Genomic DNA, 250,464 nt, shown 5'->3' with positions numbered 1-250,464 from the left:
CGGCGGCACCAAAGGCAGCCTCGTCAAGAGCGGCATGTTCTGAGCGGCGGCGGCGGCGGCGGCGGCCCCTCCCGCTCATTAGTATCCGCCGCCCGCCCATAGTAATGACCAGGGGCCCGGGCTGCGCCGGGCTCCGCGGGGCAGGGACCCCGCGCCCCCACGGCGGACCGCGCCCGGCTCCCCTCGCCCCCGGCCCGGCGGCGGGGCCGGCCCCGCAGCGCCTCCGCTGGGGCGGGGGAGGGGGGCTGCGGCCGCCGGGGGAGCGGAGGCGGCGGCGGGCCGCGGAGACAGCGCCCGCGGGCGGCCCGGCGGCGGGGGAGGGCGCCCTGCCCGCCCGTGGGGTTTTTTTTTTCTAAGCTCCTTCTCACAGTCAGCCCGAGCGACAAAGTGTCTTCTCCACCACTCCACCCCCGCTCCGCCACCCCCCTGCCGCCCCCCGGCCCCGCGCCCGGGGGCGTTTCTTGCTCCGCTGTCCGGTGTCACTGTCCCCCGGTTCGGTCTTGGGTCTCTCCGTTGCCGCCGCCGCCGCCGCCGGCGCCCCGCCGGGCTCGGCCCTGGGCCGGCGGCCGCCGCCGCTCCCGCACCGCGGATCCGGCCCCTGCAGGGCCGGCGCCCCTCACGGCGGACGGCTTGTATTTATTATTAATTATTATTAATTATTATTATTATTACCCGGTTCACGCAGTTTTTAGGCATCTCCGTTAGGGTTTTCTAATTTTATTTTAAAAGGCACAAGCTATAGCTCTTAGTTGAATGTCGACAGGTATGCTTTCTCTTTTTCCGTGTCTTTCTTCAACTGTGTTCTGTGACTCAACTGTATAGTGTTAATATCAGTACAGACTTGTCTAGTTGACCGTATAAATAATGTTTTCCCTTCTCGTAGTCTCTATGGCGTGTCTTTATGGAGAAAAAAGGTTCTCACGGATTCGGTTTCCTTTGCGTTTAGAGAGACCAGGTTCAGGCAATGATATCTATTTTTGTTATCGGTTGCATGTCGTCTCATTTATTTTATTTTTTTCCCTACCTGTTGGAATATGTTTGTGAGCATAATCGTCATAAATTATGTTCAGGGTTTTCAGATTTATTTATATGTGGTTAAAATGAATGCTTCTATTTAAAAGGGGAAATATTTCTACATGTGCATATAGTTTTCCAAAAGTGTACCATTAATTGATTGTTGATAATAAAACCCAAAAGCAAATATAGCACCGTAGCCCTTATGACTTCTTGTTAGGGCTTTATTGGGGGGGGGGGGGGGGGGGGGGGGGGGGCGGCTCGTTTTTTTTTCTAACAAAAATTGAAGGTGCACATCGGAGAAGCTGGACTGAGTCATCAAAAGGAGATGGGCTCGGCGGCATTATTTTTAATCTGCGCTACCATCAGGAAGACCAAAACTGCGGGTCCCATCATTACTGCCTAATTGTGCCGTTATTAATTATTTGCAAACAAGCTGACTGGGGAGGGGAGGGCGGAAGATGCGTCACATCTGACCTTTTGTCGCTACCTCGAAAATCGGAGATGGCCAATATTAAGCGATATCCGTAAAACAAAAAAAAAAGGAAAAAAAAAAAAGAAAAAAAAAAAGAGACATAAACTACAGGTCTGCAGCTTGTCAGCGGATAAAGGATCCTGCAGGTCGGCTGAACCCTTTCGCCAGCTAAAGTGGAAGCCAAAATTGGCTTTAGAGGTCTGCGGCTTTACGCAAACGGTTCTTCTGCTCATAGCGAGCGCAGGGCGGGGGGGGGTCCGTCCGCGGGGACTATCGCGGCCGTGGGCTCTGTTCCCACCCGGACCGGGAGTCCTCCAGCGGCCTCACACCTGGGGACTCGCTTTGCTTTTACCGCCCGGCAGCGGGAGGCAGCCGGTGGCCGAGGTAGCGCTCAGCCGGAGTCGGAGCCCCGGCGGCGCGGCCCCGACGGCTCCCGCGCTGCTCGCCCGGCCCTGTCCCGCGGGGAGCGGGCAGCGGGCCGACACGCCAGACGCCCGCGGGGCACGGGATAGCAGCAGAAAGCCGGCCTCGCCAAGACGAGCGGGCATCCAGCTCCACCAAACCCCCTCGGGGAGGGCCAGCCCCCGCCCCCGCGCAGAGCCGGGGCGCCCCGGGGCTGCAGCGCACCCCGGTGCCGCCTCCCGGGGCGGGCCCCGCAGCCGGGGCACTTGCGGGTTAGCTGCGGGAGTGCCGGGGCGATGAACTCTCTCTGACTCTGGCAGAGTCAGTGGAAAAAAAGAAAAAAACAAAAGAGACTGTTTGGGGGTTTGGCTGAGAAGCAAATGTGGCAAAAGCGTTCCTCCGCACGGCCGGCGTGCTGGGGGAGAGGGTGCCACCGCCGAGAGCACAGTTAAAGGAGCCAGGAAAAATGGGACAAGTGCTGTTTCGCCAATAAAAATACTCCAATAATCGGGTTTAAAATGCTGCAATAAAATACGCAGTCTGTTTTCTGGAGGTAAAAAACTCAGTATGTATTTCTTGAATATATGTTTTGTTACAATGTGGGTAGCTTTTGTCATTTTTATTTTTTTCTTCCAAAAGTCATTTCATAACCTAAGAATATCTTTGCTTAAGGTAAATGGACTGTCTCTAGGAATTAGCCAGCTGTGGACTGCAGTGCAGCTCTGCTAATAGTGATCTACGTAGAAAGAGTTTCCTGCTGCAGAAGCTGCCGAGCTCGGTCCATCTGCTTCACCATGGCTGAACGGAACCCTGAGCCCTTAGAGAAGGCGAGACCTGTGTTACCAGTAAACCAACCAGCCAGGCGAGGGTGATGTAAAGGTATGAATCCTGGTCAGGCCTTGCTGTGCGAAGATGATAGATGATCAGCTTCCATTTTATGGCACGCTGTCGTGATTTGAAAACATTAAGAGATGACAATGCGCTACTTTTTTGGGTATTTTTTTTTTCCCAACGATTCACTACTTTGTCTGTTAAAACTTTGGTTTTATTTCTAATATGAGGGCTTCAGTTTCTAAGCAATGGACCCTGCTACATGTCTGCTAGATCTTTTCTCTCCCTTAATTTTACTACACTGTAAATTGATTTGTATCTTGATCTATCTTCTTCTTGATAAACTAAATAGGCTGTGTCCTTTACATCTCTCACACTCCCTAAGGCTCAAACTTTTACAATCTTTTCCAGAGCTGGAACCACTCTCTTGTGTTTCTGAAGTTGCTTTATATCAGGATATCAGGACAGTACCAAACACTGAGGTCTCACTCTCATTAATAGTTCATACAGAGCTAGGATCACCTCTCTATTTCTGATCACAATTTTCCACTTATATATACAAGCTTACAATCAATCCTTTTTGGAAACTTCTGTTCTGTCACTTATTCCCTCTGACCCACAAATCCTTTTCCAAGCCACTACTTTCCATGTTCTGGTCACCTCCACAGTGCGGGGAACCGTGGGAGGCCTGAGGCATAGGGCACCCACCGTTGGTCAGGATCAGTGTGCCCGTGGCAGATCAGTCAGAATGGTTCATTCATCAGCCTTCGTGATTGCTCAGTCACAAAGAAATGGATGGTTTGAAAATACGTGAAGTTTTTTTCTCCTGCCTCTCTCCAAAGGCAGAAGTTTGACAAGGAGCAATAATTAAGTAAGTAATCTACAGGATTGCTGCTGACTTTTACAAGCACAGAAGCTAGGAGGGCCACGGGGTACCCAGTGGGAGACCAGGCAGGAAGAGGATGCCAAATGGCTTATTACCAGTGGTACTGGTGAAGGCCAAATGGGCAAGCTGCTCCATAATGCCGAGAGATGCTCCGGGGTTCACAAGACAAAGTGATCCCGGCAGAAGGACCTAACAAGTCAAAAGATGCTCCAGTACAGAAATGAGGGTAAGATTTCTTATTTTTGTTGGGTTTACCCCCTCATGTTGTTCAAGTAAAGAGCAATTTGATTAAGAATCCAACACAACTTCAATACGAACACATACTGTATCTTGAAGAGTTCAATGGTAAATTCACATTGTGTGTTTGAAGCAACTCAAATGTTTAATTGTCTGCTCTTTCAAATGCCATGACTTGGAATTCAGGTCTAACATCGAATTTGGCTCTGGGGTGGCTCTTGCACACACTTTCCCTTTCTTGTCTCCAATAAATGAACAGAAAAAGTAATTCCTGATTGTAGTATGAGTCTCCCAGTGGATGGATGCATGACAATGCAAACATTAATTTTGCTACTGAAGGATATGTAGCTGGCATACATAAAAACTAAAATTAATGAAAACAATCTGTTTTCCTGAGAAGCAAGTGTGTCTAAATAGTTCAATCTCTACATAGCTGCACTTACTTAATAAAGTTATCAGACTACTATCAACCAGTGGGAAAAGGAGGTGTCTTGAAAAGTGCCTGTGGTTCATTAGAAAATTTTTTTAAATCCTCTTTTCCTCTCACCTTTTTTGCCACTGCTGAAAGCGCTAATAGATTTACCTCACAGGAGTTCCCTGACCAGCCTGACTCCAGCCAGGGCCAGCAGCTTACTGCTGTGGCCTGAAGTGTGAGCTCCTTCTGAAGGCAAAGTCTGGGGTCTCCTCACACGGGAAGGGTCCCCACTGTACAAGGGAGGAATGGGACACGAAGTCACCATTAGTTCTTAGACACCAACTAAACTAGTACCTGTCTGTAACTCTTGCTACACATTCAGTGTGAATCATTAATCTGTAGACTACCCTCATCATCCATAGAGCAGAGCAGTGCTATGAAGGCTGTATTACAATGGGAGATGAAGCCTTCTGCTTCTGTCACCAGTTTCATTTGGTCCTTTAAAAGTCGTTACCTGTCAACTGTTATGAAATGAACTGGCGGCTTCATCCAGGGTGCTACTAAAATATGGCTCCACCCTAGAAAAGCAACTTTGCACCTTGTACTTTGAACAAGAGGTCATCAAGTGGGCTAAGGAATGATTTGAGAGGAAACTCATCTTTTCAATTTGTGGGGAATTCACCCAGAAACAGCTCAAGAAACTTTAGCTGTGAAAATGAAGCTCATGCTGCCATTTCCTAGGTGGGAAATTTCCTTTGGAGAGAGGGAAACAACTTTTGGGCTGATCATTATTATTATTATATCAACAGGAAATTAAAATATCTGCACTTGAAAAGGAATATTATCTCACGCTATTGTTGCAGGCTGAGGCTGTAACTCTTCCCATTCCTTTCTGAAAGAGAAGCAGCAAGGGAATGCCGATACATCTCTTGCTGTTTCAAACAGCTCAGAAGAATAATGTATAAAGTTTATGGACAGTATTAGACAAAAGTTCAAAACAGTCTTGGGAATTGTAAGTGAGAGAAGCTATGCCTTTCTAGGAGTCCAAAACCTAACATCGGCATTAAGGCCTCTGCCAACAGGCATAACATACATATTGTGTCTTCAGAAGCATTAACTTCAGTATCATTTCACAGAAAGATGTTTATAGAAAATGAATCAATATATTAATTTCCGCTAAGGAGAAAATCTATCCTGGGAACCAAGCACAAAGTTCATGAGTAGCTGTGGTTGTTTGGCTAATGAAGAGCAGTGACAGGAGGCTGCAAAACCAGTGGCTAAGAGAAATCTCATATGGATGTGGTATTTGGGAAAGCTTTGGTGTCTTGTTTCAGAGGTATGGGGCACCCAGAGCTCCCAGCTGGAGCTGTGGATACTCATCACCTTGAAAAGGCAATCCACTTCTTTAAACCTCCTAAGAGAGTGCTCACAGTAGTCAGTCCCTGCCCCAGAATATAGCCACAAACACCCATGCATTCAGGGCTGTTAAAAACCCATTTATCCTTTGAAGAGCAGAGGGAGGCAGCTCACCCGTCCCAAGTTAGGCCAGGAACCACGGAGTCCATGTACCTCCAGCAACTGCCATCACTTTCCCAGACCACAGAGAGCCAGTGCCAACACCTAGCAGTTACCTTCTGATGCTCATTTCCAGGCAGAGCCAGGAATAACCTCTGGCCAGTGCTACCTCCACCTGCCTTCTTGTGGGTAACCATAAGCATGCTGGATTTGGCTCAGCATTGCCTGGCCTTCATGTTTTCCAACTGGGATGGTCTGTGCAGCTTTCCACCTCAGTGGCCTCCTTGGGCTTGTAGGACTCTCTTCCAGAGAACCAAGGCAAGTAGAAGACCATTCAGCTTCAGCGAGTCCTTGGTTGCTTTGCCTCAGCTTGCAGACAGTACGGGAGAGCAGAGGGAGAAACAGCAGAGTTGCTACAAAGCTGAAGGTTTAATTCCCACTCAAGGTTATCATCGTGGTGTTAGTGGAGGTCAGCAAAGATATATTCCATGGGCTGTCACAAGCTGTGGGTTATTCTTACTTTTTTTTTTTTACCTAAAGAGTCTGACGTCATAGTTCAAAATAATCTCCTCAAAGCAGTTCTGTCAGGACAACTCAAAAGCTTCTGGCCCTGTATTGATTTCACAATATTGAACTGTTTCTAGAAACAGCTACCAAAATATTCTTGCTGTATTATCTTTAAAAAGGTTACTAAAAGGGCTGAGCTTTGAAAATAAGCAGTTCAGGAATCTCCATAGGTCAACACTGCAAACAAAATGCCACCACATCCAGGATGCAAGCATCCAAGGAAGCCCCTCTCACTTGAATTCCAGAGTTACGCACTTTCTTTACAAAGCAAGTGTCTCTTCATTTTTAACAATGGTCTTCTCACATCTGGAAGAAAGCGCGGTAGTTAAGACCATATCTACTGCTACTGCGTGTGCTTGTAATGCATTACATGACAGTGTATTTTAGAATGGTGATGCTTTAAACACACAGATCTAATTATCGCTAGGAATATCTCTACGGAGACAAAAAGTTAGATAAACATGGTGTGGGCGGTTTTTCCCTGCTGCAGAAAAAGAGGATGCACTAGATGGACATGTAAGCCCTTCACTCCCAACGTATTCAATTCCCACTGGAAATGTAGTACTCCTCAAATATTTCTGGGCTGATTCATTGACTACCAAACCTGGTGGCATTCACAGAAAGGTGGCAAGAATGATCGAGGGCATGCATCATTCAAGAGAGATGGAAAAATTATTTGTGTTAACAAGGAGGTGTGCTGTACTGGATAAGGTTATGTATATATGAATACTAACATACTGATGAGGCTGGAGAAGTTAAATTACACACTTTTCTTTTTTACCCATTTAATCTCACCTTTCAGTGACCACATCACTCAAGCTCTCTCCTAGTGTTGGTTAGGAGCTAAAAAAAACCTCACTAGGATAACATATAACAGTGGGAGCATTCCATTCCTGCCCTAGTAAGTTTAAAACTGGCAAAGGGAGATACTCCCAATCACTAGGTAATCAAACTGAGACTCGTGGCCAGAAGATTTTGTCAAGGTCAAGATTTTAGCTAAATTCTGCATAAAAATGAGCTCTTCAGTAAGGATATCCAGCCAGTACTGTCTGTGTTAATAAAAGATTCTGGAAGATTTCTGATATAAACCCATCTATTTCAAGGTGTAAGCCAATCTCTACTTACTGAGGATGAGACCTTTAACAATTAGTTTCCCCCGAAAGATTTCTTGTGTGTTCTTCTAGATCACCTGCTGCTGATCAGTACCAGAAATGGGTTTATAAACTGTAGATCACAAGTTTTAAGCTGTACATCACTCACTGTATTTCTACATTCTAATAGCAAATGAAAGCATGGCTTCCCAAATTTGCTTCATTTACATTTCTTCATTGTCTTTTTTGGTGAGTAATAGTCCCTGTTATATTCACATGGTCAGCTCCAATCCTGGCCAAAGTACATTCCATGGCTGAAGTAAAATACATCTGCAAAAGTGATTAATTTTTCTTATTATTACTGATTACTTTCACTGATCAATACTTTCACTGGTGCATACCACGAGTACATTTAAATGTCAATGCAAGAATTAATTATCCTTAATTATTTCCTTTCAAAGATCATGGGATTTTTTTTTTTTTTTTTTTTTTTTTAGATTTTGGATATATACATAAACTTACAGTCAGATTTGTCTTTAAAATTTTCCAGGATCATTTGTACAAAATCTCATAAGCATAAAATCCTTTTAAAGTATTTTACTTTTAAATATTTTTTACAAAATATGTAAAAATTTTAAAAATGAAAATATTTAATCACTTAAACACCAGGCATATTAAAACCCCTGTAATTTCTAAGCCCAGTTACGTGTGAGTTCTGAACGAAAAGGGGTTTCTCTAAACAATGAAAAATATTAATGATACAAGAGAAGATTCAATTATATAACTATATATTGTAATTCTCAATGATTTATAAAAGGCAAAATTCAGATATGCTACACAATAAATTACCATTAAGATGAGACTAGAGTTTGGTCTAATAGAATCCCATTATTTAGAAAAGGAAAAAGAAACCCTATTAGATTATAGAGTTAATTCCCTGCCAGTGCTGAGGTCACTGCTCTTTCACTTTCGGGCTTGTCTACATGAAAACTGTTGGTGAAGTTGAAGAGTCTTCTTGAGCAGAGTTCCAGACAGACAAGAGGAGCTCTGTGTTGACCTTGTCACTTCCATAAAGGAATGAAAGTAGCTTTAGTGGGTAAATCACCTTGATAATTTTAAAGAAAAAGAAAAATCTGTTAAGGCCTGGGGGTAAATACTCCAAAATGGCAATACCCCCCAGTGTTGCCAGTATACGAGGATTAGAGACCAATTGAATGAAAGCCGTCAGCTTGAAAAGCTCATCTGTGTATTTCTTTCGCATTTCCCTGAACAATTTGGATTATGTGGTCTCCACTTCCTCCCAGTGATAAGTTAGGCAGAAGGGATGTGTTTTCTCAGAAGGATATCAGAGGGTCACACAGACCTTAGGCTCTCTCAGCGTGGTGAGAAAGGCAGAAAAGAGCATGGCTTTCAGCTGAGACCATCCTGCTATCCAATGGGGAGTCATCTTTTCCCACCTCATCCTGATATGCCTCCCAAATTTTTCTGCGCAGAGGTAAAAGCTGAGACATGTGCCCTTTGAAGCATACTGAACCTTTCTCAGGGACAGGTGACCTAGAAATGCAATTTATTCCTCCCATAATAACTACTTCTTCTCTCACAGCAACCAGTTTCCATCCACCCAGAAATAGCCAGGAGGCTCCAGGGGATGCCCAGCCCAGTGCCACACTGTGCACCAAAGCCACTTTTGCATGTCACCTGTTTGCTCGCTGAGGTTATTAATTGCCCTTGAACAATTTTTCCTCCCAGAAGTTCTCTTTGCAGTGAGCACCTGGACCCTCTCTTTCCACCCTGCCACCAAACTGCCACCCGTTTTGAAGGGTTGCGATGACAGGTCTCAAAACGCCCGGGTGCCCCCACTGATGCTGACAACGCTGCGTTGCTGGCAGACCCACCGCCTCCTACTTCACTGAGCTGTGAAAGAAAAACTTGCTTTTAGTGGAGGTGCTCCACTAGTGCTCTTTGTTCAGCATCATTAAGCTGGGATTCGTGGGTTTAACAAACTCAGTATTAACCACACTGCTGGGTGTTGAATAAAGATACTAAACTTATTGCTTGCTTTCAGCGACTGCCTGCAAGAGGGTGGAGAAATAAGTTTTCTGTGTTAGTGCGTCGGGAGGCACAAACCGCTTACTCACTTGTGTCATTGACTTAGACAAACAATAGCTACAAAAAAGTATCAGCTGCTGGTAATCAGTGCAGCTCCATGAGGATACAGTATTTAAAAACCCACACCAATTTGTTGTTCTAAAGAAATAGCTTCAAAAAATTCCTTATTTGGTTGCCACAGTGTAATTTTTTTTTTTGTTTTTGGTTTTTGGTAATAGGAGTCCTGGGCTGCATAGTTGTCTCACCAGCATACAACTCAAACAGATGAGATGTCACTGATGGAAAACCGATGGAAAGGAAGATTTGAACAATTACACAGAACAGATAAGCTATTAGCTTCTCCAGGGATCTAATGATATACTCTGCAGGATCATTCAGGCTACAACCGTAATTAAAACTGGTCCTGAGTCATTCTGTTGTAGCACAAACCATTAACAAAGAGGAAAGAAAATCTTTGGCAGCCTCTGTACGAGGGAGGACTAGGATGAGACTGGTGTCTGACACAGGTTAGGACTGAAATATATGTGGAATACAGGGCTATGAGAAAGAATTGGTGTTTTATTACTATTTTATTTAATAGGCTACAATTTGGAAACATAATTGCATCTGGATAAAGACCTGAACATGCTTTTCCACAGTGTCACCTTTGGGAAGGCCGTTTTTCAGTTCTGCTGAATGTGTTATATTATTCTTTCAAGCCCATGTTTAAATTACTCAGCTATTTAAACTACACTATTTCAGCCTGTTGCTTTTATTAGCTGATAACATGATCTCTGTTTTTTATCTTCTCTTGATGAAGACACTGGCAGCTGTATTTGCACATTGGTTGTTGTTTTTCAGTGGAAAACCACAATTTTGCAATAAATTAAGTGCAAACCCCAATTCACATGGCCAGCTTGTTCAATCCATCTGAAAAGCTCCTTGCGAGGTATGAAAGTCAGTTGGGCCTGTGCTGCCAAAAGGAAACCATTAAGACTGTTTATTGCTATCCTGGGCCACTTTAAAATTACACACACGACTGCTTTTAAATGTTCCCATTTGGAAAGAACAAGTGTCCATGCAAAGACCTTCCTAGCTGTAGGCTCATTCCTCTTCAAGCATTGCCGTCCATTGTCCTGGAAGAAGATGGACTACCCCAATATTTTCAAGAAACAACCCAGCTTCTACTGGCAGACAGCTATACATACACTTAATAGAGCTGGTTCCTGGTTTTGCCCAAGTTGGTCAGAATTTTGCTTTCAAATTTTCTATGTTCAGCCCAAAATTTCACTCTAAATTGTCTTCCCAATGGCTTTACCTCTGCGAGGCATCTTCTTCACATACAGTGGTACGTAAATATTACTGTGGTGGCCAGAGTTAAGAAAAACGTGTACTTTCATGGCATTTTTTTCTGTGTTTCTCAAGAATGAATGTTTAACTTATCAAGGGCACCTGTTAACATGTAAAAAGCTGGATAAATTAACCAAATTCAGCCTAAATATATTCTGCAGTCTGGTGTACTCCTGAGGGACTTTCTGTTATCTGCGAAGTGACCAAAGGGAGTGTACAGAAAAAACCAAATGTTAAATGTGCAGAATTAATGGAATGATTCCTGCTCCAAGATAGACTTCTTAAGTGTTAACTAATAATTTTTATTAAATACTTTGGTGAAAACATATAATATGCTTAGTTTTATTCCATTTGAAATAATTCGGCTAGTAAGTCTTTTTCAGAAAGCAAATTATTGTCACTGCCTCACAGCTCCAATTTATTATCCAAAGTAATAACCTTGGCAAAAATGTCTATTATTTCAGCTCTCGAATAAGGACTCGGTTCACATGTCTAATGCCCTGTGTAAGAGAATTAGCAGAAACTCATCTCAATGTGGTTTCAAAAGAGGAAACTAAGCAGACAGCCTTGTTAATTTAGCATATAGACTTGGAATAAAGTACAACATCCATCATCTCCCGAAATTCAATTAAAAATTAGTCTTGTGTCCAAGGAGAAGGAGCCAATTTTCTGTTGGAAGCAGAGTCTTGGAAGATCACTAAGCCCCTTAATGGTTCTTTCATTGTGGGAGCCAATATGAAAGAAAAAAACAGTTTGGGTGTTCAAATTACTCCTTACATTAAACGCTAGAACATGTGTAATCTTCAGGCTGGGCCCACCGCTGTTGATGCGATGCCTTCTGTCACCACGGAGACACGGGGAATTCCAGCTGCGCTTGTCCCCTGGTCCTTAAAATCTTCCCGTGTGCCGCTGTATGCTGCGGCAACGCTGAACAGGCTTTTGCATTCAGGGTGAAATACCCTTCCTTACCATATGTCGTGTGTAGTTCTTATTCTCCGGCAGTAGGTTTCTATGTGTGATAAAAAGATGCTTGCAAACACACACTGAGATTTAATATCTGGGGAAAGGGAAGCCTGAAAATATGTTAACAAGATTTTCAGCATTAAACACAATTTTGTTTCAGATTTCAGCTGTTAAACATCTTAATTTGCTTTGCTTTTTACTCCAGTAACATAATGCTAATACACTCTGACAGCTTGTGACTCCACGCCGAGGAGGTTTCGCAAACCAATCTCTGCACTTGAAATTCGATTTACAAAGTGCCTCAGTCCTTTAGCTGGGTGGCGGCAGCAGTCACCGTCACAACACTTGTCATGACTCGAAGTAGGAGCACAATCTGGGCAGTTTTACCTTGTTTGTTTATTTTCTTCTAGAGGAGGATTCATTGAGATGAAAGAATCCTTTTAACCGTTTAATATCCTCATCTGTCAATAAGCTCAGTCCAGAAACAGTCATACAATGTCTGCCACACTCCAAAGGAAAGAGTGGATTTTTTTTTTTTTTTGCAATGTACATTAAATTCTTGGTGCAGAATACAGGTAGCATCTATATAGTTTATTTTTACAATATTTGATTTGGATGAGTTGACCTAACATTTAATGTAGAAATCTTTTGGAGTCCATGTTCTTCTTCCAGCCTAACCTAGCTTTGGTCTTCTCCTCACCAGCAGTAAGGTCAGGCTGCTTTCTGGGTGCTCATTCTACAAGGAGCTGTAGGCCACTGCTGAGCCAGCAGGATCATTTGTTCAGCTATAAGCCAATCTAAACCTTGGGTGGGCATCATTTTCCTGGGAAATCAGGTTTCTGTCACGTGAGGAGTATATGAGGTGGCTCTTCATATCACGAAGCCCCGCAGAACAGGCATGAAAAATAATAGATGACTACAAACACCTGCTCTCAGAGGTAGCCCTCCAAGCTCTTGGCAGGGGTAGGTATCTTCTCTGCCTACATACACATGGCTTCTTCTGAATGAGCATATCCTGGCATGTCCCAGTGTCCTGACAGGCATGTTACGTAGCATGACCACCTCCGAAGGATAAGCACCATGTGGACCATTTGTTTGAGTAGTTGTATAATTAACTAGAAAAGATGATTTGGCATCAAAACTTAATGGAAAATCTTTTCCTCACCTCTCCTCCCAGTAAACAGATTTTTAGATTTTTTACATTTGTTTTACTAAGATAAAATGTCTGTTATTCTCCAGGCAGAGGATACAACCGCTGCTGTGGGAATGTTTCCACCCAGCACAGATGTTTCCAGCTCTCCTTCTTCATAGGGGAGACATGGGATGCCGAGCTAATATCACCTAGCTAAGAAGACCAGCCCATAGAGAAGACCAGAGAAATAAACCACATGTCCCTGCATCACTGCGGCAGGCACCGCTCATGGAAACATTTTGCTTATGGTTTTTAAATCTCCTTCCTTCCAGAAAGGGAACACCTTTTGCCACGTTTTCCTCTCAAAAGGGCACTGAAGCAGAAGGAATCAGCTGGCCTCACTCAGCTCCAAGCGTAGGAAATGACCTGCGAACGCAGCGAGTCTGGTCGCCGGCCACCCCTGCCAGCCGGGCCGGGGCCGTGTGAAGCGCGGGGCTGCTCCGTGCGCCGCGCTGGGAGACGGCCCGACTCCGCGCCGATGGGCTTCGTGCTCTGGTGACATTTACTGCGGCACCCGGAGAGCCCCGTCCTTCTGATCTCCGCAGTCACTACGCTACGGTTACAGCAGCTGTTAAATGCAGGATTTTTTGTTGCTGTTTTCTTTTGTTCTTCTTGTTGCTGATTTGTTTGTTGCTTTTTTTTTTTTTTTTTTTTTTTTTTTTTTTGTTATCTGTACTGAGTTTCTATCATCTCTATTGCCAGGTTGTAGCCTAAATTAAATTCACTAGTGAAGATATTTCTCTGGAATTAGTTTCTGTGTCACATTTATCCATCTGGAAATAGATATATAATAATAGTTTTCTGCCTCACAGCAGTGTTTTTAAATCTGATTGAACTAACGATTGCAAAGTGTTTTTACTGTTTACTGGTGATGACGGGCTCTGTAAACGTGTGGTCCAGGAACTATCCCACAGACTCCAGTCCCCCTTTTCTGTTTCAGCCACTTGAAATACAGTTGAAAAACCAAAAACATTTGAAAATCTGAAGAACAAAGTCTAGGTACCTCTGCTTTTACAGAAGACCAGAGTCTTGGGGCACCTGACTTGAGACCTCTAAAGATGTCTGGTTATCTGGGGGTATGTATTCAGGTATTGTCAAAAATCCAGCTGTTTCCAAGTCCCTAACGTTGAGCGCTCAGGTATTGTAGTATTCAAAGTATTGTCCGTATTTATTTCATATGACTGCAATACAAAGGAAGTAATCTATATTTATATTCAAGCTGCAGCTCAGAACTGTCAAAAGAGAGACATCTTGCCTTAAAACTGTAAACAAATAAAATTATATTGTAGAATTTATTTCCTTTCCATGATGAAAAGCACTATGGCAGCCTGTGGAGGAATATGTCTTCTTACATTTGCCTCGCTTGCCACAAGGATTTAATAAAGATTCTCAGTGCAGCGTGTACACAGCTTTGCCACACTCAGGCTGCTTCAACCATGTTACTATTTACTCATTTTTGCAAGAGCCCCCACTGCAGGCAGTGCCCCCCTGTTTGCGGACACCGACGATAGTTTACTTACAGCCCTTCTTTCTGACTGCAAATGGAAAGCAAACAGTTGAAAAATGCTGTATCGATCAATTGAGAAGGATTTCTGGCTAAAAAGCAGAATCCCTGGCATCTGAGGGAAAAAACGACACTATCTGCAGCGGATGGTGACAGCAACCTACAGTGCAGAGAGAAGCAGGGAACCCTGAGGCGGGCTGTGCTGTACCGTGCCATGCCACGCCATGCCATGCTGTGCCGACAGCCAGGCTCTGGCAACGTGAGGTGGCTGGGCAGAGCAGGCTCTGGCCAAAGCCAGCTCCTGGCCAGTTATTTATCACAATTCTTCTGCATCTGACCATTTATTTGTGTTCTTCATTTAACCTTGCCTATAGCTGGTAGGAGCTAAAGTTGATTACTTCTTACGTCAAAGCTTACTCAGGACAGTGTAAGCCTTTAGCTCCTGGGTTAATGATGCATGAGGGTTGCTGTCAACTGGAAGTGTGTGAAAATAGCCACGTGCTGCTTCAGGTAGAGAGGATGCTTGAAAAGCCTTGAAGCAGCAAAGAGAAATGTATTCATGTGTTTAATTGTATTCACACTGTAAGCAGATTTTAACCATTCAAGATGAAGAGGGTTATTCAGAAAGCCAAGTAGTGAGTGATAATATTCCATCACAAACTGTTTATCTGCATCTCTAACTTGCTCAATTATTTTATCTATTTAACACACAGCCCCATGTGGAAAAATACAGCTTTGAAGTTAAAGTACCACCTACATGAATTTGAATAGTATATAGAGAAATGCAATAGCTGTAAACGTCACTGTACGTTGTCACCTGGGCTTTTTTCCCCAGAGATAAACCCAGCTACAAGGAAGATTTGCAGCTTGTGCAAGTCAAAAGCTTTGTCCTTCCCCTTCATGCCACACACTGCGCACACAGTGCAGCCACCCGAGCATCTTGGTCTTTGGTTTATCCAAAGGTTTCTCAGAGGTATCTGCAAAGGTGATTTAATGAGGCAAGCCCTGCATCATCCTCTTCAGTATAAAACACAGCACAGCAAAGGCATCAGCCAGCTGTGACAATTTAGATGCACTTAGGGAAAGCCTCTGTGCGTTGCTACCAGTCGAGGACACTCCTGGCCCCAATCTTGCAGAACATTGCGGTAGATGGGCTTTGCCACAATAGGCAAAAAAGTCATCTGTCTCGATTTTTGTTGAAAGTTACTTCTAGCTTTGCTTATCAAACCACATGCACTTATACTGGACTGTATCATCCAGTCCAGTGAAATGTTCTTTTACACTACTCAGAGAAAAAAACTTAAAATTGACTATTTGCTAGGCATAGAAGGATATAAAAATACTAATCAACAGTTTGAGGAGAAATGTAAGAAGAAAGCTACCGGCAAAGGTTTGCAAGAAATAAAGACCTCTATTCCTATAAAAAGATTTGAAAAACGCAGCTGCTTTTCTGCAAGGTGAATAGAGCAGATTCTGCAGCAAAACCTTCCCACTTATTTTCACATTGCTGTGGGCAAAACCACATTAGTCACTACCTTTAAAATGGATAATGGCTTTTCAACGGTTGTGTGCCCATGTGTATCCGTAAAAAACACTCTGAGAGGTATCAGTTTTGGCTGAGGCAAACGGATGAGAATTGAGATCGGCTGATTTGCCTCTGCCATTGCCTCCCAGCTTTGCTGTCAGCACGTGCATGCATGCTAAACACATAGATTGCATCCCAAGAGAAGTGTTTGAAAGTGGTTTTGTAAGGCTGCAAATTAATTTTGAAGTTCAGCTTTGGTCCATTGGAACAGACTTGTGATTGTATCAGTCAGCAGCATGCTTTGTCATAGTTCCCTTTTCAATGTCATCCTACCTTTTCCAAACTAAGAACAAGCTACAAAATACATTTAGGGCTACTGGTAAGATACACATTAAGTGTTAACTGCCTTCTTTATGTAAGTGCAGTCCTTTCATCCCTATATTTTAAACTCAGCCTAAGACATGTGAATACTTAGAACAAGAGTGCTGACAGCATTTCACGGCCCTGTATCTAACATTCTCTTCGCACTTAAACTATCTAAAGCCTAACTGGGACGTGGCTGGGTGAAGAGGGTTTGCAGGTGTCATGTATGGCTTCAGCGCAAGGTTGTCCCCCACCAGACTCTGTAAGCAATGCCTTCTCCTTTCCAGGGGATGGGCACACCATGAGCACTGCCCTCTGCCCAAGAGTAGTTCCAATATAAACCCATGGATCCGGGAAGGATCCACATTAAATGTGCTCTACACTGCAGCTGGGAAGAATGGTCCTGCGTGGAGTTTAGTTGCCGGATCAGCCTAACCCACGACAGTACCAAAAAGCTACGTCAAATATGCATCAATATAAATATTTTAAAATAAAGCCTCCAAAATGTCAGTCCATGAAACAGTTCAGAGCGCTCAGTTTCACGCTCGGGTTGATGATGATCTGGGTGTTACCATCATGTGTCAGTCAGGAAAAACTTTAAATTCAGGTTTTCATAGTAGCACAAAGTCCAACACAGAAAGCCCATGCTGAAATCTAGTATTATAATTAGTATTAGTTAATACACCAAACAGATGCCGAGTCACTCACCAGAGTTCTTTTTGCCTAAGAAAAGTTTGTAATTACACTGAAAGAACTCCTTACATTTAACATCCTTCGGAAAAATAACCATGTCGTTCTCACACTACAATGTTTAGATGTGGTCCCAGGAAACTGCATTTGGAGGTGACACCTCCAATCTAAGTGACAGGGACATACTGAGAAACAGAAGGATTAGTGCAACACCTCCCCCTCGGACTTGCATGCTTCCACCGTGTTTTATGTACCACCCCAAAGGCAACCAAAGGAACACTTGGCCACAGAGAGAAGGGAGTCCCATTGCAAACACCCAAGTCCCGGTCCCTGGAACAGCAGTTCGGGCGTTACCATTAACACAGAGGTTGTTTCAGAAGCAGCTCGTTTGTTTGGTACATCCTATTCATTTTTTGAGCTGGAAAAGAATTGATGATTCTGTGTCTGAGACCTTCCTGATATGTTTGTAACCTTTTTGTCTCCATTAGCACCCGAGAGGGGTCCTTCCAAGTTCCATAAAGGTTCATACTCATATGAACATAGGTTTTTTAAGTGATCGAGGATGCTTCAAGACACAGCAATTGTTAGTGACATCCTGCCCTCAGGTGCCAGGTACAGGCACATGATTTTATCCTGTTGTGAAAATCTTCCCCCAAGGCACATGATTTTATCCTGTTGTGAAAATCTTCCCCCAAGGCACATTTTAGCACTTCAACAGCTAGGATTGAATACAGGAAATTTTCTCAATTACAGATAATGTTGATCTTCATAGTTTATGCTGTTGAAGCTATATAGAGATAGCATGACTGGCTAATATCTATTGGTGATTTTGTTTCTGGAAATACAGACTTAATGATCATCCTGTTATCTAGTAATGCATATTTGTGAATACCCTGAAAACATAGTTTGGTTATTTTTATGATTTTCTTTTTGCAAGCTCTTTAAACTGCTGAAAGACTAATGGAACCAGTCCTTGCAGGACGTATGCAAACATCAGAAGTAGGTGACTATTTACGGTCGTGCAAAATTCTCTAGGAGAGTCTTGAAGTCTGAGTGTACTGTGGTGAGCAACAGGGTTTCCCACAGGGCTTCACACACTTGAGGTGCAATATTCACCTTCCACAAGAAATGTGTCAGATGGCAGGTGTATTGTATGGAAAGTATGTTTCAGTGAGCTGCTGCAAACCAGAGACTAGACAAAAGATTGCTTTGAAGAGCTACGTCCCGTGTTACAGAATAAGTATCATTTGCTATCCGATATCAGTTCTTACCTTTTTGGAAGAAAATGTTAGACCTAACCATCTGAGGTATTTTCTGTCCCACAGGTCCTAAGTCTGCTCTGACACTCAACATGGGAAGCTACCAGGTAGTTTCCAGAGATGTGGATGGCATCTGAAAATGGACTACTCCTTGCCCTTGGAGTAGTTTGTTGTCCATAATCAGAGGTGATAGACAAAAGGAATTTTTAAAACCTTGTTTTCTTCTTTCTGTTTGATAAATTCTGTTATTTCAAGGAAAGATTTGCATTTCTGTTAATTTTGGTTTAGTTTCTAGAGCCATGCGACTGGCTCCAGCATGTTTTCAGCAGCAGGTTACCCACTTAGAAAAAATGCATCTGTAAACTACAGATGAGGCATTAGCTAAGAGAATTTGCACTGCATCACGTGCAATGAAGCAGATGGACCCTACGGGTGAGTCAACAGTGACTCACAAGACTGTCTTAAACAATGGATTATTTTTTTTTTGTTCCTAAATGGCTTAAAACCTCATATGCTTTGGGGAGGAGAGCTTCAACAACTACTCTGGCAGAGCATGGGGTGTCCAGTAAGGTCTACAGAGCAGCAGCTACAGCCTTGCAGAGGGCTAAACATTGCTCTTGCATGTTTGACTCATGCTATATTTTCTAACAAAGACAAACAAGAAAACAGATCCCCTCCACCAAAACAGCAACCCCACGCCCTATCGTGAGAAGAGTCACAGTCCACTCTGTACTTTCTAGCTCTGATTTGGGCTCTTACTGCTTGCAAAACTTGAGTGGCTTCCAGTTTAGTCATTTCCCCTTATCAGGGAACTCAGATGAAATTACATTCCTACCGGAGGCTTTTAGAGGTATATAGGAGTCCTGTTTGCCTTTTCAAGAGATGTATTTTTCCGGCATCTTTTCTTTTTTTTTTTTTTTCTAACCAAGTGGTGGTCATCTGTTCACTTCCAGTGTCCACAACCCCTTCTGATTTTCTCTTCAGATGTGTCTCTGAAAATGAGCATTTTGTCTTCTCGTTCCCCAGTTACTCAACCTCTTGTCAGGAGAGCAGAGACAAGGTAGGAGAAAAGTGGGGCGAGCCCCCTCTCCGTAAAGTTTATTGAGTAAGTACTTAACCAGCTTCCCATTACCAGGAAGGGGATTCATCTGAGACCAAATCTTCACTAAATTGGGCAGCAAGAACTGTACCTAAAGCTGATTTTCTAAACAAAGTGGTAGCTGCCTGCTTTTAACTATCCCCTAGAAGAGTTGTCTGGGTAAGGATCAATACTCACAAGATGAGCAAGCTACTGCTGTTTATTACCTGTGCCTAGAGCCTCCAACAACTACCAGCGCTGGGCTGCGTTTGCTGATGATCTCTGCATCAAAACACTTGCTAAAGAGAGAAAACAAAGAGCAAAACAAAGGGTGTCAGCTGGACCTCGCAGCAAGGGCACAGAGGAGGAAATGGAGCCCTCATCCCGCATGGATGCAGTCGGGGAAAGGGGAGGGCCGGAGGCATTGCACCCAGACAGGGTGCAGAAGAGGCACAGAGCTCTCCTGGGCACACATCCCCCTTTGCATGGAGTATCCTCTGCCCCAATGTCAGAGCCTCAGCTGTAACAGCCCCCTCCTCTCCCACACCATCTCCTACTTCTTCCATGTGCCCCCAGCTTCATCCTGCTGCTCAGCAAGCCATCGTCCTCTCCCAAGGCATGCCAAGGCCCTGTGAGCAGGGTGGTCTCCCTGGGGACCTTCCTGGCAGCCTTTGCTGCCTGCAGATGAAAGTGCTTGGTGGGGTGAGCAGGTGACACAACTACCCTTTTGTAAGGCTTGCAGAATTATCTTGGCATTAAATCAGAGCTGGTGGAGCACAGCCCCATCTGTGCCCTGTTAGGATCACAAACGACTCTGTGCAGGTCAGAGCTGCCAGGTCACATTCACCAGAAAATAATTTATTTAAAAAAAAATCATATCAGGATTTCCACCATTTTACTTGGCTCGCAAAGGTCACCATCACTAAAACCCTGCTCGTCTGGGTACCCAGCAACGCTGGTGCAGAGCTGCTGAAGCAGAAACAGCCGCGTAACTGCCTCCAAATCCAGCCTCAGAGCAACCTGCCGCGGCAGCGAGCTTTCCTGCGGGCACGGCACCCGCGCTCGCCGCGGAGAACCCCACCCAGCGTACCTCTGCCACCGCAGAACAACCCTGGCCCTCTGTCCGCAGACTTTACATGCAGAAATAACGTAAGACCACTACCGGCTCCATTAAGGCACTGGGATACAAAAAAAAAGAATCTGCTTTCAAAAAATTAAATTGTCAGTACTTCCCCATGACTCATCTAACAGCCGAGATGTGCTTCTGGCACAAAACCAAACCCGTCATCCATTGAAGACCCAATTAAAAAGAAAAAAAACCCTGCAGTTATTAGTTTAAAAATTTGTGTAAACTTTCTGCTGGTTACTGGTGAAGCCACACACTTGTTGAGACTCAAGAATTAGCGAGATACCTTGGCACAGGCATAAGTAAGCACCAAGTCAAGGATCTTTGCTACGTAGAAATGGAATTAACCAAGCACATATTCAGCTTTGCAATACATAAAGTGCTTTATTGAGTCAAAGTCTGAACCACAGTCCACTGACATGAACGAAAGATCTTCTGAGGACTTTGGGTTCGACTCACAGAAAGCCATCTGCTCAGCTTTTAACACGATAGGCACACAAGCTTTTGTAAATACTCTGCTACAGCTTACAGTAGCAATCCACAGGGAGTTGTCCCATCTCAGGTACCTGTCTTTTTCATTGTCCCATCTTGTATACTAAGTTTTGTGGAATATAGCTTGGCTCAGCCTACGTCAGTCAAGCAGAAGCGTTTATCAACAGGATGTACACACTCTGCGATGCAGTTTCACAGAGACACCACATGCAACAGAAGTTAGTTGTAATAAGTAAAATCAACACCACCAAAGGTAATCAACATTTTATTTATAAACATACATTTACTATAAAAGCTGCTGCGTTTTAGACAAGTTTTCCTGATCTCCAGAGGCATTTTAGAATAAATAAAGGAAAGATTAGCGTAATTGGTATTCAACATTAGCCCCAGCTAGGACAGCAATCCTTGCCCTTGAATGGATGTGCAGATAAGGATGGTCCCCTTCTGGTTCACCAACCTTTCGGACATTCACCGAGAACTACAGATGTACTGCATCAATAACACTACTTAGCAAGAGTAAGGAAAAAATACACCATGGAAAACAGGGTTGTGAAATACAGATGGGTTATGACACCTGTTCAGGTTCTCTGCAGTAGTAAGAGGCTAAATAAATTCTGAAACATCTAAAACCCATTACATACATTGTACTCACTTAGCAATAATAAATCGCTTTTTTGCAACAAATACATTTACAATGTAGTTCAATTGTAGTAAAGCGTTATTCTTCTCTGTGCTTAAAATTCCTGATAAGAAATGTATCATATTTATGTGTTTAAACTGGGAAAAAAAAAAAAGGAAAAAAAAAAAAGGTCATAGCCTGAATGAATTCACCATGTAAGACTCCAAAGGAAATATAAAATCAAACATAAGCCATTGGGAAGTACAATTTAGTTAACTGCTGAAAATTATTCTGTGCTGGTGAATAGATGTTCATGGGAGGGGGGGGGAATTGTCATCTGAGAACGCTGCTTCATTTCGCTTTACATACAATCAAGTTCGCTAAAACATGCATATACGAAACTAACCAATAGACACTGGGATCAATTTCTAAGCAGCTTCAGAGACCCAGTGGCGTGTCTGCAGTGCGCTGCATGCCCCCAGCTCGCCCCTCGCCCATGCACGTTAGTCCCAGCCATGCTTCTATGCCCTTTGGGCACTCACCCCTACGAGGATGAGAAGCAGATCTAACTTCCGTGACAACCAACCCTTTTATACACTTGAGGACCGATTTGCACATCTAAATTCTATCACATGGGTGAAGCAGTGTTACTCATACCAAATAGATGCACAAGCATGCACGGTCTCATTTAAAAATTAGGCCCAGACATCATATATTCACATATCCTTAATGCAGCACATGGAATTACACAGATGTACAAAGTTGGTTATAAAATCTGCTTTTGAATTTCCATGTTATGCATTATTTGCAGGAAAACGTTATGATGGCCACATGCAAAGTGTAAGCATCCTGGTTATCAAAACCCTTTAACAGTAAATCATGCAGATGGTTAATCAAAATATTGGACATCACTGTTATTTCCAAAACATTTTTCTCATCTTTTTTTTCTTTTTTTTAAATATTCCCCAGGTGAAGTCCACGAAGGACTTTAGCTTTTTGGATTTATTGCATCCATAAGTCATCAGTGACCGTGTGCAACAGCTTTGCATTTTCTAAGGCACAATTTTAAGGAAGTAACATGTAACTTTCCAGCAGACAGCCACAACGTCCTCCAATGACAACACTGTACATGGGTTTTCAATGACATGCAGTTTTGCATGGGTATGCAACTCACATGCAAGCAACTGTCTAGTGTTTAAAAATAGTTGCTAGCTATAGAACAACTCAAAATTATTGCTTCCCTAATAACCACTTCATTTCCATCTACCAACACATCACATGACAATGGATGTGCACATACATAAAATAAATCTCTATTAATTTAGTTTTATCATGGCTTTAAGGCAGAATAAGCAGATTTTTTTTCCCCTCCATTTTAAGTTGCATCGTGAACTGCTAAAATGGGATATTTCAAATAACTGTTTATCAAACAGTGCTAGGATATTGTACACTTATAGCACATCACCTAAGCTTATCTGTGTGTTGCTGATAATGTGATGCAGCTCCGACCGCTGTTTCAATCTCACTTTAGTAAGGAGCACATGCTTGATCAAAAAGCACAAAGGAAAACTGGCCCACACAGAGGCAAGGTAAAGGTTTTTTGCATACCACTGCCAGCCTCCTCCCTGCCCTCCTTCCGCACTCCCGGGCTTCGCTGACTTTATTGGTGTGACGTGTGGAGGAACACAGGTTCAAGGCTGCTTAATTCCCTGCTCTGGAGGGCATCCAAACCACACACGTTTCTCCGCATGAGATTTCAACCAACTGTAACGTCTGCAAATGAGCAGATCTCAAACCAGCTCAGACCATCAATGGGCAAATTACACGCCAAAGAGAAAAGCTTCACCCTACCATCGAACCCCAGCTTGGAGACTCACAGTTCAGCTGTGTCCACCCACTCGGCCACCTCTCCCCCACATCACCTTTCATCAAGCTTAATAACAACATGGACTGCTGAACTTAATACGCAGGATTGCTCTTAATGGGAATCTTGCCATCGTTAATGGTATACAGTCTTTAGGTTTAATGAAGAAATCTTTATTTGAGAGAATATTAAGCTATAGTCATGAACATTACTTGAGGTACACAAACAAACAAAAAATCCTATCACTAAAGGTGCAATAATTTATTTGTAGAACTCCTACCCTCCACTGAAGGTAATATAAACACAAAAGGCTTCAGAATTACATGATGTATTATCAAACTAGTCTCTGTGTAAAAAAAGTTATCAGTTATAACAGAGAAGTTGTGCTGTGATGTTTAGTTTTTTCAAATGAACTGATTAGATACTATCTTAAAATTACTTCTCAGCTCAAGTTGGCATATTCTATAAAGGTTCTGTAAACTTAAACTTCTTAATTTCTAGAAATATTAAAACAAAACGGTTTTATTGCATGTTTATTTTCTTATTACTTTCAAAAGAACAAGGTAACAGAATGGAAATCATAAACATACCTGAAAGGCGGGATTTTTTTTTTTTTAACAGTACTTAGGCTTTGCCTTCCCAAACATGGTCATACATATTTTGCAAATTTCTTAAGGAAGAGAAAACCCAACACATTGCATTTTAAAGGAGCAGGTGTAGTGTTTTTATGAGTTTTTCAAAATGAAATGAGAGCCATGATGTCCATGGATTCAAGCTCTTACAAGTGATTGTCTGGAGGCAGCCGATACATACGAGAAGAGAGTTCCTCCTTGAAAGCTATTAGGACTGAAAGTCATGTCACAATGTAGTTGGCTGTCCAGCAGCTGGGTAAAACAAAACCAAACCAAGCCATCAGTTGACAAATTTTAACAAACATACACAGGCTTTTCCTCATACGATGTCTACAATTAAAAAAACTACATCTCGAAATATATGTAATTTGTACCCTGCATTTCTTTCTTCCTGCAAAGCTGGGGCACTAACTGCAAAGAAGGATTCAGCATAACTTGAGTGGAAATACATTTTCCATGCCATAGGGACAAATGCACTTTTATTTCATTTTACTCCCAAAGTACTTGTGGGCATATTGACTTTCAGGCTCTGCAGTGTGGCAAAATAGTAAAGCAAAGGACTGATGAGTCATCTTTAGCTGCGCCTGGTTTGTGTTATGTGGTAATACAGAGACCTTGTGTTATTTGGCCATACAGGGAATCTCATTAATTTACTTTCTGCCTTTGACTTCAGCACTCACAAACCAGTAACTATTCCCCATGTTGGACATCAAATACTGAGTTCTAATGACTATCATTGTGAGGTTTTGTTGTAGAGAAATAAACTACCAATAAAACCCTGTTCACTTTTATTTGAAAAATAGAAATATTTTGGATCCTGGACCACTACATAATCTGTAATGCTTTTCTTTCTTAAGGTTTTTTATAATTTACTTTGAAACAGCATCATCTACAGTTTCAAACAAGTTTCTGGCAGCCAAAATATCTCATTGAGATGTCCCTAAGCATCTCAAAACAATACTGATTAATTCTGGGTTGATCAGAGACTGTCAGCTGTGTGCACTGCTGCGCAGGTTTAGATGCAGGGGCAGGAAGGCACAAGCTGTGCAAACAGGCAATTGATTTTATATTTAGCATCAGACTTCCCAGAACCGAAAGGCAAAACACTAACATTGCACCAGTTTGTTCTTCATTTCAGATACGGAGTCCATAAAATTTTAGTTAAAAATGAACAACTAACCACAGCTGCAGTTTTAAATCAGTCCCTTTGAAACTGTCAGCAAGAGCCTGTGTAACTTAAATTCCACCAACCCATATTTTGGGGTTTCACATGAGGAGCGGACACAGCAGGAAGAGGCAATTTGTAGGAAAAAACCCAAACCCTTGCTATTATTATTCTTCAGGAACCATACATTTCCACAAAACCTGGTTTCTGTTGTGCTAGGTATGTACAAATGCAAAACCTTACAGCACAAAACACTGCGCACAGCTCTGCACCGCACTTTCTAGCATCACTGCTGTAGAAATGATGACGGAGGGGGTGATTTCTACAGCATATAAGCTGATAAATAATTTATTTGAGCCTTCATCTGTCATAGAATGGTTTGGGTTGAAAGGGATCTTAAAAGATCATCTAGCCTTAAGGGACCTCAATTTTTGCTTAAACAAAAAGAAGAAAAGGAAGATATGACTTTCGTCACCTTCGTCTCTTTTTTTTTTGTGTGTAAAGAGAGATGTGCAAACGTGCATTTTAAGGGTCAGGACCTCATGAGGAAGATTTATAGTATCAAGCCTGAAGAGGAAAAGCCATCTCTAAATGTGTTAGGTTAAATAAATAATAATAAAAAGTTGCTAACATTTCTTAGCAAAATTAAAAAAAAAATAATCACCCAACAGTTATACAATAGCACCCTCTAGCTCTGCTGAGGGGGAAACATCTCTCTTCTGAAATATCAGAGAAAAAAAAATAAATCTATTCTTCCACTGATAAAAGTAGGTAGATATTTTTCCTACTCCTGGATTTCTACAGTCACTGCTTTTGAGAGAAAGGAAGAGAAAAAGTAAGTGAAAAGAACTCTATCTCCACTTATTCGTTCGGACCATAGGCAGTGAATGTACTGAACAGTAACATGTAACAGGAAGGAAACAAGTACTCCCATGGTCTTTTTTCTGTGTCTTACTCTTTTCCACCAAGTAGAAAGAAAGCATGAGCACTGCCCATCTCATATCACTAGTGACATCAGGGTGAAGCTGAAATGCTGTAGCAATTTGGTATCAGTCACAGAAATCCAGGATTAGGAAGAATGTCCAAGTGACCTATTCTAAGGCAGAAAAATGCATCAAGATTTTTCTGACATGCAGTTGTCTGGCTCATTCTTCAAAACTTGCAGCAAGCAACAGTTTAGCACATCTGGGGATTCCACCACAAGGATTAATTATGATAAGTTATAGAATGTTCCTAATATTTTCTTTGACCATTTTCTCTGCAAACAGAGGCCTGGAGAGATAAAAAGTGGGAAATTCTCCAAATGATGGCAAAGGTCCTAGACCTAGTGGAGTTATCTACGTTGTCTCATGTGATGTGACAGATCCAAACCTTCAAGACATGCAATACGTGTGCACAGAATAGGAGTTTATATTTATGCACAGAAACAGACTTTAAGTCTAATACTGCTAAGAAGAGATCCTCTGGGCAAGATTTAATGGGCTTAGAAATCTTTTTTGATACAAGAGGATGATTAAAATGGCACGGGAAGGGTCCCCTTCTTATAGCACAGGCATGCCTGAGTGGCAAAGCCAGGAGGAGACAAACCCATCAGTTAAAATCATGGTAAAGGTATTGTTAGACAGGATTTGGTACTTACTTCTAGATCGGATATAACAATCGTTGCAGTTAAGAAGACCGTTTCTAATCCTGACATCTGTCCCACTTGCTGCATCTCCCAGCTGTCCCTTGCAAATGCCACACTGTCAATTGAAGAACAGAGAAAGTAAGAAAGACCATGCCTTACTTTCTGTCACAACTCTCTCCAAATTTTGACTTTCGTTTCAGTAGTTCTTGTAACAGTGAGAAACTCCCAGAACCCAGCCCATGTTCCTGGGGAGAACTGCAAATCAGGGAAAGGTTTTTTTAGAGCCAACAGTATTTAGGACTGGATTTCAGCAGTCTCCACTTAGACAGAAGTGAAGTCTAGTGATTTTAAGGGACATTCGATTCTAAAGTTGCGTTCTGGAGTCAGCCCATTTGTGACAGACAAAGCTTAGAGAGGCCAGAGGTTTAGTTCGGGTAAATGTCTAAAACCAAAAAGGGCTTCATGAATGTCTAATACCAACTGGGCAAGAGATAATGGAAATGGATACTTTCTGAGTTCTCTAGAAAACAATATCTTGAGTAATTTCCAGACTGAAACACTCGAGAACAGACAAGAAGTATTTCTGCCGAGAGCTCTGGTGAAAGCCAGAATACATCTTCCATTCCATAGTCAAAGCTTTCCAAGCATAGGTCAGATCAAAGATGGCTTCAGGACTGACCAGGCTTTTGAAAAAAAAAACAACAACAAAACAAACCACCAACCCACCAAAAAAAACCCCAAACCACAAGTAACTATGCTATACTTAAACAACAATGAGTACAACTGGGAAATTACATGATGCTTTCCTCTGTAAGTGAGGAAGCTATGTTTGCTTGCTAAATCATAGATTTTAGTCCAATTAACATATCTGACAGCAAAATAACACATTAGCTGCATTACTTCCACTTCTTTACAAGCAAAAAACCACACAAACATGCAAATCCCTTGGTCCTCTCATTTTCAGTTTCACATCTGCAGTCCTCAACATACTCTCTCCTCACACTGTGCGTGAGTTGAGATTTTTCTTAATAAAGCAAGAGACATACCCTGAAGCACTGAATATGGAAATAAAGACCAAGTGTTTCAATGATCATGGCAGCTCCTTTTCCAAGAGGAAGTCCACAGGTAGAGCAAAGCTTCTTTCCGCTGACAGATCTATGAGACAAATGTGACTTTAAGAAAATAGAACAGCAACTGATGCTAAAACGCAGCCAAATGTTGACACAGGTTAATGGAGAGGGATAGGATGGGAGGAAGGAGCGTTGGGGGGTTTCACATAAATACACATTGACCTTTCAACCGTGTTGCTGAATCAGCCTGCACATCTGCCTTGCAGACAAGCAAGCAGAGGACTTAAAATGCTTGAATGCACAGCAGCTCAGAACCATTTCCCTGCCAGTCTGCTGTGCTGGATCAAGGGAGATGCAAGCCCTTAACAGAGGCCTGGATGGCAAGGAACCACACCTGTGGATTACCTGACCTAGTCAATGCCACAGCAATCAAAGCAGATGTTCACATGAGTTACCCAAGTCAGGTTCTGAGCCTGGAAATTTTTCATTTTGTTTGCAAATGGGTTTGCTTACTGCAAATCAGAAGACAGAGAATGCTGCTCTTACACCCAAACAAGCCGTCGAGGTCAACAGTAGCAGCGTATCTGCAGTAGCAGACCAGGCACTTGCTAACTAATTTTAGTCTATGCTGCTGCAGCTAAACGCCTGTTAATGTTACAACTAGTTAGAGGAAACCTGAAATCGGATCTCCATCTGCAATGCAAAAATACTTCAACTCTCTCCTTAAGCTTCAGTCCTATCTAGACCTTTTGAGTAAATCAGCTGTTTGATGACAGCTGGGTGGGGGATCACAGCCCCAGGAAAAAACATTTCATAATGATTTTAATGGCAGTGCAGGTGTACACTTTTTTGTTTCACGCTCTTCCATTCTCATGTGTCTGCCAGCCTGCCAGAACTGATGTTCATTCACTGAGATGAACCTGAGACCAAAAGGGATCTGTTGTCATGTTTTATTTAGCCAGGGCTAAAACCAGGAGAGGAATTTCAGGATACTGTATAAGTTTGAAAAAGATGGTTTGATGAAACTGTACACAGATAAGCAAGTTTACAATATCTTGCTTCGTGTTTTTGGTGTAATGCCATAATAAGCCACCAACAAAGATGGATCTGGACTGCATCATGATAAAAATGTCACTAGAAAAAAAATAAAAGAGAAAAAAGAGACAGAAGCAGCAGAAAGACTCATCATGACCAGAAAACTGTCCTTGCTTCCATCTAATTGCTGTCACTCCTGAGCCCATCATTCTTTATTCCACCACGTCCAGTGACAGCCCAGGCACAACACTGCCTTCTCTTACAGCTTCATTCTCATTATTCCTTTTACAATAACTTCTCCTGTTTCTTCTCCTCCCTTATGACCTTAAGCCTTTCGCTCCCATCCCTCTGCATTGTTTTTGAGTTCATCTTTGTTTTAATTTCTCCAGTATCAGAGTTATCATAAGGACAAACTGAAAGGTTGAATCAAAGAATAAAGGGCTTTGTTTTTTTTTTTTTTTAAGAGAAGTTTTCTAATGTTTTAGTGGAACAACGAATTACATCCCATTCATTATTTCAAAAACTAAGATTTATTTCATGAAAAGGTCTTGGAAAAAGGTCTCAGATCAGGATATAACTACTAAATAATATCAAGAAGCTATCAAGACTAGCTACATGTGGCCAGAAATGATCTGCAGTTCCACCAAAACTGTAGCTACAATTAGCAAAACCAGAAGAAATTGTTCCCATTAAAAATTCCTCATAGTTTCATGCCAATGCAAATGCCATCAGAAGGAGGGCTTTGCTATCAAACATGAAGGAAAATGTTCTTTAAATAGAATAAACACTTGCTATGGCTTCTGTGTTGTATAAGTTCACCATATTTAATATACACATCAGGCTACAGTTAACATTTATTTAGAGTTGGTACACATATCTCATCGAAAGCTGCACAGATCATTGCCTGAGACAATTAAATTTCTAGGAGATCTGCATGAATGTAGGCAAATATGTAAGCTAAATATGTTTCAAATTTGGAAATTAAAGGAAGGATTTTTTAAAAATGAAAATGTTGAAATGTCAGTCAGTGACATCATCTAGAACATACCTTACTCCTCAGCATGTGACTATTCACAATGAGGACAACATCCTTTGGCTCAAGCGCTCTGAATTCACACTTTACTGCTTGCTTTGACTAGGGCTTATGTTATCCCATTTCAATTTCATTAAAATTTCAATGATCAAGCAGAGTCCTACAGGTGCTTTCTGAACTGTGTTATTTTAAAGCATAACAATACTGCTAAAGTAGGGAAGAAATATGGGAGAGGGAGCTACATGTTTATTACGTGGATGGTTATGAACTGCAACATTCAGAAGAATTAACAGTGCATCCACATAATACTAGTACGATTTACACTGTGGCAGTTCACCAGCGACTACAAGGTGTATTCGGTCTGCAAAATTCCTTATTGACCTTTGGTACCTGTTAGGTGACTGACTCAGAGCAGCAGGAGAGCAGGGAGACAATGGCCCGGACCGGAAGTTCTCCTGGTAGCCTGCCCTAAAATACAGGAGAGAAAATGCATTACTACAGCTGAAGAACAAGTGAAAACTAAGGTTTTGTATGGAGAAATTCCAGCTGATGGAATTCAGAATTCCCAGTTCTAAAGATTTTATCTAAGGAAAAAGAGGCATAAATTTGCTGTCCATTGCTATTTTGACACAATGAAAAATACCCCCCCTTTTTTGGTTCAGAGCCTTGATCTGCTTGCTATTGCTCAATCAGGTAACTCGCAAGGTCACCAGCCACGTGCAGACTTCTACCCACCTATCAACCCAACGTAGCTCAGACCATGATGAAGATAAGGCACAACATCTTGTACTCTGTTGCGCAGGGGATGTGCTCAGAAGCACACTGGTAGAGCAGATGTGGGGTTGTTGATGGAGGATCTGTGCCCTTTACTGAGTAAAAATCATAGAATGGTTTTGGTTGGAAGGGACCTTACAAGATCATCCAGTTCCAACCCTCCTTGCCGCGGAACCAGATAATCCAACTGCCCCCAGCACTGAAAAGTGGTTTATTACTATTTGTATCCATTCTACCCCACGAGAATTTGGTGAGAAAAACCATGCATGTTTTTTGTTATCAGAAATCATAGGATTGATTCAACCTCTCACTGCTCAAAGCCGTTTACAGATTAAATAACAATTTTCTCAAACACACGTGAGCAGTCTGTTATGACAATTAGGCAATGAAACCTCAATCTACATTGGTTTTGACTGGATACAAGCTTCATAAAGGTAATGTATTTGCAGGAGACTGTGTGCATATATATGCTAATGAAAACAGATGTTCCTTTCTCATTACATAGGTACACTTTTTGCAAATATTAGGTAAACATATCCCTTCTTTACTGAAAGAACTGGTGTTACTTTTTAGTAGTGTTCACTCGAAAACAAAAGGCAAAGCATCAGACAAGAAAAAAAACCTCACCAAATTTATAGCAGAAAGAAAATATTAATATTTATGTACTTTCTTTTAAAAGCTACAATCCTTAAAGAACAAGAAAGTAGCAATTAATGTGTATTTAGAAGCTGAGGAATGAAGCCCTCAGATACCAACTTCAAAGCGGCAGACTTCACCTGACATTCCCACCCTGATATTTAGCCACTTACTAGCTTTAAATGTTTGTCTTAAATCAAATAAAGCACGTGAACAGTTACGTAGACGAGCGTTTAAAGAGCTAAAGAGAAAGATGACAGAGAATGGCAAGCAGGGGGTGTCCTCTCTTGTGAAAGTAGTTACTGGGGAACTTGTAATGAGAAAAGAAGTGGATCAACATTGGCAGCCTTGGTGGGAGAGCCAGGAATCAAAAGTGTCTGCACACTGCAGGACTGCCCACGAAATTTAACTGATAAAGAACACTGAGTAGAAGTATAAGAACAGAGTGAGCAGGACTTCTCAACGTGTGCAACAACTTTTAATCTATGTTCTCACCTCCTTGTTTCTCCTGCGGAGCTCGGCTGTTGTCCCGTGCCGTGGCCCAGGAGCGGTCTCTGCCGAATGTCCTCTGCACGATGTGGGGACTGCTTTGTCAGCAACTGCTGATTCCAGGAGATGTCTACAATGGGAGGTGGAGAAATCTCAATACTTGTGATAAAATGCTTTTGTCAACACTTATAGCCCAGCATAGCTTGTGGGCACACTATAAAGAAGACAAGAGAGGTACCGTTACTTAAAAATAAGTTCTCAGAAACCTCCCACAATGTCAGAGACAGGCTCTGCTATGCCACAAGACCTCTATGGGACAATGTTCCCCTGCATTACCTTCGCGTACACATGACCTGCCCTGCTGCTAAATCTCAGTTTCTGAAGGGGGAAAGGAAGAGATCAAACAGCTGTCCATGAGTAGCACTTGGGAAAATAAAGTACTTCTGTCCTAAGGAAGGAAGTACTAGAGAGTCAGAAACTTCCTGTGGTGCCTGGGGATCCAAACTTCTTGCTATCAAGAGTTAAGAGGAAGGTGGTGTAGTCACTGCTCTCCATGGTAAACTGATGATACTGATAAACGGATTTCTTCCCAGGTAATTTCCTTCTGTGTTTCAGATGGTCGCACAAGGCTCAGTGTCAGCAGCAGCCTCCCAGCAACGTGCAATGATCTGTGTGCTGCCCAGGAAGCCAACCGTCCCATTTTTGAGATGGAGCGCACTGCCTGGATTCTTCCAGACCAATTTTGTGGCTCACGGGCTGGGGAGAGCCTTACCCTGTCGTGCACCAACCAGCTGGTTTAGAGGAGAAGAAAAACTTCACTGGGGCCTATGAAAGGCCTGTTCCCTATTCTTGGTATCAAGACAAAAAAAAAAAAAAGCCCCAACAAACCTAGTCCTGACTAATTTAAGGACTTAAGGAGAGAGCAAGGATGTGATGTTTTAGGGGGCAAGAAAGGAGCTGTCAGAATATTTCTAGGGGACCAAGTTGATGAAGAGAACCTAGAAAAAACCCGATTTGCAGAAGAAATTAAAAACTGTCAAACCTTTGAAGTTTGCTTAATCACAACTACAAATCCACAAGGATGGATTGCTGGGTAATATCTTCCGCTTTCTTTATATGAGCAACCTTTATCAAAGCACTAAGGATACAATAAAATCGTGCCAGGGAAAGCAAACGTGCTCAGTTTAATAAACTGAATTTGCGTTTGGAGCAAGTAATAACACTGAAACTTTTTCTATCCATAGATGTTACATTTTTTAGAATTATCAATTTTTATGCTAGACTGAAAACAAAAATCTAAAACTCGATTTCTAAATCTACATTTACTCCTACTTACTTACTTTCCACTGTTCACTTGCATTAGATAATGATGCTAGATTAGTGAATTTGCCTTTTTTTTTTAGGGTGACCCTGTTGACAGCAATGCTTCGGGGAAATTCCTTCATTCAAAAAACATCAATACCTATGAGAGCTTCAAAAAAATCTATTAATTTTAAATGTCATCAGACATTTCTAATGACAAAATTGAGACAAGTGTCACGTTAGACTTGGCTTGAAAAGGTTACACATCAGAGGCAGTGATTTTTATTGGATTGAAATGGACATAAAGAATCTAATTGGCTATCAAAACACAAAACAAGTGTTGGAAATATGCTCTCTTTGTCAAGATAAATCCTATACATATGTAAGATTATGTAAAAGATGGAAGATAGCTGTGTTTAATTACTACTGTGAACATTCAGGACTACAAACGAGATTCCTACCTGCATCTGAAACATTCGTTTCTGATGAAAACAAGAGTTTAAATTTCACTTTAACATATTTACCTTTGCTAACAGAATCTGAGAGATCCTAATTTTGGAGATACATGTGTACTGTTAATTTCCAAAATTCTCTGAGTTAGATTTCAAGCCACTGTATACACCTGTGAGCTTTCCATCTAGAAAAGAACACATGCATATGAAGAGTCTTGACTCTCACCCTGAGTCAATGGCAGATTCAGCCTGGCAGGTGAGCTGCGCTCCATCGCTGGCACCTGGTGTTCCTGTTCACCTCCTTTCAAGATACCTGTCTCCGGGTGTCCCGAGAGCACTTTATTTCCACTGCCAATAAAAATAAGTCACATTGCATAAATAATGCCTGGAAAAATGCCACCTAGAATATAACGGCAAAACCAGACTTTTGAATATCAGTTTATTTTTGCAACAAGATTTTTATTATTGTGTCAGCAATAACAAAACAATGAGGATAAACTGTCGCAAATTAGCAAGCCTCCCAATATGCCAAGTTTTCCTACTTGCCTCACAAGCTGCCACTGACATGCACTAAAGATCATTCTGGATTTGTGGAAAATGGCTTCTTTGCCCAAGAAACACCTTTTCTCAGTGTTCTCTATCCAGTGTTCAGCATCATCAGAAGCTTCTCATCTTTGTGAAAGCTGTTATTAGCAGCTGGGTAAAGATCAGGACTTTGAACACCATCTGTTAATTTTGGGTACAGCGCTTCGGAGATAGCCAGGCAATCTCACACAGATTCTGAGTGAAAACAGCTACTGCTCCTTTATTCCTCCAAATGGTTTGTGAAACTTGTACACTTGTGGCACAGTGCAGTGCCACACGGAGATGTCTGAGCTATCTGAGCTCTGATCTGGTTGCTGTGACAGTGTTTCAGCAGAGCCATATGCTGGAAAGTCGAGCCTTCTGATACGCAAAACTAGCACTGCACATCGTCGTACATGCTAAGCCTGCGGCAAGTGAATATTGATTAGGATATATTACACCTATCACCAGGCCACCAGACGCTGATGCTCCAGCATCAATCATGGGCAGATGTGACATCCCAGAAGTCTAAAAACCACAAAGCTCCGCAGGGCTAAGAAATGTTAATGGCTTGATCCATACCTCCTCTTTTCTTGCCAGAGTTCATTTTCCTTGCTTTTCGGAGATGGTATACTGTCCTGCTCCCAGAGCAGTTTTTTCTGCCTTGTAACTTCTTTTTTGCCTTCCTCTGGAGAGCTGTTTGAATCAGTTATGTTCTAGAAAACAGCAGGGGAGGGAACAAGGAGCTTCCCTTGAATTCGACATCAGCACACGCACGAGAAAAGCACAGGTTGCCCCCAGATATATTGTGTTGGCACACCTTATTATCATAAAGAACACCTCACATTATTCAGTGGAATCATTTGACCTTGGTAAGGCTAACTTTGGATTTAACAAAGACTTCAGCTAAAACAATCAACTAATTGTATTAAATTGAGCGTGAAACAAAAAAGTGCAGGACTGACCAATTATGAGATGGTGTTCAGGACGACGAAATAAAACTTACCACTATGTACTTTTGGCAGAAATCCTGGAACGACTTTGAGAGTGTAGACAGTCTCCCATTGGACTTGGGAGGACTGTGTGAGGGACCTCATCTTCTTGACTCTGCCAGGAGGCAGAGCATTACTCACATCTCTGGGTGTTCTCAAATGGCAACACCAGTACTACTTCCAAAACGGTACTGGAGTGGGCCATACCTAACTGGTGGAGCTTGAGCAAGCCAAGGCATGAGATCCTTCACTTCTGAGTGCAGACACTGCCCTGAATGTGGCATAAGCAACTTCACCCAGGAAGTTACTGCTACACAGCTATGTGGAAAAAGGGCCATGGCTGATGCCCCTCCACAGAGATGAGTGATCAGAAGGGGCAAGAAGGGTGAGAGGAGAACCAGATGATACAGTATTCTTAATCCTGGAGCTGAACAGAAAAAGGCAGATGTCTTTGGTGTGGGTGCCTTAGGCAGGAAAAAATTAAGTCTGGGAATCCCACATTTATTCTACTGATCTCACCTAGGGTGTCCTTCTCTGATCTCTGGCAAACACTTATGTAGTTAGATGCCAGATACATCAAGTTAAACATTTTGTGCTGCATAAGCCAAAAGAGAGTAGAGTTTCTACATTCGTTTTGCTGCTTTCTAGGAGGGATGGTGGGAGAGGAAAGGAGGAAAAGTGGGGAGGTAGATTCAATCTCATCTCAGATATGCTTACAGTACTATCTTACACTCCAAATTTTGGATGCAGGGAAATCACTTCAGATTTTGTTGGCATTGAGAAGGCAGCTAAAAGAAACAGGTGACTGTTTTTTCACAGCACCAGTTAAAGAGACGCAACTGCAAAGAGAGGAACTATCGGCCTCTGCTCTAGCCCAAAATAGGATGGGAGCAGTTTGCTTAGGAGTATGGCTCCTCAGATGTAAAAATACACAAGTTACAACGGTCTGACATATCATCAGCTACATGAAGGATCCAGGGAGTACTCTTACTGTCCCCAGACTTTGTTAGCCTTTAGGGAAGAATGAAACTTTGCACCGAAGATAGCTTAGTCTTTATTGCCTTACTAATCCATGAGAAACTCACTGCTGTCTTGTTTCCTTCACTGGTAGAGGAAGAGGAAGAGAGGAGCTCAGCAGAGTTTGAAGAAACAATGAATGGAACTACAGTATCCTCAATTATCTTACGTTCCTAAAAAAAAGAGGATCAGGAGAGAGCAGGAGTTAAAAATACAGAACGTCAACTATGAGCTTAAAAAGTAGAATCATAAAGTTTGGCTACATGCTCACATTTAGATGGCCAGGCAAGAACCTGTGGTAACCAAGAGTAAAGGTAACACTTCAATTTTTAATTTGCCTCAAGGTTTTGCACTCGCTTTCCTTTCACCATTACCATCTTTGTGATGGGACATCCAAAACTGGAAAGAATATTCCACTTGGGATGGTGCCACTGTTTCTCACAACAGCAGCCTATTAAATTCCGTACAAAAATATGGTACATGAGAAACTTCTTCTGAAAGTTGAAAAAAGAATGATTTCTTGTTCAGATGACATGCATGGCTCTCAAGCACAGATGATAAGACATCAGTCTGCATGATGTACAACTAGTCAAACTGAAAACATGAATATTTTCCAATTTCCTGCAATAATGACCCACATACAACACAAGAAAAACACTATCTTCTATACTTTTAATATTCTACAACTGCAAGCTTTGAACATTTCCTGTGATTTTTTCATTTTAAAACAAGGCCAGTTTACAAAACATCTACATGATCAAGCCCAAGGCAGACCACAATTTCATCTGGAGTTCCACCAAGTCCAGGCACCAAGTATATGCCAAAACGCACAAGGCTCTGCCTCTGGAGGGAAGTCTGAGCGTGCCCAGACACAACCATACTGACTCACCCTGACTTGCACAGCAATTAGACACCCCCAACTATGCGGAGGTTCTGAGGATACCTGTCTAAATATTTAAATGTATTTCTTCGGTGCCTATGCTAGTGTTTAGGAGAAATAATCCTCCTGAGAATTCAGCCTTGAGAAGGCTTTTCATTAATTAACCTAGGTATGGGATTTTTTTCGTTACGTAAGTGGGTGCATTTAAATACCTAAAAAGTCAGTAAATAACCTCCTCCTTTGAGTCTCATACCTCCTCGTAGTATCTACGCTCCTCCTCTTCAACTTCTCTCTGGGCCTTTTCCCATTCCTCTTTCAGCTTGTCCTGCTCCTTCTGATACTTCTCCTGTAAGAACATAAAATACAGGTAAATTCAGAGCATTCTGTATTAGAAGTAGTATCTTCACAGTGAAAATGAACCTGCTTTCAGAAATGGGATAAAATAGGAAGATAAAAATTTGAAACATCCCTGAGTGTCAAAAAAAGCATTTATTTTCAGATTCTCCCCACTTGTTTCTAGCACATTTAACATCTTCGAATCACTTGGAACTTTTAACATATCAGAAGTTGTTTAATTTGTCAGGAGTTTAAAAATCTTTGGTCAGAAATGGAATTTCTCAACAATTTCAATAATTCCTTGTTTATTATACAGTATTAAGAGTTCCAAAAAGCTATCGCACACCCCAAAACACTTAGGCATGGATTTTACGTTAAAAACTCAGCAAACTAACATTTAAAGAAGCAGGTTTTGGAGATACTGGTATTAATTTAAGAGAGATGTGAGTACAATTTAATGAATGATGAATACCTGTGCCAGTTTAAAAGATAAATGAATAGCGTGTAAAGGTTTGAAGAAGGTAAGCTTATAATTAGCTAAGTAGATTATTTTCCCTTGATGGAACTATTTCTTGGGAATTGTTTTCACACAGTTTTGCATGAAAAATTACCTCAAAGTGATCTTCAAAATTGTTTGACAGAACTGGTGTGAATATGGGCAAGTATGATGACTTCCATATCTGTTTTACACCAGTTCCAACTTCTGTACAAATTAGGAACCACATCTGCCTAATCCAGAAGAGATGCATTGCTATTGAGAGAACATTCACATATGCCAGAAAAATTATGATGAGAATTTTACACCGTTTTAATAGGAAACAAAAAGAAATAATGTCAAGAAAGCAGTAGAGAGACAAGCAAGTTATTCTCAAAAGAGGAAAGGACTCCATTTTATTATTCTCCATCCTTTGACAGTTGTTTGCTCTTCTGTTACATGGAGGAAAGAAAGAGAGATGTTTTTGTTGCAATCAACTCTAATCACAGTTTCAAAAGACTACTGACCAAGGAGGAAATTAAAGGAAATTTCCAACTAGGACACAAACCTAGACCTTTTACAGCTTACTCTACCACTAGGCAAAAACAGTGGTTGTTTCGAGGGGGTTTTCCCCCCCGACAAAAAACCCCCAAACCCTTCATGCTCAAATTTCATTGGATGTTTTCCAAGAAGAACCTGTAAACAAAGCAGAAGTCCACAAAAATCTGTTAAGACCACTATTTTAAAGAAGAGTTGCATAGGAGTCAGAGTCAGCAAATTATCAGTCTTGAGAAAGAGGCTCCAAGTAATTAAGAGTCTCGCAGTCTGTGCTCAACATACTTTAAATATAGCTGACTATCAACATTTGGTTTAACTCTGCACTGGAATGCAGAACTAAATCCTTTTGGTCTTTCCATGGAGTGGGGAAGGGAGATGTAAGAGTGCCCAAAACACAGAGAACATGTGTGTATGCTCATTTTATCACTCATCTGCCACAGAATTTGCTCAAGCATCCACAGAGGACGTGGAACACATGACACAAAATGCCCAATTTTTGTCCAAAGGGACAATTCAACAGCTGAACCACGTGGTGGAAGACATGTAGTTTCTTTCCTACCTGAAGTAAGCGCTCTTGCTCATGCTGCCACCTTTCCTGGCGCTTTCGCTCTTCTTCTGGATCCCAGGACCAGAAATTGAAACGCTTGTGTGAAGGAAAACCAAGCTATTAGACTTTGACACTATACTTCACAAGGCTACCAGAGAAAGCTGTGCTTCACCTGGCCTACCCCTGGCGATGATGTTAAAATGGGAAGGTGAGAACTAGATAATGGTTCTCTCAGTTAGCAGACAATATTCTTAGCTTCATTGACACTTGGGATTGCCCACAGGTATCCAAATGATAAAATAATCATTTGGTTTGCAAAGAAAGGCTTGGGAAACTTCAACTGGAGGGAAAAAAAAAAAGAAAAAAGATCTGAAAGAAAGCTCTAAGCAGCACTGAACAGAGATACCTGCAGGTACTCAAATTTAAAGAAAATATCTATTTTGCTCCTCTATAATCTGCACAACATGCGAAGCAATTTGCGATTATAAAAAATATTATCTCATTTCATATGGCTGCCAGCACAACAGCCTATAGCCTTGTTTTAAATTTGTATCCATAGTGAAATAAAATCTCAGGCTTCAGTAAGGATCTCATTATATGATACCTTTTCCTGTTTAAAATCCTTATAAAAAAGGGCAATTTTAGACACTTGATGTCATATTCCTTTCCACTAAGAGTTGTATTAGAATCTGACAGGAAGAGAGTCATGTCTATTAGCACGTGACAAATGGAATATGAACTACTCTGCAGTTTAGTGTAGTATTTGTGGAGGAGTTTTTTTTCTTTGTTGGGGAGACAGTAGAATTGTGGTCTTCTAATTTCTATGCATTTACAGTAGAATGGATAACTTGGAGTTTCGTATTACCTTGAGATTGTGAAGCTTTAGCAGTTCCAACAACCCAGTACTGTATAGCCAGCATTCCCTCCAGACAAGAGAAAACGCATAAATTCTAAATTCGGACCATGACTTGATTTGGGTTACATTTTTTTTTCTCTCTCATTTCCAGGAGAAAAAAAATTCTCATTCTGATTTGGGGATGTCACAAGACAGTTTTTGCACAAAAAAATTCACTTTCGCTAAACACTTATCTCTAAATCAAACAATGATGCAAAAAAGGTACTCACATTTGATTTGTCACCACTATCAGAATCAGCTATTAAAAAAGAAAAAAACAGAAAATGGAAAAAATTAAATTTAACACAGCAAAATGTGCTTAGTCTGCAATTAAAGCTACATTGTATCTGTGTAAAAAAGCTTCATGTTAGTTTTGTATTTGCTCCCACAACCAAACGCAAGGACAAACTGCAAGCAAATAAACCAGAAAAACAGACTACTCCCATCACCAACAAAACTAGTTTTTATCTGGGTATAGGGGAGCACAATATTAACTAACATCACGTTCTACTCTACCACTAGCTAATGCCATCTACTTCTGGCCACAGACGTTAGCGGTGTTTGGACACTGAGCGTTACCTACTTTGATCTACTTTTCCCTTCGTGACTCGGTGCGAGGAAGGAAAAAGCACAGCAAAGCTAAAAGGATGGGACTACACTACACTATTCAAGAGCCACAGTTACGAAGAGAACCATTGCCATTTTCTATCCAAATGTCTTCGAAAATTAGGCTGATTTAAAGAAATTAAGGTATTTATAGGCAATTGGGTGCCTGAAACCGGAGGATCACAACCACGTGCAGCCCAACAGCTCTTTGTCAACTGTGCAGCAAGAATAGAGACTTTCTAGGAAAGCGAGAGGTAGAACAAGTGCCCGTGATCACCAGCTTTCGCCCCAGCCCCGCGTCCGAAGACAGCTCCGACTGGAGGCAGCAGAAGGGCTGAAGCTGGTCTTAGCGCCGCATTTACCTGACTGCGAGAAAAACAGTGAGCGCCGCCAGTTGTTGCGAACCCTAAGCGGAACCGCGGCCCCGCGGGGCAGCTCTGCAGGCAACGGCACCGAGACAAAACAAGAAACACAGCGCGGTCAAAAGGCGATGACGGACCCTCGGACCCGAGCCGCTTTGGCCACGAGAGGGATTTTTGGCAACCATCGCTTCGGCCCGTCGCAGCTAGCTCACAACGGGCCTGCAGATCACACGGACTGCCCCTATTTACATGCTACTTTTGTAACCTGGCACCTAACTGCACACGAAAGCTCCGGCACACTACTGCTGGGCAAGGGCAGCCACCCCTTCAAGCCTTTGCATGGTGCCCCCATTCATTCCTACTGCAGACACAGGTTTTAAAGGCTGATGTGACCCTTTCAGCGCTGTACGTGCTGTGAACACTAGAGAGCAGCCAAGTGTTTCAGCATCTCTCAGAAAATAGGCGAGAGACCTACAATCTGTTACTTGATGTTCAGATTGATTCGTGTCTAACAAAAAAAGCCTGTTTGGAGAGCACACCCTCCTCCTCCTTCTATTCCTTTTCAGACAACTGCGTTTTCCATAGTGGATCACCTGCAGTAGTTTCTATCTTGAAAACACTAGGATAATCAGTATATTACCTACACATAAACTAACAACCTAGTAAGTTCTCAGAGGGAAGAAAATTTCAGATGATTTTTCTCTTTCTTTCACAATATCTACGTATATGCTTCTCTAAAATCAATTCACCTATGAAAAGGAGCTGCACACGAGCAGCTGAGGGCAGAATTTAACTCCAGAAGTTTTTATTGCAAGATAAAACCGATTGCTAAGTCATTTTCATCTGTGAACAGGAGTACTAATAAAATATAATACTCACTGATGTAATACGGCTTTTATTGCTAGGTCAGGCAAGTGCAAGACAGGGCTCTCCCTGCCCCTCTCCATTGTGTCACAATTCTGCTGTTGCGTTTAAAGGGAACAGCCAGAAAAGTCCTTTGCATCACAGAAGCCACACTACCAATATCAGTCACATGCAACTAGAAAATAACCATTTTAGGTCTAAAACCCTCCAGGTCATTGATTAGGCACTTCTCCCTAAACACCACACACACTCATATCCAGTTGCTGTCCAGCTGAGTTGTCCAAAAGCTGTTTGCTTACCTTGTAGACCAGAATTCTGCAGAGTAACCTGGCTGGTCTCAGGCAGTTTCTTTAAAAATGGCAACACTACACTCCCCTCTGGTTCCAGGGCTTTTGGTTTCATCACCTGTTCAGATGTTTGGAAGCAGAAAACAGCATTCAAAAATCAGCAGGTACAATCAAAGGTTAACTTAAACTCTTTCTACTTATTTCTGAATCAATATTATCAAAGATGAAGCTTCTGTCTCTAGAATTACAACATGGAGTTGTAATATTGAAGTCCTGGAAATAACCAGTAGCTGTTAGTTGTTGATATTCACACTGTCCGTCACACTAAAGCTGATCTTAACCCAGGACCAACATCTAACTTACCTGACAGAGTAGTGTGGTCACGGCCATTTGTTACCTCTGCCACCACCTGCACTTGTTCAGCACTTCAAGAGGCCGAAGAGGGTAAGCTCCACTCTTCATACCTTCTGGATTCTCTGCCCTCTCAACGTGCGGTGGGACTGGGGTTTGCAGGTTAAGTTCTCATTTCTGCTCTAGCCAGTTTACAGGTTCAAATGCTACAAGCAGACACAGGGGACTTCCTTTGGACGTGGAACTCTCTGATGACCACAGGATTTGGCAACAGAAACCATGCTCCAGGGTCATTCCCTGGCAGATTGTTTTGAATGAACTGCTGACGTGACATTACGTAGAGAAAAATATCAATTTGCACAATAACCATTTCCATGTGAGATCTTTTTTGTTTGTTTGTTTCCTACTCCCTCTCTTTCTTGCCCGTTCATACCTCTAGTGTAGCAGGGAGCTCTGCTTCCTTCTGCTGCTCTGTTTCAGGTTTCTTCACATCTTTCTCACTTGATGCAGCTTCCACTGAAGGGACAGGACTGGGAAGAAATTCTAATCTCTTCACAACAGGGCTGGCACAAGCTGCAGTTGACTTGAATTGCTTTTGATCTGAACCTAATCCACACATATAATAGATAATGTTGCAAGGTTAAGACATTTTTTCAGTTAAAACGTAGACCTATTTCTTACAGTCTGATTTCTTCCTGGATATACTATGAGCCCATTTACTGAATCTTTTGAAAAAATAATCTTTCTTCAGCACAGCCAAAATGAATCTCTCAGAGAAGACAAGGCTTTAAGGGTGAAATTCACCTGACAAAATGTAGGCGTTTGCACTTGATTTGGGCATCACGGGACATCCTTCACGGTCAGCAAAGACAGAGAGGTAGTTCTAGGGGAAGAGTCACCCAGACTATTTCAGACACTCCTCTTCAGCTGAGATGAGCTGCAACCTACAACATGCCTAATGAGGTATAGATTTGTTTACTGAAGTCGTGTGACGAATCCTATCCTAAGGTGCTATCCAGACAATTAGCTATACTACAATTAACATGGTCTCCCTGTCAGCACTGGAGGATATTCCAGCTTGCCTGTTTCCACTAAACCACATCGGTCAAGCATCAGACAGCAAACAATTGTGCTAACAGAAAGCCTTGGACTGGAATAGCCTAGTTGTCATGCAGCTCTTAAAAAAACCTAACAAGTTGATGCTGGTTTACTGGAGAAGGGACCAGGAGTGCACAGGCCAACAGCTGAGGACTGTGACAGCTAAACTACCACCATTAGAAGCAGAACTGTTTCCAGCCTCCCAGGCAGTGCACAAGCACCCAGGCATCTCTCAACAAGGCCAAGTGCAAGGTCCTGCACATGGGTCGGGGCAATCCCAAGCACAAGTACAGGCTGGGTGGAGAATGGATCGAGAGCAGCCCTGAGGAAAAGGACTTGGGAGTGCTGGTGGATGAGAAGCTCAACATGAGCTGGCAGTGTGGGCTGGCAGCCCAGAAAGCAAATCATATCCTGGGCTGTATCAAAAGAAGTGTGGCCAGCAGGTCGAGGGAAGTGATTCTGCCCCTCTACTCTGCTCTCGTGAGACCCCACCTGGAATACTGTGTTCAGCTCTGGAGTCCCCAACATAAGAAGGACATGGAGCTACTGGAGCGGGTCCAGAGGAGGGCCACGAACATGATCAGAGGGCTGAAGCACCTCTGCTACGAAGACGGGCTGAGAGAGTTGGTGCTCTTCAGCCTGGAGAAGAGAAGGCTCTGGGGTGATCTTATAGCAGCTTTCCAGTACCTAAAGGAGGCCTACAGGAAAGCTGGAGAGGGACTTTTTACAAGGGCGTGTAGTGATAGGACAAGGGGCAATGGATTCAAACTGAAAGAGGGCAGATCCCGATTAGATATAAGGAAGAAATTTTTTACATTGAGGGTGGTGAGGCACTGGAACAGGTTGCCCAGAGAAGTTGTGGATGCCCCATCCCTGGAAGTGTTTAAGGCCAGGTTGGATGAGGCTTTGGGCAACCTGGTGTAGTGGAGGGTGTCTGTGCCCATGGCAGGGGGGTTGGAACTAGATGGTCTTTAAGGTCCCTTCCAACTCTAACCATTCTATGATTCTGTGATTCATTCTATGATTCTAATGAAGAATCTCAGCTTCAGATCCTGTCCCCTCTCCAGCCACAGCAGCAGCGGCAGCTCCCAAACATATCTCGTTGACAGGCTAGGAGAGTGAGCTAAGAAAGAGACGCGTCCCAAGGCTCCACTAAGGACCTGCACACAAGCAAAGACAAGAGCTGCTCCTGCTGCCAGGCAGACCCACACCACTTTGGAGCAGTTCTCATACCGTTAGTGGTACGGGGTCACAGCATGGAAGTATCTGGCTTGTACTCAACAGCAGAGGAGGTTGCTTATTCTACAAGAAGGATAGTTCGGATCACATCTATCCCTCCAAAGCAGACATAATGAAAACCCGTGTTCCTTTGCCATTTCAGTTTTTGCAATGCTATCTCAGTTTTCCTTGCCAGTCAATATCAAACCTTGCTATCAATACTTAATGTTTAGCATTTCTCACAGGTGTGGAGCCTGACACAAGGTGGCTTTGTGATTTGTAGACAAGTATCACCAGCTCATCACTGCTGACTCGAGAGAAGAATTTTGTTGGTTCACCACAAGATTGCAGCTTCTACATTACCTGCCAGATGCAATTCAAGATTGTTAACCTCTGTACTTTGGCATTGCATCTATGAGCCAAATAAGTTAAGTCAGCTAATGAGCCCTTGCTAACAGCCCATAGGCTTCACAGTCTTGCAGCACATCAAGAAAAGGCTGGATATGTTTCTAATCTTGGGGGAATGGTACCCTATTGATGTGTGAGGTCAAAGCTCAATTGTTTAAGTCACATTTATCCTGGAGCATCATGCTTATATATCAATTACAGCCAGAAATCTCATTTAAATACCTACTTCAAATAGCACTTTTTACTTACCCATACCAAGCTGAACTTTGACAGACCCATTTTAAAAAATGAACAAGAAAAAAAGACCATGAACTTAGTAAGATAGCAGGCAGCAGATAAAATGCCTACACATTGGTAATGTTTCAGCAACACTCTTCTGAGGAAAATAGCTTCAAATTTTAACAGCAAATTCCTTTCCCCAGATTAGGCACCATGTGTAAAGGCTTTAAAGCAGAATATCAGAAGCGTGCAAAATACTGTCCATTTAAAGCCCTTTGAGGACTGAAATGCCCCTTCTTATTCTCCTCCTCCATTTCTTAATGTTGGTGGTGTGGTGTTTTGTTTTTTTTTTTTTGGAGGGGGGGTGTGGGGGGGTGGGAAGTAAAACAGAAGCTACTACTGACTGATAGTTTCTGCCCTGATTGCTTTCTGGTTACAGCACGCTGTGACACCAGGTTCTCATGCACATAGACAGCAAAGCAGACAACTCACATCCCCAGTGACATGCAGTCAGGTGTGTCATTTCAAACAGAGAATGACAGAACAGTCCAGATTGGAAGAGACCTTGAAAGATCATCTAGTCCCACCTTTCATGGGAAAGGGAGCCTAAAGGAGATTGTCTAGCACCCTGTTCAGTCACATCTTGAAAACCTCCAGCCATGGGGATTCTACCACATCCCTCGGGAGGTTGTTGCGGTGAATGATGGTTCTTACTGTAAAAAATTTTCTTTTTTATGTCAAGATTTCTGACATCTTCTGCATTTTTCTAATAAACCTTCTTGGTGCCACTGCGGATGTGCTCATGGGACTCCTGCTGCAGGGTGGGCCAAAAGCCCAGCCGGGCAGTGGGCGAGGGCAGGGGCAGCAGCAATAACCCACCTGGGGACGGGCATGCCGGGCTGGCAGGTCCTGCACTTCCAGGACTGGCCTCAACCTGCTGCCTGGTGGCTGTATCTGCTTCCAGTGGGGAGGCCTGCAGAGAAGAATACAGTAGAAACACAGTGAATACCCTGGAAATAAAAGTATGTGTTAATTCCTCAAGGCAGTACTTGCTGCTTCTTTGTAACATGTTTGAACCAGACTGGTTTAGAGCTCAGCAGGGAGCTGGGGAGTACGTTTCAGAGCAGTGTGTGCCTCTGGGGTGTTGAATCACTGGGCTTTAATCTCCTTTTCAAATTGTTCATCAGCAACCATCATGCGTTTGGTTTGGAAAAGCTCCTACGAGCTTTTAAAATCATAGGATATCTCAGATTGTGTTAGCTGGAGATAAGCATACCTTTCACCCCTAGTTTCCTCTTCCAGAATAACACAAAAACGTATGCATTAGTGAATACATAGCACATACTAGGGTTTGAAAAGTGGCAAAGTAATTAAATACTTCCTTTATTTCATGGTTGTCTAAACAATCTGTTATCTGAAAGGAAAAGCCAGAGTCGGTATTAAAGGTAATGAAATACTTGAAATACTATTAAGAGAGGACTGAAAAAATATGGTGAGACCATATCGAGCCAATAATCCAAATCCCTTTGAAAAACCAGCTTCCTGACCTAGGCTGTTGCAGAGCTAAAACCACACTGTCAAAACAAGGGTAGAGCTTCAGCTGATCTATTTAGCAGCTTTCACTTTACATCCGTTTTCCCAATAGGCAAACCAAGAAAAACCTGCAGAAAACCCAACAGCTGCTGCATAGTGCTTCTAATGCGTAAAAGATCTAGAAAATGGCACATTCAATAGAGGAAAATAAAAAAAAGGCACAGTACTTTTAGAAATAAAAAATAACGTATTTCAGAAGTAGTCTATTGTAGACTTGCTTTCCTGTCCTCCTCCCACCCCTCCATCTTATTAACAGCTGCAAGGGAAGAATATGATGAAATTTCCTCCTTCCTTGGGACAGGATTCAGACCTCCACCTTCTTCATGGATCCTGTTTCCCATCCCCGCAGACCCACATGAGCCTATAGCCCCTCATCCGTTCACGCCCCATGAAGAGAAGACCTGGCCTCTCACAGCTCCGTCATCGGGGATATCCGCTGGCAGTGCCAACAGGACACCAGAGCCTGTCAATATGCTTTGGCTTTGCTGTTGTTAGTGCTTGGGAATCCTGGCCTCTCTTCTCCTCTCTGCAGGAAGGCTTGCTCCAGAGAGGGGCAGGGAATGTGCCTGGGAAGATGCCCTGGGAGGAAACGGCAGGGATCGGTGTGGGGCCGTGGCTGGGGCCAGTGAGCAGCGCCGAGAACAACAGAAGGAGCCGGAGGCTGTCAAGGGCTGTGCTGCTGCCTCACAGCAGGACAGGCGCCAGACCATAGCCATGAGTGTCTACAAGTGGCAGTGCATCTCCGCCAGTGCCTGCTGGGGCTGCCTGCCGCCCTCCTGGCACTTCCCACCACACCCCCACCTCCGCCCACCCTCGCCCTCCACCCCAGGCAAGGCACGGGGACACGTCCCCCACCTGCCTAAAAGCAGTCCTTGAACTGGATGAGGCAGAGAGTGAAATACATGTTCAAAAAAGGCAGCATGGAAAGTCTGAGGACTTCCTCTCCACCATGTCCATCTGTGAGCATGCCTACACCAAGAGCAAACAAGGCACGGAGCTCCTCCTCCATGTGTCACACGCTCCAAGGAGGGACGGTCACTGGAGATGAGGTACAGGCTGAAAAATAGGCGCCAAAGAAACGCTCCAAAGACTGCAAGTCCTGTGCCCCAGAGATCTGCCCCTTGCCATTCTGTTGCTCTTTTCTCCTGTATAACCCACCTCTCCCTTCCTCAGCCCATCTTGATGCCAGTCTGTGTTTCAGTAAGAGTTTTCTCACTGAAAACCCCAGCAGAAGAACTCCGCAACTAAAGAAAATGTCTTCTTCAGCCTCAGTTCTGGCACCTGACATGACAGCAGCCGGGGGGAAACTACTGGAAACCCTTTTCAACTTTGCTCAATGCAGAAATAAGTATTTCTTTTCTCCGTGAGGACAGCCAGGCAGTGTAACAGGCTGCCCAGACAGGCTGTGCCATCTCCATCGTCAGAGGTTTCCAAGATTCAAATGATCAAGCCCTTCGCAACCCAGTCTGACCTCATGCCTGATCCTGCTTTGAGCAGAAGACTCAGCTAGAGACCTACAGCCTGAGTTATTCAACAACGTGCAAACCTCTGTTAAACCTAAACAAATGTCTACTACTGAGAAGCCAGGGTTTGCCATAAGCAAGGTAGATTTTAACTGGAAAAGCAAAAGACACCCACCCAACAACTCTACCCACTGCTCCAAAGCATAAGCCTTCTGAAGAAACTGTTGCAAATTTCAATTATTAATGTTTATATTATTATTAAATGGAACTCACTCTCCACTCTCAAAAAGCAGCTGTCCAAACTTAAAAATTAAAAAAAAAAAGAAAGAAATTCAGCTTTAATTTCAACCTCAGAGGCTTTAAAGCTATAAACAGTGATAAACCGGGGCTGATATAAAAAGTGTTAAACAGCATTACATACACCCAGGGTAGTAAAGTGCCGATGGCAGCTGGAGCTGGGGAAAGAGCATGGCCACGCTGGCCTCTCAGAGGGTTTAAAAAGCTCAGTGAATGTACTTTTATCATCTTTGGGTCTAGAGTTACCTCAGGAACCTAAACGTGGTGCTGTGCCATGTAGCTATCCCGCACAAGTGCAATAACGATATCTATCCATAACTTATATTCAGGAGGTTGAACCAGGTTTAGACCTAGAAGTTATCTATAGAAATTCTTTCAGAGAGGAATAAAAGAAAGAAAGAGCTACTACTTGCTGCAGGAAAATTGAATTTTGCCATGGCATGCTGGAGAAGCTCTGTTCCTGCTCACGAGACTTGACTCTTCCTTCTCCCTCTGCTGAGCAATTAAATGCTAGTGACATAAAGCTAAAAATATAAAACTGATTAGTAAGTAATTTATAATAAAATTAAGTCAACTTCACTGGGGAACTCTCTCATTCCCAGTATTTCTAATTCTATTTATAATACCAAGTATTGTAATATTATCTAGTATTTTAGCCATAAGTATATGACACATTTAAGAAAATTCTTCTACTGATACAGCCAATAAATTATCTTTTCTACCACAGACTATCATTTACTTCTCATAAATACTTTGTAATCAAATGATCATGTTACCACTGAATATGAAAAAGGCATCCATTGTACCCAAGGGGATCATATTTTGATGCGGACACTGAAAAACCAAACAACTTGGCAAGTGACGTTTCTGAGGTGTTTCGGAGGAGCTCTCACTTTGGGATGAAGGACCCACGCAGCCTCTTGGCACCACCCCACGCATTCGCATGGGCAGGGGTGGTATTCTGCAGGACCAGAGAGCCATCCATAGACTGGCTCTGCTGCCGGTGCCTATGAGGGAAGGTCACACAACATCTGCTCGTCCACTGCCACAGGCAACGAAGCCTTCAAGAGAAGTAGGAAAAACCTTGCTGCGTAGGGGCTGTGGTTACCTCTGCCCCCAGAGCCAGGCTGGTGTGAAGACTCTGTCTCGTTACCTCCTGAAAACTGAAGAATGCTGTCTACTCAGATTGGTGTTTTCATTACCCCATGCATCTAGCTATCCAGGAGTCAAAGTGAACTTCCCCATTTAGGATTTAGAAGCCTTAGTCCATGATGGAAAGTTAAATATTGTGATTGCAGTTGCAGTTATGAGCACATTAGTAACAGAGGACAAAGCAACACCTCAGTTCTGCTAACCGAGGTATCCACTTAACAAAGACACGAGCACAGCTGATGATACAGTGTTATTAAACACCTATGAGGCATGAAAATAAATTAGTTCAGTTTGTGGCAGGCAGGACTTTTGTCCCATAAACTAGAATACCAGTCCAATATTTCTTAAATTAAGATCATACAAGCCAGAAATAGCCACATTGCCTATTGGTGTGGCAGAACCTTACATCCTTACAAAACCTTAAAAATAAAATTAACTAGGAACTCCTAAAAAACACAATATCAAAACTACTACAAGAATTCAAACTCCAAAGGAAGTTACAGTAAAACTTTATTAACTCTTATTGTAAATTAAATCAAAACATAGGTCAGTTATCACTACTTGTACACAAAATCACGTGAAATATTGTTACTGAATTTTCTATGAAAACATGACAAAATAAGCTGTCTAGAACCAGCAAGAATGCAGAGATATCAGGAAGAATCAGGTTAGAACTACAGTTCAAGTTCTGTAAAATCACACAGGAATGAAATTGGTTGCAGTTATCAACAGCCACATGTAGAAATTGCCTGGCACATCTTTCAAACGTCTGTGATTGAAATTGTACACTTCTCATTGACTTTAAATTTTTCATACGGTGATTTCCTCATCAAAGCTAGCGTTCCTGTTGTTGTGAGTGGTAATGGTGGCATGACCTGGGGCTGCCACAGCCAAGTGCCTTGCATGCTAAGCCAGAGAGTACTACAGCCAGAACACTGCTCTGACACATTAAATCATCTGTCTCATCTGGCAGCTATATAATGCTATACTCAGGCCAGCTATTAGAAGCAAAGACCAGCATGGAAGAGTAATTGACAGAGAAGCCTGGAAAGTGTTGCAAGAAATAGTACTAAGTATTCCTGCTAGTCATTCTTCTAGAGTTATAACTGCTCGATTGGGATGCAAAATAAGCTCCTGTCACTCATAAACATTGACAAGTGCATGGGTGTCTGGAGGACGGGAGGCATGGGCGCTAGATTTGTAACTATATCCTCAGCAGAGTCTCCTTCTAGCTGCTTTGAAGCTTTGCTGCTCTCACTTCTCATCCTAAACTTTTTTCCCTTCAGGTAGTCCAGCCCTCCACGTATCTTTCCATGTGTGGTTCAAGGCAAAGCTGTCAATCTGGAACAGGCGCACTTACTCTACAAGTGTTTCTTGTAATGAATCAAAGAACAAAGACTTGTCCTACCAGATATGTACAAATCAGGATTGCAACCCTGCTCTCCTGTAGCCTGGCCAACAATCCTCAACCACATGAAAGCTTATACTTTAATCTCAGTTCAATCAGTGGAGTTTTGAAGATGAAGGAGAGTGTTACTTTAAAGAAGTTTATTTTGTGCCAAGCATGCAGTGAGTAGAAATAGACAAGTTTAAGCTAGCTAGTGAAAAATCAAAAGAAAGCAAAAATCTCTCCCCACCATCACCACCTCACCCTGGTATTTTTAAAGTTGCTGTCTATATTTATTTTGTTTTAGTTGATCAGAGCAAAGTTATAATTAGAGCTATAACAAACCAATAATTTCTAAACGCTCATGCAAAGATTGGTTAAAATAAAGTGATGTTACTCACTGACAAATTAATCCCCTTACACTTAAATATGCACAAATACTGTTTTAAAACAAAACATGTGCTTTGCCAACTTCTGATTCAAAGAGCTAGAAGATACAACTTCTCAGCATTGGTAACGTGCCCAACTGTCCTATTTAATGGAAAGAAAACAAGACCTAATGGCTGACAGGTAGGACCAGGGTGAGGAGATGATTCTCATGTTGTTGCTGGCATTGCCACTGACTGATCAGTCAGTCTTTGGGCCTTTGCCTCAGTTTTTCCAGCTGCAATAAGAGAGGCATGCTTTACCTACTGCCTCTCTTAGCAGCATATCACTCCACAAACACCAGCGGGATATTTTCACCCTGCTTATAGGCCAAATTTATCCTTTCTAGCCTTAAGACATAGGCAAAATTGCATAAGCTACTTTGAGTAAATGTAAGTGTCTTGTAAAATCCCCTCTCCAAAAAAATCTAAGTACTCTACTATACACTACAGACACAAGCATAGTTTCTTGATAATATTTTTCTTTATTGTCCTTCCCACCTGCTGCAGTTTTTTGCATCTTATTTCATAGTGGATTCAGGCAGGAGTTACATATGCTTCCTGATCAGTCTCCAATTGTCAATCACTATTTGATTCACCTATAGATAGGGTTCTTCTCTGTCAAAAAGACAACCAACACTGAAGTCTCACCCATATGACATGATCTCTGTGCTTCTCTAGCTCCCCTCAAAACCTCACTCACGTTAGCATTTTAAGTGATGCAACTCGACTAAACTGTTTTCCAAACTTCAGGCCAAAAGAGCTGTTGGAAGTACAGCTGCACAGCATCTTCCCGTAGTGTAGACAACGCCTGAGGCCAGCTGGACAGATTTAGAGCAGGGCTACGAAGCTTCAAAGGGAAGCCTGCCAGGTGGAGAGAAGACAGGACTAGTTCATTTGACAACTGAACTGAAACAGCATGGGAGCAGCCCAGAGAAGGATGGAGGAGGAGGAAGGGGCATGCAAAGAACAGGAAGAGAATCAGGAGGGGAGAACAAGAGGGCCAAAGGTAATGTATATATGAAAAGGAATATATACTTCACAAAAGAAACTCAGGGCAGAGAATGAATGAATAAAATACAAAACCAAAACAAATCTCTGAGCAATCAGAGGGGGAAAAAAAAAACACCTAGAAACGGCATCTCTTAATGGGCAGAGGAATTTGCATCTGTGAATCTTATTCAAAGTCTGGGAAGGACGTAGCTAACAAGAACTGTATCAATAAAGGAAAGTGTACAAATAAGACAGTGAAAGCAAGTTTAGAAAAGGTTTTGAAGATATGCTCGATTTGTAGAAGTTTTCTCAAGGCAAAAGAAACGTCGTTTCTTCCACTCCAGAACAGCTCTGCTTCTTCATCTCAGCTGCTTTTCTATCCCTGTTTCTGTTGTCTTCTCCTCCTCTCCTAAAAATTCAGTAGGGTTAAGCATCAGACAAAAACTATAGCCCTGGCTTCTCCTTGTGGGAGATGATACAGCAGCAGCTTCAGAAGGCTTTCTTACTTCCAAGAACGTGTAGCTTGGAAGCTCCATCCTGCTAGGGAAAAAAACCCCAACCCCTTCTTCCCCTTTGGAGGGCTCACAGTGACAGCTACAGAATCATTCAGCATCCTGCTCAGCAAAAGGCCATGTTTTATGAGGAGTGTGACATGCCCAGAAGGCTCTTTTCTTTCCTCATTTGGATTCCCACCCTTCCTAGGAGGGGTTATACCTTCAGAGGAGAGTTTAGCGTTTCAGACTGTGGATGCAGGCTGACAACGTCGTGTTAAGTTGTCCAGAAACAAAAGTAAAATAGGAACAGGGAGAAGACTGAGCGAAGTGAGTCCAGCGTAGCTGCCTGTTTCTTGCAGGTATGGCCCCAGACTGATCACATCTATATCACGCTGCCTATAGCACTGCTGCTCTGTGCCGCTGCACACGCAGTGCAGAAGCCAAGCATCAGTACCGTGCCCCATCTCTGTAACCTGGCATCTAAGCCCTTCCCATCCATGAACCAGGGCATTCCTGTATGTTCAATACCTAAACTACTGCTCATGCTTAGTCTAAGGTATGAGGACCTGCAAAATTAAAACAAAGCAGGTGGATAAAGAAAAACAAACATCTAGAAGGAACATAACCTTTAATCTTATTGTAGGCTGGCAAATTCCCTTCCAGTCACAGGCAGGTCTCCCTCTTTTTTTCCCCATCACACTCAGTGCATTCTACTTGTTTCCCCATGTAAGATCCCTGCAAAGCAGCCTCCTCTCCTTGCTCTGCTTGACACACATACCTTTGCTTGAAGCTAAAGAGCCAGGAATAATTATAATGATTTGCACTACCCAGTCACATTATTGATGAAATTCTGAAGCTAGCGATACAAAATCCTTAGTTAGAGCAGAGAAACTCTGTCAATAGTACAATTTGTGTGCACACTTGTTTTCGCTAGAAGGCTTCATCATTAAGTGCATTCAAGCTTACAAACCAGGAGGTTATTCTGCAAATGTCAGAGTCACAAGGAACCTGAGAATTCAATCTTTTCTGTCTCCTTTGCCAATATCACAAGGGCTAAGACACTGGAAGCAGAAAACAGACACAGAAAATCTGTGTTCAGCTGGCCACATCATCCCCAAAGCTGTAGAAAGGGAAGGATGAAAGGGCATCAAACAGGTACAATCACACTCAAGCCCTAACAGTGGCTTCTGTTGCTGTTTCAACTCTTCCACAGCTACACTGGTCTGGACATCCTCAAAAAGGAGACAGTAACACTTCCATTCAGCTACTTTTCTGATTGTCATCGTGTTTCTAATCTACAGCAAGCTGAGGCTCTTCTCTATCCTCCAAATATCCAAATACCAGCTCTCCCATATCAGACGCAACACTTACCTGGCTTTTCCCTTACAGTAAATTCATTCTGACAGAAGCAACCTCTGCTTTTCCATCCCTGCAAATCATTCATTTTTGACCCTATACCAGTTCCCTCTAACAGGATCAAGTTTGTGCTCACGGCACATCCCAGCTCTCATGCTTGCTGCAGGCTCCATGGCTTGGTTGTCCATAGCCAGAGCCTGGCATGAAGCAGGGCAGTAAGATAGGGCACAAGCCCTTCGGCATGAATGAACCATGATCGCTCCCTAGGACAGATCCCTGCCTGCTCCCCGTTATCCATCTGGCCAATGCTTCGATGAAATCCGAGATGAAAGCAAAAAATTATCTGGATGAAATCTGAGATGAAAGAAAAAAATTATCATACTCCAACTTTCACCACATCTCTGATTCTCTTTGTTGTTACACAGAAAAGAACCATGAGAACTCCCTCTTCTGCCACTTGTTTGCAACCCTTTTACATGCTTTACTTGCAGTCTGGTCCTTACTTCTTGTTTTGTTTTTACTATCTACTTTTATTACAGTTTTGTAGCATCTAGATTCCTGCTGTGATATGCTCTAGTTTAATTCCTGCCTTTTCCTCTGGGGAGGAGGGGGAGAGAAAGATGAAAAGGTAAAATTAATTTGTTTCTTTGATAAGGCAGTTAAGAAGCACATTGGCCCCTCTGAGCATTTCAATAGGTTATCCCCCTTTCTAATATTTCTGAGAGGGGAATGAAAGCTGAATGCTCAAAACTGCCAGCACATCCACATCCCCTTCTTTGAAAATCGAAAACTGAGACTAATTATAATGGCTCGCACAGTCCAATTATGTTGCCGATCTAATCAGTTAACATCAGGAGAAGCGCTGAATAAATCCGCACAATAGTTGGGACACAGAGTAGATTTCTCCCTGGCCCAGCACATTTAACGCACGCTTATCAGCTGCATGACATCTGAAAAAAAAGAGATGCTGGCTGCAAAAAGTTTTTGAATCTTCTCCTCCCATTTCTCTACTCACATCCCAAAGGAAGAAGCCTTTAATTTACAAAGGATTTGGGTTTTTTTTTAATTGTCCAAGCACACCTTCTTGAAATAAAGCAAACATAAGCACTCGAGTTTCATTAGTTAGTGATTAAATACGTTACGAGACAGAAAATTGGCAGAGAAAGTAAGGCTGGTTTGTTCGTGTTGGTCTTACTGTTGGCTCTTTGTGCACACTTTGAGTGGCAGGCCTCTGTAAACTGAGCTCAACACTTGTGGGGTCCTTCTTCAACTCTACCGGGGGCCTGTCCCCTCTGGCTACTCCGTCAAATTTCAGAGATCTGCTTGGCGAAGGAGTAAATGTTACTGTTGTACACTCTTTATCCTTTTCTTCCACGCCGTTGAAATTCTCTCCGTTCACGCTGACTTTTCCATCTACCTGCAGAATACAGTTAAATAAATATGCTGAGGCAATTAGCATTCAAAGGAATTTAGGAAATTAGGACTTCAACATGATTTTAAGATTGTTAACGCAGTCTATGCCATCAGTGAAGGACAGAGCCAAGCACACATTTCATTCGACTGGCAAAGATGGAGGAAAATCCTATTCCGGGAAGTCACAAACAAAACACAGACAGAAGGTAATAATTTTTCTGGATTCCCTAGTTTCCCACATTCCGTTCTCCCAGTAACATACAGACAGCCTTTGTGTGCATCACAGATCAATGGATTTTAGAAGAACCACAAAGCTTTATGGTAAATTTAGATGAAAACTGCTAAGTTTTGCATTGCCTCATGCAAGAGGCGAGCAGGTTCTCCAGGGCTAATCACACTGAACTGCTATGTAACCTGACGACCTCCCAGCAGTATTAGTAGATAGTGCTTTTTGAAGCACCGTCATGTGAACTTTGAAGGGTCAGGAGCAGCAGAGCTCATCCACTTGTTTCTTTACTGTTCATAACAGGGAAGCAAGGAACCAAAAAATAAAACTAGGCATTCCACCTTCTCCATGAGGTGGTAAAATAAACAGCTGCTTTCCCAGAAAATTATTTTACGCAGTTTCCATGAAAAGGAGAGCACAGGAACAGTTTAACTACTTTGTTCTCAGCGTCAAGCTAGCTCCTTGGTGGGCATATATTCATTCTTCCCTTCAGCATGGAAAAAAATACAAAATAAGCTCTAGCTTCTTCCTCTGCACTGACACAGCTTCCTCTTGGCACTTCAATACTTTGTAATTATGTTCTGAATGGAGATGACATGTAAAGACTTCCTTCGATTCGGAGGGCTGTTTGTAGAAGCCATGGTATACATGAAAGAAGTCTTGCCACAAAGAACTCGCAAGCCATTCACTGTAAGAGGGCTCCAACGGAGAAAGACCAGGAGAGGACTAGGCAGGAGTAACACCAGATTGTTCCTGTCTAGCTACAGCACGGATGTTTATAGGCTTGTCACCAGGGTGGGAGTTTTAAATAGATCTGAAGGAGGGCTTAGCTACTCTGTGCACTGAGATCCTTCCTTGCAAAACGATCATCACAGGAGACAGCGCAAAGGTGAAGGAGTAAATACGGACAGACTCTTCTCTGCTAGTCACCGGACTTTGAGGGAATAATAGCAGAGATAGTGATTTCTAAGAGAAGCTATCTGGGATATATATGGCGATTAGTAATCTTGGGTTTCTCCACAGGTACTGCATAAACAAAAAACCCAGGAAAAAACAAGCTCAGAGCTAAGCCGCTCCATGGGAACTTTTCATTTATTTCACCGTTACTGAAAACTGATGCAACGAGTGCCAGAACTGCTTTATCGAACTGAAACACAGTTTAAGAAAACAAAGTTCTTCCCATCTCATCCTCCCTGCCCCACTCCTTATTTCACCATTTTTCAGTACTTTACTTCTTGAGTAAAGAGCTTGGATACCTCAAGAGCGGCACTCCAACTTAGTATATGCCATCAGCGCTAAGCTGAGGGCAAACTCTTCCCGCTGACTTCTTGTACACGTGCATCAGAGGTCTGTTCTCTATCTGAGGGTGACGAACTAAGGGGCCATCTCCGAGGCGCTGGGGATCCTCAGCTCTGACAGACGTGGAGGGCGGTGAAGGCAGTTAGCACCTCGTGCAATCAGCTCCCAGGCAGAGGAGAAACAGCCTGGTTCCACAAGCAGTTTCACCCCTTCTGACTGCTTTTCAGATGAAAAGGTTCCCTCCCTTTTCTCACTGCCACCATCCACTCAACACAGTACTGCTCTTAGGGTTTACTTCCAAATGCAAGTGTGACCAGACACTGAGCCCCAAGTCTTCTGGGACTGTGTGCTGCATTATCTAGTAGAGAGGCAGGTCATGGAAGATCTCAAAAACAAAAAAGCCAGGAAAACACCAGCAGGCCACACCATCTATTTTAGTATCTCTGTTTAGACTAAGACATTTCTCTATTTATATTAGGGAGGAAAACCAAATGTTTGAATGATCAGGACAGATGCCCTGGCTGCAGAGTTAAGCAAACATACTCCTTTCCTTCTGATCTGGAGCAAGTCAACACATTGTCACCAGAGCTGAGAATCATCGAGAGACTGGTGTTTCACAGGAAAATAATGCTACAGCTACATGTGCTGGTGAATGAATCCTACTGAGACAAATTGCATTCTTCCACATCAAGCAAATACGACCTAGACAGACTTTTAGTGGTGGTTGTTGGTGGGGAGAAGCATCCTTGAGTTAGTTTCTCCCCACATATGTAAAATATGTACGCATTAACGTGAAGGTGATCTTGGTCCTCTGAGGAAAAAAGAGGCATGAATCAGAAAAAAACCCAAAGATCCATGATTCACTGATGTCTAAAATGTAATCTCTAGGGGAATACCAACTGAGGTATAAGAGAAACAGGAATTACCAGTTTCACATTTCAACTAGGAAACACAGTGGGGGGGGGGGTTCCACAAGAGCCGGGACAGACTTCAAGAGATTACAGACATCACAACACACTTTTTCACCATCTATACAAAGCTGACTTCATTTTTAAAAAAGTAAATAACCTGAATATACCTGGTAGCAATTCTACTGGGACATCAGCAGGGCTGCAGGTACCCCTGCACGCCACTTCCACAGAAGCAGAGAGCGATGGCAGGCGCAAGGGGACCAGAACTCTATAGGCTGGGGCACTCATGCCCATAGGCTTCACATTGCCAATAGCAGAGGCTACAGTGAGACTTCAGGAAGCTCCAGTTTTGGTACAGGCACTGTTAGAAGTGGATTTCTTCAAACTTGACTTGTTCTGGCCTGTTCTCTCTAACACATCCCAGTTCTATGCTTTCTCCATCACTGGTTCAGTATCTTACTCCCATTCTCCACACCCACCCAGTCCAAGGATATATTTCTCAGGTTTCATATAGAATCATAGAATGGTTAGGGTTGGAAGGGACCTCAAAGATCATCTAGTTCCAACCCCCATGCCATGGGCACAGACACCCTCCACTACACCAGGTTGCCCAAAGCCTCAGCCAGCCTGGCCTTGAACACCTCCACGGATGGGGCATCCACAACTTCCCTGGGCAACCTGTTCCAGTACCTCACCACTATCAACGTAAATAATTTCTTTCTTATATCTAACCTAAATCTGCCCTCTTTCAGTTTAAATCCATTGCCCCTTGTCCTATCACTACATGCCCTTGGAAAAAGTCCCTCTCCAGCTTTCCTATAGGTCCCCATTAGGTATTGGAAAGCTGTTATACGATCAAACCGGAGCCTTCTCTTCTCCAGGCTGAACAGCCCCAACTCTCTCAGCCTGTCTTCATAGCAGAGGTGCTCCAGCCCTCGGATCATCTTCGTGGCCCTCCTCTGGACTCGTTCCAGTAGCTCCATGTCCTTCTTGTGTTGGGGACTCCAGAGCTGAATGCAGTATTCCAGGTGGGGTCTCACGAGAGCAGAGCAGAGGGGCAGAATCACTTCCCTCGACCTGCTGGCCACGCTCCTTTTGATACAGCCCAGGATACGGTTGGCTTTCTGGGCTGCCAGTGCACATTGCCGGCTCATGTTGAACTTCTCATCAACCAGCATTCCCAAGTCCTTTTCCTCAGGGCTGCTCTCAATCCATTCTCTGCCCAGCCTGTACTTATGCATGGGATTGCCCTGACCGACGTGCAGGACCTTGCACTTGGCCTTGTTGAACTTCATTAGGTTCTCACAGGCCCATCTCTCCAGCCTGCCAAGGTCCCTCTGGACAGCATCTCCTCCCTCCAGCGCGTCCACAACACCACACAACTTGGTGTCATTTGCAAACTTGCTGAGGGTGCACTCAATCCCACTGTCCATGTTGCCAACAAAGATGTTAAATAGCACTGGTCCCAGTACCAACCCCTGAGGAACACCACTCGTCACTGGCCCCCACGTGGACATTGAACCGTTGACCACAACTCTTTGAGAGCGACCATCCAGCCAATTCCTTATCCACCGAGTGGTCCATCCATCAAAACCATGTCTTTCCAGTTTAGAGATAAGGATGTCATGTGGGACTGTATCAAATGCTTTGGATAAGTCCAGGTAGACCATGTCAGTTGCTCTTCCCCTATCCATCAATGCTGTAACCTCATCATAGAAGGCCACCAAATTAGTCAGGCAGGATTTGCCCTTAGTGAAGCCATGCTGGCTGTCACCAATCACCTCCTTGTTTTCTATGTGCCTTAGCATAGTCACCAGGAGGATCTGCTCCATGATCTTGCCGGGCACAGAGGTGAGACTGACTGGCCTGGAGTTCCCTGGGTCTTCTTTTTTCCCCTTTTTAAAGACGGGGGCTATGTTTCCCCTTTTCCAGTCATTGGGAACTTCACCAGATTGCCACGACTTCTGAAATATGATGGATAGCGGCTTAGCAACTTCATCAATCAACTTCATATCCCAGTGTCAGTGTCTTCTCCTATCCCCTTCCCCCACAAATCTCATAGCTGGCTCCTTATTCCAGACAGCTCTGCTTTCATCCAAGCTCTCTTACTTCTTTTATTCCCATAATCTTTGTGCAGTTCTTGCAACCCAGCGTGGTCACTCTCCCTCTCTCACTAGCAATCCCCAGTTACACCACTGCCTCAGTACCAATCTACTTCCCTAAACCTGCATGGACAGCCTATATCCCTTCTTTACACCAGTGAAGCAGCTTTCCCTATTCATCCCTGGTTAGAAGCGTGTTTAGGACTGAGTATCTTTGGGCAAGCGGGCTCTTAACACTGAAGGAGTAGGGACTCTCCACACTGAATATGTGCAAACTGTAGCGTTTCAAAGGCTTATGACTTGGCTGAACAAGACAGACTTGTTCAGGTATGGCAAAAATCAGACCCTTGACACAAAAATCAGACCCTTTGCTCCAAAAGTCAGGGCCTCCATGCTCCCTGCCTCTTCTCTTTTGTTTAAAAAGAAAAAAATATGACAACACACTCACTCTTAACTTCTTTCTCAGAAAACGACTTGCTTTTTTCTTAGAGGCTCCCCTTTCCCTGTCTTTCCTCAAACAAATTTAGCCTGAGGAAAAATGACCAGCACAAATATTCCAGTCTGGACAGGTCAAGTTTCTAAGAAGGTTGGTAACCAAGAAGAGACCACTAGACTGGGCAGCACAAAGTGGGAAGCCATTTTATAACATCAGAAGGCAGCAACCATTTTCTACATAATTGCATTAAACATCCATATGTTCAGATGATTTAGCCAGGATCTCTCTGCCTCCTGATTGACTCTGGGGAGTGCAACGTATCCTACCTTAAAGTTCTTTAAAACTTCCTGTGTATTTTTGGGTTGTGAGTAAGGCTTGGGTGTCAGCATAGGCACAGCCTTGGAGACAACGCTTTTGCTGGGAGATGTGCGGCCCGTGGAACTGCTGGGCTCTAGTTCAGCGGTGGGAACAATGGTTGCTTCAATGGTGGCAGTGAATTTTGGAGCAGGCAGAGACTGTTGCCTTAAATATCTCAGAGGATTCGGGTCTTTCAGTGGTGAATTTGGCTCCACTGAATGGCTTCTTTCCAGAATTTTTGGCATCTGCAAACGCTCAAGGACAGCTTCACTGATAGTGAATCTTTCGATGTATTGCTGGAGGATGCTCTCGGCCTCCTCCTGTGACTTTGCATTCTTGTACGCCTCATGAAGCTCCCGCTCTCTTCTCTCTCTGCAAGGAGACAACACAAGAGAGAGCACTGCATTAAAGTTAACGACGGAAATCACTCCTATTTCCTCTGCTCCATCAACATCCTTCCCTTCCCCTCATTCCAGAGCTGCAGGCAAGGCTGCCCACAGTTACCTATCCCCTATGGAGCACACAGCATTTTCAGACATGCCACTGCACTTGAGTAAAACAACATACTTCTCTTCCACAATTTCTCGGTAGGTTTTGATGCTTTTTCTGCGCTCATTCATTCCGTCTCCAGACAATAACCTTTCCATTTTCTTTCTCTCAGCTTCTTTTTTTATTAAATCCTGTGAAGCGCTCCTTCGACGACTCTTCCATCGAGCCAGGTCCTGTGAGAGAAGGCAGGCACCTGAATGCAGATTTGCAAATAGCTAAAAACTGGCCATAGGAACCAATGAACCCAGCCAGCCACTTTGCAATGCTTGGTCCTAGCAGTGGACCAGGCTCCCACTACCTGCAGGCAGCGATATTTATTTTAAAGAGAAAAGGAGATTATATCATAAAAGGAAGATGTTGCCTGACTGATCTTTCTCCTAACAGCAGGATCTAGTAAGGATTTCACAGCTCTACTGGTATATTTTCTTTTTGGCTTTGTAGTGTTGCAGAAGCATGCAAGGTAATAACACCAGGAAATCTGGCCTAAAAGGACCAGTCAGGGCACTCATTTTCGCTTGGGCCAACATTAAGGACAAAGCCTGGTTCCCCAGGAAGATAAAGTAGAAAAATTATGTTTGGTGAAGAATTTTTATAATCAGATGTGTGGGAGGCAGGAGTTCATTAGAGGAAGGGGCATCGTTTCACCATGAACTACAGCCGCACTGATAGCCTGCCTTGGAGAGCCGACAGTCCCATACTTTGCCCAGGCTATCAGCCAACTACATGCGAGCATGATTCACCCATGCTTTTTTTTTTTTTTTTGACAGTGTGGCATCCAAACTTAAATTCTTTCTCGTGGACTTCCTCTAATATTTTGGACTCTGATCTGAGCAACACGAGTTAGGGACTAAAGTGGCTCCACCTGGTTGGCGTGAGACATGACAGAGTAAAAAGCCTATGGTTTGTATCCAGCTATACAGATATGTCCTTGTTGGAGCAATGATCTTACTCTTTCTGGAATCTGCCTGCCCAAAATTGTCCAGAAGATCCACTGAATCTGGTTCTTTACCCTTCTTGCAAAACCAGCCTGACACTAAAACAGAGGGTCACAGGAGATACCTGTTACAGGCACCTATGTCTTGCATCCTGCTTGAGTTACGAATTCACAAGTCCTGGAGAATACAGAAACAAGACCTTTTCACTTTAAAAGTATTACAGTAAAGAAGTTTCGTAAGCTGTAAAATTTCTTTGCAGCCAACTAGTAAAGGAACAAAATTTTACATGTAAAAAATAACCTCTGCAAAACTTCTGCAAAGAAAAATAACTTCCTAGGAAACTGTAGGGGCACATTTGTCATTAACTTTACAACATCAGGAGATTAGTATACAGATTATATTTCATGCACTCTAACAAATTCTGGTCTTAATAAAAACCAGAGATTCTGTACACATACTCAATTCAAAGGCTGTTTCATTAATTACATGGTTTTCCAGATATTTTAATTGCATTTTTATTGGTAAACAGCAGAAGGTATGGCAAGCATAACTTATTTTATTAAAACCAGGAACAAACCTTGTCACTTTTAATTTAGCTTAAAACCACAAATTATTGACGCTACACTCAAGGGAATGCTCATTAAAGTATTTCTTCACATGACCTACATATATCAGTCTATAATCCCCTTCTTGAAACATAAGCCTTTCATTTTCCTCAGTTACTAATTATTCTTATTGAAGTACTGAAGCATTTCTTTATTCAGCTACTCCCACTATTGCCTATTGTTTGGAAATTAAGTTTTACATTAGCAAATTTCATAACATAAGCCCTCCTGCTCTTTTTGTAATTAAAAACCAGACATGTTTATCTTTTCCAGCTCTGATGCTTTAGAATAACAACAATTAAAAAAAGCCACGAAACTGTTAATTGTTGGCAAATTTACAGCACGGACATATAAAAAATATCACCATGAATGTGGTGTCGTCTCCATAAAGCCCTTTGAGTGCCAAGGACATTCCAGTGAGGGCAGTTTTAGTACCTCTTCAGAACTTCTAGTTCAGTGTAGAAGGTGCTGAGGGACTGGAAAACTTATGCACTTTAGCTCAGAGGATTTTCCATTCAACAGCAGAGAGTTCTCAAACCTCTTGAATGCCTTTGGACTCATTCTTATCTCTGCTGGGAAATTATAGCTTCCCACACATACAGACCTCTCAGCTGAAATCTTTCATTGTTCTACTAGGAAAAGTTATTTCTTAGTTGTATATATTTTTATTTTGTTGTCTTTTCCTTGAATTTTCTACCAAAAACCTCTCTGAAATGTTTCACCGACCTTACAGTGGGACATTACTGTACTAGCTGCTTGGAGAGATGTGGGTTTTGTTGTTTGGTTTTTTTAATTACAAAAAGATGTCCCAAATCCCTCATTTAAAATAAGTCTTTAGGAACGCACAGGACTGATACTAGAACTCTTGATACTAACTTACCTGCGAATCATGCTTTTCAGTCCTTATTAATTTGCTGAAGATAATGGCAAATGCCAGGACAGCTTAAAATAAACACATTGAGGAAAGAGGGTTTTGAAAGGCCTTGTAACCCAAAGCAGGGTGTAGCTAACTTGAAGAGTAATTTGTTTGCTAAGACAAGATGCAAAATGTTAGCGTTTTCTGTATCTATGCAAATTTATTAAAGCCAAGTCCAACCTATTTATTCGCTGTCCTGCCGAGTCTTGTATTTTGTCACTTTGGACATTTAATAATTATAAAAGTTGGAGAAATCAGCAGTTAGAAGCTGTTCTGCTTCCTAATCACAGTTTAATTACATCTTTTTAAAAAAGCAAAATACCTGGTGCACATGCAGAGACACCAGAAGGTCTTGTATTATGTAATTTACATCAAATTATTAACTTCTATGCTCTTAGCAACAACTCATTGAGGGGAAAAAAAATGGAAAAAAGCTCCTGATTATTTTAGTGCTACAGAACAACTGTAGATTTAGGAGGTTGCACTTTTTTTGCCTAGTTAGTCGGCCTCAACGGCAGCATTGCAGATGATGTTGCATACTCACATCTTGCCATCTGGTCTCATCCTCTTTCAGCTGGTTGTGTATGTTCTGCAGTTTCTCATGGCGAGCTTTGCTATGAGGCTGAGTCACAGCTTCTTCTTCACATCTCATGTCAAACATGCTCATACTCCTAAACACGGGGGGAAAAAGAAGCGGTGCAGCGTTATTTAAAGGCTTATATTCCTTCAGCTTGTTAGAGTGAAAGCCACATGAGGGTGCTACAGCAGAATCAGACACCTGCACCGTTTCGAAGCTCCCAAAAGCAGCAGTCCCCTAGAAGGACCAGTTAGCATCCCTATGGCTCCCACATAGTACTCCGGGCATCATACTCCTCAACTTTCTCTTGTTTTTCTTAGTCAACAGCAAGTTCGTCTCTCACTAAGACGCACTACTAACGTTACACCTCCATCAATAGCTCTTATTAAAATCATTCTATTCAGAGCTGAGCTCAGAACATTTTACTTTCTGAAGATTCATTTCCCACTGAATTTTCAAGACCCTTCCAATTAACACGGCAGACAGAAGACTCCATTTCAGTATAAAACAAGAGAGGCTTGAGAAGTATATTAGGGGCAGCATGGCTGGCTAAACACTATTCGTACAAAACTGCAGAGAGCCCGCCCAGAGAAGTACACGCAGCACAAACAGCATGGTACTTCCTCCTCTCCCCTCCCTGCCTGGAAGAAACTCAATGCTATCAGCACCAGCTTATTAATACAGCTAACCTAACAAGGAAAAGCTGACGTTCAGGACAAAACAATTTTTTTCTACGTGTTCTATTTCTGCCCCTGACCTTTGGAGAGTTAAATAAAAAAAAAACAACCTCATGGTTTGATATTACACATCCATTCACATTATATAAATATCTTCACATGAAGATAACATACTTACTACTCCCCCCTATTACCTATTATTAGTAAAACATGACCTCAATTGTGCTATTGAAAGCAAGGAAAAAAAAAAAAAGCCATGCAGTTCCATATGAAGTGATTTCACAGCAGTCTTCAAACGATCATCTGTAGCTTTAGGTGAGCCAATGCGCCAACTAGCAGGAGAAGCACCCAATGAAGACAGAATTGTTGGCAATCGTGTCTGCAGTAATCAAAGTGAACAGACAAGGAAAGCTGTGCACGTATATACTTAGCTGACATTTGTATTCAGGCAAGCAAAGATGGGAATGAACCACTCTAAAGGGAAAACTGAAAGGTCTGGACAGTGGATGGAGAAGGACATGCACAGATCCCATCCTGTTAGTAGGCGTTTATTCAGAAATAAAGGACAGAATACACATCCTATTGCCTTTAAGCATGAACAGCAAGGTCAGCATATTACTGTGCTTCATCCCTTAAACACAGTGCTGAGGGGTACACTAATTTGGGTTTTCTGTGGGTAGTTTAACGGTTGCATTGCTCAGGATTGGATTGAAGCACTCCTAAATAACAGAACCTAAAGAGATGGCAAGTTTTGCTGGTTTTAAAACTAAAGGTGTATCACCTAGTAAGGAACATTTAAATATCAGTCATATTTTGCAGACTGGTAAGGTAGGTTGGGAGATGCATAACTTATAATAAAGTCATCCTTAAAGGGTTATTCTAGTATAAGAACTTTTGAAACTCACACTAAGAAAAGCCTTTAGTGTTAAATATTTACCACCTTGTGCCCACTGGGCCAAACTGGTTGTGTAGCTCCCTCCTTGTATCCTTTCCTCATCTCACAAAATTTTTCATTCACATACAGCAGAGGAAAACAGAAGAATTGAAATGCTGGTAACTGGTTCTAGCAGAATGCACGAGTACTTGCTCTCTTGCCATTTGTGATGGGAAAATAAAAATATTTTCTATCAAGAGTCCCCTCATGTCCTAATGAAAGGCTAGTATTTATTTCCTGCATTCACTCAGGCCTCTCAGGGTGCACAGAGACAGTGAAACCAAAGGGTTTATGGCTATCAACGATGCAATAAAAAAGGTACTCTGGAAAAGGCCAGGAATCAAACATGCACCTTCTACTCTAGTTGTCACCTCCTACTGTCACCACCTTCATTCCCACGGGTAAGCAATCAGGTAGGTTCAAACATCAACTCTGCAGCAACATGTTATTGCATAAATGTACCTTCCCGAGAGAGCAATCTGAAGGAGACACATCTCAAAGCACTGTGCTCTCCTCTGAACAACACGTAGTAACCTTTAAGGAGAACCACCTACTTTCCTGAATACATGGACAAGGCCAACTGAAAGGTCCGCATCGGCTTCTCTGCCTGACAAGTTCATCCTTAGGAAAGCATCAGAGAGGCCAAAACTCTGAGCTTCTGCCAAAAGACACTGTCACTATGAGTCCCACATAATTTTGTCCTACTTCTTTCTTATATAAACTACAAATGGCTCCAGCCCATTACTAACACCTGCATGAACAGAACTAGATTTAGTCCTTCCTTCAGCTACGTGCTGGGCCAGAGGCCACACATGCATGCAAGTAGATAGTGGAGAAGTAACCGGTGTTTTTATCCAAACTCTGTCCGGAAGCCAGAGGCCTTTCTGCTGACCAGTGTACCAGACCTGGTGTTCTAACAAAGATCTGGCAAAAACCACTATGCAGATCAGCAGTGTATTTTGGAGGGCTAGATCTTTAGGATGATGTGATTTTTTAAGTTATGCTACTTCTTGAAAATTACAGCTCTTCTTGTCAATTATATCATCCAGCATTTTTTTTTTAAACAGGTTTGAACAAGTGTTCAAACCATTTAATTTGAAAGTGAGAAATAACGTAAAAAACTGCACTACCATTTCACAGATATACTAAGGCTTAAGAAACCCCAACAAAACATAAAAAGTGACAGTCTGGCTTAAAGAATCAAACTCTGGTAAGCAAATACCCCAAAATCTCAGCTCATATAATTTGCTTGTCAGGCTTAAAGTATAAAGCATAAACCTAAACCCACACTGGACTGTCACACTACCACCATAATTCAATTCCATCTCCTTGGGAGACGGGAACACTGCTGATGAGTAGCAACACACTAAGTACCGCCTTTTCTGGACCTTGAGACAGATCAGGGCTGATGACAATCCCTAGCATTCACTAACCAGCAAAGGGAACGTTGTCAATCTAACAAGAGAGTTTCTAGTTTTGCTGCTGGAATAAACAGCACCTAGTCTAAAACTGAATTCAAGTTACAGAGTTTTCAAAGGAGACTTGACAAACACTTTGGAAGCATTTTAAATGTCAGTTCAATTTATTTTTCCTACTTAAGAGCCAAATTTTATTAGATTCTTCTTAAGTACTTCATCTTCAGAAGGAAAAATACGATCTTAGATTTATAAAGACTTTAAAGACAGTTTAGGAAAACAGTTGCTCTGTAAACTGTGGCACATCTGGAAAGGACAACAACAAGGCTTGGACATTTATTGTTTTGCCTTTTAAAATAAAATCAGAATCAAAGTGGAGTAAACAATATGATTTATTCATCTCTGCTATTCTCACATTATGCAACCAAACGTATTGCAATGCCTCTGTAGGCATCTCCATGTACCTACTCTAAAGTTTGTATTTAATATAGACATGTAAAAATGTGGGAAAACAAATGAACAAATCAATCAGGCAGGCTTTCTGAAACGGCAGGGAAGTCTCTATTCTTAAGTATAATGCTTCTGTGTTGTTATGCACTTTTTATCTCACTTATTAATTTGATTGAAAATATTTCTGCTGCTTGAAAATTATTACATTTACTCTGTGGTCAGAAGACACAGGCTTTTCACAGCATAAAGGTCCTGTAAAGAAATTGAGTCCACGATTCTAGCCTTTATCATTAGAGGAAAGTATGAAAAATGATATATGACTCTCTGAATATACTTGTTATTAAAAAAATCTCTATGCTCTATTTTGTGATTTAATCTGAGAGACAGACGTCATGTGCATTTCTGTGAACAGAAGAAGGATATCAAGGACAGTGTTACATGGGTAGTTTCCAACTATTTCTTTGCTCTAAATGCCTGCATTTTGTAAGAATAGCTAATACCTTCAAAGAGCTTTCTAAATGACATTGCATACTATTCTGAACTACAGTTTACATGTATCCACACACAAAATATGCTTAAGTGCAATAAACGTCACAGTCCTACTCCTTCTGTGAAAAGTAAAGCATCAAGGTGAAGAGCTTAAAAAAGTGAAATTTAGTACATTATTAAATGAAACCCAACCTAGAAGGGATTCAAGAGAAAGTTTAAAATTACAATAAACTAACAACTGAAGATAAATTTTCCTGGTAAGTGTTCACAATGGATTTTATTTTACTTGGGATTTCTTTTTTCTTCCTGTATAAGTCATACCTTATTAACTCAACACCCAACCCAGATTCAATCCAACTCTCTTTACCTGTAGCTGATTAGAGGCAATGGAAATTCAGAAGAAAAACAAAAGAAAATAAAATAAAAGAAAGAGGAAACAATATTTTAAGCAACAGCTGGACATTAGTATTACACTCGTTTTTTATGGGCTTTACATAAAAATTATTTTTAGCTGCAATGTAAGCTATATTGCATTCCATTTTTCAGTGCTTTTCTGAAAAATTTATTTGCTGTAACACTGCAAAATAATAATGAGGCATCAACTGCATTTTAAATTAGTAGGAAGATGGGAAAGCATGCAGTGTAAGTTGTTTAAAATAGAATCTTGTGAACACAAGACAACTTACTCTGCGTCATCAGACACAGCAGTTCTGGGGCCGAATCTACAAGACCAAATATAAAATTAGAGCGTTGATAAAACATTAAGTAGTAATTGCAACTGGACCCATACAATTTGCGTAACTGTCACTTGACCATCCAACGTGTACTAGCAAAATTTACCAAAAAAGAATCATGCTGCTCAGGGATCATGTACTCAGCAAACAAGACTTACCTAATCGTCTGAAGGTCGAACTACCTAAGAACACCCCCCATCTCCCTCCCGACTCCATGCTAATGCCCCCATTATAAAAATCTGCTGAAGTATACCTAAAATGAGCGTAGAAAATAGTTATTGAAAATAGACAATATACCAACATTTACATTAAGTGCCACACATGCGATGAACGGAGACAAATCTTAGCAGTTACATCCCACAGCAGTGCTCAGAATCACCATTACTGAAGCACGGAAGAGACAAATATAGGCAGAAAGTGAGCCATAGGATTTCCCCTTTTTTTTTGTGTATGTAGCTGAAGAAAGATAATGATAATACACAAGTCAGTGTCATCCACTAAAGTGACAGTCTTGTTTAGAGCCATGCAAACCATGTATTTGTATCTGAGAGTTATCATTAAAGAACATTAAGTACAAAACTCAACACTGCAACATTTTCCAATCGCAGAGAAGCAAGATACATATCTCTGAGGATGGCCAGCAGAGTCCAGTTGAACCTCTGCTACTCATAAACCTTTTTTGCAATTCACATATATACCTGTAATCAAGTATTTCCTTTCATAAGTTGTAGAAGAGAGAACAATACATTACACAACTACTCTGCTTGTTTCTAAAAAGTGCATTACTGACACACAATATTTTAGTCTGGACTGAAAACACACCAAGCAGTGCAAAATCTGAATTCTGAAGTGTGCACACAGGGGCGTACAAACTGCGTGATTCACACCATACAGAGCTCACGTTTGTGGATGCTCATCCTTGGATGACAATGTTTCCGTTTTGTTTTCCTCAGGAACCTCCTGAAGCTTAGGTGTTTGATCAAGGTGGACTTCATCAAGGCTACCTTCACCCCCTTGGGCACTACAAATAGTCTCATCTTGTCCTGCAGGAGGGAGACTGCATTTTTCCTGTCCTTGTTGCTGTCCTTGCGTTGGTTGTACTACAGGTTTTCCAGAGCTATTAATGCAGACTTGTGGACTTTTTTCAGGCCTGAGTGAGCCAAAGGCAGCAGTGCAAAGAGACGTATTAAGTAACATTTGAAAAATCACATATACATAATGAAAAGCATAACTGTAAGTTAACAAAAAAAACCCCCACAAACCCAAATAGCTGATAGGTGACAAGCTAAGTGAGGCAGGTGCAAAAACCATAATTTTAATAAAGAGCTTGTGCTTCCATTTCTCAGAGTCAAAAAACACAAACTGTCCTGAACACCACCAAAGATTAAAGTATTAAGTACATATTTTAACAAAGCTATTCAACTTAAGGTCTTCTCAACACCAAACCACTGTTCAATTCAATGGTAGATGACAGATTTTTCTTCTCCTGGCTGACCTGTACACTAGTTTTTCATCTGTGTGTGCACAGGTGCATGCACATCCTTCCCTCCTCATGTACTTTGAAGAGGTCGATGAGTAAGAACCTTTCCACTCTTGCTTGCACGTGGCTCAGCCAGCCAAAACATAACTCTGTTCAAAAGCTTAGACCACCAACTTCCCCACATAGCCTTACTCATCTGAACAAAGGTGCTCAGAAAGACACCCAGCCTTAATAGGAGGGAATCTCAGGATCTCTAGATTTCCTGTTTGGAAGTCACTGACACCAGCTAAGCCATAGACAAGCATCTAACCTACCACATCCAGCACCTCTATTTCTAGCTGGAAACGTTTGCAATGATTAGCTCATATTTAACCGGAAACCTCTGCAAATGTAACACAATCTTGCTATGCATATCCACTTCCACATGCTGCTAGAATTCTGCATCTGGTAGAACTCTGCTCCAAGCCTTTACAGGGCTCTGCCAAAAGGGCCAGAAAACTTGCATTGCTGTCTTCTGAGCAGAGAGAGGTGGCACAGAATCGAAACTGCTGCTGGGCCAACAGCAACTCCTCAAGATCAAGAGACCTTGACAAACAGCCCACAGGGCCAGCTACCAGGGAAAGAGAGAACCACAACTTTCTTACCTTGTAGATTTCTTCTCAAGTTCTCTAGCTGTGCCCTGCTTACTCTGCTGCTTTGAGAACGGCATGGGAAGGAACTGCTTAACACTGGGCCCAGGCTGTTTTAAGAAAGCTCCAGTTCTTCTGGCCAACATGTCATCTCTTTGTGGGTCTGGAAATTTCACTTTGTTTTCTGTTCCACTGCTCTGCTGCTGAGGGATTTCAAGCTGTTCTTGGCTTTCTTCTCGTGTGACAGTACTGCTCAGAGAGACAAGTGACACTGTTCCATGATAACGCTCGCTTGTGCAGCCCAAGACCAGCAGCTGCTCAGGCAACGTGGAGTACTGTTACTCAAAACACAGTTGCAGAGTGATGGACAACTAGGCATCTTTAGCTACAGCGCAGGGAGTGAGAGCAAGAGGAAACTATGTTGAATGCCACACTTACGTAGGTGATATGTTAGAAGTTGGGAATTGCATAAAAACGTATGCGAGGAATTATTCACTTGGAAGCTGGCATAAAAGTCTGGACAAAACACCACGGATTGCAAAAGAAATTCCCTCAAAAGATAAAAGAGTATTTTCATGCTGAACAGCAATTAACAACTGAAGTACTTAAATATTATGAAAGAAAACAGACTGGTTTATGTTCATAGGATACATTCTTGTAAGTAATTTCATAAAACAGAACACATGCCATGATGAATAAGTAAAACACATCTTTAAAGGCGATGTGAAGAATGGAACAACATTGCTGACTGATCCAAGCTAACACCACGCACAAACCAGGCATGAAGCTCAGAGGGATCTGCTTCTGTTCTCTGACCTTTCTACTTCCTGTGAAGTCTTCAAATCCTTCTCATGAGCTACCACCTCCCCTTGCCGCTGCTGCAGCACATGAGGAACTACTGACAGGGGCGGACAACGTATGGGAACGGGGCTAGTGGTACGCCTCTGGAAAGTTCCCATTCTTCTAACCAACATATCGTCTCTCTCAATGTCTGGTAAATGCCCGACGGAATCTTCCTCAGTGCTTTCTTGCAGTTCGTTCAAATCACACTGGATTTGTTTCTCAGAGGCGATGCCACAAGCCGGGACAGGTGACAGCATTCTCCTGCAAGAGTCATCTGTACCTGATGCAGCTACCTCACTAGCAATGCAATTGAGAGGAGGGGTGAGATAGACAAAATGTTCTCAGGTCAATTGAAAGGTAAGAAGAGGAGGCCACACAAACTCAACTGAATGAATTGCTTGCTAAAAGCATTCATTAAAAATTCTTGCCACAGCTACGGACTAAGCGATTAAAGAAAAGCCAAATAAATGTAAGCTCTGTTAATATGTTAACTTCCCATAGCTGTAACTCTCCTCCAGATAAATGCCAGAAACACAGAGCACAAGATACATCTTGGTTTCAGCATTGTATCTTCAAAAAAAAAAAGTAAATCTGTTAGGTTTGAAGAAAGTATTTTTTGAACATCAGTAAGGCCAGCAAGCTGAAGGACAAATTCCTACTGTGCTGAAAGCAGGCAGAGCAAAGCCACTGGAATTCAAGTGGCAGAAAAAAACTTGAACGATAGCTCAGAACTCTGAGATACCAGTGATTTCACCACTCATCAGAAATTCTGAGGCAAGCTCTCAGAAGACCTTTGCACAGCACTGTTTTGCATAACCCTAAACACGTTAAGATATTGTGAGGGCGTCAGATGACAAGGCCGTGCACATAAACAGCTCTTAGGTCTATGCTGCAGTCCATCTCCATGCAGATCAGCATCTCGCAAGAACAGGTCTCATTTCCAGCTCAGCAGAGCTTCCTAAGTCACACCAAGTACCTGGACTTATTCTGTATCTTGGATACTTCATTGCTGTGTTCAGCAAACCCGGGACGGTCAGTAGCAGTTGAAGGAGAGCTTCTGACACCAGAGTGACTCTCCACACTGTCTTTCTTGCCTTCCTCTTCTGTTCCACTCTTGGATGAAGCTCTGCCAATAACGAGCTTGTCCCATTTCTGTTGATCAATCTCAGTTACTGGCCCAAAATGCACAAACTTCTGCTTGGGGCTACCAGTCTTTTTGTTTGCTCTGGCTTTGCGGACAGCGAAATCATCGTGGGCTGCTGCTTTCACCGTGATTTCAGCTGGTGGCAGAGTGTCACCGGGACATTTGAAATCTTCTTTACTAGTATGAATGAGGAATAAAAGAATCCCCCCCAAATGAGACCTCAGAATAAAGCAAACTGAATGCTCCTAAGGTTACGAAGGGTTTTTATTTTCAAATTGAAGGACACAGGCACAAATAGCTGCAGTATACTGAGGCCCAAATGACAGACAAAATCCGAATATATTCTAGACCTGCTGGGGAAACTCTAGAAGTACATTCATGAAATCCCTTCCTCAGGGGAAGCAATGTGGCATACAGCCGCCCATTCCAGACTCAGTTCTTCACCCTAACAAAGCCACAGATCCTTTATCTGCTCACGTAGATAGACCTGGGCCACACGTTACACGGGACTGCGCAAGCACCAGCACACCCATCTTCATGGAGGAGTTCCAGTGGCATGAGAGCACCAGCAAGGGCGATTCGCTTATCCTAAACAAAGGGAACTGATTCTTGATCTTAATAAATCACCTCAAAAGTAATGGAGAAACCACCACTAACATCTTTGAGACAAGAGAATGATTGAGTTCTGATGGTTTGTATTAAAGCTAAAATTACATAAAGTAACCACATTGTTCAAAGAATGCCTGAACAGATGGCCACCTTTAATTGGAAAATGGCACGCACCTAAAGAGGAAGGCTAGGAGATGTTATCCTTTCCTACTGGAGTCACAAATCACCTGCATACATTATATAGCCCATCTCCATAGGGAAACGGCTTAGAATAACTGCTTTATACTCTCTCTGCGGAGGTTTCATTTACAGTAGGAGCACATCTACACCATAAAATGAAGCTCCTGAAACCCCTACTGCAGTGACAAACAGTGCTGGTGTATTTACGCAGCCCTGGAGTACAATGCCATGCAGATAGGTTAGCTCAGGTCTCAAAAGCAGTATAGCCACAGTAATGCAAAGAGATGCTGATCCTTGTTTAAAGCCAAGGTATAATGCCCCAAGTCCTGAAGATAACTTGGTTAGCAGCAGCACAGTACTACTAAATCAGTGGTGTCACGTGGACCTTTGCGCTGTTCAACTCAGAGCAGCTTCAAAGCAGATTGATCCATGAGACAAGAGCGTCCTTTCTGATAGGACACTAAAAGAGTCCACTGGGGCAGCAACTGTGAAACTACTATAGTGCTTTAAATGGTGGGCACATTTTCGTTTCATGATAGCTAGCATCCCTGTACAGATTTCGAACGACTCTTGGAAATTTAAATAGGTAAGGACTCGTTGTCATTAAGGCATTCTTCAAGTTCAAAACCACAAGCACATACAGTGGACCGTGACATACTAAACATGCTCCCTAGGGTGGCAATCCTGTCCACAGGCAGAAACCGTACCTGGACTCCCCTGACAGTTTCAATCTTTTCCAGGTCTCCAGATCTGCTTTTGTTATAGAGGCATTTGCAAAAATTACATCTTCTTGTAGCTGAGGAAGGGCACTTTCAGATTTTTGTTTAGGCAAATCATTTCTTTCAGTATCAGGCCCTTTCACCTGCTGTTTCTCCTCTGACTCAGTCTTCTCAGTTTGCAAAAGTGGGTTCTCTTTGCTTGTCACTATTTGCCTTGCTGACGCCATGTGCACCCGTCTTCTTCTAATTTAATGCCCATTCCAGTTTAGCCAGAAAAGATATTTTGAGGGAGCAATGATAAATCAGTGTCAATGGAAGAGGATCAGAGCACAAGAAGATAAAACTGAATTTCTAAGATTGGTTTTACATTAATTTTAGGAAGTAAACATGGAACTAATCATTTGAAGTTGAAACCTCTCATCTACGCTACCCCTCTCACACACTACTGAGATCACTTCATCGCATGACTTCTATTCCTAGCTTAAGCAAGAAAAATCTTTAAGTTATTACTGTACTAAGCATTTCTGCAATAAGCTTTCTCTTAAATAGTTACAAATATCTAATTTTCATATTATTAGCAAAGTGAACTCAAGTTTTGCTTGCAAACATACTACAGAATTTCTTTGATCTTAGAGTCATGTCAATAGCATTAGAATATTAAAATTTGGTTATGTGCTCTTCAGATGCCCTGCCAAACTAGTCATTAGAAAACATTAATATAATCAAATTACCAGCAGCTGAAATGCATATTTCGCATTACTGGAAAGAGCTACTAGATATTAAGAGAAGTTTTCTGAATGTATCAGTTGTTATACTCAAGGTTCACTGTAACATGTATATAGTGGTTTTACTTAGGATCGCTTCTCTTTGCACAATTAAAACAAATATACTTGTTTCCTGAAGAAGATCCGTGCCTAGCAGATACTTGTGTTCAGCAAGTTCTTAAAGGTCTGTATCACCGAACTGAAGAAAGAAGAGATTTTCTAGCCTGAAACCTTGTAACTCATGCTCCATTTCCAAAACCAATGTTGTATAAGAAACATTAGGACCGTGTGCAACACAATTTGGCACAGTATAGCAGGCATATATATTCAGTGCCTTAACTGAAGACTTACCTGAGCCCATGTTTTACGCAGGATGTTAAAAGGGCATTAGATGAAACAAAGGCATCCAAAAATGTGCATTAAAAACGCTCAGCAAAAGAGCTGAGATGCAAAACGTATATTCTAAGTTGATCCTCCACTACTTATGCTCATGAGCTTAGGTAACGAAAGTATGTAGTCTTTATGTTATTTACACTTACAGCCAATTTAAGCTCCTGGTTCTGATACTCCAGCAAAAAACTACAGTTGGTAATTTACTTTTTTTTTTTCCACTTTATGATAAGGCATTTGTATTTACTTTATCCTGTAAGATTCTAGTAGTCAAGACAGCGTTACCCCTACACAGTAATAAGCCCTGTGAAATTAAGCATTAAATAAAAGAAAAAGACCATGAATGCACACCTTGCATGTTCCTGCTTTTCCATCTGCAACGGCTTTTTAACATCTTCCAGTTTACCTTTATCTTTACTTGTATAAGGTCCAATTAAAAAGGAGTTAAAAGGAACTATGTGTTTGGGTTGATTCATTCTGGCTCTCCGGGTGGCAAAGTCATCCTTTTCTAAATCGGGAACTCTGCTGCTTGCTTCATCTTCTGAACCAGAATCCTTCCCTTGATAATGTGTCATGAAGGGGTTGTCCTTGCGAAGGATGATGTCTGGGATGCTTCCGTTGTCTTCACATGTTTGCTTTTTACTGACACAGAGCAAAATTAAAGAAAGCTCTTGACGCACCAGGGGAGGAGAAGGGAGTGGCAGCACTCATCTCCAGGTCATAAAACAAGCACAGTTAATCAAATATGCTTCAGGCTGCTGTCAGATCAGGCAAAGCCTTGTTATCAACAACACCTATCATACACAGGTAACAAATCCACAAGGACTTCACACAGAAAATCAGTATTGTTGGATCTTTACTTATTTTAGCTACTGCTAGAAGAATCAGCAAGAACAGTTTAACATACCAGATGCAGTGAATGTAGTACTGTAAATGGCAGTATTAAACTTCTCAAACACTTAAAGAAAGAGATTTGATGCAAATACTTGATCCCTGGCCAACATTGCTGAATCCTGAAATACCAGATATTTGGCCTGCTTTTCTTCTCACACGCATCCATGCTTGATTCTTTCCCTAACTACCCTTCCCAATAAGCCCTCTTGGCCTATGCTGACATACAGTAGCTACAACGATAGCACCAGTATGCTGATGATACTGGCAGGCTGGAACACGCTGCCATCTGCCTTGGTCAGAAACGAGACTGATACCAACGTCACCTTGTTGTTACTTAAGATTACGACAATAAAGACCCTTGACAGCTGGTACTTAGAAAGATTAAGCTTATTTTAACTTGTAATGGTCAATACTCTTAGGCAAAATGAAAAGACAGATGGCAAGAGCTATGTGACTCTCCCATTTAAAAATCAAATTGTATTTACTGGTATTTCAGAAAGTTGAATATCAAGTAGTAGACTGTTCCATGCATTGCTTTTGTAGGCTGCAAGTATCTTGCATTTCCTCTTTCATATAGCACACCTTGCTACACAAAGGGAAAAAGAGGGTATCACAAAGGATTAAACAGTTACATTAAGAAAGCAAATGTAAGCAGCTCAGAGGCTGCTTCGAATTTCTCTTCTGTTTAAGAAAACAGTAGTGCTATAATTAGCTGCTTTTCTAAAACATTTTAAAGTCCTGCAAGCCCACAATACACACCACTTATTTTATGGCCCTTAGTTGCCCTTTCAAAGTACTGCTCAACAAAGTCGCTGGAGAAAGTTACAGGGAAGTCATAAACCATCCCTCACAGGTCAGCCTGGCTCAGGCCTCGGAAGACAGAGGAGCAATATGAAACTGCTGGCTGCAATGCACAGGACTCTCCATTAGTGATGTGGAGAGCGTGCTCTCAAATTAGCCAAAGGTAACTTTTTCCTTAGCTCTCTCCGAAGGATCAAGATTTCATTTAAGGCAACAGACAACACTGGCCGACAGCGCTCCAAAGGGATCCGCTGTCCCTCTCCTTGATGAGCATCTCTGTTCACAACAGCTTCCCAAACAGCTGGACAGACAGCTCTGAGCTGCTGTATGCTGTGCATACCCCCTTCATCAGCAAGGGTGGTCCAATCCCTTACCCTCCACTTAGAATGATATTCTACAAGAGTCTTCTGCTACTATTTCTTCCATAAAAGAATATGGTAAGGAGTTTATTAAATATGTTGACTTTTGTATATACCAAAATCAACAGGACTACAAGATCATCTTCAGGTTCAAATTCCACTGCTGAACATCACTCAATTCTAAATCACAGGTCACCAATACATAAGCATAGATCTTCCTAAATCCAATTCGCTTTTTAAACCTGCAATACAGTTACTACAAGATGAATTAAGAGGGAAAGAGTCTGATTTTCCATTTAGGTTTCCCAAGACATCTTTTTTTTCCCCTCAGTACAAACTTCAGAGAAAATATACTGATCTAAAGTAGATACATTGTGCCTAATGTTTTAGGTGCAAAGGAAAACAGTTATCTAAAAGTCATATAAGCTGTGACCTGTTCTCCCAAATAAGCCAGGTTACACATGATTAACTTTTTTTAAAAAAAATCAGCCTTTACTACTGGTAACATTACCCTTTTCTGAAATCTAATAATTTGGAAATAATTTTAAGAACCCTGGACATAAAGGGCATGTATAAAATCACATAATACTCCATTAAATCTTGTTTATATTTACTTCTTAAATGAAAATCATTAAGAGGAGTATTTATTCAGCTGGTTAGGTTGGGTGTATTGTTTTATGCTTTTAGTTTTTAAGAGCTATGTATAACCATGTGATTATTCAGTAAAAACTGCTGGATTTTTCAGTCTCATGTCCACCAACACTACTGAAGCTTGAGAGCATCAAACGTAGCACTTCTAAGAAGGGTATTTTTGGCAACAAAGAAATATAGAGTTATAATAGTCAAAAGAGCAAATACGAGTCATGGTAATGAATAACTGAAGAACTTAATGCTTTTAGTATGTAACTAGACTTCAGCGATCAGTTTCTAGGTTAAGAATATTTTCCATTCATTTATAATTTGTTTCTAATGGAATCAGATGTTAGCTGTGACATTTTGGGGTCTCCTGAATCAGCTTGTGATAGTCTCAAAAGTGCTTTTTTAAGGTCAGTTTACTCCAGAGATAGTGAAGACTGTAGATTTGAAGATTGCAATGGACCAGAATTCCCTGCAGATTTGCAAATCACTCTTGCACACCCAGCCCCGGCCCTTGCAGAAACAACACTTGAGTCTATGCTGGTACACCAGTTGCTTCCAAAATGTCAGACTGTGGGCACTTGCACTCCCTGAGGCAGGGTCTCACACAGGCTTGTGGATCCTTCTATTGCATTTCAGAACTACAAAAGGGGTTTGCATGCTTATGCACTGCCAAGATAAGAGCCCATGTCACTCTTGCAACAAACATGTCAAAAAAGTTTGCTCATGTTTCTCACTTACATCCTCCTCTCCATCATCTATTACAACACACTTAATTCTTTTTGTAAGGAGTCTCCATGAATCTGATCCTTACCTTTCAGATAGAATAGTGTAAGTAAGAGGCAGACGCAGACAATAAGCAAGCAAGGAGGATCACACATCAATAAAACAACATGCTATGAAGAGACAATATACTCCTTTGGGAAGAGGGAATGCTTTTTAACATGCATTTGTATAGTGTCTATCTAGTTCAGTGGAGCCCCTTTCTAGAACATGCTACAGCAACAGAGGTAAGTACTTAGATTCCAAGCGAAAAATACATTTGCATACAAGTTCAAATCCTTCCTGTGCTGGACCCAGAAAAGTGTCCTACTGAGTTTCAGCTTTGGGAACAATTAGATGTCTTATAGAACTCAAAGTCACAGTGGGTGTCCTCCAGAGGTCAATATGTTGAGGGGAAACAGCCTGCAAACATCCTAGAGGAACTGGAAGACAACTGACAACCTGAGGTGAAAAAAAGAGAGGCTGGCATCATAGAAAGATGAGGGAATAAGAGAGGTGAAAGGAAAAAAACCCATCAGAATACAGAAACAAGAGGGACTGAGAATTGCTCAGTGTCATCAGTGCATGAAAATTTGAATTTGATGCCAAGGAGAGAGAAAATGGAGAGGTTCAAAGAACATGGAATGAAAATGAGACATTAAGAAAGATGATTAAATGCTCCCCTGTACCCTAAAGTGTCACTACTAAATTCTTCCCTTCTCCTCACCCACTATTCTTCCACTTACATATACAAATAATTTTCCTTCCAGACCTCTGACCCCAGTGCCTTTTCTGCTGTGTCTTTCTACAGTCCCCAGGAGCAGGGTCCTACTTCACTATGTGAAGCTTGGGCTACAAAGCTCTGCTCTTTGACCCTCAACTAGGGCAGAAAACCAGCAGCTTCTCCTTCCTCCAGCTCCCGAATTCCACGAGTTGCTTCCACTGAGAGCAAGGAAGGAAAATGGTTTGTAATTTCTCCTCCCTTCTCCTTCAGCCCTGCAGGACAACAGATTGCCCAAGGAAAGAAGAGACTCCATTTCCTGCCAAAGAACCACACATTAGATCACATGTGCTTCTTTCATGAAGATCAAGCCAGTACATCAAGCGCAGGGTCAGAAAAGGGACTCTTGATGTGGTGAGCATCCTCCAAATGCAAACGTAAACAGCACTATTTGTTGTGCATCGTGCTGCTAAACACAAGCTATTACTACATTTTACTACATATTACTATGTTACTACCATTAATACTACAGCCTTGGTCTCAGAATAGGATTACGGTAGTATCCTACTGGTTTATGGATTCTTGATCGACCAAGCACACTAATTGAGCCTGAAGGACTAATTTATGACAGATAGTTCCTCTTCATTAGCATCTGGCTTCGTTAAAGCAGTACCCCACAACCACACACAAGCACTGGTTCATTACAGCTTGTCAACAGTGAAGCAAACCTGAGAAGAGGACATACGACAGCGTATATACTGTGACTGTTTTATCCGCATATGGCACATGTATATGGCTGTAGACAAGCTGCACTGTATCTATAAACGAGTTGTATCACATAGGAGCTGTACTTTTTACAACTACATTTCAAAGCCCAGACTGTAGATCAGCATCTGCTAAACTACTCACTGTCAGGATTTCACCCCATAATCCTAAATAAAATGTTTTGGAGGAGAGGACATATGGACACTTACCCTGTAGCCAAACCTTTTTGATCATTTATAAGAGCTTAGTCTTCTGACATGCTGGTTGAAACTGCTTTGTGGGCAATCCCCACGAGAAAGAGAGATTTTTCATGAGGATCTGATATCAGATGATGCAAAGGCATGGGCAGTGAGCCTAGCCATCATTCAGCTCTTGAGTTAAAGAACAGGAAATAACCAAATTGAACAACATCCAAAAATAAATAGCGCAGGTAATAAGCGAATAACTACTGATTCTCCATGCCAAAGTCAGTCAAATTATGATTGCTGAACTATGCCTCCATGCTTGAACTGGTACATGTGTTAACAAGCTCTGTATTTTTATAGTTCCTGCCATTAAAAATAAATGCATCATTTATTATCGCAGCTAAAAATAGTAACCACACAAAAAGGGTGGTTCAGTAAACTAAACCATCCCATTGGCAACAAGTAAAGTAAGTTTCTGAAACTTTTGCCTAAACAAGACATTTTTAATGTACATGTATATGTATTTTTTATTAAACGCAAGAAAGCATTAGGTGGAAGGTGTCGAGTAGTCTGGGCAGTAGTTTTCTTGGAGTTTGTTTACATTACGCTGCAAGACAATACAATTTCTCAACACAAATGCAGTTAGCATCATACAACTCTGCAATCCACAGCTGCCACATCACAAGCCTTTTCAGACCATGGCCTTCACTAGCAATGGTGAGTGTTTAGCAGGCTGGATTTTTGTTAGAAGTGAAATCACAGCGGATCGAGGAAACCCACACTTCAGCCAATCCCAAAAACATGAAGCGTGCACAACTTCCCACACCATTAGGCTGACCTGCCATAGCGCTGGGCTGCTGACATGACCTTAATGCCAGCTTGTTCGAGTCTTCTTAACTTTCTGATCTCTTCTGCATCTTTCCCCTTGGATGCTGATGTTTCTTTTGCACTACATGAAGGAGACTGTTCTATGGAGTTTCCTTCGCTTTGATTCAAACCTACTTGATTTTTAAGGGAGCTTGCCTCAGGAGCCATGGAGCTCACTTTCTCCTGTTCACACAGTCCTGATGTTTCATTCTGTTCTTCTTCTATGGTTTCAGGGTGGGGTTTGCTATTGAATTACACAAGGCAGTTTAGTGTATGCTGTGCTTGAAGCATATAGGCTTATTTATTATAAGCACATTTTGTTGATATCAAGACGCCAAAGGTTATTCTGATGAATGATCCGGGAAGATAATTATGCTCTTTAATGGAAGTTGCTTCTTAGGCCAAATCAAAATTGAAATCTCAGTTGACAAAACCAGCATGCAGAAACACATAGTCATAGCTATATAAACTGTACTGCTGTATAGAACATATAAATAATTGATTTTTAAAAACACAGCAAAAGTACTATCTATTTTGATTGAATACATCTAATGTTACTTACAAGTGTCATTTGTCAGCGAGTAACTGTCTTGACAACTGAGACAGATCATCCAGAACATTTTTGCCCAGCCTTGGGTTTGAGTCAACATCCATGGTACTTATATTAACCAACATCTTGTCAAACACAAGTTATACGTTGCATTGTATGGTAAATAATGATATCAAGACAGTGATTTTCCACTGGTCCCACCCTCGTCAATTGCCACAAATAATTTACCAGTACCATCTCAGCAAGAGATTTACTACAGCAGAAGGCGCTCCATACATCTTACGAAAAGAATGAAAATCAGGCAAGTGTTAAAGCATCATCACCAAGGAAGGGTAAAGTCAGACAGGATGGTCTTACCTGAAAGGTCTGTCTCCCAGTGGTGAAGTCGCCGTGCTCCAGCTCTTTCGGTACTCTTCTCGTTCGGCTTTCTTTTTCCGAAGTGGAGCAGGTACATAGAAAGTCTGATTACTCTTGTTCGGGAGGTACTGGTTAAAAGGCACAGCTGATTTAGGTTCACCGTGTGAGGTCCGCCTTGCCAACATATCATCTTTTTTCACATCTGGCATCTTTCTGTGTGGCAGGTCAGTTTCCGAGTCACTTCCTCTCCCTAGTGAGGAAGGAGAAAAAAAATCCCTCTTCTTTTCACTTCCATCCAGGTTTCTTTTAATCATAAATCAGAGAATATACCACCAAAAAATTACATTTAGCATGTGAGCACCGAAATATGAAAGCCTCTTTTACCTATATTTATATTTTAAAATCAGTCAACTGAAGGTAGCAGCCAGGATTTCTATACAGACAGTAAACAGCTTTTTCATAGAATCATAGAATGGTTTTGGGTTGGAAAGGACCTTCAAGATCATCTACTTCCAACCCCCCTGCCATGGGCAGGGACACCTTCCACTAGATCAGGCTGCTCAAAGTCCCAGCCAACCTGGCCTTGAACACTTCCAGGGATGGAGTAGCCACAACTTCTCTGGGCAACCTGTTCCAGTACCTCACCACCCTCCAAGTGAAGAATTTCTTCCTTAGATTTAATCTAAATCTACCCTCTTTCAGTTTCCTCCTTATCCTATCACTATATGCCCTGGTAAAAAGTCCCTATCCAGCTTTCTTGTAGGCCCCTTTTATGCACTGGAAGACTTCAAGAAGGTGTCCTCAGAGCCTTCTCTTCTCCAGGCTGAACAGCCCCAACTCTCTCAGCCTGTCTTCATAGGAGAGGTGCTCCAGCCCTCTAAGCACCTCTCCTATTTCCATCAACTCTTATTTTCTACCCCTGAAAAACTCATCTTTCAGACACAGGTCACACCCAAAAACTCCAGGTCAGATTACACCAGACTTGTCAAACACACCGGACAGCTACAGAAGCTTACCTGACTTATGCCCAAATGACTCCTAGTTGTACATATGGCTATGTCTGACCTGATTCATGCTCCTGAATGTAGACTTATACATGCACAGCACAAGCTCAAGCAAAAAAGGGTTGCATACTGAATATTTACAGAATGGCAGGAATCTGTGGATATTCCTACAGACACATATTAATGGCACTTTGAATGCACACAGCTTCGGCTTTGATCAAAATCTGAGAATAAGCATCAGCTGCTATAAACCATAAGACTCAAAATGGTCTCTCTCCAGTCTCACCAGTTGCCTGGTCAAGCAGTCTAGCACACTGTGAAACAGAGAGACTGGATCCTCAGATGGAAAAGGTCAAGCAGACAGGGAAGGGATCTCAGGATTTAGAGGTTAGATCAGTACAGCAAAGGTTGAAGAGTACTTGCTGGGAAAGAAAAGAATAAGGTGAGAGAAAAATCAAGAGTTACAGAGAATAAGATGGGAGATAGAGAGCTAAGTGAATATTTTAATTTGTTCAAATGAACTAAGCTTCCTGGTATTTACAATCCATTTTAAAAAAAACACATTCACAGAAACTTAGGCAAGACTTTTCCAACTTGAAAATAAAACTCCCAAATGGTAGGATGAATACTTTAAAGAGTATTTGCAATGGAACTGCCCTCATAGCCATCTTGGGAGCCACTTTATGGGTGTTCTCTAGATTCCCTGCACCATTCATGATCCTTTTTAAGTAATTCACAAAGAAGCTATGTAAATAGTTCTCTCCCAGCAGCGTAACATCATCACAGGCCCTGGTTTGATGAGTGAAATGAAGCATATTCAGCCATTTCTCCAACCAGCATTCAAATCTTCCCCCAACTTTGGAGCATTGGATGTCTCTGGTCCTTGTCCCCTTTGCAACACTTGCATATGCAATAACTCTTTCCCTCTTTGGGGTGAGGGGAAGCCACCCAGGTTGTGTTCTCTTGCTAATCCACCATGCTAGTAAATTACTAGCTAATTCACTGAGCTACCTAATGAATAACAGAAAACAATGAAGTCATAAAAATCACAAGTAGCTTGTGTATAATTCAAAGTAGGGGGAGGAAAAGAGGTCTAAATATGCTAGGAATGTTATTTGCAAAGAGTTTTTTTCAGCAGATTGAGTTATTCAATGTTTGCCTGGAGAGAGATGAAGAAGAATGAAAGGGAACAGTAAGAAAAGACGAGACACAATGGGAATGAGCTAGTTAGACAAAAAACACACTCTACTTTTTGCCAGTAATCTTTTGCTTGGACAATTTTGGTTAAGTGCATATGATAACTGGCACCATGATTGGTAACCTCAGTCTATGTGTAAACAAAAAGTGGAGACATGGCTGCAGAATCATGAGTGTCTGAGGACAGCTGAGGTTTGAAGAGCTGTAATATCATGAGACTGCGCAGGGCCACAGAGGAACTGAAAGAAAATGAAAAGACCTCTTACTGTTATTTGCTATTCTGTTTGCTCTTGACTTTGTTCTGGTGTTTATTTTTGTATCACATGAAAACCAGCCTTGAACCAGCAGATAGAAATGCTGGAATAGATAATCACAGTAGCAGAGGAATTAGAACAGATCCTCTCCCTCATTACTGATGTGCCTACCAGTATCCCCCAGCTGAGTACTTCAAAGACAAACAGCTTCTTTAATTATTCATATTTCACTCGTGAAATTATTTTCAGCTCAAATTTGCAAAAAAAAGTACTTGAAGCCAAGGCATCGAATGGAAGATGCAGTCGTGCTCTACATTTATAACCTTAACTTTGCTGTTCTGCATTTCCAAGTAGAAGAAGCAGCAGCCAGTTTCCAAAACCTGTAACAAGCAGTTATACACCACGGACTCTCACACATCCTTCGTACAAGGATCCAAGCAGAAGATTTTATTCATTCCTGAGTACATTAGCAACTCTATGGGCAGGTGAGTCTGTAGTTTACTGTGTTTTAAACAAACTGTTCTGCTCTACCATTGGTTTTGTTTGCTTTCTGTCACAGTGTCCGTATAGGACACCAGAGCAGTTCCTACACAGTGGGGCTGATCACAGCTGGCATTCGTGAAGGTAGTGTTACTTGTTGCTTCCACCTAAACTAATCATCACCTTAGGATCACCCGAATGATCTCCATTCATTGTTTTTTTTTTTCTAGGAGTGGAAGGAATCATAGTTTTATTTTGCTATCACATTATTGGGTTTATAAAGCTCCTATCTAAATGGAGACAGAAGTAATGCAAGCAGAATCTTTTTTTCCATCCAGCTTTGCATGTACATTGTTTCTATCAGAAACTATGTGCAGCTGAGTGAAACACCGGCCTGCTGGGGCCACAGGAAGAGGCTCAACAGAAAAGAGGTCAGCCAAGCTACACCTCACCTGCAACTCTTGGAGGAGACAGCTTGAAGTTATGGCAGCAGCAAGCTGGGAAATGGGACATATTAGAAAGGGCGGGCTGGACAAGTCATATGTGTGCACACAGCATCTGCATGCACCCTGGGTCTGGATACAGTTAAAGACTAATTTTTAAGAACAAGCTTTGTACGCTTGCATGTTATTTTGTGTTTGTTACGGACTCAAGAATGTGACAAGCTAGTATGTCTTAGCTGTGGCAAACAACCAACCACAAAACCGTACTAAAATCTGCTAATACAGTAGAAATTGATAGGAAGCAGCTACAGGACATATGTAACTGGCTGCCCAGCAGCTCCAACTAGGCAGGGACACTGGACACTCCTTGAGCACCCAGGATGGAGCAACACTCCTTGATTAGGACACGTGAGTCATTCCTGTTTGCCAACACCACAATTTTGTCTCATTTGGGAAGGCAGAAAAACGTTTTGTAACGTGAAGACTATGCTCAGTTCAGTGTCTGAGGGAGCATCAGGCTGTTTCAGGTAATCAGCCTCAGTAGTTGTTTCTCAATGGTCAACCAGCAACAGCCTCAGTACCACAGTCCACTCAAAACAGCAGAGCAGATCTTAGCCCTGCTTTCCCCACAGCTTTTTCACAATTCAGCTGTGATACCAGCTCTCCCTGCCAGCTTTTAAGTTTTAAGGAGTTCCTCATCACCTCAGGAAATCTCTCATGTGTCCGGTTATGATTAGCACCAGTTTCTTTCACACTGCCAAAAGCAGTATGAACATCTGGTTCCTACCAAAAAGTCTTTCTGCCCTTCCTTTTTTCATTGAACGAATAACATTACTAAGGAGAAGCAATTCATGTGTGGAACATAACTTCATCTGATGATGAAGTCTGACTGATTCATCCATTCATTGGGAATGTAACCACGCAAAGGCAGCCTCCATCAAGCATCCTTTTGTTCTGAACTAGAATCCTACTCACGACAGGTAACCTAAGTGCATGCTGCTATCCCTAGCAAATCCTTCCTCATCCTGTACACTGTGTTTACAAGCCTCTGGAAGTCTCTGGGAATCAGACAAGTAAAGCAGAGAAGCAGCACCCTTCTGTAAGTCAACAGCCACGTGTCTTCACTCGAAGGTGCACGGAGATGGCGAAGATGCTGTAAGCTGTTAATTTACCCAATATTCTATATGCCATGAAAACAAATATAACGTTTGGTAAGATGTTCTATATCAGATTTCAAAACTTTGTCAAGTGTCAGATATCTCCAAGATATTTCTATGTCATCTACCTGCCCAGGGTTTATGCACGATGCATTTTATTTGCTTCAATATTTCCCTTGTTCATGCACTTTTATTTCTTGCTCTAGCCTAGTTCATAAGTTAAAATGAGTCTGCACAACATCCTCTTACACCGTAACCCAGAAAAGCACTCTCCCCATCATAAAATTACACTGGAATGATGTAAGTCATTTTCCAGTGCTACGTTATCCTGAGACAGACTTCAAGTAAGTTGTTGGCAAAATAATCTAAACCTCAGGGAGCACAAATCATCATTCACAGAGAAGTTCTCCCACTGGATTAGCATGATTCAGAGGCTGTGTCCAGCTTCCGAATGGCACATTTGCTCCAGAAACGTTATTTGTATGTCACAACGTTATGCATGTGCCACGCTGCGACCAGTACTTACCATCACTGCTCCCTCTGAGCACTACATCTGGAGACGGTGTCTGCTGTGAGCGAGAGCCAAAGGAGTCCAGACTGTCAAAGGAATCATCTCTGCCGTGACGAGGCGGGGAGAGGGAATCGCTGCGTTCAGAGTCCCAGCAGTCTATATAGCCGCTGTCACGAATGCTGCGCTTTGGGCTCTCAATATCCTCTGTTTCCTACACGGAAGTACAGCAGGTACCTCTTCAAGAAGGCACTGACACACCCGTGAGATCCATCACGCATCAGACAACAAAGCATCTTCCCAAATACTAAAAATCTCCTCCCCTAAAAAGAGTTTCCTTGTTTTCTACCCCCTCTCCCCTTCACAACAAAAATACAAGCATGCACTAAACCGCAATTTTATGCTGATTAAGAGGAAACCCCACCCATTAGATTAGTACGATGAACTGAGAAAAAGTTGCAATAGGCAAGTTAATAAACGCATCAAAACTGAAAGTAACCTGAAACTTGACTTGTTGTCCATAGTTCATAGCACAGGCAAAGGCACTACAATTTTAACATTGTGCCTGCATCAGGTTTAAGTCTGCTGCTTTCCAAAAGATCCCCCCTCCTCTTGCCCATCTATTGTATCCGGCCGGGACACCAGCAGACAGCATTTGTTGTTGCTGCTTCAGCTCGGCAAAATAATGAAGCAGTGTGCCCCAGCCTCCCTCTACCTTGAAGAGAAATTCCTGTTATGAAAGAGGGATGTCTTTCTGAAGCAATCAGCAATGAAAACTATGCAAAATGCTTTTCCTGATGCCTCAGAAGAATTCAGTTGTGCTCTTTACTCTTTGCCAGCTCCTGGCTCTGGGGGATATGAAAGCACTTGTAGCTGACCCACATGTTCAGAGCAGGGAGAACAATGGTTGTCTTTGACAGCCCTGTGATTATAAATTCTTTCCAGTGCAAGCAGCACATACTAAAACACTGAAACTCCAGCAGAGGAAAAGGTCAATAGAAGCCATCCTCACCCTTGCATTATAATAAATCCCTTGTTTTAGAGAGTGTCTTAACATTAATTACAATCACACAGGCTCAGAAAAAACAAAAATAACTACTTTTATTCAAAGATAAATCTGTTTTTTTCTCCCTCGACAGTAAGTAAAGTCAGAGATGTGGGTGCCATTATCAGACTGACATTTTACGACCCAAAGAGGCTGGAATGTGATATTTTTTTTCCCCCCTTCTTTCTTTTTTTTTTCCCAGAAGCATTTGAATATTAATTCCTAATTAAGAAGCACCCCCTGCTTACGACTAGCTGGAGCACAATGGCGACGCTGAGCACAGCTCCCACTGTCCCTGACTGCTAAGGTTTTACCCGTTTCTACTATTGCCAATGGGAAGATCAATCAAGACCATCACAGTACGGTACGCCGGGCCACCTCCACAAGATAGTGGGTTTACTGGAGAAGTGATAGAGGGAGGAGGGCCCTGCAGGAACACACCAAAGCTTCTGTGCTGGAAAAGAGGGAGGCTCAAAGCGAGACGGAGAGATCAGACCCAACGTCCTGCAGACTTTTCAGGAAGAAGGCTTAATTAGTGCCACTCACTATTATGCTGCCAAAATACCACATTAAGGGCAGCGGCAAAGGTCCCCTAAGGCCAAGCTAAACTGTGGTAATGTCAGTAAGTAACCTCACTGCAAATGGAAGTGAAAGTATTTTCTAAAACCAAATAAAATACATCTAACAAACTAGTAATTGAATTCTATGTAATGTCCTTTCCCAGTCCTGCTTAGTAAACTAAAATACTGGTAGAAACACTAGATAACAAAAGTCTGTCTCCCTGAAATCTGCGTGAGTTACACACATCCAAGAATAAATCTAAAAATCCTATCAAAATCCCGTTTGTGACACGATCCAAAAATCTTTTTAAAAATCCAAATTCCCTAAATCCCCTCATCCCTTTATACCAATCAGCTATTCTCAAACCTTGGGCACACTTCCATTTTCCTAAATTACTGTATTTGAATGACACAGAACTGCTCAGCAGCTACAGGGACTTAAACTCAGGCAAAAAGCTCCATCCTGCATTCACTATCTTCCAGAGTTTGAAAACAGTCCAACTGTGAACTAATGAGTTCTGCAGACCCTCCTTTCAAAGGCCTGTTGATGTTAATTTTGCATGCCGCTCACCAGGAATTAGGAGGCAGGCACCAGGATGAGATCCTAGACTTCTGTAAACATGTTCTTTACAGCCTTCCCCTTGGCAAAGCTACTCTCCCAGCCCAATGCCGCCGTCTCACAGACGGGTACTTGTCCTGCTCTGAGCAAACGTCATCTCCCAAATGTTATCAGTGGGAAAAAGAAAGTGGTTATCTTCAGGACTGATAACACCATAACACGACACACAACAGCACATTAGTCTTTCATATTATCTAACTGAAAACGCAGTATGTCACTAAGTGGTAGTAAAAGTGTGACTGCCAAATACAAGATGTGTTTCTCCAGGAAGTTCCACCCATGAAATATAATCAAAAAGCCATGGATGTTTTGTCATTGGGAATTTTGAGTTTAAAAGTAAAAGACGACTGCATATCCCAACAGTTAATGAAATTAAAAACAGAGTAGCATGCATAAAATTAGAAATGAATAGCCTTTTCAGTATGAGAAGTAGAAAAAGATGAATCCGAGACAACTTACATCCGAGCTGTCTTTTGATTTGCTTATTAAAAGAGGAGGGCAGAGAGGATTTATAACAGAAAAACTAAACTAGGCTGAATTTATGGCCGATTTAATTATTAAATTCTGTGGAAAAAATGTCAGTAGAGAATGTGATAAAGTGTCTTTTCATCACCCGAGCTCAGCTATAAAGAACATCAGAGTGTTGCGCAGCATGATTAACATGTTCTATTTTACAATCAAATCCTCTTCAAATTCAGTAACAGACAAGCCCACAATTACCAGCGGGAAATACTACAGGGGTACAGGAGCAGAGAGGTGACCTTAATGTAAGACACCAGTGGCTCTTGTGACAGTACCACCTACACAAGACTTTTCAGGACTGCCAAGTGCTCTGGTTTTACATTAAAGGAATATATAGCTCTCAGCTTTTATGAGAAGTCTACTCTGCTCCCAGCACCAACATCTGCAACGAATCAAGTCCCAGCCTCTTGCTTTTGTCCTCGACCTGCAGCGCTCTACGCTGCCTAGCCAGGCGCTCCATGATCATCACCTTCTCTGGAGAACGCTGCCTTTCAGCCCCAGCCTACTCATCCCACAAAAGGGCTCAAGATGGGACCTCCAAAATGCTCTGATGATTAGTTTGATGGGTAAACATCACCTGGAAAAAGAGGAGCCTGATGCTGCGAGATTAAATATTAAAAAATAAACCATGATACCATGTGGCACTAACATTATTACAACCTGCACTTTGGCAATTTTTCTGCGTTAGCTCCCTTATCCGTCTCTGTTTCACCTTTCAGACTCTTTGGAGTGGGTACTGTTCCTTCCCTGCATCTTCTATGTGGAAACAACTCAAGTAATAATTTCATTTATTTATTGCTTGGTCTCAGTCATATCACTCATGAACCAGCAAAGTCCTGAGCGATCAGCGCAGGTCATTTCAAATGAATACCAAAATAAACCTCTACAGAGAAGCAGGATGTTCTCTCTTCCTCTCCGTTTCCACCTACTTGTTCACAGGAACAGGGCTCACAAACAGATTTTCTGCGTCTAGTTAAGGCTCTCTGGTCACACTAGGGTGTAGGAACTACTATCAGTCAGCCAAGTATTTCCTCCTCTCCAGGGGCAATCCAGTGCTGGCCCTCTGAGATCCCAGAATGAAGAGCTGCAGCTGGTGTAGATGCAGTAGCACAGAGCTCAAGGAGAGTAGTCTCTCCCATGGTCCCCAAACCCTACTGCCTGTCGTGACTTATCCTTTACATGAGATGGGGAGGGAGTAGCAGGCACAAAGTTCTCTGTGGGCTGGAGAACATATCTGCATGGCCTTCAAGTGCAATATGTCCAACACATGCAATGCTAGCACCAGGTGATGCCATCTTCTTATAGGCCTGCTCCTTGCCCTTCCATCCCCAGTAAATGCATGCTTGGATATCAATGCTAACCATTACTGAGGTTAAGTGTCTCAAGTCAAGGTTCAGGGCATGCTGGAGTGCTCAACCAAAAGTCCCCAAACCACCCTACTGCGCAACCACAATTTTTCTTTTTCAAAAGAGATCAGCTCATCATAAACCACCAAAATATGATTTCAGCCAGAATTTAGAGCTTGGCAAAACACAGATTCATCATAACTATGCCCTTGGTGAAACATAATCTTCTCCTCCTACCCTTCAGCTTTATTTAGATACTTTGGTTTGATGATTTATGTTGCAACTTAAAAACAAAAGAACTGCCCATGAGACTGAATGTTTTAAAGAAGAAAAATCTCTGTCCTGTGAGTCCTGCAACCTTACTTTTGAGCTTCAGCTCTTCTAGCTGAAACTCTGTGTCATAAACAAAAATAATTCAAACAAAAACCTATGGAAATGAAGACGACAGAGCCACGTGACAATTCTAAAGCCCTGTTTGACATCACATGCTGCATTGTTGATACCACCAAAAAGCTGGCTGCCAAAGAAAGCTGTGTTCATGGCTTGGTAGAGTCAGAAACGCTTTCAGAGGAGGTAGGGGTTCACTAAGTAATTTGTACTTCAGCCCACTACTTCTCTCATATTTAGAAACAAACAGGTTACATATGGGAGTAATAATTCGCATGAAACTTTCATTCCCAAAACATAACAAAAAGATACCTTTCTCATTTGTGCCAGCAAACCTTCAAACTCCTTCAGGTTCAGGGTTGATCCACTATATGACGTGCAGCTGTTTGCCGCTTTCCCTAGCCAATAAATGGTGACTAATACCTGCAGAAGTTAATAAGAATTAATTGAAGCCATCTAACACAGTCACTTAGCTAAATTTATCTCCCTTGAGCATGTAAACTGCACACCAGCACAAGTTTTCATTATAAATCACAATTGAAAGGGAAGTGTCTGTCAGCGGTTAAACATAAATACATCAGGCACCTATGAAAATTTAAACAGTCCTACAGAACTTATAACTTAACACATTATCTTCCTGGTACTTTTATCAAAAAATGAAACTGTCATGTCCACCTGGAAAATAAACAGCAAAAATAAATCTGAACAGAAAAACTAGGCAAGATAGCTGAATCTGTCTAGAAGACACACTTATCTGTTTGTAAACCCAATAGGAAAAAAAATCCCTAAAGAGTACTCATACTAGTGGTCATTAATTAAAATCTCTAAGACTAATAGAATAAATAAAACATCTGAAACATGTGCCTGCCTATTTCAAGGGCAGAAAAGGTAGTTCCATTTTTAATCATCTTAATGTAATTAACTAGATGACACAGGAACATTTACTTCCAGGCTAGCTTAAGAAACACTTAGCTCAAGAGTAATCAAAAGCCATGAGCATCTGGTCATTTCTATCAGACTAAAGCAGAAAGTGTCAGTGGTTTCATTCAAGTTCTGAGTTGATGTCTCTCCAGAACAAAAAAGTCACTTCAAAACTAGTGCAGAAAAAAAGCCCAGAATTACTCTTCTAAATGTTTATATTCCCTTTCGCTCCTACAGGTAGCAAAGAAATCTGATCTGACAGTGCTGGTGCTGCACTTGTTTTAGGAAAGGAGAAATTAAGATGCTTAGGATGGTCAAATCCAACACCTCCAAAAATGTTGATATTTATATCATGGAGGAAAAGCAAACAGTCCTTCTCTGCATCCACACACGTCTCCACTTAAAGCAATGCTTTAATGGTACCTGTGCAGCAGCAATTTGGACTGGAAACTGATCATCAAAGGCAAATCAGTTCAGTGTTTGGTTAAAAATGCCAAACTATCACCTCAGAACTTTGGGCTTTTTCTCATTTAATGCTTGTTCTGCATATTCCGTGACATTGCAAAGTATTTAACTGCAGAACAGGAAATATTTTGATGTAGAAAAGATGTGCAACCAACAATAAATAACAGCCGCCATTAACTGTCTCAAAAAAGTTAAATAAATTGAAAGATAGTATTTTATGTTTTGATGGGACAGGGCCATATAATTAATACTATATACTGAACTAAAGAAAACAGGACTGGGAGAAATCCCAAGGGGACACTGGGGACAGATATCTGTCAGACTCTTTTTTTCCTAAAACATGCACCCACATTCCTTCAGTGCTTCTTCCTCAGTCACATATGCTAGACTTCTGACTAGCCTTTTCTCAACAACTTTCTCTAACATCTCAATTTTTCATTTAAGTGTGATGTTCAAAATCACACACTGCACTCCAGCTGAGGTCCTGCCAGGATACAGTATGTGTCATACAGATTCCCTGCTTAAAAACAATTGTGGTGCGTAATGTAAAATATAATATATTTTATATATAAATATAGTTTGTATTTCCTTTTTGTTCATAAATAATATACATGCCATGAAAAAACGGAATAACATTTTTAATAAAGTTCAAAAAGTTTCCCCTTGTTTTAAAAATTACATCCAAATTTATATTACTGGGCTGAGGTAAAGGAGGTGGTTTCACCAACACCGATTTTTTTTTGTCTTGAAACCTTTATCTGAGCTGTTTTCCTTCAACCAGCACTACTCAACAAATTTATGTAAAAAATTCTTACAGTACATGTTCTCAAGCTAAGTGAAAACACTTGCAAATAAAGTATTCCTAGCAACCAGGAAACTGTCCAATTCATTTTGCCATTCAGTTCTCTGATGAAAGTTGTGGTATTTTTATTTATTTCTGCTAGCATTTGATCACTTTCTCTCTTCTTCCTTTCTTTATCCACTTTTTTTTCCCCCCCCAAATAATGTCACATTTGCAAGCAATTCCAACTGGCTGCCAGTCGAGCTTGCAGGGTTATGCACCTGGAAAGCATATATTGCCTACTAACACATTGTGGAGGATATTTTTGAAAATTTACCTCTAAAAAAATACATCTGTACAAAGATATTTAGCCAGTGCCCACAAGGGTGCTAAAATGCCAAAGCTGAACTCCTCCCCTGCAACTTTGTGTGCTGGATGCGGATGATATTACTCTAATGATGATGAGAAAGACCAGATGAAATAATTTGGGGGCTTTTAAATGTTTTTTTCATTGTGTTTTTTTTTTTTAATTTATTTTTTCACCTGAAGTCATGATTACTAGCTTGCAAAGTTATTAGGAAAAGGTCTTGACATTTCCTAGCAGTTTATAGGGATGTGAGCCAAATATAAAATGAATTTATAGCAGTTTACAGCTGACTAAGGCAAGACAGCTTGCTAGGCTTCAGCATAATGACTAACTGAGACCAGGAAAGTTTAGCCATATTCTTTTCTACTTAAAAATTACAGGATCCATTATCATTGCTAATTTCTTCTTGATTTAAACTAATGAAGTTAAATGGAATTAGCTTTTCTGAGAAAACACTCATTTATTTGGAAGAACAATGAGAAAGCTAGCAAACCTGACAGTAAAGACTTGCATCCAGATCTAAGGATCATTTTGCTTCATTTTAAATACTTTGTGCAAATTTACTTTATGCCCATATATTCATGAAAGGCTACAAAAGCGTAGCTTCACGGGCGAGTCAGACCATTCCCAGTGAAAACCATGATGGACAGCACAGAGATCACATTCTTTATCCCTTAATTAAGCAGAGACAAACATTCTCCATTATGTTTCTTTTGTAGGGCTGCTTTGCCATAGCAGCTCTACCAAAGTTTGCAGTAGAACCTGGTTAGGTTTGTGTTTAGAAGAACTCTTCAGCAATGCTCACCTGTACAAAGATTTTACTGACATAATTCTTGCTCAGGTCAAACATAGGATTAACCAGACAAAAAAAAAAAACACCAACCAAAACCACAAAACTCCAAGTCATGTACTTACATTTTTCAGCTTCCTACTATAGTCAGTGTTCCTGGTTACACACACACAAAAAAAAAAGAGGGAAAAAAAAAACACAATCAGAAAGCAGACACACTTTCCAAGAGCATGTATGCAGCAGATCACATTTTCCCTTACAGAAGTCTGCAGAATGCTTCTGCTGGCTGGAAACATATGAAAGCTAAGAAGATATAGTTCACACATTCATTAATTCACAACGCAGGAGTGTTTTGTCACCATTACTTCAATCACTAAATTAGAATTCTGGAAGTACAAAAAGAAAATGTGTTTATAATGGTCCCACAGTAAAGTAGGGCAGTGTCAAAAATACTTCCTTTAAACAATGTTGCTGATTTCTTCAAAAAAGACCAAAGTCCTCACTGCTAAAATGCATTCTGCAGTAATCCAACAGTCAGATTCTGCTCTGGGATAAATCATGCAACCCATACAGATCCTGGAAGCAACTGAATATGCATAGGAGACTGAGGAAATCTCCACCACACATTAAGGAAACAGAGCAGGTGCTTCTGTAGAAACAAGCATCACAAAGAACAAAGTAGATGGGTGAAGCAACAAAGATCCTGCCACTTGCAACAGAACCTGTTGTGGAAAACACTTTGTTTTTTGAATGGATACTTGGGCACTCAGACTGAACATTGGCAACCTCAATTTAGTTTTTCACCAACATTCAAAGGGTGGAAGTTTTATGTTAGAAACAACTAAGCACAACGGTAGTGCAACCATAAACAACACTTCAAAATTCAGCAAAGAAACCATTAAAAAAAGAATGGAGGAAATGTGTATCACATTTAGGTGCTGAAAAATAAGTAAGAGCAGTTCAGATGTAGTACAGCTTGTCTTTTGATTATCTATAATGGAATTGCCTTCTACTATAACAGTAAGTCCACTCCAGCATTAAAAGTTACCTGATAAAAATGAAAAAAAAAGTACTTAAATCTGTGAGAACAAGAAAAGCCTAAATATAGGCAATACTAAACCAAAGTATTTTTGATAACATCTTTTTTTAAGCCAAAATTTCATCCACTAATACCCACATACTAAGAAAAATAGACCAGTCCTATTTTTTTTTCTTAATAAAATAGCAGTGGAAAAGAGTCTTGTTTAACAAGTCAAGAAGAAATTCTTTACAGCATTACCTCATAACTTTTATAAGCTGAATGTTCCAAAAAAAATAGATCAAATGCATACTTCAATTAACATCTATATGAAAAAAAAACTGGTTAAAATATCATTATCTTAATTATGTACAATAATGTCATATTTCTCCTTTACTACAGAAAAAAATACAATTTTTACCATTTAAAAAAAATAACTCAAAAGTCTTCAAAGAGGGAAAAAAAAAATCACCTTCATGCTTTGGGAACTAGCTAGCAGAAGACAGTCTTGAACATATTTCTCTACAACAGTCACGGACTTGGCTTGTACACCTCAACTCAGTTACTCAGCATGAACTTGGACAGTGCTAGGAAAACATTCAGCTCATTTCCACAGCTGCTTTCTCTGAAGAATTGATGGGGGAAAAAAAAAAAAAAAAGATCCATGCCAGTGAGACACTTCACGTCTATCTAGCATCATGTCCAGCGGAGGGCCAAGCCAGCTCCACAGAGTTTATTTCTCCTGGTTTAACTTGCTTACATGCTGGACAGCTCTCCTTGGAGCTCCAGGCTAGTCCCAGCCTCTCAAACTGCCTCCTACTGAGATGCTCCATCATCCTCAACCTCAAAAGATTAAGCTTCTTATCAGAAAGACGCTTTCTCTCTGGTTTTATATGGAGATTAGGGATTGTTTTGTGACTCTCTCCAGCCACTCACGGTCATGATTTTACAGGACGTCGTGAAGAAACTTCTTCATTATGATATTACCAGATTTAAAAGAAACGCTACCTAGCTCCCTCTTACTGGTATGTACAGGCGAGAAAAACCTTGTGTTAGAGCCAGAAACTTGGAAACGAACAAAAGGTGGGAGATTATTCCTTTAAACAAGGAAAGTGGCCAATTCGATTTTCAAAAGCTTTGAATTTTCCCAGACAGTGCTTGAACACTAGGAAAACTTGCCCAGCTTCCACTGCCAGAAGGGAGGGAAAAAAAAAAAAAAAGAAAGAATGCCGCTGAAATTTAGTAAATTGTTTCCATATACTTTTCTAAAATGGGTATGTCTGACCAGGATTTCATTAGTGATCTTTTTGGCTGAATGAAACAAGGCCATTCAATCAACTCAGCAGTATTTGCTTGTCTGTAGAGCAGTAATTTTTTAATATTAAACATGATAGACCCAAAAATTTCAGGAAAACATCTACATAACAGCAATTACAAATTTTGTTAATTTTACGAAAGTGTGGGGTGCTCTTGCTTTTGGGGGGTGGGGAGCTTGATTGCCAAAAGAGAGAAAAATACAGTTTGATTCTGTTGCTCTAGTCCATGATAACAAAGTTTCCTTGAAAGAGACAACAGTTCTTATTTAAGACCTCAATATATGACTATATGGACTTTGATTCAAGTCTGTTCTGTGTGACTTTAGGCAAGTCAGTAATTCTGTGCCAGTTTCACATCTATATTTTAAATCACTTTGTGGGGTGACATGCTGAAAATACAGGCTTTGGAGTCTAAGCACCTCTTTGCAGTGAGGGATGTGCACATACCATGGTTAAAAACCTGTTGATTAAAAGGAGATTTTTAAAAAAAATCACTTCATTCCCCTCAAAAAATATCAATTAGTTATTAGGAAGGAGAACCTCTTAATACCCATGTAGTAATTTGTGTGGTAGTAGGTGTGTGGTTTGGTGAAAAACTATCTCAACTGTGTCATTTCCAGTCCACACAGTTCACACAGACATCCTCAGCCCAAATATCATGTCCCAACCTACAGTTCCAGTTAGAAGATAAACAGACTGTGCTCATGTCTGCACCTCGTTCAGTCTGAGAGGTCTATAAATGTCCTACAATGCATCTTCAAAACAGTTTAATCTGAAATAACAGGGCTGTGATTTTCTTTTCCCAGCCTACATAGTTCATTAGTTGAGCAGACAAAAAAGAATGCCATCAATTTAGACTCAGGAAAACCCCTAAGTCCCACAGAATCTCATTGCTTAACTAAATCAGTATTTTAAAAGATCTGTGGTTGATCTCTCTGGGAAAAATAACAGCCCTTAGAGAAAGTCTGTTGAAGGGAACAATGTATTCTGGCCAGCGCTGAAGGTTTCCCAAACATTAGCTTCCTATTTGCTTGATACGAATGACAGTTCTATACCCTCTTTGCTCATCCTTAAATATTTACTGTTGAATCACATGCATCTGAGGTTGTAACATGCTAATCGCAAACTGCTGTTGTACTTACTTGATGGTTACTCTGTTTGATGCGTCCTGCAGATCACCAGGGTCAAAAAGCTGAGATTCTTTAAGTCCCAGCTCTTTGCAGCCTCTTAAGAATAAGATGATATTATCCTGAAATGAGGAAAACAAAAAAAACCCCACCAAAACCATTTAACTCTTCTTCATTAAAAAAATAAAATTCCACTGAACTAATCTATCCCTAACAGCTCAGAGTCACATCGCTAGCTAAATGAAGAACCAATGACATTTCCAATCACATAATTTAAGAAGTCAGTGTGTGTTTTGTTTGAAAACCAGATAAATATGAAACTTTTTAAGATATGCAACTGCAACAATCTTTTTGACTTTTCTCTTTCCAAACCCAGATGTTGGCAACTACTTTAACTGCAAAAGCCCTGCTAATTTCCTCACCAACACAACTTGAGCATTTTAAGGGGCAGAAAAGGCAAGGCTGGATTTCTGAAGGGAGCAGGAAGGGTAGATATGAAACAGTTCACCACCATTTAAGAAAGCGTTTGTTCAGAAAACATTTGGCCTGTCGATATGAACAAGCCAGTTACTCCTAGTTAACACAACCAGTCTCTTGCCTCTCCAACCTTCACCAGCTGGAAGCCGCTGGGAAAAGAGGTTGGTGCCTTCTCCTATAACAAAATGCTACTCTTTACACGACTGCTATTTGTAAGATGAAACACCACCAATTTTGTAACCCCTTTTATGGAAGATATATACTTCTCAGAGCGTAACAAAAAATCAATAACTAAGAGAAATAAAGCACAAACTGACATAAGCCTCTTTCAAACTAAATACGAGTTATGATACATGAGTTTGCACTGAGGGGATTAAATCTGTATATATGCATATACATGTAATATATGTTTTACACTTACTTACATATATGCATGTACACTGCCCCCCTTTTATAGCACCAGAGAATCTTTCTCATGCAGATAAATCTTGAAAGTCAGTAGATATATATATATATATATGTTGCTAGATCAGCGACTGCTACAGTAGATGTGTGGACAAGGAAGGATATAATATACAGCCTGATATTCTCTGTGGCCTCTCATCTCAAACCTCCAACTCAAGGTAAGCTGCCACATGGAGTTAGAGAGGAGCAAAACCACAGCATGGGGCAGAAACCTCCATTTTCGTCAAAACTGGGAAGCAGTGGAGCCTGGGCGGCGTTCAGCTCTTGCCCAACCCGGGTGGCAGAGCAGGTTCCGCGAGCAGGGCTCTCCCCACATCTGCTCCCCAGCTTTTGTTTGGGTTGCACGGGCACAGCTCGGCGACAGCAGCCCTGTTTGTTCTGTCGGGGCGCAGCGATCAGCATGCTAATCGCTGCGGCTCTCTGCATGCCAACGCTCTCGCACACAAAGCTCACTGTCACCAGCCACACCGCAAGAAAATACGGACTTGGAAATTTAGAGGAGTCCCAATCTCCCTTTCTTCCTTGGCTGAAACTTAACAGCTCTGGAGGGGAGCCAGGGGGAAAGGAACAGCAGTCAAGAGAGCAGAGAGCCCATAACCCAGAGAGACAGCACCATTCATGACATGAAAAGATGCTTGTAAAATTCCCCATCTGGCTTACTATTTGCATTATAATTTTTCCAACTGGAATGTGAATAACTCTTGTGTTTAGCCTTTGATGGAGGACAGTTCTTCTGGTCACTTCCAAATGGTGAGTGGAGCAATGTTAAGTCTAATAAAAATGCAAAAGCATTAAAAAAAAAGTTCCTAACAATATTTCCCAACAAAAATATACAGGATATACAGGACACAGTAACCTAATAGGTTTAGAAAACAATCAAAGGAGGGGGAGCTCCAGGGATAACTAATTGCACCCATCTTTAGGCCAAAAGTCCACATCCAAGTTATGATAAGCAGTAACAGAAATACAAGCCATTTGGCAGCAAAGTAGTTTGGAAACTCGGTTCTTCTGTTGATGAACAAATGCCCACTTCTCAAAAAAAACCCATGTCACCACCTTATGCCTGTTTTCATACACGCTTTTATTTTGATGGTCATTATAAGAATGTTTGCTAACCGTCACTAACACCATCACCCAAACAATTCCTTAGAAAGCTGGTATCTTATATGGGCATAAATAACCACGCATGTCAACAACATGCAATCAGTCAGCACTGAAAGTTTTTGCGCCTGTTAACAATCTCGTAGTTTTACTTCCCAATGGTCCTAAAAATGGCAATTTGTTTAAAAGGATTTAAGAAAAGAGCCAATGAAGAAACTGCTTTCAAGTGACAGATATTCAGGTAAACCTGCCTAGACTGCATAACTCCAAGTCAAAATGTGTCTCATACTACTGAAAAACTAAATTTTTCTTGGTTTGCTTTGGTACAGTTGAAAGTTGTATTTTTTAGTTCTATTGAGACACTGGAGAACTACACTCCTAAACCACTAAAAGAAGTCTTATCGTGAAGACCCAGCACTCTGAAAGCTTTCTCCCTGGATTACTACACCTTGCATTGACCACATCCTGGTTTCTTCAGTTCTCACAAAATTTTGCTTAAATTTTTTGAGAGAAATTATAGTTCCATATCTTTTAGCTGTAACTACACATTTTTTTCAGTCACCTGTTCTAAAGTCACACTTCTTTGTTGCTGTTGAAGAAACCAAAAAAGAATAAAAAACAGACACAAAAAACACCCCCCACACTTTTACAAACAGCAACATGTATAAAACATCCTTACCTTAAGTAAGGGTCTGAAAACACACACCTAATGTGCATGTCCAGCTCCTTACAACTTGGCGGAGTTAAATAGGTCACGCAAATGGGTCACACTGCAACGGCGAGCACCGCGGCGCGGCCAGCTGCCGTGCCTCAGTTATCAGGGTGGTATCTTTTACAGGGGTCTCAGAAGACGTGTGACCAGAATTCAGTCCCTCTGGCAGCCCCTACAAGGCACTAACACACAATTTACTTAATACATCAAATGGAGATAGTATTGCCTTTCTCTGAGTGGCTACTTGCTGCCATTGCAGAATTGGAGTAGATGGAGGACGGGTCATTTGGTCAGCACATCATTTCCCACAGCCCCAGAGGACCTGCAACTGTCTCCTGCTGGCTCCTCTTGCTTTCAATCCACACCACTATTGAATCAAAAATCTTCTTTTTGTCCTTGTATACTCAGAGAAAGAGCGAGCTTATGGACTACAGTTTAAATCTCTTCTGCAAATTGTATCTATTTTTTGTCTATAAAATATTATCTCTATAAATCTATAATCTATAGATATCTACAAAAAATTACCTGTGTTTTCTCTATTAAAAATGACATAAACTCTAAACAGGTTGCTTACAGAAGACAAACGCTTCAGTGTGGTGACAGACAGAGGACACAAGCACAGGATACACTGATAGGTTAAACGCCAACCCTTTTCTGCTTGCCTAAGCAGAGTCCTGACAGTTCCTATCGGATCAGCACTATAGGCAACATCATTTACTTCTAAGTATTAGAAATGCAAAAGTTATTAATGTAAATGTTTTGCTATGCTGAATTTCAGAACAGAAAAATTAACCAACACACGAAACATTACAAACTCTCAGGCAAAGCCAGCCACAAATCAGTAAGAAGGGCCGGGGGGGCGAAAAGGGAAGGACGAAGAGGAGCGCAGGGCACTGACTCCCTCAGTCCTGAGTCAGAAGGATACATGGGAAGGAAGGGAAAGCTGCTCCTGCTCTCACAACTACATTTCTACACCACCATCTTTTCATCCTTTCTCGTGTGTAACCTGACGGACTCACCTCTACAAAATCACTTTGCCAGGACAACCACCTGCAGGTAAAGCAGAAAGAATGGGAGGCAGATGGGTTACACCTCCATGAAGGTGGAGGGAGGGAGGAAGAAATAATACGCTGCTCACTTGTAATCATACTTTTTTTTCCCGTTTTTAAAAGACTGATAACCCATGTGCCATAAATATGAAAAAACATTCATAGGTCATTTTCCTCATACACAAAGTAGAGCACAAAATTCTGAACTCTATAAAAAAGCCCACAGAAATTGGCAGTTGTGCAGGACAGACACCCTGGAAAGCCACCACAAATTCACACAGTAGCACTGCCAACACACAAGATAGTTCAAGCTAGCGAGAATCAAATATTCACAGCAGGCAAATTCCCTCCATAGGATCTGCTGATCAGATGCAATGGCAAACAGCTTGAACTTGGCCCACTTCCATTCCTTTCATCTGCCACAATAGTATACAAAATATTCCCACTGTATCCACGCTGCAAATCAGACCTGCAGCTTATCACTGTGGAATCATCATTTGTCAGATGTGCTACTGCATGGCCTGGATGAGATATCGAGATAAACTCAGGGAAAACAAAAGGCAAGCCAAGCTGTACGTCTGCACAGAACGCCGAATAAAACGCCAAGGGCATGCCACTTCTGCGAGTTGGAGATATTATTAGTTGCCAGTAGCACCACGCTGTTTCGCAGGACAGCTGCAGACAAACAGGTGGCCTTTTTCGTTTCTGGAATGCTGAAATTTTCCCTGATCCAGAATAAATTGGAAGATTTCTTTTTTTTTTTTTTTTCCCAAACTGCTTTTCTGAGCAGTTTTCAATACAGACTCTTAAAAGGCTGTTGTTTACTCCCAGCACTACTTCCTAAGTCCCTCATTTTCCCATTTTATACAGATAATCAGTGGTGATAATTTATTTATATAAAAGCAATGGATCTCGACTGATTCACAAGCAGATGGAAAGGAAACACTGAAATATTCAGTTCAATTCCACCAGGAAAGAACTTCCATGAGAGAGGCTGGGAACTTTTCATGCATATATATAAAAATACACACACACACGCACATATTTGTTTTACTATTTATTCAATATGTTTCACTATATATACTATGTTTTACTATATATCTAATGTTTTACTATATATACACAATGTTTTACTGTTTATACAGTATGCTTTACTGTATATACACTAAAACTACACTTCGCAAAACATCGTTATCCGCGGCAGATTCCAAGTCAGTAGATTTGGAAGGAACTCGACGGTAGTCAGGAGACGTTCACTTAGAAACTTGGGATGCTTAATACCCGGCGGACGAAGGATGACAGCCCACCGGGACTGAAGGCAAGGGCAAGACCCACCGGAGCTGCCAGGGGAGACGCGGCTGCACACATCCCAAAGTATCCTGGCACACAACAGCCTCACCTCATGAAAACTAAACGCTAAATGGGGAACAACAGTAAGAGAGCGACCGTGGGAGCGGGGAGGGAAAGCAGGACTTACCAGCCCGTCAGTCGGACCCGATCCTCGCCTCCCAAAGCGCAGCGGACCTGCGGAGGGGCGGGAATGACAGCCGGGAGCCGCACAGCTGCCGCTGGCGGGGGCTCGCAACCCCCAGACTCCACCCTCCCGCCACCCCGGAGCTGCGGAGCGGCCAGCGCGGCCGCGGACACGGCCCGGGCCCCGGCCCCGGCCCGCGTGAGGGGCGGCGGGGCTGGCGGCCGGCTGCGCTCCCGCCTCGGAGCGGAGCCGCGCGGCGCGGCGGCCCGCGGGCGGGTGGCGGCAGGAGGGCAAAGGGAGAACACGATCGCCGTGTGTGGAACCGTGAGAGCCCCGGGGGCCAAAACATAGGTCCGGAGGCTGTTAGATTAAAAGGGCGGGAATAACGCGCGCGGGCAGGAGGTGGAAGTGTGGCAGCGGGAAGGCAGGGCTGCAGGAAGAGCGGGGAGAAGAGCCAGGCGCGCCGGGAGCACCGGCGGGACAGCGGCACCTTTAAGAGCCCAGCAGAGGAGATGGCGAAGACGGGCTTTGCAAAGAGAGCCCAGCCTTTTTCTGCTGCTTTTTGGGCAATCAACAGTGAGAAGGTAAGTCTCCTCAAACAACTGCCCCGCTCCCTTAACAAAAAGGAAAAAAAAACCCACCTTAAAAACTGTGAAGAAAATGGATCCATTGGGAGCATACTGCAACTACGCAAACCAGAAAGCAGACACCCCGAATGCAGCTCTGAGCAACCTTCAGATAGTATCTAAGGCTGCCAGAAGATCTTCAGTACCAGACTCCAAAGATCTAGCTGGAAGTGCCAAATTCCTACCAAGGTGCTTAGATCCTGCTGCTTCCAACCAGGCTTATAGGTTGGAAAATTGCAAGTGCCTAGAGCACGAAGGTAGCGCACAACTTTGGTACCACTACTTTACACGACTTTGGTAGTATAAAACTTTTTCTGCTTTGATAGTGTGAAGGGAAGGCTGGGCATAGGAAAGAACATGCTCCATTTATCTTTCCAGAGAGCTGCTCTTAGCATTTTTGGCATCCAGCAAAATCTTTTGCTATCAGTTCCAATCATTAGTCTCATATAAAACACAAGCACACTCAGTCTACATTAATAAACTGAAAATAAGCAACAACAAAAAAACCCAAATCACGTCATAAGAATTGATGAGGGGGTTCTAAAAAACAAAAAAAAATAAATGGAATGTGGTAAGCAAATCATGAGTACCCTTGTCCTTCAGATATCAAAAAGCACACTGTTTAAAATTAAAGGCTTGCAATTCTTTGAGAAAATCAGAAGTACAGCAAGAAATTGCCTTTGATATTTTCCCAAATCTGTCCTTGACCATCAGATTATTTGCTTTTTAAGAACTTTGCCGTGTAACAAATTTCAACCACATTTATAAGCTTTTTATGCAATGCAGTGTATTACTTTCATTTGTATGATAGTTATAACTAAAATCCCCAAACAGGAATAGCCATGTTGTGTACAATGAGAAGCAAATGCAAGGAGCTCAGAATATAAAACAGCACTGCAGGTCCTGGGCAGGTAGTGCGAATTTCATTCTGGGTACAGAATGGATGGTGTATCTTATTGTGGCAAATTTCTAGAGAAAGCTTAAAATCCCTGCAGCATGGTATGATGCAAAAGGAGGGGAGAGACACTGTGGACAGAAAAGGAGAAGGGTAACAGGGAAAGAGAGAAGAAAATAACGGGAGGGGACCACGCAAAAAAACATGAGCAAAAGCAGCCTTCAACTCAACAGGCAAAAGCAAACCACGGAGGGGTGGGAGGGGTGCACACAGCATGAGAACAAGGTTGACCCTATGACTTCACTAGTTAAGTAAGTCCTAATATTTCTCCTTGCTGCATCAGGTCATTATCCCTAAAGGCACAAATAAAACATTTAAACAAATGGGGGCTCACTCAACATCCTTGTCTTTGGGGGAGAGAGCAACAAAATGATGTGCATTCCCTCAGATTTGCCAAACCCAAGATACACCCTGAGTAAGACGGCTTTGTTTACAGCAACGAAGACAGAACATAGGCAGGCAGGGAAAAACCCCAAATCATTTCCAAGCTATTCACTGGCTCTGATGATGATGAAATCACAGCCAGATGTCAGCCAGATGTCAGATGTCACCCAATCTTGGAGAGAGAGTGCCTATCACAGAAGGCAAAGGCAGGGACTGGGAGAATGAATAACCACCCGCTGTAGGTGAAGATCAGGTTTGAGCATCTAAGGCACCTGAAAGTGCACAAGTCCATGGGCCCTGATGAGATGCATCTGCAGGTCCTGAGGGAACCAGTAGATTAAGTTGCTAAGCCATGTATTTGAGAAGTCATGGTAGTCTGGTGAAGTGCCCACCGACTGGAAAGGGGGAAACAGAACCCCCATTTTTAAAAGGGGAAAAAAAGAAGATCCAGGGAACTCCAGGCCAGTCAGTCTCACCTCTGTGCCTGCCAAGATCATGGAGCATATCCTCCTGGTGACTATGCTAAGGCACGCAGAAAATAAGGAGGCGATTGGTGACAGCCAACATGGCTTCGCTAAGGACAAATTTGGTGGCCTTCTACGATGAGGTTACAGCGTTGGTCAATAAGGGAATAGCAACTGATGTCATCTACGTGGACTTGTCCAAAGCATTTGACACTGTCTCACACGACATCCTTGTCTCTAAACTGGAGAGACATGGATTTGACAGATGGACCACTTGGTGAATAAGGAATTGGCTGGATGGTTGCACTCAAAAGAGTTGTAGTCAATGGCTCAATGTCCAAGTAGAGACCAGTGACAAGTGGCATTCCTCAGGGGTCGGTATTGGGGCCGGCACTGTTTAACATCTTTGTCAGCAAGTTTACTGACAACACCAAGCTGTGTGGCATGGTTGACATGCTGGAGGGAAGGGATGCCATCCAGAGGGACCTTGACAGGCTTCAGAGGTGGGCCCGTGTGAACCTTATGAAGTTCAACAAGGCCAAGTACAAGGTCCTGCACGTCGGTCAGGGCAATCCCAAGCACAAGTACAGGCTGGATGGAGAATGGATTGAGAGCAGCCCTGAGGAAAAGGACTTGGGAGTGCTGGTTGATGAGAAGCTCAATATGAGCCGGCAATGTGCGCTGGCAGTCCAGAAAGTCAACCATGTCCTGAGCTGCATCCAAAGAAGCGTGGCCAGCAGGTCGAGGGAGGTGATTCTGCCCCTCTACTCAGCTCTCGTGAGACCCCACCTGGAATATTGCATTCAGCTCTGGAGTCCCCAACACAAGAAGGACATGGAGCTGCTGGAGTGAGTCTAGAGGAGGGCCACAAAAATGATCAGAGGGTAGAAGTACCTCTCCTATGAAGACAGGCTGAGAGTTGGGATTGTTCAGCCTGGAGAAGAGAAGGCTCCAGGGTGATCTTATAGCAGCCTTCCAGTACTTAAAGGAGGCCCACAAGAAAGCTGGAGAGGGAATTCTGGCAAGGGCATGTAGGGAGAGGACGAGGGGTAATGGTTTAAACTGAAAGCAGTCAGATTTAGATTAGATCTAAAGAAGAAATTCTTCACCCTGAGAGTGCTGAGGCACTGGAACAGGTTGCCCAGACAATTTGTAGATGCCCCATCCCTGGAAGTGTTTAAGGCCAGGTTGGATGAGGGTTTGAGCAACCTGCTTTAGTGGAAGGTGCCTCTACCCATGGCAGGAGAGTTGGAACTAGATGATCTTTAAGGTTTCTTCCAACCCAAATCATTCTATGATTCTATGATCTGGTGACATATTTTATGGTAACAGCCATGCTATGGCCAAGGAAGAGGACAACATTTCCTTTTCATCCCTTTTCCACAGCTTTTTAGTACCAGATGATAGCCCTTGGCTTATGAGGGTTTGAGCCTCAGTTTCATGACTACTTCTGTTACCCACTTTTCACATACTTGATGAATAAAGCTCACCAAGAGCAGGGTTAAAAACAAGCTCACGTACAGTGAAGTGCAGCCAAGCACTCCTAGAAGCTGCTGGAAATTCCCCTTGCAAACTTGGCATCAGATGGGTAAGACCACCAAAAAAATCAAAGCATGGTTCCTTCTGCTGTGATGGAAAGGACTTATTTACCTCGCTCTGCCTTGTTGGTTGGGCTGTGAAGTGCGTCAATACAAGACTAACCACAAAAGCAGGTTGGGGAAAGAGCTACAAAAAATGACAAGAAAGAAAGAAACGTCACAACAGCAATGTTGTCAGTACAACCAGGGCTCAGCATCTGTGGCATCTACCTCTTCTTTTCTATCCTCCTGGCAATAGTTGTGCCATCTATCTGAAGGAGGGAGAAAAAAGGTCACGAAAACAAATTTGAGCTTTATTTTCACTCACATTGTGAGTGCTGGGAGTATGTCTAACCTAAACACAGATTTCAAGGAGCCCTGAAACCATGGCTAGTGCCACAACACTTCCCTCGGGACATCTGCTTAGAGAAACTGGATGCTCTCCGTTCTCAGCACATCCCTGCAGCTGCTGCCCTCACAACTGAGCTCTACAGCAAAATATAAAAACAGGCAAGAAATTCACATCTAAGGAGAACATGCTGTTTGCTAAGTTTGGTTTATTTGTGTGTGATTATCAGGACATGATAAAGCGTTAAGGAAAGTACACAGTCTGATTATGGATTTAGGAGATCTCAAAGGCAGCCATCTCAAACAAAGTGCTTCAAGTAAACAAAAAACAAATATATAAACTTTAAATCTAGAGTTATAAGTCATAAGAACAGCTATACCAGATATTGTGAAAACAAAACCAGTCTATAGGTCAGGGGGATCCAAGCAATGGAAGCACCGAAGAAACTAACTTGAGCATTAAAATATGGGAGAGTACAGTTTTCATTAGACATACTGTTGAAGCTTATAACCCTGCATACAAAAAAGAAAAAATCACAGGTGAATAAAGTTGAATTACCTCCTGAGTGGTGTGCCCAAAAAGCACACCCTGGAGTAATCCATAGGAACACTGCAAACAGCGTAAGCTCCAACACAAACAAGCCTTTTACACATTACGTACAGCCATCAACTACGACCAAACACTGCTGAGCAAACCTTTGCCTTTCCTGGCTGCGGTAGAGGCAATTGTCTGTTAAGTCATGGCATAACAGATGCTTCTCAAAAGCTATTTATATACGTGTTCCTGCTAAGATATTGTACTGTGGTGCTAATGAAGATTACCTATGCGAAGCAAATCTATATGCTAAAATTTTTTCCATGTTTTCCTTAATTACATTAGCAGGTCTAATAAAAGATACTACCTTTTTTCACATACTCTGCCTTCCTTTCTCTGCCTACAGATTCCAAGCTTCATGGGATCCTTTTGATCACATTTGATATCTTAGGGCACTGTTACCCAATGCCTGCTTTCTATATTTTGACTTGACTGTTGTGAAAATAACCTTCTTTTCCAGGAAGAGCAATGTTGACTATTCCAGGGAACCAGCTGCAGGGAACCATCAGATGCAACTTGCCATAGGACCTTTGGGATGGAGCAGGGCTAGTGGAGAAGGAAAATTAGGAAAATCCTGTGGATCATGAGCCTCTCCACTGGAAAAGGTGTGTCTGAGGGTCATTAATTACCTGACCACCACAATCTATTATGAACCAATGTAGGTAACAAAGCATAATCAATGCACTTGCATGCACATTCAGAGATGACTATCTGAAAAAATACTTTAGTGATCACCACAATGTTTCTAGACTTCCTCTTTCACTTCATCCAAAGCAGAATGCAAGGACATAAAAAAAGTAAATGGAAATGAGCAATAGCGAGATTTACACCTTATGCTTTTCTGAAACACAGGAACCTGATTAATCACAGACACAAAGCTGTATTGGAGTTATAGGCTCAATTCTTACTTTCCTCTGTGGCCAGCTGGTCAAGGGAGGTGATTCTGCCCCTCTACTCTGCTCTCCCAAGACCCCATCTGGAATACTGCATTCAGCTCTGGAGTCCCCAACACAAGAAGGATATGGAGCTGCTGGAGCAAGTCCAGAGGAGGACCACGAAGATGATCCGAGGGCTAGAGCACCTCTCTTATGAAGACAGGCTGAGAGAGTTGGGGCTGTTCAGCTTGGAGAAGAGAAGGCTCCGGGGTGATCGTATAGCAGCCTTCCAGTACCTAAAGAACCAAGAGAACCAAGAGAACCCCTGTCACTCCAGCCAACGAGTCGGCTTTGTCGGGAGCCCAGCTAAAGTGTATGTACACCAACGCACGCAGCATGGGAAATAAACAGGATGAACTAGAGACGCGTGTACATGAGCAGGGCTACGACCTTATTGGCATCACGGAGACGTGGTGGGACGACTCCTATGACTGGAGTGTCAACATGGAGGGGTATAAGCTTTTTAGAAAGGACAGGAAGGGGAGACGAGGAGGGGGTGTTGCTCTCTATGTCAGCAACCGGCTGGAGTGTGTGGAGCTTCACCTGGAGTCGGAGGAGGAGCTGACAGAGAGCTTATGGGTTAAGATTAGAGGACGGGGACGGATAGGGGATGTTACGGTAGGAGTCTGTTACAGGCCACCTGGCCAGGAGGACAGAGCAGATAAGGCGCTTTATAGCCAGATAGGAGCAGCCTCGCGGTCACAAGCCCTGGTCCTCATGGGGGACTTCAACCACCCTGACATCTGTTGGAGAGACAATACGGCAGGGCACAGGCAGTCCAGGAGGTTCCTGGAATGCGTGGATGACAACTTCCTCCTGCAGGTGATAGAGGAGCCGACAAGGAGGGGTGCCATGCTTGACCTTGTGCTCACCAACAGGGAGGGACTGGTGGGCGATGTGAAACTTAAGGATAGCCTTGGCTGCAGTGACCACGACACAGTGGAGTTCAAGATCCATGGGGCAGCAAGGAAACCATTCAGCAAGCTCTGTACCCTAGACTTCAAGAAGGCGGACTTCGGCCTCTTGAAGCACCTGATGGGCAAAGTGCCGTGGGAGGTGGCCCTGGAGGGACAAGGGGCCCAGGAAAGTTGGTCCACATTCAAGGAGCACCTTCTCCAAGCTCAGCAGAGGTGCATCCCGACGAAGAACAAGTCGGGCAAAAAGACCAGGAGGCCGGCGTGGATGAGCAAGGAGCTCCTGGACCAACTGAAAATAAAGAGGTTAGCCTACAGAGGGTGGAAGCGGAGACAGATAGCCTGGGAGGAATACAGAGAAGCTGTACGAGTGACCAGGGATCAGGTGAGGAAGGCTAAAGCCCTGAAGGAATTGAATTTGGCAAGGGATATAAAAAGCAACAAGAAATGCTTCTATAGGTATGTAGGGGACAAAAGGAAGTCCAAAGAGAATGTAGGCCCCCTCCGGAAGGATACTGGTGCTCTGGTTACCCGGGACATAGAGAAGGCTGAGGTACTCAATGAATTTTTTGCCTCAGTCTTCAATGGTAAAGCCTCTTGTCTTACCACCCAAGCTGTGGAAAGAACTAGCAGGGACTGTGAGGATGAACCACCGCCCACTGTACTTGAAGACCAGGTTCGAGAACATCTGAGGAACTTGAAGGTGCACAAGTCCATGGGACCTGATGAGATCCATCCGCGGGTCCTGAAGGAACTGGCGGATGAAGTTGCCAAGCCACTGGCTATTGTATTCGAGAAGTCGTGGCGGTCTGGCGAGGTCCCCGATGACTGGAAGAGAGGGAACATAACCCCCATTTTTAAAAAGGGGAACAAGGAGGACCCGGGCAACTACAGACCGGTCAGCCTCACCTCTGTGCCTGGCAAGGTCATGGAGCAGATTCTCCTGGGAACCATGCTAAGGCACCTGGAGAGCAAGGAGGTGGTGGGTGACAGCCAACATGGCTTCACCAAAGGCAGATCGTGCCTGACCAACTTGGTGGCCTTTTACGATGGGGTGACAGCATCGGTGGACAAGGGTCGACCAATGGATGTCATCTACCTGGACTTGTGCAAAGCTTTTGACACTGTCCCGCACGACATTCTTCTCTCTAAATTAGAGAGGCATGGGTTTGATGGATGGACCACTCGGTGGATAAGGAATTGGCTCAATGGCCGCACTCAGAGAGTAGTGGTCAACGGCTCAATGTCCAAGTGGAGACCGGTCACAAGTGGCGTCCCTCAGGGGTCCGTGTTGGGCCCGGCCCTCTTCAACATCTTTGTCGGCGATGTGGACAGTGGCATGGAGTGCACCCTCAGCAAGTTCGCCGATGACACCAAGCTGTGTGGTGCCGTCGACACGCTGGAAGGGAGGGATGCCATCCAGAGGGACCTTGACAGGCTGGAGAGGTGGGCCCGTACCAACCTCATGAAGTTTAACCAGGCCAAATGCAAGGTCCTACATCTGGGTCGTGGCAATCCCAGGCATAAATACAGACTGGGTGGTGATTGGATCGAGAGCAGCCCTGAGGAGAAGGACTTGGGAGTACTGGTGGACGAGAAGCTCAATATGAGCCGGCAATGTGCTCTTGCGGCCCAGAAGGCCAACCGCGTCCTGGGCTGCATCAAGAGGAGCGTGGCCAGCAGGTCGAGGGAGGTGATTCTCCCCCTCTACTCTGCCCTCGTGAGACCTCACTTGGAGTACTGCGTCCAGTTCTGGAGTCCCCAACATAAGAAGGACATGGACCAGTTGGAGAGGGTCCAGAGGAGGGCCACGAAGATGATAAGAGGGCTGGAGCACCTTTCCTATGAGGACAGGCTGAAAGAGTTGGGGCTGTTCAGCCTGGAGAAGAGGAGGCTCCGGGGTGACCTTATAGCGGTCTTCCAGTACCTCAAGGGGGCCTACAGGAAAGATGGGGAGAGGCTGTTCAGGAGGGCCAGTTATGATAGGACAAGGGGTAATGGTTTTAAAATAGAGGGAGGTAGGTTCAGGTTGGATATTAGGAAAAAATTTTTTACTATGAGAGTGGTAGAACACTGGAACAGGTTGCCCAGAGAGGTGGTGGATGCTCCATCCCTGGAGACGTTCAAGGCCAGGTTGGACAAGGCCCTGAGCAACCTGATCTAGTAGGAGATATCCCTGTTCCTTGCAGGGGGGTTGGACTAGATGACCTTTGAAGGTCCCTTCCAGCCCTAACCATTCTATGATTCTATGATTCTATGAAAGGTGGCCTACAGGAAAGCTGGAGAGGGACTTTTTACAAGGGCGTGTAGTGATAGGACAAGGGGCAATGGATTTCAACTGAAAGAGGGTAGATTTAGATTAGATATAAGGAAGAAATTTTTCACTCTGAGGGTGGTGAGGCACTGGAACAGGTTGCCCAGAGAAGTTGTAGATGCCCCATCCCTGGAAGTGTTCAAGGCCAGGTTGGATGAGGCTTTGAGCAACCTGGTGTAGTGGAGGATTTCTCTGCCCATGGCAGGGGGGTTGGAACTATATGATCTTTGAGGTCCCTTCCAACCAAAACCATTCTATGATTCTATGATTTATCAGCTGTCTTCCTACTCAGGCACTTGATTTAATTCACAGTGTACAATTCCAGAAAACATAGGATTTTTATGAATATATGTGCATGATGAATCTCATTTGAAAAGTTTTGCTGCAACCAGCTGCACTGAACTAGCTGAGCAGAAAACTTTGAACATCCAAGGCCAGAAAACTGCTGAAATTTTGCATAATGTATTTTTAAGGTTTCAAACTGTGAAGGTACAAAAGAAACTGATACCTAAAATTAAAATCAGTTTGACTTGAAACCTCTCGAAGTGAATGTATGAGCACTGCCTGGCAGACTCATTACACTTCTTCTAATTGCAGCAGCTACTATTAACATGACTTACTTTCTTGCCCTTTTCTTTTACGTGGTACGTTCTCTTCTGCCTGGTGTATCAAGCAAAGCCATCTTCCATTTAAGGGCAACAAATAGTAACAGTTGGCCAATACTTGGACTGCTATCGGCAAAGATGGCAATCCACTGTGCAAGGATCAGGGTACTACAGAGCTGGAGCTGTTGGAGAGCCTCTGCATCCCAATGTCCAAGTACAACTGCTGTAGGTGGGCCTCAAAAAACGCAAGAAAGCTGCCTGTGGGGGCCGGGGGCCTGGCAGTAGCTGTTAAAATCAGACCAAATCTCTACTCCCCAAGGCAAACAGCAAAACAGTGAAACCGCCAAGGAGGACTCATTCCTGCTCAGTTCATGACCTCTGAAAAAAAAGCAACAGATTCCATTTCTCCTTTCAAATTAAACATGTACTCTTTATTGCCAAGGAATATGTTTTAATAATCTGTGGTGTTCAAGGTTTGATAAACATCAGAAATCTCTTTGCTGCTGTTACACGATACCTGACATACATTTCCCCCCCCACTCATAGCTTTGCATTTTCATGCCAACGTTACATAAAACATACTGGACTACTTTAATGTACAGGTTGGGGTTTCCTTGCAAATACTTCTAAAAGAAGCTGTTCAAGTCCAAAAAACACTGTTTTTTTTTTAATTGGCTTTTTGTACTGAATGAAGTTCCAGCACATTCCAGTTGAAAAACCTACATTATTGTTTTTACTTCCAGTAAAAAAATAAATAGAACACTTTCATATTTAGATGTCTAGAATGATTTCAGTGAGGAAAAGGAAGGGAAAGAAAATCAATAATTTTCAATTTGCTGCAAGTGCATTTTACAGGTAACCAAAATATCTGTGCAAAAAGATGCTAAGTAAATCAGTGCCCAGTCTTAACTTAGACCATATATTGTGTAACTGCCTAAATTACTAAATACCACAACACTCAATCCATGTATCTGGTGTTTCTCAGATTTGAAAACATACATTTGGTGTCTGGGTAGCATGGCCATAACTGTCAGTCATTTTGAATATCTCCAGTTTGGGATTATTTTATGGTAAATATTCAAGGCAAGATGAGCTACCCAATAGTTTGGCAGTGATTTCTTTTCCATCCCTTCTCAACCATCAGGAAAGCATACTCCAGGTATCATTCAAGAACTGGCACAATTATTCATGAAGCTGTGGTAGCTGCAAACTCAGATGGCCTATGCAGAATAGCCAACTTAAATTACTACTGTTGATTAAGTCTATAGAGGTCGTGCAAAAATGCCTTTGAAGGTCTATTTGGAAAGCACGATTCATGGATTATGTCTGGATGCTGTAATTGTTTACAGTTGTGAAGACTAAGCTTTTGGGAGAGATAAAAAGTAGTACAATAATATACTGTATTTAAGAAGCAGAATTTCCTAAAGTTTATGGGCATAAAATCAACGATTAAAACAAGAAGGAAAGAAAGAAACTCTCTAATATAGGGTATTCCCATTGCAAGGCTTTCTCCCAGCTCTTTTCACAATGTCTTGGTTGTGGTTCCTCTGGGCAGCAGAGCATAAGATAGAAAAGGGATCTCTCCTCTTACAAGACAGATATTCCTGTTCCTCTGTTTACCGTCAACACACTAGAGGTGTATTTGAGACATATTTCTGCTACATCCTCTCTACCCTAGGAACGCACAAAGCAATATGGGTAAGAAGATGAATCCATGCTTCACACCAAGTCTTAGGAACTGGAACTAAGGTGGGGAAATCAGAGAAATAGCTTGTCATAGTTGTTGGCAGAGGGGAAAGAAAGGGGAAACAAACCAGCTATCACTGAGAATTTATTCCTAAAATTTCAGTTTATACCCTACCTTCTGTCCTAACCAGACTCAAGCTCACCTTTTGTTTGTAGAGGAAAACAGCCAAACAGTGCTTATAATTCAGCTTGCCTGGGTATAACCAGTGGCTCCTGCTCAGAACAGTCACAAATAAGGCTAGCAGAGATGTTCATACACTCTCAAACAATGAGCTTCCAACTTCTTACTTGCTACTTCTGAAAACTTTTGCAATTTATAGCCACGTTATACAGATCAAGGTAAAATTAGCTGATGAGAGTGTATAAAGGAAAAGTGTAAACTTAAAGCAAATACTATTTTTTTGTTTCCTCAACAAAGAGATTCTGAGTTCAGTTGGTTGATCAGAGAGGTGTATCTAGACAGCAGAACCAGTAGAGTCCAGCAAGATTATTAGGCCAGGCTTCACGGGCCATGAAAGCAGCTGTACTAGTTCCAGAGCCAACAAGAAGCCGCCAGCCATTTAGCTGATTTAAAGCACTGCAGAGCCCCAGTTCCCAGCCAGCTCACATGTCTCCAAACCACTCCAGCAGGCGCAGATTTCTGGAGAACGCAAACGTTACACATGGCTACGAAAATGAGCTAAAGGCCAGTGGGACTTATTGGCTTTGGCAAGCACCTCTACACTGCCCTTCCTAGTGACTGGGGAATATTCACCAGACACCGTACTGCCTTGCTTGAATGCATGGATCCAGCTGAGGCTCAGCACTGTGCTGAAGCTAAACAGGCCTTAAATCTGGAGACCCTACTAAAGTCTAACCTGGGGTTTACAAGGTCAACAGATGTAGCCCCATCCAAACACAGGGGCTACAGAGCTATGCGACCACCTTAGGTGATGCGGGAATGCTGCCCAAACTGCAGCACAGGGAGCCCAGCCACCCAGGAAGTACCAGGCGCTGGGCATAGGTGCTCTCTGTACCCGTGCGCATACGTGCCAGCCAGCCCAGAGCTGTGTGGGGCCTTCAGCGTGCCACGTGCTCTGTATATGACAGTAGAGAGCCTGGAGAGTCAGCTGGCACATGAGCAGCACCCGCTTTCTGGGGCTTTTTGGCTACCTGGAAATCCCTAAATGTGCTATGCTGCACTGCTAAGCTGATCTCATGCTTTTGGGCCACTTGTGCCCAAACGGGAAAGGCACTGACGTCGAGCAGCTCTCCTGCAAGACCTGTCCCATGGCTGTGCAGAGCTGGGGTGACAGATGCTGCTGCCAAACCCAAGCAGGCTATTCAGCACATTGCCCACACCCACAACAGAGAGGTTATCCAGGGTTTTCCATTCTCTGGCATATCCCAAACTCCACCTTCTATTATCCTGAATAGAGCAGTTGACTGGTTTTCCTCTTATTTACTTCCCATCCACTTCCTAACCTTCATCTGGCACTTTTATTCCTCCAACTTGTAAAGTTATAAAGGACAAGAATACTTGTACACTGTTATACAAAGAGAATAAATCATACTGGAAGCTGTGATGGAGAATACTGACCACAATCTTTCAAGTTCTTGGTCTGCAGTTTGCAAACTATCTTGCAATAGTTTGCATGCAGGCTTAGGTGCTGGGTTTCTAATATTGCTCATCAGATTTCAGCCAACAAAAATAGAATAAGCAAGGTGAACTACTCTCAGGAAGATAAGCTATCTGCAAGAATTTTTGATGCAAGTACTACAAGAACACCAAGAACTCACAGTTCTTTGAAAAATATGTAAAAATCTGGAATTCAAGGAGTTTCAGTTCTCTAAGATCATATTTTAGAAAGTAAATTTTAATCAGAATTGGGTGGCTCAAGAGATTGGGTAATAGTATTTAAAAAAGCAAGTGATTAATCTCTGATCAACCAGAGGGTAAGGACTAAAGAGCATTTAAGGTCTCAAACACCCCTGGGAACTAGCCAACTTAGTCTAATACTGTGGGTGCTGACTCTAGGCAGATTTTGGATTTTGTATTTTCTCACGCATAGTCCTCATGCTTATTAGTAGCCTCCTCTGAATTTCACTAGAACTACTCCATTATCTTCCCCAAATTGTGCGTTACAGTTATGCCTATGAAGAGCCAACGGCAGTTAGAACCCAGGCTGACTGATAGCACTGTGCTGACAAATAACTTGTTTCTCTCTTTCCTTTCTAACTGCATCTATATGTTGTTTCTTTATTACAAATTTCTGAAGGGAGAGACTTCAGATGCCATATACCATCTAGCATAAAAGGGATGAGGAGACTCATATCAGTAAGCTTGATACTTACTTTGCAGGAAAACAGATTTTGATCACTGCTGACTGTATCATTTGAAGACCTGAGATGCTCAGAAATTGAGGCCAGGCGTATCTGAAGATACAGCTCCTAATCTCCCTTCAAACTAATCATAATATTGGATTGACTTTTGCTCTTTTGGTTGTTTTAGACAGAATGAAAGAACAAGTAACAACTGGTGTAATATTGCTGAAGATAAAGTATTGCCCATTCTAATCTAATTCTGCTAATACCTTGCTTACTCAAATTTTTGTTTGACTGCCACAATTCTCTGAGAGGATATAGTTATCTTGCTTCTTCCCTATCTAAAATTCTAGTTCACTGACATACCAGACTCCACCCAGCCACTATCCAACACTGCAAAAATAAAACACAGACATGTGTTTTAAGGGAAGAGGGAAGATCAAGCTAGCCTGGCTCTGTTTCTCAAAAAAACCCAGAACAAGACAAAACCCAGCCTCCTATAGCAAACTTTACGTCATGTGTCATTTTTACACGTCTGTTACTAAACACTAACTTTAGCAATGAATTTTATGGGTCCCTTTGGTGCACCACATTTAGTTACTTATTTACGTCTCTTTGCCTCTTTATAGGTTTTTATAAAGCTCTGACAATGCTCTCTGGGGATGGTTTCATCCAATTTATGAGTTTGCAACTAGTTTTGCCAACGATTGATGCAATTCCTGCATTTGCTTTATGATATATCAGAATATACAGTATCCAATACATACTATCAAGTCCATAGTAGTTGTTGGTGGCTTGTTGTTTGGGTTTTGGGTTTTTTTTTTCAAATTTGCTTTATTTTCTTCAAAAATAAACAGCGCAGCAAAACAGCTGTCTGTGTCAGATGTATGCGGCACACTCAGGACATTTTGAGTTACACTTTCCACGTAGTTACTACGCAGTTGTTATGGTTTACGAAGCAACTACTGCCTGACCTCTTCAGGGGTAACAGGAGAAACTTAATGAAAGAAAACATCCGAGAATTGTACAAAAAGAAAGGTTGTTTTTTTCTACTTCTGCATATGTCAAGTAAAAACTGTATAAATTATTTTTTTAGATCAGAAGTTGAGAGATTTTATTAGCTTGTGCTACTGACCTGTGCAGACAGTTTTCTGGCACAATTTTCAAGACTTGTTTACAGTATCACCTCAGTTACCCAGAACTTCTTGTTATCCCAACAAGGGTCAAACTCCTGACATGTATTAATTACACTGAAAATTGCCCTGGATTACTTGAAACTTCAAATAACTGAACCTATTCACCGTCCTCCCTTTTAAATAACAGAGGACATACTGTATAGTGGTGCTAATACTTCATCGCTGATCCCTGTAACTCCAGAAATTAATACGTAAACGTCACACTTCTTATCTAGCAGGTCTGTCAGCTCTGGACTGAAAACCAGGCTTGAGGCGGAGAGCGTTTATAGCACAGTCCTACTCACTGCTGTGAGCTGCATGGCAGGAGGAGACAGGAAGGACAGGAAGGTTAAAACCAAAAACCACCGACCAGCATTCCTGATCCACGCACTGCTGACCAAGGAAGCAGAGCTGCTTCACAGTTCAGCCCTCCCCAGTTGGCAAAATGACCTTGAATCCCCCCATAGTCAGTCAAAGATTTGCTGGTGCCTGCACAGTTAAGTATACATCTCGCTGACACTTGAGCTTTTACAGTTGTGGCTACTGGGCTCTGCCTCCTCATGCCCATCACCATGCAATCAGGCCTGCAGCTTCTCTCTGAAGGCACTCACCAAGTAGCTTCATAGGAAGCTCTACGACTGCATGATCAGAGCTTGAATGTGAAGATGAGGATGCAAAGACCTACTGGCAACTCATGCATTCAGCCAATGCCAGGCATTAGCTCTAAGATCCCTAATGCTGTTGCTAGGCAGGAGTCGTAAAGTTAGGATAGGTTTTGGAAAAAATAGCAAGCCTTCTTCCAATGAAACTAGAAACGGTATTCAAAGGACAACAGCGATGAGGCACCTTTCGTTAAGAGAAGGTATTAGAAATATCCAGGAACGCTTGGAAACACCCATGGGATTTGTTGGCTGTGCTGCCAAGCTACACAGCACCCAACCAACCCAACAGTTATAAAAGGCAAGAAGCAAGAGCACCAGCAGCCCGGGCTATCAGTTTAAGCCCTGAAGGTTGTTGCCCCACAACAGGTGCAAGGGTGAGATTCACATCTGGCACTCAGTCCAATGTGCCTCCCAGCACATGGGTATGACTTTGCAACACATCGAGTCAAGTAACATCTCTATAGTTGTTGCAGTAAAAGGAGAGTAAATAACAGTAATGCTACCACTAAAAAGGAAAAGAAAGGGAAAGGGGGGAAAAAGCATAGTGTTTACTATTGGTCTTATGGGGAAACACAAGCTTGATTCCAAATTGTGCATGAGAACTAGTACAATTCAAAGAGAAAGGCCAACGTGGTGAAGGAGAGTACAGAATGGACTGAAAAAAGCCGAGTTGAACTCAGTACACACTTGGATGCATGCACATATTTAGCAAGTTCAATACTCGCTCCTTACTGAAAAGCCTGAAAAGGGAACTCCCTTTCACACACCGTGCAGCAATAAATCAGCGCGCACTATTGCCCCAAACAGAAACAGACATTCGCCATCTAAGTAACGGTGCTCCCTGCATGAAGATGAGGAGGCAGAAGAAAAGAGGTGGCAGTAGTGAGGACTTTAACAGAAGGACACCACTTCAAATAGCTGAGGATTGTCTCTGTACTGCAATAGTAATTTTCTAGACTGTTAGTTATATTGCTTGTCCAGAAATAAATGTGTAATTCTCCTACTAAGCTGTAGGACAGATTTCCACATAGTATCACAAGGCTATTCAGCTTTCGAAAGGTTAATGGCTTTGAAGTCCCTCAGTCAGATAGTTCAGCCTACCACCGTATTTTTGCACAAGCAATTAACTAAAGCTGCTTCCTCTGCAGCATTAATTTTAACAGGTTTACAATAGTATCGTTAGACCTCTGGACATTCAGGAGGAAGCACATTACAATTGGAAAGTATCGTGCCAAGCAGGAAGTGAGTGGCTTTAATCCAGGAGCACTGAGGAATGCAGAAGGCAAGGAGACTTCAGTGTCAGATATTTCAGACTCGATGAACTCTTGACCACAACACCAGACTGCAGAATTTTACTGGGCTTTTAAACCAAAAGAAATCACGGCGCATCGATCTTTAAGGCACTAGCCTTCCACTAGTTCGCCTTTTTGCTTGTTTGCTCTAAGCCAGGGAAACAACTGCCATGTGATCTTTGGAGCAAGACACGTTCCATCATCTGCATTCAACACGTACGCTCCTGCTAGCAACATGCACATCATCTGACAGAAATCCACTTACAGTGCCCGGAAAAGTTTTCAGCATAGAAACAGTACGAACAGTTGCTAGCAGACGTAAACTGCAACAGACTTCACCGAGTTGATTCGCAGCCAGGAAGGGGATTAGAGACAGCATTCTTTGCCACCATCTTCAGCCTGAGGGCCGGGGTCACAGCAGACCATGGCTAACTCACACTTGTCCCCGTTTCACAAGAGGAGGAGGTAAGAGGAAGCTTGAGCCTCCCTGGCCCATTTTGAGGTGGCAGATCTGTCCGTCTGACCACACTTTTGTTCCCGCTCACCTCCCAGGGACCGATCAGGTTCAGAGCTCTTTGGAAGGTACCCTCCCCTTTCACATCTCCATTGCTACTGTTATCTGGTTATCAACGTTCTCCAGACCGCGTCAGGTGGATTTAATGGGCAGCAGCACCCACTTCTCGGATGCTGTGACAACGCAGCGTAGCAGCAAATACAGCAAATATTCTTACTCTGGTCAACCCTGTTTACACTCACGTTAGCTCTCGCTGTCAAATAAATACTGGCATCTTGCTGTTCCCTGCAGCAGAAGCTACATGTCACTGAAAAAGACAGTTGAGGATCAGAGATGGTATTTATAGCGCAGACCTACAGACTCCAACCTGTGAGAGGCTTTCCAGAATTAGGGAGTGAGAGTACTGCTAAGTATAGTTTTATACACAGACAACCTTTAAACTGGGGATTTCAGGATGAGACTTTCCCAGGTCCCTGTGTCCTTTGATTTTGGCCAATAACTTAAGGATTGCATCTAAGTTTAAACTCCCTAGCTGCACCTTTACAAGTACTATAAACTGATCGGATGACGCCACCTTCCCCCAACATGGTCAGCCTGTTCCTTCCCTCCTGCCCGCATTCCTGCTCCTGCCGTTCATCTGTAAGATGAAGGAGAAGAGTATTTTTCAGCTGGATCAGTTGCCCACTCCAGCTGGTGGGCTAATGCTGGCACAGCAGAAGGTGTAGGAAAGCCAAATTTAGAACGACTGAAAGCAACCACAGCCTCAGGTCTAGTTTTTCTTGTTAAGGACAAAAGCAGAAAATACAGCTGATACTTCTTTCAGCCTCAAGACATGGATATTCATAGCTCACCACGCATGGTCACATGCCACACCAGCTCAGCGCTTCTTTTTATATCCTTCTTGCAAGACTAATCAATTCTGCAACAGAAGTCACCCGAAGATTGCAAGTGCCTGGATAAAACTCCAGCAGTACCACACTCATCACAGGGCATGGGCAACATATTCACAGACTCAGGGCATCCAACTCTTCCACTGAAAACAGTACATGCCTCCACAGCATGTGGCATTTGCCCAACTATTAAGAGAAGTCATAAGCTTCAACAGCAGGTTTTGCCCTGAAGAGTTTAAGTCATTATGCTCAGGAAGCCTTTCGTTTCTAAGACAACAGCTCAAGGAGAGCACTGGATTCTTCACTTCGTTTAGTGTAGCCCAAAGCTACATAGTGAACGAGGTTTTGTTTGTGAAACTATCTTTTTTTTGATACTTACAGATACTTAAGAGATTGTTCTTCAAAAGCTTCCCACTTCTGAAATACTCCCTTAACTAAAGTCAGTAAATCCATGTAATGCAAGTCATGGCTGAACTTGCAGAAGGACACTTTAGGATCTGAAAGTGAATCTAAAAAAATTAAACCAGTGGGCAACCTGCATTTTCCATGGGTACAAAATGAGCTCCTCCTGGAAGCCAGCTGCCCTCCCCAACCAGAGGAAAGACTGTCATTTATAGCAAAGGTTAACGCCACGATAAGGGCAAGTTCACATTTCAGCTGCCTAGCATTAGGGCTTCAGCAGCAGCAATGCTTTTCTTTTTACCATTTTCAAATGTTATCCCTGGAATCCTTCACTTAATTACACGGCCTATATTGGGGAGGGGGGGGGGGAGAAGGAGAGTAAACAATCATCACACTAAGCCTTTAATTATATAGTTTTACAAATAACATCTTTGTGAAGTCACCTGACAGCCCCAAAACAGGTAGAGTCTTTGCTTTTAATCAAGCACTTCGTTCTAAAGCACGGTAGTTGACTTTCCCTTCTCAAGGCTGGGCAATAAAACTGTCTGTGAAAAAAAAAAAAATTCAAAAAGGAGATCCTCTGCAGTGACCATCTTCTCTTGGTTTTAACACAAAGTTTTAACACGCCTTACCTCTAAATTTGCATATTAACATTTAAAATTATTCAGTATGAATAAAGCTAATTTTAAACCTATTGATTAAAAGCTGTAGTTGAAGACTCAAGTTGGGAGAGCAATCTAAAAGCAGACTGTGAATGACACAGGAATGTGTGTGATATTTTTGTAAGTGTTATTTATTATTTGTATTAACATACTGTCTAGGAGTCCTGGCCACGGAGCAGGACTCATGGGGTGAGGTGTTAGACAAAAACAGACGAGCAGATGATCCTTGCCACAAAGAGCTTACACATATTATTAGCATTTGGCCAAATCAAGCCATGACATTCTCAGCAGCAGAGCTCAGCAGGCTCAGGGCATGGCTTAAGCTGACTGTGAAAAACTGCTGCACCTTTGAATCTTGACCAGTCTAGTTTGGGAACGGGCCCCAACAACATAACAAAGTTTGCATCTGTCCACAGCAGCTATGGTTCACAGCTGTCCTTCACATGCCTCCTACAAACCTTTATACCCATCTTGGCTGGTGCCATCCTGACCCAACAGAGAAACTGTTCTGGGCACTGCAAGTGCTAAATGAGAGACTTCAGCTTACAACAAGGGGAAAATTCTTGGACACTGGCAGAAAGGGACAGTATCCTTAGCATGACGAATAGTGGTCCCAGCCAACAAACAGCTTAGCTTATTGAGTGCACTGTAAGCACTGCAGCCAAGGAAGCATCCAGAAGAAAGGACTTTAAGGCCATCAGGGAGGTTGGTCCGCAGAAGCCCTGGCTGGGGCCAGCAGTGCAGGAAGCACACAGAAACCTGGGAGGGATCAATAACGGCCAATTCAGAAGGCACCAAACAAGGTGTCACTCATTTCAAGTTTCACCTCCAGCCATCATAAATGCAACACTCCAGCTGGTAGCTGAGGACAGGAGGAACCACTCATGGATGTTAAGGACAGCGCATGAGCCAGAGTGGGACGATGAACATGAAGACTACTAGGAGCTGGCTGAACTCACTTCTCTGAGGGTGTGCTTTATAACTAAATGCAGCTCAAATCATCAAAAGCAAATCAATAAGGTGGGGTCATTTACCTCTCTTTGTTTTTGTTGTTAGGTTTTTGGGGGTGTTTGTTTTTTTTTGACAGTTCAGGTCTTTTATTAATTTCCTATTATTTCAGCCTCTCAACTCCATACATCAGGTTAAAGTTCAAACTTGGAAACCTGGGCAACACAAGCTGAACCCAAGTGCAGCAATGGAATGTGTCTCCAGCACATATGCTACTGTCAAGATTGATGATTAGTTTCCAGCATCAAAAGTATGAGAATTTTGGAGCCAAACCCAACACCAGAGCAAGCACATCCATTTTAACCAATAAAACACTAAATGAGAGGCCAGCATTGTGTTTTGCATTTGACTCAAGTTTTTTCTCTAAACAGGAGGACAGCAATGCTTTCTGGACAGCATTTGCATGGTTAATTGGAAGCCATAAAACCCTTCAATCCAATCTAAAAAAACCCATATGAATTGCAATGTAAAGTTTTAGTTTTTATTGGTTTGCATCTCATTTTTTCCCCATCAATGCTGCTTCCTCTGTGATTCCTGTCAAATTTGAACTGATGGCTGTTTTCCTCTTCTCTGATTAACTAACTACAGCATCACTGTAGATTGTTCCACACAGACTCTGTTTACAAACAGCCTGGTTAAGAAACACCTGTTAGTTTACTCTTGTATTGTTCATGAAACCTAGAAATGTTTTTAAGTACAGCGTACAGCTAAATTCACCAGATGGGAATTTTACAAGGTAGCTCTGTCTGGCTCAGATGACACAAAAACAAATCGGAAAATAGAAATGAAAAATTAATTTGAAGGCAGAGTCTAGAAAGCCTGGAGGGCTTAAAAAATAAATAAATAAACAAAAAAAATCAAACACCACAAACATACAAGGACACAATACAAACTTTTTTTTTTAGAGATACTATTGTTCTAGTGAAGAGATTCAATGTATATGACAGTACGTGATAAGCCAAAGCACACAGTGCTGCTCTGAACCACTGGCCAGACCTTAAGTATTGTTTTAGTCAAATATTCAGACATCAGAACTGAAGGCAGGCACTGGAGGTGTAGAGAAGCCCATTACCATTTAGCAAGGAAGATCCACAGAAACCATGGCAGAATGGTTTGCACAGCATCTGCTATGATGTTGACACATCACTTTCCATCAACATTCAAAAACATGCTTTGGGGATATGAGTGCCAAGAACTTACTGTTTTTAGACAGTTAGGAAATTTTGCTTCTGTTTACTTCACATGTACCACAATTTACACAGGAAGACTTTTTTATGGACACAATTGTGCTGGTAATGTCCAGCAGCAAGTAGTAGTACAAAATAAGGAAACAAAAATTATCATGTACTATGAATCTAGATATTAAAATAGGAGCAGGCTCTTTCCAGAAAGTACTACAAAGAATTAAAGAGAGAGTGAGAAATTAGAAGGAAGAATGAGAAGACAATTTTTAAGAGAAAAAAATAATATAGAAACACTGATGTATGAGTGGAAAGAGTGATAAAAATAACACACATCAGTTAAAGTTCCATGTATTTCTCTGTCTTTTCTAATTATTTTTAATCCTATATTTGGGTCTTGTAATTTTATTCAGGTTCATATCCACATAAAGAAAAAAAGATTTCATTTGCTGAACTTGATTAGAAGCACATACTCCTGAAAGCTAATACAATGCTGAAATTTCTTTGGGACATCACATGACATCAAAAAATACTGGAATTTATGCAACAGCACAACACAAGAGCAAATTACCAGCACCAGCAGACAGGTAGCTATTCTTAATAAGGTTCATAGCAAGTTCCCAGAGAACACTTTGCCAAGAGAAACTTCCTAGGAAAATAATCACAGAAAAAAAACCCCTTGTTTTCAAAGGAACAAGCTTGTTTAAACAGCACGTTGCAGTTCTGTTCATCTGGGTGCAATAGCCATGCAACGAGGTGGCTTATGCAGAGCTGTTTTTCCCATTGCTAAATCACAAATGTCACAAAGTTGAGGAGCGTACACAAGCTGAAAACTGGATGCCACAGTAAACAGTTTTATTCAGTAGTGCCGAAACACAAGCCAAGAGACAAGCTAAAGTTCAGCCCTCCAACTTTGTCTTGACTACTTCCTACTATTATATGTGAGACTCTCACATAGCCTCTGAAGTAAGTGTCTGAGCTCCTGTGGGGATTGCTCAAGGAACTGAAGTAATGCTATAAACTCTCCTAAACCCTGTCAAACAAAAGATAAGGCAGAAACCTTTTCTTTTCTCACAGAGTGACATTATTCAGGGACAGGAAGCAGAAATTAGATTTTATTTTCTTTTTTTTAAAGGAAAAAGATAGTCAACATACAGAGGTTAGCATTACAGAGCAAAGCTTATCTACGATGATGCTGGATTTTTATTTTTTTTCCTGTGGAATTCAATATATAATAAGGTATAAAAAATTGCAATTGGTAGAAACTTCAAAAATTAGTTGTGCCCTCTATGAACATCACACAAAATGAAAGAAACCAACAGCAACTCAGTGAAAAAATTGCTGGGTTTGTAAACATCACTTATACATTAATTACATTCATTTAGACTCTAATAATCCATCTTTATAAGACTTCTGCAGCTTCAGATGGTCTTTTAATTAGTAACTCAACCAAAATACTTTCCCAGCCTTGCACAATTAAATACATAAAATGATGCTCCTGGAAAGCTGACAGTCTTAAAAAAAAGAGATGTTCAGTATCGACTTCTGACATGAAAAAATTTTTTCTCGCAACATGCATCTTTCAGCAAAGCTTGTTATTCCTACCTAGGTTTAATATCTTCTTTGGATGTTTTGTGAATTTGCTTTGTGGTGAGAGCATTAGCTTTCTAGATGAATGAATAGTGAACAGGAATGAGAAAGCATTTCATCAAATTTAATACTCACTGTAAGTCTGAATACCAAAATGTTGGTCCTATGTTTTATTTCATTAAAGCAATGTATCATTTCTGCTGTGATAACAGAAACAGTCACCACTTCTAGAGATCAAAGCAAATTACAAACAAGCCTGCCACATATGTACTCTATATGTAACGCTGCATACAATCCACATCCTGACTTAGACTTGCAACTAGACAAAGATCATCTTTTGTGTATTTATATGGCCTGTGCTTAGTATGGTGGTGTGCAGATCCCCCAGTCCTTACTTTAACACTAGAACTAATAAATTTTGCTTACATTATTGGTGTTCTGGTATGCAAAAGGTCTGCAAATGAGCCATTCCCTCTTAAACCACAGGAGTAAGTCACTGGTAAGAATTTCAGAGTAACTACAGATTCATCTCGTTTTAAACACCAGGAAAAGTTTGACGAATTCAATCTGTCAACACTAGACCAGTTATACATAATACTTCACAGCAGTGTTATGAGAAGTCACTCAATCATGAAATATAGGCAAAATTTTTACATCTGATAATACTCCCAGATGAACATCTCAGCATGTCTCCAATACAGGCTTCAAGTTTACTCTTACTTTCCTTCAATAAAGCATACTTCTTTATTTGTCCTTACAATAACACAGGAGAAAAACAGAGTATCATCTGGAGAATTAGACTCAAGTAGACATTTTGTAGAGCTACATAATACATGACTGTTTATGTCTCTGGAGGTTAAAGATGAAACAAAAGGCACTTTGAGTACTTCACAATTACTCATAAGTTTTAGCTCCAGCTCTGTAAAAAAAAAAAACCACACAAACACCTACCTATTGTCTCTACTAATGAACTAAATACTTACTGTATCTGCTATCAGGAATAAATTTTAATGAATTAATTGTTAGAATGATTAAGTTACACTTTTTAAGCAGAAGCAACATCTAGGAGTTCAAAAGCATGTATCTCACACACGGCAGAAAAGGTACCGAAGCCTTCACAGTGTTTCTACGTGTACCAGAGGAAATCACACTCACCAGGGTGAAATAACTGGAAAGAAGTAACTATATACTATGTCAAGCCAACCAAAGCTAAGATAATAAAGAAAAATTGGCAATAAATAAAGGAATGTCCCTCATATGTGGTCAACTAACTAGGAGGTATGACTGCTTCTGGACTATAGTGTCAATATTTTAAATTTTTTTTCAGACACACACAGTACAGGTAAGAGAAAAGAAAAAGATACACGCTGTGCTCAAACATACTTCTGTTGTCTATGCTTTAAAATAATACTCCATGAATACGTGCAACAGACTAGAAGGCTTGATCATTTAAATTCACATGCAATCCTTAAAACAACCACTTACCACTCTTAAGTAAAAATAGCAACGAAAGTCAGTAGGTATGCAACTAGATACCTTCAAAAGCAACGTTTGGATGGCTTGCTTTGTTTGGAGCAATTTATTCACAGAAGAGTACATAAAACCACCCATTGCTAATGTTCAAGAAGCCAGAAGCACCAGTGAACTTTTTTAATAGCCTAATTTATTAGAAAAAAATATTTAGAAAAGTAATTACTAAAGGTAAGTAGAGGACACGGGTACAAAGATTAAAAAAAAGTCACTTTCCAACACAAAAAAGATCTGCTGTATAATTAATAGTCTGAAAACTACTTTTTAGTAATGCTTTTAAGATACACATCTTGCGAGAGATTTATGTCAAGGAATGAGAAAAATACACACACATAATGACTTTTTCCATGTTCCTCCTACTACAACCACCTTACCTTTGGGATTTTACATATGAATAAGAAAAAAAAAAAGTAATTCAATATCACCCCCTTAAAACAGTCATAACAAAAATTGAGTCTTTCCTGAAAGAGATCCAAGGAAAAGAAAACTGCACTACTGGTATCTTTTGCAGCTGTTTATACCAAATATTCCTTTCAAATAGGACTGCATAGAAATAAAACCAGATTGGTTTTAGAGGCAAAAGAAAGGCACAAGGAAACTTTAGAGAAAGCGTAGTGGAGATCACAAATTAAATCTGAAAACTGGGCAGTATTCATGCAGAAATATGCCAATCTACAGGTTGAAGGACCCAGCCTCAAAGACTGTATAATAACATTATAGAACCAATTTAAAAATTAATGTAACATAGTTTCTAATATACTGAAACTTTTTTATGCAGTTTATATGAAGGAATGCTAACCTCAGCTATCAACAAATAGCGTGTTCTGAAACTTGCACAACTAAACTGCAATGTGAGTAGTGCCAGAACAGAAAAGAACCATGTATATAAGTGTATCATTAGCCTAAATCAAGGATAGCCACCTTCCACATGTTCAGAGGCCCTTTTATTCCCAGACACATCTCAAGGTAAAATCAATACAGCCACATTTCTATGTGGCTAATCCTGTTAGACCCAACACCCATTCTACCCCCATACCCTTCTTCCCCAACAGCCAGCACAGGACTGTGTCACCCCTTGAGGTGACCTCCTAAGCACCTGGCGCTCCTGAGAGCTGTCAGCACATCCTCTGTGGTCTTCCTCCCGTATAACAGGTTATGGCCAACTTTTACTCTGCCCTTAAAGTCAATTTAAAACAGTTCCCTAGATAGTCCCGCAAATGAATTTTATCTGCAGGCTGTGGTATTTTGGGGAAAGTGAAAAATGAGACAAAATAGACAAGTACAGTTTTCTTTCCTTCTGAAAAAATGTCTTTCTGTGGTTATAGCTTCCAACGCATACGATCTAGTCTTTCTAAAGCTAGCACCACAACTGGAAAATGATATATAACCAAGAAGATATTATTCCTCTAAAAATATACTCCGCCTCTTGAATACTGCCAACTTCCAAAAAAAAAGACTGGAAGGTCTGAAGGTGACTACACAGAGAGTTCAGATTTCAGAGGGACCCTCTGAGTTTAGTAGGTTAGAAGAGTTCAAATTACAAAAATAATTGCTATCTGGATCACACAGTCATAAAAGCAGCACTGAGAGATTCTTCTCCATTTGATATACTCACCAAACCTGCAATGGGGGTCGGTAGCCTATTGATCTTTTTTACCAATCCTGGCTTTATTGCATTCAGCAACCTGTTACGAGAAAGGAGTATTTATCAGTGGTAAGTCACAAAATCCAAATTATCAAACACTTGTCCCCAGCCTACAAGGATTTCAGTATAACTGGAAAGGAATAATCTCCCCTTTCTCCCCTCCTGAAAACACACATGTGTACCCAAAGTTCCACCACTGAAATGAAGAAAGACTAGGAGGAAAAACATCCACAGTACAGTATATCTCAACAATATTTATTTTCTGTCCTAAGTCGACCTAGATCACATCAGTCTTGACAGGCTGTAGGTGAATTTTGTCACATCTGTCTGCCTCTGTTGCCTAGAGGCAGGTCATGCCTGGAAGGGCCCGAAAGCAGAAACCCAGAAGGCATCAGGGTATCATCACAGCTTGGGACGAACAGTCTGGCAATTTTTGCACTGCAGGAAAGTGAGAAAGGACATACACTTTATGGGTGGCCTGTTTATTTTTCTGCATCTGTACTTGAAATTAAATGTCATTCTTGCATATATTGTGGAGAACGGAGGTCCCCATAAAACATAAATGTGAGAAGACAAATAAAGAAGGAGTCCAAAAAACCTACCTCATCATGAAAACATCATTAGGCTAGTGATACCACACTGAACATTGTCCAAAGATTAGCAACTCCCCTAAACAAAGTTCCCCACCACCCATGAATGTGCTATGAGAAGTGCTGACATGGCTCATTGTTAGAATATTAAAAAAAAATGACCGAGCCTTTAAAAGTGGGGAATTTTAATTATAAAATCATGTTGCAACAAACTGTTTCCTTACCACTTTTCCCCCAAGAGAAAACCCTTCTGCCTTTATCCACAGGAAAATTCAACTAGTCCCATCCATTGGGATGAAAATCATCAGGTCAAGCCACTCACTTCAAATTCAAGGTCTCTAAAGAGAACAAAGATGTCTATGATAATGTAAAACTCTCTAAAAATTACAATACCCACTCTGGAAGAGAGGAATCTCACTTCGTACTGACACTGCCTCCATTCAAGAACTGACTCTTCTAGCAGCCTACTGTAGGTTGTAGGTCTGGCTAAGAAGTTTATCCTAACTAAAAGAACATTCCTTTCAACTAAAAAACTAACAGTCTGTGATTTCCAACTCTCCACTTCTGAGCTAAGATGACACAGGGTATGCCATGCCTATAAGCTCCTCCAAGAGCCATCTTTCCATATTATCACATTATTTAATGTTTGATTCCTTCTTAGGACTGTAGCAGTTAGCAAGCTCGTTAAGGAGCCCATCCCTTCCAGGGGTGGATACTTCGCTTTGTTAATATCGAAACAATTCTTTTTCATTAGCTCTTTCTTTTTTCCCTTGAAATAGTATATAGGTTGAGTCTCTGCAATCACTTGGAGAGAACAGGGGAGCAGATGGTGAGATGCTATTCTAAATGTTCTCTATGATCATAGTTAATACAGCTTCTGTCCGACCTGTCCTAAATTGTACTTGTGTTATCACATGCTTGGAGTCCCCACATCTCCAACACCACCATAATCAGGAGTGGCAACAAACCCAATGTGAATGACATTTTTAAGTGTTGCAGGTATTTTCTTGATCTTGTTGCAGTTAAAAACTTTGTAATCTAAGCTGATAAGAAATTGCTTTGCTATTCCTGCCTTCTGCTTAAGGTAGAATCTAACATTAACCATTATGTTCTAAAAACAAAATATGAAAGAATATATTTTTGTACACAAACAATTCATTTCCTCTCTCCAGATACACAGAATGGCAAAAAAAACCCAAACAACCCCACCACACATCTCACTTCCTATAATAATTCTATTCCACAGATGACAAACAAGCATTACTACTTTTTCCCCAAAAAGACACAAGCCTTTCAGACTTGCACAGCAGCAACCCTATGAACTATTATTTTCCATTTAGCTGTTGCAAAAGGCAACTTAAGATTTATTTTTTTTTTTTTTGTTAGAGCTCTTCTTTCCAAGTACTCTAGCCCTGTTGTGATTTCCGTCTTCAATCTGCCTATTCAGTCTCAGGTAAAAAATGATTTATTAGCTAAAGCATCTCATTTTCTTCATTACTCAAACATGAATACATTAGGCACCATAATCAATATTGCAGGTGCAGATCAAAAGCCATACACAGTAATAAAAGGAAAATAAAGAGGTCTTAATGGAAACCTCAAATGCCAATGTCTGTTCTAAATAAATCTTCAAAATGGCTTATACAGGCTTCCCTGTGAAATATCAGGGAATGATAAAATAAGAGGAAGGAAAGGCGCAGGGAATAAACAACGTTTTAGATTGCCGTTTGGAGTCTGAAGAGGGAGGAAACAGGATGGGGCAAGATGGAAAAGCCTGAGGAAGAAAGGTCTCTATTATTAAAATGTTTACCTCCTGTTGGAAACATCTCTGAACAGTCTGGCACCAAAACCCCCAGGACTTGCTCGCTGCGGAACGTGCCAAAGGGAGATTTCTTCCAGAGCAGACTGCTTGCTTCTAAATTATTGCCTCATCTAGAGCAACAGCCCAGATGCCAAAATATCGAGTGGCTTAAGCTTGCTCGGCCACCAACCTGGCTGAAAAGCCATACTGTTTAATGCAGAGCGTCTCAACAGTCACCTTCACTCACACAGTTACTATCTGTTCCTGCTTCTTACCACTGAATACACATCTTCCTACATAGGGCAATACACACAAACCAAGTTTTCTGTGCTGATTTAGACTCATACAGACTATCTGTCTTGATATGTAAAGTTTTATCAGCTCTGGCAGGTTTCTGTTGAAATGTTTTCTGTTTCTGAGCTACTGGAACGAGTCCAGAGGAGGGCCACGAAGATGATCAGAGGGCTGGAGCACCTCTGCTATGAAGACAGGCTGAGAGTTGGGGCTGTTCAGCCTGGAGAAGAGAAGGCTCCGGGGTGATCTTATAGCAGCTTTCCAGTACCTAAAGGGGGCCTACAGGAAAGCTGGAGAGGGACTTTTTACAAGGGTGTGTAGTGATAGGACAAGGGGCAATGGATTTAAACTGAAAGAGGGCAGATTTAGGTTAGATACAAGGAAGAAATTCTTTACATTGAGGGTGGTGAGGTACTGGAACAGGTTGCCCAGAGAAGTTGTGGATGCCCCATCCCTGGAGGTGTACAAAGCCAGGTTGGATGAGGCTTTGGGCAACCTGGTGTAGTGGAGGATTTCCCTGTCCATGGCAGGAGGGTTGGAACTAGATGATCTTTGAGGTCCCTTCCAGCCCAAACCATTCTATGATTCTATGAAATACAGGGCAAACAAAAGCCCTCACCATTCTGCACCAGGGATCCGGCGCACGGCCCTTGGCCATGGCCCACAGAAAAGCATCTGCAGGGGAGAAAACGCTTCCTAACCCACCTTCCCTTGGCAGCCCCTACGACTGCAGTCCCACGCCTTCTCGCCCTGCTGATGCTAACCAAATGACTTGGCTGCCCTGAGCTTCCCATCCCCAGCCATGTCTCAGGTCGAAGAGTTTGCAAGGAGCAAAACTTGCAGTGCACACCTTCCTCTGGCAGCCTCGCTGCATCTGCGGCTCTACCCGTTGTCCCTCCCCCAATCCTAATCCTAACTCTAATCCTAACTCTTGGCTCATTCTGAGGTGAAGACTCTCAGACATGACACCAGTGATCAAGTTCACAGAGGAGAAAACATCTGCAGCCTAAACCTTCCTCCAGCCCCACCTACACTGGCCCCATCTCCAGCCCCACTACAGTTATAGCTCTGGGCTTTGTCACTCTCCCAGCCCTAAACCTGACCATAATAGCATGTGTTGACCTGTTAAAAACAACATTTTATATAAAAACTCAACCGGTTACATTTGGAAACCTCGGCAACCAGTGCATAGCAGAGTACTGTCCTGCCTACTGCACTGCAGGCAGCAGAAAAGTCAGACATCGGGTAGTCATCGACATGGCCATAACCAGAAGCAGCTTTTTTTTTCCTACACTTAGCTGCACAACAAGCCTAGATACCTGCTCTGTAGGCATCTACGGACAGGGAAATAATTCCAGCATCTGCTGTCCAACCTCACAGTTATCTCTGAAAATTTTGTATGGCATCACATTACTCTCCCCCTGCCCCACCAAAAAAGACAAAACAACTTCACTTTGTCCTGGAATCATAAATTTGGTAAAATTAAAATAAATTTGGTAAAATAAAAGCATCAGAAATCCTGCTGAATGGATCGTTCTAGGACACTAAATTAATGCTTTAAAAATATATTTGTATTGTAGCAATCCCCGAGAAAAGCATGGAAAGCACGGTAGCAGGACAAGCATTATGGGAGCAACATAGAACCCATCAGTTTCTGCATCAGCTGAAACACACACAAGCTGTTCAGTGCTTTATTTTCGCAACATTTACATCCAAAAGACATTTTGGAGATGACTGGCAAAACAAGTTTAGGGAGGATTTTTTAAAACTTTAGCTTTCGGCCAACTTGTTTCTCACAGAAATCATTCTGGAACATTAACAGCTACTTATGCAAGAAGTTAAATGACACAGGGAGGAGAAAAAACAAAGAACAGAAACATAAAGACTGTAATACTCTTCTCCTATTGAGGCTTTCTGGTGCCTAGTATGACCAGTGTTTCTGACAAGACCAAAAGGAAGATACAATAATGAAACCTCAAGGAACTTTTTAACAGTAGAAGAAGCAAAGACATGACAAAAAGAAATACAGATAAACTAATTCTTAGAAAGAATTCAAACAAAATATGATGAAGGCAAAAAAACCCACCAACCAACAAGCCCACCAAACACCCAAAAGACAATAACTCAAAACAGGATAAAACCAAGCCTCTTCAGGCTCCATCCACAAAACCTGAGTCTCTATACACACACCTGACCAATTCTCAAGACCCATCAGAGCCTCAGCTAGGACTTCTGCCCACCTCTCCTGGCATTTGTGCAACTGTCTGAAGTCAGGACAATCCTCTTTTTTTCCCTTCTAAAAGTCCTCCTGCCACTTCCAGTCCAAACACACACACACACCCCCATCCTCCCTTTCCCCTGCACCAGGTTCTGGCTTGGATTCTTCCATAGTTAGCTGTTAAATGAAGCACAGTAAGACACTGAATAGAAGCTAAAACCTTAGAGCTGCCTTACCTTACAGAAACGACAGGGCATGATGGAAGTGGAAAGCTGCTCCGTCCCCACTCTTATAGGGAAAAGCTAAGTCATTTCCTTCCCCAGATAAAAACCAGTTCTGATAGGTATGGGAAGAATCAATTGCTCTATTCGGTGCTGTCCCCAAGGCTTGGCATTCCAGGAGATAAGGTATCTCCACAGCAGGACAGACAAGCTGAAATCGGTACTCACAGCTGTGTGACTAACCTATTAGACCCTCCTGGGTTGTTTATCACCAGTTAAGAATTTGAAAAACTTCTGCCAGGAAGAGAAGACGTTTCAGGCAACAGTTGATTAAAGATCTAATAAAAAGCACCAAGACAACTGCCCATGAAATTCTTGCAAGAAAGCGTCAGTTAAGAAAATATTCAGAGAATGGCTGCCAAAATCCAGCCTCCACCTTGTTTCTAAGAGGAAATGAAAGAGAAGCACTTTTAGAGAATAAGCTTCAGAAATGGAAAAAAAAAAGAAAGGTTGAAGTGATGTGTGTTCATGGATCAATCCAGGCTGGAGGGATAGGTATCCAACAGAGTTCTTCACTCAAATAACAGATCATATTCCTAAAAAGAAAAGCTGACTAATGACCTGATCTTAGAGTAAAAGGTCATTTCATATTTAAGAGTTCAGGAAATTCTATCCACAGTAAACCTTCACAGAGACATTTCTCTTTTTAAACTAAGTTTTACAGATTTACATTCTAACAAGGAGCCTTTCAGCACTTGATAATTATTAGCCCAGACAGTTTCAGCATCCAAACGTTTGAAACTCATCCTCTAGTGGCAGCTCCAAAATGCCCCCAAATGCTGAAGCACTTGTGGAAAAATCCACTATTAGTCTTAAAGATGAACAAATCACATTGAAACAGCAGACAATGAAAAGTCAAAATATTTTGTTGCAAAGGAAGTGGTAAAGAAGTTCCAAAACATAGAGATGTTCTTGAGGTCACAAAAATATTTTTTGGAAAACATTCTTGAGTGATTGCTAATGATGGCCCTAACCTTATTTATTTAGGATCAGATGAACAAGGTGCTTTTTTAACTAGCAAGACAGAACTGACTTTGTCTATAAAAAGGGCTCACAGTTCAGTCCGATAAGTAAAAGGTGAATAAAGAACTATGCAAACGCGTAGGATTGAGAAAACAGGCATACCAAACTCACGATAGCACGGGTCATGCTCAGCCAAAGACTAAATATATGAACAAGACAGAGGCCTTGCAAAACAGCTCAGTGAAGCAGAGAAGATTGTGTAAATGCCTTCACCAGCTATTTACACAGAACCTACCATCGCAATGAATGACATGAAGACTGTCCCATGCGCCTATAGATTTACAATTCACACATAGTTTTACATTGAGTAGCAAAGGCCACGGATAATTGCCCAAAGTACGTATCCTATATAATATCTTAAACATACACTCTTGGAAAGCTGAAACCTCTCACAGGATTAGCTTGCTTAGCACTTCAGCAATACGCTGTTTGAATGGGTCAGTGTTCCACAGTCTCTTGCCCTGTCAATTACCAAGCTCCCCTGAAAAAACTCCACTATTTAGTCTGCTGAGATGCATTTTTATTTTTTTTTTTTTAATACATAAATACAAAGTCAGGCCATTCTGGGTGTACTCAAGCATGCCTCTCGATGGCTATTCTCCCTGTGCACACGGCTGAGCATTACAGTTTATGTTACCTTTGACCCTTCACCTAAACCGTACTAATAAATAGCTCTTCATTACAGCACAGCAATAAAACTTAAAGATTAAACACTCTGGATTCATATAAAACTATTTAAAATGTCCTCACATGAACCTAAATCTTAATGCTTAATGAGCCTTGGGGCCCGTCTCTCTAAACTGGAGACGTGCCAAATCCATGATGCCGACAATGTTTTGGCTTTACAATGTAGAGCCTGAAAACCGCAGGAGAACACCAATCCCTTCTCACCTCAAGGCATGGGTCACATTCAAAACTTCGAGTATGCCTATGAAACTCAAATACCTTCTTAGCTTCTAGGAATAGGAAATTCAAGCAAAAGCCTAATTAAGCATAAGGGGCTGGGCATCCACTAACTTCTCCATTGAGGTATCTGGCAAGACAAGAGTCTCCGCACTGTACGCTACGCAGTCAAGTGCTGAACTGATGCCAGGCCTATACCACTGACAGACAAGTAAAATGACATCTCTGCAAAACCCTACAATCTACAAAGATGACCACGCAGTTGTTTTCCTCTATTAGGTGTCCATAAGTGGCATGGCAATTTTACGTAAGTGACGTTAACTTACAAGAAGAACTTGATTTTTCAACAGCCAAACAACTGAAACACCAGATATACAGTGAAGGCTGTTCTTCATACCTAACGGTACCACTGACTCAGAAGACAAAGTTTTACTATTCCATAGCATTACACTTGCACTGATCTGGCACATATCCAGCCCTTGCTGAAAACAGCATTCATGTCAGCCCAAAGCTTGGTCAGATGTGCTACAGCCATGATGCAAGCCCAAAAAAAACTGCTCTCTGAGAAAAAGCAGCTCATTCATCACCAGCGACATGAAGAACACAAGCCAAGGAGATTTCTTATTTATAGATGAAAATTATTCTCATGACAGGCTAAATGATAAATTCCATTAAGTAACTCTCGATCACAATTACTTCCAGCTCATTCAGCTTTATGGCCATGCTTCACTTTTTCTTTAAATACTATTAATATAATCTATGTGCATGACTAACTTACGACTTTTTTTTTTATTTAAAAGTAAGACTTAAACCACTTTCTTGTACTTTTTGAGAGCTTATATTCCTAACACGCACATCTGAAGGGAACTGCCTTTCCTAGGTATTGTACTCACACGAGAAAAAGTGTAAAACTTTTTCCTTAATTCACTGTATAAATGCAGTTTTACCAAGATTAAAGACAATAAAACACCTTCATATTTGCTCTTTCAAAAAATAAATAAAAAGTTACAGAGTCAAACAATCCTGATTTCAAACAATAAGCATCACTTCTGCACATATTACGAAGCTACATAACGCCATGTGCTAATATACAAAATAAGTGTCTCTAAGAAACAGAGAAAAGTTTGGGAAAAGGCTCCTAAGTTGATATCCAGAACTGCATACGCAAGTGACATCTATCTTTAATCGCATACAGTTATGCTTCTTTCACTTCTATATGTTTATGCCATGGCTTCTCAAGGTATGCAGTTAAATATTCGTTTGAACTTTCACACTGGACAAAAATCAAATATTTATTATGCCTGCATTTACTGCCATAAATTGATTCACATGCATACATAAAACAGGCACACAGCTAAACTGTTCTACATAGAGAACCCAAGGTATTAACACACGATTATGATGTTGTTGGACTCCACTGCAAAGCCAAATCATTTCTGCTGACATCTAAATCTGGATTTGGTTTGAATTCATTGTTTAAGGTCCTTTGCCCAGGATCCACGTCCCAGTTGTTGTAACTCTTCTTTATGGTTTGGTCCTATTCCTGACATTAGAGCCTCGCTACCACTAATACAAACTTCCAGGGTGGCTGGACTCTTACTACTGCTCGATTCCAGAAAAAGCTTGAGAGAAAATATCATCCCAATTGCATGTCAGAAATGCTTACAGATATCTTGGATATATATCATCCTTGGATATTCATATCAAAGCAAGTAAATAACTTGGCTTTCCAAGAGTCACATCCTCACAGAGACCTCGCTAACTGCTGAACACACAATATGAAAGAAGGAATGCTGTCGTGGCAGAGCTGGGCAAGGAGAGGTGGACAGCAAGGAGAAAGGAAAGGAGCTGTTCACCTTAAAAACACACTTGCAAGAATATTAGAGCATTAACAACTGGGCAAGGTTGCAGGAAGGCATATGCAGTTTTGTCTTCATGTAGTAATTTTTAAGTTTATTAATAGCAATTGTTGCATGGTTAGAAATAAAAGCAACTTCAACTCCTTATCTGCTGTTTGAGAAAAGCAACAGAACTACCCCAATCAGTGGGGCAAGCAGATGGAGACAGCCTATACTTTTTCTTTTCCAACTGACCTAAATTCAGATGTCTGAATTCATAGGATAGGAACACCTAAGCACTGCAACAACCAGATCTAATTTATTCCCGATTAATCCTCTAGCTTATGATATCTGGGTCAAACCTACATGTTAAAGCTATGTAATAAGAAGGGGGAGGGGGGGGAAACAACGAACCACCCACACCACCCCAACAGAAAGAACAAACCCCGAACATCTGCTGGAGCGGAAATTAGGGACTTGTAGTGATATTTCCTGCTACTGGTGTTGTATTCCTGCCTCATATAGATTTACACCATACCCCTAGGAGGCCACATTTGTCCACCCATGCAGAAGCGTAGACAGGAAAGTCCTCAGTCTTTGCATACAACAATTTAATACACAAAGCAAGAACACAGCAAGAACTGCCTCCACCTAGATATGATGTCCCTTGCTGAAATCACCATCTGCACTGACGTCAGACAGCTGTGTTAAAAAGCCATGAACTCATTCCAGACAAACAGAAGTCACAGTCACTGGCTTCTCAGCACAGCTGGGTGAATAATCAGAGCCGGCACTGTTGGGGCAGCTGCACAAGTGGGCTTTCAAACACCCAGAAAGAACGAAGGGCTTATGCTGCTCTCATCTGTGGGCTTGCCGCTTTATGGCATCCTGCATTGTTTAAATACGCTCCTCAGCTCCCAAGTTGAGTGCGTCAAGCTATAACAGTGTCGCGACGAGGCCAGATCGAGATGCCAGCCACAGCGTGAGCACTACCAGAGACGTACAACACGAATAGTTGCTAGACGTGAATGAATCATTTATAACCAGCATAGTGATGTCTGCCTGAGTTTGCAGGCTGTGTGGGTCACAGACATTGGGATCAACTGGAGAGAGCCCTGGCATTGCTGTGCATAAAGCCCCGACAATCCTGCTCCAGACACGGACAAAGATTCCCCCTGTGCCATTTTGCACATGGCTCGTCTGACTGGGCAATGGACTCCAGCGTGGTGGCTACCCACCTTCCCTTCTGCAAAACACCTGCAAAGTCAGAAGGTAGCTTGAGACATGTTTGGGACTTTCAAGGCACACTGGCTGCGACCCCACTCCTGACATCTTCCTGCAGAACCCAAGGTTGTGTTCAGTCCTCATCACAAAATACAACAGGCAAGGAAAACACAAACAGCCACGGGAAGTAAGCACCACTCCACCCTCACACGGACATCACCCACACAAGTGTCTGGCTACGAGTTGCCAGTTAATGACACCAGCAGTGAGTCCTGTCCTGTGGAGATTAACTGAGACAAGTTTAGCTATTCCCTAAAATTTCAACAAATCAAATAAATCATACCAAAGGCAATGAATTCTTCCATCTTCAGAAACTTAAGACACCTATAATTTCTTTCTTGTCTCCTGAAGCTTATCAAAGGCTTGGAGATTAGGTTTTCATCTACTTGTTGTGGTCAGCCACAATGACAGCACAGCAGATTGGAAGGAGGTTAAGAGAAAGCTTGAATAGCACTGGATTTTCTTCATGAGGTACCCAGGTAGGTCTCTGATAAACCAGAAGGCTCCTGTCTAGAAAGGCAATATTGCCTGTGGCAGCTTTACTAGCATTTCTTCACTGAGCAACAGATAAAAAAATTAACTATCAGTGCTTCACTTGCCAAAGCCTGTGTTTTTTGAGGATACTTTAAAAGTTCCCAGTGTTACACTCCAAATTTCTGTTGAGTTCTTTATTTTACAGTGGACTTGGAACCAGTGAGGAGCACGTTTTTATTGTTGGCTTCATAACTTGTTCATCTTCAGAAAGCCAAACTTGAAGGCCACATTGGTAGCTCTCTGGTTAATGCTCTGTAGCCTAACAGAGTTTTACCCACTAACCATAGCTGCTAGGAGCAGGATGCAACACAAACATCACAACCTCTCAGATTTGAGGTTGAGGAGACAGATCCCTTCAGATTGATTTGCACTGATCCATAGGCAGTAAACGAGGACAAGCGATTTGCCCAATATCACAGAACATTTTAGTAGTATAACCCAGTGTTGTCCCTTAACCTGCTTATTACTGGAGCTCACAGCCTCCTAAGAAATATGTATTTATTTATTTCATTAGCAAAAAATTATTTAGTTAAGCTTTCCATCTTAAAGGCTTCCAGCATTTAAATCAGACTAACTCTGCTCTCTTGCAGATAAGATTACAATCTAATCTTGAAATACACATCCCTTACTTTTCATGCAACACAATTCAACCTTAACATTTAAAGAGCACTGTGAAGTGATTCAGCACACAGCATTTCCCTTGAACACACAGAGGAGAGAGATCTTGCGCAAGAGTCAACCCTTAAATACAAAGAGGTAAACTACATGCTCCTTCCGGGTTACACAACTTTTGATCAACAATAACAACTACTTCCCTCCTCCCAAAGCCACTCCTCAGCAAAGACATGCAACTGCAATCAAACTAGATCATATCATTTCCTTTTTATTTTTTTTTTCCCCCTTTAACAGCTAAAGTTCAAGCTGTCTGCTTAATGACATCAGTGAGACACACAGCAGTACTCACACAAGTAGGTTTCAAAGCTATTGTAAGCTACCTAGATTTGAGCTACAGGATATTATCTCAACTACTGCTGAAAACAGTTTCCAAGTTTCAGTACCTTTCCTAGTATAAAACTTCACCAATATCTGCAATGGTCCAGCTAAACATCTCAGGAGATCTCATTTATAAATTCTAATATGCATTCAGTTCTGCACAAGCTTTGTCCTTCTGGTGTGCAAAGTCAGCTTTTACCAACTTCAGTGACAACCCTGCACACACCGGGAAAGAAACTGGTCCATACAGGTGATTCAGATCAGTGGATTCAACTGAGCTCTTGACAACCTGCATGGGATTTTCAAAGAACTATAGGCATTAGGGCACACTTCCAAATTGCTCCTAAAAGTCACCAGCTTGGCGCCTAAGCCCACAACGTGCTTTTGGAAGACTCTGCCTAAAAAACAGCTATTAAAACCACAGACAGAAACGTGCAAAAGCTAACTTGCATCTCTTGTCCAAAAATTACAAAACACATCATTCAAATACACCTAAAGGTAAAACTTCGAGGATGCCTAACCTTTCCAGAAACTATAAAAGCAGCTGAGTATTGATGGTATTCAGATGGCTAACTCTTGACAGCATTTGGTCCTGGAGTTGTTCCAAAACACCTCACTGTAGCGGAGATGTCCGCAGGCAGGTGCAGAACACCATTTGCCAATCTGTGGTTAAAGTCTTTAAATAAGAGGAAACCAAAAAGCAAACATCATTTTCCCTGTACATAACTCAGTTAAGGAGCTGGGGTGGAGCAAGGGAAGCACTTCGCAAAACCTGTTTTCTTTAAGCCACATTTCAATCCTCACCATAACAATAGCTTTGGCACTGAAATGATGCTGCCATGAAATACCAATGCGCACAACGTCAAAACTCGCAAAAGGAAACCAACAATCGGGCATACTAGCTAAAGTTCATTTCAGCTTCAGTCAAGATTGTATTCAAGGCTCAAAATGATAAGTGTTACTTACTCACACAGAAGAATGCCGTTTTCTAATCCAGAACGAAAATCTTTCTCACCAAAACTTCTGCCTGTCACTTGCTGCAAAAGAGTAGGGGGGGAACAAAAGAGTGACATCTATTAGAAGGTGTGCTTTACAAGAGCAAGTCTTAACATTCAATTAAAGCATTTGCTCCACAGGAAACACCTGAGCTTTACAGGCCTTGCCAAAGGACTAAGTCACATCCATCGACCAGTTTCCTCCTCCTTATTTCATCGAGTTATTTAACACATGGAACAAAGTATTTGCTCTGGCCAGTGAAATTATAGATTCTAACAGATCTGTTTTCTAAAAGTAAAAAACAAAAACGACAAACCAAAGCCTACAATGTAACCTTCAGAATATTTAAAACATTTTATTCTATAGTGTTTTGAATTTTAAAACTACTGTATTTAGAGAAACTATGTATTTTTACTGCTTTTTTTGCACCATGTTAAAAATCTTGTACCAGGCTTGAACTTTTGGCCTTTAACCTATCACCTTTATAGAATAAGCAAAGGCAACTCGAAGTGCTCACATGAGTTATAGCCCTTCAGAAACACGCCACGATACTTCTGGTCATATTAAATGATATTTCACATCATGAAGTCAATTGTGAGCATGAATACAAACTCAGCAGAAGCTAAGGTTTAGGCACCTACTCGCAGTCCTGCCAGGGATGCTTGGACCAGGAGATACGTTCTGCATTACGAGCTCTTATGCCGGTCAGTGCTGCTTAGGGATGGATCATCTAGGAACCATCTAGGAATCCCAATCTCGCCTGAGGGTGCCGGATGCTACAAGCATGACTGAATCCCCGTTTATGACTCACTACCATGTTGACAATGGCTTGCCATTCATCTTCAAATCATTCTCAACAGATGACGTGTTCAATTTAAAGTAAAGAATACTTTTATTACCACCACCAAATATATAAAAATAGTTGCTATGTTTAGAAAGCATTGAACAGAAACAAAACAAAGCAGAAAAAAAGCCTGCCTAGTTTTTAATTGTCATCCAGGAGGTCTTCTCCTCACCCAGCCAAAACATTTACCGGATGCTTATAGAGTTCTCATGGCTTGCATCCAATCCTTCTGCAAGACCCTTGCTCCGGGCGTTGCTTCCACCATAGAGAACAGTGACTTAGGGACACATTTGTCCTTATGTCCCCATTTTCTCCTTGCTGTTCCATTCAGATACAAGACCCTTCCCCTCCTAGTTTCCTGTCATAAAGACAGCAATTTATAAAAACTGACAAGTTTGGCACTTTCCCACGGGATTAGTGAAGGCACCAGCTTCACAAATGCTGGTTATAGCTACGCACAGTCTTAGAGAACAAGAGAGAACAACACTTTTTTTTTTAATTGAAGTGCAAATGCAGAGCCTAAAACCTAATCCTCTACTTAATCATAAACATACTGTTTGTTTCAACGTGAAGGAACTTCTCCCAGCAAACTGGTATGACAGTGTGCAAACTTTAACCCCCTATAGTCTGAAAAGCATATCATAAAGACATCAGTTGACAACCATGTTTTATGCAAAATGCATAAAGTAGAACAAGGCACTGTGGTGCCCTCGTATCTCAGAAGAAACCAGATGCAATTTGCTGGTAGTAAGTCACCTCTAATCATTTAAACTATCTCTAATCATAGCAAATCATCTCTAATCTTGATCTGCTGGGACAGAGGGAAATGATGACAATAAAACCATTAGCATTTGGGATGAATGATAGACGGAGCACATCAAAATGGACTTTTATTTCATCCACAGAATAAAGTACAGTACAGAAAGGAGCAGGAAGAGCTATTTCATAACAGCCTGACTCGTAGTGTTTTTTTTTATCAATGCAGAATTAAAAAAAAAAAAAAAATTCCACACCTAATAGTCATCTTATTTCACTCCTCAACATCAAATGTTCCAGCTACGGAAGTCAATCTCTTTATGTGTTTGTTGAACACCCTCATTCACCAGGGAGCATTACTGAAATTGTTAACACAATTCAGGTAAGAATCTACCTACCAAAAGCTGTCACCTGAGTATTGCTGTCATTACTGCTGATGTAGGAAGGTTCCACACATAATTTCTGGCCCCACGAATAAAATCATGAAATGTAAATACACAGCTGGAACAACAATTCATCCAGCGAAAGGTACCACAGAAAACTGACATCAGGTGAGGAAAGACAGGAAGGTCCAGGAACAGTGCATGTCTGTGTGAAAAGGAACTGGAAGTAAATGCAGCATGGAAAGGTTTATGCCTATTCTACATGATCCAGCTGCAGAGGGGAAACATTAATCAGCTACAAATCTCCTGATTTAGCAAACTCAAATGTAAGAATAGTTCAACAGAGAAAGGCTAGAAACTAAAAATAAGCATGAAGATGACATTATAAATGACAAAGATAAACCCAAAAGAGGACTGAGAGAAGCAAGAAGCTGGGTCCACCTTTTCCAGAGGAAGTTAAGAGCTCAGTTTCTTACACACACGTACACATGCGCGTCCACACACACGCACATCCCCCTCTCTGCAGAGGCCACTTTGGGCCATACCCTCAAGAACAGTGACAGCAAGCCCATGGCCCAGCCTCATGTATGTTGCTGAGAACCTTCGCTCAGTACACCAATCTAAAGTGATTTCAAACAAAAGGACTGTTACTTTTATATTTGCAGAGTCCCACTTAGCTAAGTGCATCCTGAAGTTTGCCCAAACCCGTGTAAAAAAGGAAAGCACGTGCATTAGCCATTGTATCACGAACACCGTTGCATGCATCACAGGACCGTGTTCATGTTATTAATCTAAGCACTGGTCTGTTCCTACTAGTTTATCTTCTCCCCTCTCTGGAAAAAACCCTCCAGATTGACTGGTGGATGGAACTCTGAAAACATTGACGCACAAGGGTAGCGTTTACAGTGCTTCTACTGAGCTTCACTGGATAAAAGAAAATTGTACATCCACAGCCGGATAAGAAAACTGGAAAATGGGAGAACACATCTTTAGCCCATCAGCTTTCACGCTGCAGAGAAGTGGTGCTCAAAACTGAACCTGCATAAAACCAGTCACGGACAAATGCAAGGTAGTCTGTATTCCAGATCGCTGCCTTCAGGAAAGGAAGGGGGGGTGGTGGTGGGGGAAAGCAACACCAAAACCCAATGAAAATGTTAACAGCGAGAACACTGGGATCTGCCCTTTCTTTGCAAGGCCCTCTCTAGACCACCACATCTTAGACACAGTCAAGACACAACTCCATCTGCTACCTAGCGTCACCCCCACATCACCTGCACAGACCAGCACGCTTAGGCAGTACAGGAGGAAGCAGGATACGTGGAAGAATTCCCTGTTCACTTCTGCCATGCCTGCACACGGCAATTCTCTGCAGTGTGGGGCTATCAAAATTAGAACAAAGCACCTTAAAGGCAAAACACAAGCTGTATCCTGCTAACGATTACTAAAAAAGCCTGCCACTTCTTTAATAAGTTCTATAAAGCTGAAAGGAAAAGAGCTGCCCTTCCATATCATACTGTAAATTAAAAATAGAAAACAGAAGCAAAACAATATGATTTATTATTGTGCTTCATTAATGTGAGGAGGAATTGTTTTTATTCATCATCTGGACGATATTTTCTTCTCTGTAAAAAGTTGCGTCTTCAACCAGGGCAATTATTTGACTGCTGGACGCATTTCTCAGCTTCACTGCCACTTAACAACCCAGAAAATGAACCTAAAATGAGTAATAAAAGTTTTTCCAAAAGGAATATTAGGAGACTAAACCACAGCACACTGATTCTCTATCACAAGCTTGTGGCAACAACTTTAATATGTATTTGCACACAGTAACACTTCTAACATACAGTATTGTTGCTGATTAACTCCTTTGTTCTTTTCAGTTACGCATGCCACTAAATTTATGTCATCAAAGATGGCTGTCATCCAGCCACTAACCAGTGCCATATTACACAACTCTATTTTCACTAAGCTTCAGTTCACATTGTTTTCCTTGCATTTTGTATTGCTGCTGGTGCTTCCTGAGGTGGAGCTTGCAAAGCCTCTGGTGTCAAAACAGCTTAAGGGCATGAAAAAGAAAAGGTGACAAATTAGTGAGCAGATGCTGGCCTCAGGTGAAATTTATGTCAGCTAACAAGATACACAAAGTTGAATAAACACTGGATCATCAGGGACAACACTTTGAAAATAGTTAGCTTCATTTTCTATGTCCACATCTGAAAATAGCACATAAAGCAGTGAATTAAAATATAGACACAGCAGGGAGAGGTCTTTGTTACTCCTCACGCATTTTGAAGAGCTTGTGAAGCATGACAGCAAGGAAAGGAAGATTTTCAAAAAGTTTGGTAGGCTGTTCATTTCTTTGTACATGGGTACGCTGCGTTTCATTCTTGTGCAAGCATTATTTTCCCCTACATAATTTTTTACTTAAATGAAAAAAGCCTACCCTGCTACTTAACTAGAAAACATACTGTTTTTACTTCAGGGACATGTAAAAGTAAGGCTTAAACTGTAATAATCACAGGTATGTAAATAGAAAGCATTGGATCACATAAGCAGCAGGGAACACAAACCACCAAAAGAAGCATGACAGTTTTTAGGGCATCAGGATTTGGCGCCTCTAAAGTAATGAACTTCTGCTTCCACGTTTTTGACATACCATAGAATGTATGGGTTGGAAGGGACCTCAAAGATCATCTAGTTCCAACACCCCCGCCACGGGCAGGGACACCTTCCACTACACCAGGTTGCTCAAAGCCTCATCCAACCTGGCTTTGAACACCTCCAGGGATAGGGCAGCCACAACTTCTCTGGGCAGCCTGTTCCAGTGTCTCACCAACCTCATTGTAAAAAATTTCTTTCTTATATCTAATATAAATCTGCCCTCTTTCAGTTTAAAGCCATTGCCCCTTGTCCTATCTCTACAAGCCCTTGTAAAAAGCCCCTCTCCAGCTTGCTTGTAGGCCCCCATTAGGTACTGGAAGACCGCAATAAGATAACCCCAGAGCCTTCTCTTCTCCAGGCTGAACAACCCCATATCATTTGAGCTAATAACATGAATATGCAAGTTAAAGTTCTTTTTCATGTAGCATAGACAAGAGATTTCTGAACTAAACACCAATGACAAATTTAAAGCCAGCTTTACATTTGCAGACCAGAATTGTACCACATTGCTATGGCATTGCAACAGGACTTGAAGACCCTTCATCTGCTCCTGGTTCTGCCATGTATTGTTCATGCGATGCTTTGCTCTCTGCAAACGTGAACACAACACATCATCAAGGCATGAGCTCCCTCTCTCTTACTCCACACCAGAGGGATTTAAATTGCTGAAATCATAGCAATATAAGCCAGTCCTGAACACCTTTATTACAAATATTAGAAAGCTAGTTGATTTAGTACAGACAAACTTGAAGACTGCATGGATGGAGCTTTCCAAGAGCGACAAGCACTCATCTAGGCACACCCATCTTCCAGGAAAGCTGAATGATGACAAGCACTCTGCACAAAGCTTTCCAAGGCATTATAGTATTGAGGTGATTTACTACTGAAATCAATAAAAGGGTGAACAACTTAATATCTTTAGTGTGTATTTCTACTCTCAAGGACAAAACCAACATGAGCTCAGAATGACTAACGTGGCCAGCAATGAACCACCTGAAATTCTGTGGTATGGAACTTGAAAATTTAAAGAATGCGTGGGAGGAAGAGAGGAGATTTCGCACTTGGGTAGCAAGGTTAATCTGCAAAGAAAGCACTTAACATTATTTATTTTTAGATCTTCCACTTTCTGGTCACTTAAGTTTAACTGCAATTTGCTAAGTTAATAGCTGTGCTGAAGTCTCCTTTGTTCTTTTCCTCTAGCTATTCACCCTGGTACTATTCTTTAAAGAGCCAGAGAGTTGACTAGCTCTTTTTCACACTTCATAGGAACTCCCATTTTTTCTAGCAACAATAGAATAAAATAGGGGACAGCATATTCTCCTCCATTTGTTCTAAATTGCCTTCTTCCATACTGTCAGTTCAGTTAGCTGTCAGTTTGGCCACAACATACAGCATGGAAGAACCATACCCACTGATACAAACATACTCCTCACCCCGTTGCTGGACTCAATTCTCAGTCCTTACTAAAGGAGTGATTTCTTTACTACAGGATGCTAGTCAGTGCCTTTTCTTTCCCATGAAGGGAGCAACAACTAAAAAACCACAACAGCTGTTGTTTTGTCGTGGTTTTTTTTCTAATCCTTTGCATAGTTTAGTGAGGAAATGATCCTATGAATGGACATATGCATTTATATTTAATGGATGGACTAAAAGAACAGGTTCAGTTAGTACTACATTTAGGAAACATGACAAAAGAAATATAGAAAAAAGAGCAAAACAAACGCACCACCAGACAGAAATTTCCACTCTAGGCCTCCACCATCCCTGTTCTTCCTACTAAACAAGAATTTACCCAGATGAAGACAGCCGAGCTCCACTTATACTCAAGAAAAACCACAAGCCAACTCTGAACTGCTACAGAGCCACACTACTCCATTGACTCAGGCCTTTGACAACACCCCCTCAATGTTTTTGCATATCCTAACAGAGAGAAGAGCTCAGCCCCTGAGCAGCTGCACTACAATTCTGCCTGCTGAAAGGCCAAGACATGATGGGAGAAGACAACTGCAAGCAAACGAGGCTTATTGCTGCTGATAAAGCACAGACACCACTATATTCCTCCTTTCGCCATTAACATACCGCCGCCATCAGCAGCTATTACCTACCTAAGGCTTTAAAGCTAAAAGTCTGGGAAGGTTTTGCCCTTACTAATCCTGCCCCTCACCAGGGCTTTCCGTGCTGAAATTCTGCATTGCTAACAGTAGTAGTATACACGCAGGGTTGCCATACGTTGTTTGGATTTATGATCTTGCAGAGCTGGGCATGTTTCTGCCAGGACATCTGGCAGTATAATCCTGCTTGGCTGGCAAGCTGCTAAGGAGTGTTAAAATTTCATGATACAGTAAAATCAGCCTCCTTTTTCATCTCCCCTCCATAATGCTGTTTGTGTACATTCCCAGGTGCAGTGCCAAACATTGCAGCCTTCCCTTTGGGGTGGGGCGGGGCAGAAAACATTTCATTGAAGGTTTAACATTTTGTGGAGAAAGAGAGCAAAGAGCAGCAAGGAAGAACTTAAAAGCGACTTCTGTTAGACTTGCCTTGGCTGCAGCGCAAGTTCTGAAAGCTTCACCTAGCAGCAGGTCATCTGTTACATCAAATTTGTATTTGACAGTCAGTAAATTGGTATTGTGTCATTCTTTTATGGGTAACGAGATTCTTATCTGTACTTCAAGCGGTATTATCAAAATTAGATACCAGATGACAGACATGACAGAACACCCTAAGATACTCGGCTTTAATCAGTGGTTCAATTTAGCATTCTTTTTATTGCTAAAATAAAGCAAAAAAAGGAAAGAAAAAAATAAGGTCTCTACGAGGAAAAACTTATTTCCTGTGCTGTGGGATCCATCATCTCTTTGTTAGTTTTAACGTGAATTAAAGAAGGGGTGGTTTGTAGGCTCCTGCCATAGATTTATCAGTCAAGCGTTCACCCTTCTTCTTGACTGGGGAGAAGGAAGAAAGAAGCACTATTTCAGGAAAATAACTTGTATTTGACGGAAACTACATCTTACCATACTGATACGTTGTTTAGCTCTGAAGTCTCTTCTGTAAAAAGCAGATCCCGTGCAGATGATCAGAGGAGCAGAGATCAGGATGAACATGTATGATGAAGAGCCAACAAGTACAGCACATCAGAAGACAAGGGTGCAGAACGCATCTCCTCAATCTGTTTAATGTAGTCCTGGCCATCTGGAGAGCCTGGCCTCTCTCCTCTGCACCATCTGGATAAAGCTCCCTGTTCGGCTACCCCTCTTACTACTGCATAACCTATCCCAGTTCAGGGTGAACCAGTACTTAATGGCAGCTCCTGCACCTTTGAAGGGAAGAGGAGCAGATGACTAATAATTACTAGCTATCATGAACGCCTTTTCCCAGGGTCTTATTTTCTCACCCAACCAGGCCAAACAAGCAGTCTACTCATTAAAAAATGAAAGGCTGATTAAAGTTATCATGAATTTTTCAGCCTCTTCAGTGTGATTCCCTGGGGGCTCGCCATGGACAGACAAGCACCTACACTACCTTCTATTGTCCCTCTTCAGTTGCATGCGAAAAAAAAGTGTATACAGGGAGGTACTCTCAAAAGCAGTAACTATTGATTTAGCCCTTATTACTTCCCTAACGTGATCCTTCTTGAAGCTGGAATCAGTGCTGATGGAGGCAGATAACTCAAGCTCTGGCTACTGAACTCAGGGTAGCTGTCAGATCAACACGTCAACCTCACATTTTATCACCAGGCCAAAGATCTTTTAGTGAAGGCCAGGAGAAATTTTTTCCTTCGCTTCAAGTTGATTACACTAGCAACTATCCAGAAAAACAGGAAATTGGGTTTCCGGCCATCTCTAAGAGAGTGAAGAATTAGAATAGACTGTTTTATCCTTTAGCTCCTTTTTCTAGTTGCAGTATCCTACGGTTTTGAAAAACCGCTTCTCTGAAATATATGCTACATTGCATCAGCTACATGTTGAAACTGAAGCATCTGCTAATAAAACCCTCTATTTTCTCTCCTTCAGCTTTAGAAAGTTTAGACAGTCCTGAATCAGAAGCACTTAAAGCTCTGTCAACTAATTACAGCTGCAGAGACAGAGGGAAACACAGGCAGCAGACTCCTCATTGAGCCCAGCGGCTTGTCTCACCCTCAAGGCAATGAAGAGATCAACGGCTCTGTAGGAGATGATGGGATTGCTGCAGTATCTAGATTTGTTAATCCCCACTTTACACTGCTCTAACCTATTTTACATCATTGCTGCATTTGTGTGTTGTTTTTTTTTTTACAAGACCACTGCACTACTTCTTGGATGAGCACATTTTTGACACCAGCGCATTGCTTTTTTCCAGGAACGTTGATCTGGGCAGACAGCTTTAAAAACTGCACACATTTAAGCTGGACAGAGACAGGAATACAAACATACAAGAAGCTCCAAGTTAGAAAGGCCCAACACTAGAAGCACTTCAGCTTGTCATTAACCACTGTCAACAGAGAGGCTACCAAAGCTCAGTACTATTCCTGCACTTTTGCATTGAAAAACATCTGCTAGGAGGCACCAGTCTCCCTTTTTGAAGAATTGAGCAAACCATTACTTAATTTAATCAGACATTTAAAGATGACACTTACTATCTTTAGGTCTCAGTGGAGCCTCTGAAATGCCAATGATGAGCATCACTAGGCACCAGTCTACCTTGAAGCTTCTAAATTTAATGCCATCAAGTCATACCAAGACATGTCCATACGTAAAGTGTCCCATTTATGGTCTGTACAATTTAAATATATATAAAGTATAGCTCAGCAAGGCATTTTAAGACCTGGTTCTCCAGACAATAAGCCTGAAGTCCAGAGCAAGTAAAGCAGGAAACTGTCTATGGGGAATAAGTTACTTCATACAGACACTGCTGAAAAGCATAATTCTATCTACTGTCAATATAACTCTGCAAAACTTTTGCTCCTCTCGAATAAAAGGGAAAGAGGAAAAGAACTAACACTTCTGAGAGCAGTGTCTGAGCTCCTTGGACGTTCCCCCTGAACTCTGGATCCTCAGTTGGCACGTCCTCCTGCAGGAACAGAGCCACATGCCACGGCTTTGCAGTCACTTGCAAACAAACCACAGAACTGCCAGCTGCTAAACAGGAAAAAAATCCGTGCATTTCAAAAATCACAGATTGAAGAAAAATTATTCACTTTCCTGCAGAAAGAAGGCTAACCTTAACTCAGTCATCCACTTTTGAGGCCTTCAATAATAACTCTTTGGGAGTATAACTATTTTGTTCCTGCCTTTATAAAGACAGAGTTAAGGAAAAGCATTCAGAGTGTGAATTCACAATCTGAATGCTTTTCCAGCTAAGCCAGTTTTTAAACACCATTTGACCACCAAGCAAGGGTGGAGCTTTATTCATAGTGTTGTCAGGGAGCAGCAAGGGCCATCTGCTCCCTACTGGCTTAGCTGAACCAGGAAATGAAGGTTGTCCCAGCGTAGGTGTCCTCCCCAACGGGACACAGTTGCACAGAGCATGAACTGACAGGTAATTCCAGGTATTGGTAACAGGTCCATCCACAGCATCAGACATGGATGGCAAAGCATAGAACTGGGTCTGAGGTATGTCCAGGGAGTCCAGTCAGGAGCAAACGGAGACGGGGCCAGAGACAGGACTGGAAACAAAGCTCCAATGTGGGTCCCAAGTTCATCCAGGAGTCAGGACCAAAGACAAGGAACAGACACAACCTACAATATAAGTACAAGGGGTCCATCCAGGAGACAAGGTACCTACAGCATTATGCTGCACACCAACAGCAATGGCTCCAGAAGCACTAGCTCTGAAGCCATGACAAACCTGACCAAGGAGCAAGAAACTAAGCAACCAGAAGGCTCACTCTGCAAATGCCATCTCTGCTACCAGATACTCCATACACCAACAGAAATAGTAATACTCCTGCAATCCACAACAATTACTGGTTCTCAATGACGCTGATTCCCTTTACCCATCATATGGCAATGGAAAGACCCCTTTCTTTTCCCCTCACATCTTGCATGCGAACTGGTCCACAAAGAGAATGCTGCCATAAGGGAAGGAACAAAACCAGAAGAAATAGGAAGCTATGGTGAAACAGAACAACTGTTTCTCTCCAAATTATGTCGACATTACAAGCAGATAGCCTACTGCAGCCTCGACTGGAGTAAACTGGTTTTCTGTTCTCCACCACTCTGCTCCATGCCTCCTGTGTCCCAAATCCTGAAGGAGAGGCAAGAGCCCTGCAGAAGGAAATAGTGGCTGCCATTAATGCTCCAGACAAGAGAAACACTTAAGAATAGCTAGAATCAACCGATGTTTTAAAGAAAGTGGACATGATACGGTGGTAGATTTGACTGCCTTTAAATAGAAAACAAAGTACTTCTGTAAAGATTTCAAATCACAGCCTACTCTTGAAAAGGCACTTCCAAGAGCAGCCACCAGCTTAAACAAAACTAAGAAAAAGAACCTCCCTGGTTTTTTTTTCCACCTTCTGCACTGTTGACTTCTCTCCTCTCCTCCTCCCAACCTTCCAAAAAAAATCACAGTTTTCCCCAGCTAAAGAATGTTTAGATCTATCTTTCAGCAGATTGCTCCCATAGGAGCTAGCGATCTTGCAGTGCATAAGGAGCCCTAGAATCGAAAGCCATTTTTCATTCATCTGATTTAGCTGGAATAGGGCAGTTACACATAGGTACCGATAGAGTTTTCTGCTAAATGGAATTCATAAATCAGTATTGTTGTCCCCTGCAATGATAAACACGCCACTTACAGATCCAGAGCATCAAATCAAGACCTATTTACAAGGTTGCCCCTGAGACAGAAAACGGACACATTACACAGGGTGAGTTGTTGCTATTTTCTCCCCTGCTGCGGCGGATACAGGGAGCCTTTGTTTGGAGGGCATTGAGAACAGAGGGAGAAAGGGAGGAGGATTGATGATGCCTACAACAATAACAAACACTGCTCTTTTCTAGGGCTGGAGCACCTGCTGCCTCCATCAGTTCAGGCTCATCCATTATGCAGCAGGCCAGCAGCCACAGCTCCAGAAGCACCAGCTCGGAAGCCAGGACAGATCTGATCAAGGAGCAAGGTGCAGAATGAGCAACCTCTTGGTATCAAACCCATGAGCTGCACTAGCCCTCATTCTCTTCCCTGTTTTTTGCTGGGTGAATCAAATACTAGGAACAATTAGATTAAGCATCTGGTTCAAATAGAGACAGAGGAATAAAAGAAATTTGCCTTCAACAAAATTTGTCCATTTAGCTTTGTAGTAAATAAATTCCTGAAGAGAGAAAAAAACCTGACAACTGTTTTAATTGCTGTTACTTTTATTTTTACTGTTAGTGGAAACCATGTAAGGTCTAAACCAGATTGAAAGGAATGTAATTATTTTACTGCAATGCTTTAATAGTGGAAAAGGAGCCTATTAAAAACATGCTTAACATTTCCAGTCTAAACAATAAGAACTGCAAGTTTCAAAACATTTGCTACATTTCTACAATTCCAAGAAATCTTTTGAGTTGGCCGCTTCCTCGGCAGAATCAGACCTTTCCCATGAACGTTTTCATGCTTCCCTCATGCCACCAAGCCGGAGTACCTCACTCATGCCAAAAGGGCAACTCAAATGCTACATTGAACTCGCAGGACTCAACACTGGAAAGTATATTTAAATATTATCAGCTTTGGATTGCAATGCACTTTTCAGAACTAGTTGATTAATCCACAACTTTCAGCTGTCAGAATGAGAGAAAAAAACATGATCAATTGAAGTGCTTTATCAGCACAGAGGTTTTCCATGTACTTCCTGACATTCATGTGCACTAAGCAACCACCTTCAAATCTGAAACAAATTTAAAAAAAAAATATCCAGAGATCTTGAAACTAGCTATTAATCAATCAATATAAAAAGGGAAAAAGTTTCTTTCCTGAATAAGTTGTTTTCAAATGTCACATATTATTCAAATAGTAGATGAAATTAAATGCAAATAAATATAATCAACAACTTTCTTCATTCCTATTAAAAAGTACGTAGTACTGTCAATGTTATGTGGCATTCATCAGTAATATTGTACTTGGAACCTTGGAAGAGCACCACTGTCTTACAAATAGGAAAATGAACCAGAACTTTTAGAACAGGAATACCTGTCTAATCTAGAAGCAAAATTATAGACAACATGGAGGGGAGGGCAGCAGAGGGGGAGGGAGGGATAAAAACCCCACCACAACCCACCCCCTGTCCCTACACAACAGAAAAAACACTACAACGTATTTAAATAATACAGATATTCTGTGTATCGGCCAGCGTTTTTTGGACAACACCGCACAACATTCTTTTGAGAATGCATTCAATTATAGGAAATTCTATTTCTCTCCTCCTGTTTTTTAATGTGAAAAGGTATCTGAATGACATCAGGAGCTTTGTTGCTCATACAGTTTTTAAATTTTGACTGTCTGCAAGCACGCCAAAGTCATATTAAAACCTAAGATGACAACCCCTGTGATGTTTCAAAAGGAAAAGCTCAGGAAAAACCCAAAGCTTCTTTCTCCCAGGCTAAAATTAAAAGTGTCTCTTGCAATCAGCTGACTCTAATAGGTGCAAATTCTAAACCTCTCCTGCTAAATATTGCCCAGCTTAGGCTGGAAGCAGCAGTCACCTACGGCAACCTACCAGCAACAGCTGTCTAGTAACAACCTGTCGTCTGGAATTACGGGCAAGTGTTTAAGATGTCCCATGAGAAGGGAAAAAGAAAAACACTAAAAAGCAACTGACACAGGTTTATTTGCTACAAAAGCATCAGTTGACACCTCACTGAAATTTGGACAGTTTCGTCTTCACAGGCAATTCAGTTTCTGATTATGCTTCTTAAGTTTCCACTTCAAGACTAGGGGCAGACTGCTCAGCAGAATATGAAAAGGTTTATACAGGACTTGGAAAGACCACTGGAAAACCAATGTTATTTTGCCAAGACTGATCTGCAAATGCATTTGCAACCACCACCTGATTTACTTGTGCCAGCTAATCTATCTTAAAGCTAATTTTTCTGATGGTATCAATCCTACCATCACTTTTTTTTCTACATGACGAGAGGCACCAGGTATCCGAGTAGGAGCTGGCTCTTTTTAGCCAGAACAGGAATACCAGCGCACTCTCCAAACGTCTGTTTTTACCATACACTGCAAAGGTTGGCCAAATAATTTTAAGTCCAGTGCTTTTGTAGTGTTTCGCATACTCTGCACTCTGACTCCACAATTTAAAAGACTACTAGAAATTTTCTCCTGATTAGCTTGAAGCAATACTTGCTTATACTTATCACACTCTGTGTTTCAAAACAACAGTCATTTTCACCCCTCAGCAACAAATTAAAAAAAAAAGATATCTTTTTCTTCAGTCACACACCACCAGCAGGTACAAATGTTTAGCAGGACCAATGTTTATGTGGGAACAAAGAAATTTAATAAAGGGATGTTAAGAAAGAATTTTCATCTTCCTGCTGCCTCAACTTGAGGTGGATGGTGGAGGCAAGGGGGCAGGAAGAAGAGAATCATAGAATGAATCATAGAATGGTTAGGGTTGGAAGGGACCTCAAAGATCACCTAGTTCCAACCCTCTTGCCATGGGCAGGGAAATCCTCCACTACACCAGGTTGCCCAAAGCCTCATCCAGCCTGGCCTTGAACACCTCCAGGGATGGGGCATCCACAACTTCTCTGGGCAACCTGTTCCAGTACCTCACCACCCTCAATGTAAAGAATTTCTTTCTTATATCTAACCTAAATCTGCCCTCTTTCAGTTTAAATCCATTGCCCCTTGTCCTATCACTACACGCCCTTGTAAAAAGTCCCTCTCCAGCTTTCCTGTAGGCCCTCTTTAGGTACTGGAAAGCTGCTATAAGATCACCCCAGAGCCTTCTCTTCTCCAGGCTGAACAGCCCCAACTCTCTCAGTCTGTCTTCATAGCAGGGAAGGGAAAGGGAAAAGGAGAAGGGAAATCAGTGCTAGGTGCCTTGATGGCACAGCTTTGCATCCCATAAGTTTTGTGCATATCACTTTCAGATGAAGCCTCTGCATGAATTTTCTCTGCTTTCTCAAAGTTTGATGTGGGTAGAAATAAAAGAATATACAAGAGGATAAAAACGAAGTTGCAGACGAGGTACTTCATCCATTAGGAGCTATATGTAAGTCCTTTTGATGCAGGTTAATTCCTACAGAAAGGCACAGCTGCTGTCTCCAAAAATCACAAACCCAATGTTCATCTAAACTCTAGGAACACAAGAAAAGGCCTTCTAGTTATTCTGGTTTTATCTTGATGAGCTGACACCATGTAATGCAAAGGCATTTGCATTAGTATAAAATTATCAAGTTAAACGAACTATGTCTCAAGAGTTAATTGTATCTTCTTACTGCCTGTCTGAAGAATCCTTATATAATGGAGGAAAACTGGATGTCTATTACTATGAAAAAAACAGATTCAATATCAGAAAAAATAATACTGTTTTTGTGTGTTTCACATCCAAACCACAAGCCAGCAAGCACTAGAATTTTCTCCAAGACTAATAAAAATTAAGTTACTTTGCGGTCTTTGGTTACTGGGTCAAAACCAGATACATTGCTTTAAAACTTTGCTTTTACATAGCAGGGCTTACAATTTAAACCAGACAGCAAATGCAAATGAACATTTAGACAATGGAAGCTGGGTTTTGAATACTGTTTAGCATCCCTCCACCTAGGTCTGAACTGCTTCTTGAGCTGCTCCACAAAACCACATCCTCTCCATGATTCAGTCATGCCATTTTCTTCGCCCTCTTCTCTGGTTTAACTCACACAATAGGACTGATTTTGGCCACTTGTTAGAGGAATTGAAGCAGGATTCTGTAGAAGCAAGCTTCAGATTAAATGACCTCGTATTTTTGCATTTTAGTGGCATTCTTTTTGGCTTTGGATAGCAAGGGAAGATAGAATGGCGCTGTCTAAAGCCAAAATTAAAAAGTGGTATCGAACAGGCAAATTAAATAACAAATATGCTGTCCCTTGCTATATCACCAGACTGTGGTGTCTTTTGCGGACCTTGTAATTAGAAGCAGGCCACTACATTTAGATGCCCAAATCTGCCATTTACTTCTTCTATAGTAATTTGCAAGATAAGCCTTGCAAAGCTGAGCAAGCTGAGCAGAGGTGCTTACTAAGATGAAAGACAATGTCTTTTTAAAGGATCATCCAGGGAAAGTCAGTTACCCACAGGATCACACAGCATCCATAACCCTTATGATTTATTCTTATGAAATAAACCACATAGAGATAATGAAGAAATACCCAACAAACAGAAACAACAGAAATCCAAGGTGATGCATTTAGATGAGCTGTCACAATACTGTGTGAAGGAGATAAGCTTTGCATTTTCACTTTTAAGTTTTATTTCACTCTATTCCTAATCCTAGTTCATGATCCCTTTATCTTCACTGACATTGCTGTGACCCTCTTCAAACCGCTCTGGTTTGCACTGCCACTCATGTACCACCTATCTTCTCATTTTTGATCATCTCACTCTTGCTATTATAATCACAGTAGCACATTTCCTCTAGTTTATCCAGTTTTCTACACTGAAGATAGAAAATAGGTATTTCCACTTAGGAGAGGAAACTAATGTCTAGTTAAATATCCCTTGAGCTTCCAGCTTGGTTTCTCATTCATTTTCAGTTAGGCATGAGGTATTTGATCCCAAGGTATTAACAACCAGCCCAACCTCTTTTAAGATTAGCGAAAACTAAGCCATTCAGTTTTCAACAGGGAACTAACTGTGTCTTAACCAGTTCAGCTATTTGCAGAGCATTTCTGTAGGAGAATTAAAGAAGGTGCTACTGTCTGCAGCTAATAACTCCCAAGCAGGGCAAGAAAGTTGAGATTCGCTGCTTCTTCTTTCAAATGCCCTAAAGTAAACAAACTCCTTTGTTCTTTCCCCTTGTAGTAACAGGAGTGACCAGATGAGAAAAATCAAACAAAGGTTTTCCTGATTATATCCATTTCATTACAAACAGCTGGTTTTCTCCAAGTCATTCCTAGATCTTACACAACTTCTTGACAGCCTTAAGCACAAAAATAATTTTTTAATCTATCTACAATCTATCATTTTTATATTTATCTACATAAAAGGGTTTTAAATCTTCATATGGTTGATTTGTGTTCATTCAACAGCTAAATACAACCAACAATTTAACAGATGAGATGATGTCTCCAGCTAACACATTTTACAGGTTTTATCAGTTTGCAAATTCACAGAGCAACCTCCCAGGGACCAACACTTACATGTCTCACAATCAAAACAAACAAAATCTGCAGTCCTCAGAAGATATTTAGTAAACAAAACAAGGTGTGTGCTGACTGCAGTATTAGCATAAACAAATACCACTAAAATAATTTTTTCCCATACTTTAGAAGTCAGAATTATTTCCAAATTCTCAGGAACACAGCACAACCTGAATCTCTGCTCAAAGTCACTGTAACACTGGAAGACCAGCCCCTAAAAGAGGACTCTGAAGCAGTACCTTTCCGAATTAAAAAAAAAAAAAAAAAAAGGGCGATTTGACATAGTCACAGAACAAGACACTAATGAGGCTGTTTGTAATTAGCTCGGAAAAAAAGAAACATCAGCAATAAACCTGCCAGCTCTTAGGCTGGCTGCAATGCCAGAGAGTAGGAAGGAGCTGAGAAACACTGGCAGAGCCTCCCAGCGCAAAGGCTGAGGGTGTGAGAGAGGAGAAGCGGAGAGCGAAAGAGCGGTAGTTCCCGAGCCCCTTCCCAGACTGTCATCTGCAAAGCATCTACGTGCATCAGTGAAACCAGGAGGTTACGCTGCTTGCAGCTCGTGCCCGTGTCTGCCGTGTGGGTGTGACTACACAGGTCCTGGTGCACGATGGCAGGCAGCTGGCTCGAATCAGAAACTTCATCGGTATCAATGGTTGCCACATCTAAGCTGTGTTAAATAACAGCATTACAAACATTCAATGCCATTTTTATATTCATAAATCTTTAAAAAAAAAAATCAAGAAGCAAATAAAAAAAACCTGAAGAACTTAATTGCTTTTGAACAGCAAGCATAACCTGTACTGAAGACTTTTGAAGGAAGCTACAAAACAAAAACAAATTTGAACTTTAAAAATGTCTTTGGAAACGTTTCAGCTGCTTTTCTTTTTAGTATTTCTCGTGTAACTATTCGTGGTTTAGCTAGGAATTTTTTAATATTCATTTGATTCAATGAACAGACGCCAAAGCTTCATCTCAAAATTCCGTTTGAGAGTTTAATTTATTTTTGAAAAGGAGCTAATGGGTTTTAAATATCTAACTCTTCTTCGGGAAAAAGCCCAGAAATAAAGCCCAGCCAAAGGTCAGACTTGTTAAACACATATCTATGAAATTCAGATGAAAACAGTGCTTCCTGCAATTAAAACATTTTCTACGTTTCCCACTGGGCTCAAAATTCAGTCTTTTTGCTATTGAGACAGAGGGCAAAAATGAACTCTAAAATTAAAAGTTTAGAAACATCCAGCTGTGCAACTTCTGAACTACATAGAGCCACACCAAATATATGCGTGCTTTGGAGAGGTTATCCCCTCCTCCCACACCCCAGTTACTCATATGACCAAGGCATAAGATAAAAGCAGCTATCTGATCCAGAAGTCAGGAAACAGGGAATTCCCTGTTACACTCTAAGCCTGAACCAGATGCCTGCACCTGCATCCCAGCAGCTCCCTTGGAAACCGCTGGACCAGCCCACCACTGCCCTCAGTCCCGCTGGAGACCTCTTGAGACCCCTGTCACGACACCTCCCACCACCAGCTCCTCCTGCTGTTCCCCTTCCCAACGCCACCACCAAATGCTGGAAAACACTTTGCAGCCACTCCCAGGCTGACTGCGAGGGTCATCAAGGAACTCTGGAGAAACCTGGAACTCAGTGGGAGGAGGACAAACATTACTGCCAAAACAAGTTCTCCTGCAGTTATGATGCCTGAGACACAGGTACCTGGGTCCAGTTCGCAGTGCAGCCACAAGCTGCTTGATGTAGACAAAAAAACCTTAACGTATCATTGCATTATCCAAACCCAGCCACTCAGCCAGGATTTTCAATCTCTTTGCACAGGGACTTTTGTTTAAAAAAAAAAAAAACAAAAACAAAACCAACAAACTGTTATCTTTGAGTTTCGCTATTTAATCAGTATCTTGTTTTACAAAACAACGCACCTTTCACCAGCCTTTAAAAGCTAATTATTTTTCTGGACCAGTCTCTCACAAATCAGGCCACCTAATTTGCAGGTATAAACACTTCTACATTAGAGATGGAGGCACTCTACAATAAAAAACTGCTCACAACTGTCAGATTTAAGATACGCAGAGAAAGGAATGAATAGAAGAATCTTGGACTAATAGTTGAGTGAAATCAGATGCAAAACCTCCTCAAATGCATTCTTCATTAAAAATAAGTAACTTCTGAAAATTGAGTATTTATCCATAAGCTCCCTACAAATATACAAAGAAACAGAAATCTTTCTCCACAGTTGAGAGCTAAAATATCTTTCCCCATATAGAATACAGTGATCATTTTGTTGTGAGAAAATCATCTACGATTCAAAACAAACTACTCTCAGTTCCTGAAGCTCCCATTAGTCATGCAGCTTAACAAAAAAAAAAAAAAAAAAAAAAGGCATGTAAACAGCATGAAATACATTTTATGTAGTAATTTGCATTTGTCATCTCAGTTACTCTCCCTGGAGATGAGCTTTTCTCTACTTCTCAAATCAAAGAGACACCAACGATCAGCTTCGTGTTCTCACATTTTTCTTCTCCCTTCTCAGATCAATTCTCACCTTCTGCAATAGCACTTTTCAGTCCCTCACAAAGCTATATAGAATTTGATTCAGTAGATACTTAGGCCAAGTCCAAGTTGACTACAGCATCCTACTTCTCCTAGTGCGCCTGAATACAGAGAATATTCTGGTTAACCTGTCGCTCAAAATGCAGTAAGCTGGAACCGAGAGATGTAACGGCAGTCTGCACGTCACCTTTTGAAGTAAATGCCCTTCCAAGGAGTAAGTAAGAACATAAATATAAGCATTTCCTCCTCCACTATGATGGCAATATTGCTTTATCTTGTGTTATTCCCAGGTGGCCACTTGCATCATTCAGAGACTGCCGGAAAAAAAAACCTTGATGCTTGGAAAGGCCTTTAGAGGCCAAATAATCTCTGTCTCAAAGTTGAATCAAATATTTCAAACTGAAAATATTTGAAGTTTAGTTTAAATCAAACTCAATAAAGAACAAATATTTTGACATTAACCATTACCAAGGAAACCCTTCTATAGCAGCAGCTATGCCTCCCTTAGTAAATACAAAGGCAAGTGCTCTTATTTCTTTATTTTTTTTAATTATTATTTGTAGTTAACACAAATTTTTCTGTACTTCTGCTTTACGCTCCAGACTCTCAGGGAACTAGCTCTGACATATATTGATGCATTGTTTTATCAACCTAAAAAAAAAAAAATATATATATAAGCTATCATACTGATGCAGAATGGCCTTAAATTGCTTTTTACACTGTCTCTGAAGGAGATCGAAGGGAGGACACATAGCAAGCACAGACCATTGAAGACCATGATTCCCTGCATGTCCAATGACATGGAAGTCAATCAACAGCCTCCTCCTGAAACAACATTAGATAGGGGTTTATTATTGACTCTGTTAAGAACTGGCTTGTATTCCTTTTGAAAATCTCAAACTGAACTGAGTTTCTTTTACAGGAATGTGCTATTATGCAATGAAGAACTTAGTCTGCTACGTGTGTGAATGAAAAACTAGTAGCAAGCCTCCATTCTGCAATTCACATTTCATCAAAACCTTTATAAAACAATATGTTACATGCAAAGACAGTTAACAGCAAAACACTAAGGCCACTAAGCTACAGCATCAAAACCCCGCATTTCAACTACCGCATTGAGAAAAGAGAAATTCCTTGACCTTTGAAACTCTCCAAATTAATAGATAGCATAACAGAACCTGTCACCTACAACCATTTTCTTGCAGGACTTCACAGGTTTCAAAAAAAACCCCACACTATGTGATGAAAACTTAGCAGGGAAAAAAAAAGACACACAAAAATAGCATTTTAAATGTCTAGAAGATTAGCACACTTGTGAATTGCCCAGTAGCCCCATAAAAATCAATATTATCATCACTAGTAGGAGGCCACACGCCTTATGCTAACCGTGCGTCACGATAACTCTGCAGCGCCACAGTCCTGGCCCCCGGGCTTCTTACCAACACATCAGGAGAACTTGCTGCATGAGCTGATGCTTAGCTCCCAGTGTTGCTCCTTACAGCATGGAGTATAAGCATGGGATAGCAGGAAAGGCCCCAATATGTGGGTACAGGCTGACAGCAGAGACCCCAGGACTGCATGCAACTCGCTGATGGGATCAGTTGTTGGTCAATGGAGAAAAGCAACCTTGAGAGTCAGGAAAAGACCGCTTTAAGCTTGACAGTGAAAGAAAACCAAGAGGAAAAGGCCCTCGAATCCAGTCTGGGATAGAAACTGTCCGCATCATGCAGTATGCATTCCCGCGCGTGCAGGCTGAAGTGTGAGACCCATCTACAGGCTCCTGCACCTTATAAATGGACAGGATCTCAGCATGACTAGGGGTCTACCACAAAGGAGTCACAATGGAACTGCTAGAACTGTGCACTGGCCCCTGCTCTTCGCACCAGCTCCAAGGACCTGCTTCTCCACCTGCATGCTCGGAGAAGCTCACTTGTCCCTTCTCCGCCACTGGCCCTGAATCTCCAAGGACCTTTGACCAGTTCACCAACCATCCAGGACCACAAAGTGGGACAAGGAGTGTGTGTGGGTGTTTTCCCCAAAACCTCTGGACTGGAGCCATTTAACTTTGAGCCTTAATTTTTCAGGAGTATGAATCTAAAAAGGTCTTTCCGAAAGTAACTTGTAAAAACTGAGATATGTATGCTGCTGTCCCATTCTGCCTATCCCTTGATAGGCCTTTAGAAGTTGAATTCCGCTAGTCTGTGCTTCCAGCTGGAGTCATATAAACCTTGCAGCTGCAAACTTCAAAATAAGGGAGAACAGTCCTTATGGCTGAAGGTACTGTGCCCGTTTATTTGTAAAAAATAAAATAAAAGGAACTTGATTTTATTTTACCCTGTAATGCATGTTTCATAATTCTCTCTCAACTCCTCCAATGACCAGTGAACACTACAAAAGATTCCAGCAGCTACTTTACCACTCTATTCAAGGTCATAACTTGCAATTTACTGAATAAATTATAATTTTGGGAGACATGAAGTGTTTATCCTGTGTATTTGAATGACTCGCTAGTTGTCCTATGGAAAAAAAAACAAACCAATATATCAGGAATTGCTTCATGCGATACAAATGAAAGCATATCTGTTCAACAGTCAAATTAATCAGAGATCCATGCTTTTCACAGAACAACCTTGGTCCAAAGTAGTTTATAAGAAAAACCCCGAGCCTATGCATCTTTCCCTTTTACTTACCCTTCACAAAATGTCTACTAACGCATTCTGTTTATATCAGACAAAACCCAACCACATAAAGACAAATATCTACAATTTTATTGCCTACATTCCTGAAATCTCATTTTGTTCATTCTGAAAAACAGAACTAATTCCACCACTTTAGCACAGAGTAATTTATATACATTCAAGTGTTCTCAGTCCTCTCCTCCCTATTTTAAAATGTGTTTTTACTTTTTCTCACCAATATCATTTCAGTTAGTTACGATACCATAAATATTGCTGGAAGACAAACCAGCATTTACTCCACTTGCACTCATTTAACACTAGCTCTCCCAAATTCATGAAGGCGGCTGCCTGATAGGCAGTGCCCCTTAACAGAGACACATCAAGCATTCGTCTGCAGAACAGGGAAGCCATAGGATAATTTGCAATGCCAAGCAAAAAAGAAATATCTTTGCATTATCTTCTCAAATTATCAAGTTAGTAGATTGCAAGTTTAACAATTTCACACAATTTGTAGGTCACCAGCATCCTTTTGTTCCGTTACTTGATGGACACACCATAAGAGATTTTGGAACTACAAATCTTGTGCAAGGTCTCAGCCTGGCTAGGCACGTCCTGTCTTCTCCAAAACATTTTACTTAGAAGCCAGCATTGCAAAATGCACTGTCACCATGAATCTGCTTTTCACACTATGGAGCAACACTAAAAGGATTAGGGGATTTTTACCAGGATGCTGAGAAGTTTACCTAGGAACATCAGTGACATTTATTTCCTCACCAGAAGCATAAAAGGAATAAAGCTATGCTAGAGGGGCACTTTCATCCTTCTGAGACTCCTTTATTAATGAAATTAATCATCCCTAGTGTTGCTTACCAGCCTAGGCTGCAGCTCCAAGGATGTTGTTGCATCTTCCACAGCCAGGAGGAAATAGCCCGCCTTTTGTAGGCTTTACCTTCTTGATCAAAGGACTTCTTGCTCCAGCTCTGGCTCCAGCTCTTCTGGCTCTGGCTCTTGGCTCAGGAGTCAGGGTTGTGGTCTTCAGGGTCTCTCGTGAGGGTATCACATCAGGGTCACCAGATGTTGCTCACCAGCCTAGGCTGCAGCTCCAAGGATGTGTTGCACAGCTTCCACCGCCAGGAGCAAATGGCCCACCTTTTGTAGGCAGGGCCTAAACCTTAATTACAAGCCAGCTGGGTGATAGCCATACCCTAGTAGTAAGTTACTAGTGAATGCAAGCTGCTTTTGTCAACATGGGACAAGCTAGGGTCATGATCTTAAAAGTCGATGATCCTCCACACCAAGTACTCAGCCAGTATTGAAAGGGCATCCAACTCTTCCCGTCGCCACATAGGCTGGGGGTGGAGGGGAATGTGTTGCTCTTTTCTTCTGCATTAGAGGCTGTTCTGCTGGAGAAATGCTAAAGAAACACTGTCGTTCCCAACCAGCGCTCAGGCACATCTGTCTCTCAGGCAAAGTCAGTTTTCTACCCCTACCTTAGCACTAACGCATCTCAGTAAGGATGTCATCTAAAACTTGTAAGTCTGTAAAATGATTGGATTGATTCGGAGTAAGTCAGCTTCATTTTGTATTACACGTTTACACTAGAACTCGATGCATATAAAGGACAAGGTATATTTCTTGTATAAGATTTGTCATTTGGCATGTAGCACCAACTGCTTTATTCAGTTTTCTCCAATTAGCAGAGTTATTTTCCATCCAATTAAAAGAACAGGGTATGTTTAGTCTATGGACCATTCTAGCACACCAAACAAAAGTCTTTTGTGATCAGTGAGAAAATTCGAAGAGAGTGCCTACTGCATAATCATTTTGCATTATGTGTGAAATTCCAGATCATTAACCCCTTAAGAAGCAAGTCTTCCACACAGCTTCCCCAGACCTAGCTTCAGATGGGTCTTTCTGATCCACACTAAGAGCAAATCGGGTCATCATCTAAGGAAGCCACCTGCCTACTGGGAAAACAAGAGAGATGAAATTTCTCTGTTGCCTACCATACACATGAGCATCACACTCTTAAGAGACAAAAGCACAGTTGCAAGGCAATAAATACTATTGGCTTGGGGTGGTTGTTTTTTTGTTTGTTTGGGTTTTTTTGTTTGTTTGGGGTTTTTTTTTGTTTGTTTGGGGTTTTTTTTGTTGTTGTTGTTTTTTTTTCCCTACAATTTACATTGGTTACAAGTAAACGCAAAGGTAACTTCACCCCTCAACAATTCCAAAGCCGATTCACTGGCTGTATGAAGTCAGGAAATGAAGGGGTTGTGACACTGTTATCCACAAGCAAACTAAACTGAAAACAAAAACCCCTTGAAAAATAGTTTCTCAAGAAAAGAAAATGACATTCTGAAATGGAATAGTACGTAATCAATTTTTTACATACACACAAAATCTTTAAGAGCAGTCTATTTTCAATTATGTTTCAGAGATGGCCTATTTCTGGTTTCCCATTACGACTTCTATTAATAACTCTCCAGTGAGCCTGGGGCTGAGACATCACCTCTTCCTACATGGAATACATTGCATGGTAATAACCTACACATACACTCATGAGTTCTGTTTTGCATTCCATTTTTTTTTCATTCTTTATCAAAAGATTCCCAAGGCAGTGCTAGCTTTCAAGCTATCACTTCACCCAGAGAAATTGTTTCTAATTCTTCACTCATTCAACCTCTTGTTGTTGAAGCTGCAGAGCTATATGATAAAGAATGAGGTATATTTGGAACCAGGAGAGTTATTTTAAGTCAAAAGACAACACTGGCACAGGAAGAAGCAGGTATACATCAGTCACAACTGCATCTAGGTTGAAAATTAGACCATTTCTAGGCATGGACACACTCAAGGGCTATTCAACCAAAATTACATAGGTGCACTGCTTTGCTGTTTCTTACTACTTTTAAGATGGAGTTGACCATCTGATAGCTTTATGAAATTATATGCCCCAGTTGCCTGCAGGAGTGAAGATTTCCACTTAATGCCATCTTCTCTAGTCCTGCATTGAGGTCTCTTTCCAAAACCAGCCTAGAGCTGACAGCGCCCAGGATTTTGGCCATATTCCTATATACTAAGTTTCCTCTCAACTGCTGTAGACCCATAACTTCATACAGCACTCTTCTGTCCACCTATTTTAGCTGAATTCAGTTTTTTTTAATATATTCTTTCTTCTACAAACACACAGGCAGTCTCTGAAATGCAGTATGATGATTTTTGTTAGTGGTATTTCAAAGCTGAAATACATTTGTGCTAGGATTAGGTTCTCCATAAGTGAATGAACATACATACGCTTGTGCTAGAATTAGGTTGTGAAGCAGTCAACCCCACTGTAGAGGAAGGCCTACAAGGTTACATAAGCTAAGAATAGGACCAACAGGACAGGCAAGTAGTTGTTGTTCTCCTATCTGTGAACTCACATAACTGCCCAGGGGCATTGAAATATAATTAAAAAGACAAGGATGAAAACTCAAAACAATGATTTAATAAAACTGTTTTCAGTACCGTGTTTAGATACTGTGCAGTAAGCCTGGAGTAATGCCTCACACCAAATAAAGAAGATCAATACTGAACAGCTGTCCTAGCTCTGTGCATCTTATACATTGCAAGAAACAAAGACTGCTGGACAAAGAGAGCTTATGGTCGTGTAAGTAGAGGTCACAAGCTATGCTGCATCTTAGAAGTAAGACTAGAGAGGCAACCTAAATACCAACATCAACTTCTGAGTGCTTACCTTCAAATTCATTCTACTTTTTTTTTACTACTGTAATGCAATTCACATACAAATATTGAATAAAATTTAAAACCTTTTGAGGAGTGTAATAGCTATAACATCTTCTTAGAACACCCATGAGTGAATATTGCTAAATGTTGTTTGAACCATGGCAGAATTTGCACATAGAAATCTAAAGTATTCAAGAAGCCCTAATAACTGCAAGAAATTCTAAACCCTAAAAACTGCAAGCTAAATTAGGAAAATTATTAATTCTTTGTACTGCTCCCAAAGGCAGTATTGAGTATATCTCAAACTATTTCAGGATGAAGCGCTCCTAATTCTAGGAAAAACCTTCAGAGATAAGCACACATTTCCAAGGGTTGCTCTGAAATGCCAAGTGGACAGCCCTTGCCTAGAACAAATAGTTCACATACTTAGGCAAGCATATACGAGCTACCAGAGAAGTCATCAATTCTACATTTGTTTTGCTTCATGAAGGACCAAAGTGTTATTTGGAAGGGGATGTGCAAACTCAGTCTAGAATGCCTGATCTTAGATATCTAAGTTTTGTAGAATAGGTTGTTGAAAAAAATCCTGCTCCAGGCAACTCTAAAAGAGTAGACTTTAGGCTTTCTGTAAAAGGATCAGAAACGATGTGCATGAATAATGAACCTCAAGACAGCTTTACAAGTCAGAAGAAACAAAGCTGTGCTTTGGGAAAACGGTGGTAGAAAGAACAGCTAGGGAAGTACATAGCTTCAATGCACTTTATGGCCTGTCTTGTAACACAAGAACCAATTTGCGGATCACTTTGCATATGAAATCACTCTCATGCTTTATAGAATCAGATTGCAGCAGGCACCACAGTCCCTCTGCTTTTAAATGCATTGGTCCTTAGTCACAGGAAAGATGAGGGAAGTGGAGTATCACAGCCTCCAGAAAGTTTTTACATGAAGATGATTAGATAGACCAAAAGCTCCTGACCAAACAGGTCAATGTAGTTGGATGATCCAAAGTCTCTGTTGCAAAGCTCCACAATCTAGCTTACACAAGGACTCTTGACCTCACCTCTCAGATGCTGGAGCTGACAGCCTGAGTACCTTGCTCTGGTGTTTGAAGACTGCTAAGAAAAACCTTGCATCTCTCCCTAGTTCGTGCTTATGCACTAGTCATCATCCAACACATGCAGCAGCTGGATAAACAGAAGTTTGCACCAAACAAAGATTTCTTTTGATTTGTAATGAAAACCATCACTGGCCATCACAACTCACCTGTCATGGAACCAATAATAGTTTTAAATGTCAGGCCTAAGCACAGAGTGCAGCCTGAGCTCTGGCATTTATGCCTCTTAAGACACATATTGAACACAGAAATACTTCCCACTTTTCCACATTTAAGACTTCTCATACCTGTGTTGCCAATCTGACTAAAACATGATCCAAAAATAATAGTAGCCCTAAATGAAGAGGGTTTTTTTTCATGAGGAAGCAATAACCCACCTTAAAAGGAAAATGTTCTCTTCCTATTTCCTTTTTCTACAGTTCTGTTAAATACCTAACTGACAATTATGGGCACTTGACATCTTCAGCTAGCTCGCTCTCAGTTCCTCCTAAAGGCTGCTTGTGGACAGAAGCCAGAGAAACCATGTTCTGGTCTCTATGGTCTCTCTTATCTTCCCCTTCTGCCTCGCAAAACAGGTGTCCCTAACAGAACCAAGATGTGCAAAGTAGCTGTGAAGCTATACAAGTCCAGCTCATGATAACAATACACAGATCGCAAAGTCAATGACCTAAGCGAGTCAGGATGCAATTCCCTTTGGCTTTCCATACAGCACGGCACAATCCATTAGATGCATCATGCACACCTACCCCTGCATTTAAACAAATAAATAAAACTCTGACCCAAAAACCAACCAAATAACATCACACAGCCAAACTGAGCTCAGCAAAACACACTAGGTCCTGTCGCTGTGCGTAAGAACTAACATGCAATGTAAGGACACTGCTAAGCCAAGCACTGTGGACGCTTGTATGAGAGAGCGGAGTAAAAGCAAAATCCAAAGCACTTGCATGGGTTACGTAGCGGAAGCTGGATGACTGCCAACAGTAGTAACGAAAGAAGAATATGCGTGGGATCTTGGAAACTGTGTAGTTGTATATGGCTAGGAGGGTAACGATGAATCAGCCTGAAAGTCCTTAAGCTTCCTAACAGAAAGCTGCATAGTCAGAATTTTCTTAGGCAGATGCTTACAGAAAGATAGAAAGAATCGAAGAACCAGACTTGGTCACAATATGGATCTCCAGAGGAACACCAGCAGTTAACCGCCACCAGTTGGACTAATCAATGGTCCTTGTGTCCAGCCTGTTTTCCACCTATCTGGCAGATCTCAGTTGATTGCTTTCCAATTTGTCTTGAAGAACACTATGGGAGACAATGTCAAAAACAAAGAAAAAGGACATCCGCTGCACTTCTCTGAGTCACTGAGCCAGTTATCTCACCACAGAAAGTAATCCAGTCGGTCAGACATAATTTACCCTTAGAAAATTCAAGCTGACTATTCCAAATCATCTCCTTGTTCTTCATATACCTGCAAACAGCTTCCAGGAGAATCTATTTCACAGAATCATAGAATGGTTAGGTTTGGAAGGGACCTCAAAGATCATCTAGTTCCAACCCCCCTGCCATGGGCACAGACACCCTCCACTACACCAGGTTGCCCAAAGCCTCATCCAACCTGGCCTTGAACACTTCCAGGGATGGGGCATCTACAACTTCTCTGGGCAACCTGTTCCAGTGCCTCACCACCCTCAGAGTGAAAAATTTCTTCCTTATATCTAATGTAAATCTCCCCTCTTTCAGTTTAAATCCATTGCCCCTTGTCCTACCACTACATGTCCTTGTAAAAAGTCCCTCTCCAGCTTTCCTGTAGGCTCCCTTTAGGTACTGGAAGGCTGCAATAAGGTCACCCTGGAGCCTTCTCTTCTCCAGGCTGAACAGCCCCAACTCTCTCAGCCTGTCTTCACAGCAGAGGTGCTCCAGCCCTCTGATCATCTTCGTGGTCCTCCTCTGGACTTGCTCCAGCAGCTCCATGTCCTTGTGTTGGGGACTCCAGAGCTGAAAGCAGTATTCCAGGTGGGGTCTCACAAGAGCAGAGTAGAGGGGCAGAATCACCTCCCTCAACCTGCTGGCCACGCTTCTTTTGATGCAGCCCAGGATACGGTTGGCCTTCTGGGCTGCCAGTGCACATTGCCGGCTCATGTTGAGCTTCTCATCCACCAGCACTCCCAAGTCCTTTTCCTCAGGGCTGCTCTCAATCCATTCTCCGCCCAGCCTGTACATGTGCTTGGGATTGCCCCGACCCACGTGCAGGACCTTCCACTTGGCCTTGTCGAACTTCATGAGGTTCTCATAGGCCCACCTCTCCAGCCTGTCAAGGTCCCTCTGGATGGCATCCCTTCCCTCCAGCGTATTCACCACACCACACAGCTTGGTGTCATCTGAAAACTTGCTGAGGGTGCACTCAATCCCACTGTCCATGTTGCCAACAAAGATGTTAAATAGCATCGGCCCCAGTACTGACCCCTGAGGAACACCACTCGTCACTGGCCTCCACTTGGACATTGAACCGTTGACCACAACTCTTTGAGTGTGACTGTCCAGCCAATTTCTTATCCACCAAGTGGTCCATCCGTCAAATCCATGTTTCTCCAGTTTAGAGACAAGGATGTTGTGTGGGACAGTATCAAATGCTTTGGACAAGTCCAGGTAGACGATGTCAGTTGCTCTTCCCTTATACATCAGTGCTGTAACCTCATCATAGAAGACCACCAAATTAGTCAGGCAAGATCTGCCCTTAGTGAAGCCATGTTGGCTGTCACCAATCACCTCCTTATTTTCCACGTGCCTTAGCATAGTCGCCAGGAGGATCAGCTCCATGATCATGTCAGGCATAGAGGTGAGACTGACTGGACTGTAGTTCCCTGGGGTCTTCTTTTTTTCCCTTTTTAAAGATGGGGGCTGTGTTTCCTCTTTTCCAGTCATTGGGAACTTCACCAGACTGCCATGACTTCTCAAATACGATGGCTTAGCGGCTTAGCAACTTCATCTGCCAGTTCCTTCAGGACGCACAGATGCTCCTCATCAGGTCCCATAGACTTGTGCACCTTCAGGTTCTTTAGATGGTCTCAAACCTGATCTTCTACAGTGGGCAGTTCTTCATTCTCCCAGTCCCTGCCTTTGCCTTCTGTGACTTTTCTGCCATAATCTTCCTGAGGACCAAGGTGAGGCTGACCCCCCAGGGCTTCTATCAGCCCTTTGTGAAGATGAGCCTGCTGTTCACCCAATTCCAGCCATGGTGGAACTCTCTCAACCACCATGACCTTTCAGTGACAAACAGCAGCACTGCAGTGACATCAGGCATTTCTCTCAGGACCTTGGATGCACCTCATCACATTCCCTGGACTTGTGCATCTACAGGTTTATTTTACAAGTCCCTTACTTGATCTTCTCCTATCGTGGACAGTATTTCACTCCCTCAGACACTGTCATTAGGCACAGGGAACTGTGAGTCCAGGGCTGAGAGAAGACCTTATCTGAAGCAATGAACACCTCAGTGTTTTCTGTGTCCTTGATCACTACATCCTCTGCTCCATTCAGCAGAAGGTCCACATTTCCTTTAGTCTTCCTTTCACTGCCAACATACTGTGGAAGTCCCTTTTGTTGCTATTTACATCCCCCATGCATCTCAACTCCACCTGAATTTTGGCCTTCCTGATTTGCTCCCTGCATGCCCAGGTAAAGTTTCTGTATTCCTCCCAGACAGTCTATTGGTTCTTGTTTTCACCTTCCATACAATCTGTTTGCATTCCCTACTCACTGGCATCTGCCTGACTTCCTGCACATCAGAGTGGAAGAGACTGAGGAATGGAGTTGAGGAGATCGTCCTTGAAGATCAGCCAGCTCCCCTGGGTCCCTCTCCTTCAGATCAGTCTCCTACAGGATCCTTCCTACCAGTTCCCTGAGCAAGCTGAAGTCTGCTCTCCTAAAGTCCAAGGTGGTGGTTCTATTATCAGCTTTCTCTTCCCTGACCATTTTAAATGCCACCATTTGCCAAAGCTGTCATCAACCCCAAATCCATTCTTCCTTATTCAAGAGTTGTAGACCTGACAGAACTGCTCTGCTAGTCAGCTTGTCCAGCACTTGTATCAAAAGACTCAGAAACAACTACTAGGGATATGGGCTGCAGCTTCCAGGCAATGCACGGCTTCATCATACGGGAAACCATATGATTACATTTGTTTCACGTGATATTTGGTGAGCTAACAGTCAAAAAGCACAGCCAAAAAATCAGTGCTCTGGCTTTGCTCTTCTCTCATAATGCGCAGAAGAACTGGTTGTTTGGAATACAGAGGATCCAATACAGGGCATTTCCCAGGCAAAACTTCAGGCATGACTTCCACAGAGGTCCAACATACTTTTAGCGACCATCTGAATTCTTTGAAGGCTGAAGAGCTTAATTTAAGTGCATTAGGAATATGCACTGATGTCAGTCTAGCTTTTCAGTATTCTTAAGAAAATGGAAAAGGAAGAAGCAAAAGAGGCAGTCATGGAATTAGACAACATAGTCTTTGTTTATAATTTTGAGGATCTCTATCTCTGGCATACATGAAATTTTCAGAAGGATTTGGCTGTCACGAAGGGAAACAGAGTCCAGATGTCCAATACTCAAATACCAGAGCCTGTGTACAGTTGTTGGGGAGCCAGAGTGAAAGAAGTCTGGTATATTTATGTTCTGTTTGAGTATTAAAATATGATTGTCTGATGAGAAAGCTGAATGAATGTTTGGATTTTGACAACAGAAAGAAAGACTTTGAAAAACTAGAGACTGCTAATGAACTGTATTGGGTCTAGTTTCAAGTACTTTTTTGGGGGGAGTCAAGCATGGATAAAGGAAGGGTAAAACATGGAGGTCATCTTCCTCGAGAATTTTTTTTTTTTTCAGGAATGTTTTCCTCAGGCTTTTCAAGGGGCAGAGTTCTGAAATCGCCTAGTAGGCTATTTGTCCTGCTTAGACACTCACCATGCCATGGGTCACACGGTCATGGTTCAAGGAGCCTACAGAAGGCAGCAGCATTTTTAGATAGTTAGCTGTAGATCTGCTTTGGATTTGGCCTTTGTAGACAACACATTCCAGCTTCTTAGGCTTATTTTCATTCTTAGCTAGGAGAAGATTGTCAGAAAACATGCATGCTACATACTTTTCCACAGTGGCTTCATGTCTGCTCTTCTGCTAGTCTACAGCACAGACCATTCAGCTGAAGAGAGATGTCTGCCAATATCATTTTTCAATCAATACCTTTTCTAACTATGCACTGGCAACCCTAGCCATACTTAGAGCTTACTCTCCAAGCAGGAGAGCTGTATGAGAGTCAAAGGTGAGAAATTAAACTTCATACCATACTCAGTATGAAGCATAGTGTGAAAACACTGAATCCTTCAGCTTGAAAGAGTACACCCAACACAAACATGTACCCCTCCAAGAGGGCTTCTGGAGCAGCTACTCACAGAAATAGTCCTTAGTAGTAAACAGTTTTTCAAGCTACCTTCCTGCTACTAAAAGTCACTCCAAACTTAAGGTCCAACTAGAAGTTCAAAGAAGACTGCACAGATAGCAGTGAAAAATACTGAGAATTTCAAGAATGCATAATCTTTACTGACACCTGGCAAAATAGTTGTTAGTGCTAAGACCTGTAAATCCTTGCCAAAGAGGCTTAAAAACAAAAAAACAAGGAACTTTAGTCATCTGATGCACATTTGCAAAAATGCTGCGGGAGTAACACAATTGTGCCTGTTTTCTATCCCCACAATGCATACTATAGCATTGTCAGAGTCGCATCAGGCCCACAGAATCGCTGCAGTTTGGGTGCAGCTCAGGAAAAGAAATATAACAGGGGAAAAAACAACAACCACAAAAAAAAAAACACTGAAAGAACAGAAGAAAGAATTCAACAGTAAGATGCCCAATAATTCAGCTAGATTCCAGCAGAGTCCTGCATCAACGTAATTACTGTACAGAGCTGGCAGTATTTTTAATACAGACACCTTACATACTCCTCAGCATGTGACAACAGTTCTATATGCCCTTGCTCTTTGTTTTGTGAAACAAATTGCATTTTCCTTAAGGACAGAGTAAGTTTGCAATTTATACTCTTCCTTCCCCTTCCAATATTGCATGTGTGGGAATAGTTGGTCTTTAAGGTCATAGATTACAAGAGTTAAAGCTCTGTACATCTGTGAAGGTCCATCTATATTCATGAGGACACAATTCTATTCAAAAGATACATAACAACTGTCACATTTTTCCTCAGTAGCATCTCTGCATGAGGAGGAATGGAAAGACATGGGCTTACTTTTCCCTAGTGACAGTTCTTCATCCCTTATCTCACACAATTACCCCTGGCATGCAGTATTAGCAAACAGTTCATGAAGCTTTCCAGATCCGTTTACAAGCACAAACAGTCACAACAAATAGTCATAAATGTGCTGTCGTGAAACTCCCACGGGACATGGTATGAAGGAATTGATGCAGAGGCATCAAAAGGAGTAGAAAGGCTACCAAAAAGAAAGGAACTCAAGAATAAAGTTCCCCCTTGTGCAAATACAGGCAGGATTTTTGCAACAGAATCAATAGCTGTTATCACTAATTACTGATAGATGAATAACATTTAATGATATTTCATCTTACTAATTATGTTTTATCTACTCAATTTCATATGTGTTCACTCTGTAGCATTAAACCAGTTGTACCTTTGGACAAAAGTAAGTATTTGCAACCCAGAGAAAGAGAACTAGTTCTATTTAAGCTACACGATAATGAAAACTCCACACTTGTTTAAGCCTACTAGGACTTGAGATTAAAAAAAAAAAGGAACGGATATGTTGCAGTTTCCTTTTCTAGGTGGAAGGATTGCTTCTTCCATCAGAATAGAATTTTCTGAGAGCATCTTTTCAATTTAGCTATGACTGTAACATTTTCCTGGCTTATGTGGGCTTTCTGATGTCATTACATAGCCAGCTGCCTGTTTATTTTCATTTAGTTAAAACCAACCAAAAAGAAAAAGTCTTGAGCTTGTTACATTACCAAAATGCACACATAGCACAAGACAAGTCTTCATGTGCTTTCATTAAGACTGCAAGAAAATTAAAATACTGAACTATTAATAAATTCATGATACCATTCAGAAATGACAAATCTAAACCAGTATCAGAAGAAAATAAGGTTAATAATCTCCTAGTCACTAAGCCATCAGTTTAAGGGACAAATATAAAACACCAAAGCTCAAATACGGCAAGTCACTGAATACAGCACTTTAGAACCATCTGAACTCTCACTCATGAAGTTTTGTACAATATTTAGAGAAAATGTTGTTAAAAATATTTTGACGGCTAGCTAGCAATGCAATCAACATCTGTCTCGTAGCCACAATGGCTTCAGTAAAATGGCAGAAACAAGCTATGCCAACATCTGCCTGACTTCAAACGGCCTAGGCTTAAATCCATGAAAAGTCAAAACAGAACATGTTAATTTGGGTTTAATAGGGCAAGACTAAAATATCCACTTTACAGTAAAACATAGTTCCTTATTTTCGCCCCCTGTAAAAACATAAGGTGACTAAAAAAAACCCAAAACCAAGGTTGTTGTCAATTAAGTCTTTGCTTTTGTGTCCTTTGTGCTCCCAACTATGGCCAAGGCACAAATCTTTCCCAACAACTTGCATGCAACCTGATGGATCCCAAAAAACTAACCTCTTTGTAAAGTTTTTCCAGGAAAGGGTTTTGGCATGCTCGTGACACCTTTTCTTGATGAGCTCTTCCTACTGAAAAAGATGTTTTGTTTGGCCCACAACTCCAGAGAATATCTGCTCTTTTTGCTCCATCCAGCAGATCCAACACTACAATCAATCTCACTGGCCCAACAACCCAGGCTGCACCCAGATGAGAAGATGGCTAGTCCCTACTTTTCTTCCACTTCATTGCAGGTAAACATACCCAAGAATCAGCAACTGTGCATTGCAGTTAAAAAAACCTCAGGAGCAGGGTTCTAATGAACTTCCAAGATCCCCAGGGACTCAAACCTGGGTTGTCCTACTGAATTCAAAATCAGTACACAGCACATCTGCTATATCAATCTTAAAACTTTATATAGGAATAACAAACAATGCCTTTCAAAAAACGTCTAGAACTAAATCACAGGATTCAAGTGTGGACAAAGCTTTGCCCCTATTACAATGCAAAAACACTGAACAAGATTCAGAGAAAATAGATTTGCATCAGTTATGTTGTAACCTTTACAAAATTAACTTGGGACAACAAAATGAAAACATTTTGATTTGACTAAGACTTCCTGATACCTATGTAACAGTCTCAGTTCACGCTAACTCGAAGCTCAGAGACTTGAAGACATGCTACTGACCAAGACATATGCAAACCGAGACTTTCATAAAGTTTTTCATTGTTTATACAGTTGGTAACCATTCATTGCTAAAGGCAATATGGAGTAAAGGGGGTTTTGTTGGTGTTTTTTTTTTTTCTTTTTTTTTTTTTTAATGAGTTGATACCACATGTTTTCACAGACAAAAGAAAAAAATAAAAAAATCTTTAACATCCAAAGCAGCCAGATTCATTTTGAAAAGCAGCTTGCAAAACCTCAGTGAACCACATCTGCAGAGTAACTGCAGCAATGATATAAAGTGATTTCCTCTAGTTGCTAGTTCTTGTGTACTAATGTAAAAGTTTATCCCTTTGTTTTAACACAGCACTGTCTCTGAAAAATGCTCTTCCTGCCTTGGCTACCATCTAATTAGGTTAGCCCCCACCCTGTTAAAACTGGTTAAGCTTTCCCACTCCGTCCATCAATCTAGTGTCCTCATCCCGTGTGATTCTCTGCTGACACCTCTACAAAATTTACTAACTCAGATCTGACTGGGGCAGCCAAACGAAGCAATAACCTGTAACTCCTGCAGTAAATTTCACTGGCTTGGAAAGTTAAATATCTTGGACTAAAGTAGTCCTGCAATGACTTTAAGGAGTTGCATGGAAGCACTGATTCCATCTCCCAGCTCCAAGCAGTTAAGCTGTCTGATTTCAAAGCAATTCCACAAGTTGGCTTTTGCTGCAAACATTCCACATTTTAAGAAGCATTGGGTTTTTTTTAATGCGAGCCTGCAATAGGAAGCCACGCATATTCAGAAAGTGAACTCTGAAAGCAAGTCACAGGCTTGACCACAGACTACTCTGAACTGAAACATGGAAGTTTGACAGGAAAGCACTGTCTACTCCTACAAAAGAAGGGCTTCAGCGTCTTACCACTGAAAAGCCCTGGGAAATCCAAGAAGCCTGTCTTGTCTCTCACTTCATCTGTTCATTGTAGGGGGAAAAAAAATTCCATCTGTGCATAGAAAGTTCCCAAATGCAGCACTACAGACTGCATGCTGTTAAATTAGCGCATTCATTAGTACAGCGTTTTGGAAATGTGCCTATTTATTGTGTGGGGAGGAGGAAGGGATCTTTCATTAAAAAAAAAAAAAAAAAAGAGACAGAAAAATTGCACCAAGTTGGTCTATCCTAGCATCTCAGCACCAGTGAAAATTATCATAGAACTTCCCCTTATGAGCTGTTACATGAAACAGATGATCTCAAGCATCAGAGTAACTAGTAGCACAATTAGAACTTGATCATATGTGGTACATCTCCTGAACAAAGAGTATTATACGCCTTCAGAATATTGTGGACTTGGTTTGCTTTTATTTGCGATCTGTATTTAGCCCAACACAAGTATGGACAGCTCTCCCTGCACACAGTTATGCATACATCACAAAGAAGAAAGCTAGCTTTTCCGATTTCAAAAGAAACAGAAGGAAGCTCCTTTCTCGGCACCACCATACATAGCTGACCCTAACTGCCTTTCCCATCGCATTTCAGTTCCCATCAAAAACTTTTAAGTTTTACATATTTGAGCACGATCATCTGCCATAAGAAGTCACTTCCCCACTTCTGCTCATTTTTATGGACAATTACTGGTTATTTTGTAGTAAAGCCATTTAAAATCATGACTGAACTTGCGTTTTGCCATCCGTGGGAGTTGTATCCTTTCAGAGTTGACCACACTGGCTGTGGTTTGACAGTTGGCAAGGAAGGTGATTCCTTCCAACCAACGTTGTTACCTAACTTTAAAGGTTTTTCCACCAGGAGCTCAACTTGAGGGGCCCAACTGCATTGACTTACAGGCACCTAAGAAAAAGTAATTCCTTCCCTTTCTTGATACAGCTTAAGGCATCTAACATAAAACTGGGGAGGGAAGAATGAAAACAAGGTTAAGACCTGAACACTATTGATGCCCACATTTTTATATGCATAAGTATGCTCAAGATCTAGTTTTACATTGTTTGTATTTCAGCCTCTGCCTTTCCCATGACTTCAAAACTCCTTCCTACATGTCTTCAATCTGTGGATTCAAGTTTCAAGAACATGAGGCTCATCAGCAAAATACTACTCAAGCCTGAACCTGCAAGCACTCAAGTGCAGCAGCAGTTTTCCACATAGAGAGGTAAGTCCTCTGAGTGCAGTAGAACTACTCGGGTGTGTAAAGTTACTTATGCGCTTAAGCACTTTAGAATCTGTCCTTAATTTTTAAAGCAAGTTTTCTGCCAAAATGGCAAGGAGTTTCACAACAATCAGCAGTTCTTGGGAGATTTCCTCTTCTTGTTCTAAATCTTATAAGAACAGCTGTTCTGGAGAAAACTTGGCCATATCTGAATGGCCAGACAAGCTCCAAAACCACAGGTGCAGGCTCCAAGCCAGGGATGCATATGTAACTCTTCCTGAAATTCAATGGGATTCAGGTTTTCTCCTTTCTCTAACTACAAAATCACCACAGAAGGAAGGCACAGTCATCAATAACGAAGCTTCAGCAATGGACATGCATTTGCTGCTCACATTGCAGCCAATACTATTAATGAGATTTAAGGTTGAGACAGTTTAGCAAGACTCTTTGCAGCATTCCCACTACTGACCAGCCCGGTTGTATTAAGCTTAGGATGTCTTTGTTTTAGTATTGCAGGTCAGTAGGGAAACTAGAAATACTGGACCATGCACTGTGCGGGCAGGATTCTTGGAGGGCAGAGGGCTACCTTGCTCTGTCACTAGAAAACACACTTGCTCAAAGCATGATTACAGTATTACACATGCTGTAATCAGCAAACACTGGCTGTAACAGCCTCGAGAGTAATTCCTACCACAGTTTTTGTTCTTTGCAAACGTTACCAGTTAGCACTAGACCTGAAGCAGACACTGCGCTGACTAACATTAAGAAAATTCGTAAGACCTACTCAGTTTTCTCCATTAAAAAACTTGGCTTAAAAAAAAAAAAAAAGAGAGAGAGATGTTCTCACCTACAATCATAACAATTCACAATTCTTGTACCATTTTCCAGCATGTTTGTCTTCTGTCTTCTCAAAAAAAGTTTGCTGTTAGTCAATCTTTCAACAAGCCAGACTTCTTTTCCTGCCATCTACCACTGAGAGCAAATCTGGATGGAGTCCTGGAAATCTTTTTTAATTTGCTCATATTAATTTCACAAAAAGCATATTAATTTGCTTATACACCCTCCTGATGTATCAGGAGACTTGAAACCACGTATTTAGTAATTTATTTGAATCTTGTGCCACAAACACCTTCTCCAGAAGTCATCATGAATGTACATCAGTAGTCACAATCAAGGAAGTCGGAAAGGTGAAACGATTTTAGATACTAAAGTTTACGTTATGAAACTACTTGCTTTGTGGCTAAATCATTCATTAAACAGGTTTTTGCTCAGTCAGCTCAAGACCAAATTGGCATTGAGAGTGATCTATATAGGCTTATTGTATTGCTAAAGCCTCTCCACCACGTTCATTACAAACACCACCAATTGTTTTTTTATTAGAAGCTAAAAAGACAGTCTATTTCATTCAATCGAACTCAAGTCCAACAAACTGTAAATAACACAAAGTTTTAGTTTGAAATAATCATTAAAAAATCAACTCTGAAGAACCGTTTATTCAAAACTTGACATAGACTTTCAGATTTGGGGTGCAGGAGGAAAAAAACCCAACGGATCAGAAAAATAACATTAAAAATACTCTCTAACTCATATTCCAACAGCTACAGATCATTCACTCCTACATGCAAACCATTTTGAACTTCCAGGTAGCACCAAACTCTGGTGTTACATTGGGGCTATCTTCACAGTAAGAGAAGCAAGTCCTAGAGTTTTGCAGCTTATAAGGTGCAGGTGCGGAATTTAAAGTGGTCTCTGATGCTAAAAAAAAACACTTTAAATTCCTCATCTGTTCTTTGCCTGTTACAGGACTTCAGTAACCTGTAAGGAGATTACTTTGGTAAGGATCAAGAGAAACTCAAGTAAAACCTATGACAGTTTTTCATGCTCTTAATTGCACTTCGCCTCCCTTAAGGTGCAAGTTGAACTGCATACTGTGCTCAAAATTATTACAAGTCAAGAGAAAGTCCTAAACTCTCTAGAGCTAATGGGTTAAACCAAAAGCTCAGGGTTCATGGATTGCTACAGCAGCAGCATCAGTAAATGTGTTTACCAATGCATCTATCCCTAGATATCCCCCAATCAGCGCTGACTGGCAATGAACAGCAGCTTTGCGATGAATCTTGCTGGATTTGTAATATATAATTGCAGTGGGTTTCTCCTGTCAGTTTGTGGGTGGAACTCAGAGGGGGGACCCTACATAGTATGACCAATTAATTTAAAAGATGTCCAAATAGCCAAACCTTTCATCGTGGTCATCACCCACAACAAAGTCTCAAGACAATTTTCAATGAGAATTTTCTTGGCTTGCAGTTTCCTTTCTCTGTTTCACAGAGGCAGGGCTGATGGTGAAGCAGAGTACAACCCGTGCAGCTTGGTAGTAGCACAGATACCGTGCTACTTAAACATGGCAAAGGTCCTGGGACAGTAAAACCGACTTGCTTTCTAAAAGATAAGGGTTCCTTAGGAGATGTGGGGGTGTGTTTGTAATGAAGCCTTCACTACAAAACTGACGTGGACTTGAGAGCTCAGGAAGAACCTAGAAGCAAAGTTAGAAAGCAAATGCCTTAAAAGTAAAGAAAGAAGCTTGGTTTTCCTCTCCTTGCTCAATAGGAGAGCCTGATTTGGTATCCCAGCACAACCACCGATTACTGTGTCCACAGCAAAAACATTACCTAAAGGATGAACCTGATGGAAATGAATGATACAGAAGACTATGTCATTTTTAAGCTTTGCTGCTAGAGAGGCTGATTTTGTTTCCATACAGAATTCCAATCACTCCACTCTTTCAGAGCATTAATTCCAAGCGTTTCTCTCCTGAAATCCTCTGCATCAGAAACAAAACAATGCCATCCACCAAAACATCTACATTGATCTTATTCTATACCATAACAAACTGTTATGGAAAGGCACTGTAAATGGGAAGAAAGTCAGCCAGCATCTTTCATAATTTTGGAGGAAAAAAAAAAAATCTAGCCAGAATTGATCTAAACTTTTTTTAAAGCAACAAAATTAAAATAATATGTTCATACTAGCATTCCCAAGGGTCATTCTGATATGCCTTTGTTTAGATACAAGTAATACTGGAGAAGGAGAGGGAGAGAGCAGAAGGGAAAGTGGACATACCCTATGCACAGATCTACAAGTGGCAACGCTCCCAAACCTGCCACATAAATTTATTGCCTCATCTGTGGCTCAGTCAGAATTCATTAGCTCCGTATGCCTGTGTGCAAGTATGGGAGAGTGTGCGTGTGTGTAGTCACACATCTGCTTTCAATCGTTACACTGAGGAAATCCGACACAGTAGACACGTGAAATGTCTTTAACTACAACCTGTACCAAAGTGTGAGAGAGACAGAAAGAATTTAAGAGAGGGAGAATTTTTCCCTCCCAAAAGGAGGACCAAGCTGCAAAAATGAGTCACTACATACCAAGATTGTTTCGCACTTCAACTAAAGCATCAGTAAAAGTTTCGTTTAGGGACTGAAACCAGTAAATTAGTATGAAGTATACAAAAGGCAGGTGTTTTTAGTAGGAATTACTGAGCGCTATCATACCAGCTTCTGAAGAAACAACTCAAAGCTCAGGTCTATTATCCAAGTCTCCAGGGAAGACAACCATGATGCTATATGCAATTTGATTAACTAGATGCAGAGCTGCAATAAGCAAGAAGATTTGATTTTCTATATACAGCTGTAACTATAATAAGCAAACAGAAGGTGGAGGGAGTGAGGGAGGCCAACTACATACCTTGAAACGTTAAGGTCTAGAAAAATCTCAGAAGTATTCTCTGCATTTTCCATTCACTGAATCCTGGGTCACATAAGGGGCCAATTCTAGTTCAAGTGATAGATACTCCCAGGGCCTAACCAAGACAGTAGTTCCCAGCTCCAATCCACCTGGCAGGACTCTGCTCAACATGAAACTCCACCAGAGGCTCTAAGTCATGCTGATTCAAGGAGCAGTTAAAACAAATAAGGCTAAAACAGTGCCTATAAATGTTGCCTTTAACACTAGACTGCAAAAGAAATAACTATTTTGATCACAAGCAGCCTGCAAGCTGGAGACCGTCTTTAACTTCAGTCCATTAAGAACCTTGGTGGTGAGAGCATTCTGTCTACAATTCTTACAAAAGAATTTGGGTAGATTAACTGAAAGACACAGCCAGTTTCAATTCTTTGCAAGTCCTACAAAAGGGAGAACTCCTTCTTATCTATCAGTCTCTACACAATGTAATTCTGTAGCGAGTAGAGGGTCAGAGAGCTCTCTTGGCTCTATATACGCTTAACAGACTTTTGCATTTCTGCCCTAGTTCTAGTTTTGAAGCAGCACCTACGAGTTTGAAAGAGGGTTTAAACAATGTATGAAAGCAGTATTTAAAATAATTTTGTTGGAAAAAAAAGTTTTACAAGATAAATAATGGGATTCTACAAAACCACTACCTCGTATCTGTGGATATCTATACGTAACTTAGCTAGCTGTTACTTATATTAACTGTATTTAGCATAGCCAAAACTTTCCACATTTGCAGTTCTTCATGGAGAGCTTCTATGCCAGGTCAAACCCAAGATTAATCTTAATGAACATCATAAAACTACTTGGGAGGGAATTTATAAATAAAACCAAGTAAAGAATAGTGGACATTTTTAAAGCTACTAGCTACACAAAACATTCTTCATACAAACACTTCCTCAATCGTTTGCTCTTGTGAAATAGCTTTAATTATTAAAATTTTCCTGGCAGAACAACACTCCTCCTCTAGATCTTTTCATGCCTCATATAAGTTTTTTAGGACAATAACTACAACAACCACAAATCATCAGTGTACATGAAATTCTGAGAGTCAAGTGATTATTCTAGTTATTTGCTACTGTGTTTTCTTTTGTATTTTCCCCAAGCATTTTGCAATATCATGCACAGATATAATTTCATACAGAAGACTTAAAATACTGAAGCAGAAGCATTGTAAAGCTGCTGAAAAATGAATAACAATTCCTAATATTGACCTCTTCACACAGTCAGTAGCTTACATTCAGAGATGATAACATCATCTAAGACAGAAACATTACCTTGCTGATAAGCAGCTGTTACATTTTTTCCATATAAAGGTGTTTTCTTTAGCACAATAAAAACCATTTATTTGACCTTTATTTCCATTTATTATTTGAAGATGCTAATTGATAATACAAACAGGGAGCAGGAGCAAAGAGTCTATACATTTGTATGTACTTACTGTATTACGGATTTTTAAAAGTGTGTAAATAAGGGTGATTTTATGTCGGAGAAGTTTCCTGGCTGCTACATGGGAAGCACCTGTGCCTTGTCGAGACAGGTGCTGCGAGTCACGTTGGCCAGCCGGAGACCACGTGACCTATGGGAGGCTTAAAGGCGGGGCACTCCACTCAGGGAGGGGGGCAGTTCCCTCCTGGAGATTGGAGAGCAAGGAGCCCCCGGAGAGGAGCGGGGGCATTTCTCTCCTGGGTACTGGAGCGGTAGGAGCCCCCGGAGAGCGGTGTATTGGAGCTCTCGGTTGAATAGCCTTCTGATTGAGAGAGCAGTGAGTTGAGGCTCTCTGTTGGATAGCCTTTGATTGGGTCCATTGGGATTGAGACCCTTAAGAGTTGAGATAAAGCCTTCTGATATACGAGGGGAATCACAACGGCCTTTTGGGTTGTGATTCCTGAAGACGAGATACCAGCGGTCCGCGACAATTTTATAGTAAGGAAAAAGAAGTGGGCAATTTTAACCTACCACTTGGAAAGCTCTCACACATATACTCAAACCATTTTGCACAGAAGCCATTTAGCTTGACTAGTCTAAATGGGATATTCTTGTCCAAGTATTTTATCACAACATCATTTAACACAAACCAAAAGCTACCTTTCCAGTCCTGATGCTTGACAACCACAACCTACGCTGAAATCACCCCTTTATCAGCAATGCCATTCTTCCTGTCCCATGTAATTTCCTGTCCCCTAAATCTGGGACCCTTCCTGCCTGCGTGTGCTCTGACCTGTAGGGCTGAACAAAACTAATACACCAGCATAAATTTGATGACGGTATTTCATTGCAGCCACTAATAAATGAAGTGTCGAAGTACATAAGGCCTCCAAATTCTGTTCCAGAGGAATTAAACCATTGTGTTACATCTGGCCAGAAACGCTGGCAAAATACTGATGAGAGATGACTTACGGAAAGTCAAACCTTAGCACTACTCCATCTTAAAAGAATTGCTTTAATTTACAGTCAGATACCGAACATAAATCTACTGTTTATTCTTTGGCTGCCCTTTCCCCAATAAGAGATTGCACAGTGCACTGCAAGAGACCATTCATGGGAGGATCAGATTGAAACATGAAGAGCAGCTAAGCATTAAAAAAAAAAAAAAACAAACACAGAAGGATTTGCAGAACATCAATTCTCAAACCATGTCCTCTCTCTTCACTTCGCAAAGCAGGTATCTCTGAAGACTAATGGGTACTGTCCATTGACTTCCCACGGTCTCCTTCCCTTGGAGAATAGTGAATTGCCTTTGAGTCAAACCACGTAGTTTTCAAATGCAACCACCCTCTACCTGCTACATCTTTGGTCATTGCAATACAGGAAAGAAGTAACCATGATCAGCGTGAGGCAACCAGCAATGCCAGAGACTTGGCACTGCCTATGGGTGCCACACATGAGGTGGGTCACCTCCTCACTGCTGCAAATGCTGCAATACTGACGTGTACAACAAGAGCCAATATCAAAAGCAAGGTTGCCAGTGAGCATCCATTTAATACATCCAGCAACCTTCAGCTTTAAAAAAAAGGAGAAAATTTAGCAGCAACAGGGCCGTCCCAAAGCCCATCCAACCGTCATTCATAATACAAATACATTAACGTTATGGTTTGAAAAAATACAGTACAATTTGGTTGCTAGGAATACCCCTTTGTTGACAAGCCATGTAAAGCTGAGTGGGGAAAACCACACTTTTGAAATCAGTCTACTACTAATTTCTAAATTAATCAGCGACAACTCTTACGTGAGACAGCTGACACCTTTAATTCCTACAGCCATAAGTTAGAAATGCTCTTCCAATACATTGCTAATACTGAACAGATGGGAAAAAGGGGAAGGAAAAAAAAAAAACCATCCCACAGAAAAGAGAGACACCCCCTTGCTAAAATGAATTCTTCGGGACTAAATCTGTGAACAAGAACTTTCATTTCCCCCTTGCTTAAGTAACAAGAGTTAGAAAGCAGAAGGATCACAGCATCAGCCATGGAGGGAGAAACTGCATAGCAATGGAAGCTTTCAACATCCCACAAGAAAGCACGCCAGCATAGTGCAGGAAAGTTTAAGTAACTGCAGTTTCACAGTGGTTTTCGCATCACAGACTCAACACACATACCCACTAAGAACTCCACTTTGCTCCAAAAGCCTGATTTATAACCAGACTTTATGAAGGAGTTGATTTTTTTTTTTTTAAATAATAAAGGCTTTAGTGTCAATGATCTGCAAATAGAAAATTTTCATTATCTCAGTCTTTTGGTACAACATGCAGATAATTTTGTTGTTTGTAAGAGCTGGCAGAATTTTAAAGCACCAGGCAGCTCCATAGGAGTGAGGGGGTTGGGAAACGGAGAAAAAAAATTGGGTGATGGGGGTGGAGTGTGGCATTCCATAGATCAAACGGTATCAAATATATCATTGCACAGACATTTGTTCCCAGTTCTACTGCATGCCGCAAGCTACAAGCAACATGATAGCAGTTCCTAAATTTGTCCAAAAGGAAGAAGCCATTTGGACTTGTTGCAAAAGCTTAAGGATAGAGGACAGAAAAAAAAAAAAAAAGAAAAAAAAAAAACCCCAATAGAGTCAGACCTGACAAAAACCAATAGTTCCAGACCTGAACTATTTTTAAGACCTCCCTGACAAAAGAAACAATGCCCTTTGCTACCAGATTAATTCCACAACTAATTGAGACGGTTCAGCCCAGCAGCTGTAAGCAATGTCACAACAAGAGCACGCCACTGGACTTGGCACAAGGCAGGACTACCTCAGCTGCCCTCCCCGGGACTGCCGAGATAGTTTAATGAATATATATACATGCCAGCAAGCTATGGCCAATCAAAAGAAATCTGAGATGCTTTTATTTTACCCATATAAATTCAAAGACAAGCAAAACTGTTTTTTTTTTTCCTGCAGTAAGTATAGGCAGACTGCTATAGGAGCCTTAACCAATCCATCTCCTTTCCCATTCGGTGATGAAAACGAACCACACACATCAACTGCAAATAAGAACACCCAGAAATGCTAAAAGTTTCATAACTGCCCCTTAAGGGGGAAAAAATGAAAGAAGGGAAAAGGAAGGGGAGGGGGGGGGGAAGAGAGAAAGAAAAAGCCACATGCAAGCACAACTTGAAAACACCACACACAAACACAGCTGAGGGGGTTAGAGGTAGGGATCAAGAAAATGGGGCGGGGGGACACACCAAAATCCAAGAATTTCAAAATGTTCTGACCATGCAGATCATCTGCCGAGCCCAATACAGGAGCTCACTTTGTTGCAAAGTTGATTCCCTGAACATGTATCACCTCTAAACGACTGCACAGAAGAAAAGGATGGAGCTGTCTTTAGATTCCCTGAAAGAACATATTTGTGAAAACAAAGCTGTAGTTTACGAACTACATTTTCCTTAAAGTTCGTGTATGTCAATCATCATCCTGCAGTCCTTTAGTTTGTGTTTTTTTTTGTTTTGTTTTTGTTTTTACCCCAGCCAGCTAATTTTCTCTCATCTTTGAACTAAAGAGAAAAACCACAAGAGCTCACTTCTGTCCCCAGGGGTGGCCAGGAAGTCCTACACCAGCACTGAGCACCACAGCTGTGGTCTGAGGATAACCTCAGGCACTGGGAGGCTGGAGCGAAGCATCGCCTGATGGCACCTCTAAGAGCAGCCACTCTGCTTTTCACCAGACAGCCACCATGGCACAGCCTTCCCTTCATAGCTCTGAGAACAGCGAGGACACGCTATTTTTCTGGCTTAACTTAAACACAAAAAATACAAATTTTTACACCCTTTCTTTGAGCCCACTGCCCCTGACAAAGCTAGAGGCTTGGTCAATAATCATGTCCACCATATTCCCTCCTTGATGGAGGGTGTTACGGCGGTGGTAATGATGTACCCATATATCAGCTGCAATGAAAACGGACATTAAATCTACATTCTGGTGTATTTTGATCTATTTACATTTCCAGTCGACACTTTTTCTCTGAAAAAGCCTTGCTTAAAGGCTGTTGCAGGGCCTGCTCAGCATTTGAATGGGTCAGCCCATCACTAGAACAGGACTTGGCTGGGCTAAAAAGGTACCCGAGACAGCAAGCCATCTCCATGGCATCGCTTCTGCTGGCAGAGCGGGGACAGCACTTAACATCTGGCTAACTAACAGAGGGGAAGCACCGCAAGTCTCATGGCTGGGAAGCGTGGCTGACATCAGGTTAGGAGTAGTCTTTTTGAGGCCAACAAACCATTTGGGCAAGACAGAAGAGGAGGGAGGGAATCAGGACCTGGGAGGAGAGGGAGGAGGAGGGAATTCCAGGAGCAGTTGGACATGTCAGGGATATCTGGTTTCAGTGTATGATTTAGAAAAGGAATGGCATGCTTAAAGATGGCCACTGGCGTCAGTCAAGCTGTGCTCTTGATACAGCCTTCCCCTTCTGGGGTACTCCCCATTGAGTTGCGTCAGTGACACAGCTGGATGAGTCCGCTAACGGGCTGGCACGCTGTCTTACACAAGGAACAGACTACAGTGCATCAAACTGACAGGCAAGGCGCTTCAGTGAGAGCACTCGCGCGTCACCATTTATTACAGAACATTTTCTGGGCAGCAGAGCTGGCTAACGATACCCCGTCTCGTTTCAAATCTCCAGGTTCCAAAGGCCCACTCCTAGGTCCAGCTGGAGATGGTGCCCATCTACCTGCACAGCTGCCCTTACAGAACATTTTCTGGGCAGCAGAGCTGGCTAACGATACCCCGTCTCATTTCAGACCTCCAGGTTCCAAAGGCCCACTCCTAGGTCCAGCTGGAGATGGTGCCCGTCTACCTGCACAGCTGCCCAACTAGAGCCAGATTGTGCACCTGAACATTGGAAGAATACAGTTGTTCCCATGTATGACATTATTAGTGCTGATTGGAGAACAACAATTAGGTACGAATGTTTCGTACTGATCAACTGTTAAGATTCTGCCCGTATATACCACAGGATAATAGTTATCAGGTATTCCAATGACTCATCTACTTTGCTGAGCACTAGGTCTTGTTCTTGCTCTAATATGGGCAAAAATCTACAAAGCAAGAGATAAGGAAAAGGAGGGAAAGAGAGGTGACTCTTACACCAGGGAGAATCACCTCCCAGGGGACCCTGCCTAATAACACTCTCAGGGGTCACAGCTGCAAGGCCAAGAAACCAAACAGCATGAAAACAACAGCAGGAGAAAAATAAAGGGGAAATACTGCCACAGGAGTCCAGTGGCTTGGGTGGAAGAGCTGCAAACAGCAGGCCCTTAACCTTACTGAGGCACTCAGGATCTTAAACATGCCATGCAACAGCAGCACCTGGGGATCTTTTGAAAGCCAAGAGTTCGCTCAGAAATCTGGCAGATGCCCACATCGATAGCTAAGCATGTTTCCAGGTTCAGCAACGATGAGATCTGTGCCATAGTGAGTTAAACACTCACAATTAGAAAAGACATTGCACAAATATTTCCCAGCATGCCAGCCAAGGATGATGGAAAAGGATGCTGTGCTCAGGCAGCCTCACCTCATAGCAAAGTCCACCTCTGAGGCCAGCCCTGCGGTCTTTTGGGCTAGAGTTGAGGGCCAATCTAGAGCAGGCAGCACGAGCTACCTCCAGCTGTGTGAAGCTGGTCACTGTTTCGTGCCTCTAACCTCGATCCCTCAGCTGAATCTAAGAGGGAGGGATGAAAAGGTCAGGTGTCTTGTACCTACATACGTTCAACATCGTATATGTGGCTAGATGGAATAAAAGCCAGCTGAAGATTGACAATCAAAAGCCTACTTCAGTCTCTGTGTGTCATACTGCTTTGACTCATAAATGCATGTGAACATTTATAAAAGGAACTTCAATTGAGTATGTCGTAACATTGCTATGTTGAAACTCATTTTTCCCTGAAATAAAGATTGTGATGCTCCTCATGCTGGCAGTCACAAAAATCTCCACAGGAACTGAATTTGCAGAATAAATTCAAGCTTCAACACCATCTTTCCCCAGTCAAAAATTAATATGCCAAGTAAATAGTTTACATAAAGCTCAGATATTTAGTTCATGTGAGCCAATAATCTACTTCTTGATAAAACCAATTAAGAACAATTCTAGCTTTAGAATTTTTGTTCACCATATTTACTTAAGTACTGGAACAAAAACCATCAAGCTCCTTAAGAGGTAGTAAGAAGTGACTAAGTCTTCAATAAACTTCATTTATTCAAATTTGTGACTAAGCGTTAATTTGCAAATCTTTTCTTCCTGTGTATTTGTCTGCTTGTTTATTTTCTTCCCAATTTATATTTGTGTTCAGAAATTGGGTCCTCAGTAACATCTAATGAGTGAACTGAATGGCCATACAGTAGAAGATATCAAGAAAGCACAATCTGTTACTCAAAATCATAGAATGGTTTGGGTTGGAAGGGACCTCAAAGATCATCTAGTTCCAATCCCCCTGCCATGGGCACAGACACCCTCCACTACACCACGTTGCTCAAAGCCTCATCCAACCTGGCCTCAAACACTTCCAGGGATGGGGCATCCACAACTTCTCTGGGCAACCTGTTCCAGTGCTTCACTACCCTCAGAGTGAAGAATTTCTTCCTTAGATGTAATAAAAATCTACTGTTTTTCAGCTGAAAGTCATTGTCCACTTACCATTACACATGCTTGATGTTGTTCTAATACTACATTAAACAAAACCACAACAGGACTTAAAAGAGTCGTAACTTTCTGTCAAATGCTGGGAGACTCCAGTCAGAGAAGTCATAGGAAAAAAGCTACTAACAAGCGTACAAAACCATATCCTACTGCCCAAAACCTCAACTCCCAAATTTTAGGGTAACTAGATAAAGACTGATAAATTGTGCCTGTCTTCTGTAGGGCTTTCTGCAAGAGCATCCAAGAACACACAGAGGGAGTTAGCTAGCTGCCTTCTTCCATCCTTTACAGAATAGAAAGCCTGATTTTTAGAGACAAGAAACTGATGGTGCTCACACACATGAAGGAATGGGAAAAATAAACAAGCCTCAGATATGATGACGACACTCTTGCCAGCAGGATACGACTATCTTCTTTACTGTATTTGGGGCTTTTTCTAGGGCCCGCATGAGATAACGTCTGGATCAAGTAGTGCAACAGGCACATTCCAGCTTCAGAAATTCTCTTTCTGGTAGCTTCATTCTTCCAGCTCCTCCCCTTACTTCAAGGTCAGCTACTTTGGAAAAAAAAAGTATATTCTCAGTTTTTCAGAAGTCACCTGGACCTAGAGGATTTAGCATCAAAAGGTATTTTTCTTGGTGCCTGGTTATCAAGTGTCTGCCATGCAACTCTCTATGTTCTCTTTGCCATCAGCAGACCCCTGCACAAAGCTACCTTGTGCTAAAATCTCAAGTTTCTCCTCATTTCCACAAGAGACACTAGCTGCAGGCATTTTCCCAGGGTTCCAGCCAAAACTTTTATTCTGCTTACCTGTGTCACCATTTGGGAGCCTATCCTCTACTTCTGCCCACTGTCATAGTGCAACTATTGTTCCGCGAGATGATTTCATGCCAACACTCCAAAAGAGACTCGTATGATGTAGACCCTGTGCTTCAAAGCCAGACAGATAAGGTTTCCTTTCTGATCAACACTTATCTTACGAAAATGGTAATAGAAGTCTTACAATAGCATCCTAAAACTTAACTTAAATATATAGTTTTCCGATTCCCTGAAGCTTTTCTTTGAGATAAGTCAGTTCATGTTACAGTTGCAGCACAAAAGCAGATACAAAACCCAAGCTTTTGTCAGAACATTTAAAGGGTCACCATGTACTTCAGAAATAGCCAAAATTTTTTAAAACCTGAAGAGTCTCCAAGGCAAGAGTGATTCTCTGAGATGAGCCAGAAATCTACCTCCTACCTGAATCTGATGGTATCGCTTTGCTGTCCCCACAGCCTCCCAAGAATTAGCTGCAGAGAAACATGACATCGCTTTAAATATATGGTTGGTGTGTCTGTGTGCATGTGACACATCTTCTCTTCAGACCTCCTGACACCACAAACAATCATCAGCTAGTAGGACCTTGAGTTTATCAACAGTTTGCCTCAAAAAATACTTGGCATATGTTACAGCTGAAGGGTTATATGTTGAGACTGTGCTGTCCCTACAACTGCACTGATTTGGACATGTCCAAAGAAGGACTATGGGGAGAAAAAAGTAAAAAAGCAAAAAAAAAAGTTTAAGTTGATCCCATGTCCCACACAATATTCCCTTAAGGATCCTTTACTTTGTTGCATGCCCGCTACCGGTGAACATTTAGCACACTTCAAGTTCAAAACATTGTATTGTGGGTCAGACCAGACATACGACTTGAACTCTGAAGTCATCCTACTTCCATTACACTGAATTCATTTACTGATTACCAAGATGAAGTCAAATTCATTATGGTTCCTAGTAAAACTTATTATGATCCTTCATTACAGAGAAATTCTTTAATTTCTCCTTCCACCATTACATCTGTTCTTGTTAAATGTACCTAACAGCGTTAGGCAGTTTTTACACTCTGTAGTTTGGTCAAAAGAGGAAAGTGAAATTTGTAGATTTTTAAACTAAAAAATAGATGCCTACTTCAAATCTGTCACAAGACATTTTAGATTTCAGAGGGTTCCAAATGAATATTATTATACAGCATATCAAATAAAAAAAAAGTAATGAGCATAGTGAGTATTAATCATTTCAGTTTGACTTTTCATTCTAAATACAGAAGTTAATGAAGATGTTATTGAGATAAAGCAGATTTAGAACAGCATAGTGACAGCAAGCAGATCCACTACCAATGCAAACTGACAGAGTAAGCTTCCACAGCCTTTATGACAGCCGAATTTTGATCTATTAACCTTCACATGCTGAATTTCAGCCAAAGAACTTGGACAACCTGAATACCAAGGAACAGATGACTCCACGCAACAGAACAGATGTTACTAGCTAGCCTGCCCATCCCTCTCTCCTATCACAGGTCATTTCAAAACTCCTAATGTATGGACTCCTAACTCATCGTGACTTCCTATTTCCAAGAAGTTATCAGAAGCATGAAAAATGTTATATTCCAGTTGAAATGTGTATAGTAAGCCAGAAAATTCGTGCTGAACAAGGTCTTAGATTGCCTTTATCCAGGGAGGTGAAGACAGAAGGTCTGCAACGCTAGTCAGAAGAGTACTAATAATTACAGCAGTTTATTACCTGTTAGCAAGGGCAAAAAAATGCTAAAAAAAACCCCCTAAAGTAATGAAGAAATAATTTAAAAAAATCACTACAATGGTATCCTGGCAAGATAAAAAGTTTTCTAGCTAAGGGCATTTCAGCCCTGCTTCTGTCCTGTTAAAACAGGACACATGGTCCCAAATCTTGTGACTTGGCTGCATCCACACTGCTCTCTCTAGGCTGGTGCCAACTTGAAAGCACACGATCCAGTGAGGTATGAGAGCGATGAAAATGAGAAGACAGGAGAAAAGGAAACTGCCGGAGAATGATGAAGAACAAAGAACTGGTATTAAAACAAGAAAAAAATCATTAGGTCATTCACATCACAGGAGACTGAGACTGAAAGCCTTGGAGAGAAACAGTTCAGGCAAGGACAATGATATTTCCTTGCCTGTACAATTTGCATGTAGGCAGCAAAAGCACGAAAGAATTGCAGGGAGTTGAAGAGATGGTCTTACACTTCAGCCAGCTACATAGCTTGCTCTGAGATTTGAATACTCTCCTGGCTTGTGCCACTGTACTCAGTTGTGTGACTAGTCAAGTCCTTGATATCAAGCTTTTGATGGCTGATTACTAGTCACACGTTGCTCATTTGCTATGAGTGCCTGGCATCCCGGCGCATGGAAGAGAGCCATAGCTGTGCCTCTATAATGCTACAGAATGCTAAGTACACGACAAAGAATACAAGGCCTTAAAAGTCTCACATTAGCATACAGTCTTGCATCTATTTTCTCCATACCACAGTCCTGGTACTCACAAGCGATGGCACGAAATAAGATTCATGTTTGCAAAGAACTTTTTTTTGCAAAGATACTTTAGTGATGAGCACCACAAAAGTCTGAGAAACTAATTCTGTCCTCAGGATTTGGTTTGAAAAGCACATAATAAACATGGCATAGGACTGCATGTTGAACAGTAAGGAGAAAGTGAAACACTGAATAGCAGTTCATTAAGAGCTGAGCTATTCATTCTGTGCACTAAAGAGATACTCAGAAGAAACACAGCAGTGACCATGTATTTAATATGCATGCCCATGAAGGAGAACTGAGCTTGCAGAGACAACACTATTGTATTATTTTAGCAGGCCTGACCTTGCAAATTTCATCGCGTTCTCTGAGACTGAAGACAGAAACTAACAGATGTAACTAAAAGAGTGAATGGTCAGACAACGTATAGGCTCAAATGAAAAACAGTAGGATAAAAAATTTAAGTCCAAAGGAAGACACTTTGTCATGCTGTCCTGAAGTCAAGTGGCTTAGCTGGGCTTTAGTGGGGGTTAAAACTCCAGCAGTAGCCCATGCATAGCAGAAATATTCTATGTATACAGGAAATTATCATTTGCCTTAATATTCACTTGTCTTCTCTGCTGCTCACGTGAGCACAAAGCTGGATTTTCTGGCGCTGTATGCATGAAAGCTCTATTGGTGTAGAAAGTCAGGTATTCTCAAGGAAATACACTGAGCCTTTCTCAGCTCCCTGCAGTATTATACTAACTGATCTGTATAGTATTAGAAGCCATCATAATAGACTTTAAAAAAATCATCAATGTACTTAAAAACCGTGAAGAATTTATTTTCCCATTTGAGTTATGGAATTTACTTCTGTTATCCTAACTTAAAGCTGCAACAAAAGAGAGCAAACCAACTAAGGCCAAGTTATTCTTAGCACGCTAAATTTCTAAGGCAAAATTATAAGTCTCCTGTAAAAATTTAAGTATGTAATCTTATGGTAACAGCAACAACCACCAAGAAACCAGAAGTCAGTCTATCAAGTTACAAAACTTACCCTAAAATCAGAGTGGTAGAGAACAAAGCTAGGAAACGTCTGGACTCAGTAAGGAAATACAAAGCCATCACCAAAGATGGAAATGCAAAAAATGTGGTCTTTCAAGACACACACTCATGGAATCCCTCAGTCAGGGACTAAATAATTAAAGAGGTCATCTTGAGCTAGGATCTTGACTCCAGCCTGGACTACTGTCAAGGCCTGTCAAACTCCAGGCAATACTGGTAATATATTACATAGGAAGCTTCTATAAGCTACTTTATAAAAATGAAAATGGAGGCAAGCTGGTGGGCTTTTGGGCACCAATGGGCTCTCGGTTTGTAGGGCACGGCTAGCAGTTTTTACTTTAATTGCAAAAAACAAAGCCCTAGAAAGCCACGTTCCGCTCCCACTTCCACCAAGCTTAGCTGGATCATCTGCTTAGTCTGCAACGTAAATTGAATCTCCCATTAAAAAAAACAACAACAACAAAAAAAACAACAACAAAAAAGCCCAAACAATTTCTTAGTACTTACCTAGTAAATCTTTCTGCTAATGAAACTTAAGAAAGCAAGTCAGTTTTTATAGTCTCCAACTTCAAGAAGATGAAACTTTTTGATTACAGACATGGCAGCAATAACTATTTTTTTAAATAGGATTTAATATTATTCTCTCCTTCTAGAGACGGAATTCTGCTGTGTCAGATCATACTTACAAACACATACCTGCATTTCTAAATATTTTCCAAATATAAAATGGGCTGGTACCTGAAATCAGTAACGTCTTAAACCAAAGTCAGTTAAGTCTAAAAATACAACACACATCAACTGAACAGAGTATTGGAAGTTTATCTCGTGTTGAAAGGGACATCAGTTCTTTTGCCCTTCTCTTTAAGGCTTTGTTCTTTCTACTACGGAAAACCACCTTTGTTTTTCTCCTTTCACATCCATGAGTAGCCCGGGGAGCACTGCTCACCGGAAGCATATCAAATTCATTCAGTGCACTCTGGCAGGAGGATAAATTAGAACAAATTGATGAGCCTAGGGAAAGGGTATGAGTATGACAAAAATTAAGGGGTTATTACAATTCTTTCTAGAATTGCACCAAACATTATAAATACAACGTGTGAAGAGGTGTCACTAGAGCTGAAGTCAGATGCAGACCATAAGAGACCAATACATATGTGTAACATTCTCTTCATCATCCATGAGACTCAAGACCAGTGAGAAACATTATTAGAGAAGAAACAGATGTGGCAAGAGCACGCACTCCAGAGTCCTTCCTTTACCTGCTTATCAGCAGCAAAACAACTTGCATAAGGAAACAAAGCCTCTCCATCCAGCCTGGACTGCTGCCAGGACAAACTAAGCAACAGATCCAAAATAGAACTGATTCTGGATTTTAATTACAGGAGGAACACTTGCATGTTATCTTAAAACTTGAGCTACCAAACCATAAGACAGAAGTTACTTCCAGGTAACTGCCGAGCAGCAAAGAAGCAAAAAGAATGGCCATTCAAGACCAAGTGTCCCTAAAAGAGAAAGCACTCTCCTCTAGCTATACCCAGCCTAACCGTGCTGACAAGAACTGCTGTTGCCATGTCCATGAGAGAGGACGACGTCAGGCTGGAGGGACACCACCTGCACCTTCAGCACTGGCAGCAGGCACTGGCAGTGGTGCCATCATCACTATCATTGCAAGAACTCCTTTCTCAAGACCGTGGTACCCATGTGACCAAATCTGGACACTGCAATGATCATCTTCAGGGAGTGAACAATACAAGCACACGCTAAGAGAGACCTTCTTGTTCCTCACAGACTTCACTAAGTGTTCAGAGAACAGTTGTATACAGAGCCCCAACCACACACATGGTAACTGTAGTGCCCCAAGAACAAGCAAAGCTGAACAAAATCTGGTTTTTAAGGTTTTGGCATGAAAAATATTGCAGGGGAGGGGAAAAGGTAGAAAAAGGAGAATATTTATGGTAAGTCTTTACTCTTTGTCCATGGGGCAATTAAGCTGGAACTCTAACTATGAAGGATGTAGGGCAATTTTAAGCACTATAGCATTACTGGTTTAATGGATCTGCCAAATGACAGCACACTCCCAGCAAAGAGTTCTGACTGCAGGAAGCCCTTAATCCCAATGAATAACTAACTGGGAATAATGTCAGCAAAAGAGCTGTCAGGATGAAATGCTGTTCAGGTTGACTAGAGGAACAACTGCCTAGAGCTGGAAAGCAATATGTTCAGCACAACCTCAAAGAGCAGGAGCTGACACCACAGCTTAACTAACATTTGCCACCGCCACCACCTTCTACCTTAAAAATGGGAGTATGAAGGAGAAAGACAGAAGCAGCAAAGGAGAGAAGCAGCTGTTCTCTTCAGATGCACAGCAGCATAACTCTGGAATGAATTTGAGACTTAGCAGAGTTGCTTCCAAAGAGAAGATGAGGCAAGTCAGTACCTATTGGTACTCTGCTTCTCACTTTCCACTAAGTTGGAAAGAGAGAGTAAATGCTGGCACAGAGTAGCTGTTAAGAAAAGAAACAACTTCACAGAAAAAACGTACCAGAGCAGCTCTATTATGCTCTGCCGAACAGCTTACTGAAGGCAGAATTGCTAGCCTGTATTTCCAGTAGAAAAAGCTGCATCTTCCCTGCATCAGGATTCTGACTCCAATCAAGACTCTCCAGAAAAATAAAAGGATTTTACAGTGGATTAGAAATGCCTGATCTAGTTTATATCCTATTTGTTACAGGTTGCATTCTCTTGATGCTCTTTGTCCAGACTCTGCTGCTCCTCGTATCTTCCCTTCTCTCAACTAAATTTCTTGAACTTTTTTTTCACTGCATCGTATTTGAATTGGCTTGTCCAAATGGTGAGTCAGGATAAGATCGTTCATCAGAAACTCAAGGCATAGCAGTTGCTCTGAGCCAAGACCTTACCTACTTGGTTCAGCTCCAACATACATACATACAGCACTGGAAAATGTTCGCTGGTTGTAGCTAACACCAACAGCTCCTTCTCCACCAGCACCTATTTCCTGGGAGCCCAGATCAAGCTGTGGGAAACTGTCACTTCAATGCTTCTTATTGGAGCTCCCATCCTGCTACTTCTGGAAGTCAGCTCCTCCTAGTCATGTAGCCCTGTACCCCAAGCATACAGTGAGGAGATACTCCCCTTTTCCCTACACAGGGATCCCCATTATGCTCTTCTTTCTCTTGGGAGACACTAAGAGACAGGAAAAAGGCAGAAAACAAAAGCTTTCAACACAGTTTGAGATTGCACCACTTCCAAGAAGCTGGCTCTGGCTTTGATCTATTGATTTCAAGGCCCTTAATGTGGGAAGCTGAAACGCAAGTTTTCTCCACACAATTCTAAAATGAAAAAGAAAACCCAGTATGGCACTGGAGAATTAAGCACTGCACTGAAAAAATAACAAATATGGAGGGGGAAGGGGGAGAAAAACCACAAATACCGGATCTGCCTATAACCAGAATATGCACTCAAAAGTCTTGGTTGAAATCCACAAATTAAAAGTAAAGAATTAAAACTATTATTCAGCAGTGCTACATCAGACACACTAGCAAACTACAATGAATGGAAATTAATGGCTGAAGTCCCACAAGCACTGGTAGACAAGTTTTCTATTAAATCTTAGTGGAATGTCACCCCAGAGCTACCCCTGTGAATTCTCATTAAGTTATCCCACAGCTATCTACAACAGCTTTGCTTACTTTCTCCCCTGAAGCTACTCACAAGAAGCAAGACGAGGGAAAGGAATGAAGTAGCAAAGCATTTATTAATGAGATGCATTTTTAATGAAAATACGGATCTTTTTGTTTAGGACGTGCTAAGAAGGCTCTAGCACTGACTGCAGTGCATCCCTCATACCTGAGGCTGGGATAAATCCAGTTTGGTGTTCGCCTTTGAAGAGCACCCATACCAAGTGAATCTCTGCAAATCTAACTGGGCACTGCTTCCCAGGAGAAAATAATCATTGAAAGGGAAGCGAGGGAGGCAAAATTACTTTGCAGCTTCACTAGCTTTATTTTTAACACCCTGCTCCCTTTACGCTCGTCTTCTCACAGGGAATAACTTAACCCCCAGCTGTGCTGTGTCAATCTAAGAGGCTCTGGATGCCAGGAATCGCAATGAAACAGCCGCCTATGCTGGTACCACCACCCAACAACCACCACCTCCGCTTTCAGAAGTGGCCACGTGCCTGGGCCATCCCGAGGGAACAGCCTGACATTGTCAACAGCCTGTATCTCCAGCAGGCAGATGTACTTACCTCGACATGAGTGGAAAGCACCCACCAGCCAGGCCCCCTCGGCAGAGGAGCGACACGGGTAGAGCATTGCTGATCTAAGGGAAGGAGAAAATAAGGCCCCAGCAAGACTGAAGATCTGCATGTTCGTAATTAAAATATTTTGAGGGTATTTTTGCTTCTCTTTAGAAAAGGCAAGCTGTTTCTAATAAAGGATTATTTGAGTTGCTTGAACTTTGTTGATTTATGAGTTTTTTCATGTTAATCCAAAACTGAAGGCTCCCTTGTCGAAATAAAAATTGGGTTTAGGAGTGGTAGGATGTTAGGCTAAGCTTTTATGTAATTTCTTTCAACTCAGGAGAGAGTCACCTTTATGACTCACCGATTCTGACACCTCCTTTTTCTTGTCAGCTTATTTTTTTGTGAAAAACAGTTTATTTTCTTGGCTGTCCTTAATTGATCCAAACACTGGCAGAAGACAGACACCACACATGCATGCTCCCAAATCAGGACTTTCCTTTTTCCAAACCACAACTTTAAAAAACAACTCACCAGAAACAGGAAAATGATAAACAGAAAAAAACACTTATAGAGTTCCTGTCTTTTTTTTTTTTTTTCTGTTTAGATTACATATTTACAGTTATGCTTCTGGACTGAAAGAAAATTTCCCGAGTTTTTTATTGCAGCAATACATGTGAGCTAGCCCACTGAAATGAATCACAACAATCGCGTGGACACAGAGCCAAGGGATTCAGTGCTGGGTGCCCTGGCACACCGGGCATCCCTGCCCACGCCGCTCCGACAGAGACGAGGCGGCCACTTCTGTCTCTCCTCATTCCTCCCTCTTCTTCCCCAAACCCAGTCAGAAAATCTTCACTGCCAAATAGCAGGCCTTAGCTAACACACCATGGTTCATTCTTAAAATGAAAAAAAACCCACGGAAAATACAAGAAAAATCGTTAACAAAGGCAAGCAGTTAATAATACTTAAACCAAAGAATTATGCAAAAGAAAAAAAAAAAAAAACAGGAGGGAGGGAGAGACTTCAGCGTTTTTCCTCAGAGACTGAGGCTTTCTTTCTCTGACATCAGACTGAAGGAAAATCTCTTATTTAAGAATTTTCTAGATTAGTAAAGTAGGCATTTGGATGATGGGTTGTCAGAGTTTGTTTTGGGAGGAGATGGAGGTGAGTACTCAATACATTCATATTCAGACATAAAACAAATATCACTGATATTCAAGAAATTAAATCACTGAGTTCCACAATTTCCTAGAATATTTACATGTTATTGAAGACAGAACTGATAGGTTTGGATTTGGGGGGTTGCATTTGTTTTAAGACATTGTAGGAAGACCTCTAAATTCCACCAAAGCCACAATCTTCTGCTGTGGTACAACAGCATAACATAGCCCTGTGCATTTAATGGAAGACAATGCTTGCAAAGCAAAGCACCACAAAGAGCTTTTAACCTCAGCTCCCTGTCCTCTGTAGCCATGCAACCATTCCACTCCCACTTGAAATCAGTTATTTACGGGCACCAGCCTCCGCTTACGCAAAAGCAAGACTGTGCTTCTCAAGTCAGAGCAAAGGTTACAACTCTTTGTGCCAGTCTGTGGCCTGCTGCTCAAGTACAAATTCAACTGAGTTTCTTGGCCTTCTGGTTCTAATGGAAAGGTCATTCGGAGCTTTTCTCTGCTACTCTGGAAATGGAAAGTTCCAATACTGGCAGATACACTTTTCTTCATCTTCGGTGCACAGCTACTCCTTCCAGGAGTCTCATCCTGCGTAAGAGACTTCACAGGATGGAATGCTATCAAGCATTATCAATACTACATGTGAAAGTACTTGACCTGCACTTTTGCTGGATTTATCAGATGTAAAATAAATTTTGAGAACTTTTGTGATTTTACAGATTTCAGCTGCTCACTGTTGGTGAGAAAAACCTGAATCCTAGCAATGTATGATCTGAGGAACAGGAGGCAGCTAACAGCCTAATATGTCTTTTAAATGATACTTTAATCCAGTCAGAGGCTTGACTGCTCACCACTGCAACACTGTACTGAGATCTACCAATGCTTACAGGAAAGGAGACAACAGGGAAGGTATTTACAGTCAGGATCAGGACTCCTTATTTTTGCACTATGCTGAGTATGTGCAGCCACTTTCTCTATAGCTTGTAGATAACAGGAGGACTGGGATTCTTCTGAAGCCCACAGAAAGGTCAGATGGAGCTAGGGAGATTTTGGAGTTTGGAATAGCACAGGGAAAAGACATCATAGAGAAATTTTTCCCTATCATGCTGTTCCTAAAACTCACTGTGTGATCACATAGTGCAAAAATCCCTGTCTTATTTCCAATACTAACCAGAATCACGGAGAAAAGTCTGTGAAGGAGAGATTAATGGAGAGCATGTCCCTCTTACCTTACTCATTCAGCTGTACAAAGCAGAATTAAAAAATTGCTTCCTCTGCCTCCACTACACTGCTCCTTAGCCTGTAAAGTGCACTGTGAATCACTGACAATGACGCCAGAGCCAACAAGCCACAGCAATACTATTTTTCAAAACCTTAGCTTGTCAAAGTTGATTTCGAAATCAACTTGTCTCTGATACTAGACATGAGACCTCAAAACAGCAGAAACCAGCAAAATACGGTTTCTCTTCAAAAGGGCAAATGAAGTGGATTTTCTCCTTTACCCACCGACCACAAAGTCATCAGATTATTCTAAGTCAGTTTTAACATCAGATGCAAGTTCTATTATTCACCCCGTTGTTAAGCTAGCCATTCTGCTAAGGTAAGGATTGCTAGCAATAATCATTATAAATACAAATATACAATAAAAAAAAAACTAGTTAACAGTAGCAAGTTATACTAGAACTGAGCAGAGTGATGGTCAAGGTAGGGGATTTTTATAACCAACTAATACCACAAACAAAGGATTTCACATCTAAATTATCAAGAAATAAGCCTGCACATCATCTTCTCAAGAACTGGAAAGCAAGGGAAATTATTTCAATTCCTTATGGGTCAATTATAGCAGTGCATAGTGATTTAAATAATAACTACAACAAAAAAAAACCCTCACCAAGCCAAGGAAATTAGTTGTATTTACAGTTTCCTAAAATAAAACAAGTTTAGCAAAAATAGTTAAGATTGGAAGTCAAACACATTTTACACTGCTTTAAGGAGTTTCTACAAAGGAAATGCCAATCCTGTTGTCCCTCAGGTCCTTTCCAGCAGAGCTGCTGCCCCAGCAGTCACTCCTCACCCTGTCCCAGGTACAGGGAGTACCTTTGTTCTGTTTATAAAATAAAAGACAGTAATGGGCAGGGTTTGGTTTTTTCTTTCAATTTTAAGCTGGGGCATGTTATAGTTCTTCGCATTCTTACAAGGCTGCCCGGAGGACACACGCCACAGCCCTTTCACCCGAGACAGCGATTAACATAGCTGGGAGAAATTTCAGCCATCAATTCTGATGGTATGTTATTGGTGCCATAGTAGCTGTTGAAGTTTGTGATCTAAGGGACTGAGTGGGCCAAGGAGAGACAGTACTTTCTTCTTTAAATGATATATTGGAAGGAGAAGGAGGGACAGCTTAGATCTTCAGAGTCTGCAAGGCAAAACATTCATACCTTCCCCCTATGCAGCTGCCCTTTTAAATGGCACTTTTACCCCTATAAATCTTGCTTTTTCTGTAACATTGTTCCAAAACTGTTCTTGTCAGGGTGTTTGCAGAGAACCAATGCACAGAAGTATTCATCCATGGACGAAAAGCTTCTAGACTGGTAGATTTTTCAAACAAACGTAACCTGTAGCGAAATAACACTTTCCAGATTGCCCAACGCATTTTAGAAGTTACAAAACAATTCCACTGCATCGATTTGCTATTTATTCTCTGTACCTGGGAAATACCGCATCTTCCTTTCTAGAGGATTAATATTATCCTTTAAAAAATATTTTAAAAGGCAGTTAACACTAGCAGAACAAGTGCAATGAGGTTACATAGCTGTGTTAACTGATCTTCACCACTAATTGCATAATGGCATTCCAGACTCTGGTGTTAAGGGCAGATCTTTTACTTATTTTAAAATTTCAGTACTGAAAGGAGAAATTAATTCAGTTTTAAGACAATTAACAGCTCAGTCCTGCATTTCCTGACTTTATCCCCTTATCATTAGTATTGTTGTTCTGATTATTCTCACCCTTGTGCCAAGCGCTACTTGTAACACGGCTTAAACAGATCTCATGACGAGGGAATTGGGTCCATGTATACAGGACAGGAGGTCAGCTGCCAGACAACTGGGAGAGGAAAAAATTTCTAGAAGCTGGTATTTTCATAGGGTCACAGAGTTTGGGCAGGTTCTTCTACCCTCTTTAAATCAATTAGTTTCCATTCCACTGAATGACTAACTTAGTCAAAACGAAGAGCATCCCATCTGCCCTGTCTGCAATCCCTAAACGCTGCCCAGGAGGAGATGTAGAGATAGCAGAGAAGAATTCCTCTCTACGACCAGTCACTATAACCACAGTAAAGTTATTCTGCATTCACATCCGTCTAGGACCAGCAGCCCGCCACACTCCTTTTGACTCTTCATGGTTGCCTTATAGGCACTGTAGGAAGGAATCACCTGGCCTAACTTTAGCTGTCAACAAATCAGGCAAGCTGTCTAATCCATTTGCATAGGTTTCTTCTAGTTTGAGAATGCACTTGTTCACTGTAATAAATTCATTCCCGATACATTATGTAAAGTATATGGGTGAGACACTCTTCCAGCAGAAGAAAAAGAAAAAAGAAAAAAAAAAAGAAGAAAGAAAGGCTAAATGCTGAGAAATTTGAACTATAGGCACTGCTGGGAGGCTAATTCAACAACTTTCCTATGATATTTTATTAATAAAGTCATGTAGTCTTAAAGCTTAGTGCATCATTCAACACTTAAATGGTTGTAGTCAAATACTCTCCTAGGCAGTCAGACTGACTTCTCTGGAACTGCTCACTGGAGAAAACATTTGTTGGATTTGATCCATTCCTATCCAAATAATAGCAAGACTGCAGTGGCACCGGAAGGTCCCCAGTCCAGCTAGAGGCACCACCGTTCTAGAAACTGCATCAATGTTCAAAGGAACTAGAGTCCCTATTTAAGGATCTTAAAATCAGCTTCACAGCAAAGGAAGAGTAGATGTCTACACATATTTGGAAGCAGAAACACTCCTGCGGGACACAAGTTACTCATATACTCAGTGAAGAATCAGTTAGCTTAACCAATAGTTTTCATCAGAAGAGCTTTATCTCTGATGTTCCTCAAATGTCATACCACATTTTTAAGGTCATATAAACAAACTTGTGTATTCCTTAAGTTCCAGGCCCCTACAGCAGATATTCCAATCAAGTCCCTTCACCAATTAGAAAAGATTTGGTCAACGAACTACCTTCATCTCCTTAGAAGTTATGTTTTTGCAATGGGAGCCATAAGCCTCAGCTCACTCAAGTTTCATCCACACAAAAGAGAGACACCCTGAAGATACCTTGTTTCCAGACTCCTGACACAAGACGTTCACATGAACTTTATTTGTCTGAGTCACTTCCCTGGTTTTATGCCTCGAACACTCTTTCGCAGAGACAGAGGTGCAGAAGCAACGCACCTGTTCTGCTGTATGACGTGACAAATCCAGAAGCACTAAGGAATACACCTGGCCCCACCGCTTCTCCTAGAAGCGGCACCACTGTTACCAACTTAAAACTGCCATCTTCAAGACGGAAACCTAACACAGGTGAGTGTTTTGCTAGAAGGAAAAAAGAAAATAACCCACACACACCCTTCAAACCCCCCCGGCTGGCAAATTTCTCCTTAACAGGAGAATTCAAGGGAAATATATATATATATAGTTGTCTGCTACTTTTCTCATTAGGACAAAGGTTTAGAGAACTTGTCCTATGAGGAGCGGCTGAGAGAGCTGGGGCTGTTTAGTCTGGAGAAGAGGAGGCTCAGGGGGACCTTATCGCTCTCTACAATTACCTGAAAGGAAGTTGTAGGGAGGTGGAGGTCAGTCTCTTCTCCCACATTGTGAATGACAGGACGAGAGGGAATGGCCTCAAGTTACACCAGGGGAAATTTAGGTTAGATATCAGGAAAAATTTCTTTACAGAGAGGGTTGTCAAGTATTGGAACAGGCTGCCCAGAGAGGTGGTGGAGTCCCCATCCCTGGAGGTGTTTAAAAACCGTGTAGATTTGGTGTTGAGCAATATAGTTTAGGGACCCTGACAGTGCAGGGTGAATGGTTGGACTCAATGATCTTGAAGGTCTCTTCCAACCAGACGATTCTATGATTAGAAGTTGATGAGTTTTAGTCTATGCACAACTAGAGGGAACAGCAAAGTCAAGTGCTGACCATAGGGGACAGAAAAACATGACTTGTTTATTATTACCATACAACTATAACAGAAGCATTCTTATCAGCTGGCAAAGTTTCTAAGGAATATAAGTCTATGGAAAAGCCATCCCTAATTGAACCAAGTCTCAACAGCGACAAGAGAGCGTATTAATGAGGCAAGGCCAGGAGGTGTGATGAGGAGATAACAATACCCTTAGGAGTTACACTGGTATTAAATGAGTCTTTATTACTGTATTACTCTTACGAATCTTTACAGCAAGAATAACTCTGTTTATACAGATGTTCTTTCAACCCTCAGTTATTCTAGTTTAAACACACATACAGAGAACCTTGACATTTTAAAATTACAGGTCATTAGATTAAATTAGATTTGTTATTTTGCTGTACTAACCCACTAGGCTTTACAAGGCTGATATATTCTTTCAGTGAAACTGAGATGCATTAATTGAAATGAGATACCACACCTTTAATAATGCAGATTGATGCAGCACTCTCACAGGGTTCTTCATTCGGTGCCTTTATTTTAATTCCTCTGAGTACTACTAATATGGTTCATTTTATCATTAAGAGGACATTCTTCACCTAAGTAGCACACGCCAAGCAAGCTAAACCAAAATAATAGGACTGGTTTACCGTTACTCGGAGGGATGCATGGCTGATATTTATGCAAAATTAAGCAAGGCTGAACTCTGGTTCCCTACCAAAGTGACTCGCAGTCAAAGTGGAAAGTCCACAGAATTCCAAAATCCCACCTTCTGCAGCATACAGCTGACACCAAATGTATCACCGCTTGAAATACTCTCACAAAACACAAACTGTTACATACATAAGCAGCCTCAGCAGTAAGAGTCGGAGCTCTGGCCCTTTTCCCCACTCAGAGGAACACCTTAGCGCTACTGGTTCAGACCTTCAGGGAAACAAAAGGATTATTATGAGGATCCACCCAAACTTCAGTGCACCATAGACTCCTCTATCCTGCAGTTACAAATTAAAGTAATGCTGGCAGAGGAAAAAGGCAGCTTCTGGCACCCAGACGACCTGCTCCAGTGAATGATCACAGACCCAAGGAGTGACAACAAGACCCCTAAGACCTCTGGACTGGAGGAAGGGAAGAACCTCGATCATTGCAGATCTAGACATTCACCACTTCATGTCTTGGCTCCCCATCTGTAAAAAGAGGACAGGCTCCCTTTCCAGCCCCATCAGAGGAGAAACGCGCTGCAGACCACAGGATAGATCCCTGTCAGTGCTACACAATGATGAAAGGACTCACATGAGGATTTAAACCAGATGAGAATCCAACTGTTAGAAATAAAAACGCACAGCAAGCTCAGAGGTTTTGATCTGTCAATTTCTGCTCTAGTTTCCTTGTGTGGCACTATTTTATAGCCTAAGACAGGTTTTAAGCTGCCTCACACCACTAACATCCTGACTTCTCCATACTAGGGAGGTCAACCAGCCCTGCTTGCAACTGTAACGGTCTTTTATTTTCATTTGAGAGAGATGTCATTTCAAGTGGTCAAAAACGAGCTGGAAGACACAACACACTAGACATTTGCTAACGTCTCTAGGCCAAAGAATAAATTGGTGAGAGAATTACAGAGCCAGCTGAAGCAGATGGGTCTAGTAGCCAGATATAGCATGACCCGTTTCTGATTTTCACCCGGATCAATAGGCCTTGGCACACTGAGTGTTGATACCTATAACATCCTTTGATTTTATTTCTATTTAAGATTGACATTGCTTTTCAATAACTTTGGACTAACACGTCAAGTTCTGCATAATTCGCTCAGTTCAAATCATCCAGATTTAGAATGGTGAATGCTGAGCAGATTTTTGGAAGAGATAATAACCCCCATGCTCCAGAATTAAAGCCAAATAGGGATTAAAAGCAAATATAATGTGTTAGACAAATTAAGCCACATTGGCTTCACTGGCAGCTTCTTTCTCCTTTCTCTTAGTAGGAGCATCCACTCTGGGCACTGCTGGAAAAGCAGACGCTCCCTTCTCGCACCGCAGCTGTGGCGATGCTCCAGGCTCCCGACATGCTCCCTCACACAAGAGGATAGTGCTAATAGTAAGCGTTGTGATGCACATTACAGCTTTGCTATCCACGCATCAAGGAGATTTCAAATGTGAAGGAGGAAGCACAAGAAATTACAGACAGCTTCCTTCTTAGACATGGACCTCTCGGGCCTACATGGAGTCCTCTGCTCTGCTCACCAGGCCCTGGGTTGCACAAGTGCAGGCATGAGACCTCCTGTCATAGTGAACTGCAGAATAAACTGCCCAAGAGGGAAGTTTCTGCTCTTTCACGAAGGACATACTCCTTCAATTATGATCATGCCTGGAGTGATTGCTGGCAGCTTCGTTACCTACAGAGAACTGCTTCGCCATTGAGTTCTTGGCGTCATTAGCAGTCTCTCAGCAGAACCGACGGTCATAAGGTATTTTATGTACCATACGTATGCTGGAGTCACGTGCTTCTCTCTTGGTCCTTTATCATAAAGAAGGCTCTATAGAAACCACAGTATTCATCTTCCCAAGACAAACGGTGTTTATATGCACTTCACTTTTCCTCTCCCAGGCTGCATACTCACCTTTCCTTGGCACAAAAGCCCTTCTTTTCACGTTCCTCGTTGTTCTTCTGCCTCTGGTCCTACACCAGCCAGCTTACTGTGTCAGTGCCAATTCCCTGAAGTCTGACACAGCATTACCTTTCCGGCTGATGTTGGAGTGAACCATTACAGTCTGAAATTCCCAGGGCTTCAGGGAATTTTAAAGTCACAACAATTTTAACAACAATTTGCCTAACCACTGTCGGAAAACAGAATCCACCGAGGCTTACTAAAAGCTGCAGATTAAATTCAAAGCCCGCAGCTGCAGGGAGCTGTTACCCTGGTATCTGGGCTTATACCACCTTCATGCGTGTTCTGTACTGGCAATCAGACGAAGAGCTATTTAAAGTGCCTCTATTGTTACACCCCCAAATATTTTACTATTAAATTTCACCCGCCACCTGCCCGTCTTTGCGTTTTATGGCACGAGCGAACAGCAAGCTGCGCTATTTTTCCACCCTGCCCGAAGAGCAAGGCTGAACGTCTCTCCTTGGCTCGGCTGAGCGATGGGAGAAGGGGCCGCAGAGGGCTGCCGGGCCGCTCTCCCGCTGGACATCGCTGCCCCCCGGCCTCCTGTGTTCGCCCCCCTACACCCGGCCCGCCTCTCCGCGCACTGCGGAGCGTTACCTGCGCGGCCGCCAGCCGCGGGCGAGGGGAGCTGGCAGGCCGCAGGGCCGGAGGTGTCCCCGGCAGGGCGGGGGGCCCTCGCCGCCCCCCGGGACGCCGCGGCTGGGAGCCCCGCTGGGGAGACGCGCCCACTCCGCGCCTCTGCGCACCTGCGCGGCTCCTGTTTACAGCCGCCTCGTTCATCTCAGTCCCGGGGGCGGGGAGGGGAAATGCGATTAAGAGATTAAGTTTGGAAGAGATGCGCGGGTGAGGGGGGCAGGGGCTCATCCAAAGGCGCGCGCGCTGCGCGGGGGCTGAGCCGCGGCTCCCGGCCGCTTTCCCTGCAGCGCGCAGAGCGGCGGAGGGCCGGGACGGAGCTCAGCGTGGAATAAAATGCCTACAGCCCCTGCGACGAGCGGGGAAAGGACACCGGGTCGTTCCACGGGGTGTTCCCAATGGGGGTCAGGCGCCAGCACCCCGGCCCTCCCGCGGTCTTACCTCGATCCACTTCTGCGCCTCGGTGAAGGCCAACTCAGGCTGGGGGGGCTCGGGGGGAGGCTGAACCTCTCCCAGCTCCAGCGCGGGACTGGCCATCTGCAGGGCCCCGGCGCGCCGCGGCTGCGGCGGGAGAGCAGCCAGGCACCGAGCCGCCAGCCCGAGGTGAGCCGCGGCCGCAGCGGGGGGACGCTGAGGCCGCTGCCTGCCTCTCCCTGCCTCTCCCTGCCTCGCAGCCGCCGGGGCGGGGGCCGGGGGCGGCGGCGCTCTGCAGCCCGGCTGGCTGCCGCTCGCCTGCGGTAACCTCTCTCCGCCGGTGCCCCGTCCGCCCGCCCTGCCGGCTCGCTCCTTCCTCCCTCGCTTGCTGCCCCGCCGGCGGAGCGGAGCTGCGCTGCCCTGAGCTGCCAGCTAAAAATAAAACAGACGGGTGAAGCCGCTTTGCCTTCAGCCCATGCAAATGCCCGCGCCGCCGCCTCCTCCTCCTCGCCGCGAGCATCGCATCGCGGGCGGCGCTGCGACCGGGGCGGGCGGGGGGGGGGGGTTGAGGGGAGTGGTGATGGGGGGATCGGCACGATGGCAAGGCACCCCTAGTTTTAGGGGAGAGCGGATCCTCCTCTCCCCTCCCCCCCGCCCCGCAGCTCCTGCTAGGGCACCGAGCCACCCGTGCAGGCGGCGGGCAGTTGTTTGCGGTTGTTGCGTTAAACACCCGATTAATTAACGTTATCACACGAATCGCCTCGGAACCTTCGGCCCCCCGCGGCGGGAAAAGGCTTTGCTTCCCCCGCCCAGACCCTCACCCGCCTGCCCGGGGGCCGCGGGGCTCCCGCCCCGGAGCGGAGCGGCGGCAGGTGCCTCGGGGGCCGCCGCAGGCACCTCCTCGTGTCGCGACGGGGCGAGAGGGGCCTTCCAAAAATCTGTGAGGGTCAGCACAGCACCTGACAGAGTTCTTTCAAAAGCGAAGCAGACAGCAAGGTGTGCTTAAAAAAATACCGTGCTTGAATACTCGTTGTTTTCCTCTTTATGCAGGGGAAGAAAATAAAGTTTGCCCCGCACAGACTTGCACACCTGGTTTGCATCGTGTGAGCAGTCCCAGCTCAAACAGGTGCTCTTTAGTCTCAGCTGAAGCATAGACGTTTCTAAAACAGGGAAGAGAAATTTTTCACCGGGAGTATTCAAAGCCAATTCCTAAAAATCCCCACTCATAAGCATTTGAAAGATGAGCCAAAGTTACTTGTTTACATTTATTCAAGCATAGGAAGATATCTGCGTGATGGAAACACAGGTATGCAAATATTCACCCCTACTGCTGAGGGGTTTTATTTTGAGATGGGTCATAACTGGTCATATTTGCAACTTGTGATAGTTGTCAACAAATTTTGATGAGAACTGTAGGATCTACTTTTCAATATGCCCTTCTTTTAGGCATGAATTTGCCTCATTTCAAAACTTGGGATTTTGAATCTTGTTTATTGTTATAAGTGAGTCAAAGAAAACAAAAACACTAACTTTTCAAATATAAATATACCACATAAATGCGTATGTTTGTCTCTGTTTCCATTCTTGGATTTTGTCTTTATTGTTTCATACCTTTTGTTTTAGTCTCTGTTTATTGTTTGAAATTTGCTGGAATAATGAAAGGCTTAAAACCAGGAGATGAGTTTGTAGGGATTTTTCTGAGAACTACAACTAGATGAAAACTAGATGAATGGTAATCTAATCTCAAACATTTGAAGAGAAATAATAAGAGTATTTTGAAATACTTAAGCTAACGCAAACTATTTTCTGATTCTTGTAATATTTAAATAACACTGATTTATATCAGACATCAATTAGATTTATTCTCCCAGGGCAGTGGAAGATTAACAATTTAAAATAATTATCCTACCTCTTTTTTTATTACAGTGCAATATCAAATGTATGATTTTGCTGTCTGGTGTTCTTAACATCACCTCTCAGAGAACTAGAAGATCTGGAATGGGCTGTGGTAAGCATCATATCACACAGAGGAACTGTTTGATATAGAGACCACCACCACATACCTTGTCTTAAACTAAGAGGTGGACAATCATTTCACGTTTATACACTCTGTTTTCATAGATCACTAAAAATTATGTGCTTTTATACGTACTCTTTTACAGACTCATAAAGACTCTTACATTCAAGCATATACGTCTTTTAAAATTGATTAATTCCATACAAAGACATGTGGTTATAGAGCTGGTGCAGTCCTTTAAAGACCCCTGTCTTGTATTTAGGAGTGTAAATGACACCCTGAATGGCAGCAGAAGTCTGGCCACTTCTTTCCTAATCCTAATCCTGAACCTACGTCCCCTTTGGTCAAGTACAAGGCAGCATCCCTACCTCCCTGTTCCCATGGAAACACACTCCTAGCATCAGCCCAGCTTGCTTTTTTTTTTTTTTTTTTTTCTAAATCACCATCTGCCTGGAGAGTTGCAGGGCTTGCTCTAAGCCCCTTAAAATACCAGTCATAGGTTTTTCAACAGTTTTCCTTTCCCTATTACAGCTGCCCTGGCAACTGGTACAGGAGGCAAAATACAAAACCAAACACCTTAGAAATTCCAGCAAGGTTTTCCTGAGGTCACTCTGCTGCTCCTGACCAGAAATATTATCAGAAACATAGTGACAGAGTTTGTTAACAGCAACAAAATAGGAGAATTTTTATTGTAGCTGTGTGTAAAAATCTCTTCTTTTAAAACAAAAGCTTCAGTTTAACTTCTCTGATTTTCTTTCCAGTAAAACTCAAGCTAGTGTCTCAGTAGTCCTTAACACCTGCAACAAACTTGCATCTGTGCTTATTAGACAGAGGAAGACCTGTGGTGGAGCAGACAACAGTGTTGAGCTGTGTATTTTTGTCCAGGTGCATTCACCCTTCCCGAAAGGAGACTGTGCCTGTGCGCAAGTAAAGTAATTGTGGGACAATGTGTATTATGGCAGTTATAGGAGAAGCTGTAAGCAGAGGAAGAGGGTCTTCTCTGATTATCAGGGATCTCTGCTGCTGTGCACAGTAGGAGAAATAGAGACTTTTAGGAAGGTTCCATTTCAGGTAGAGTGAGGGTTCAACTTGTATTAACTGGTTTGGTCTTCTATCCAATTTAGTTTTCTCCTCTGGGAAGAGGAACTCTCCTGTTCGTTTTTGTCTTCAACATAACATCTAAAATCTTTAAGCCCCTTGGACAGCAGAAGCAGGGTGTTAATAAAGCCTGAATGGTGTCATGGCAGGCCTGGTCTTATCCCATGGCAGCGATGAACAGCTTGCATGAAGGAAGCTGTGCCCTGGACGGCTTCTGCCGCTATAATGCGTCTTCCTGAAGGAATGGGTCTAGTGTCCAAGACCAAGCTCTGTGCAAAACTACTCTTAGATGGCATCTTTGTGCTCTTGCACCTTTTCCTGGTTGTAGTAACCTGACAATAAACCTTTTTCTTCAAAGCAGATCTGACACAACATGCTTCCAGTAACATGGGCACAATCCATTTGGAAAAAATTACTTTTTCCCAAAAAAGTTGCACAAAGAGAAAATGGGTGAAACACCAAAAGATTCTCCAATTCTATTATATTTTACCTGGCTTATTAACCTTTTCTTTGTGAGCTTTTATAAATGCGCCTTAAACCAGCAAGGCCCTGGGCTGGTTAAGAAGGGAAGTTATCCTGCTGGCCCAAGGCTTTTCTGCCTCCTTATCTGCTCTGCAATCTGTCAGTCCTGGCTGATATTCTCTGAGCAGAGCTTCTTTCTCCTCCAGAACAGTAATGGTCATAGTTGGGATTGTTGCACAAACCTGGGCCAGATTTCAGAAAAATCTGAGCTGAGCTGTAAGAGGACTGCTCTGGCTAAATATCTTCTTGGTTGTTTGCTCAAGGATTTTTATACATTTCATTGGTTTGCTTGTCCTTGTTTGTCCCTTTAACAAACCACTAAGTATCACACAGAGAACTTGAGGCTGTATTATATTTGTTTTTTGAATTCTACTTGGAATTCCTATGTTCTCTAGGGTATAAACCAGGGGTAGGCACATCCAGCACAGCTCTGAATACCCTCCAGATTATTTCTGGGGTGCAGCCTCTGAGCCGTCATGGGACTCACACCATTGCAAAGAGCAATGTGACAGCCTGGTGATGGTGTGGAAGTTGGACAGCTCTGACTTAAGGCATCCTTGGTATTAATACCTCTCAACAGGTATTAATCCTGCTGGAGAGTATTTGGAGATCTTTTACTGAGGGCAGGTTGTGCACTTTCACAGCTTGGTGTGTGTGAAGGGGTGAACTGAGGGGTGTGCTGAGCGAGTGGATGAGAGGAACCCTCATAGCACCATCTATTGAGGCAGAGGAGGGTTGTGGAAGAGATCTTTACCAGAAATTTCACATTTTCTTCATTGATAAAGCTAGACTCAAAGACAGTTCAACTCTCCATGTCATGCAGCCTGTCTCTGAGAGCAGGTTAGTAAAGATATCTACTCAGAAGCAAGAGAGAAAAAAATCCTAATTTTGAAAAATGACTCCCATTTAAGAGGTTTTTTATTTTTTTTTAAACTTACAAGCTAAAAGAAAACTAATGCCAGAGCTTTAGTTATTTTAGTTATTTTTAATTCTCATGAACAATCAATGAATCTGAGATTGAGCATGTTAATTTTTTTCAATCACTCAAACAAATGTTGTGACTTCACATTTTATTTAATCAGGGCATCTGCTGTGGTGCATTTGCAGTGTTCAACATTTGGCTGACAGCACCTGTTTGTTTATCCCAGCCATGCTGTCTTCTATCACAGTCACTTTCTCTCTGCTACCACTCGCTCAGCAACATATTGTCAGGCTTGGCATCGATGTTCTGTGTCGTTCTGGGAATTACAGGAGCAGATAGATCATCTGAGTTTGCTCTTTCCTTGGAGAAAAGCAGTATTGTCCCTTCTCACCCTGTCCTGGGAGAGTGTGAAACCCTTTGTGAAGCAGTTTTTCTCTCATTTGGAATTTTATATTGATATTTGAAAGTTAATACATCCAATTGTCTCTTGGTAGCTGAGCATCATTTGATGTTTTCCTATTTGCCTGTCTTTGCATTTAATTAAATTTTTAGATTTTAAAAGCTGTTGAATATCCAGGATCTGATAAACTGCTACACATGATGCTATTTAGCTAGCTATCAGCCTAATGAATCAGAGTGCAGGTGATTCAAAAGGAGAGATCCCAAGCATAAATGCCTGAAAATATTCAACGTCATTTACAAAGCATAATTTTTGAGGTCTTCACCATCCACTCTGTTCCCTGTGTAACAAATCCCTGATGAGTATCTCTGTGTTTTGAGTGCTGCTGTGATTTTAGGTGTGGGTTTTTCCCTGCCAAGGCCTCCGTTCTGGCTTTGACACTTGGTCCTGTCTCTCCCGGAGGCTTGCAGATCCCAGGCTGATAGTTCTGCGGATCGCACAGAGCCTGGCTCAGCTTCTCCTTTCATCCACAGCCACGGTCAATTCTCCCACTTACCCAAACAACCACTTCCTTCCTTCTTTATATTGTTCTCATCAAGACCTGCCTTTCCTCTGGTGTAGGAAATTCCTATATCCAGCTTCCTCTTTAAAGTATCCTTTTTTTGTCCAGCAGCCTGCTTTTCTTTGTCTTAGCCTGCCATAGTCTCCTATCTATCAGTTCAGTAACTTTTTTCAAGCCCATTCTCTGTCTCTCTGGCTCCAGGTTCTTCTCCCTTCCTCTTGTTCACACATAATAGGTGGAGGGACAGCATAACAAATATAAACCACGGAAAGCACTGGCAAAGAAGAGCAGAAAGAAGGCTAGGGAAAGGAGAAATATCACAAGTAAGCGATATCTAATTACACCAGGCTAAAAAGACATAAATTGAGTTCAATGAAGAGCAATTGCATAAAAAAGAAGTGGAGGAGTGGTGAAAAGGAAGGAAGAAACTCAAAATAAAGAAGTAACAAGATAAAGGAAAGAACAAACCTGAGCACAAGACCAGTGAACTTGTCAGGCCAGGGAACATCATAGAATCATAGAATCATAGAATGGTTTGGGTTGGAAGGGACCTTAAAGATCATCTAGTTCCAACCCCCCTGCCATGGGCACAGACACCCTCCACTACACCAGGTTGCCCAAAGCCTCATCCAACCTGGCCTTGAACACCTCCAGGGATGGGGCATCTACAAATTCTCTGGGCAACCTGTTCCAGTGCCTCACCACTCGCAGAGTGAAAAATTTCTTCCTTATATCTAATCTAAATCTGCCCTCTTTTAGTTTAAATCCATTGCCCCTTGTCCTATCACTACACGCCCTTGTAAAAAGTCCCTCTCCAGCTTTCTTGTAGGCCCCCTTTAAGTACTGGAAGGCTGCAAGAAGGTGTCCCCAGAGCCTTCTCTTCTCCAGGCTGAACAGCCCCAATTCTCTCAGCCTGTCTTCATAGCAGAAGTGCTCCAGCCCTTGGATCATCTTTATGGCCCTCCTCTGGACCCTCTCCCTTGTCCTTTCATTCTGTGTTCGTAGCCACCGAGCACAGCAAGGTCCAGGTCCATACATGTTCTTTCTAGGACCTCCCATATAGTACATACCGTATTATGAAAGGAAAATGACCACACACACAAAACAGCAACTGAAAGAGGACTCCGAAGGAACGCGTGGCTCTCCCACCCTGCTCTGTATGCCTGGAGCTGCATAGTTCTGCTCTCTTGACAGGTCAAGTCAGGAAAAGGATGAGGCAGGACAATGGGCCTTTCACCAGCTGTTGACAAGGATCTTTTTAGGGCATTAAAACAAAAGCATATTGGTGGGGAGCCGATGCTCGTAGGTTTGTACACCTGCCAATGTGACGCCCGATTTCTTCAGTGCAAAACAACAAACAGCCCTCGCTTCTCTGCTGAGCTGGAAGTGGCACAGAAGGGCAAAAGAGTATTTCCCTTCCAGTTGTCTTTGGAGTTTGACTGCTTTCCTGCTACTTTCTTGCAATCTGCTTCCTTAAAAGACTGGAAGTGGAATTGGGGTGTTCTTCCAAGCACAGTCTGTTCCGGAGCAGGAATCTCCACTTCCAGTATTTATCTGCAATAACCTTCCAGCTGATTTTGCGCTCTGCTTATTTAAATGCAGCACCTTCCCCTGCTGCCACCCACCCAGTATACATCCTACCCCATTTCACCATCCTGAGTAAATTTTCAAGAACATGGAGTTACTCAAATCCTTGTCAGTGAGGAGCATGGCAGAGGGGTTTTAGTACCCTCAGGGAGATGTCCCTCGGCACCTCTTTCATAATGTCGTCACCTAGGAAGAAGCTCTTCTAAGTCAGCTAGTATGCTCAGAGAGCCCGTGCCACCTGCAAGTTCAGTAAGGGCAGCTGAGCCTGTCTAGGCTCAGTACATGAAAAGATAAGTAGCCAGAGCAGGTTGTTCGGTGGTCTGCAAACCTTTGCAGCAAGCTGGAGCTTCAAACAAGTGTTATGAAGTTGTGGTATTTGGGGGAAGAGAGGGACTGTCATGTATGAGACAACATGCAATGAAGGCGGTTAGAAACTTTTGCCAGACGGATGTCAAATGGGATGAAAATCAAGAGCTATATATGGAAAAAAGGTGATTTGGAAACCAAGTCCTAGCTTCCAAAGTAAATTCCTGGGTTCTGATATGAATTTTCTTGGTGCATAACAAATATTGTGTAGTGGTGGCATAACCATGTAGTTCATTAAACCACATTGTTTTTGTTAGACGTTCAAAAGGAATAGCACAAAGCCCTCTCACTGCTGTTAGAACAGCTGTTTTCTAGGTAGCTGCTTGTGAAAGTTTGAGAAATCTGGGAGAAGTCACATCACATTCAGCCTTTAATTTTAGCAGTGACTTGCATCATCCAGAAAGAACTGGTGAACGATATCTTCCCTTTTCCTTTCTTAGTAACTTTCCCTGTGGAGCAGACCAAAAGAAAAAACTTGTACCTGGAATTAACACTGGGCTTTATCCAAATAACCAATGTTAGCTGGTTCACAGTGAATTGCAATGTTCGTTTACTCGAGATAAGGAAATAGGCAGCCAAAAGTGGAAAATGGAAAGGAAAAAGAGAAGCAGGGGCAGAAAACAAGAGAAAAAAAAAGAAAAGAAAAAATACTGACTTCATGCAGTAGGACAACAATACATCTTATTTAGCAACATTATAATTTAGTTCCAGGACACAAGAATATGTTGGGTTTTTTTTCTCCTATGTATTGGATTTCCGAAGGACAAAATTTAGCAGAAGATCGTGTTCAACTGTAAGCAAGAGAAAGCAGTGTAGTGTAAGATCTGGGTGAGTTTATTCCCTGAAGGCAGGCTCTCTTGCTCAGTAATCTCCTGTGGCCTGACAGTCCTTGCAGAACAAGACACTCATCAAAGCCTGCGGAGGTGCTTTCGTGCAACCGGTACCGTTTCTGGGACAGATGGCAACCGCCTTGCCATCACAGACATGGATGGTCACATTCATAGGAGTCAGGGAGTCAAAATCAGCTGTCAGTCTGAACTCAAAACGAAGGCTATCATGTTTTCTTTGTTTTGTTCTACCCACCATTTCAAAGGATGGACTAGTATTTGCAACACCGCCTATATTACTACTGTGAGTTAGGAGGAGCTGTGGACGTCTCTCCAGATAGCAACCTTTCTTATAATTCCCTAAACTGCAAGTACTAACAGGTTGGTATGTCTTAGCAATATTATGTCACCACTTACACACACATCTCAGCTGAAAACTCATTTACTTGAGCCACTAATGGTGGAAAATGTAAATCTAAGTGTGACCACAAGTACTTCTTAATATATGTGTGACATTTAGGTATTAAAGAAACAAGCAGTACTGTGAATATTTGTTGGACCTTCCTATGACCTTTCAGTGCTCCTAGAGAATTACTTCCTCTGCTGTCTTCAGGACCTCTTGGAGATCAAACCTGATTTCACAGAAATCCCTGGGAACTTTTCTGAAGGTAGAAGGCCCTATCCTGCAAGAGTGTGTGTCCAGTGTGGCCTTCCACACCTCCCAAGGTTGGAATCTTTCACTTGAGCTTTTCACTTTTCTCTTTCAAACCCAGACATAAGTTCATTCTGCTCCCACCTGGTCAGATGTGAGCCAACGCCAAACCATTAATGCCGTTACTGAGCCATTGTCCCTGGCTTAACAAGCTGGGCTTATTCACTCAAGCCCAAGTACCATGGAGCACATTTTGGAGCAGAGCTGGCTCTCTTCCAGCCTGCTTTAGGACTGGATGTGGTGACGTAGGTCTGTCTGTTGAAACGTAGCCCGTGTCGACAAACTGTCAGGGAAGAGAAGGATATTACACTTTGTTGAATCACTGTCTGAACTACTAAATGATTTATTACACGAGAGCTGCCTACCCATACGAAAGTGAAGCTAATGAGATTGCCAAGAAATCACTGCTATTGAGTGTACAGCCAAAAAAGTTCATGAAGGCTGCCCTTAAAATAGCAAAATTGGAAAAAAAAAATCCACTTACAGATATTTTCATAAGTTTCTGTTATTATTACTTTTTTAATTATGTCTTTCTGTCTGGCCAGCAAAAGTGTCTGGAGTTTTTCCCAGTTTAGAGGTCCCAGTGCTCGTCTATGGGACTCGAAAAGCAACCCAAAGGTCAAGAAAACTTCAACTGATCATTCAAGAGAATGGAAAATATTTTCTGGGAGTTGATAATCCATGTTACTGAAATGATTCACTATACCTGTTGACTCATTCTCTGGCACTTTTTGGCCACTGGTGGAACTACATATCACAAGAGCTTCTGATCTAGTTGGAGGAAAGGACAGGTAGCCCATAGGTTGCAGAACTGTAGCTGATCCAAGTCAGTACTTTGGAGTACACCTACATTTTGTCATTAATATTTGTTTTTCAAAAGGACCATATTTACTGAGTGTTTTTTCTGCTTGAAATATACCAGTCATTGGATGTGTCCTCACTCTATTGATGACCCATGCCCGGGAAACTGGATAGGGATTTTCATAAGACTTTAAAGGAGTTAGATGCTCAAATCTCATCAAAATTAATGAGATCAAGCACCTAAGTCCCATTCATGCCTTAAAAAATTCCATCAGCGACACTGTGTTTGCTTAGCACGCTAGTAGGTCAGCAAAAGATCAAAATGATGGCATGTCTCTGAGAGATTGCAACGTTAACATTAAGAAAACCTTGTAGAAGTCATAGCTCTAGAGTCCAGGTCAGACAGCAGAGGGAACACTAGAGTAATTCATCATTTGGTGAACTTCAGTTCTGCATCAACATTTGCTAAAAGGCAAGGGGCCTCTGGTTAACTTTAGACAGTTTGCAGAGTGATCTTTCTCTGAAAATGAGTATTTTAATCAGTTTTCCATGCTGAATTAGACCAGTGTTGTGGTTTAGCTAGGAGCCAGTACTGCCTTTGTACTTTGACGTAACTGATGCCAACACAGCACTCAGGTGTTCATGATCTAAACCTAGAGGAAGGGGGCACTTCAGCAAGGAAAATGGAGGCTTATGTGTGCAGAGCATGACATCTCCTTCTAGAGAACAGTGGCTCTTCAAGGCACGTGCCATGGCCATCCTGTCCCAGGTTGCTACAGTCTTCCCTTTCGCTTTCTAGAGCAGTTAATTTCTTTAGCTGAAAAACTGTGGAAGAGTTGACTAAAGAGCGCTGAAGGTGGCAGGAGGCACTCACAGCATAAGAGAATCATAGAATGGTTTGGATTGGAAGGGACCTTACAGATCATCTAGTTCCAACCCCTCGAGGTGCTCCAGCCCTTGGATCATCTTTGTGGCCCTCCTCTGGACTCACTCCAGCAGCTCCATGTCCTTCTTGTGTTAGGGACTCCAGAGCTGAATGCAGTACTCACGGTGGGGTCTCACGAGAGCAGAGCAGAGGGGCAGAATCACCTCCCTCGACCTGCTGGCCACTCTTCTTTTGATGCAGCCCAGGATACGGTTGGCTTTCTGGGCTGCCAGCGTACATTGCTGGCTCATGTTGAGATTCTTATCAACCAACCAGCACTCCCAAGTCCTTTTCCTCAGGGCTGCTCTCAATCCATTCTCCACCCAGCCTGTACTTGTGCTTGGGATTGCCCCGACCCACGTGCAGGACCTTGCACTTGACCTTGTTGAACTTCATGAGGTTCTCACAGGCCCACCACTCCAGCCTGTCAAGGTCCCTCTGGATGGCATCCCTTCCCTCCAGTGTGTCCACAACACCACACAGCTTGGTGTCATCTGCAAACTTGCTGAGGGTGCACTCGATCCCACTGTCCATGTCACCAACTAAGACGTTAAACAGCACCGGTCCCAACACCAGCCCCTGAGGAATGCCCCTTGTCACTGATCTCCACTCAGACATTGAGCTGTTGACCACAACTCTTTGTATGACTATCCAGCCAATTTTTTATCCACTGAAGGGTCCATCCGTCAAATCCATGTCTCTCCAATTTAGAGACAAGAATGTCGTGCAGGACAGTGTCAAATGCTTGGGGCAAGTCTAGGCAGACGATGACAGTTGCTCTTCCTTTATCCACCAACACTGTAACCCCATCATAGAAGACCACCAAATTAGTCAGGCATGATTTGCCCTTAGTGAAGCCATGTTGGCTGTCACCAATCACCTCCTTTTTTTCCCATGTGCTTTAACATAGTTTCCAGGAGGATCCGCTCCATGATCTTGCCGGGCACAGAGGTGAGACTGACTGGTTGTAGTTGCCTGGGTCTTCCTTTTTTCCCCTTTTCAATAATGGGCATTCACTTTCCTCTTTTCCAGTCAGTGGGAACTTCACCAGACTGCCATGACTTCTCAGATATGATGGATAGCGGCTTAGCAAATTCATCCACCAGTTCCCTCAGGGCCTGCGGATGCATCTCATCAGGTCCCATGGACTTGTGCACCTTCAGGTTCCTTAGATGGTCTCAGATCTGATCTTCTCTTACAGTGAGCAGTTCTTCATTTTCCGAGTCCCTGCCTTTGCCTTCTGCAACCTGGGCGGTGCAGCTGGAGCTCTTGCCAGTGAAGACTGAAGCAAAAAAGTCATTGAGTACTTCAGCCTTCTCCGTATCGCAGGTAACCAGGTCTCCTGTTTCCTTCCAGAGAAGGCTCACATTTTTCTAGTCCTCCTTTTATTACTGACATACCTATAGAAGCTTTTCTTGTTGCCCTTGATGTCCCTGGCCAGATTTAACTCTATCAGGGCTTTAGCTTTCTTCACCTGATCCGTGGCTGCTCAGACAATTTCTCTGTATTCTTCCCAGGCAACCTATCCTTGCTTCCACTCTCTGTAGGCTTTCCTTTTGTGCTTGAGTTTGTCCAGGAGCTCCTTGTTCATCCATGCAGGCCTTCTGGCATTTCTGCCCGACTTCCTCTTTGTTGGGATGCATCGCTCCTGAACTTGGAGGAGGTGATCCTTGAATATTAGCCAGCTTTCTTGGGCCCCTCTTCCCTCCAGAGCTTCATCCCATGATACTCTACCAAGTATATACCCAAAGATGACAAAGGCTCTCCTGAAGTCCAAGGTGGTGAGCTTGCTGTGCTCCTTCCTTACTGCCCTAAGGAACTTGAACTCCACAAACCCAGCTGGAAACCATCCTGGTGTACCTACGCACATGCTGGAGGTGCTGTGCTGTGGAGAAGTGTAAAAGAGCTGCACATATGCTCCATTAAGACTGACAGCTCTTAGGGCTGCTTCACTGCAAAGACTGTATGGTCTTGTTTTCTGAAGGCTTGAAAGTGCTGGGGCCTCCAGGAGCAACGCGGGGAAAGAGAAAGATGTAAAGAAACTCTTCCGCCAGTGGGCAGGTGAGGAGCTGGGAGGGAAGGAGGGAGTCTGCTTTTCAATACGTAGGATATGGACCTTTGTTGTTTTCTTACTAATTCTGCTGCATTTCCCTTGTGAACTTGGCCAGAGCACACAGACTTTCTGAATACATTTGTGTTTTTCAGTGCTCAACACTATGAAACCCATGGAGGGGAGAGAGAGAGACAGAGTTTCTGCAGCCTGTCCCAGAGAGGAGACTGTACGGTGGGGAGAACACATAGTAACTTCCAGGATCCATTTCTTATCTCTAGCTTAAACTTCTGGCCCTTGATGCCTGAATGGAAATTACTTTATTGAAAGCTCATGATAATACAAAAGCCATCCTCTGACTGACTTCATACAGAAACACCGCTCAGAGGTATGGAGGGAGATGTTTACATCAACAGATATCCTTAGTTTATAACATGATGAGTGATTGCAAAACTTAGGACTGACTTTCCAAACCCGTTTAAGTTCTCAAGTGATCATAGTACAGTTAACACATCCTTTACAGAAAACATGCACAAAAATAAGGAAATGAATGCTTAAACACATAGTAAATCTTTCACTCTCCACCGAATAAATACACTGTGCTTATCAGGTATAAATCGTGGCCTGTTTCCTCGTAATCGTAATCATAAATGTGGCTCAGTTATTGTATACATTCTACTATCTGTGTATTTACTTTTGAAGAATACTGCTGTAAATTTCTGAAAGATATAGGGATTAATTTTTTTCATAGATATTTACAAGTTACTGGTTCTGGGTAATAATAGCAGGAGTACTGTCGAATGGGAAGGTGTATAATGACAGCTTATCTTAAAACTATATGTGCAACTGAAGTTGCATCTGAAATTTGAAATAGAATATTGATATTGCTTTTAAAAGTTTTTATATATATATATTTTGAAGTTTTTGAAGAAAGAATATCAAATTTTGGGGGCACGACTGAAACAGTTGTGTTAAATAGAAATATACCTTTTGTTACAGTTTAGAAAGGAATGATGTGTTTTTCTCAGTGTGTTGGATGCGTAGGATCCAGGACGTGTTTAACTACTTGTTACTTTGCTTTTAGGCAAGTGGTGGTAGTTGGCGGTGTGGTAGCTCTCTAGCTGTGGCACTTGCAAAGCCCGCTTTGCTGTCATGCGAGCACTGCGCCTGGAGGAGAAGCCAGGCTGTTGGGCTGTCTGTGTGGATTTCACTAAAAGTTTTGACTTTGTGAATCAAGGTAATTCGTTAATACTCCTATAAATTAGATGAACTAACAAGTCTTTTTATGGAGGGTGTTTTCAATCAATCATATTTTTAGAAATGTTTTGTAGTTGCAAACAGAGTTGAGTGAACTGGTGTATTGGCCCTGGTGTTACTGAGAATGATGTTTGCTAAATCATTGATGAGCACTAAGGACACTGACAGTGGCATTTATACAAGGTGCTGTTAGGATGCAGGAGTCCTTATTGTGAAGGAGCTATGTGCAAAGAGAAAGATAATGGAGGAAACCATGTCTGACTTGTCGTGTGTAAGCAGTAGTTTTTAGTTAGCTCTTGCTCGTAATGATAATCGTTTGCACATTAATTGTTTCAAATGTCTTACCATGCATTTGGATTTATGTTCACTCTGGAAAAAAGTCAGAAGTTATGTTTCAACCAGGACCATCTGTTTTGCTGCGGATGCTTAAAGTTTATATGGGTGCAAAGGCAATTGAAGAAATTCACTGAATAAAAATCTGTCAAGGGTTATTAAATGTAAAGATACCACATCTGCCTGTATGGTGTACCTCCAGCTCCTTCTAAGCTGGTACAGCATGCAAGGGCACACCACTTTATGTTTAGTCTCCTCTTATATTCTGCCCCAAGGTCATGCTATTGGCCGTTCACAGAGGCTGGATACTGAATTAGGGTGCTTTTTAATCAGATCCTGTAATGCTATAATGCTTTTGAGGCTAGAAATCACACTTGTGATTTGAGGTACATCTCAATGTCACTGATGGTTTTGAGGATTTTTTTACCTTCAATGTGCTTTTTTTTTTTGAGATGGCATAATGCTGATAGCATCAGAAAAAAAAAATGGGCAGGGAAGCAAAGCATTTGGTACGTTACAGTGCCATCTACAGAAGGAACACAACACCTGCCTGCAAACTGAGGTCTCATTGCCTTCAAAAACCGTATTTTTTACCTTCAACAACCAGGTCACTGTTTTAACCATCAGCTGGAACTAAATGTTAAATCCAACAGAAGACTCTGAGCACTGCACTGAATCTTTGCACATTACTGAAATCCTCAGAAAACTTGTTCAGCTTTCCTCCCTAGTTCCTCAGACCATATTTTCCTGCCAGTGTTGTCCCAGTCTTGCATTTGATTTTTTTGTAGTGGGCCTCCATCTCCTGGTAACACAGAGCTGCTTGGTGGTCTCAGTTAAGGGGCAGGGGACTCTTAAACTTGGCCTTCCCCTTGCCAAGAGGGTGGGCTAGTAAAGGTACTTAGGTGGGGCTTTGCACAAGACAGAGTTGGGCAAGGTCTTACGATTCTTAGTGTGCACGTCCAGTTACCACCCAGTGGCAAAGGCTCTGGCTGGGAGGTCAGGGGTCTGCCTTCAGCTCCCTATTGTACCTGCAGCTGGGGCTTCTGTATTTTAGGAGCTGGCGACCACCAGCACTCTGTTACAGGGTACAGTGAGTTGCACAGGTCTCTGAATTACAGTTTGTATAAAGAAACTGCATACACATTAAGCAAAGGAGATATGTTGAGATGTTGACTTCATGATGAGGAGTTAGAAACTGGTGTGGCAGAGTCAGATTGAAGTCCCTATTCCAGCGACTATTTGGTTGCTTACAAAATGGAGGACCACCACTGGAAGAAAGAGAGAGAACCATTCACCGTGATGTGCCAATTAGCTTAGTAGTTTAATTTAGTTAAACATAGAGAGCTCCAGTGCATATTTTGGCTGCAGAGCAGGAGAAAAAGCCTAGCCAGGGACATAACCTAGGGCTGTCTGTCATGTCTCTCTTTCTCTCATTTGAAAGGGCACCTAACATTAGGAGAGTATTCACAGTGAGAGTATTAAGCCGGGATAAACACCTCCCTCTTGCCATCACAACGTATTTAACTCCTTTCGGAATAAACCTGTGCCTAGACTCAGTTTTTCCTACCGGCTAGTTTAAGCAATGCCCCACTCAGTTTGTTGGTTTCCGTGCCTCCCAGCCATCGGCCTCTCACTCCTTGCCTTGGTTTTGTAGGGGATTGCGCTGCCTGACTGAAGGCTGAGGTTTCCCTGAGTGACAAAGTGTGTGGGAGCGGGGCTTTGCCCTGTGTACTTTGCTCGAGAAAGCTGGTGGCAGAGCAGAGTGTTTAATGTAAGGCTGGTGACCGCCCAGCCCTCCTGCTCTTTTTTCTGCCCATTGGCCACAGCACTGTGGCTTGTCACTAAGCATCCTCATTGCTTTGGGCTATAATGGCTTTGGTTTGGAAACCATCTCTCTGCCTCTCATAAGTCTGTAGATTTTGGTGAGGTGACTAAAAGAAGACTCAAGATCTAATGTGGTACCGTGTACCGTCACTGGGTGTTTTGCCATCAGCTTCAGCTAGCTTAGGAGCTGGGTTTATGACTCTGAAGAAACTGAATGAACTGTTCTTAAGCTAAATGAAAGGATAGATTAACTCCAGCTACTTTTATAATGTCTTCTTGCCTGAACTTGCTTCATTCAGACCTGGATTCTGGAGGACATAAGATTGAAAAAACCAGCTTCACTGTGCAGCTGTATTTCTTGTGCCTACTTAGAGCAATGTGCTTCCCTTTTCAACACTGTCAAAAACCTACTTGCAAAACAACTCAGAGAATATGAAAACAAAAGAAAAAACCACAAAAATACACAGATGATTTTAAAACAAACAATTTAAAGTTTTTCTGAAAAGTTTTTAAATTTATTTGGTGTACACAGAAAATGCTGTTATCTTTTCAAAAGCCTTAGATAGCTTAGATTTGGGGAAATATTTTGAATGAGCAAGAAGAATTAAAATTTGCCTTCCAGCAGGACTAATGCTTATGATCTTCGCTCCAGAGAGGTAATGAAGTCATTCTTAAATCACAGAAGTCTGACTTGCTGAGATGAGTCTAGATGCTGCCATTCCAGAAATATAGACCTGTAGTTCTTTCACCACTGACACCTTCCTTTTTTCTGAATGTCCACTAGCCTGTAGAAAGTAGCACAGAGTAAGATGATACACCACAAGAACAAGGGCGTGACAATGAGAACCATTAGCTCTCGTTGAGATGAGAGCTCCATGGAGTCTCTTGGGCAGGAGGTATTCTTTGCATGATCGAGGGAAGCTGTCACCCTTTGAGATATGGTGGGAATCGAGGGGATATCTTAAGACAAAGACCGTTCTGGAAAACTATCCCTGCATCATTGCATGCCAGCTAAACTCCAGCATAGCTCACTGCTGTGTGGCTGCTGTGAAGGAATGCAGACCCATGTTGCTTCTGTCCGTCTGTTGTGTCTCATCCTGAAGGCTTCCTGGATTGACAGACTTAGAGATGTACTAAAATGAGTGCATCTGGGCCACAGGACATCAGTGAAACTCACTACCGATTCCAGTACAAAATCTGTAAGTTAGAATACAGTGTATTTCGATAGAAAAAGACCATTCCAGACCGTCAACATTTTTCAGATCAGATATCATTTTAAATGAACCATGAAATGAGAGACCTGGCCATCTGTACTGTGGGCAGCAGTTGTATATCTGAATACCATAAGCATACACTGACTGTAGTTCAGGAAGCCTTTTCCAGTAGTCCATTCCAATAATTTCTGATGTCTTTTCCTTTTTCAATGCAGAAAGGTCAATTATAATTCCCCACAAGAAATGACATGAGTTTCAGAGCATTTTCCTACAATTTCTTTCTTTTTACAGCTTACAAAGTACATGCATGTTTCATGGTATTTGCAGAGGTTTCTTCCAGCTAGTGATCATATGTACACAGGACAGATTTTCAAGGGCACCACTGCGTACCCTTTTGCTTTGTTATGGATTTCACTGTGGTTGCTTTATTTGCAAATAAAATATGCACAAGCATTTATTTTGCCCCAGATAAGAATGAAGATAAATAAATAAACAAACAAGTGGGCGCTGAAAGCCCTTTCTGGTTCCTGCATCTGTGTTTCCCTCCTGAAACAGAAGTCATTCTGAAAGCTTCACTGAAAGCTTGCTTTGAAAATGAGTGTTTTTGCAGACTGCTGACTGCAGTACTACCTTTACTAAAGAGATGCGATCACACAATGGTTTGCCTCTGTATTATCTAGGTCACGGGCCAGAATTCTCCTGGGTGCTAACATTTTCAATTGCGCTGAATTTGTCGGTGCATAGTGGAGCTATTTTCCTTTTTAAAGCTGATCCTAAATGGGAATGCTGAGTGTCATGCCTGGTTTAACTGTTTTTGGTTTCGTATAGAGTCAAAGGGTGAAGTCCTCTCCCCCAGGGCCTGGCCAGTCACTCTACTGTGTCCAAGCATCAAACCCATGTTGAAGTTCCCTAATTTACGCTCCTCACTCCATACATTTGCTGTCGTTGATTTTATGAAGTGACCTTGGCAGTGTTCTGGGGGGGATGCCTGGAGGGGTTGCTTGCTATCACCCATAAAAACAGTAGCCCAGCAACATACAGTTGAGCCCAGTATCTCTGTACCTACATTTAGGTACTAAGAGCCTAATTTAAAACCCCAAAATTTAAAACCTAGAATTGAACCTCTAGCCTATTCCAGTATGAAAAACTTTCCCTACATTCAATGCAGTAACCAATCTTTTTATTCCTAATCCTTTTCTTCTCACACGTGAATATGGTTGTGAGCAGTAGTTCTATCTCAAGAATCTTAAAGTAGTACCGTGCAGGATGTAGTGACTGTGTTTAGGTTTTATCGTGTCTTATTTAGACCTAAAGTTTTAAATTATTCTCTATGCTATGATGATCCATGTTGTATGCTGCACATTTTACACAACATGGATAAAGTATTAAATCTGTTATATACAGAGAAGAAAATAACGGAGCTGGGCCCAGTCAGTGATTCGTTCAGGACAGTGCAAAAATACCTAAAGATAAACTGAGTGACCGTTTCTGTCCCTCACTGCCGCTAGTTCTGCTCTTTTCTCTGGAGAGAGCCTTTTCTTCACCTGTTGGCACGTATCGTATGTATGAAGTTATTATAGGATTATAACAAGAAGTGCACCTTGGCCTGACTGCTGAAGTACTGGAAGGAAGAATGTTGAGATCTTGCCATAAACACAAAGAATAATGCAGGACTGGATATACCATATCCAACTTGTTATGGTTTTATTTTTTAAGAAGCTTTCCAGCAGCATTGTCAAGAAAAAAAACGCTGAACAGTGAGAAGTTGCACTGTTGGTGGTCACCGCTGGTGAAAAGTCCAAAAATCTCCTGTCTAAGAACGTAGGCAGAGACAGCCCACACAGGTCTGCGCTCTTCTAATACACAGGAACGTTATCTATTATATTGCAGTGCGCAAATATGCTAAAAATTTATACTTTATTTATACAAACTCGTGTTACTGCTGCGGTAAAAAATATTGGGGAAAGCAGTTGAACTTGTGAACGCTTACAATTCAGACTACAGTTACATTGTTGAGATTCACATTTTCTGCCTGGTTATAATTTATAAACATTGGATTTAGTCAGGGAAAGTCTTTATACAGCTTAACTGTAATTTCCTGTGGTAAATGGAGTCTGATGAGTGAGGATATGAAATCTTGGAAAAGTTTAATCATTCTAAGGAAAACTGTCCTGCTTCATGTAGTGGAATCGGTATAATTTCGTAAGAAGAATTGGCACTTTGCTAATTCCCTGTCCAATCTAGAGTGAAAAATAAAAAGTGAAGGGCTTCTGCTTGAAAGCAAATAGATTTTTGCCCTCCTAAGATGACAGGATCAGGCTGTGAATCTAAGCAGATGTGGAAATATCATCGTGTCTGACCAAGGAAATCACTTCAGCCTATACATAACTTCAACCATGTGCTCGAGCCTAACTGAAGGCTTGTTTTCAGTTGAAATCATGGACTAACAGTGAGGTGCTTCGTAAAATCAAAGCCTAAGTGGTACACAGTAACCAGAAATAAGTTCTGTTGCAGCCAAGGAGCTGAATTTAGCTGGTGCATTTGAGCAGAGAACTTTTCCATGCCCCACCAAATCTAACGGAGTCTACTGCCAAAGTGATAAAATGACATTTCCTGACATGCATAAATCAAATGAACATCAGTAGCAAAAATAGCTGTGGAGCTAATGTTTCAGTTTTTGAGCAGCATTATTTGTCTCCTTTCGGTTGCGCCTCACAGGGGCCCAAGTGCACTCGTGGATTCTCCTTTCAAACATATCAGCCAAGCCCACAGGAGACAAAAAAAAAAATCAAGACCTGTGTATTGTTAGCTGCTGCTGGGAGAAATATCTCAAGCTTTGAAAAACAAAGAGATTTCAAGCTAATTTCTTCCCGTGTTTTTTCATTCTATCAATGAGTGCATGGTTCTCTGCTCATGACATAGCAAGCGTATTCCCTACAGGAAACATGGACAGCAGTCGTGGGCTCTCCTGGGACTCTGTCCTGTTACAAGCCTCAGGAGTGGCAGCCATGAGCTATCTACATCCAAACCACAGCTAAGCAAAGTGTTAAAGTCAGTCATCCGAGTGACATGTATCCCTGCAGCAGCCGCGGCATATGGGGCAGTAGAAATGAAGCAACTTTTGTAAAACATGTTGTGCAAGATCCCCAGCTGCTTAACCAGCAGTTTCTCATCGCCCTGAAACACTGCACTTTCCCAAATAGCAACTGCGTGCCTGCAGAAACACTTTCCTAAACCCTCACAGCCTGCTCCAAGGCCGTGAACATGCATCAGACTGATCCAGAGTATTTTGCCACCTTTTGGAAAAGATTTGCACGACGTTTTACAGGAAGGTTTGTCGTCACTGCTGCCTGTGCCGATCGTTTCTCAAAACACAGCAGGGGTTATTTTATGACTTGTTGCCAGAGGGTATTGTTGGGATACAGAAAATTGAAAACCAAGTCCCAAACTGTGTCTCATATTTCAGGGAGATCGTGTCCGCCTCTGTGTATAGCACTGGCCTGCATCAGAAACCTCTCATAGCTGCTTTCTGAAGCAGGGAAAAATTGACCACCCAGTATGTAATGTCTTCTCTTGCTTTGTTCAGTAAGAATTGATCCTGTCAAATATGTTGTTTATTGACACAGCTTGAACTTCAGGTCCATTGTTCAGTAAAAGGAGAAAGAATGGTTGGTAAAGCCAGAGAAAGTATCAAGGTAGCCAAATGATGATATTATTTTCTGAATAATCTTGTTCTTTCATTGATAATTTTTCAAACTGCTCTATAAAGCCACCAGGAACGTGGCCACAATTTTGCCACCTGACTCTTCTGTATGTCAGAGAGCCTGAATACTGCAACCAGCCTCTTTTCTGTAATCATCTACAATTTAGATTTATACATACTCCTCAACTTCCCAGTGCTGCTAAATATTTTTGTGGAATAGAAGGGGGAAAGGAGGGAGAAAGTAATATTTCTTGAATCATGATGCAATAGAATTCTACTGGAGAAATATCTTAAGGCATTAGAAAGGGACTTGAGTGACTATATGTCAGTATAGACCCTCTTTTGCAGACAGACATGAGTTCACCCGACTGTTCTCCAAGTCAATCAAGTTGTGGTTAGCCTAACACTGAGTTTTAGCTAATGAGCCATGCTAAGAGGCAGGGTGTGTTAATTTGGGCCCAAAGCCAAAACAGTGTAAATATAAAACTGTGCCTGCAAAAAAAAAAAAAAATCCCACATGTAGCTATAAAGTTAGTTTTAATTCCAACTCTGCCATCAAGTGTCACCTTAAGCAAGTCACTGACTCTATATCTCGGTTCCTTACTTGCAAAGTGGGGATAGTAAAACTGCAATTCTCCCACTCTTCATACATTAAGAATGGAAGCTGTTCTGGTAAGATGTTAACAGGCACATGTATAAAGTCTTGAAAAGAAAATGCAATTCAGTCTGGCTACGGTGCTGTGAGTAATACCTCTCAGTATGGTATTGAGTGTTCTTAAGCAATGGAATTGACTGTCTTGGTTTTTATGGTACTCTGCTTGAAATGCTAAACCCACTGGCATACCTTTGCCCAGTCTTGTTCCTCCAACGTCACACAGATCTCCTCACTTTTTTTTTTTTCCTTGCTGCAGGCCTCGCCATATTGGCTACCCACATCTGAAACTCATCTGAGCAAAAAGTACATAAGAAATTTTCAAATCAGTTCTATGTAGCTTGTTACTTGTGCATTGGGCTTCATCTACAGCTGTGTTTCTGATGCACAGCAATTCTTTGAGGGCCTAGGAAACTTCATTAAACCTTCTCATGTTGTTTATGGTACTGCTGGAAAGATAACCTTTGAAAAACGAGCAGGAATTCTCTCTTTTTTCCTTTTTCCCTATCAAGCATTCTCCTTTCCCTGCACCCCATTCCCAGTAGTGTTCCCTGTCACCCTTAGGGATATGACACACACCCTTCAGGGAGGATTCCCCATACTTCTCTTTCTGATTCATGGGCTGTGGAAGAGCTCCCTCAGATCTGCCCCCGGCCTCTGCTTTCCCCAGCTGTTTGTGAAGACACAACCCTCCCCATCAGTGACAAAACCTGCATCTCCTCCTAGATGCATCAGCTGCTGTTCCTGCAGCCGTTCTTGTCCTTCCACCCCAGCCAGGGCAAAAAAGCAGCAGTCAGCAGCATCAGCCTCCAGCTCTTCCTGCGGGGAATGGTTCCTCCACGCATGGCACAGAGAGGAGACTCACAATTAGCTCCACAGCAAGGAGCACAGCACTCTGTTCCCAAGGCTGGAGCAACACTGATCGCTGTTCCAGTTTTTCATACTGTAACAGGTAACCTGCGGCAGTTCAACCAAAGCTAGTTGTTAAATCCTGGTCCCTAGCAAGCTTCCAAGGATGGAAATGCCCTTGTTTCTCTGATGTCTTGTTCTGGTACTGTACTACCTTCCCAGTGAGGAAGTACTCTTCTAGTTTCCAAATGTCCCAAACTGAACCCTCTAAGTTGTAATTTGTGGTTACTGCCCTTTGATATACTATCTCCTACTACCAAGAAAAAAAATTGGCTTTGTCATCTTTGCAACTGCCCTTGAAGTAGTTGTAGGCTACAATTAGATCCTCCCTTAGTCTCCTCCGTGCCAGACTATACACGCCCAGCTCCACCACCCTCTCCTTGGAGGCCATATGCTCCGTGCCTCTGGCTGCCTCAGTAGGCTTCTGCTGGACCCTCTCCAGATTCCTCCATGTCCTTCTTGAACTTGGAGGGGTACCCAGAGCTGGCAATGCTATTCCAGGTGCAGCCTCACCAGTGCCAAATAGAGACAGATGATAACTTCCCTCCATCCGCTGGCCTCACTCCTTCCAACATAGCTCCCAGTGCAGTGAGCAATGCAGTGTGCTTGCGAGCAGAGCACACAACACATGGGCTTGTATACAATTTGGCACCCGCCGGAACCCCCGGGGCCTGTTGAGCAGGCCTGCAGCTCGTCCCGTCACCTCCCAGCCTGTGCAGAGACACGTGGCGGCTCCAGCCAGGTGCCGAGCTCTGCACCTCGCCCTGTTGGACTCTATGAGGTTTCTCTTGGCCCCATCCTCTCATCTATCGAGATCCCTTGAGTCTGCAGAATTTGGAATGTCAACCACTCCCTGTAACTTAATATCACCCTGTGCAAGAATTTGAAAACGACAAAATGCGAGTGATATTTTAATTCCTTTGGTCATGAAGGAATTTTAATGCTGTTACTCAGCTTCTGGCTGCATTTTTCTCAGTTCTTATTTGCTCCCATTATGGTCCACGGTCTTGCTGAGCTGCAGTCTTGTCATCAGCTGCTTCTTGGCTGTCAGCAGCACCAGGAAAGGGATCCTGTGACTACGAGGTTTATTGCCAGTCTTTTGTTTTCTCCCTAGGCCCAGCACACAGGCTGATGGGACTGTCCCTTAGAGCTCTCCGGTACCTTTGCATTAAAGGAAGAGGATACTAGTATGTCTAGTTCCTTTTTTCAGGTAACTACTTGTCCATCTTAAATATTTATAGATCAATAAACCAGTCTGTGCATCAAAAGCTGGATGCTGCTGGCATTATTCCCACTCTTTCTTTCCATACTCCCCCAAAAGAATCCTATTTAGCATGGAAATAGTAATGCATATATTGTACAGTGGCATATACTGGACAAGGAGGTGGTGTGGTGCTGTATCAGCTGCAAATAAGCCATGGACCTAAGCCAAAGGCTACTGAAACGCATAAGAGGCTTTGGACGTTATATCACGCCTAAGTTAACTTTTGACTAAATTAATCATTGGATATTTGGCTCTGAAATCAGAAATATGCTTAAGGACGTGAGGAGTCCCACTGAAAGCAGCAGGACTACCTGTGGACTTAACATTACCTACACAGTTAAATAAAATTGTGCCTGGATCTGTTTTGCCATTGGTAGCTCCTAACTCAGACTTGTTGCCGAAAGTTTCCCAATGCTGCCACCTACAGAACCGGTTAACCACAACTTTCAACATAGCGGAGAAGAAAACTCTTAATGCTGACAGATTGTGCCCAGTCAACCCTGGATATGGTTCTGAATTAGCAATGTGCAGGTCTAAACAGATAAGCCTGACATCCTACCTGAGATTCTTAAATATTTCTAAGGATAGTTCTATACATTAACTCTTAAAAGTCCACCTCTGGAAGGCTGCACAAAAATGGCAGGAAGCTGTTAATTCAAATTAAATAATTTGCTCAAGAAGACTCCATGCCTATCTGGAAAAGCGGAAGTGGCAACAGCCAGTCACAGGTTTATTTCAGAGCGGGCATAGAACAAAAAAGCAGGATTCACAAGCTGCTGCCCTTCTCAGTAACTGTTACAGGGAAAATGCCTGTGTAGAAGACGTAGGGCTTTAGATGAGAAATGGAGAGGGTCAAAGAGTTAATTTAATCAAGGAAAAGTAACTGGTCCATATGGAACTATAGGTCTGAGAAAAAAATACAAAGAGAACACAAGCAGAGACAGCAAACAGAATGAGCCTCACTTCAGATAGAATGTGTCCAACAGAAAATACTAAATTATCAAAAAGCATCTTCTCATGAAAACAATGTTTTGATTTGTAGAACTCTAAAAAGCCTACAGACATTTACCCATCTTGGTCCCAACGCTCCTGCTAAAACGTGAAACAATGGTCAAAGATTAAAATTCATAAACAATTTACAAGTAGATAAAACTAGCTGGGAAATACACTTCAAAAGCGTTTATTTTGAGATTATACACACCTGGTATGACTTTAAAATATCTCCCTTCTCTATAGTTTATCCTATATGGTTTTGACTTGGCACAGACACACTTTCGTGCATGGAGACTTCTCTTCTGAAAGCAGTTAGTACATGTGGAACAGCTGCACTGTTAATACTGCAAAAGCTTCTTTGCATTCAGCTTTCAGATTCTTACCCATTAATTACAGACCTCCTTCATCCAAGGCAACTCTATCCTAAGATCTTCACCATCCGTAGCAACTTGTCTTCCTCTTTCTACCCAGGCTGATTTAGAGTATGGACCAGCTGTTTGCCAGACTCTTGTGGTAATTTTAGTAGGGGAAAACAGCCTTGCTAGTGATGTTATACGTGAGTGGATGGATAGCATTCATTCCTTAGTTGTTCTTTTTATTTCCATCCTTTGAAACTGTACCTGGGACCCAGAACGTGAGAAAATAAGAAAGGTCTGTCACAATACTTCCTCTGTTTTTCCACGAGGTGAAAATTATTCAAATGTTGCCTTTCAGTAGATTCTTAACCCAGAAACTTGAGCAAAAGAGTGAAAAAAAGTTTATGTAACACTAAAATAACTTCAGTAGCCCTAGACATTAATATTACTATATTAATAAAAAGAAGAAAAAAAAAAAACAAAACAAACCAGAAACATTTGACTGCTGCAATCACTATAAAAAAACAGTGGTATCTCAAAGGCACTTTTAGGTTGCTTCAGCATTGACTGCCTGCCTGTATAACCATACACACGCAGCGTTACAGCAGGTACCCTCAGCAATGGCCTTGAAGGCATAAAATGGACCCCCTGCAGAATTCAAGCATGCTCCCCCAAGTATGGCGTACAGCTGACTGGGCTCTGCACTCTCTCTGGCCCCCTCCTCCTACCACCATATCTGATTTTTATTGCTCCTTCCATCTCCTGTGCTTATGCCACATGCATTTCCCCTCCTGCAGGCTTCGTTGCTAAGCAGCCTGAGCTGCAGGCACAGCTCGGAGCCTGCGCTGGAGCAGGAGGCTGCAGCAGCCATGGCCCTGGAGGCCTCCCTCCAACCTGTGACAACTTCCACTAACAGGCAGAACAAGATGTTGTAGAGAACACCGAGTGACACATAACAGACCTTTTCTCAGCAGGTAGCTTTCACCTCCCTGCTAACAGGAAGGCTGGTGTTCAGAACTGAATGAAGCACCCTGAGCTTTAGCTAATCCTCAGAATTTGAATTAAAAGGTGTTGCAAGCCCCTACTAGCTTCAGCTATCAGGTAATTATATGAGCAGTAACAAGGCCCAATACCAACCCCTTCAGAACACACGCAGCTTTAATCAAAGCTTGCATTTTGAATTACCCTTCGAAAAAGCCTGGAAGCCAGGAACAGTGTGCAGCACAGAGCACCCACAACCAGCCACAAATGCAAGTTACCCAGCACCATACAACATGGCTGGTGCAAGCAGACTGGGACACAATGCATTGGAAGGGACACAGTTGAAGGGTGTTTTATCCCTTCTTACAGCTACCTGAGGTATCAGCAAGGAGCTGCAGGTAAACAGCAGCTAGATTCAGCTAAGAACAGCTTTCTTAGTCACAGAGTTGAGGCCAAGGGGTATGTAATATATATCAAATCTTTCTTCCCCTTTAACTCAAAATTTCATCCCACAATTAAAAATTCAGGTAGTGCAGGTTTCTCCTTTTTTAAGTCATTTTAGAAGGGACAGGTAGTATAGCCTCTTCCAAGGCCTTCCTAACACAATCACAAGTTAATAAGCACACGCTGGTTAGGCCAAAGATAGTGTTCAGCATTACCCAGCAGATTTCTTCTAGCTAGAGGTAGGGAAAACACTTGTTCCAACAGTGTCTCCTATAAGGAAACACCACCCAGCAATTCAGTGTTTACTCTGTCATTGTAGCATTAATACAAATCACCTCTGTCTAGGAGCAAACAGCTTTCAGCTGACATTTGAGTGCCTTTAAAAAAAAAAAATCACATTTATTTTAGTTAGAGGGGTAAAGTGTATTAAGTGTGGCAAACTAGCTTAAGAGCTAGGAAAAGCTTTACCAGAACGGTAGTACAGCACTGAAACATGTTACACAGTGGTGCACCTCTCCATCCTTGGAGACCTTCAGGACACTAGAAAAAGCAGTTGTCCTGCTAACCTGACGCTGAGCTTTGAGGGTCCTTTGGAAACAAGGTTTATAGAAGATGCCACAAGTAACTCCTTTTGAAGAAAGTTACAGTGATCACTTAAGTCCATTTAGTCTTCCAGCAGAACATTTTATTCTCATTAAGGACAAGGAAATACCAACCCACAGCTCAATTAACATGACACAGATTAAACAAGCCCTGTTAAGCATTTTCTACTTAACATGTGAAAAAAGAGTCTAAAGACATCTGATGTGTCCAAACTGTTCACATTAAAACTTGAGCTCATCCTTTAGCACAAGCTCAGCTGATGTTGCTCCTGTGTATAGCAAAAGGTGAAACAATTTAAGTTACCAGAACAGCTGTGTTTAACAAGTACTGAAGCACTGGAGTTTAAACTGCATTTACTGGTGTGCTATTAGAATGCTTTCCTTGCATCTCTTCAGAGTCTCAGGCAGACTTGCAGAAAGCCACAGCAGAAAAACGAACTTCTCCTTTTTCACGTTCTGTAAATTGTCTGCAGATCTTAGCAGAATCCTTGGAAGAAAAGGAAAAAAGCTGTTTAGACTATTGGAATAGACTTGCTGTAAAGACTAAGTCTTTGCAGCTCCTCTCTGGGTCCCACCAATTAAGTTACAAGGTCTTGCAGCACCAGTTAATAAATACACTTAATGGATATCTAGTTCTGTGGCACAATACCATAGTGTTACCATAGTAACATATAAGAAGCACCAACTTGTGTACAGCAAGTAGGTACAACAATATACACTGAATGTGTGCCTCTCACCCTTCTATAAGCCTTGTTTTCAGGGAAAGAAGCAGGCAGGGAGAAGCCTTACCTTCAATAGCAAGTCATCTGAGCTTGTGCCATGGTTTACAGGAAATGGCATACGCCCATCTGTGAAAGAAAGTCCTATCACTCCATGAACTTACTACTTTTCCATTAGCAGAACTGAGGATAGTGAGCCAAAGAAACAAGTACACACATGAAGGTACTTGGGAGGTCAGAATCAACTGTCAATACATAGCTAGAGGGAGAAGGGGACTAAATATTCCCAGCTCTACAGGAGATGACATGCCTTACAAGAAGGCCTAGGCCTTCAGCGCAACCCACCTTCAGGTGAAGTCTTCAAGTGAAGATAACACATTACGTATAGTCTTTGAGAGCCTCGGTGAACACCTTAACTAGCTCCCAGTATCCAGCCTGAGCCCCCCACGCTGCTGTACAGTGTGAAGTTGTCCCAGTCCAACTCAAGAGTTCTCAGGACCTTACCCAATTCATACAGATGTCCATCCACAGTGACAAACAGGATGAAGTGGAAGTTCATACTATTGTCCTCAACCTTAGGAAAGACCATTAGACACATTTGTTGCATTAAAAAGCCTAGTACTGTGTGGAATCATACACACAGTTACAGTTGGGGTTTGACCTTGATGATTTAAGCCTGTGCTCTTTCTGAAGTTGGGAAACACCGATAAAGAGGATAGAAAAGGGAGTATGAGCAGCTGGCATAGGGAGTGTGAGAAGCTAGTGCAGGGAGTGTGAGAAGCTGACATAGGGAGCATGGGAAGACGATATAAGGTGTGTGAGAAACTGATATTTAGTTTAGTAGTGCTTTTTTAGGCATAGCCAATAATAAAACTAAAATAGGTGCATGCACTATTGTTTGTAATCAATCACAGCTAGGTAAGGGGCGCATGGACACATCGTGGCTGGAGTGATGATCTATAAAAGCTGCCTGTGAAATAATAAAGGTGTCTGCTATCACATCTACGGAGTCCGTGCATTCAGCCGTTGCAGTACTGTGAACCTTGCTTGTGACTACAGGACAGAGGAGATAACAACGAAGCAACAGCAGAGGAGTAAGAACTTATGTTCAGCTTTGCAAGACCTCTATGAGGTCAAGTACCAGGAATCCTAATGTACAGTCACATTTTCACACTGGGTCTGAACCCAAATTTTCAATCCATGTTAGAGGAAGAAATCCTGCACAAGCATTCACCCGAGTCACTCATTTCTCTTTCCTCATGAACTGTAACGGCTATCTGCCAGACAAAAATTGTCTTGCACTACAACCTTCGTTAACCCCTTCTTCCAAGATCTTAAACATTCATATCTTACCCGACATTGTCCTTCTTGTGCAACCGAATTGTGGACTTCTTGTATAGCCTTAAGAGAAAGCGGAAACAGGTTACTACATCCTTAAGTGCTGATAGCTACCAGTCATTTGTGTAGTTCACATACCTTATTATTTGCAAAGTGCTTAGCTCTCTCTTCAGGAGACAGATCAGCTGTTTCATCAAGAAACTTCTTCAGGGCAGACCCCTCATCTGCACAGGATCAAATATTTTATTCAGTATAGGTAAACTATCAGTTACAGTTCAGATGCAGCCCACAGAAATCAATGCTTGTTGCACTAGGAGTCATTGCATTCAGCCTGGAACCATCTCCAGCATAAGCACATAACTACCACTTGAAGTAAGCTATTTATCCAGAAACTACTAACCACAATCTACACAAACAGCCATAGTTCAAGTGCTTCAGGGTACTCCAGATGCTTGTCTTAGAACTCACTTTCAAATGGGATTTAGCTTTTCTCATTCCCCCCTTACAGATTTGGTAGAGGTGTTCAGTCCTGTTTTGAAGGAATTCAAGAAAGGTGCCAGCCTGAAGGACACTTAAGTATCAGCCAACAGGAGTAGATGAAATTAAGTTGTCTCACTGCCTTCAAATGAACACGGCACTTGCTCATGCTAGGCTTACTTTGGTTTTCCAGAACATAAACTAGTAGTGCAATACTAAGATTTGTGGAAGGTAAGAACTCAGCGCAAGTAGGGTGGCATCATTCAACACTCTTGATGAGCGAAGTATTTCGGAGAATTCTGTTAAGAAGAGTAAAGAAAAGCTACTCTCATTTAGCTTTCCATATATGTTTTCTTTTGTATAAGAAGGAATACCACACCACCCAAAGGGTTCAAAGTTCTCTTGGAATAATGAAAGTAAGTTGTGTTTTGCAGATCTCTACTCTTTGAATATTAAAGCATTTCCTGGACTCAATGATAACTCTTTTTTGACAAGAACTTCTAATACTATTTCCTGGGAGCTTCCAGCCACCAGTTGCCTAAACCAGTTTTATATCCTTTCCTATAGGAAGTAAACCATGAAAAACTATTAACTGTGCAGGAAAAGTCTACATCCGATACTACTTTCCCAGCAGAACAAAACACATGTTTATAGGCTACCCTGAGCAAGCCTGTTTTCATTAGACATAATTAGCATGAAGAACTTTACCTCCTCAGTTGACATCAACACCAATGGCAATAGCTACTTCTGAACATGATGCTTCCTAATTACAGACACCCAAGCACTTCAGAACACCCATACTCACCAAGCTTCAGTTTGTCTTTGTTATTAGCAACGGCATGTATCAGACCAATCGTTCCACAGGAGTTACTGACTGTCTGCTTCAGGAAATACACCTTGGAACTGACTTCTTGGTCCTTTATTTTCTCAGTCTGTTGTTTCCTGAAGTTCTCATGCTGTAAACATTTAATTGTTTTAAGCATTTCACCACAGTGGTATCTTTTTATTGTGCAAGCTACTAGAAAAGTGAGTTGTGCAGGAGAACCCGTACCAGGACTAGACAAAGATTCACCCAGAAAGTCATCTTTGTGGCACAGGTCCAGTAAAGCATTGTATGTCTATATTGGATGCAGGCCAAATCTTAATGGACTACCTGCATGACTCAGTCATATCCAAAGGCACTGTTCTTAGCCTCTCCATCTCTTCTGTACACTGGAAATAGCTTGGGGTGGGAACCATATAATGGATAGGCTCTTTTATATCCTCTCTCAATTGTTTTGGTCCATTTAGTGAGACTACTCGGCATGTCTCTGCAATAGTTTGCCTTTGTTCCTTTAGGTTACTTCCCCTCATGAACCCCTCCCCATCAGAACAATCTATAGACAAGCGTAAAATCCATCACTACTAAAATCCCTCCTTTACAGAACCTGTTTGTTAAACATACTTTATTTCAACGTCTTTCTCATCTACTTCCTTACCATCAATTGGACTAAATGTATTAATCATACAGAAGTAATTTAGGCCTCTCCACAGGCAGTGATTCAGCATAGTAACAGAATTGCTATTCCTCACGCTCAGGACCGCTTGTGTTTTTTTTCCTCAGTCTGATACACGAAGCAAAGCGTTGAAGAGGAGTACCGGGAAAGGAGGCCTTGTTTCACTGCTCGGTTCATTTTAGTTCAGGCTACCTGGAGGCTGGGGCCAAGCACCCAGCACACACTACCCACCACTCCACCAGGCACCTACAGCCCCAGCACAAGCCAAACCCACTCCCAACCACCTGATGCTTGGAGAGATGATACAGGCACGCTGCTGGCAGCAGCCAGCACTACCCCCTGCCAGCCAGCAGGTACCGACACTGCTGCTGACAACAGGCTGCTTTTTTACACCAGGTATCTTTGGGCCAGACACAGCCTAGCGGGCCCGCCCACGGTGACAGCAGAACCACCATCCATCACCAGCTGCCACAGGCTCGGTGCACGGACCCGGTCACCCAGCTGGGGCCTCCAGGGCTGCAGCACGGAGGGCCTGTGCAGCAGAGCAGCCCAGGAGGGACACGACAGCCGCCCCCTCGCCGGGGGGGACGGACGGACACCACCCGCCGCCTACCTGCTCGGTGAAGGGGAACAGCAGGAGCAGCGCGCAGGCCGGGGTCGGCACGGCGCCCAGCGCCTCCTCCTCGAAGCCCAGCACGTCCACGAAGCGCCATCCGGGACCAACCCCGAGGCGGGACAGCACCTGCACGGGGCACAGCGAGCCGGTACCACGGCCGCCACACCTCCCCGCTCCCATCCCCTCCCCGCGCCTGACGGCGGGGCCCGCCCGCCGCCCCCCGGTGACACAGCACAACGCGCGGCGCCACCTGCCGGCCCGGCCACCGGCACCACCCGCCTGAGGGGACGCCCCCGGCGGAGGGCGCGGCCCCTGCGCCGCTCCGCAGGTGCGGCCGCACCCCGCGCAGCGGTACCGCTCCGCTCCGCTCCAGCCGCCGCTACCCCGGCAGGGCGGGATGCCGAGGGATGGAGGAAGAAGGCGCGGCACGCCGAGGGATGGAGAGAGAAGGGGCGGCGCCCGCCCGCGGCGGTGACTCACTTTGTTCAGCATCTGGAAGACAATGCGGGGAGAGAGGGATGAGCGTCGCGGGGAGAGACGGAGCCCCACCACCTGCCCCCGGCCCCATCCCGCGGCACCCAGCCCCAGCCCCTTCCCCTGCCCACAGTGCCCCCGTCCCTGGCGCACCTCGGGGTTGATCTCCATAGGCTGCCAGGCCATGGCTGCAGGGAGCGGGAGAGGAGTCAGGCTGCGCCCCACACACGACGATGTCCCCCAACAGCCGTCGACGCTGCAGGGCGGAGCCGCCCACCCGGCTCTTATATAGGGGCGGGCTGGCCCACTCCGCGCCGCGGCGGGGGGAGAGGGAGGAGCAGGGCACGACCAAAGCGCGGAGGGGGGGGGAAGATTGGGGGGCGCAGCGGTGCCAGCCCCGGTGGGTGGTTGCGCGGCGGGGCGAAAGGTCCGCAGGGGGTCAGTGTGGGGTAGCCGCGGGGCGGGGGAGAGCCTGGGCAAGGCTGCGGGGTCCCAGGGCACTGCCTGACCCCGAGTCCTGCATCCTCCGCGGGAGCGGGGCCTGACCGGCGGCGGGGAGGACCCCGGCCCGCCGTACGTCGGGGTGGAGAAAGTGCTGGAAGCGGCGGGGCCGAGGTGGCGGCAGCGGCTTGCTGCCGCTCGCTGTTTCCCCTCCACGATCGTCCACCACTGTCAGCCCATCCCCAGAGCTGCCTTTATCCTGAAAGCGTGCGTCTGCATTTATGTGCCTGAACGCTCCCTCGGCGTTGGACCCTGCTCTGTGTGTGCGTTGCACGAAGTACGTGATGGTTTTGATACCCGACATAAGCAGATGCTGATATTTAAAATTTCAGTATAAAACCATTGCGAAAGTCACCTGTCTGCTGATTGCTCCTCTGCAGTTTGAACCAATTCCTGAACCAGTCCAATGAAGTCAGTTGTAAAATATTGGGCTTTTTATCTTTTATTCATGACCTGACAGTTTCTCCACGGAATGTCTTTGGACTAGATCATCTCTGAACAAGGAAACAAAACCAACCTACTTGCAATACTAGAAATCACATGGAGTCCAAACAGCTTTTCAGATTTCACTGGTAAACAGCCAGATGGGAGCCTTGTAGATAAGCAAGAGATGCTTCACAGTTATCTTTCAAACAATGTAAATACTGAACAAAATATTCAGCTGAATGTCTGCAGTCTGTTTGGTTTTGATGACTTACTTCCTTTGGTTTTCCACTGTTTCAGAATGATTTGGACCCAGTGCAGCAAAATTTCTAAGTACCTAATTTCAAGCACATTTAAATGATCTTCAGATCTACTGCACTGTAAGTTAGTGGGGATAATTCAGATCAGGTGGTTGCACACGTTTTTGAATACAGACCTATTTATCAACCTTACTCAGCTTACAATGAACTCTGAGGGAAAGAAGCTATGGTGTCACATTGGTTCTACCCGTAACAAGACTTTGTGAAGAAAAGACAGGATAGCAAGGGAGGAGGGGAGGAAGATTCACAGTAAAAGACAGTATAATTTATTTCTGTTTTTTTCCCCTTATGTTTTAGCTGAAAACAGACATTGATACCTATAATCAAGCTAAAAAAAAGGCCAAAAATATTTATTCTATATGTAGTAGCTTTGACTATCTCTCCTTTTGTGATCAACTCTTCATGCGCTGTAAGATGCAAGTATAGCAAAGCAACTCGAATGAGCAAGTATGATGCTAAAGGCCCATGATACATATGTAGGAGAGACTGCATGCAGCTCCTCTGAAAGGATGGCAAAGCATACATCTTGCAGCCTACAAAGAAGGCTAAAAATGGCAAGAAAAATCCTATTTCTGAATTGCTCCGTGGTAAATGGTGGTTATAACTTCAGCCTGCCTTGGAGCAGTGGCAGTGCTCACCTCCCTAGGTTACAGTCAGCCCTGGGATGCCTCTTGTGTCTAGGCTGCCAGGAGAGACTGCCAACAGCTGTGCAAATGGTGTTTCAGTCTGTGTGCCACAAGCAGCACACAGGGACCATAGCAAGAGTGATCATTTCTAAGGGAGAATCTGCCAAATCTCTCAATACATTAACTTTAAATAAACAGTAACTATAACAAGACAGAACTGTTAATAATCTGCTACAATTGCATAAAGATGCCTGCCTCTGGAAAGTCACATAAAAAGTGAGCACTGCATCATACCCAGTCCCCATCTACCTCTTTGCAAAGAGGAAGTCTCCCGACCCACTGTCTTCAGTGCAGGTAGATGTACCTAGCACATTTAACCCAATACATTCCCATTACTGAAGTAAAATCAACTTACCTGAAAAAGTGACTGGAAATACTCGTGAACTTTCTGCACTGTCCAAATGTAATAATAGTACTTGTGCTCAGCACTGCCCTGCGAATAAAGCTTTCACTCAGATGTCTAATCTAGAAAGCGCGTACAGAAGAATCGTTGCTACGTGTATAATCTTCTGGCAAATTTCTTTCTCCCCATGTTTCAGTTGAAGGTTTACATAAAGAGCTAGACCTACAATTAAGAGCTGTTTCTGAGTTCAGAAGATCTCCTAAAAAAAGTAGCTATGACAAGCAGGTGGTATAGGAGACAAAGCTGGCCTTAGACAATGCAGAGCACCTGAAATGGAATCTGAGGTTCTAAACTATTCTTTAGGAAATGATTTTCCTATTCTTCTGAAAAAATCGAAGCCCTGAGGCAGTCCAAGTCCCCATCTTCAGCTGCATTATCCACACCTGCCTAGAAAACATCTCAGACCTGTGCCTTTCTTCATTTTCTTATAATATGATTCGCTTCCCAAAAGAAGGGCTCCAAACCCATTCCTGGAAATATCCTTAATTCCATGCTTCCTACCTCCCAAACAAACCACTGGTGTCCATAGCTGGCTGGTGGTGCCCAGGGCAGCAGGATGCAGGTACATGGTGGTGCAGGTACTGGAGCCACAGGAACCTGTTACTGCATGTCACCGTTCTCCTGGTGTCCATTTGCACTTACCCCACTGTGAGCTGAAGATATCTGAGATTACTGTAAGCACATCTACTGGGCTGGGGGTAAATCCTGCCTGAGAGCAGTTATGACAGCTCAGTTATACCGTAGTAGTATGCTTGAGAGAGGTTGACTTAAGCAGAAATGCAGCATCCTTGAAGAGTTGCTAGGACTACTTTTGCCTAAGGCCAGTTCTAACGTAACTCGTAGTGTAGCTAAGGTGGTAGCCATCCATCTATTATAGGGACATTTAGGATGCCTTCATAATCAGCAGTGAGAAGAAGAAATTTGAGAGCATGAGTCAGTGGACAAATAGAGATGTTAGCTTTGGGCTGAGAAAACTGTGCTCTAGAAACACCAGTTTCTCTCCCTCAACTATAAAGGGAGCCTATGGGACCCAGTTCAACCTTAACTACCTGGTGATAAGAGAAGGATACATATTTTTACCTTGCAGCTCACCATAATAATGTTATGATAATGTATTATTGAAAACGCATTATGGCATATAGCAAGGGCAGACTTTATTTCTGCATGACAGGCTTTTAGCCTGGTAGATATGTGGCTGTGAAACAAGACAATTTCCTATCGTTTGGCAATTAGTGTGCAGTCGGTAACTGGAAAGCTAATAAAACACTGTCCTTATTTTCCACCAGTAACATTTTCCATGTTAACGTATCTGCACATCCGTGTCTGCATCATTGTAAAGGACAGATGTAAGGGAATTGCCTCCAGCTGAATTTGCATACAGGTTCCACCAAGTGGAAAGAAAGAGATATATTATATTCTCTCCATCACTGTTATATCACTATCACTGCTATCCGGCTATATCACCACAAGTATATATCTTTTCCAAAATGAAAAATTGGTATTGGCTTAAGAAAGTCCTTCTCCCAGATTCGATGCTGGAGAAAGTCTTATGTGTGTGGGTTAACCAAAGTAGGCAGCTAAGCTCCACACAGCTGCTTGTGCACCCCTCCCCTGCAGAGTAGGGAGGGAGAATCAGAAAGGCAAGAGTAAGAAAACCTGTGGGTAGTTTGATAGCAAAAAAGGCAGTTTGATAGCAAAAGGGGTAAAACACAAACCCAAAAACCAGACAAAGATGTGATGCAAAAAGCAATCATTCACCCCCAGCTAACTGATGCCCAGCCAGTCCCCAAGCTACAGCCCCCTGAAAACTCCCCTCCCACTCCCCCATGCTATTGCTGAGCATGACGCCATAAGGTATGGGATACCCCCTGGGTCAGTTGGGGTCAGCTGTCCTGGCTGTGTGCCCCCCAACTTCTTGTGCACCCCCAGTCTACTGGCTTGCAGGGACAGCGTGAGAAACAGAGGTGGCCTTGGTGCTGTGCAAGCACTGCTCAGCAATAGCTAAACATCGGTGCGTTATCAGCACTGTTTTGGTCACAGATCCAAACCGAAGCCCCATGCCAGCTGCTATGGAGAAAATTAACTCCATCCCAGCCAGAACCAGTACACGGTGTCACCAAACAAAACACGACAAACATATGTGAGGCCACTGCAGGGACAGCGGGCGTCAGGGATCTGTGTAAGGCAGTAACATTCCCTTCTCTTCTGGTAAATTGTCTGGAGCACAGCAGTAATTCCTGCGTGTGAGTGCCCCAGCCTTTAATTAGAAGATCAGAGGGATCAAGAGGGGAAGCATGAATGACTTTTTATAGAGGGCCTGGGTCCATGAAAGCTTTGAGCAGGAAGAGAGGCAAGTGTTTGCTTCTGAATTGCAGCCAGGTTAATTTAAATACTTCTGTGAGGAGTCTCGGTGGCTGCAGCCCAGTGCTGTGGGGCAATGTAGTCCAGATACTGCTCAGCACCTGGCTGTCGGCAGCTGCTCTCCAGGTCCATGGGCCAGGAGCTCTGGGATAAAATGTCTCAAATGTCAAGCAGGAGTAAGACTGGGAAGTGAACGAAATTCCAAGTGGCTCAGAGCTAAGTTGGGAATGGGGGAAAAAATTCCAAATATTTCTTTACTCGTAAAGGTTGTAAAAGTTCTCCCATCCTCTTCTTCACAAGGAGGGGATGTTTTGGTTAGGAGATGCAATGACTAAGGACTGCTGAGATGGAGACATGCTGAAGGATGTGGACTCTGGGTCTGACCTGTGATGAAGCTCAGCCAAAGAGGGGGTAACACTGATGCTATCCAGGTAAAAGGATCTGGCTTATGAGAGGGGCTGCTCTGCCAAGGACTGCCTTTGTGGGCATTGACTGCCAGCAATGACTCTGCAACTGCTCTGAATTACAGCCAAGGCTTCCAGCATGTAAAAACCAAACTCTACAGAATGCAATGGCTCTTCTGGAAGTCTGTAGGAGGAAGTGTTAAAGTGCTAAAATGTAGCTTCGAAGGCCTGCCTTGAGAGTCTCAGTTCTGAAGAGTGTGGCCATGGTTTTCTTGAATTCAGATCTGTCTGGCAGGATGTTCAAGATTCTTCACCTTGTTCCTCTGCAAAATCGTGTTGACCATATGGTGATGGTGTCTATCAGAGGCATAGCGATAGTATGCTTTGTTTCATGGTAGAAGTAGGACAGAAAGTGACTCCTTTCTCTTTCCGCAAAGAAAGGCGGGAGGGACATCATTGTTAACAAGGGTGTCTTAGTTTCCAATGAAATTATATACTATTTGCTTTTACTTGAAATGAAACCTTGCAAGGCTTGTCTCGATGGATAAGGAAGCCAGAATATTGGTGCCTGGGGAATTAGCATGTCTCCATTCCCTCAAATGCTTTCTTTAGTGATGTTAGCAAGCCACTCTTTTTACTCTACAGGCAGGAACAATCCATCTTTCTAGTCAAGTCTAGTAGAGAACAGTCCCTCCTTCCTTCCTCTGTCTTTGTTTTGTTAATTTATACATTCTTGGAATTAGTGCTTTTATCTAGAGAGGTAAAATATACATCTCAAGTAAGGGGACCTGATTTTGTGCAATGTTTTAGTGTAATACATATAATAGCTAATATTTTGGTGTAGCACTCGGATGATCCATGATAAGGA

At 42.3% G+C, this 250,464-nt stretch overlaps 3 protein-coding genes across 5 annotated transcripts in view; 1 reads left to right on the top strand and 2 right to left on the bottom strand.

The window, feature by feature from the left end:
- The window catches only part of PHOX2B (paired like homeobox 2B), a 1,995-nt gene extending 1,952 nt beyond the window's left edge, over positions 1-43 (top strand). Inside the window, exon 3 of the mRNA XM_086612186.1 lies at positions 1-43. This exon is cut by the window's left edge and continues 413 nt beyond it. Within this exon, the coding sequence (XP_086468312.1) occupies positions 1-43 (43 nt within the window).
- A 24,361-nt stretch (positions 44-24,404) lies between these two features.
- LIMCH1 (LIM and calponin homology domains 1) lies at positions 24,405-212,180 on the bottom strand. Of its 3 annotated transcripts, XM_086611391.1 has the most exons (35): positions 212,085-212,180; positions 143,907-143,977; positions 131,152-131,221; positions 99,601-99,707; positions 96,250-96,280; positions 93,113-93,223; positions 88,340-88,535; positions 83,279-83,528; positions 82,343-82,615; positions 76,733-77,023; positions 75,216-75,467; positions 73,552-73,896; positions 72,549-72,872; positions 71,748-71,981; positions 70,525-70,773; positions 69,576-69,611; positions 64,892-65,018; positions 61,910-62,064; positions 61,312-61,714; positions 55,794-56,015; positions 46,318-46,411; positions 42,929-43,101; positions 42,157-42,262; positions 40,994-41,068; positions 40,256-40,284; positions 39,143-39,226; positions 37,468-37,560; positions 36,403-36,507; positions 34,908-35,041; positions 33,988-34,109; positions 32,014-32,137; positions 30,490-30,576; positions 28,017-28,125; positions 26,983-27,085; positions 24,405-24,430 (listed from the first exon to the last, which is right to left on the bottom strand). In XM_086611391.1, the coding sequence occupies exons 1-35, from the start codon at positions 212,178-212,180 to the stop codon at positions 24,405-24,407; spliced, it is 5,307 nt and encodes a 1,768-aa protein (XP_086467517.1). The 3 variants fall into 3 exon arrangements, with proteins under 3 accessions (XP_086467517.1, XP_086467518.1, XP_086467519.1); XM_086611392.1 differs by lacking the exon at positions 40,994-41,068 and having other exon boundaries at positions 30,499-30,576; positions 75,216-75,470; XM_086611393.1 differs by lacking the exons at positions 96,250-96,280; positions 99,601-99,707; positions 131,152-131,221; positions 143,907-143,977; positions 212,085-212,180 and having other exon boundaries at positions 75,216-75,470; positions 93,113-93,121.
- Positions 212,181-239,778: 27,598 nt separating this feature from the next.
- On the bottom strand, positions 239,779-244,684 carry UCHL1 (ubiquitin C-terminal hydrolase L1). The gene is made up of 9 exons (XM_086611936.1): positions 244,652-244,684; positions 244,505-244,516; positions 244,022-244,150; positions 242,718-242,868; positions 241,574-241,659; positions 241,451-241,498; positions 240,602-240,671; positions 240,168-240,226; positions 239,779-239,865 (listed from the first exon to the last, which is right to left on the bottom strand). Exons 1-9 carry the CDS (start codon positions 244,682-244,684, stop codon positions 239,779-239,781), a joined length of 675 nt encoding a protein of 224 aa, XP_086468062.1.
- Positions 244,685-250,464: the final 5,780 nt, after the last annotated feature.

This window comes from Tauraco erythrolophus, chromosome 5, assembly GCF_009769465.1.
Source record: "Tauraco erythrolophus isolate bTauEry1 chromosome 5, bTauEry1.pri, whole genome shotgun sequence".
Classification (NCBI taxonomy): domain Eukaryota; kingdom Metazoa; phylum Chordata; class Aves; order Musophagiformes; family Musophagidae; genus Tauraco; species Tauraco erythrolophus.
Note: the sequence above shows the minus strand (reverse complement) of the source record. Positions and strands in the feature narration are given on the sequence as shown.

Excerpts from the sequence above, each read along its gene's own strand:
- LIMCH1 (XM_086611391.1), bottom strand. The coding sequence starts at position 212,180 with ATGGCCAGTCCCGCGCTGGAGCTGGGAGAGGTTCAGCCTCCCCCCGAG. Across the intron at positions 96,281-99,600 it reads TCAAACAGAGTAACCATCAA|GAACACTGACTATAGTAGGA; the intron begins GTAAGTACAACA and ends GTGTGTAACCAG. Across the intron at positions 61,715-61,909 it reads CGAGAAATTGTGGAAGAGAA|AGAGAGAAGAGAGCGGGAGC; the intron begins GTATGTTGTTTT and ends GTCTCCTTGCAG.
- UCHL1 (XM_086611936.1), bottom strand. The coding sequence starts at position 244,684 with ATGGCCTGGCAGCCTATGGAGATCAACCCCGAG. Across the intron at positions 242,869-244,021 it reads TGTTCCCCTTCACCGAGCAG|CATGAGAACTTCAGGAAACA; the intron begins GTAGGCGGCGGG and ends AAATGTTTACAG. Across the intron at positions 241,660-242,717 it reads CAAAGACAAACTGAAGCTTG|ATGAGGGGTCTGCCCTGAAG; the intron begins GTGAGTATGGGT and ends GATCCTGTGCAG.